This window comes from Clinocottus analis, unplaced genomic scaffold (assembly GCF_023055335.1).
Source record: "Clinocottus analis isolate CAN_PGR_092001 unplaced genomic scaffold, fCliAna1.0.p SCAF_3, whole genome shotgun sequence".
Lineage (NCBI taxonomy): Eukaryota > Metazoa > Chordata > Actinopteri > Perciformes > Cottidae > Clinocottus > Clinocottus analis.
In genome coordinates, this window is record NW_027176042.1 from 14575775 (window position 1) to 14864132 (window position 288358).

General features: G+C 38.5%; 8 protein-coding genes across 21 annotated transcripts in view; 4 read left to right on the forward strand and 4 right to left on the reverse strand.

Moving 5' to 3' along the window:
* The window catches only part of slc6a22.1 (solute carrier family 6 member 22, tandem duplicate 1), a 15960-nt gene extending 6480 nt beyond the window's left edge, over window positions 1–9480 (reverse strand). The window contains exons 1-8 of one of the 2 annotated variants that reach the window (XM_068593594.1): window positions 9375–9480; window positions 4722–4915; window positions 4159–4293; window positions 2726–2866; window positions 1572–1659; window positions 1350–1482; window positions 529–663; window positions 1–41 (exon numbers count right to left, since the gene is read on the reverse strand). The exon at window positions 1–41 is cut by the window's left edge and continues 63 nt beyond it. In XM_068593594.1, coding sequence (XP_068449695.1) covers window positions 1–41; window positions 529–663; window positions 1350–1482; window positions 1572–1659; window positions 2726–2866; window positions 4159–4293; window positions 4722–4915; window positions 9375–9424 — 917 coding nt within the window. In that variant the 5' untranslated portion in view covers window positions 9425–9480. Of the gene's footprint in view, window positions 42–528; window positions 664–1349; window positions 1483–1571; window positions 1660–2725; window positions 2867–4158; window positions 4294–4721; window positions 4916–7196; window positions 7359–9374 lie in introns of those variants that run through there. The other variant, XM_068593595.1, reaches the window with a different exon arrangement.
* A 7774-nt stretch (window positions 9481–17254) lies between these two features.
* slc6a22.2 (solute carrier family 6 member 22, tandem duplicate 2) lies at window positions 17255–24835 on the forward strand. The gene is made up of 14 exons (XM_068593593.1): window positions 17255–17450; window positions 17647–17781; window positions 19350–19490; window positions 19589–19673; window positions 19752–19884; window positions 19993–20127; window positions 21215–21318; window positions 21420–21544; window positions 21641–21753; window positions 21842–21979; window positions 22175–22277; window positions 22655–22755; window positions 23068–23238; window positions 23719–24835. Exons 1-14 carry the CDS (start codon window positions 17255–17257, stop codon window positions 23902–23904), a joined length of 1866 nt encoding a protein of 621 aa, XP_068449694.1. The 3' UTR covers window positions 23905–24835.
* A 10388-nt stretch (window positions 24836–35223) lies between these two features.
* Window positions 35224–36766, reverse strand: LOC137796485 (green-sensitive opsin-like). Its single transcript, XM_068594438.1, has 5 exons — window positions 36382–36766; window positions 36108–36276; window positions 35792–35957; window positions 35428–35667; window positions 35224–35322 (listed from the first exon to the last, which is right to left on the reverse strand). Exons 1-5 carry the CDS (start codon window positions 36764–36766, stop codon window positions 35224–35226), a joined length of 1059 nt encoding a protein of 352 aa, XP_068450539.1.
* Window positions 36767–44331: 7565 nt separating this feature from the next.
* On the forward strand, window positions 44332–45901 carry LOC137796503 (green-sensitive opsin-like). The gene is made up of 5 exons (XM_068594472.1): window positions 44332–44716; window positions 44822–44990; window positions 45142–45307; window positions 45432–45671; window positions 45779–45901. Exons 1-5 carry the CDS (start codon window positions 44332–44334, stop codon window positions 45875–45877), a joined length of 1059 nt encoding a protein of 352 aa, XP_068450573.1. The 3' UTR covers window positions 45878–45901.
* Window positions 45902–51101: 5200 nt separating this feature from the next.
* Window positions 51102–54708, reverse strand: synprb (synaptoporin b). The gene is made up of 5 exons (XM_068594765.1): window positions 54631–54708; window positions 53982–54103; window positions 51981–52179; window positions 51662–51853; window positions 51102–51572 (listed from the first exon to the last, which is right to left on the reverse strand). Exons 1-5 carry the CDS (start codon window positions 54652–54654, stop codon window positions 51225–51227), a joined length of 885 nt encoding a protein of 294 aa, XP_068450866.1. The 5' UTR covers window positions 54655–54708; the 3' UTR covers window positions 51102–51224.
* Window positions 54709–62812: 8104 nt separating this feature from the next.
* Window positions 62813–123076, forward strand: cadpsb (Ca2+-dependent activator protein for secretion b). 9 transcript variants are annotated; one of them, XM_068594456.1, is made up of 31 exons: window positions 62813–63384; window positions 78768–78881; window positions 80257–80589; window positions 88841–88921; window positions 89122–89355; window positions 90522–90643; window positions 94050–94161; window positions 95091–95230; window positions 95662–95728; window positions 96063–96171; window positions 96269–96481; window positions 99634–99645; window positions 102693–102829; window positions 102945–103132; window positions 103920–104021; window positions 104125–104188; window positions 104302–104425; window positions 105790–105858; window positions 109297–109403; window positions 110564–110593; window positions 112968–113124; window positions 113229–113370; window positions 114086–114247; window positions 115511–115666; window positions 115788–115935; window positions 116035–116109; window positions 116547–116630; window positions 117054–117086; window positions 117277–117384; window positions 121595–121699; window positions 121787–123076. In XM_068594456.1, exons 1-31 carry the CDS (start codon window positions 63052–63054, stop codon window positions 121961–121963), a joined length of 4038 nt encoding a protein of 1345 aa, XP_068450557.1. In that variant the 5' UTR covers window positions 62813–63051; the 3' UTR covers window positions 121964–123076. The 9 variants fall into 9 exon arrangements, with proteins under 9 accessions (XP_068450557.1, XP_068450560.1, XP_068450559.1 ...); XM_068594459.1 differs by lacking the exon at window positions 105790–105858 and adding an exon at window positions 106697–106729; XM_068594458.1 differs by lacking the exon at window positions 110564–110593.
* A 5410-nt stretch (window positions 123077–128486) lies between these two features.
* ca16b (carbonic anhydrase XVI b) lies at window positions 128487–222098 on the reverse strand. Its single transcript, XM_068594255.1, has 29 exons — window positions 221406–222098; window positions 200260–200364; window positions 172991–173170; window positions 166253–166401; window positions 160113–160208; window positions 158233–158299; window positions 155729–155886; window positions 154437–154629; window positions 149161–149345; window positions 145950–146058; window positions 145788–145837; window positions 144944–145685; window positions 144170–144308; window positions 140894–140985; window positions 138869–138960; window positions 137005–137101; window positions 136818–136900; window positions 136322–136456; window positions 136090–136224; window positions 135374–135546; window positions 135098–135233; window positions 133514–133660; window positions 132800–132893; window positions 132184–132260; window positions 131853–131981; window positions 131496–131642; window positions 131207–131349; window positions 130041–130176; window positions 128487–129282 (listed from the first exon to the last, which is right to left on the reverse strand). Exons 1-29 carry the CDS (start codon window positions 221488–221490, stop codon window positions 129136–129138), a joined length of 4221 nt encoding a protein of 1406 aa, XP_068450356.1. The 5' UTR covers window positions 221491–222098; the 3' UTR covers window positions 128487–129135.
* Window positions 222099–277535: 55437 nt separating this feature from the next.
* Window positions 277536–288358, forward strand: part of cfap20dc (CFAP20 domain containing) — a 32513-nt gene continuing 21690 nt past the window's right edge. For 2 of the 5 annotated variants that reach the window (XM_068595174.1, XM_068595179.1), the window contains exons 1-12: window positions 277536–277687; window positions 277831–277920; window positions 278460–278553; window positions 278657–278729; window positions 279595–279709; window positions 279851–279998; window positions 280379–280525; window positions 282210–282361; window positions 282593–282698; window positions 284508–284648; window positions 284754–284882; window positions 286063–286385. In XM_068595174.1, the coding sequence (XP_068451275.1) occupies window positions 277667–277687; window positions 277831–277920; window positions 278460–278553; window positions 278657–278729; window positions 279595–279709; window positions 279851–279998; window positions 280379–280525; window positions 282210–282361; window positions 282593–282698; window positions 284508–284648; window positions 284754–284882; window positions 286063–286385 (1539 nt within the window). In that variant the 5' untranslated portion in view covers window positions 277536–277666. The remainder of the gene's footprint in view (window positions 277688–277830; window positions 277921–278459; window positions 278554–278656; window positions 278730–279594; window positions 279710–279850; window positions 279999–280378; window positions 280526–282209; window positions 282362–282592; window positions 282699–284507; window positions 284649–284753; window positions 284883–286062; window positions 286386–288358) is intronic. The other 3 variants (XM_068595175.1, XM_068595176.1, XM_068595177.1) reach the window with 3 other exon arrangements.

A 288358-nucleotide genomic window follows, 5' to 3' on the forward strand; every position in this document is an offset into this window, starting at 1 on the left:
GCATAGGAATAAAATATTTGTGTGCCAGCGTCCATCCACACCTGCAAGACAATAAAGGATATATGTTTTATATGAGGTCCCGGGACAGAGGACGTCGTATGTGTACAGATTGTAAAGCCCTCTGAGGCAAAATTGTAATATATAAATGTAATTTAATTGAATGTTCTTTGAATTGAATCTTTTTAATCTCCTTAACTTTCCACTAAAGTGTGACCAATTAAAAACCTTTTATTGTAGAAGTAGCCATATATGGTAATTTCCCAATTTCACACAGTATTTCAATGAGTGTCCGATAAAGGGTTACGATATGTGATATCATTGTTTTGCATTTGCAATACATACACATGTATAAACATTTTTGTATAGTTCAGCTTTATGTCTTTGGAAATTATCAAAATGTTAACATCTCCAAACAAATTGAAACTGTTAATGGGGAGACAACCTGTGGGTATATGAAAGTTGTAAAGGCCGTAGGTTTAGGGGAGTCACGTGTCATTAAAACAGAGAAGTATTGAAGAGTGCTGATACCTGTGGATCAAACAGCCGGGATGGATCTGGGTAGAGGTAGAACTTGATCCCATCTAAGGCCCCTGGCAACGTAACTCCACGAACAAGCAGCACCGCCAACATCAGATATGGAAATGTCGCAGTAAAGTAGACTACCTGTGGATGAGTAAGGGTTCATTTGTAGCACAAGTGTGGACTTTGATGGCTGTGTTGCCAGCACGTATGAAGTATGGTCACCATCTTGTTGAGCAACAGAAACAATATTTACTCTGGCCTTGAATATAATTTTTGAGCGTGCTTTGAGCCAAATGCTCAAAATCCTATTTAAGATGAAAAGTTCAGGAAATCCCCAAAGTGATTAGAGTTCATCTTAAACCACAAATGGGAACCTCATGGAGGCACTAGAAGTCGGAGGATCACCAAAGTCATCAATATCTGTCCAAATTTAATAAAAATGAATACAGTAGTTGTTGAGATATTTCAGTCTGGATTAAAGTATTAGACCAGCTGCCAGACTGTCATTGCCATCCCTAAAGCCAAGCCTCTATGGTTGATTAATCCATGACACCTGACAGCAGTTTCAATCGTGAAAAATGATGTTTGAGGTTGTGCAATTTAAGCTTGCATTCTGTGTAGTAGCTTTTCCCCTCTCATGTTCTTTAATGTTATACCTGTGTGCTTGGAAACGTTTATGATCACGTTTCAGGCAGCGTCTATGGCAAAGTGATATGATTGCAGTGTTTTTGAAGCGTTGAGAAGAATGTTGTTCTAAAGCATTGTCAATCAACAGTTTAAAAAGTTGCTTGAATACACCATCAATAATGCCAATTTCCTTGTCCTACCTTCCCAGTGGACTTTACTCCTTTCCAGACACAAAAGTAACAGACGATCCAGGACAACAGAAGACACAGAGCCAGCTCCCATCGAATGCTGCCTATCTCATGGATATTTCCTGTTAGATTCAGCACTCTTCTCCTGAAAAATCACAATTTTTGTGATTATACATGAATGTCAAATTAATTTCAGAACTTACTATCATGTTTGGATTTAGGTTTCAGACTCACTCCCAAAACTCTTTCACTGGTGATGTTGCATTTTCAGTAGCAGTCCAGTTCAAATAATTAGCTTTTCGATCAAACTCCACACAGGTCTCTGTTGCAAAGGGATGCAGGATGCTTTAAACAATGCATTCAAAGACAATTACGCACACTATATGATTCTGCCTTTGTCAAAGCTTTCATATTCATTTGTATACTTATTTAACTTGATTAATAAAATGGGGACCTTTCCAAAAATGAATGTAAGTTCCTTGAGCTGAGCTGGTCTGCTGTATTGAGGCTGACTAAACGTCTTGCTATTCTTTGATGGGAGACGGGCAGTGGGTGGATTGAAAATGTCTATGTAAACTGGTGGATTACAGAAATCTTGGACCTTTTCGAGCATCCTTTGAGTAAGTCTTGTCAGATATGTGGGGGTGAGGGCGTTATGCTAGAAAGGAGAGGGAGCCAGAGAAGTGGTCTTGAATAGTTCTGCTTATGATTTGCTTGGTTGTGTTAAGCTGAGCATCCACATGATGCACAGTATTCTGCTGTAGGGTATACAAGGGCCAGTGCTCAGGTGCACAAGCTAGGGGCTGTTGGCCCTAGCTTGTGCACCTGAGCCTATTCATAAACAGTAAAAGGATTACATCCCATTTTACACTAGTTTGTGGTTTCTTAGGTTCCTCTATGTTCAAACGCCGTTTAAAATGTGTATGTCAATCATTTGTGTGGAAATTTGAAACCTCCAATACACACTCACTGAGAATGGCAGTTCAGCAGGCAAATGTTTAAAATGGACAATAGTATGTGTGGAGCGGCTCTTTAAGTATGTCATGTAATTTGACACAAACACTATGCGAGGCACTATGTGAGCGTGAATGGTTGTCTGTCTATATGTCTGCCCTGTGATGGACTGGCGACTTGTCCAGGGTGGACCCTGCCTTCGCCCCTTGACAGCTGGGATCGGCTCCAGCGCCCCGCGACCCTAGTGAGGATAAGCGGTTCAGAAAATGGATGGATGGATGGATGGACTATGCGAGGCAAAGAACACGGCGCAACGTTTCCAACAACTGGCTTTTCCACTTTAGAAAAATCACGAAATAAAGATGATTAATAATCTTGTTATTTGTGTGTATCCCTAACTCCAGCCCCGACACAGATCGCACCCTGGAACAAACCTGTGTTCCAGTAGTTTCTGCAATTCGCCCAGGGAAGTTCAGTGTTGAAAGAGGAGAAGAGATACAGGAAAGCCCAGGCCAATATGATGATATAATAGATGCTGGAGTACAAAACAACCACAAGACTGCCATAACCCATCCCTGACAAAAACAGACAAACAAAGACATTTTAAATAAAAAAGTAAGAAACATATAGTTATCACATCTACTTATGTATTTTATACATTATAAAATATTATAATTACGTAATTTATATTAAATCAATGTCACATAATACAACTTTGTCCTATACATCCAGGTGCAGACATAACATCTGACCAATGAATTATCCTAAGCATTAAACAATGGAGCAAGTTGAGGTTATGTGTCTTGCTCAAGGACACTTCAACAGTGGGAACCAGGGATCAACCATCAACCTTGTGGTTAAAGATCGACCTGCACTAGCCACTCATCTACAGCCAGTTACCAACAATGTTGATACTTCCCAAAAACAGGCTGTTAAATACTGTGTAGACAACCATTTTCTTTGTTGTATATTTAACTACAGAAATGTAAACGTTAATGCGCAGATGAGAAAGACAGCCATCTATTCGTATAACTCATTCGGCCTAGTGTAATAGCTCACAGGAGGCAATAGTTTACCTATGCAACGTCAAAGAAATGCTTTATAAGAGCCTGTAAATGTTACAAGCTCACCAAACCTGGTGCAGTTTGTTGGGTTTCTTAGAATGTTGTAACTTATTTGATTACATGATTGACTTTTATTGTGAAGAGCATGGAAATAAGAAGTATTTTTTTTCTTTTCTTTAAAGTCAGGAAGTAGAATGATACGTGCTTGTTGCCGCTAACAATGTTGTTATGCGAAAAAAATCTCTACATGTCAGGTGCAAGAGCGCGTCCTAAATCGCTTTAACAGTTTGTGAAACTGCAGTTTAAGAGTAAAGTGGTTCTGTTCATACATGACGTGTCCTGGTCCTCATGAGATAGAAAGGATGTTGTAAAAGTGTCTGGGCATGTTTTTTAATTTTTTTTTAAAGAAGTTGAATTTTTCAGAGCTTCCTGTTTAAAGGAATGTTGTTACTGTCAATGTCCAGACTTATCTTCACTTGTATCTACAAGTTGTGGAATTTGTTGTCCAACAACATTGTTTCTGTTTGTTTCACAGGAGGTTTAATCGCTTTCATCACATATTTCTGTAAGATTTGTAACAACAGTGTGAGCACACACATTTTTTTGTGTGCAATAAGTCAGTGTGATAGGTTGAAAGATTAGATTTCAGTGTTTGCAATAAACAATTTTACAGTTTTCTTCTTTACCTAAAGAACTAGCCAGACATTTTTGAGCATGTCGTACACACATGCTTTAATTTGATTATATATTTAATTTGTATTTGATTTTATATGGATAGTGTGATATTGATTATACATCTTTACCTTCAAAAAGGGGACAAATTTTCCTCCAGCAGGTAATACTTCCCTCTTTGGTGTACTGGCCAAGTGACGTTTCCAGGAGAAACAAAGGGATGCCGCAGGTAAAGAGGAAGAGGACATAAGGAATGAAGAACACCCCTTGAGAAAACATAAAGTTCCGCCACGTGAGTTGTTGAGCACTTATGGTAAGCCACAAGAATAATACATCAGATATATTTTTCACTAGATAGTTTAACTGTTAGTAAAAAGTACAGCTAATCTCTATAAACATCCAAAATAAACATTGCTAGTCCATCAGTTCAATTCTGGATATGCTCGTTTCTTAACACACTCTCTATTTGCCATCTTTATTTGTTGCTTTAAGAAATGTATTTGTTGTAAACAAAAAGTGGGTTTAGCCTCTGAATTGACATTTTTATGTATACACGTTATTAACAGAATCTAAATCAATATTTGTTTTTGGTCTCCATCAAGTAACCCAACTGTAATTATTTTTACATTCTGCATGTGTACTTTTGACCAAAGAGTGTTTTCCTTTTTTTTTTTTTTACTATTATGGAACTTACCTCCTCCGTTTTTGTAGCACAGGTAAGGGAACCTCCACACATTTCCTAGGCCTATGATTTGTCCTGCAACCGCCAAGAGAAACTCAATTTTGCTTGACCATTGTCCTCTGGTCTGGGTGTTGGGTAGAGGATGGGCTGCGCCTACAGTCATCATGAATTTGACCTCTGGACCTGGATGAGGCTTCTCCATCATACTGAAACAAGAGAAGGGTTAACAAAAACAAATTACTTCAGTGGCAACATTACAATGCTCAGACGATGATATAAACTACCCTTTCAAAGTGATTATTCATGTTATTTGTGGATTTCATTTGGCAGTAGCAAATTGTGGCTAAAGAGCACATTTTCAGTGAAGTCAACATACACACATGATTTAATCACTGTTTATTAATGTTCATAATCCACACAATGCCAGCAGTCTTGCTGTATTAGGTCAAGACAGGATCAGTACCTCTTGGCATGAGGGCCATTTTTTCATCAATGTTGCTTTTGTGTTGCTGTCTTGGATTCGATGTGGGACGGGAATATAAAGCATGTTCGAGCCATTTTCATTCCTGGGGCTTCAAATACTGATGCTTTGTCACGGACTTCAGTGTCTGATAGTCACGCACAAGGCATCCGAAAACATCTGCATTATTCATTCATATTTCGTCAGAAAACATTGTATATTTAGTGTGAAATTAGCAAGCTGCACACAAGTTAAACAATAAACAATGTAGCTTTTTTAAATGGATATTAATCAGCATAAAATTATATATTTTTTGCCTTTTTCTAATACAAGACTTTAATCCTTATTAAATCGAACATGCTGTGTAAAAAAATATTTCATTCTCTAAATATTTTATCCCATTTATGGTCAGGGGGCGCTAGATCCAATCCAAGCTGACATTGGTGAATGTACACCATGGACTTTTCATTAGTTTATCTCATATATAGACAGATAAACATTTACACTCACACCTACGGGCAATCTTTGAGTCCAATTAACTTAAGTTGCATGTTTTTGGACTGGGGGATGAAGCCAGAGTACCCGGAGGGAACCCACACCGACATGGGGAGAATTTGCAAACTCCACACAGAAGGACTGCCCAGACTAGGAATCAAACCCCGGCCCCTCTTGCTTCACTAACCACTACACCACTGCCTGCCTTATGGAAAAACAAAAAGCGCTTATTGTTGATAATGGTTGTTGCATAGGTGTCTGTTTCATTGTCTAAACAGCACTTTATCTAATCAAAAGCTAATTGCATCAAAATGGGTCTTCTGAGCGACTATAACTGTTAGTTGCTCAGGACTATAGTAACAAAACTAAACTAAATAAACTAAAAGTAACAAAAAATAAAATAGGCCCTAAAATCAATATTATGTTGTAAGAGTTGCTTTAGAAGAGCTGTTGTTAGATAAAGTGACTGCTTTGTGTTTTGTATTCAGGGCTGCAAGGTGCAGGGCATATGTGCAGCAGGGAGGGCTATGGGTGCTAGGAAATTAACAGTTAGTTGTTGGACTAATCTCTTCAAACCATCATACTTATCATGGGCAGACACACTATTGTTCACTTTCCACTGGGGCAACTTTGTGTACAGCTGTCTAAATGTCTAGTGAGGGGTATTAAACGGTAAATAGGATGTACTTGTATACACACAGACAGGGGGATCAGAGGAAAAAGAAAGGTACAGAATTGACCTAATGTCCATCACCAAATCTTGAAAAGCCATGGGGAATGTTATAATTGGAACAGGCATGATCAATACTGCCAAGAAAATAGGCTGCTTGAGGCGGAGTAAATTATCTCACCTGGTGACAATGTAGGTGTGGCGCGTGTTTTCAAGAATCTTTTAGATCATACTTTTGCTGACGTGATCAAACATGTGAAGGAACGTGCTCAAGGGTAAATCATTTTCTGTTTCGATTTTTTGACCATCCCAAACCATACATGCATGCTTTTCAGACTCAGCTTTAATCAGCCTTTTAATCTGCTGTCTATTAACATCAACTGCTTTTAGGGCTTAGATTGCTGAAAAACTAATTGTGTTTATTCGTGCATGCACCTTTTACTTTCTGCTAAAAATCATAGCAAAGGATTTAATTATTAAATACCAGTATAAATCACTTAAAAAAAAGTGTAATAATGCTCTCTGTTAAAATATTTGCACAAGACACACAGCATGTGTTTGTTTTAAATGTGAGCGTTGGGCAGCATTACTCACAGAGCAACTTGATGTGTCTCACTGAAAAAGGGAAATAGCTGGTAGCACAGCCAGTAACCTTTGCCCTACATAAATAATACAGCTACAGGCGTTAAGCGCAAGTGCAACCACAAAAGCCCAGCTGTCTCTAAACTGCAATGATAGCATTTGTTTTCTATTCAAGAACTTAAACCAAAGTAGTGTACACTCACAATGTATAACAAGGACACATGTAGTAAAGACATAAACTCCTGCTGACCTGAAGGGAAAGGGATTAGTTATAGAGTACCTGAGAAAAGTCGCTTCTTGTCTGTAGTCTGTGGTTATGCTTCCATTTTTTCCTAGGTGGGATTTATCTGGTGCCTTTTGAAGAAAATACAAGTCTAGATCCCCCAGTCTCTCCGGGGGAGGTGCTCTGACCAGCTCTGACTATGAGCGAGCCCATGAGAGGGGTTTGAGAGAGCTGTGTTTGTATGACAATGAGAGAGAGAGAAAGAGCAAGAGGGACATAGCGAGAGGAGGGGCCTGAGTGTTATGTTTCTGAATGACAAACTTAAGGCGGAGACTTACTGTTCAATGAGGCCACAGGGTCCCACAGTAAAGAGGGGATTTGCACAATGGCAGGCTAGACACATGGCTCTGTCGTCAGTATGTTTAGTGCGTTGACACAGACAGAACATCTGAATAACTAACTGCGATTCACTGAGGTTGAAAACCAGTTTCAATGTGTCATAGAACAACATATTTTTAATGTATGATAACATAACAGGGAACACACTGATCTGAGACCAAGTAACTAAATATTATGACACATTACAGTCGTTTAGCCCCACTCGAGACCCAGCAATTTTTCTCAAAAATTCCGAATGGTTTGCATAGCTATTTTTAAATAGAGAACATCTCTTCAACAGGCTTATCTCTGTAAAACTAGTTACTGTTTCCGCCATCCACCATTAAAATAACCACTAGTTTTGCTTTATACTTGTTGTGTAAATTTCACATACGTTGGAACATCTCACTCCATCGTGTCTGGGTTCATAATTTTATCCCTGGTCCCACAACAGCATCTGAATGACAGTCGCTATCAGCGCTACTTCTGGGGGACTGGCAGAAGTTGTTCGCACTGTTCGTGTCACCTCAAACGCATCTGTCGCTCTGCCCGCCGGGTCGCATCTGTGCATTGAGTTTGCATGTAATCTGGTCGCGTTTGGTGTGAACACGGCATAAGACGCACTTCTGGTTCCACAACAGAGTGGCTCTGCTCAAGCAGATGCCCCAGTACATACCAAGCAAGTATCGTTTAGTCCATAAGTAAGTAATATTTCAGTTTTTTGGCTGAAAAAAATGCAATGTGGTTGATATTTTGCTAAGGCTTATCTGACAGTGGTTTTGGCGCAATTGGCTGATTCCGTGGGACATAAGCTTTCCAGAAAGGTGCGCCATTCATGTGTGACATCAAACTAGGGATATACAAAATTATATTTTCCTAACTTGGGGAGCTCTCTCAAGTCACTTTCGAGTTCTACGAGTCATATTTATGGTTTATGTTAATATTTATGGTTAAATTGAATTATAAACGTGTATAAGGAACTTATATGCTTTTGTAAAGCCAGGCTTTTAAGTTGTTTTGCTATGTCACATTAGTGGCTTTGTATCGATTCATAGAAGTACGAGGACTTTGACAGTGTGAAAGATCTGATGAAGAAATCTGCCCCCATTTTTGGGAATGCTGGTATTAATACTAGATGAAATTTCTGAGCCACAAAAAAAGTAAAACAGCACAGAAAAGGCAAAAGGAAAAGATACAGTATGATTATAACTTCAATTAATTATAACGGAGGGTAAATACATTATTTTATTGACATAAAGGCACAGCTGGTGACCCCAGATGATCCTTTCTCTCCCTCCCTCTGCGCCAGTTTCTGTCCCGCACAGGCACCCTGAGGTCCAGCATCCACAGCCACGATGTTACGTTATTCACCACAGAAGATTTCAACACATGCGATGTGAAATACCACAAATGTATGCAGAATGTGAACACACACACACACCTATGTATGGTGCTTGATGAGTGCATTAGAGTAACGTGTTGTTTTTTTCTTGCAATTTATATCAATATTATTGCTAGAATCTGTTTCCATCTATAGTTGTACTATTTCTCCACAAACATTTATGTTCCTAATTAGTCCCTTGGGGATACTGAAAACAAGTTATGAACATATTGGCATATCTCCTTTTAAGTTGATCTGACAAAAAAAAAAAATAGCAACTGTACATGAACTGAAATAGCTGGCTCTTCAGCTGCTAAATGCTCCCATGTGTTCAGCAGATAGTAGCTAACTGCCCGCTGGTTGATGCAAAGCAGGTACAATACAGTGGTTATCTACAGCTCTTGGGAAGAGATGTGACACTGAAAACTGTAAAGTTACTTTAGTAAAAAGGGAAATCCGATGATACATCTACTCACCATTTGTCCTCGTCTGAAGCAGATTGACATCCTTGTGGGTGTTCTGACATTGTTTCAGGTTTTTCCAAGTGAAATATTTGTCAGTCTAGTTTAGTTGATCTGCATATCTCTGACGGAGGAGCTTGCAACAAGTGTGCAGGGTGTTGAACAAGATACGTGACAGATCACGGTACTGGTTGTAAATGAATTATCTTTGGCAAAATTTGTTGAACTGACTGACCAAGGGTACTCGGGTTCAAGGAAACACAGCTGCCACCTGAGGAAACAACACAAGTCTTAATTCTTCATCAAATTTACTCATACTTGTAATATTAAAGTGTAAGTTTATATGGTATTTTGTACACCTCTATTACTTAGACTTTTGCCATTATGATAAAAGATGGTTTGTAATGTTGTCCCTGACCAAGATTATTTAGCATAGTAAAGTCTACACTTTCTACTGATATTTCTAATTACCTTAAATCTCTGGTAATTTAGCCCAATTCTAAAAAGTTGTAAAGCTATGCTTATACTCGTTCTAAGGATGAGGTTATTACATCTGAAACACTGAATTAGACAGTAGTTTCTACTTAGAAAGTGAGTCATTCCAAAACTGGTCTTGACTGTAAATAATTGGATTAGCAAATGATTTGTTATGCTTGTGTTAATATTGACTTAACATATTTTAGAATTTATTTCACATGTTCAAATAAAACACATTCAAATGACAGTCAAAGAGTAAAACAGAGGGACAGAAAAATGTTTATATGTTAAAAATGACTGTACGTAGATGTTTCATGACAAGCGACCTCTTGTTGTCCAGCCACAAAAGCTCTTTGTCTCTGTCAAGGCAGCTGTTGAATAGTTTGGCCTGGATTGTCTGACACTGACATGGGTGACTGTGGTTTATACCCCATCTCCTCTTTTAACCTTCCCTAGTATAACTTTAACCATGACCACAACCTGTCTGGCTCATAGTTTTGCAAGATACTGACAAGTGACCTATTTTTCTGTGGAGGCAAAACAACTTTCTGGAAACAATGAGTGTTGGGACTATGGATACAGCTGTCCCGGTTTTTTTTTGACAACACTAAAATCACACAAAGTTACAGAGAGAAAAGGCCATACAAAGACAAAAAAGAAACACAAACATAAGGAGACAAGAACTAAAATTATGTTGAAAATTGATATTTTACAATAACTCGAAGGTAAGTTCACAAACAAACATGTTGTATTGCAAATTAAATGATGTCTGTTTGTCCAGCTATGAAATACACAACAATTTGTTGTGACTGTATATGTCTGCATTCACATTATGAGTAATAGTCCTTTAATGCACAATGAATAATATTTTGGTAATCAGGCATCACCAGACATTTATGTGGGTGTGCATGTACTCCACTTTTAGGCAAAATGAAGATCAAAGTGGTAATCTAGGTATCGTTGAGGCATTTCATTAGTTGCAATAACATTCACAAAGCTATTTATTTTTGATAAGTATGTTCCACTTAAACAATATTGACAGATGAGGAAGTAGGAACAGGTGTCCCAGTGGGGGGTATGAAAAGGCCAAGTCTGCAGTCGAGAAGGCCTCTGACTTTTTCCTTTTTTTGAGGCACACACAGACAAAGTGATATTCATGCGTGTCTGCAGGTATCAGCTAAAACATGTATATCTCTACTTTTCTTTTTTAAAAGAAGGTGATCAAACTGTAATATACAGTTGTGCTATTTCAAAGTACCGTAGGTAAGACATGGCTTTATGCCAATGTCAGTGAACCAACACTGCATTGTATCTGAATTTGTTGTTTTAAATTGGTAATCTGCAAAGATTATGTAAAATACAAATACTGCTGATTCATGACATTTCACAAACATTTGATGGTAAATATGAAACAGAGTGCATTAAGGAGGGAGCAAACAAATTAAAAAAGTGTGCAAAACTGGACACTAAATGTGGAATATAAACTGACAACCCACCTCACTTCCGTAGCAGCATCCACACACGTTGAAAACAAAGGGAAGCGCTGCTACATTTAAAATACACATCAAGGAGAACAGAGGCAGAATTTGGCAGAATGTATTGATGTCAAACTGTCAATGACAGACTAAATAGCTGATATTTCCATTGCTTTAGTTTCTTCTTTTTTAAATACCCTAAATATCTCCCAGGCTGGAATGGTGGCATGTCAGCTCTTCTGTTGCTAATGCATCTTCTGCCCCACACATCAATATGCCACAACAGAGCAGCCAAGATAAGCTCAGCACAGGCAGAAGCGTGAATTTCAGGATAACAGTCTGACCACCGTCCAGCGAATTATTTTGGGAATATATGCAGCAATACAAACTGGCTCACTGCACACTTCACCTACAGCAAAGAATACGGTTCAAGATTCTCCTCATCACCTACAAAACCCTTCATAACCTCGCCCCTTCATACCTTTCTGACATCCTGCACCGACAACGTTATAGTTTCATCCCGCTCCACAGGCGTGCATCTACGCGATCTTTTGCTCATGAAAAGGACTACGTCGTGCTAAGCAACCAAAAAAAAAAAGTGTGTCGCTTTTGAAAGACCCAGAGAAACACAAATATTCAACGAGGCAAAATCCCCGACGTTTTTGGAATCCCTGCCGGATGCATTTTTTTTAGGTCTCGAAAAGAGGGCATGTCCGGGAAAAAGAGGACGTCTGGTCACCCTAGCGTTAGACGTTTCTGCAGCTATCTCCGTTATTACAGTCTCTAAAGTGGTTAGTTAGTAGCTCCTAGTAGCTAGCTGTCATGGTTTGAATTTTGTTCCTTTTTTTGTAGTCTTGTATCCTCTGTGTCTCTGCAATTCCTGCTCTGGTGATTGTCTGAGATTGTCTGTCTACCTGGTTCCTGATTGTGGATTCTCTGCACCTGTGCTGCCCTAATTGTGTCCACCTGTTGCTCGTTACCTACCTCTTGTATTTAAGTAGACCCATGTCTTTCATGTCAAACCTTCTCTTCAACATTTCTTTTACATCAGTGAGTAAGGTGTTGTTACTTGCTGCTATGATTAAGTCATCTACCCATACTAACAGAATCACTTTCTCATTCCCAGATTTTCTGCTATAGACACAATGATCAGCATCATTTTGCACAAAAACATTTTCCGTAAGGTGATCATGCAGTAATGTGTTCCAGTTCCGTCCGGACTGTTTTAAGCCATACAATGACTTGTTGAGTTTACTATACATTTGATAGATGTGCATGCATACAAATGTCACAAATGAAATGATAAAAATGACACAAATGACTATATGAACATCTGATTATTGAACTTTAACACAATTGCAAAGTGCAAATGTAAAACAAATCTTTTTGTGTGGCATTTAGTCCAGTGCTTGTCCATATATTGAAGCAATAATGATGGCAAATAAAAAATTCTAAATTAAAAATACTTTATATAGCCATATATTAAAATAAGAAAATTAAGACACTGTTCAGTCATCATGTGATTGGGCATATTTCTCTGAATACTGAATCTTTCCCACGAGTCGGTGATAACCTATCAAATAGGTATGAAAGTCCTTGCAGGTCATGTGTGAAATTGTACTGGGTGCACAGAATCCCCTTCAGTGATTCAACAGACAAGTGATTCCTCTCCTTGGTTAATTGGGCTTGCATCAGTGAAAACATTAGCTCTACATTTACATTGTGAGCAGGTATTGCAAAAAAAACGAAAAAAAAACTGCAATCTTAAGCAGCTCTGAATGAAAATCTACACTTTTGGATTTTTCCAAGAATTTGGTCCACCTCTGGTGTGCCTGTAGATCACTGAAATCTAGATCACTGTTTCTCTGAATAATGAATTTCTTAAGATTGGTGACCTGATCAAAGCACTTTGCATCATCAATTTCCACCCGTTTTTCAGCTAGATGCCTGAAGCAGCCCTAAGCATCATTCCAGTCAGGTATCTCATTCAGATCCATCCACATGAAAGTGGAGAACTCTATGGGAACCATCCATCTCTCCAAATAACCAAGACACACAATGTACAGGCCCTGTACGTCAGCACTGAAATGGTCACACCTTCGACCAAATCCATCCTTTTGCTTTTGTGCCAGCATACCCTTGAATGCCATTTTACTTGATGAGCTCTCTCCTCTTGCTGCAGTTTTGGGCGAAAACATGGGCATTTTATTTTTTTTTAGTTCTTCTGTAAACTTAGATTTACGTTTCGGCAGCTTGCTTTATTAAAGTAGGGAAAAATCATCCCACTGTAATCATCAGTAAATGCTAATGCATATCTGTATCGATCTTTATCTGCTGGTTCTATCGGACCGCATAGGTCTGTGTACTTGCTCTAATAGAATTGTAACTTTAGCGTCTGCCTGTCTGTTTCGGCTTTGTGTAAACTTGGCCTGTGTGTATATTTCACAGTTTTGGTTGGACTTGTCATGTTTCTCTTTCATAGACACCCTTCTAAGCACCTTTTCTAATTTTGCAACATCAAAATTACAATAATCAAGTATCCTATGCCACGTTAGAATGTCATGACAACCATACACTTCATCAACATTTTCATCCTTTACAGTGCTAAGGTAATACAGTCTACTTTGAACATGGTACCATCCTTGTGGACCAGCCAGTCATTACCATCCTTTAAGTGGACCTCAGCTCTGTTGGCTATCGCTGCTTTGACTGAAAATATGTTTTGTGGAAACAATGGGATGTAGAGTGCTTGCTTGAGCCTCAGTATGTCCACAGTATGTGCGGATACGGAGATGTGAGTCAGATCGGGTGTCCTGCAGCACAGGGGCCCCACAAGTAACCGTTCTGGCTCCATTCCTCTTCACCTCGGACTTCAACCACAACTCTGCCACCTGCAAAAGTTCTCTGACGACTCTGCAATCGTCGGCCTCGTCTCCACCGATGATGACAGAGAATACAGAGAACTCAACTGGGACTTTTTGGGATGGTGCCAGCGGAACCGCCTCCACATAAACTCCAGCTAGAACAAGGAGCTGGTGGTGGACTACCGTTGGGGTAAACGCCCTCCTCCGCTACCGGTGAGCATCCAGGGACTGGACATTGAGATTGTGAAGTCTTACAAGTACCTGGGTGTTCATTTGAACAATAAACTGGACTGGTCGGACTATGCACACGCCCTTTACAAGAAAGGACAGAGCAGACTCTTTCTGCTGAGGAGACTGAGGTCTTTTGAAGTGCAGGGAGCACCCTTGAAGACCTTCTATGACTCTGTGGTGGCATCAGCCATTTTTTAAGGAGTAGTCTTCTGGAACAGCAGCCTCTCGGCAACTGACAGAAGAGGCTGGACAAACTGGTGAGGAAGGCCAGCAGCGTGCTAGGGCATCCATTGGAGACTGTGGAGGTGGTGGGGGACAGGAAGATGATGACCAAGCTCTCATCCATGATGAACTACGCATCCCACCCCATGCAGGACGCTCTGGCCGTGCTGCACAGCTCCTTCAGCCACCGGCTGATTCATCCCCGGTGTCTTAGAGAAAGATACCGAAAGTCCTTCCTCCCTGCTGCTGTCAGGCTGCACAACCAGCTGAGCCCTTAGTAGACCTTAAAACCACTGTAAAACACTTCAACACTGTGAACACTTTTGGTACAATACTTTTACACTTTATACACATTTTTTACTATTTATTTTATTCCATTTGTATATTTCTATTTTTGTGTTTTACTGTCTAATTTTTAAATTGTGTTTTTATTACTGTTCTACTGTTTACTTATATTACTTGATCTGTGAATAAGGGCTGCTGTAATACTGTAATTTCCCCACAGATGGACTAATAAAGGACTATCTAATCTAATCTAGTTTTTACCTGTCGTCCCTCGCTGTCCAGCAAGTAGACTACGGCGTCTCTCCTCATCTTCGCCATCCCGTTCACCTTGGATCCGTCAGCGAGCTCGATCATGTGGTCCTCGGATCTGAAGCTCGTCAGCTGTTTTGAACTTTGTGGCGTTGTTGATCATGTGTGTTGTAGCGCCGCAGTCGACCATGGGACCCTTCTTGTTTCCTTTTTATGTAGGACAGTCACTCATCCTGAAACAAAGAGATGTATGCTCTGCCTCTGTCTCTCCATCAGCTTTCTTCACATGGTCACAGCCTTGTCCTCGGTTGCGTCCCCCTCCTCGCTGTGGTGTGTCCCATTTTCGTTCCTCTTTACTCACCTGGTAACCGTCAGGACATGCCCTGGCCATGTGTTCCTTTTTTACTGCATGTGTAACACTCAACATCAGCCAGGTCCATTTTCTTCTCTCTTCCTCGTGACCTCATTGCCCCGCTAGTCTTCATCACGTTTTCTTCTTCAACATTCATGTCAGTTTTCCCATATTTTTCAGTACTCTCGTAACTTCGCAGTTTTGTTTTAAACTCGCCAAACGTTACAGTGTCACTTCTCTGAGTGATGTACATGATGAATGGCTTGTATGAATCAGGTAGTCCTTTTACTACCATAGCCATCTGAAGCCCATCCCTACAATGCTTCTCTGCTCCCCCAATGAGGTGAATATAGTCTCTGCTCTAATAATATAGTCTGTGAACGTTTCATTGCTAGCCTTATGGAGCAAGGAAAGTTCACAATACAGACTCACAACGCGGGGTTTGTCCTATCCCGCGTAATGCTTGTGAAGAAAATTCAGTGCTTCCGTTACATTTCGCGTCCCTCATTACCTATGACAAGCTCTTGTTGTCTTGACATTGCACTCGTTCTGTATATGCCTCACTATGTTCTTTTCCTCATTCTCCGCGAGAGCTTCTTTGTCATTCTCAGCTATTTCCGGGTCTTCCGAGATAACTTCTGTAGTGGCTAAAGTTCCCTTCTTGACATCAGTAAATATTTCTTAACATATTCATTCATTTAACTACTCTTAGTTGGAAAGAACGAGTCTACATGTGTAGTGTGTTTTAACAACGGTAGAAAACAGTGAAAAATGACTGGTTTCGGGCTTGGATTTTCTGAAAGAACAATAAGACTGAGAAAGGTGAGAAATTTTATCCTCAGATTAGCTGCTTTTGTTCCTCTTGCTATGCAACGTGACACGAAGAAAGGGACAACCTGTCCAAGATAGCTTTCAAACTCAGGTGAAAGTGTAACTTTAAACAAAACTTTGTGTATTTTTGTCTAAAACTATGAAACAGAATTATAGATAACATACATCAACAATAGGCCTACTACAACATTGAAATATTTCTTTTCAAGTACAATAAATTCTTCAATCCTTAAGTAAATGAGTATTTTACAATATTTTTAAATTGATCAAACTTGTGCATGTACACATTTTACTGCTGTAGCTGATTGAGGTGGCTACTTTAAATACTTATTGAGATGGATTAATACAGAGTTTTCTAATGTAGGCTTCTATTGATTTATGAAAAACTAACTACTGCAACAATGATACCTTTTCTCTTCAAATGTACAACAAGAAAAATAAATGATGTAAGTATAGCTCTGCACTTTAGGTTTCTGTTGGTTCCAAAGAATAGACTGGTTGAGTTTCTCAGTGGCCACTCCTCACAGAAACCCATTTTGCTCAACTTATTCTTGAAGGGGGCTGGTGTTTTATTTCAGAATACAACTGTCCGCGGAAGAAATACGCAAACTTCTTTCAGGTTTGACTTTGACTGATTTTATAGGACTGCATATTTCATTAAAGTTTAGGTCTTGTTTAACTATTTTAAGGTGTTGAAGGGAATATTTATTCATCCAGTTAAATCTGTTTTTATTTTACTGCATAAAATGTCATTGTCCATTTTCATTTATATAAGAAATGTATTTGACCCTAACAAATATATAGATATATTTATTGTATTCACTACAGGTTCATCTACCACAAACTGACATTGCTGTTCGGTGTTTTCAACATCCCTGACATAAAATTAGATTCTTACCAAAGGTTGACATGGACCAAAGACAAAACTCACAGGTGAAACAAAATCTGATAAACTGTGGGACACGACCAGGACTTGCTCAACACAAACCTCAGAAAAGAGAGCAGTGGGGCAGTAAGATTGAGTTTATTCTGGCAGTTGCCGGACACATTGTCGGTCTGGGAAACGTCTGGCGGTTCCCATACCTGTGTTACAAAAATGGAGGAGGTAAATATTTGTTTTGCCTAGCCTTGGAAGCGATTAAGATTGTATTCAGTTAATAATTGTCTTGTACAACAATATTTTACAACTTAACTTTACAACTCAGAATTTTTTCTTCTCGCTGCATAACTGTACAATGCAAATGCACAAATTTGTGCAATTGTATCAATATTTTAACCAGATATTTCCTTTTTTTTAAAAGGGGTTTTCTTCATACCTTATGTTTTGTTTTTGTCCACCTGTGGCATCCCCCTCTTCTTCCTGGAGACATCTTTGGGCCAGTACACCAGTCAGGGTGGAATTACATGTTGGAGGAAAATCTGCCCTCTTTTTGAAGGTAAGTGTAGTGCTTTTAAGCACATTACTTGATCAGCTCAAAACGATTCTGTATAATTAATATGGTTGCATATAGCTGAAAATACAGAAAAGGCAAGTTACCTGATGAAGTGTTGAAGCCCAAAAGCATTCAATTTAACTGCTGAAAATCCTTGTTTGAATGTACAATTGGAAACATTGAAAGGAAAACGGCATCTAAATAATCCAAGAGATGAAGTACAATCCAAGTGACAGAGAGAGAGAGAGAGAGAGAGAGAGAGAGAGAGAGAGAGAGAGAGAGAGAGAGAGAGAGAGAGAGAGAGAGAGAGAGAGAGAGAAGTTGAAATAATGGCAGTATGAGTAGAAGTAGTCATAGTAATATTCGTAGTAATAGCAGTAGTCATTAATAGTGTTATAACCCAGCTCCTAGGCCATGACAAATGTGGCACAGATGATAACATAAAGTTTATTTAACTTACATAAATAACCAGGTAACAGTTTGTAGTGTGGCAGTCAGTAGCATCAGTGATGTTAATGTGCATGCTTGTGATATTGTATGTAAGTGTTGTCGGTGAAAACAAAGGAAAGGAAACCAAAACCAAACAGGACTGCAGCAACGGTCTGTATCTCTCCCCCAAACCTGCGCAGTGAGCAACATGAGTGCAGGGCTCTTATACAGTGTCCCCTTTCCGGCCCAGGTGCTCTGCATCCCGCAATCAAGCACACCTTCAGTGATCAGGGACTGTCACAATAGCTGTCGTATTCAGTAGTAATATTTATAGCTGTAGTTGTAGTGTTAGCAGCAGTAGTAGTGGTATTTGTATGATTAGCAGTAGTAGTAATAGTCAAAATATGAGCAGCAGTAGTCGACGTATAAGTAAGACCAGTAAGTATTTATGAAAAAAAAATCCTCATTTAAGCTTTTTCTTTAAATACAGTTCATTCATGGGGCTTTTATTTTAAAGGGAAGACAGACAGAGAGCGACAGAAGTCATTTGCGTATATGTGTGCATGTATAAGGCTGCGGTCGAATAGTCAAATAATCACCTCCTAACGTCTAACCCTAAGCACTTTTCCTTAACCTCTGTGGAAACGTCACGGGGTTAAGGAAAGATGGGAAGGAGAATTGACTTTACATGGAATTCGTGCCACGTTTGGTGAGACCACAGCATAAGTGTGACATTACGCGCTCTCAGCTGCGCAATACACATCCATGTTAAAGACAGAACAAAAACATAAAACGAAAGTGGTGACAGTTAAAAAGGTATAAAATACTTAAAACATTTGAAATTTAAAAAAAAATTGCTGAAGGTTTTCTCAACATTTTAAAAGTTAAATGGTGTCCTTAGCTAAATGTATGCATAACTTGTATGCTTTTAAAGTTGAAGAGGATTTGAAGATTTTCCCCAATGGATCCTATTCATTCATAAAAAAATCATCAAAAGCTTAATAACTAAACAATTTGAATAGTTAATGTTAGAAGCCTTCCAACTGATAAAGTAGTAAGTAATTAGTACAAGTAAAGTACAAGTGCCTCACAAATATAGATTTTTCATGGTATTACAATTTGACATCTGTATCTCTCTGCAGGTTTAGGTTACGGAAGCCAAGTGGTGGTTTTGTACACTGGGGTGTATTACATCATCATCCTGGCTTGGACGTTCCTTTACCTATTTTCATCCTTCAAGTCAGTGCTTCCATGGGCGACCTGCAACAACAGCTGGAACACGGGTACCCAGCATGTATTTCTCAGCAATGGCACATTAAACTCTGCAATGTGCTTACTTTTTAAATATGTTTTCCCAACCTTTCTTATTCTTTCATGTAAGACGAGTGCTTTGAGCATGGTCACAATCAAACATCCTCCCTGCACCTGAATGGAAATAACACGTCTTCGGTTGTAGAATTTTGGGAGTAAGTAGCATTAATGAAAGCTTTATATTGAAGCAGGTATTGTTTTTGTTGTGTTTTCCTGAATAAACTTTGTTACAGAAGGAGAATCTTGGGCCTGTCCATTGGGATCGAGAACATTGGCAAAGTTCGTTGGGACCTGGCACTTTGTCTACTTCTTGCCTGGATGGTGTGTTACTTCTGTGTTTGGAATGGAGTGAAATCCACAGGCAAGGTACAGTACAAGCTTAATGTTCATTTTTAATGTTGGATTTCATGAAAACCCTGCTCCTAAAATATTTAACTTAGAAAAGTAACACAAATGCTGTTGGTTTGGTCTTAGGTAGTCTACTTCACTTCCACATTTCCATATGTAATGCTGGTGGTGCTGCTTGTTCGTGGTCTAACATTACCGGGGGCTAAAGACGGAATTATGTTCTACCTCTACCCAAACCCATCTCGCCTCACTGATCCAGAGGTACGACCAAATCTTATTGAAGTGCTTTGAGCGCCTTATTATCACCAAAAGAGTCTGCAGCTGGCTAGCTGCTTTGTGAGGCACAACTGTGTTTTGAGTAAACGCGTTACAATACCGTTTCCGCCATCCGCCATGGAAATAACCACAAGTTCAGCTTTATACTTGTTGTGTAAATTCCACAAACGTCGGAACATCAAACTCCATCGTGTCTGGGTTACTTCAGGGGGACCGGCACAAGTTTGATTAAGCAACGGCAAAATGGCGGTGATGACGGTGGAGCTTCTCAACGCTGATTGGCTGACTCAACTTTGTGTCACACGAGTTGGGATATTTTCAACTCGCACGAATTTGCGCCGCGTCCAATGCTCTGCTCCGGGTCAAACGCCATTTGCAAATCAGAGGGGTTTATCCTCATGGGACCATGGATGTCCATGATCATGGAATAGCAATATAGGCTACTGTCCTCCACATTTGTGCAAAGATAGACAGACATTTAACATTAAAAAGTCCTCTAAGAAACACAGAAGACCCACATTTTCTTGTATTTCCCTGAAGTCTTGTTTGCTTTTCCTTTCGCAAAGTATTTTAAATAACTACGTAAACACAAAATTACTGCTAAAGTGTAAAGAAAGCATTGTAATGCATGGAAACACAGCTTAACTCCTACAGCTACAAGTCACAAAACGTCCAGCTAGCAAACATTTTACTAAAATAATAGAAACGTTTTAGCATGGCATTAATTTATTGCATTAGATAAGGCAGAATTCTTTCAGGAATAACATTTGTGACAACTTGAATCCAGCATGGGAATTAATTGAATGTGTTACTACCTTTATTAAGTTACATTTTTAACTTATGTGACTTGCAGCTAATTTAAAATACTAAGTTAAAAAGCAACACAATAATTAAACATGTCAATCATGCTTAATTTACTTCAAGCGGCTAGTGTATTGCAATGGTGGCATCGAAGGACAACAAATGATTTCATGTGAACATTGTGCAGAGACATTGAATATTTTGAACATTTTAATAATGTGGCAATTGCATGCAAACCTAAACTGAACATAAACACATCTAAACCTCTCAGGTATGGATGGATGCTGGAAGCCAAGTTTTTTACTCCTATGGAGTTTGCACAGGTGTTCTGACATCTTTAGGAAGTCACAACAAGTACAGCAACAACTGCTACAGGTTTGTATTTCTGGCATTCACACAGATTGTACTTTAAAATTAAATTAGTTTGGATCAGAGCATGGATCCGCTAATTGTCCTATATTTTTACTCTCTTACAGAGACTGTGTTTACCTTTGCCTGTTAAACAGTTTAACCAGCTTCGTAGCTGGCTTTGCCATCTTTTCTGTGCTCGGTTTTATGGCAAAGGAGCAAGGTGTGGATATATCGATGGTTGCTGAATCAGGTATGGAAGATCAATACTGCCTGACAGAAACCCAGAGTGATACAGTTTCAATAGTTTAAGAAAATATGACGTTTTCTTTGCCCATACCTTTTACAGGTCCGGGGTTGGCATTCATAGCTTATCCCCGTGCTGTGGCTCTAATGCCACTTCCCCAGCTCTGGGCTATTTTCTTCTTCATTATGATCATCTTCTTAGGATTAGATAGTGAGGTAGGACTTCAAATCAGCTTGGAATGTAATAATTAGACACATACTACAATTTTTGCGTTAAGACGTTTTTTTTTTTTTTTTACCATAGTTTGTTTGTCAAGAGGCATTGGTCACAACCATCACGGACATGTATCCTGATTTCTTTCAAAACCATTGTCGCCGCAAACTCCTACTTCTTGCCATTTCTGTTGGAAGTTTCTTTGTTGGCATTCTCATGGTCACAGAGGTGAGAGTTCAACTTTATAATATTGATTTCTTAAAACAATTAAGCATTCATTTTCAGTATGACCAAAAGAAAATATTTCATATATATAGCAGTATATGACAAATACTTTTACAATAAAAATATTGGACTGTATGGAGTGTAAATGATGCAATGGCATTGCATTTCACTGAAGGACATGGTTCTTATCATTTGCAGGGAGGCCTATATATCTTCCAGCTGTTTGACTACTATGCCTGCAGTGGCAGGGTACTCCTGCTCTTTGCTATTCTTCAGTCACTCTGTATTGGATGGGTATATGGTAAGGGAAACTTTTAACCCTGTAAAATGTGATCTTTCTGTTGTTGGATCCCTCTTTCTATAGTTATGTTGTGCAGACACCTGACAGTTAAGACACTTAACAGGATTGGAAAAATAATAGATTTATTTGCATACAATAGGGACACATTATGGGTTCGGTTAAGCTCTTCATAGGATGTACTGTTTGTAGAGATGGATGATTTTAAAGGCGTCATTAAACCACACGCCTAAATTATTTTGAATGCAAGATGAGATCCTAAAGTTTCCTGTTGTTCCTACTATGTGACGCTGAATTTTGACAAGCTATTTACAAAATCATTCAACACTTTGATTTTTTATTTGATAGCATAATATGTTGCTAACATTTGGGTTCATCAGGTGCCGATCAACAGTATGAAAATATAAAGGACATGATTGGTTATCGACCATGGCCTTTTATGAAATACTGTTGGCAGTACTTCACACCAGCTATCTGTACTGTAAGTATTGGAGATGAAGACGTGTCTGCCTTGTCACGCTTTAGTTACTAATAAACATGTGTATTTGGCAGCTGCAGAAGCTTCTGTCCTAAAGGTATAGTCCATATTATTTATTTTCAAGTTTTACATTTGAATATATATGGCCATTAGGTGTTTGTAAAGTCAACAGCAATAACACCTTAGCATGCTAAGTGATTAAATACACAATAGCTAATTGTGAATTGTCTTTCCTGTGTGTCATACAAATGAGTAATCCGTTCATTTTGAGAGTTTTTACGCATTCTCTATTTACTTTTTGCTGATTTATTTTAGCTCACATTTCTCTTCTCCATGGTCAAATACACTCCGCTCACCTTAAACAACACTTATGAATATCCCTGGTGGGGCTACACAATTGGAGGATTCTTCACTCTCTCTTCAACCCTCATGGTTCCTCTGTGGATGCTGTATGCTGTGAGTGTAACTCCAGGGACACTCAGACAGGTACAGTAACATGTTACTGAATACCTCAGTTTTGACTTTCTAACAGGATAACAGGCTACATTAACACTTCTATGTTTCTGTTTTGAGTAAAGTTCAATGAAGTATGTGAGAATAGGTGGATTGTGACAGTTGTGAGGAGAGCAAACCTTTTTCAAAGAAAACAAACAACCGTGTACTATTGTGAGGTTTTCTTATAGTTTTCAGTTAAAATTATGCCAAACCTTTAGTTTGTGCCTATTCCCTAGTTGTTCTGAAGTATGTAAATGTATTTCAAGTAAAACATTATGTAAAGATTTGTGGTGTTTGCTGCTGTTGCTCTGGGTTTTACTCTTGTGGATTTACTTGAAAAAGAAGACGCAACAGTATTGTAGTTGTTATTGACAGTTTGTTTTTATTATGAGAAAACATAATTATAGTTCAGCTGATGTGTTATTTCACCACTGTTAACATACAGTAACGGTTATTTATTTCTCCACACAGAGAATGAAAGTTCTCTGCACTCCAGCAAAGGACTTACCCACTGCAACGTCAAAGAATAAAATAAAGACTGAAGAAACATTTCATACCTTCACAGGCCTGTACACACTACGCACAACAGTAAGTCCTGATGACAAAGGTAACAGAGCTTGGAGATCATCTAAACTGCCAGAAAAGATACTGGAATAGAATAATAAGCCTCATGCATAGAGGTAAAGAATATTGTTAGGTGAGTGTGAAACTCGTTTATGAGTCCACGCCTGTTTGCTGTAACACCTGAATTTGAGGGAAAACTTGGTATTCAGCCTGTTATTTTAACACATTGCAGGCATGTCCAAAGTAAAGTGCGTCTTCTGCTCTTTCACACTTTAATTACAGTGCAAATAAAAATACTCTAGGCAGCAATATAAATGCGTTGTGTAAATACATGACACATTCAGTCATACAGATTCACATTGTGAAGCATTCCTTTTGGCTTGAGGAACTGTAGTTATCTTGAGAAAACATTGTTTGCTTTTGAAGAGAACGAGAAACATCTTTTTCCAAATATTTTTTGTTTTGTTAAGTGTGTGGTTAACAGATCAAACTTTTGTTTTAGAATTCATTATTATCACCTTTTTAGTACTTCTAATAATACCCTCTTATTATATTCCGTTTTAATTATACTTTTTTTTTTTACCTTCTGTGGGTTTTTTTTCTCTATGTAAAACCTTATCCTAAATTATCATGTCTCCATCAGTTGTACATTTGGAGAGAGGTGATGTGTTTTGGTCGTGCGCCTCTATGTTCGCCCATGGCTGATTGGCTGATTTTGCAGTATGCAAACAGTATGCAGTTTGCATACTGTTTCGGGTGCCGTTAGAGATAACACAACTGAGTGTATTGCCAACCCCGATCCTGCTATTGTGTGGTTGGAAACACAGTGGGGCAAAAACTGTTTGCAAACTTTTGGGGGTGGGGTGTATTTGGCTCACAGCAAACAGAACTCCCAGTTCACACACTGCTGAAACCCGCTGCTCCTCTGTGGGCGGACAGCTTCAGGAGTTTACCTTAGTGTTTTTAGCACAATAGTAGGAAGTGTATTATACGATGACTTTGAGTCTGTTGCTCATATATTTACTTTGCCTCTTCTTTTTAAATTTGAATCAAGTCAAAAGCACTTGTATTAAATGAAACACAATACAACAGCAGTTGTTGCAGACACACATGGCAGAGATCTGCACTCAACTGAGTTTTATATTTACGTCATAAGATCTTTGTCTTTGCTTTTGTGTTGAGTCTGATCCTATCATACGAAATGTGCTCTATAAATAAACATGATTGATTGATTCACCCCTTGCCCAAAGCACTCCATATTTCTAAATTTCTTTGTGTAATTAGCTTTAAATCTTTCATTTGTCTAATGTACCTTGTGATTTTGTTAAAATATATTAATTTTCCATATTAATACATTTCTTAATCTGCAACATTATTAGTGTACCTTGTGTTGTACAAGTAACACACATGTCTGACCTATTGTATAGTCCGGTGCATATTGCTAGCTTTGGCCTCATGGAGGCGCTGAAGGTCAGTGTTCAAAACACCACGCTTTAATAACAATGTATATTGCTGTAATAAGGTGTCCAACCTCTGGTACTTTTTTCTAGGCGCACATCTATGTACATACACGATGTATCACTTTAGTATTTTCATCCTACCTGGGATTATTAAGAATAGTGTCGCAATTTTACAAAAAAAAACAAAAAACAATAGAAATACATACGGTCAATTAGTAAAATGCAAATCCTAATAAATCACATTTAAAAAATATATAAAATTGACAATATATATATATATATATTAAATGAAACCTTAAAAATGATGCCAAAATTACATGCAAATATAAAAGGTAACGAGCAAATATCAAATGTAGTCATGTGAAGCCTTCTTATCCGGTAATGTAACATGGTGGTTTCGACTGTTCGAAACCAATAATAAAACCAGGATGAATTCATATTCAATGATCTTCCTATTTTTGACACTAATGCTAACACTCCAACACACAACAATATTAAACAACCACGAGCATTAATTTGATATTGAACGTTTCTGAACAGTATATAATAGACCACAAGAGGGTGCTGCAACAGCAAATACAAATGTGATTTGCCTGTTACCGTCATATTACTGCTGTATTAGACTGTTGTTCACATGGGTTTTCCTAATCCATAAACCAATATCAAAGTAGTTCTGTTTGAGGTATTCACTCATGAACCACATGATGATAAGAAATTGAAAAGTATAAATGTGATAATATTTTTTAACTCAAGCTACAATTTATTCTCACCTTAGTAGATTTGTGCTGCTCCTTTTGTCGTCTGCCCTTTTTTTATGAAGTAGGAAGTGTATTATACAATGACTTTGAGTCCATTTTTGGTACATTCATTCATTCTTCTGGTTCTAATAATTGGTTTGTAATATATATTACTCAATTTACAAATGGGGAATACAGTATGAAGACCCAATCATGAAACGCATCGTTGTCGAGCGAATTAAGCCTAGAACACTAACATTAAAAAAAGTCACACTATCACTAACGTCTATATAATGTACCTGATAAAATACACTTCTCATCAAAATATATTATAATACAACAATACAAGGCACATTGAAGTACGCTTCTTTTATTTTCACCTATAGAACTTCTCTTAAAACAATAAATACATTTGGAAATCGTCAATAAAACATGATTAAAAAATAAAAATAACAGAGCTATGAACTTGCTCTCTGGTCCACCCGTTCCTGGGACATGTGAGCCTTGAACTGTGAGGAAAAGTCTCCCTTCAATTATAAAACCTATCAAAAAAATGTTCATCCTCCATCACTAACGGCAGGTGAAAATCATCTGAACACGTGCCTGTTGAAAGAACCATGGATTGGAGCAGAGAGACACGCCCACCTTCAATAACGTCAGAGAGCAGCATGACGCTACACAAAGACCCAACAGACGAAAGCAACACAATGTAACCACAGCCGCCTGGTTGAAAATCACCCCACGTTAGTTTTCTAGGGTTTTAATCAAGCATAAAACATTTATAACTGTGTTTATGAATGACATACTAATTATCTGGAGATTGTGATTTAGCAGAGAGTGCATCACAGTGACCTTGTAGGATACTTTTGAGTTCTTCAAGACAAATATGTTTACAGATTACCTTCACAATGAATGTTAAAGTATACCTTCACATGATCAATAATTTCTCAGGACTATTTTACGAGAGTCAACTCAAAATATCTTCATACTTTTAGTAAGGATACTTCATTTATTATCATGTGAAGGAGAAACAACAATAGACAACATCCAACAAACCAAAACAACTAATATTCTGCTTAAAAATGATTCAAGCAGTTTTCAAAACGGTTTCCTATTAGTTTCCTGGGGATCAACTAAACAATTCTGCTCTCCTCAGGAAAGATATTTGAAAATGCACTTTGTCACAACTAAACCACATACATTCCACTTCCAAAACTCTGTTTTTGCCTATATTGTAAAACGATAGATTATCATCATGGTGCCTACTCTTAGGAGAGTATTCACTTTATATTCCGTTAGTCATATTAACCTTCAACCCACTAGGCATCTGCACATAGTAAAAACCGTGTTTCTTCACATGGATTCATGACGTTACTTTTCGCTCTCACCCCCAGAAATGTAGATAGAAAACTCTAAAATCGTGTTCGTCAGTGTGCTCGGCAACATTTATATGTGTTCATTGCTTGTAAGGTGGCGCAATGCGCTCCAGATCAGTCACATATCGTCTTCCTGACCTACTAACAGATTAGCTACTGTCCCTTTTTGTCTTAGGTACAGCATTTCCTGTTACACTCCCAACACCTAACCTGCACAGGAGTGTGTTAAGTATTTGCATAGCTGTAAAGCAGAGAGCTAATCCAATTACTGTTGTGTTGTGTATTTGTGACTTTACGCACAAGCTGGCTTCCTTTTTGATCTAAGCTTTAAACTTCTCACCTGCCTCGGGCTTGAGAGTATCTCCAAGCTTCTATATCAATCTCATTTAGAGCTCAGCTCTCGTTGCACCGGATGCACAATGTAAGCAAATCACCACTGTGACGGCTTTAAACCATTCTTAAACAGGTTTTAATGCTGTCTTGTATGAATAACTGTAGTTAAATGTTTCATTATTTTCAAGAGGTGTATTCTCCGGTCACTCTTGGTTTGATTGTATTATGTTCAGCAAGTTCAGAATTTAAAGAAAAATGCACCTTTACTAAAAACATTTTGACTGATTTATATTCATAGTGGTTATAAAATGTGTTCAGTAAATTGCACTTCATTTTTAAGACTGAAGCAAATTAACAATTTCAAACATGTTCATGATTTAATAAGATAAACTAATAAACATTCATAGTGTTTAGTAGGACTATAAATAGCAGTACATTATATAGTCAAAAACAAGACGCAACTTTAGAGCTTTTGTACAAAACACAAAATACTTATATTTCAGTAATATAACATACATGATCATATAATTGACTCCCCTGTAGCCTATAATACATACTTTTATAAAGATAATATGTATATTTTTATGCTTGTACTTTTATTAAAGTTAAACGTTAAAGGCAGGAATTTTACTTGTAAAAAGTAGTTATACACTGCTACTTTTACAAAATTAAAGCTTTTAATACTACTTCTTTAGCTGCTGACAAGGACACACAATGGAGGTTGCTTTAAGTATGTTCCTTTACATCTAAATAATTAGATGAGGATGTTTTAAATCACAAAAACAGCTGCCAGCATTACATTTTATTGTACTTATATGATTCCATGTGTGGCAATATTGGCCCCTGAGTGTCCCCTAAACATAATACATCTCATTATGATCATCAGAGGAGCAAGGTAAAATATACTTGACCTTCAGTTTCTTTGAGGTTCTTGAACTCTGGAGCCAGTATGTGACCACTGTAATCACATGTGAAGACTTTGTGAATTAAAGGAGACAGGTATCACCTCTAACGTGTGCCCTGACTCCCAGACAACCTGCTCAACGCTTTTGAATTACGTACAAGGTGTGAATCCAATTTGTTCGGATTGAAGATTAGAAAGGGCCAAAACCCCTCCGGTTTAACAGCTTGCTAGTGACAATTTTTGGACGCTAAGCAGATAAACACAAGCTCCTTGGTCTGGAAAGCCTACTTGTTGGAATTGGCATACATATGAAAGCTGTGTGACAGATGGCTTCCTCTTCGTACATCCAGGGCATTACTACAGTTGTATTATCATTTTCCCCCCGATCACTTCCTTATATAGGGTCAATAACTTGAATGTTTGATTTAAAGACACACAATGTCTTTATTTTAATTACTTTACACTCCCCATCAAAGCCAACCAGCAGTGAACACTCTTTCTGTTCTACATATGCAGATCAGTCATTAAGAAGACTGACTATTATATTATATTAATTAACCTTAAAAAACTAAACCCAACAACCCATATATGTATTAATTTATTAAAAAAGTTATAGCCTCAAATATATGTGTATATATATGTTTTAGATATCTGTTTGAATTTAAAAGTTATTTAAACATAAAAACAATCTGAAAATAGTACTCCATATTACACTTGAAAAGATTTACACTGCTATGCATTGTGGATGAGGATTATTTAATTAACTTTTGTTTGCTGTAAACTGAAAGTATGCTGATGAGTGTTTTTATTTCATAAACTGTGACTTGTCAATTTTGGTATATATATATGTATTCAAATTTGTAATTAAGTATCAAACATTTAGTCAAAATAACTGAGTAGTTTGATATATTTGCATATTTAAAACTACAGTCAAATCCTTAAATGAATGTTTCTAAAATGATATTTTCCCGACGTTATAACATTGTTCCTTATATTGATTGTTTAAGTTATATAAAAGAAATGTACACATTTTCTGTGAAGAGATGTTTTAAACTTTCTGACGATCTATTAGCAATATAAAGTACACAAGCATCTTCACAAATTTGCATCTGCATGCCAAGTTTGTTTTCCCTCTTTGCAAGATAACATATTAACATTCATAGAAGAAACCATAGTAGAAAAAGCACAGGTGTATAAAGTGCTGCAGGGATGACTTATTTTTTACAGGCCAATCCATAAATTAGCATCTTACTGGTTCCCTTGACCTAAACCAAGGGGATTTTTCCATTGGATTTTGGATTATTGCGGAAAATAAATTCAGTGGCATTATACAAGTTCATGATACTTTCACATTTTGATCAGCAAGATAATCTTGTATTTCAAGATGTTTAATGTGTGACTGCAATACAAAGAAGAAGAAGCCAATGTTAGGCTATAAACCAACTACACTACGGTCACATGAGCATGAGTATGCACTAATTTCCAGGTTTTAAGACTCATTCCCACCACACTATTCAACATGTAACATTATTGATAACTGCATTACATTTGGCATGCTGGTTATGTATTAGAACAATGCAATGGATTGCAGCATGATATAAATTACACCCTCCATTTAAATTTCAAACTCACATTCTTATATGATGCCAATTCAGAATGTGTTGCCATATGCTGTAAAAACAAAAGTGTTTGTAATGCTTTTAACTCTATCAAATAAATAATTTAAATGAACCATTATAAACTTACAAACATCATGAACTGCTAAAACATAAATTAGTTTTCAAAATCTGATTAATTATGTATTTTTTTTAAGTAAATGAGGCTCACTTCCATTCACAGGAATACATTTTTTAAAACTGAGCCATTAATAAACAGCACAAATGCCATTCAAATGTTGAAAACTTCATTTTTTTAAACTCCTAACCTAATTTACAAGCACCAAATAATATATATATATCATGTGCGAAGTCGCACATGAACGACCAACCAATTAAACTGATCTTGGTTGCTATGGATACTGACACTGCCAGAGCTACTTTTCAGAATAAGTGTTTAATTTACAGGCCAGTAATAATGAGGTAATTGGTTCAGATTTGCTTAATCAATTAAATTTAGCCCAATTATCTGATAACACCCGTTTGACGTTTCCATAAATGGATTAGTTGTCTGAACAACTGCAGACCTGCCAACAAGATGAGGGAGCCTGGCTGTTTAAATTAGTTCGCTGCAGTAAGCAGTCCGTCATACTGAATGCACAACCTGTTGCAGCGTTAAAAAGAAAGGCATGTTGAGTAGCCAAGTGGTGTAGAAATTTTAGTCCACATCGACATACTAGTAATTCAGTTTCATATTGAGGTTAAGACAATGAATGTATGAAATCATCCATGATATCTAAACTTTTACATAACATGTAATACTGCGCTCATAAAACAGCATCTTTGGAAACACAACAAGTGAAGACAGATGCAATTGGCTTCTGGTCATTTCAGAGGAGAACATACATTATCAGTTCTAGTTTTTAAACACTAACAGGATGTGAAATGGACATGGTTTCTTCACTTTAGCTAACGATTACTGTTTTATCTGCATTCATTGCCTTTTGTTCATACATCTTCAAAGCAAACTCTGGTCCGGCTTGATAGTTAAACTCAAACAATACTCTCTACAAGGAAAAGCCTTTTGACCCCTATCGAACTGAAGTAAATGGTTTACCATAAACTAATGGTATTTGCAAGCCAATGGTAGGCAAATAAAGTCAGAGGTTCAGACTTAACTAATGAAGTAAGGACACAATCCTCATTATATGATGGAGAAGTTACAACAATAAGTGGATTAGCCCTGATTTAATTATCACACAGACCTGCAGGAACTTCAGATCACAGTTCAATGGAAAGCTCAGCTTCTTAGCGTTCAGCATCCGTTGGAAATACGCAGAGCGTACATTTTTGAAGAGTTATGGTAATTTTAGTTTAGCATGTGTTGAAGGAAAATGTTTTAGAGAATCATGTTGTCACGGCCATATACATACATATAAGTGAATGTTTTATCCACGTGAGGTAATATCAAATCCAATGAGTAGTCCCAGCAACGACTACAACAACACATAAGCACACACACAGGTTCCTAATGTTCCTCTGTGCACAGTACATATTTTTGGCAGAAGCCAGGCCTTTCTAAGAGTTTGCGAAGCACACGACCCTTTAGAACGTTCCATAAGGAAGAACACGTTGTTGTCAAGTCCAGTCAGAATAACAGGATGGAGCCATATTACGACCTTCGCACTTCCTGTGGTGAAGAGTTCAGGTGTTTCGAAACAGTCACTGTGACCTGGGGCGCGTCCAAGTTCTAGCCAGAAGGGAGGTTTCAAGCAGGAAACCGGAGTATGGGCCACAGGCCAGCATAACATCGCACGTAGACACTATTGGCTAAGAACTGATTGGGGGACTTGGTCAATAACAAATGACGAGAACTATGTAACATGAGAAGAAAGGTGGGACCTTTGCTTGCTCATGAAATCATGTTTATTACCAAATGGTTTACAAGTTAGTTGGTTCTGACGGTTGAGTGATCTAGCTCGCCGTCACGGGGGAATCCGGACCGGAGCCAACCCAGTTTTATTTGTATACCTGTTGGTGTTATAAATAAAGTTGACGTGGAGTAAGAAAACCTTCATCCAGTCTCTCGTCTCGGTCTGTGCGTCGTGGAATCACTGAGTGCCATCTGATCGAGTATTTTGTCGGATCTCAAGTCAGATTCAAACCACAGGACTTGTAGCTGTAAGAGCGATTGGGACACTTTTGCCTGTGAGGGACCATAAGAGAAGAGTTTAAAGCGCATACAACAATCCTAGCATTTTCACTGTACAATGGCATTTAACATAAAATGTGACACAATTGCTGTCTCATAAACTGCAGTTTGTTATTTTTATATTAACTTCCTGCTTTTTCTCATAGGTTACACACAGAAAGGTTGCAACATACAATGTCAACATTGTTTATGTTGCATCCAACATTTATTTGTGTTTTGTATTTGTAGGTACATTGCTAAGGGCATTCAGGTTTCCTGCTGGCCAGGCTACTACACCACGGCCCCAGGCTACAACAATGAATCATACGTATTAAACATGTTCACCTACTACTTCTGTGTTCCTTTCTTCACCATCTTCTTCACTTATGTAAATTTAGTCTGCACAGTGAAGGCGGTAGACCAGGGGTGGGCAAACTACGGCCTGCTGGCTGTATTATCCAGCCCGCTGAGTATTATAATTATTATAATATTTAAAAAAAACAAAAAACATATATATATTATATTTAATAATTATAAGTTATAGTAAAGACTACTGTAGCGCTTTTCCGTTCCCAACGTGAGTTTCCCAAAGCGCAATGACAGCAACAAACAAGCATTGATGTTTCTTAATGCTTATTTATTGCTTAGTGCTCTTTTAGGCTGTTTGTGTGTTTCTCTCCTGCAGCAGAACACAGCAGGCAGGTCAGAAGACACACACGGCTGTCTTTCAACCGCACGCCACGTAAAGACCGCTGTAACAGCTTCTGCTGTAGGAGAGCGCAGACATGACCAGCCTAAAAGACCGCTGAGGAAGAAATAAGAAACATTCAATTCAATTCAGTTTATTTTGTATAGCCCAGCTGTATTTTCCTCGGAGGGCTTTACAATCATAACATCCCTCTTCCAGGACCTCACATCGGATCAGGAAAAACTCCCCTAAATAAAGATAGTAAAAACCCTTTTACAGGGAAAAAAGGGAAGAAACTTGATGGAGAGCCAGAGAGGATACCTCTCCCCAGATGGACAAAAGCAATAGATGTCATGAAACATCGATGCTGGTCTGTTGCCGGTCATTGTTTTTCGGAAAACTCAAGTTGGGAACGAAGAAGCGCTACCGCGGTCTTTACGTACCGTTGCTGCATGCTGTGTTTTCTGCTTGTATATCTTTGGAGTTACGTTGTAAAGCGTTAACTTTCGAAGAGTTACCGTAATTTGAATTTGGCATGTCACCTTCTGTTGCTGGAGACAGGGTTCGTACTACATAGGGTGGCCAGACATCCTCTTTTTCACAGACATGTAACCCTAAAAATGTGAGGGACCACTGTATATATTTATTAGTCCTTGTCACGCCCCCTGAGTTAACTCTCCTCTCTTGCTGTCTGATGGCTGTAGATTGGATTCACCGTTTTTGTTCTCACCTCTATTTTCTCCTGTTTTGTGGATAGACAGGGAGGTCAGCATTGTTTTCCTTTTGATGCAATAGGGAAGAACTATCTTGTGTTGTAGCTGGTGTGGGGGGTTTGTTTGTTGTTTTGGCCTTGAGACCTTAAGGCCTTTTTGCTTCTATTTTAGTTTTGTTAACTGACCAGCTGGCAATAAATGTTATGTATTGCCGCTTACCTGACCTCACCTGCCTTGTTTCCCTTTGTTCCACCCTTTCCAAAGCTACTTTCCTTTTGACATGTGTGTTAGGCCTGTGTACCGCTCGACACTCAGGCAGGCCGTAACAGTCCCTCAGTAGGGAAATTACAGGATTACAGCAGGACTGCTCACATGTAAATAATATTATAAAAATAATCAAGTAATAAAATAAAATGAATTTCATATTAATGAGTGTTAATATTGGAACAATGCTTTATAAATGATGACTTAAATGTTTACTCGTACTTAAATAATGCTTCCTAGCATGAGAGTTATTATAAAGTGTTACCAATACTGGTTACAGTAAATTACTACTTTCCTGAGCCTTAAGTTGAAGGCAAATACCATTTGCTACACTATGGTGATCTCATCACATTTTTTAATATATAATATATAGTATCCTTCTTAATTGGATTAACCTGCTCTATATTTACCACTTCGTCATCCTGTAACATCTTCCTGTGGGCACAGAGCCCAGAGGCATGTATAGGGCCAGACTGACTCTTAGAAAAGGAGCATTTAGTCAGTCAGTTAAGCCCTGAACAACTCTGTCAAGAGAAACCCATTAAAATCCTGATAAACTGTTTGTTGTTTCAGGAATAGACACCTTTTTTTTATAGTATTTGCAGCTGCCTTTTATAGCATGTAGTCAGAAAATTAACTCAATATGACAACACATATTTATGCATGCATTTATTTATCTATCTTCATATATATATATATATACAATGTTTACAGTAGATTTTTATTATTTTTTATTTTATATATAGTTGCTCATTTTGAAAATACAAACATGTGCTCCCCCTGATGTATGAGAGAAAAAAAGATATTGTGGCAATGCAACCACATTAGGGTATAATGTATGTATATCAATGGTGCCAAATAACTAAGACATTTCAGGGGCTACTATGACTCATGTCAAAGTGAGCATCCACATACATGTGTTCACAGATTTTCCCATGATTTGCATGATTTTGAATTCACATCGACGTGACAAACAGTTTTCACCATCCATCAAATCAAATATGAGAAAATAGTTTGTTGCTGGCGCCGTTCATTACTGGTCAAGTAGTCCAGACATCTCTGAACTTCACTCAGTCCACATCGAGGATTATTCCAAACCAAAGAGACAATAGAAAAAGAAAATGTCCAGGTATATGAAAATGTCTCTATATTTATGAGACAGAGGACACTTCTGTCTTGCTGGCAGAGACTGAGGTCTCATCGTCCACCATGCCGCCCATTCCAATAGTGCTCAGCATGCAGTTACGGAACTGAAAATGAGAACAATGACTGTAAAAATCACAAGCTTGTAATGTGCATTATGATGTGTTCAAAGTAAACACTGAAAAATAAAGATCATTTTCATACAAACTGACCTGTTTGTTCAACAGCACATAGATAACAGGGTTATACAGGGCTGAGCTCTTTGCAAAGAAGGCTGGGATAGCTGCAGTCAAGGCTGTGAAGGAAGCTCCTTTGTTCAAGAAGATCCAACCGGCAAAACTGGCATATGGCACCCAGGCTACGAGGAAGCCGAAGACCATCAAGATGCACATGCGTGTCACTTCCCTCTCAGCCTTCTGGGTAGACTCTGACTCCTGCTGCTGGGCTGCGGCCTGAAGTGTTTGATCAAATTAAAGATCAGTTCATCAGAAGTGGACATTTTTTGGGAGATAATCTGAATGTCAATGATATTAACAAAACAAATGCCTAAATAGTGTCAAAATAACTTAAACTTACAGCTTTGACTGTCAGCACAAGGCTTCCATAGGTGAAGAAAATGATGAAGACGGGAGCGAAGAAGTGGACGACGAACATGTAAATGACATATGATTCATTGTTGTAGCCTGGAGCCAGAGTGTAGTAGTCAGGTCCACAAGAGCACTGCATGCCCTCAGGAAGGTACCTATGTCAAGTTCAGAAAACATTAATACACACATTTATTCAGTTGTATGAACAGATATTAACCCTCTGCATTCACAGTATCAATACAATCAGAATGGTGCATTTGAGAGGCTTTAACATATGCAAATCTTTGCTTAATACTTTAAATTACCTGGACCAGCCAAAGAGAGGGGGAGCAGCACATGCCATGGCCATGATCCAGGTGAAAAGGACTCCAGCTCCTGCATGGGTACCAGAGAACTTGAAGCTTCCCATGGGTTTGCAGACGACGATGTATCTTTCAACAGCAAGGACTACCAGGGACCAGAGAGCAACTTCACCTGCAGAGAGAAAAGTTGAATTAATTATGAAACATTACGTTTTTCTTTTTTTCAAATATATTGAAGACACACTGAAGAAGACACTTTTTGATTCGCCTTTCTTACCTCCTAGTGTGGCCATGAATCCCTCAACAGCGCAGGCAGTGGCTCCAAGAATGAAGTAGCCGTTGACAGCAGATGTGATGGTGATGGTGAATCCAAAGGCGCACATGATCAGTCCAGCCACAGCCAGGTTGACCAGGATGAAGTTAAGAGGTTGCCGGAGCTTCTTGTTCTGTGCCGTGACCAACAATGTCAGACCGTTGATGGGAGTTCCAGTGCAGATCAGGAAGAACATGTAGAAAGCTAAAAGCTTGAACATGATAGGATCAGCCAAATAATACTGTTGGTATTCAAAGGGATTTCTAACAATCCCAGTCCTGTTGGACATGGGGATGTAGAAGTTCTTGCCCTCTGTGCCATTAGGCTCGAGTCCTCCTTCCCAAACCATCTTCAGTAGTACGTTGTCCTGTTGAGCTTCTTCGCCCTTAAGAACCAAAGAGTGTTGGTGGACTCAACAGTCAGAGTTGCACAGTCAGAGTTTTATACTTCACCACTAACCTAATCACCAATGTGCCAACATGGGATTAAAGGACACAAATTGAAAGAGGACTGTAATTAGCCTTAACACCGGATAGAGCGGTTTGGGGACAAAGTCTGGGCACCAAGTGATCAAAGAATCAGAATTAAGATCAGTCAACAGCTCTTTTAACACCATCTTGTAAACTTCTAAACAAGCTAATTAAATCTGGAATCACATGTCTATCTATGTTTATGATTAGGTATAACAATATACCCTACGTTGATCATTCTGATTTGAGGATGATCTATGAGAATGGACCTAACCTATACATGTGCTGAGCCAAGGTGAAAATTCTTATCTCAATTACTATTTGAATAACTTTTTTTATTTGTTATGGTGAATGGATACGTGTGTATCTTTCCAGCCAGTAATATACACTTTTAATTGCCCATCTCCATATGGAGGAACTGTCTGTCATCATCACAATTGGATTAACCTCATTGTCTCACCTGGAGTGACCTGGCTGTGATGTAGCATACGCTTACTTGTCACAGCTTGGAAAGAACATGCAGACTTCTCTAATTTGTTATTTTCACTAAGCCACAACATTATTATCAATGAACCAGCACATACAGTGAGGATTGGAGAGCCCATTCTTAAAAGTCGAAGACACTCTAAGACCTCACTGAAGACAGATAACTGGCACATTTGGCCAGTATTAGTAAACTGCAGTTGAAATACATTTCTCAGTCCATTGTTAAACAAAATGTTCATCAGAAAAAATGCCAATGAGATGATCCACCATTTTGAATTCCCTTCCAAAAAAAACCCTACTTGTTACATACATCCCAATTAATGTAGTCCAGGCCTGATGATTTAGGCTTTTGCTTGTTAATGTAGTTTATTTTGCTAACCGTGTGTAGTTCATGCTTGCTTAATATAGTGTTTACTTGTGTGCTATTCTTTGCTTGATTCCTTCATGCCAAGTGGCCTTGGGTTAGTTGAAGGGCGCTTAAAAGTTTGTTGTCGTTAATACGAATTAAGTAACTGTAATTAACTAAATTAAGTGGCAGGTGATTGCGCACATCCACAAACAAGCTTATTACGTCCATCCACTTAATGAAGATGTTAAAAGTATCAAGGATCAGAAGTTCTACATTCATGTCCAACAGCGAGTGTGAGAAGTCTTTTTTAAGTAACCACAGTTGTATCTGGTCGATCGTCATACATTTCTGCATGTTCGTTCTGATCTGAACTTGGACTTCCTTTGTTCCTGAACCAAGATCAAACAACCTCTCATTTAAGTCCTGCTCGGCTCAACTGTAGGACTAAATGAGCTGATGAGCTGCTTTGGGGTCACCATCTCCAACAAACTAAATATCTGACTATCCCTGGATATACAACCACACGTGAAGGTAAAAGAGATGGTGACTAATGGACATTGGTGGCTTTTTCTTTTTTGTAGCTTTTGTGTGTCTATTTGTAGCCAAAACACATTTCTTTGTGGTCAGTTTATTTCTCTTTGTCGTCAATATATGTGACTTTGTGGTCATTTTCTATCTCCGTGTGGTCATTTTGGGTCTGGTTGTAGTTGATTGGTGTTTTTTTTTGTAAACATTTTGCGTCCCGTTATATATTTGTCATAGTTGAGTCTCTCTGTGTCTCTTTGAGGTCGTTTTGAGTATCTTCCTGGTTATTACTCTGACATTTTGTAAGACCTGTGTCCAGAGGTCCTGTCAAGTTACCCATCAATGCTAATAAGAGATATTAGTTGCCTACATACTATTTAATAAATCCTGGTCAGATGTTTTCGGTTGATCAGCAAATTTTCTTTTAAGTCAAAATATCAGTGTACAGTTGTAGATTACAGACTGAGCAGATGATGCTTGAATTTTAAGTTATCAAGGTATTATTAATTTGGTCACAGAAATATCTTCATTTCATAAACATTATAGAAATCAACCTACTGCAAATAATGTAAAAACTGTCATGCATATGTGAACCTTTATATATGGTTTTACATACACCGCACCATACGACTACAATTGCTATTAAATCTGCAACTACTGTTCACCTCAACTACTACTAATTATTACACTTCCTTGATATTGTAAAACTATAAAATGGTGTTCATTGGCAAAGATATGTGATGATTTATCCCTTGCCCCGACATTATTGTCTACACACTCATGTGAAGCCTCACGCTCACGGAAGATCATGCATGAGCTGGTCCTGTCTTCGCCTGGATTATAGTATAAAACACAGGACAGTAAACCAAAGCAGATGTTTGACGACCAAAGTGCAGTTAGTGTCTAAATACTTAAGACGAGGTTAATGAATATCATCTATGTAAAACAAAAAATAATTATTGTATCTTGGCATCCAAGGCCCTAAAAAAACAACAAATGTAAAGCTTATGGAAAACTAATATTGTTGTTGTTACTGGTCAATGTACCAGCACCTTGGAGAGCACCACAGTCCTGACAACATCGTTGAGGACGTCACAGAGACAGAGCACTGCCAACATGAGACAAGTGAAAGCATAGTCAGCTCAAAGTGCCACGTCTTCAGAGTTACAGACTTATATTTGAAGGGTGAACAATATGGTTGTGAATTGAGAGAATATACATTAAGCTCGTAGGCAGAACATCATTTATTTATTCATTTTTCAGCCATGGGGACATTTTACTAAAAATCAGCTGTAGGGAAAATTATATTTTTTATAACTCATTTGGGACTTTTTTCATATGAACCGCCACAAGCACATGAATAAACTTAAAGATGTTCATGTCCATATAATTCAGGCCTTTGTCAGGCTACCTATGACGCCTTGAACATGATCACATTAAAACATTTAACAACTTCTAAAACACTTCAGACAAGAGCGCAGAAGGAAGTCAAGTGTATGCGTCTTGATGTTGACTGGCTTCCTTGTTGTCTGGACTTAATACTCCACTTTCACAGGTTGTATCTTTAAGAAACGAGGAAGCTCCTTTCACTGTCGAAAACACCAGTAATCCCAGCTCTGTTTAATCCTCCTGTTGAAAGTACAAGTTGCTTTAAACAAAATGCAAAACTAGACTCTGGCAGCAGTGCTGAATTGACGAACAAGCTTTTTTTTTTTTTTTTTGTCTGTTGAATACATTGTTTGTTTAGCTCCACAAGAGTGTGGTTGACATTCAATTTTCATCAGTGTAAGTAAATATATATGCTCAATACTAGGATTATAGATAATAGGTTCAAGATGAAACCTTAGTGTACACCAGTGAGACAGAAGTCTCCACTGCGTCGCAAGAATAAAGTTAATTTTCAGCTCTGGACATTCTCCTTTCTGTCTGATTCTGTACTATTGTGGACTGATTTAAATAATGTGTAAAAAAAAATATAACAATGAATGTTACTGTTTTGCAATTGTGTACATGGTGAATAAAAAACATATTTTATAAAGGCCACACAGATATGTGTGAGACACTTATGAATAGACTGAAGTCTAGAGTAGTTGACACTCGCAGACGGACGGATGTAATGTGGGCAATCGTTAATATTACAGTATTATTTACTTTTGTACAACTTAAATTGTGATCCAACATTTTAACAGTTCTAACCTTGAAAACATGTATTCTATGTGATCAGAACCAGGCAACAGATACATGATTAAACTGACAGAATTATCAAAAATGGAAAAATGTATTTTAGGACAACCTAAGACACATTTTAGTATATAACACATTATCCATTTTGAACAGTTAATTCTGCTTTTTGAGCCAATAAAATGCAATTATGCTGTCACACAAAACTCCCACACTACCTCCAAAACAAGGGTACAGCATGACTGCAGAAAGTAACTGAGTACATTTACTCAAGTACACACTTGATATACTTGTAGCCAACTTTATTGTAGTCTTTCACTCCATTAGAATCATGTGACCGCTTTAGTTACTTCGTAGGTTATATTCTATACACAAAGCATGGTCAATGTATAAAGTATAATGCACTTTTAAAAAAAATAGTAATGGAATAGTCAAACAACACTTGTGTCAGTAGTGAAAAACTATTGCCCCATACATTTCACAATGTAATACAATACAAAGGTTTATGATGAGTGGTCCTATTTTCATTATGTGCCTTTTGCTGTAAAAATAGGGATCCTTTCAAATCACTTTGTCCACACCTCCTTCTGCTTTTTGGAAAGCATGATGACCAGGAAGCTCAGTACTGGTGGAAGGCTGAATGATTCGAGCTCGCCGCATCCCTCGCAGGGCTTTGTCTGCTAAAGCCTTCCTGGCCAGTGGGAGGCGTCGAGGTCTCATCCTAACCCTTATCGGCTGTGCATCTCCTGTTTCGATGTTACACTGGATGAGATCTGTGCAGCCCACATTGTCCTCTGACAGTGAAAAACAGTCCTCAAACTCAAGTAGAACTTCCCAGCCCTATAGTCACTATTGATTCACCAACCATGGGAGCTCGCCCTCCGTATGACTGACTGCACTTTCACTATAGTGGGGAAAATAACAGTTTTGTTTTTCACTACCTTGGGCCTCACCGGGGTTGCTGATGAACTCGTATCTACCATTTCAGAGCAGCATGTCCCTTCAATAGTAAGCGGTGCATACCAACAATCTCCAACCCAGGTCCGACCCAGCACCTAGTCGCTCCAGCTGACCATCAAATTCTCCCAGTGGTCAGAATCACAATCAGAATCAGAACCGTTGAATTGCCAAGTAAGTTTGTACAAATGAGGAATTTGTGCTGGCGGAAGGTGCATCATAACAACAACAACATCAACAACAACAACAACAGCAACAACAAAGAACATTTAACTATACAAGTGAAAGTATAAAAATGTTGATAAAAACAAGTAATTAATAAGTAAAGATGCAGTAAATATGCAGTAAATAAGTAAGGATGCAAGTAAAAATACAAAAATAAATAAATAAATTGGGGTGTCCTACTTGGTCGGATTGTTGCGAAGCTGTATTACATAAAGGGGGTCGGGACAGAGTGCCATAAATATATATTTATAATCACAAATGAATGAATCCAAATGTGATCTGTATACTACAAGTAATCTAAAGAGCGGAACTAACCGGAAGTATTTTATTCTGTGACTTCCTGTATACTTTAAAGCCAGCTGAAAACTGTCCGACTTGATCGCAGTTTTTCGTCACCGCCTCCCGCAGCGGCCGCTGCTCTCGTCCGGATTCCAGGCGAGAAGCATCTCTAACGGACGAGCCTACTTCCTCATCTCCGTGAGATCCGAAAAAAAAGGCACGGGCTTATCGTGCCACCCAGCCTCATAGGTAGATATGATGATGGACAGGTTTAAAAGCGTCACAGGTCATGAGACCTTCACTGACCTCCTGAATTCAGTGAATGCAATAACCATTCCTCTCATTTAGGCACATGGAATTGGTATGACGCCAGAAAGTAGTATTACATTAATGTGGGATTTGTACATTCAAAGTTACATTGTAAACACAAAATGTCACCTCAACGTTTCACAAATCTTGGTCACTAACAAAAGAAGTGCATTCACTGATCTGATGCAAATACTTGAATCCTAAACTAACTAGACGTGCCTTGAAACTGTGTCGCTAAGTCCAAAGAATCAGTGCATGCTTTCAATGCATACCTGCAGTAGTAGCTCTTCTGTCGATACTAAAATAAAAGACAACAAACGAGTTAACTTTGAGATTAGGAACATGAAACATTTGGTCCATTAATGAACATAAATGATCCCAATTTACTCACTACATTACATATTTGTGCTAGGTTTATTAAATATTTACTCACACAGAAAAATAACTAAGTCCCTCTCAGGCTTAGTTCCTTTGCAAAGAAGGATTTCACTACCTGCTTCACGTCCAGCTTTCTCTGGAGTGACTCTACAGCGTCTTCTAGTGGTGACATAATTGTTTCCACTACGACAATTCTGTCTGGAACAACTTCTTCTTGTAAACACAATAACACTTAACATAGCAGTTTAACATATGCCACTCAGTCCATTACAGCGTGTTACATTGACACTATTGCAAAATTTCAAAAACTGTTGTAATTCATCAATTAGACACATAAAAAAGATAAGTTTCCGCTCCACGGAAAAGTTAGCCTTTAACTTTAATAAACAATCTCACTACTTCTTCCACCACTGCTGTTAAATACATACAAATAACCTCAACCCACCGACAGACTAGCCTACTTAACTGTAAAGCTCTTTGGTTTTATGTCAAGCAGAATGTTGCAGAGCCGCTCCTCCCTCTGCAGCACATATTTAAAGGTATTTCACAATGAAAGTGCGATTGAAGTTGTGAGTCAACCCACTTAACATGCTATATGTTGAGAACCACTGACCAAAGGGATCCCTGATGCAGTTTACTATATTGCTGATATTAAGTTTTGACTTCTGACATTAACTCATTATAAATGTTTTGCACAAAAAATGTGTAGATCACTAAAGTTTAATGCTATGGTTTTTATTTCCTAATGTAATAATGCATTGAATGCAATAATTGTTTTTGCAAGAAATTGATTCCACCTCCCCTCGGAGGAGGTATCAATCCTTGAGGGTGGAGACTCCTCCTCTTCGCTCTCCTATGGCATCCTTCCCATGAGGTCTCCACGGCGATGCTGTGTGGTTATCTTTTGTTCAGACTCCTCTTGTCTCCTGTCCTTGGCAGTGGGAACAGACAGGTGACACATGAAGAAAAATAGGTTTGAGGTAAACAGTTTTAGCCCTGACTTGTTAAGCAAACTCCATCTGCCTTAAAAAGATGTATACGCTCCCAGAAAATATAAAAATTGTTAATAAAATGTACTGTATGGTCAAGACATGCAGTTGATAGCCATCTGTTCAGTTCAAACAGCCTGCTGAATCTTTCATCTTCTCTCCTGGCTCGTGGAAGAGGGCCACTGATAAACACCTCTTATTCTAGTTCTGATTCTAATTCTGATATAGTTTGAGTGGATCAATAGATTTTCAGTTTAGCATTTGGCATCGTTAGAAATTGAAATCCCCCAGTTTGTTTTTTTCATTTTCATTTTATTTATTGATTGATTTACTTTAGGTTATTGTGATTAGTAATGTCTTGATAGATATTGACTACGTCCTAAAATGACATTCAAACAAATATAACTAATATATATATATATATATATATATATATATATATATATATATATATATATATATATATATATATATATATATATATATATATACACACATACATACATACATACATACATACATACATACATACATACATACATACTGCCATTAACGCTTTTAAGTCAATTATCAATCAGGCTTGAGCTGTCCACTTCCTCACAATCCTCCTGTAATCTAATTTTGTCAATTTAAGGATAACCAGAGGCAGGTATAAAACAGCCCCATGAGCAGCATAAGCCGTGGAAGTTGGTTTACACCACTGAGTGAGTTTGCACACTTCGCCACAGTCCATCAATTGAAGCTCAAGCAGAAAAGGCAACTGAAGATGGTTTGGGAAGGAGGACTCGAGCCTAATGGCACAGAGGGCAAGAACTTCTACATCCCCATGTCCAACAGGACTGGGATTGTTAGAAGTCCCTTTGAATACCAACAGTATTATTTGGCTGATCCTATCATGTTCAAGCTTCTAGCTCTCTACATGTTCTTCCTGATCTGCACTGGAACTCCCATCAACGCTCTGACATTGTTGGTCACGGCACAGAACAAGAAGCTCCGGCAACCTCTCAATTACATCCTGGTCAACCTGGCTGTGGCTGGACTGATCATGTGCGCCTTTGGATTCACCATCACCATCACATCTGCTGTCAACGGCTACTTCATTCTTGGAGCCACTGCCTGCGCTGTTGAGGGATTCATGGCCACACTAGGAGGTAAGAAAGGCGAATCAAAAAGTGTCTTCTTCAGTGTGTCTTCAATATATTTGAAAAAAAGAAAAACTTAATGTTTCATAATTAATTCAACTTTTCTCTCTGCAGGTGAAGTTGCTCTCTGGTCCCTGGTAGTCCTTGCTGTTGAAAGATACATCGTCGTCTGCAAACCCATGGGAAGCTTCAAGTTCTCTGGTACTCATGCAGGAGCTGGAGTCCTTTTCACCTGGATCATGGCCATGGCATGTGCTGCTCCCCCTCTCTTTGGCTGGTCCAGGTAATTTAAAGTATTAAGCAAAGATTTGCATATGTTAAAGCCTCTCAAATGCACCATTCTGATTGTATTGATACTGTGAATGCAGATGGTTAATATCTGTTCATACAACTGAATAAATGTGTGTATTAATGTTTTTCTGAACTTGACATAGGTACCTTCCTGAGGGCATGCAGTGCTCTTGTGGACCTGACTACTACACTCTGGCTCCAGGCTACAACAATGAATCATTCGTCATGTACATGTTCACCGTCCACTTCTTCACTCCCGTCTTCATCATTTTCTTCACCTATGGAAGCCTTGTGCTGACAGTCAAAGCTGTAAGTTTAGGTTATTTTGACACTATTTAGGCATTTGTTTTGTTAATATGATTGACATTCAGATAAACTCCCAAAAAATGTCCACTTCTGATGAACTGATCTTTAATTTGATCAAACACTTCAGGCCGCAGCCCAGCAGCAGGAGTCAGAGTCTACCCAGAAGGCTGAGAGGGAAGTGACACGCATGTGCATCTTGATGGTCTTCGGCTTCCTCGTAGCCTGGGTGCCATATGCCAGTTTTGCTGGTTGGATCTTCTTGAACAAAGGAGCTTCCTTCTCAGCCTTGACTGCAGCTGTCCCAGCCTTCTTTGCAAAGAGCTCAGCCCTGTATAACCCTGTTATCTATGTGCTGTTGAACAAACAGGTCGGTTCAATATATTGCCTCGTTTCTAGTATTTGTCTTTTCTTGTTTGCTCAATCTTGATACGGTGAACTTGTTTCTGAAGTTGCTGTCTTTGCTCTCATTTTCAGTTCCGTAACTGCATGCTGAGCACTATTGGAATGGGCGGCATGGTGGACGATGAGACCTCAGTCTCTGCCAGCAAGACAGAAGTGTCCTCTGTGTCTTAATCACGATGACATCCTCAAATCTGTGGACATTTTTCTTCCTGATCTCTTCCAGATTTTTAAAACGATCCAGTGAAAAAAAAGTCTTAAACTTTTGCCAAATGGATTTATGGATTCGATGAACGGACTCTGGACCAAACACAATGAGGAATTAAATCTGTTAATATGTATAAATTAACAAATGTAATGAAATGCATTTGCTCAGGAGGTTTTCTTGCGCAGCATGTATGAGTCTGTGTGCCCGCAAGAGCATATATGAGTGAGTGAGTGAGTGCGAGTGAGAGAGAATGAAGTGTGACTCACTGTGCAGGACTTGATGACACTCAAAACATCTCAAGTCAAGCTAAACCTGCTGAAATGTGACAACATTTTCTGCTATGCTGATTGTGTCACACATGGGTTATTTTCTTGTAATTATGTGTTCTACTGGGCTACCTGTGGCAATTTTCACTTATAATATGAAAAGAAAAAAAATATAAAGAATTGACTAGATAATAAATGCATGCATGAAAAGAAATGTTCTCCTGTATTCATTTCATTTTGGAACTATCTCTAACTCTCCTGATTGGATTACCTCCTGTTTAAGCCAAAGTATTTGAGAGAATCTATCCTCGAATTGGAGAAAAACTAAGAACCCATTGACAAGAAAAAAGGAAGAACAGCTAATGGATCCCTTTTTATCTGCAGAGGTCGTGTTTCTTTTGGATTTAATCTAGAAATGTAAAATGTATTATTTAAACCTTTATTTAACCAGGAAAAGTCAGATTGAAATCAAAACCTCTCTGTTTTGAAGGAGACCTGGCCAAGACAGGCAGCAGCATAAAAAACACATAGTTACAGACAAAAAACATAGAAAAAGACAAGTTAAAACAGTCAATTTAAGAAACATTTACATCTATTTCTTTCATTCTAGATTTAAAAGTGGTTAGTGGTAACAGTTCTTTAAGCTTTAAAATATTCTGCAACATATTCCATATGGCACATTTGGTGTCACCTCATCGTTGTCAAACGGTGAAGAACAATCTTAGAGTGGTTCTCAAATGGTAATACTAGTACCCTTTGGATTACTTGAAGGCACGCCAAGAGGTACTTGAAATTTCAAAATATATATTTAATATTAGCCTAAATTAAAAAAAAATCCTTTTAAAATAGTTATTTAATAAATATTCAATAATATAATTGTAAGTTCTTAAACTAAATTGTATATGTTCTATATCAAATCAGACACTGATGACACAGCGCTGTGTATTACATTGTTATTTCAACCAAAGATGCTTTGCAAGGTTGACCACCACTGTTCTAAGTGTACTTACAAGGCGTCACGCTATACAGTGGGTCTTCCCACGCTAATCTCTCTCTGGTAAATCTCTTGTAAATCCTCTGAAAGAGTCATAATAACAGAAGGCATTTGAGAAACTGTTGCTTATCCACTTACTAGTGTTAGATTTACAGTAACTGTTGTACTGCTACTTTGAGTAACATGAACGCAGGTTTAAAGCAACAGAGACTTCCTGAGCTATGGGCAAGACAGATGGCAGGCGTGTTCAGTATGTGAAAGCATAGTTCAACACTATATTAGATACAAACCTAATTGTTTTAAACTCTTATAGCGCATTAAAAAACACACATTTAATAAAGTTATACATTTCTCACTTGTTGGAAGTGGCACCTTATTAATTTCATAGTCATTTAGATAACTCACTAGATTTCCAACTAGATTCACAAGACACTGAAGGATTAGATCTCCTTCAGTATCTTCCTTGGGAAGAATTCCCAAAGGTCTACAGTTGGAATCAGGGTGTCTGCCTAAAGGTCAGATTTGTACATTTCTTTCAAAGCTGAGTACAGGGTCCTCTGAAAATATAACAGTTAGATGAACACACTAGTTGTCTATTTGTCCTGGAACATATGATATACACTTTTACAGTTTGTTTTAATTGAGATGAGTCATTAAATAAGCAAAAACACATGTCTAACTAAGTCATACCTGAAAAATACCATGTGTGGATTACCTTACTTGTTTCAAGTGTAAGCATACATTTTGAAAGTGGAAAATCATACATAGTTTCTGCTCTAGTTGAGTAATCTGAATGTGGTAAATCAATCAAACAAAATCTTATTGAATGTGTTTAACTCAAAACAAGTACTTTAACTTCAAAACAAGCTAAATCCTCTGTTGGAGAGGTTCCAGATCATATGATTGGCAGATGACGCCCCCTGCAGGTGTCTGCAAATACTTTTTATCCATATATGCTCCACATTGGCTTCATTTCTAAATAAAAGCAGAGATGTTTCATGCTCTGCTGGTGGAAAATACAGACATAACCATCTATATGTTACACACGAGTGTGTAACATATGTAGCAGCTCACAGGGAATTAATTACATATAAATACACCTTTGTTCCATCTCGGATAGGCCATTTATCTCATGATGTAGCCCTTTATTTCCTGCTGATTATCTGACCCTAATTGGCATGCTGTTGTACATACACTGTAATTTTCTTGAAGGATTCTCTTCTGGACACCTGCATGTGCTTAGTGTCTCTGTCAGAGGGCGGAGCTGAGGCAAGGTCGTCTCTCTTTGTTCTAATTGCTCGGATCAGAAAGGAGAAGCTGCATACAGAGGTTTTAATAACCAACTTGGGGATGTACTGGATATATTTCCAGACTAATGTTCACTGCGGGGGTTCTGAAGGAAGACAGTGGCTCTGCTGGGTGAGCAACAGATACACTTCTATAAGAAGCTTTATTGAAGAGATCATGCACTCTATACTAATTTCAAAAAAATAACAATTATGAAATTGTTGTCAATATTCTTAATTTGGTTTTTGGGGATTCAATAACAATAATAATGTAAAAAAAGAATGCCTTTTTTGTGTGCAAAAAAGCTTTCCCTGGTTGTCGAGAAATAGACACAATTGTTTGTTCTAAAAATTCCAGTCGAGCTTCTAAACATCAGCAGCTGGAGATGTTAATGAAAAAGTCGACAACATGTTACTTTTATATCGTTAAATCAAAAATGTAAATCCCTTAGAGAGTTTAACAATGTGTACATCTTCAGACCGTTTAAGTGGCAAACACAGTTTATTCACAGTCATCAACACTCAGGGTTATAAACATCATTTTCTTTCAATCAGAAATATTGTGAATTCAAACCTATAATTTTAACGTAAATCATTTACCAACCACTCATTTGTTCATTATAAATTGTTATTATCAAAAAATACATCCTTACAGACGCTTAACTTTTATATTTAGTCTCCATTTTGCTCAGAATTATGTATAAAAAAGTTGAATTTATGTTTTATGAACTCTTGAATTAAATATCTTCTCTTCCTTTCTGATGAGATTAATCTATCTACGTATACTGGAAACAAATTCAACTCTTTGTCATCAACACATTTTAAACTCTGCTGGTTATACGATAGAAGGTGCAGCAAGAGGTTTTGGGCATGAGAATGAAACAGACACCCTCAAGGTTGATCCCAGCCTTTGCAATCAAGATAATCCTGTAGTATGAAACATACTATAACGTCTCCATACAAGTTAATACTCATTACTGAGCTCTATATAGGTCAACCACATTGCTTTTTCAGTATTTCCTCACTGTTTAAGTCTCCTCTGCTCTGTTTATTTATCCATGCACCTGAAGAGGCTGACAACATGTACACAACCATGTTAACACCAGCTACACAGCCACTTTGATAGCAGTTACTGAAAACCAGAGAGTTCTCCTGCTTTGACACATGTATCATAACATGTTAGTAAACATGTCTTTACATGAAATACAGAAAAAATACAAAATGTACTAATAATATGACAAGGCTCCACTGGAGCAATACTTAATATACATTCAACATTAATATTCATTAAAAAAGGAAGGACTAAGAAAAACACTTGAGTGCCACATTGATTATAATCCATCAGTAATGACAAAGTGAATATTTGTTACAATGAAACATTACATATTCAGAGAGAGGACTCAAGAAAATTGGTTTGCCATATTTCTTAACTGATACTGATCCTGCACGTTTTCGATGTAAAGATAAGACATTAACATCTGCGTGAAAAAACAGCTGCAACTTAAATAAGTTAAATATCAACACTATGTAAGTCCTGTAACACCATGCTCAAAACAGCTACATCACTGGGCATTTATTATTTATTCATTAAAATGCTATTTTAATAGCTGAGGATTTGGAGTTGAAAGGAAAAACTTGTTAAAATGGGAAAAACAATCCAAAACTCGTGCAAATAAATTAAGTAATCACACTGTGACACAGATATATAATAATAAGCCACACAATGATTAGCTTGTTAAATCATCAATGAATAATTAATTATAAAAATCCTAATAATTAATAAAGTAGTCAATAGAAGTAAGTTACACCACCACAGAGTATTTCTTGCAGACCAGACTGAGTGCTTTGCATCACTTGAGTAAATATTTTATTCAACATAGTTAATAAATACTTGTTAATACTTTGTATAACACTATACTTACATAATACATACATATTGTTACAACAAATATGACATCATTATATGTTGTATAACGTTGTCTAAACATTCACAGTCATATTTAAGCTCTATTTTATTTTGCAACCACTTTGTCAGTGTTGTTTTATATTATGTCAACATTGCATTGCTCATCAAATATAATTACCGGACCTGGGGCGACAGGGCCTTCTGATCTGCTGCCCCCCCCCCCCCCCCCCTCTGGAACAACCTCCCCATCCACATCCATCAGGCTCCCAGCCTACCATCATTCAAGCAAGGCCTCAAAACACACCTCTTCAAACGTGCTTTCACCTGATGAACTCTGCACCTGCCCTCCGCTCTGCCCGTTTGTGTTCTGTTGCGTCTGTTATTGTCTATTGTGTAAAGCGTCTTTGTGTACTATGAAAAGCGCTATAGAAGTTGAAACTATTATTATTATTATTATATTTTAAAACTTGCTTGTAATGATTATTGTCCTTTTGATGATTCATGTCCTTATCAATAAATGCGACATACTTTTGATGGCAATAATATCACAACATATTAATACGTTTTTTCTTTATTTTTATTGTCCTAATTGCATTCTTTTGCATTTTTGCATCCTAATTGCATTGGCCACCCAGTTTGACTGTCGAAGTGTTTTAAAAGCCGACATCAATGCCGGCTTATTGACAAAGCTCAGCTTGAAAATTAATACAAAAAACCCCCAAAGCATTAAGTCATAATATAAATATTAGATCACATCATAAACACCATATTTGCCCAATCTTTACCACCAGCGTTTTCTTACGGTAATACTATATCCTCATCTCGTTCACCATGTACAGCACTTTATATATAAAAGCTAAATCACATCTTGTTGACAAATATCATCGGGCCTTGAGAAGCTTCATTCTCTCTCTTATTTATTACCGGTTTTCCAAGATGTGAGTGCGGTAAGCTCAAGCTTACTTGTGCTTGGTTAAAGCTAACTTGTCTGGTGACCTGCTGAGTGAAACTCTCTTGTCTGTAGAGACCAAAACCCTCCTCCGGCTGCTCGAAGCTGCTCTCACTGTAGAGTCGCTGTCGCATTTCGCTAGCGCGTTTCTCAGAAGCACTCCTGGTTGGATATCTATGACCTGTCTTGTACCAGCCCGTCTCTTTGAAGACAAACCAAATGTTTCCAACCCAGAGGACAACGTTTACGAAACCAAACACCTGGAGAAAGAAGATGAGACAGGTTTTTTTTTATTTTATTTTTTTACAGTTTTGTGTTTTGATGCTTTATTTGCTGACCAAACACCTACCGCAGATGAATTGAGTCGTGACCAGAGAGGCTCCTCGGTGGCCATACATTTGTTCTCCTGGGCTCTGCAGGCCGAGATGAGCAGAAGCACCTGTGTTGGGTTTGTGGCCGTCTTGATCTCATAAAGAGTTTTGGCCCAACAGCAACTGCTAACCAGCCACATAAAGGAGAAGATGACGGTAACAAGAAAATCCTGCTCAGGACAAATGAGAAAAAAGGAAACAAATAATTGTTTTGTTTCAATCACAAACACAGTATATTGAATCAAATTCATGTGTGGACATTAAATTAATGTTTGTGAAAGGTATAAACTCACTGACCACAAGCGGGCCTCTGTTGTTTCTCAAGTACTTGTTCTGGTAGAAGACGTAGACGATGGTTGCCAGCAGAGAGTACAGGAATGCAAAAACCCCCACAGTCAGGAAAAACTGAGCAGATGAGGAAAAGTTGCCTTCCAGAAAAATAACCTCTTCCCTTTTTGCCTCACACAAGGGAGCCTTGAAGTGCACTTCTTGTAATCTACAAGACAGAAATAAGAGGTTTACAGCCAATGGATAAAAACAGGTTGTTATTAAAACTGGCATGCAATGAGCTTCAGTCGGTAGGAAAAGCATCACTTAGCTGCCCATTGTTCACGAGCGCTCCGAGAGCCCTTTCCTTAGCACAATTGTGATTAAAATAGTACAGTTCAAGATGAGAAAACATAAATGAACCTGTATTTGGTGTTGCGTACAAAGGAACAGAATCTACAAGATTTCTGAAGAAGCTGCTATTAAAAAAGCAGTTCTGCAACTTCTATTTTTTTGTCACATTAGATTAATCATGACATTAGATGGCAGACTTTTCCTGTTCATTTGACCTTATGTACATAAAAAAACACCACAGCAAAAAGAAAAATAAGGTAAGTTATATATATATATATATATATATATATATATATATATATATATATATATATATATATATATATATATATATATATATATATATAGTATACACACATATACACACACATACTGTTAGGAATTTTTCTTTTTGCCGTAGTGTATTTATTTTTTATTTAAATTTGCACCAATCTTTTTGTTATGCTGTCCTGCAACTGCTGCACAACAATCTATCATTGGATTATATAGTTTTATCTTGTTTTGTTTTATAAATAATAAATTCCATGGCCATATTGTCTATACAAGCTCGCATGACTTAATTACTGTGTTACTGTGATTATATTGACTTAAAAATATGTACAAATATTCTCCAAAAATGTGGCTTTGTTGCATGTATGACATGTATTAAGACAAATATAAATTATTCCAATCTTCAACCATTGCTTTATTTTACCAATCAATGTGCAAAACCCACACACAAACATGTTTCTTGTCCCTATGCTGAGGACTCAAAACATTTAGAAGAACTGAAGTACAATACAACTATTTTGGAAGTAAATGAGTTACTAGTCAATTTATGTATGTGAGTACCACTGAACTAAAACACTGACACAAATCAGATAAGTTATCTTACTCCAATTAAACAATTAATTAATAGTTTAGCTTCTCCATCACTCAGGGATAAAGTTTGGGTTTGGTCGACCACACAACTGCACTACTTGACCACAACAGCAAAGAGCTAAGAGACACCTCACCATTTATCATCCAGATTTAATGGTGGCTTATTTAATGTCCTCTTCAGGACATTAAAAGCAGAAGACATTCAGTTAAACAATGGGTTTTCCCATTTGTTGTCAACTTATTATCATCTTATTTTGGCTTGAATTGAGGATTTCCTTTGTGCACTGAAATGAAGTGATAATCTATTTTAGCTCTGTAGCTAATAATAAATACTTTCTTCACTCAACATAGCAGCAAGGATGACAAATGGAGTCACTCATTTTTCTCAGCATAAAGTCCCAGACGGCCCCAAGTACATGCAGGTCTGCAGGAACCAAAAATGAAACTGGGACAAAGAAAGATGCCAGTGCCAACGTGCTGTCACATTATAAAACCCTGGCTTCCTGTGATTAAGCTTTAAGAGACAGCACTTCTCTGTAGAGCCCAACAACATGATGATTGTCTGCTCATGTGTTGTTTGTCCAAAACCATCATGTTGGGTGTCCAATAAAATCTTTACGATTCGTCAATTAGTTTGTTCATTCACATTTTGAATACATCTAAACATGTTCCTCAATTGTAAAAGATTTCATGATACGAAATGTCATGAAAACAATATTTAATGACAATTAATGTTTGTTAGTTGTATATTCACAAGTGCAGTACCGTATGAGATCAAAGTGTGTAAGCAAAGGAATGCACAGACATGTACTGTACCTGAAAGGATAGCCAAAATCAATGTTGATGCTGAGGTTGCTCCTCCTGTCGGCACAGTCCACTTTAACCTGGAGGTGACCATAGTATCCTCCACATGTTGCAAAAGCACAGATGGCAAAAATCTGGAAAAAAGTTCACAAAAGGTTGAGGAACTGTTTATAATTCGTACAGTTGATTGATCCAGTATATTGTCTGCATTATGTATAAACATCAATAAATTACTGGACTATTTATTAAGATCTGTAATTGCTTTGAAAACAAAACCTGAATAATTTAAAGGTTGGAAGACAACTAACGGAGCTGCTCACTGTGCGCTGCAGGGTGGCCACAGCAGTGCAGTACTGATTAAATCTGAGGATGCAAGTCCTTTTATCTTTATAGTTTTTAAGCAGAATAGGTACGTTAAGAATGAGAGATTTACTCCGTGTTCAATATTCCGAATATATTTTTCTTTATACTTTTAGGTATGTGGCACATTTCGCATGAACTAGCAGCACTGAGTCTAAACCTGACAGACATTTCACCAATCAGCAAGTCGAAACATCAAGATCTAATGTGATATTGTAATTCATACAATATATATATAATATATAGAAGCAGAAATCACGAGAAGAAAAATGTAGAACAAGACTGAAGAATTGAAACTTACCGGAGCAAATATAACCATACACATTTAAAAATCACAGTTTTCCCGTTCAATTCCACACAGTGCAGACAGCTGTTGTCATCAGGGTTGAAGCGCTACTGATGTAGACGTGGAACAAGAGAGCTGCTGTTGCAACGGAGGGGAGGGCTGACAGGAGACATCTTCCCCAGGGAGGAGTCTGTACTGTACCTCTAAGTCCAAACACTGCAATACACTGTAAATGCAATGATGGATGTGTGTTAGCAGGATTTTGTTGTTTACTTTTTTTAGTGAGATCAAAATGCTTCAGCAGCATTTTGTCGCTGCAATGAAAACTATGTGCTGTATCTCCAGATTTTGTGGTTCGGAATCTTTAAAATAAACAGATGGCTTTAAGAACTGATAACATCCTCATAGAAGAAGAAGAAGAAGAAGAAGAAGAAGAAGAAGAAGAAGAAGAAGAAGAAGAAGAAGAAGAAGAAGAAGAAGAAGAAGAAGAAGAAGAAGAGTTGTCACTTTTTTTTAACATAACCTTTCTCAGCACCTTTAAGTTAACATATTAACATGGAGTCATTTAAAATGACTTAACATATCAGGCCATGAGATGAAATCCTCAATAAAAACAAACCTGAGACATATTTATCACACCAAGGTCCAATAAATAATCAGATTGAATTGTTCAAAGTGTTTCATCACTTGTGTTCTTGTCGTAAAAAGGATTCTGCTGACCTCTTTTGGTAGCAGGTCTGTTTTGCAGATTTACTTTTATTGACCGATTTTAGACTAGTGCACATTGCTGGGTAAAATATACTCATGTGCCTTGAATGAAATTTGCTCTAATGTCCATAGTTGACAATTAATATTTCTTGCCTTAGACCCAACATGCAGTTCTATTAAAAAAAAACAAAGTTCCTAGCCATTACGGCACTTGTTTAGCAGTCCTTTTGAGCCACAAAGTTTGAGGATTTAGCAAAGTTTGAGGATTTCGTATTCAAAAATCTGCCTATTTCCCGCCTTAAGACGTGTGACGCGTTTGAAAAAAGAAAAAAAAAAAGAGAAAATCGCCAACCCCAGTTTGCGGTCTACAAGAGTTGAAGGAGTTAGAAAACGAAACAGCCCGGCTTCACTTGGACTTTTCAGGTACTAATATACATTCACTAAGCTTCTACCATTCTTTATTAGATTTGCAAAGACTCGCAGAATAACATAGATGTGTTTATTATTATTTGTTATCAACTTTCTGAAGTGTAGTTATTAACAGAAAGGTGAAAGATAACTTTGCGCGGAAAAGTGACGGCAAGGTTTTTTGAGGTTACGGGTTTTATGCAATTACATAAATTTATTGGTATTTTAATTTTTTTCACAAGTCTTTACTGTATTTTAGTAATTAAAATGAAGTTAATCAACGTTGTGGTTCCGGAGATCCTGTAGGAAACGTCACTTGACCTTTTAAAAAAAAAATCATATCCTTGTCTGATAATGGGTGCAGCAGGTTTTGGGCGAATGGGGCTCAAAAAGTTACAATTATATGGTTTGTAAACCCTGTGTGGGCCTCAACTCAAATGCTATTCACACACGGGAGAATCGGGGAGGGAGAGAGCCAACAGTCGGATAAGTTAGTGACTCAGAGAAGTTATTTAACATGGCGTTCTTCAAAAAAGGAAATGTGGACAGCTTAATCAGAGCCTTTAACCTTTAATGTCAGAGACCGTGAAAATTACTTTGAAATTACGAGACAAAGCACAAATCTTTTCAGCAACTCAAATCTGAAATGAAGGGACAGAAAATAAATAATACAAGAGCCCAATATGATCAGAATCCTAACACATGAATTTACTGTCCAATAATGATGTTAACCAAGAGGAGAATAGAGCTGAAACAAGTGGTTTCATTAACCACAGATAAAGTCCCTGCACACAACTGGTTCTTTTTAGAAGATAAGAAATGTATGGAGATCTCGGCATTTTTTACGGACATAACTTCACACCTGAATTGATTCAATTTGAGGCTGCAGGGCAAAAACAATTCAGTTAAATTAGATCAGATCTTTATTTAATTTGACAGTCAATTGTTGACGACATACATTAATACTTCAATACATATGGCACTAAAATCATAGCACAAATTTGACATTGTTGTAATATTCCAGACCTTAGGAAATTCTCTCTAACTGGACCTCGCTGAATTTGAATTGAATAGTCTTATAATCACAAGTTCAGATAGATCAATATTAAGTATTAATTATTCACGGTTATAGACTACACTAGAACAAAACATAACATGTATTGTTTGTTGTGTATTAAGTAAACAAAAAAAACAGTGATGTTACATCTAGAAAACACACCTTTGAAGTTTTCTGCTTTAAATGGAGAATATACTCTTATCATGATGTAGTCAAATATTCACTTTATTCGGTTAGTTAAACACAACACGTGACTTTAAATGCTCTTTCATTATTCATCCACCAGAGGGCAGTGCTTAGCTATGCTCTTTGAGAGAAAAATCCCTGAAGCTGCAGTGATGATCTCTTCTTATATTTTCTCGTTGTGTTTGATCTTGCGCACTTAGCATGCCAGTGGACCTCCTCGGAGATCCCTGCCCCACCTGCTATGACAGCACATCCGGCATTTACTCTGTACTTGTGGCAACTGTCTGTCGCAAGCAGTGGCATCTGGTGTTTTTTGGTAGGGCCATTTAATACATTTCAGCAAACATCCCAGTGTGATTCAATGCAAAAAAAAGGTATCACACATTATTACTTTGCAGTTAAATATTCAACCTTTATTCCAATACTTTGACACAATATTGATAAGGTGGATTGGAGCAGAACAGTTACCGACACCGCAGGGTTTGTTAGCCTGTCCACGGCAGCAAATAAGGCACGTTTCTGGTTATGATGTCAGAGAAGAAGGACTACCTTGCGTTTCTAAATTCCAAATTATAATTTCGAAGTCTCTCTTCATGGATACCACAGTGAACCTGGAGATTAGTTTTTCGCTATCTGCGCTCATCTTTCCGGCACTCTCTTTTCTCTATTCGGACTAGCGTGGCATTTCTCCAGGGGGATCTTTTCTTACCCGAGACACCCTTCACTCCAGTAGTTCATTGGACAGCACTTTTCCAGGTGGAAGCCTAATAAAAAACACTAGATTAATGCTTGTCTATCCCTCCCACAGTTTTCAGGGTAGAGAGGGGAAATGATGTCAGAAAAAGATTCATTAATAATGCAGCGAGAGGTTGGAGCGTCACCACTTTAACATGACGAAAAAAACCTGTATAGCTGTTGTTGGACCAGCACAATCTTCTCATCAAGTGGGATATACGATTTATCAAATCAGTTTCACGCAACAGTAGATTAGTTGATATGCATTTAGCTCATTTTACAAATAGGAGACACAACTGTCAACTGGATTTTCGAGGGAAGAGAAAGAGTATGTGTGTGTGTAAAAAAGTCATTCCAGTGTTCCCTGAAACTGTAAATGCAATTAATAAAAAAGAAGATAGTGTATTGTATCTGCTATATTTCTATCTGTGTTTTTTGCTGTTAAATTTAAAAAGAAGAATCTAACAAAAGGAAATAGTGTACAGTTAGACTCAATGCATTTTTACATTAAAGGATGACGAGAACATCTAAAATGGAGGAAATAAAGACAACACATCTGTCGCTTTAAACTGTTAAGCATTTCACTCTTCTGCAATGTATATATCACCAAAATGATCTGTTACATATTACATATTATTATGCAGGACATACACACATTCTTGGAGAGACTGTTGAGCGTCAACATACAGTATTTGCTGGGTGTGAATCCCTCTGTGAGACGGCTATAGCTGCAACGCCGACACTGACCCTATTCCATCAATCTCACATTAAAAACGCTCCCAGCATCTAAATATTTCAAAGAGCTCCTCAGCCAACTCCAGAGAAGCTCTGAGCCTGTGTGTGTGTGTGTGTGTGTGTGTGTGTGTGTGTGTGTGTGTGTAAGTTAGTGTGTCACTTTCAATATGACAAACCATTTTTTAAACTGTTTTTAAATTGCGGTTGAACCCAGAGGTTATGGTGACTAAACACTAAGCTAAAGTCTAAAGAGACGAATAAAGGTCTGAATGGTCCAAGCTCATGTGCACATGATGAATCTCTTTTTGCTAAAATAATCAAATTCCCCATCTTTCTTACTCTCTGACACTCTCAGGGAAAATATACTCATCAAAATAAACATGCTCTGTACATATACTGTATAGAATGGCAAGAAGGATTTATAAATGAAGAGAACTGAGGGAAGGAAGTCATAAATATATTATCATGCTGTAATATAGTCTGGTTCAGTAGGCTTTGCATACGTTGCCTGTGTCAACTCTCCAAGACACACACATGAAAGTGTACAAAATACACGTGTAGGAACACATTAAATCACAATCCAGTTTGATTTATTGCTTTTATTTAGTGCATTTTTAGGATTGCACATTTTCTTATGACCCTGGTTCTCTTGTTATTAATTGTATCAAATTTGTACAGACATAATTAATGAAATACAGACTGTTAAGATGATACGCAGCAGTGGTGATAAAGTCAGGTAGGTTTGCATAGAGTAAGACTTCAATCAATAATTCATATCTTTGAGGGTCGATGTAAGTTCAAATGATTTATTTGCTGAGCGTAGTCAAATATCTAGTAAAGTGTAGAGTATCTGCCTGGTTAAGTACAGAATATTTTTTCAGGTTTAACTTATTCAACAGGGAATTCACAGCTTTAATTCTCGCTAACATTTAATTGACAATTATATTTATATTTGTGCATCTTAAAGTCATTAAGTTGCTTCCATGTGTTCATATGACTAAATATCACATTATTCTTTTTTAAAGAGACATCACCTTGATTCTAGAGTTTTTAACTTATCACATGACCTTCATCTTCATCAGCAGGTGAAGATGGAGCAATCAAAAGCTTTGTAATCACAGTTGTTACTCCAAGTTCCGGTGAGATTGCTTTCTAAACTTCATAAACTATGATCTGACAATGGGCATTTCTCATGTCCAAAACAAAGGCAAACATAGTCCCATTAATAATTATAAAACAAACAAATATTAGCTGCACTTTTTTCCCCCCACACTTATCTTTGTGTTTTACTACTCTGAAGAACATCAACATTTAATGTGTACACACTCTAGTATTAGAAGTAGAGGCACGGGGCAGAGAACAGTCAATTATTGATGTTTAAAAGGTTTGACGAGCTCCATTGCTGAGGTTGGTGCTACACCTCTCACAGGGAGCTCAAGAGTGTGCAGTCACACACTACTGGGGGTCTCACACATCAGGAACTGGCAGTGGCCTTTTGAGAACCTTGCAAAGGAATATGGAGGACACACCTTTGGCAAACCTCACGCTGAGAATCCACAAGGGCCAGCTGCTGTGTGAATACAAACTAAAGGACTAATAAATGTCAAGTCATGGCAACAGGAGATCCACTCGAGCAAAACTGGAGAAGGGGAGTCCTTGAAAGCATCCTTACCTGCAGGGAATTTGCTGGTCAGATGCATAAGGAACATCTGGAGTAGCAGCCAGTCTGTCCAGCTGTCAGATTCAATAAAATCTCAGAGTTGAAGTTGGTAGGCCGGCTCATTCTCTGTTCATGCTGAGTTCGCCAAAGAAAAGCAGTCATTGGAAAGTATTGTGATGTTGGAGGATGTGAACAATAAACGGTCATGGAGGTGATGTTGGTGGTAGGAAACAAAGAGTTTTGAGGGAAAATAACCTCCCGAACACCAATCAAAAATCTGAAATGTTTTGAGCAGAATGAGTCATTATGCACAATGCCATCGTGAAGGTTTGATGGGCCCTAAATCAAAAAATAGCTTTAAGAAATTCATTAATATAGATGTATGTGTACGAGGGCATACCCCAGCATTAAATTGTGTTTAATTAAATGACTTAAAATTATTGTGAGTATAAAACATGTGGCAGGTGGTAGTATTTCGGCATCTGAGTTTATATTAAGCTGCCTGTGTAGTGCTGTGTGCACTGGGCCTAATGGGAACTTGGAGGAAACAGAGTATTGGGTGATAGGTGGGATGTGGGGAGATCAATAAAGGCCCAGGAGGATATTTTGGCCAAACGACCCTGAACCCGAAGCAGCAAAAGATAACTCAAACATTAAAACAAAACTTTTCACCTCTGCTTTTCCACCCCAAAAATGAAACGAGTCGCCATGCTGCCAGCCACAAACTAATTGATTTCTCCAATATGGATAAGAGCTGGTTGGGTAAAGCGACAATAGAGCAATTGTTACTAACCTGTGGGGACAAAAAAGAAATTGCAACATGATTAACAAAATAGATTTAAAGAACATTTTCTGAATTTATGACTACAACTATAAAACCTAAAAAAGTGTAATCATATATATATATATATATATATATATATATATATATATATATATATATATATATATATATATATATATATATATATATATATATATATATGATTACACTTTTTTTTAAATTAAATTTTGATTACAAAAAAACCCTAAGAAATTGTAATCATATATATATATATATATATATATATATATATATATATATATATATATATATATATATATATATATATATATATATATATATATATATATATATATTACTGTATATGTGACAAAAAGGCATTAGCGCTATTGCTGAATTGGAACAGGTCATAAACACAAAAAGTGGTAAATGGATGGAGACACTAGAGTTAAGATCATAAACCAGCCAGCAGCCAAACCAAGCGATCAGAGCAGCTCCATAAGCCTACTCTTACTATATCTCATCAGCAGGGGGAGATATAATCATCAACAGATCAACTCTGGTCTAGGATTTTGTCTGCATTTTACATTATGTCATTATTATAATAAGTGGTTTCCAAAAAAATACAGTTAATAGCGAAGTGCTGGATAGCTGCAGTAAGATTATCTCTAATGTATTCGGTCGACTATAGTAATAATAATAATAACATCTGTTTAGTAGATGTCTGTCATTGTTTCTCTCCTCGAGGCCGACTCTGATCTGTCTGTCACTATCATGATGTCTAAAGGGCAGCTGGTCGGGGTCAGAGAGAGTGACCTACAGTCACTTTCGCCCTATCGTGCCATATTGTTTTAATAAAATAGCTTCTGTCCTTGAATCAACACATTACAGTCTTTGCAATGTGTCTGTCATGTTTGCTTAGAGGCAAAGTGATACTAAGTTATTTTAGATCATGTCAATACTAAGGCAAAAAGTTGGTCGTCATTGTTATTATTTTTTGTTCAAGATTGGATAATGAGATAAAGAATAAAAACAATTGCCAAGTGTTGTCTCCACAAGCAGATAAACAACATTAGTATTTCAACTTGTAGCATTGCAATGCTGGAAATATTTGAAAGATCATGTGACCACTTTATTACAGTGCAGCAAAACACTTTGATGTCGTAAAGTATTACAAGACTCACATATAATGTCATATCTAAATATAATATACCAGAATTGTATTTTATTTTTTAAATATAACATATCAACACATGTTATATGTTCAGCTAGACCTTGTGTGATTTTCATCACACACCTGAATATGTATCTGTTTCTGAATAATACATATCTATACATGAAACGCTAATGCGACTGCAGCGTAAAGCAAGAGGTACCAGCACGTGCTGCAACAATCCATTCCCCGACCAGCAACCTGCAGACAGAGAGCGAGGAAGTCACGTGTTCATGGCTTCTACACCCTTCAGCAGCACACGGCACGGGGAGGCTCAAGAGTCACATTTTACACCAACTAATCTGAATCCCGTGCACTGCATGTGCATTGAATAATGTGCCCCATCTCGGTGACAATATCAGAGAAATCCAGTGGCAGCCATCTTAGGTGTACCACTGCAGAGCGTTAGATGAAGGACGTGTCGCGCATCCTTCACTCTCTGTTCTTATTCCGTGTTCAGGACCACGGCCAGCTCCCCGCGCCTGCGTCCCCGCCTGGCAGGCAGGGAGAGGCCATCGCCCGCTTTCACCAGGAGAAAAAACAGCCGCTCTCCTTCTCTTCAACTGGAGGCCACACTAGTACACTACTCTCCCTCTGCCCCTCCCCTCCGCCCTCTTCTCACCTCCCCCTCTCACATCCGCAGCAGTGACTGGCCAATAAAATACAGAAAATACGTAAGCATCGACGAGTGCTCGACGCAGGCGGAGAAAGCTCAGTGTGAAGCAGAACCAACCTCTTCCAGCTCCACTCGTACTGCTGACATCCCCCAGCGAGCGGGTAGCCTACAACAAGGGCCCATCCCTGTCTTGACTTCGGGCATATATTCTTCATGAAATAGGCACGGATAAGACTACGGCACAGCCACAATCTGGGGGATATACATATTAAAAAAACAACAACTTATTTAGGAGGTTAGAATATCTGTGGAGACGCATCACCTCTAGAGCAAAATGTTAGATCCGTCGTCCAGCGAGGAGGAATCTGATGGGATAGTGGAGGAGGAAAGCAAAGAGGCGATGGCACCTCAGGCCGGATCCCGCATCTCACCGAGCAGGACCAGCGAGAGCTCGACTGGACTAGCGCCCAGCAGCAGCCGCAGCAGTGCCCGTCCGACCAGCCCGAGCCCGTCAGCCGCCAGTGAGGAGAAAGAGGACCTGGAGAAGCTGCAGAGGGAGGAAGAAGACCGTAAAAAGAAGCTGCAGTTGTATGTTTTTGTGATGCGATGCGTCGCTTACCCATTCAATGCCAAACAGCCCACAGATATGGCAAGGCGACAGCAGAAGGTAAGAGTCCTTGGTGTAAAGGCATGATTAATAACCACATGCTGACAAAATGCCTACTTTCATATCGCAGATGCTGTCATTGATGACCTACATACGGTCGAGCACAGAGGGGGGTTTGGCCTATCCGGTAGCGCACGGATCCAGTCCCAGTGAAACCAATGTTTGTTTTTTGACGCAAAATGTTGAAATCCTCGGAGCATGACAGCAACACATAAAAGCGCTCCGAGCTCCAGATAGTGAAAGTACACATGGCAGCCTGCTGCAGAGCTGCAGACTGAGTGCAGTCTACGATACTCCATACACTAGCTCATAAGTGAGATTCATCTCAGAGCCCATTCATTTAAAAGGGCGTTTATGGTGGATGGCTATTGGAAATCTCAATGTCCTTGTTGGACCTACATCCCACCGGATGCGTCCCTATAGATATGAAGCCATCATGCCTTCCTGGCGGATTCCCAATTCCAACCCATTTGCGCCATCACTTATCCCGTCAATTTGGCCTCCCAAGGTGACTTTTAGGCACAGACCTCTTGAGGAGGGTAGCTTAATAGCCCTTTTCTGCAGATGAGCTTGGCTCCTCTCAGTAGGCTGTAGCTAATTAATTGCATTAAAACAATTAAATGTCCACTCATTTTATGTATATTTTCTATGGAAGGTCCAGTTCATACAATGTGAATAAGTTACTGTACAAGGCCTACATCCTGGTTTCACATTGCTGCTGTAAGGCTCCATTGACGTTGAAGCCAATTTTGGGTCATGATGTCCTTACTGTCAAAGTCACCATGCACGCTCTACTGTACTAAACGAAGGTTGAATTGATTGTGGACAATGGCCCCAGTTTATTTTCCAAATATAGACCATCTGCTGTTTGTACTCTAAGGTTGAAATGCCATTTTCATTCATTAAGGCACAACTACCTTTATAGATGTGAGAGATCAACACGTTTTGCGTGTACAGGGCTGCCTTTATTCTTTGAATACATTGACATTCACATGGCTCAATGAGACTATAGCAGTTTCTTGCAGCTCTCCTCGTTGTGGACCTGTACAGGATTCATTCACTGATCATGTATCACTCTTACGAGGAATCTCTGTAAACAATATTATGGAGATTGGGCTTGTGACTGTTGCTTTTATTCAACCTGCCGAGAATTCCTCTTCTTCTGGACACAGTTTAAGCCATATGCTCTGAATTGTTTTCTGCTGACTCATGCACAAGTGCATGTGGGAGGCATAAACCACAGTGTTTCCATCTATTTGTTTGTTAGTCCCGCTCAGCGTAGGCTACTGATAGTCTAATGCATGCTTAGTAATGCACGTTCCTATCTGGCAGCAGGCGGCCACAAACCTTTTGCTGTGGGTGAGTGAATAACCGGAGAAACAATCCAATGCCTGCTGTTAGACCAGGAAATCAAAGTGTGTCTCACTGCCTACAGTCTGCCTGTGATTTTGTTGAAATTTGTTTTGACTTAAAACAATCCTTACATATGAACTATACACCTTGTGCAGAATTAAACGACAAGTCTATATAGCCTTTTTTTGATATGTTTTATTGCCTTGATTTAAACAAAACTAAAAGAAGATATTTAATTAATTAAGCAAACATTTAATAACACAGAGCACATTCTAACAGTTATGTGCTTTTACAGTGTTATGACATTGTGCACTAGTCATAATTTAATTATATTTTGTCCTGTATTGTAAAGGAAATAATGGTTATGAAATTCACTGAATTCAAGATATATCATTCAACAATGGTCAAATATTTTTTCTTCCCCCACCACCTCAAAACCTCCCTTAAATGTGGGCTCCTCAGAGGTTCGTAAACAATAATGTATTAAGGAAATTCCTCACACCATTGCCTGCACAATTTAATATGTCACCTATTACAATTTTTGCTATTATAGATTAGTCACAGAAATATGATGAAGCAATTTCTGTAATGAAAAGACTTAAAGGCCTCAGCAAAACATGTGGGCCAGCTCCATGATAATCCGTTATTAGAAGCTCTGGCACACAAACAGCAGTGATGGGCAATCACAGAGAAACAGGCCAGGCTGCAGAGTATGCAAGCTCCACTGCTCCTTGAAATGTATTGCTATAACCTTGTGAAAGGGTAACACAATAGGGCAGTAACAGGCTTCCTTTTGAGGGGCAGGGTAATATTTGCTCCATCAGTTTGAGTGATGTGTTCTCAAGCAGTAGTATAGAGGCCACTGTTCAAATGTTAGTTGAGAGCATTTGCATATTTAACAAGTGTTTGCATGCAAGGCTAACTGTCCAGAGACACACTTTCTCTAATGGTTGATCCCCTCACCTAACATGATGTAAAGAAATTATTGAGGTTATTGACATACTTGTATTGGTGTAATTCGTGGAATTATGGCATCACTGTGGATTGTTTTATTGTCAACTCCTCCTTCATTTAATGACAATAACATGCCTAAACTGTGCACAGTAGAATTAAATATAAAAGATAATTCAAAAGGCAAGGTCATTACATTATGAGTGTTTTATGTGCCCTGTAATAATGAAATAATATGCTGTGGCTTCTTCATCTGACTTCATCTGAACCCAACGAGCAATTCATCAGCATACATTGAAATATTGTAAACATCCATTAGTCTGATTGGCACAAATTTTCATCTTCCCAGATGATGAATCATAATTGTTTTGTATCCTTTGACACTTTTTGTTCATGCCACCATGAGGTTGGCATGTGTGGTTTTGAGTGAAATTGGGAACATTTGGTGTATATATTTTTGTTTCCCTAGGATGAATTCAATAACTGTGTGTATAATAACTCTCTTACTTTGACCCTTAGCCGCCATCAAGTCAAAAGTTTTAGTTCAGCAGTTTAGTTTATGAACAAATACAGTTCCTGCTAATTACTAATGTTAGCATGCTAACACGCTAAACTAAGATGGTGAACATTACACTTGCTAAACATCAATTTGTTAGCGTTGTCATTGTCAGTATTTTATCATGCTGAAGTAAACATTTGCTCAAAGCACTGCGCTGCCTAATCATTGCCTTACTAAGTCAGGTACAAGGCTGTGCTCTCAAAATGTAATGGTAATAACATAAACTGTACAAAAACTGAAGAAGTTCTGATATTCTTGTGTAATGCATATTTTATTCTTGAAGGAAAGCTGTCATGCTGTCAAATAGAAGCACGTTTTAGCAGTCAAACTGCTGAAAACTAAATCTGATATATCCAACCCATACGATTATATAGATTTCTGAATTGAATAACCTCTGTAGTTCAGGACTTTTTTCAATTAGAAAGTGTGATGCCCAAAAGATAATCTGACCCAATCAACTCATCTGCCAGCAGCCCTCCTTTATAGAGTGAATCTTGGCTCAGCATTGTAATACTATCCAGTATGCCTGTTGATATTCTGATGGAGAAGAGCTCTGAATTGTGCAGCAGGCTCTGTGATATGAATGTGAAGTAGAGTGAAACGCAAATCACTGGTACTTGTACAGTGAAGTTCACAACTTTGGTGTGTAGCGCTATGCCCGGTTAAGAAGTTTGGCTTTCCCAATGTAAACTGGTTTTACGACTGGGATTCCTATCATTGTCCATAATAATTTGCCTAAACCTACAACTCACTGTATTACTGACCATATACAAACTTGACTTGACAAGAACGAGTAACAGTGTCTTTCTAGGACAAATGGTTGTAGAGAATATATAAAATATGAATTAATAATGCAAATTTCAATTTCAATAATAGTGAATGATGAAAGTTAACTTAAGGTCGTATATATATATATTGTGATCAATTCAGATACCGGATATACAAAACACTATAATCAATTTTTCAGAGACCATCCTAGTATGGTTTCAAAAGTTATACATGAACATAGTTATTTAATCTTTATACATTTATTTAGTGGATGAACACAGTGATATAATTCATGACATGAAGATATGAGGAATGGAAAAGAAGAGGAAGCTGAGGAAGAGGAGCAGATCAAACTGACATCATTGGAAGAGGCATGAGTAAAATTAGTAACATTAAAAAATTCATGAGAATACCCTCTAACTGGTGTATGTGCAGTACGTATTTAACTGTTTACGCACAATATGGTTTTAAAAATGGTTGTGAATAAATTATGTCATTAATGTCAACACCCCCTTATTTCTCCTGTCTTCCTTCAGAAGACATTTTTATAAATAAGAACATTAAACATGTAAATATACACATAAGGTGAAACTACTTGAGCTGAGGACAAAAAAGAGCAGCAGTAAATGGGGAGTTTATGTGTGACATTTAAATAATTTGCTTTGTTATGTAACATCTTTAAATGGTGTTGTTGTTAACATCATAAATCATACTGAAGATTGTTATTGTCAAATACAGCTGCCGCGTGAGCTGGTTCTAGCAACACTATTGAAAATAAAAGGTTTTTATCATTGGTATGGATATGAAAGTGGAATCCGCATGTAACAAATCACAGCTTTACAAATTAAACATATGCATATAACCTAGAAGGATAACGTTGTATCTAATAATAACATATTTTCACAAAGGTTTGACTACTTTGAAGGCAGCAATCACAGTCTAAATAAATCTGACTCATATTTGCCTTTCCCATTTGAATAATAGAGTAGTGTGACCCGATAGTTGCAACACAAGGTTATCATTTACAAACACAAATCTTACATCGCAGAATGCTTGCACATAAATGTGCAATATGTTGTGTTTCAAGGTGGCATGTAAGGTATTATTCTTCATAATGGGGAAAGAAATATCTGTGTTCTGGCTTGAAAGCACATCTCACATAGTGGTGTTTCTCTCCTCCAACTGTCCATATACAGTATTCACTTTTTAATTATCGTACAACCTTTGTGTCCTTACAGATACTATTTAATCCTGTCTCCTGTCCAAGGCGGCCTTTTGATTGAGGTAGGCAAATGTTAACATCTCCAGTTATCATTTGCTCAACCTTAATCCGTGGTAGAGCCTCATGTTTTCTGAAGGACACAGTCTGTGGACATGATGCAAAATGTTCTGGTTGTGCACTGTTAATATGTCCTCATGCTGTATGCACGGGTTGAGACAGATTAATCTGCAGGGCTCCTATCCTCCTTTTTGCATTGTTGCTTTATAATCCCTGAATGCTCCCAATACTGCACATTAATCATACTAAAAAAAAAGTGGAAAAACGAAAGCTGGTACATTGAAAATAGACATTGGACATTAGTATCTACGGTTGGCAATGCAACTGGAAAAATCCATTACGTGATGTCAACATACATTGCTTTACATTACAATTGTTTTCACCTTTATTGTGATTAAAATCTGATTCTGACTAACCTCACTAAATTTAAAATACATCTGCTGATTAATTTCTGGTCTATAAAATGTAGTGGCGGGCGTGCATTTCCTATCTAGGTCTGCTGTCTGATATCATATAAATAAATATGTGCATGACACCATGATGTTTGTTAGCTAACAGTGAGCTACTCAGACCTGCTTTTCAGTTTCCAACACGCGTGACCAAGCAGGGTGAGATGCGTCGCAGGGCTGGGAGGACAGCAGCTCCAAGTGTTACACCGAGTCCACAGGGAAAGTCTCCAGCTGCAGTTAAAGTGGCGGATCGCAACCAACTTGACTAGGTGCATACTGCGCCACCTAATGTACCAGAGTGTGTGTGGTGCAGGGTACTATTGTTGTCTCGGTGAGGAATCACAGTACAGAACCATCTCGCAGGCCGTCACCATGTGTTTAGCCGTGGAGAGAGAGAAAAAAAAGACGAAACATTGCTATAGGAGAGTCCAGGGTGATGTCTCGCTGATCATACATATTCAATTTACCATCACATGTGGCTATACGTAAACCTGATACCATTCACATTTTAGCAAGCAGAACCAGAATCATATTTTTGTATGAAAAAAGCGTCAAACTATCAATTGATTGTCAAAAAGTTGCAAAACATTCTTTTTCAATTGGCTAATTTATTAATCAACTAATGATTCCAACTTTTGCCAACATGCTAATGATAATTATAGACATTTTAATCATACTTGTGTTGGAATAAAATGGCACTTTCTACCAGATGTTTACATTAACATAACACTGCAACAGCAATCAAATATTTAGGTTTGAGACGTCAGTAGTTGGTGAGATCGGTAGACTGCTAGAGCAACCTTGAGTGGATTAGTGTGTGCTTAGTATGTTAGTTCTTCAACATTTATGGCTACTAGCTATGTCTGTGCAGTCTTTACATGTTAATCATAATGCCAATTACTGTACACTTTTTTCATCAGTTCCTCTACGTGCCTCAGACAAACCGAAGCAGATCAACATTAATCAGCTGGTGTCATCATGGTCTAAACTGTTGTAATCAAATACATTCTTTGGACTCTGTAATTGGGACATTTGTTACCCTCATAATTATGACATAGTTTTCTCATATTATAATTATGATGTATGGGAATTATAATTACTGTACATGAACACTTTGGTGAACTTTCTTTGATGAACACGATGTGTTTATCACACTTTTATAAAAAAAATTATTGCGTCTTAAATGGGAAATCAAGGCACGCGGCTTTTGATCAAATGTGTAAGAGGTTGTGTTCGACCAATAAACATTGCTTCTAAGTGAAAATTACCAGGGTATGACTTGAATAAGAAAAGAGAAGGTAGATGGAGAGAGATTAGTAGTGGTGGTTTTCCACATTAAAGAAAGACGAGCTATAACAGGATCATTACTTCAGAACACAAACAGCAGCTTGGACCAGCCGTGCTGCAGTTTGTCAGGTAGACACTCACTTGAGATAGATGTATACTTTATTCATCCCTAAGGGGAAATTTGTTTGTGGCAGCAGCAACAAAAAGCAAATAAAATGCTCAATATATACAACAAAACAGAACAGCAGAGCGTATTAAATTTAAGAAAATTAAACAATAAATAAATCTAATTAATTTTTTTTTCTGCGCCTTCTGTCTTTTTCTCATTGAAAATGACAGAAGAAGCATTGTCAACCATGTCAAACAAACACATGACACATATCAAAACCAACCTCAAGAAGTACATTCATTAACTTTCATTCCTACTTTTTTCTGCTCTGCCTTCACAATAATTAGGAAGGTCATAAGTCTCCTATTAATATAACAAAAATAAAAAAGGTCATCAATCATTGCACGTCAAAGTCTGATTAAAGGTTTTGGGGAGTTATATTGCTTGTATGAAACTGTTTCATACGGCCTTTGTCGCTCCAAAATGAAAAATCTGATAAAATGCCAATTGATTGCACTTTAAGACGTGTTGTTGAGTCTGAAGAATATATATTTGAGAATGGTTTGAATCTGTTGGTGTGGCATTAGAAAGCTTAGAGGCCACTCCTTATATCTGCTTGAGGCTTGTAGAGCTACGTAGCTGCTGCTAGCATCCATCCATCCATTCCATCCACACACCCAAATAGGTGCATTCGGAGAATGTTGAAATATTTGGTCCTCGCCTTTTTGTCTATAATCTTGAAAAGAGTTGCTGAACTCTGAAGTCGACCATGTAATCTGTGATCTATTGACACTACTTCTTGAACTGTAATCCTACTTCACAACGTAATCCTCACTGAGCATCTGACAAGAACAAGAGTTGGCACAAAGGAATAGCTGTCTGAGAGAATCACTTTTAAAAACATAGTATATATATATATATATATATATATATATATATATATATATATATATATATATATATATATATATATATATATATATATATATATATATATATTTACAAGACGGTGGAAAGAGGGGAAAATACAGTAAGTGATTTGTGATATGAGGGTGGAAGGAAAGGATTTATATCTTGGGTTGATGAGAGTAGTGCACCAGCTTCAGAGAGAGATACCAACCCACATTCTGCCTGTGAACTTTTGTGCAGCACTGCAGTATTTTGAACCATGTCTGAGAAACACTATCACACAGGGACACAATAGATACATGCAAAATAAATTAATACAAAATCTAATTACACAACACGTTTTTTTTTCAGATTAAAAAAAAGAAAGAAAGAAATTACTTTTATCAAACTTGGCCTTCTTACCCGATTTGACTCTTTACATGTTGGAGTGCATCTTCAACGATCATACAGTACAAAGACATGCCATCATTGGTTGGACTTGCATATCAAACTGTGCACATTTTTCTGCATCTGACATTAAGAACACTTAGATGTTTGCTTTAGATTTCTGAGAGAAAATCCAACATTGCACAATATACTGATGCCAGAACTGCCACAAACAATTGCTGTCATTATGGATTGATCCATTGACAACTTTCAAACAAAATAATTAAGCAGTTTAAATGGAGACAATAAGTAAGGACAGCTTCAAGTTGTGTGTTACCAACAGTACAACATCTCAAGATATTAAATTTAAAATGATATATTACACAGCAAAGCAGCAACTCAACCAGATGTTGCAGATTCATTTTCTAATGATCAAGTAAACAATTTATGGATTACTTAGTCAGAGCTACATAATTGACCAAAAAGAAACAAAATCAAAATATTCCTTCTCTGATAAGTGACACTGTAGACCAAAGAACCTAACAATGCTAAAAAAAAAAGCTTTGAAAATCAATCAAATTTAATTTTAAGTAAAAGTAGTCGTCCCTCACAAAATACTATAGATTTTTGATTATTGGATAGATTATTGAAGCATTACCATATAAGCAGTCGCCTACTTGAATGTTGCAGCTATTCATTTAAATGCTGTTAATACTAAAGTTAATTTGAAGTTTTACATATACTGTTGTGTAGTTTAATTTATAACAAACCATCCAAATTAATACCTGATAACTTTAGCTGCTGCATACAACACATTTAGAGGAGTTAGCCAAAAAAAATAAAAACATTCAGAAGGAACATTGTGAAAGAGACCCTTGCTAAGTGTTATGGTAAACATGAATGCATGCATTTATAAGTCATCAAATGAATGTCAACAAAATCGGCCAGTATTTCAGTATATATATATGTATAGATACTGAATATGATGCCTTCAATGCAATGGAATATACAACATTAATTTGATTGTTTTTGGCAATCGATGCAATTTGTCCCATTGATCTTATCCTCTCTATATGGAAGTTCACATATCCATACCATTTAGGTTGTATTAGGTTACAGGCTTATTTTCTGCTTCGTAACTGAATGAGCATAATTATGAACCAGCTGAGCGGTGCGGCTGCTGCCTGTGAGTTGGTGGTGTGATACTGGATGACTGTTACAAGAAGGGGCTTATAGCTGGTTGTGAACACAGTGTTCTGCTGTATATATCAGCAGTGCCACAGCTCCTGAACACGACACCAGTATGAAGACTGGATATACAGAGCCAGAGCTTCCTGTTTTATCCCTCTTTGCCGTGTGTCAAGCTCTGTCTGGAGAGTATATACACCTGGCTGTTTACTAGCCCAGCAGAGTGGTATTTACTCTCACAACGCAGCGCGTGTGCCTTCAGAACAAATCTGCATGAGCGTGTATGTTTTGAGATAATAGTTTGTGCATCTGTCTTTGTATAATTTTAGTTTTTTGACCACAGTCAGCACACAGTGCTGCTGTTGTGTGTTTGTTGTGTGTCACACATGCTGTGCAGCTGTCACGCAGCGCTCGCTCCCATACTCCTATTTACTCAGATGTGGGCCGGTGGTGTCATCTGCAACATGACTGAGATATGCTTTGTCGGCCGAAAGGATTCAACGATACCATATATGCTGAAAACAAACAGCAGCATTCAAAGGCAGGTGTGTCCTGAGCAAACCAATTTATATTCAATAAGAACATTTAGTTTGTATGATATTCTTCCCTCAGCACTTTGCACATTTGATCTCGTGAAAGTAAAGTGAACCCTCCTCTTTAGGTTGACGTACTTCTTCACAGTATATCATAACGTTTGGTATCTTCATTGTATATATAAATATTGTTATTATGTTATTAGGCTCCTTTTTTAATTTTAGATTTAGTTGTTGCCCTAGTCTTTACTTTAACAGGCATAATTTTGGTCTATTTTATGAATTAAACTTGTATGATTTTTAATTTTTTTTTTTTTATGAATCAATTACCACCACTGCCCACCACCAAAAAATGCACAACCGCTTAAGATAATGCAACTTTTAGAAGACGGCAAAGTGTGAGTCAGCTTTATTGTGCTGAACCACACTAAGTAGAGTATATATACTGCATTCAATTAGCTAATAACACCACTCATCACAGCACTGCAAGAACAGCTCATACCTGGCAAGCCAAGTTTATTAAACCTCTTAGAGATAGTATAATACATATGAACAGAATCAGAAAAATTATAATACTAATAAATATTATTTTTGTATATTATATGTTGTGTGTTATGTTTTATAATCTTTCTCTTTGTAAACAAATGGAGGTTTACGACAATAGAATAACTGTAATAAACAATGTACACTGAGTTTTATCTAACACATTTTTTAATTTTTATAGGCTGATATTAATATATCATTGGTCCAACAAACTAATTTATGCCTGCATGTTGGACTCGTGCCCACAGTATTTGTTTTTTAAATCTTGGCTTTGGCCCTGAACAGTCTCTACAATTTACATGCGCCTTATGTAACGATCCCCCACAATTCCCCCTCTTATATTGAAGGTAATGATTGACAGCTGAAAACATTTGAATATCCTTTAAAATAAGTATATATATATATATATATATATATATATATACATATATATATATATATATATATATATATATATATATATTAAGTTTAGTTAGTTTTGATCATTACAACCTGCACTCCTCAACACATTGACAAAGCAGTCAATGGAATTATCCTTTTTCGGTTCACTAAATAATCACTTACTTACAACTTTCATTTGACAAGATATGTGCCGGAGGGGGCAAAAAACGGGCTGAATAGGCTATAATATGCATTAAAAACATTATTATTTTAAAAGTATACAATTCGTTTAATCTCCATTTTATATGTCATACCATTTGTTTGCTCTACATTGTCTATTAAATAGAGATATGTGGGACATTACCATTTTGGGTTGATACATATAAAGGACCTAAACTACAAATAATATATAATGGACGATGAAACTAGTTTTTATTTAAACTTATTGGGTTGTTAATTGTTTGACAGTGTCTCAAAATGTTGAATCAGCCACCCCTATACCCTATATCAATAAACCGATAGTCATTCTGAACTGTAATAAAGTTACTGTACATCAAGCCAATGCAATGTGCATATCAACCCTATTGATATGTGAAGGGTGATTAATGTCATTGCCCACTCCATTGCAAGCCAATGAATCACAATGTGCTGCAATCTTGATAAGAGCCACAGAGCGAGAATCAATAAGAGCAAAGCAGGAAAATTGGGAGTCTGGAAATACTGATGCAAATGCAAGCTTTTTTCTCTCATCCATCAACTTAGTTACTAATCAACGTAGTTCTCCAATCAGCAGTGAAGTAAAGACCATGCACAACTGAAAGTCATAAATACTTTATGCAGCTGAGCTATACTTTGGTGGCATTTCGACTCGGCTGTGTACTTCAGTCACCTCACACACACAAACACACACACGCATTTTCATGACTTTTGGGGACATTACATTGACTTACATTTAATTATTTACCTGACCATTTGTTACGGTCCCAATCATAACCCAAACCTTACCCTGACCTTAAACCAAGTCTTTGTCTTAACATGTAATGATTTACGTTACGCATTCGTTGAATTTGTACCTTTTTGTCCCAAAATAAAGACATGTCTCCACAGTGTGAACATGTTAGCAGATCTTTGTCCCCACAAGTCAGGTAAAACATGCCCACACACACACAGACATGAACACGCGCACACAGAGTCAGCGGCTTGCTGTGTTGTCACATAATGTCCAATCGGCCTAGAGAAACTGTCAGCAGAAGCAAAAGTATTATTAGCTTTGACCTTTCATGGTAAAATCTTCAGGTAAAACACAAACGTGTTATGCCAGTGTTGGACGACTGCCAACACCCCGTCTCCCGGAGTTTATTACAATATTTTTGTGATTATATCATCGTGTGCTTCTTTTCATTGTTAAATAATTTACCAGTTGATGAATTATTTCATCTATACATGTCAGAAACCAGTGAAGCATGTCAACCATCAATGTATAGATCTCCCGGCAATCAATTTGATTATAAACATATCAAAACGATTACACATTTTTATCTGCTGATTAATCATTCGGTAAGTATGATATAATTATAGCGCCTCAACAAAATACAATAGAACTGATCAGTAATTGTTATATTATTTAGTCATCACCGCGTAGTCTAGCTGCTTTTGAATGCTGTGAACTGAAATGCATTTGTTATTTATCAGTTTGTTTTCAAGAAAGCTACAGTGACCTCGGGTCTTGCGGAAGAAGTGTTATCTTTGCCCTAAAACATTTCAGTCAGCTAAGTTCAAGTCTGCTTTCATGCCTTTTTTTCAAAAGCTCAGCAGCCTTTCAACAGAAAGCATTTCAGCCCATACCTCAGTGTATTACCCATTTTGCTCTCCTTGTTGGTGAATTGATTGGAGCTCATCACTCAGCATTCGTACTCGCCTGAGCATGTACGCACACATTTTTCTCCCATTTATTCCTTTGAATTAAACTGTTTATCCTACAAAATGACTCCTGCGTAGAAAACAGTAGGCTACTTCCGTTTGGGTACCGAGATCCTCAGTTGCTCTCCTGAGCTTTCTTATTTATTTCCCTTTAAACTTTTATAGGGGGAGTTTTTCCTTATCTGAATAGAGAGTCTAAGTACAGAAGATGTTGTGTGCTGTACAGACTGTAAAGCCTCTTCAGAAATAAAACTGCCCTGCCCTTGACTACTTGAGAATAGATTTAATAGCAAACACATTCTCATCAGTAAAATTAATGCAAGTTTCATAAATTAATGTTAAGTCTGTTCTGTATGTTATATTCCTTGTACATAAAAGAGCATACAGAGTGAAAACTGTGTGCTGTATTTATCCTGACCCCGTCACTGCCAGAAATGGACAAGAAATCAAGAACGAGTATATCGACTTCAGCCACTGAGAGTCTCTGGAGACCGGACTGATTTGCATACTGGTGTAATATGAACATTTCTTGCCACAGGATGTTCCTTGAACACTGCGATCTGTTTAAAAAAAGCAGAGGTGGACCACATGTTCTCCGTTTCTCACATCTACAGTAGCTATTGCAAATAATAATAAACCTGAAACCTTGAAAGAGAAGCACACATATTGATCTCTGATGTTGTTGATGTGCTGTTAAGTGCATATTTTATGCTTGGGCATTAAGTGGTACATCATCCTGAGAGTCACTCACACGCAGTAATCGTGAATCAGTAGGAGTGGCCTCTTTGGTGAAATGATGTGTGAGGCTTTGTATTATTTTTATTGTCAGTGACAGAGAGATAGAAAGAGGTCCTCAATGGCAACCTCTGTGGTGTTTGTCTAGTTTTTATGTCTTTGTATTTATTTGCTTCTTTTAAAATGTTTATTATTAGAGCAAGCTCAGGCACTTTCACTTTGGATCTGATAGAGGAATCTCATGCTACATGAACCCTGATATTCTGAACATCACTGAGGGAGGGGTTGAAGCAGTATGATGGATGCACAGATGGCGTGGAGATGCCTCTAACGCACATGTTAGTGGTACTTTTCCATCTCACTCCTACACCAAAGTCTGCCACTTGCAATGATGGGCTTTTACTTTGACCAATACAAATTGTTTTATATTCTGCATTTGCGGTTGTCAAACCGCAAATACTATCAAAGATCAACGTTTGAGAGTGAGCGAGTGAGAGAGTGAGCGAGTAAGAGAGTGAGCGAGTGAGAGTGCTGCTATAGCAGCTTTGAGTGCTCCATCGGTACGGTACTACACTTGTGCAACTCTCAACATAGATGAGAGGGAAGCTTGCTCACTCTCTAGCTACTTATATCATCTGCTGCAAAAAATATATGTGCTTAATTCTTTTTGACTGTTCACTTCCCCAATCAGGTAAGTGAGTTGCCAGGCAATTGGGAATGCATTATTATTGAGCCCTGCTTTGGTTATAAACCAAAAACATAATAGTCAAATATGATATATAAAATTATAAAAGTTGAGCTGATGATGGCGCTGGATGAAAAAGCAGGGAGTCACCAAAATGGTTATAATTGATTCTAAAGGGAGAATATTTTACGAATTTTATAGGCAATCCATCCAATATTTGAGGAGACATTTTACTCAAAACTGCAAACGTGTGTATGTTGTGTGTGTGTGTGTGTGTGTGTGTGTGTGTGTGTGTGTGTGTGTGTGTGTGTGGTGTGCCAAACTATTTATTAGTTGTTGAGAGATTTCCTTGGATAAGTAGAAACATTAAGCTCATATTTGAAATCGATCAAATAGTTCAATCTGAACTGAAGTGGAGAACAAACCGACCAATAAACAGAACAATATTATCATGTGTGGGTCCTTGCGGCTAGGAACAAGTGTGAGCTTTTACCTCTTGACACTTCTATTTCATTGTGGCTGTTATAACAATTACTTTTGACACAATCATTTGTTGATTAGAATCTGACAAGTGTGGTCACCTCTTTGTAATATTCATAGACAAGATACCAGAGGGCAGTTGGCCTGTATGTTGCCTGGTTCGGTGATAATATGGCACCTCTTCTATTTTCTCAGTTTAGATCAGAGAGAGTATCCTAACTGAAGGTATTCATGTTTTTTTTTTAAAAAAATCTACGACAATAGTGAAAAGGATTGAAAGATTGACTTTCGTTTACGGGCCTAGCTGCAGTAATACCGGCTGTATTTCAGACAGTGAGTGGTAAAGACAGAGTTGAGTTAAAGCAAAGCTCTCAATTTAACAGTTCATTTTAGTTCCAACTCTCTCCTGGAGTCACAATTGCATGGTTGAAAGATTGAGACTGTGGATACAACCAGGTAGGATGAGGTTTCTGGTTTCACTCTCATGACTATCATGAGGAGCGCTGAGAATTGAGAGGGCCGTGTAATTGAGCTGCTGCTTCTTCACATTAGGAGCCAGTTGATTTGTTTTGAGCACTGAGTATAAATGCTTCCTTGCCACCTACCTTCAGGGGACGACTGTCTAAAAAAGGATGTAAAAGTAGATTTAGGAAACACTGCAGGGATTACGAGTCACAACTGGCCCTGGAGAATATGTTATTCCCCCAAGCAGGAGCTTGAAGAAGCTTCTTGGGGAAATTATGTATGGGCTGCTCTGCTTGTCCAGAATAAACTATTAGAAATGGGTGGATGATATTGTTATATCAAACTAATGTCTTCTAGTTTTGACACATTTTCCTACCCTGACTTTAATGCTGAGCTGACCTCTGTTTGGCCTTGCTTCCACAGATCATCAAGCAGCAGCTTCAGCAGACCAAGGATCGTTTCCAGGCCTTCCTCAATGGAGACACGCAGATTGTGGCGGATGAGGCATTCATCAATGCTGTGCAGAGCTATAACGAGGTACCAACACGCCATAACCATAGCAGCAGTCAGAACATTTGTGTTATTTAAGTGCTGGGACATGGCACTTTCAAATGAACCACTGAATGTAAAACACATCATTCATATTTGTGTGCGTTTTTGAAGATTACATTTTTTTGTTGTTGAATATAAATTATCTATTAATATCTCAAATTCTTCATTCCACATATTCTACATATTTTATGTATAGTATGTGTTGTTGTAAGTGCATTATATCCTCTGAATTGCCTTTGCAGCAGATTAAAAAGCAGAAATGACCAGCTTTCAGCCGAAAAAGTTTTTTAAAAAAAGCGTTTTTTCCTGCTATTCCATGTCAAAATGCTTCTATTCAGATGGCTGAGTGGTAAAATGGTGGCTGAAGCTTTTCACTGCACAGATTATGAGTCAGAGCATGTGGCTGACACAGCCATCTTTTCCAACCTCACAATTCAATCTGAAGAAGAAAACGTAATTATTACCGTGCACACAGTACAAAAGGCATTGCAGATAGTGGGGAGGCCAAATCCATGATGGAAAAAACAAGTATAGCCAATATGAATATCTGAAGTATGAAGTTGGAACTAACAGGAAAGACATATATAGACTGATGTGGAAGTAAATTACAGGATGGCCTGTAGTTTATTTTGTGACGTATTGTAATGTTAATCTTAAACGCATTATTATTTAAAATGTTATACTTACATCTGACAAATAGTCTTTATGTTTCTTTCGAATGCATTGAGTTATATTTTTCAACCTGTGATTGTAGATTATCAAGTCCTCCAACATTTTCTGAATTATAACATGATTGGAAAACCCCTTTTTTGGCCAAAATCTTGTTAAATGTTGTGGTAAGAAAATGAGAAACCAGCATCTTATTAATTTCAACCTAAAAACTTTTGTTGTACCGCTGAACTGGAATGTTTCAGTACTGTAGTCTCTGCTTTTTAGCCATAATGGATGCTAAGAACAAATTGTGACTGTCAGAGTGACAAAGCAGTCAGCTTTGACGGTTACTTCACTTGATGCTGTGACAATATAGCCTCGCCGGTCTCTGTCCCTGTTAGGCTGTCATTAGCAGGAGACAGAATACAGCTTTGCTGAGTCACAGCTTTACATATATGGCACTGATTTTTCAATTCCAAATTAACAAGAACAGTTTTCTTCGCTGACGAAGACAGACATTTAGTGTTTGATTCAGAACATGACATAATAGAAGAATAACTTTTGTGCAATACTCTACTATAAATATGAGTCAGTTTAAAAGTCTTGAGCTACCAAATCATTAACAACCATTTGAAAAAGTGCTTCTTTTGATGGATCACTCTGTGTCTTACATAACTGCAATCCTTGACATTGGTGTTTCACAATGTAGGTGTTCCTGAAGAGTGACCGTGTGGCTAAGATGGTCCAGAGCGGCGGCTTCTCGGCCAATGATTTCAGGGAAGTGTTCAAGCGGCACATCGAGAAACGTGTACGCAGCCTTCCAGAGATTGACGGTCTGAGCAAGGAGACGGTGCTCAGCTCCTGGATGGCCAAGTTTGACACCATCTACCGCGGCGACGAGGATCCCCGCAAGGCACAGCAACGCATGACTGCCAGCGCGGCGTCTGAGCTGATCCTCAGCAAGGACCAACTGTACGAGATGTTCCAGAATATACTCGGCATTAAGAAGTTTGAGCACCAGCTGCTTTATCAAGCCTGTCAGGTAAGATCTCAAGCCCATGTGATGTGTCTCAGAAGCTTTTCACAAAAGGCCAAGATATTTGAGCGCTGTCACTGTGTGACAAATGTGTGGGACGGTAGAGACACCATAACAATTATCGTTTTCACACATAAGATTATCCTATTCAAGTTGAAAACATTTTGAATAGAAAATGATTTCCTATTTTAATTTTAATATAGTTACATTGCTTTTTGTTGTCTTCAAACGAGGCCCCAGCTTATTCTTCCTGCTACAGTCGTGACTGTAATGATATCATTGAACTGAAGTGGATGGGTTCAGTGCTTTTTTTTTATCACATCATATTATCATATAATTTGGTTTGATGATTATATTAATGATAATATTGGCCATTTAATGACTCTAGGTGTATGTTTATTTATTAGTTTTTGCTAGATACAAAATTAAATTGTTGCGTTAAATGGATACGTTTTCAATTAAATATGTCTCCTCAAGATTTATCTCCTGATACCAGGCCAGCAGTAGTTCATTGTCGGGGAGATCTGTTGATTGCAGGTGGATAATAGTGGACACAGGGGGCTCGTGTCAGACATAACTCTCCTTCCCTCGCTGTCTTCACTGCTTTACTGCTCTCTATGGGAATGCTGAAAGCCAAACTAATGTATTCTTTCTTCAGTTGGTTGATTAAAAGTCTCACCACGACAGGATTTGGGGGAGGGCTTGACAGATTTACATCTGCTCATCATTTATTACATAAGAAAACCTACCTCTTCATTTCATTTAGATCTAATGGGCGCACCTCTTGGAAGCCACTGGGTTTTAAAATGCTGAATTTCTTTGGACCAGGTGTCATCCTTCTTTCAACAGTTGCTAATGTACTGTATAAATCTGTGCAGATGACATGAGGTGCTGTTAAACAAATGAGATTGTTCAGTATTCTTCAAATGTCTCTCTTGGCAGAGATCAGGGCACTGTTCTGCAGTGTTCATTCATTAGATGCATGCATCTAATGCTGAGGTGCAATACATCAACATAGCCTCCAAATCCACTGTGTATTTTTCTTCCCAACCTTTGAAGATGCTTAACCTAATTTTTTCATACTGTGCTGGCAGCAGTGTTGTTAGTAACCGGTCAGAAATCTGTATGCAGAACATAATACATTGCCGAATAGATCCCACTCTGAAACATTAAGAGCTACTAAAGAAAATCCAACAATACAGCAACATACGAGCATATATGCTGGAGCCAATCCCAGCTGACATTAGGGAAAGGCAGGGTTCACCCTGGACAGGTCGCCAGTTTATTGCAGGGTCCATACGTATATAAAAAGACAACCATTTACTTTCACACTTTGAGTCTCCAATTAACCTCAGCTGCATGTCTTTGGACTGTGGGAGGAAGCCGGAGAACCCAGAGGGAACCCACACTGCCACGAACCCTCTTGCTGTTTGGTGACCACCATGCAGCCTCGTATTTGTTTTAAATTAATCATTCATTCACCTTCATATGAGAGAAAAGAAAAGATTTCTATAGATTTCTATTTTTACTTCAGCTGCTCTTCCAGCTGTTCTTAGAGTTCTCTCTCTGTCGCTTTCTTGTCTCGTTTACTGTTATAATGAATACTTCAGACTGTACTGATGTTGATGTCAGTAAGCAAGCAGCAGCCCTATATTGCCCTATATACTAAAGGATAAAGTCCTCACTAAAAAAGGAGATGCAGCAGTATAACCAGCAAGGGTTCAGGACTGCTGGGATTTGATGAAAGGTTTCCAAGGATTGGCTAGGACTCAGAGGCCACCTCTTTTTAACTGTTTTCGCTGGGGATTTGCATTTCTTTATGGTTACATCCAAATAATAGAAAAGAAGCACTAGTCTCTTTTGGTCTCATGCTGAAGCAAGAGCAGCCTCTGGAAATGACTAACAGACTGATTGTCTGGCGGCTGCACCAGCCAGAGTCTGAGCATATCGACTCCCTGATGGCTGCAGTTATTTAGCTGTGGTGACACCAAGCATGACCAAACTGTAGAAGAAATGTGTGAACCATAATTGGTAAACTATATTATTATAACTTTGGGTTCACTCTTTGCTTTTAATATTGCAATATATATGAAGATTTCCGAAAAATAATAAATAAAAAAATGGGTTTTTGAACCTGGCTGTTTCAAAGTTCAAAGTTTTAATAATAAGTAAAACAGCTGAAGACTGTTTAAAGTAAAGACAGTCAACCAGCACATGCAAATATGATTTGTATCTCTCAAATACTTTAACTAAAATGACTTTGCTATACACACATTTTGATGAAAGCCCACTCTGAGCAGTGTATATCTGACACTGCATGACATATAAACCGGTTCTTATTAAACTATGTTAAAGGATTTTTGATCATTACTATGACAATCCATTCTAAGCTCTAGTGTGCTCGATAAGCAATACAAAACAAAATGAGGAACTGGATCACTTCAAATGTAATTTGCTACTCATTCATTTCAAACATATTGATTAATCATTGCAAAGTTGAAATGCATTTACTTGAAATAAACAGAATGTTTGTTTACTGTGGTTTGACATTTGAAAAAAGCAGCTATGGTTAGAGCTTTTTGAAATATTGTCATTATTACATCGTTTACGATTATAACGAAATCCTCAAAACCAGTGAATGTTTGGCATTTCTGCTTGAAATCTTTTTTTTTAAACAATCTTATAGATTATTTAAGTATTAACTATTTTATTCACTTGTTTTCTCTGTCAAACTCTAAATCAGGTGTAAACAGTGCTTACAGGTTCCAAGCTGACCAATGTTGTAATCATTGATTTTTAGTCACACTAGTGGACTCTCACAAACTAATTACATTCCTGACATTTGTGAGTCAAAGTAAGGTTGGCACACGCACATCCAAATGAGACCCCCACCACCCCCACCCCCACCACCAGCACCATACACATAAATCATGCTTCGTGCTGTCATTCCCCGACTGACAGACTATACTCAAATCTGCTTTCCCGGCTTTGAAGGAGAACCCTCCCTTTCCCCTTTTATTTGTCTTGTCAGCAACTGTTAGTTGGGAAATGAGGCCTGAGCTCTTCCTGGTTGGCCTGTAGCTGATATAATTGCGTAATGGAGCCTCTCCACTGCACACAGGATTGGGAGAGGATGAAAGCATTTCCTATGCCTGCCCATCCACCTCTTATGCTGAAAAAGCAGTGGTGCTGAAACACAGGATGAAGCTTGACTACACCCCTGTGGTTTGGAATCTGGAATTTGTTGACGATAAGATGATACCTTTATATAATATCCTATGGAAATGAAGATGGTAAGAGGGAATAAAAACAGTAAAGTTGTGGGCTGTAAAACCCAAACAATATCATATAGAGCTGGAGGGTGATGATATCATTTTCCTATATGAGTGACTCCCTTCACATTATAAATAGTGATCTAATATATAATAACTAATAAAGTTTGCTTTCAACAAGATCAAAAGTCAAAATAAACCAAATATCTGGTTGACTAAGAAGTTAGAGGTTGAGGAGAATTATTCACAACATCCGCTCATTAATGCATTTCCTAATTAGCATGTTGCTACACCCGCCCAAGAGAAGCTTTCTTTCACAGTACACACTTTTTTTTTTTTATCACACATATACAGAGACTTACGCAGTTTGAATATAGACCAGCTGCTTCAATTCCTTCAGGTCCCATCCAGCTCAGTTCTATCCCTGTCCGCCCAGCCTTTGTTCTCTTCAAGAAACCGCCCCTGGCCGGCTGTGTTATCTGCTGCTAATGTCTCAGCATACACCTGGGTATCTGTCTTCAGCTGTGCTGTTAGCTACCCGCCTGCGTCTGCTTCATCACCTTTAACCTGCTGTCAGCTTGGCAACCACTGAGGCAGTGTCACCTTTATTTAGCTGCAGTGTTGCTGACAGCTTCAGTAACGCAGAGCGAAACTTACCTTTTCGCCAGCCTTATTTGATATGAGATTGCCTATTCACCTAAATCATGCCTGTGGGCCATTGACAACAGTGACCTTTCAGTAGTTGTAGGCTTGATAAGATTGGGGTGCTGTGGGGCTCAGTATGGGGTAAATATTACAGTAGTTCACACAGAAACTGACCTCCAGCTCTACTTCCTCCCACAGTCTTTGCTTTTCACTGCTGTCAAGAGAGCGATGGGAGTAATAGAAGAACCTCGCCCCATCCCCCTTCACATTACATGCTTCAAAGTCACTCCTCTCATGTTAGCCATTTTGCCGACGAGCTGCAATGACCAAGATTATCTGCTGCTGCAGTATTCAGTTTTGCTGAGGTATTGCAGTCTTGAGAATGTGGGTCTCTTGTGTTTTTTTGGGAGAGGGAGGCCCCACAGATGAGATTGTAAAAATGCAGTGTCAGACACCGACTAGCCAAGCTGCAGATCTCCAGGCATGGCAGTGACAGTTCCTTTGGAAATGCACGAGTCAGATGTTGCTGGCACCGCAGTCCAATCGTGCCCAGAGCTTGAGTGTTTTGACAGGCAGCGCAGATCACCAGCTGCAGTGGTAAAGGAGATGTTCAGGGCAAGCACAGCTCAGGCAGGAATGCAATCAGTATCAGTCACAGTTCTGGTTGTGGGGGTATGTGGTTTTTAGCTATTGGACATGACGATGAAAAGAAAAAGAAAAATCTCATGCGTGTGACACTTTCTACCAAAGGATGCTCACCACTGGTAACGTGTCACTGTGTGGCAGAACAGTACTGAGTACTACTGTGCTCCAAGTGCAGACATTCTGCTGCAGCTGGTGGCAATGTCTGATTATGTGCTCTACTAAACAGGAACTCTGGGTTATGTAGCAGGGTGGCTGTTTAGTGGCCAGCACTGGTAACACACTAGACTTGATGGTTCACACTGACGGTCCTCCATTTAAGAAGCCATCTGGCTGACATCATTTCATCATGTTCACATCGGTGAACAGAATCAATTACAAAAAGAAAGTAATGCAGGACAAGTCCATATGCGCAAAATATCTGGATTTAAGAAAGCCAAGATTTCAACAGTAAAAATGATTGTGATCATGTGTGTTTGTGTTTAGCACTCTTTGTGAATCAGGGGGCTTTATTTCTCATTTTTGTGTGTTACTTGATAACAGCCCCCCGCCCCCTTTTCTCTCCCTCTCTGCGTTAACGGCTGCACTGTGACTTCAGCTCATTCTCTCAGAGAAAGGATTACGAGAAGGGGCAGAGAATCAATACAGTAAAGCCTGAAAGAAGAGGCCTGTTAATGTAATAGGTGTGGGTGAAATACCATAAGGCACAGAGAGGTCAGCTTTGGCACGCGTCCTAGCAGCAGGAGACAAGAGGAGTTCCTCCTGTTGTATCAAAGATGGATCAGGTGGTCATTTGGAGACACCATGTCGCTGTAAAGAGATGCTTTCCTTCATTCGGCTGATATCAACTTGTTTCCAGGTTGCTTGTATATAGTCAGTTGATATTATATGTACAGAATACCATTACCATCATTTTAAAAAACAACTTGAAGATTTTTTTAAAGAGTTTCGCCAAAATACAATGTTAATCTTCATGAAATAAAATTCAACCTTCACTGCTGCTTTGTATTGAAACATGTTTTACAAATTGCACCGGTTAGTCTAGTTGTTCTCAAACTTTTTCTGTCCCCACTTTGGAGGAAGAAAAATGTTCGGGCCAAACCGCCCCAACAACATTGTAAGAAAATGGTGCAACTTCTTGTAAGTCATACATCCGTGATTTTTCAATTAATAGATTAAAGAAAAATGTAAATCCCTTTCAAGTAAACCACCTTTATTAGAACAATGCAAATAAAGTTATATCTGTGCAAAAAATAATTAATATTTGGCAAAAAAAAGACCTATTGTGGCTGCAAATAACACGTTTTGCACTGAATATATTTTCAAGATAACAACGTTTAACCTGTGCAAAACAAAAGGACTGCAGATATGTGAGCCATCACGTTGTACCATTATTAGTGGCTGCAGTAAGCTGCTTTCCTCTACAAATATTTTTTAAACAGGGTTGTAGATTTGATATGGACGCTGTAAATTCATGCTTAATCTTGAGCTGAGATCTATATTCTGTTTTGAGAGACGCGACAGCAACAAAGTTGACCTCGCGGCAAAACGCCAAGAATCAAGTCGCACAAGTGTAACCTGTTAACGACGTAACGTAAACTTTTCACGAAAGGTTCAGGCTTATCGTCATGTATTCATTAATGACGCTTTATGTCCGTGTACTTTGTAGTTTTGTACTATGTGAAGTTAACATGTTCATGGGGAGAGTGTTTGTCCTGAAACCACAAGGTAGCTGGTTGGATCCCTGGTCTCTTCAAGCTGAAGTGTCCTTGAGCAACACTAAAGCCCTAGTGCTTCACAGCTGCACGCTGCTCCTTAATTACTAAGGATGAGTAAAATGCAGAGAATAATTTACCCAGTGTGGGATTAATAAAGGATTATTTCTTTTAAAAAAAATGTGGGACAAGTGATCCACTAAATGTGTGCAAATAGAGAATATAGTCTCTGTGTGTGTGTGTGTGTGTGTGTGTGTGTGTGTGTGTGTGTGTGTGTGTGTTTGTGTTCTCAATGTTAGAAATTGATGAAGTCCAAACAGAATAAATCTTAAACTATATTAAGTGGGTGGTTTTCAGATATGAAATTGTTGAATAAGTGAATGTCTTATGGCTTGCAAATAGTAAGTTTCAGTTGAAACGTACTCTTTTGACAAGATGACGCGATTTTATGCCAAACATTCACTTTGTTATGTGACTGCTATAAAATGGTAAAACTGAAGTATGTCCTCCATGAAAACTAGAGCATTGTGTTTCCCCTCAGTGTTGAAACATCTGTGAATAAAACTTTTTTTTTGACATATAACAACACCTGAGTGAGAGTAGGTGGATTTTATGTTTCACTGAAAACTTGCACAACACCACTCATTTTTAAAGGTTTACAACTCCCCAGGTACAACTGTGCTGCACATACTACGTCTCAATTAGGCTCCTGACCTCATAGAGGAAATGGTGAATGGTGAGTCACAGCATTACATTTGACAAGAATCAGTCGTTTTGGCTGAGAGAATAACTAAAGAAGTGAAGCACACTGACGCGGGAGGCAGGAGAGAGACATCAGCCCTCAGCCCTCTCTTCCATTTCCTTGTGTCAGCTAATATAAAAGTCCCATTCATTATTATTGATGTGAAAGAATCATGAATGCCTCTGCTTTTCTTTACTCCAGGGCAAAAACTAGGATAGCCGGCTTCTTTCCCCGGAGCTTACATTGTCCAATGCAGGCAGTTTTTAAAATATTTTAAGGAAATTAAATTACCACTGGTTTTGTCTCAATATGCTGAAATAGTTCGGAATTGCTGATTCAAGTCTGAATCTTTTTGACTGCCCCTCTCTCCGCTCTAAACCGTCTACCTAGAGTAGGATTTTCATTCTGCTGATTGAAATAAAAAAGAAAAGGAAACATTCCAAATGCTTGACACTTTGAGAAAGACCTCTCCACAAACAGGGGTCCATTCAAGGTCTCTGCGGTGACGGCAGTATGGTTCCTATGAGGGATTGCTGAATGTCCTGTTGATTTTCATGTGTGATTTTTCTATTCATGATGCATGCTGCCACACCAAGCTGCTATGATTGCAGCCCGTTAGGACAAACTGAAGCTCTAATTAGCCTTTTTATGTCCTGCAGTATAGCATTCGTCATCATTACCAATGTGAATGAGCACCTTTGGGTGTATGGTTGGTCACATTTGCTTGAACGTGCTTCTTATTTTAGATATTTGTCATTTCAATTCTGCTATACCTCACACTTGGCATTAAACGGGTACTTTAACATATCTCAGTGTGTTTAGAGGTCTTGGCTTATGCTACTGAAGAACATTTTCATCCAGCCTTCTGTGGCTTTAGAGGAAGCTTCACAAAATCGAATACGTTGGGGCTGAAGATTATCACTTAAAAAAATTAAATAACCCAGAGGTGTAGAGTTAGACATTAGAGAATTTTCCTGACCTAATAATGGTTTTATTTACTATGTAAATTGCAATATTGAAAAATGCATCATACCAAACCTTAAAAATCTATTATAACATAATAATATATGCAATGTATGTGTCATGTTAAAGAATTTTTCGGGATTTATCATCTTTAATGGTAAAATAATTGATCCTGGGATCTGTAAGTGACCTTTGACGCTGACCCCTGGCTGTATTAAGTATTGCTGTGCTCTTACTGTGACGTCATTGATCTGCTCCTCTGTTTTTTTAATCAATAGTTGGACAACCTGGATGAGCAGGCTGCACAGATCAGAAGAGAGCTGGATGGCCGTCTTCAGATGGCGGACCACATTGCTCGGGTGAGTCAGAATCTGCGGGGCACTTTCAAATAATTTCTGTTATTTATACTAACTTTGATATCCATCATCTGAAAAAGATACACATATGCTTACCTTGCTTTTATATCTTTAGCATTTTGGAAAATCCTAATATTTATTGCATCATTGCTAATTGCCGTCAAGACTGTGATTGTTTGCTGAGCCTTCTCTGTTTTCAACAGGGTGGTAAGTTCCCCAAATTTGTGTCTAAAGAGATGGAGGCCATGTTTATTGAGGAGCTCAAGTCCTCAGTCAATCAGCTGATGGCCAATCTGGAGAGCATGCCTGTGTCCAAGGGAGGGGAGTTCAAACTCCAGAAGCTCAAACGGGGACACAATACCTCCATCATCGACATGGGTCAGGAGGATGAGAACACGCTGTCCAAGTCGGATGTGGTTCTGTCCTTCACTTTGGAGGTATAGTGCATTAGGAATGAGGCTAAATATGAATGCATAATCAAATTATGTCAGAACTCACACAGTTTTGATCACTTTGACATTCCTAATGGCCAGATAGAGCACACATTATTGCATTACAATATCTAAACTCAATGAAAACCTACAGCTTGCTGTGCCTAGGCCGCATCTCATAAATCAGAGCTGTCGTCGAGTACTTGTCTGCTCAAGACTAAGTATAGAAACAGACAGCAGACCTGTTTAGGGGGTTGAACAGACACTATGTGAAGAACAGACTGACAAACGCACAAAAAAACTTTTACCCGCTCCTTAACGGGGTATGTGACTCATCTTGTTATCAGCTTGTCTGAGATGAGCTTTCACCACAAAGCAACGCGCAATCACACCTCATTCCTTCGGATACGGTGCTATTTCAGAATCAGGAAGTACGTAATGTGCCAAAAAATGCAAAACTGCTTGGTTCCTTCACACAGACGTTTTTACACCTTTATGATATCTGAATTCAAAACCAATTAGTGGAATTATTTGTATGATAGCGTCAAGGGATTGTTGTAGTCAATCATGTAATAAATGCAGCAGTTTATTTTTGATAAATTATAAATTAATATGTATAATTTTGAACATTTAAAATCTCATCTCGTTCTTTTAATGATCTGGAAGATTGACTTACATGATATACACATAAATTCATGTAATGTTTTCAAGTATTGGGCCAACTGAGTGTGCTGGACTGTTAAACAGTGACAGTCAAATACAATATTTTGGCACCAAGACATTGTTGGATGTGGTGGACATTTCATTTAAGGAAAATGCGTTATCCTGACAGCAGCACATATTTCTCACACTAGAAATTTACAGTCACATTATAATAGTTACCCCTGGCACTGTTTTGACTATATGGTATTCACTGATCAATTAAAGACTTGCAAGATTATGCCTACAAGCACTTTCAGTGATAGAGAGTTGAACTTTACAGGAAGAATTGTATTGGCTGTTCTAGTAGAAAATCTAGTAATACGAGGGCTCCGGGTATTAGTGTTAATCGTGATTGTGGCAGGGATAGTATTGCTAAAATATCTATCATGTGAGGCTTTCAGCTCTGTTGACCTGTTTCAAGAGATTAATCTCTCGTCGACAACCTTCACTGAGGTGTCTGTGCCTTCTAGGTGGTGATCATGGAAGTGCAGGGGCTGAAGTCTCTGGCTCCGAATAGGATCGTCTACTGCACCATGGAGGTGGAGGGAGGCGAGAAACTCCAGACCGACCAAGCAGAAGCATCCAAGCCAACGTAAGGGCCTGAGGGCGCAATGTGCAAGCGTACATGCACACTTTGTTTCTGCAATTCCAAAATCAAATGGAACAGCTATCCATTGTTGACTGACGACTGCTGCTGTTTCAGACAACTGTTTTAAGAATTGTAATTAGGATTAAGCAAATTTAAAGTTCTCATTTAATTGCACTAGGGAAAATTAAGAAAAATCCCCCCATATTTACTAATGACATTGTTTGATGTTGATAATGTCCATTTATGTTTGTGTTTGGCTTCAGTTCTGTTGTTCGGATATCTAGTGATTCCACTACTGGCAGTCATTTACAGGCTTGTTTTAATTTAATTAAATCCAAAGGGAAAATGTAACTACAATCATTATCATTATCTTTCCAATAATTTAACACTGTTAAACTTTTTTAAATTCAAACTTGCACTGTTGGGATTGTCCACTATTATTTTATTGATCTGGTTCCTCCTTTGAATTGCTTTAGATGTCCTGAGTAAACTCCTCTTTCAAGAAATTAAAGCAAACCTACTGTACATTGCCAAAATGCATCTCAGGGGGTTCTTGGTTGCAGGAAGACATTTCCAGTGCTCTCGCATGTGCTCGATAAGGTCATGTAGTCTCAAAAGCACTTTGAGACACTGTGTTTGAAATGATAAGAGGCCGTGTATCTGGGCAAGCTTACAATTTACTCCTTTTCTTTTAAATATTTGAATTGTTTTTGTCCAGCGTTCGTGCAATTGAAGTTGACCGATCACCTGCACCTCCTCTTTATAAATATTTATTCATACATTCATGCAAATACTGTACATGCATACAAATAATGTATAGGTTTAATTATAATTTGGTTTTGCACCGTGATGGACCATAACGGCAAACCCTCTAAACCTTTGGGAAAGCAAAAACCTTTCCTGTGTCTGTTTTGTTAAAGCTGCTTGAGTCATTCATGATTCACAGCTGCACCCAAAAACCTATTTGACTGAGTGATTTCTGACTCAGCCGACCAAGTTGTGAAAATGTATTGTGTAATCCCACAGTATGTCAAGTATGAAATGAAATGGCAGAGTTTGTAAATTCCCTTTCTTTCTTTTGGAGTCCCAGCGGTTTGCATGCATCGGAAAATAATTTGTTACCTCATTCTTTGTTATTCTAGACCAGATTCATAACAAAAAGAGTGTCCAAAAGGCAAATAAAGTATATATTTTACTCAATATATCTACCCGTATTCAGTAAGTAGTATTGCACTGCACAAGCCAGAGAAAGAAAACGTCCATAAAACATTCATGCAAATACAGGCTATTTATGGCCCAAATTCTTCTTCTGATCTCCTTAATTCAAGAGCCATTTTATGAAGAGAGTATGAGCGAGATGGAGGGACATGAATGGGAGAAGGGATTAGAGGAGAACAAGGCGAGAGGAATGTGTGTGTGTGTGTGACATACATGTATTAATGCACATACTACTGCGGGTTATTTGCATAGCATAATTGCTTGTGTAACTCTTTGCTCAGACATTCTATTATGATTTTATACTTTACTTTGATTCATTAATTAGGGGCTTGATGTTCTTAACATTGCCACCACAGTTATGTTCTGTTATTGTTGTAAGTCTGTCATTTATTTATTTTTATTTCTGACCTACTTGAGCACAAACAGTTTCATATATTTTAAGAGCTATAAGAGTACAGCACTGTCACATCTATTAATAAACCTTGGATTGATCCACAAGGTCACCTTCATGGCAGCACAATTCTTCCATCGGAAACCCACACTGCTCACAACTACTATACCTCACCGTCAGTGAGAAGCTTTTCTGCGCATTTTGTAACTACATTTTGTAACTACATTAAGTTGCAATTAATTACGAATGTTCAAAATGGTTACAAGGAAAGCAGCTTTCTAAGGCTGGAAATTGACACCATGTCCTCCTACTTAGAGCGAGAATTCAGGCATTTATATTATGTTGGCAGCCCTAGATGGGAGCGCAAAGCAACGCAAGCCCATATATGTCGTGTAACATGTTTACAGTAAACTGCATTTTCCCTACGTAATCCTTTTGGGCTTGTGGAGGCAAAGCTGGTTATGAGGTTTAGTCATTATTAGTGGTTTCCTTTCAGATGAGATTCATTTTTCTGAGTCTGTCTAAAAATAATATTCACATGCTCATATACGTTGAAGCAGTAATGATTGCTATAATCATTCATATTGGACACAACTAAATCTTTGGGGGGTGGGTGCTATTTATATGAATAGATTAATAGTCCTATTTTCTGTAGAAATGAGAGTTCAAACAAAGCTTGTATAAGGCTTAGTTGGAATACAGGCAGGTATCTTGTTTTTAGTTACTATCCTTTCACTACGGCTCTGCAAAGAAACACTAATTTGGCTGACACTGAACAAGGACTGTAGATGTTTCCCCCCACCATTTACATTAAAATCACTTAAGATGTAACTTAAAGCACACTTGAAAACATGTAAACATATCCTTTAAACTCTGACTCTTAACCACAATTTTTAGGTAACATTTTTAACATCCGATTTTCTGTGTGGAGTTTGTGTCCTCCCATGTTTCTAAATAAAGATATGCAGGTCAGGTGCACTGAAGGCTCATAACAGCCTCTCAGAGTGAATATGAGCGTGTGTGTGCTCCATCATAGGGTGGTAAACTACATCCTTTATTTAAGTGTGTTTTAGTCTTTAATCTCTTTTTGGATGTTTTGTGTTTGTTATTTTATTATAAATTCAACTTTTTAACTATAACTTGATGTACCTCTGTTTTTAAAAGATGCTTTACAAGTAAATTGTCTTGTTTATGAGAAATGTCAGTGATAAGGAGTTAAATAAATACAATGCACTTGACAGCAGTAGTTAATTTTAGCCAGTCTGTGACATTTCTCTGCATCTCTCTGTTACAGACCCACAAAATAATGTTGGCTGATAAAACGGGTGTTTTGTTATATAAAAATCTTGCCAAGTGCAGCTTCAAAACATGTCTGGTATATAAATAGCAGGGATACAAGTGTGTTTGTGTGTGTGTGTGTGTGTGTGTGTGTGTGTGTGTGTGTGTGTGTGTGTGTGTGTGTGTGTGTGTGTGTGTGTGTAGGCGTGTGTGTGTATTCTGTGGATTTGTCCTGACTTTGACTGGCTGTTGATCTGCATGACCTGTCAGCTGATTTTTTTAAGGCTGTGATGACAGGAAGACTGAAAGGATGTTTAAATTGAGTTTGAATTATTATTTAATTTCACAATTTGTCTTTTTTTGTGTTTATTTAATTTCTCTTCCAAGTCTCTCCTGCATATTTTTATTGACAAGTAAAGGCTATCTAATGATTGCTGCAGATGAAGTCATTGCCTGGGACCACTGTGCTAACGCGCTGCCATGGAAGCTAACCTCTGGAGTGTCTTTTGTTGTGTCTTTCAGTTGGGGCACCCAAGGGGACTTCACCACCACACACCCTCTGCCTGCTGTCAAGGTGAAACTGTTTACAGAGAGCACAGGGGTGCTGGCATTGGAGGATAAAGAACTGGGCAGGGTAACATTTCTATTGTTTTATTTTTACTGACACAGAAATTCAACACACGAGAATACTTTAATTGGGCCTCACATTCCGTATCCACACCAAACAAACAAATTACATCTTCTTTGACTTGTAAAATAAACATAGAAATACGTTCAAAAAAGTGTGTTCAGTTGATTTTTTGGGTAACTGTGTGATATTCTGATTTGAATAAGTTCAACTAAGTCTCCAGTGTACTGCCACTTGGGATGTGATCGAGCTATAAACTTTTGATTATTTTGTAACGTGAGATTGTCTTTTTGTGAACACACAAACGTAGCTCCACTTCCAATGCTTTTTTTTAACTTTTGTTTGAGCATTTCTGCAAGCTCTGCTTGGGTTCCCAGCAAATATTTCTTTGATATTACGCATGTGTTTGAATTTTATGAGGGAATTATGCCGCAGTGCTTCTCTCATAAAATAGTTTTTTAACTTCATATTTCTAATCTTTGAGCGATATTTTAATATTGAACACCTCTGACTCAAATGTAGAGGGAGCAGAAACATTTATCAGTTCTCCACCTTACGCTTTCCCAAGGCGTAAAGGTTTAAGGTTACTCTGATAAATGGTTAAGGATGGTGGTGTTTGCATCCGGGCACGCGTCCCTGTAGTGGCTGTGACCTTGGCTGTGACAAGGCTCTTTGATCTCCCACTGCAGCAGCGTTGGCAGGAACGCTGGCTTCCTCAAAGCTCTTTAACTCGGCAAAGAGAGATTAGGCCTCCTCTTCAGGGAGGCAGAGCAAAGCACTATTCTGTTTCTCTACCCTCACTTTATTCCTTCACTTTCAAAAAAATATGAAACACAAACACACATAATCACCAGCCTTTGGAAACACAATGTTCAAAGATTCATTTCATATTTATAGAGTCTTACTTTTTGGTTTGATTTTTCATTCGAGTGCAGGTTGTCCTCCACCCAACTCCTAACAGCCCCAAGCAGTCAGAGCTCCACAAGATGGCTGTGACCAAGGCTTGTCCAGATCAAGATCTGAGGATCAAACTGGCTATACGTATGGACAAACCACAGAACATGAAACACTGCGGGTAAGAGATGTGCCGCCAAGTAAGCCATGTAGTGGCGTTCCTGTGTGTCTTTCATTTTCCTGGTTTTTCTTGTAGAACTCCAGCGCTCTCAGCTCCATGGCCTCATTTCTAGTCACGTACCATGGAAAAATACTGTGAAGTGCACTACTCCCCCTGGTGGATGATAGTGTGTGGTTTAGATGTGTCTTTATTAGAAGCTTTCCAAAAATATATGAAATATTGACAAAAATATCATATTTCATTCATGAAAACCATCATGTTTTTGTCAAAATAATTTTATTGAACTTTTCTCACGAATATAACAAATCCAATTTTGTTGTTTCGCATATAATTAACATTTTCTGCACCAGGTATATGCACCAATCAGTGTTTGTTGTCATTGTGACGTGGACTTGTTTTTGTCTCTTTGTGTGTAAACAATGTGTTGACAGGTATCTGTGGGCTTTTGGGAAGAATGTTTGGAAGCGCTGGAAGAAGCGTTTCTTTGTGCTGGTGCAGGTGAGTTATTGTAAAAGCATCACTGGTGATGTTGCTTACATTCAGGCTTTTAGCCCTTTCATGAGTGTTAAATTCAAGATGGCTGCCTAGGTGTGTTGGTGCACATTGTTTTGTGTTGTTTCCCTGAAACGGGCAAGGCTGCGATCCATCAGGACCAACACCTTACGTCACAAAAACAGTGTCTTCCCATCTGCGGTTGGGTTCATCAATAAATCCCGGGACCCAAACTGACTCAGTCTTTTAGATACCATGGACGATTTCTTACAGTTACACACCCGTGCACATCCTTTTTCTTTCTGTTTTCTAAATTAACTGCTAATCCTATGCGTTGTAGGTGAGTCAGTATACATTCGCCATGTGCAGCTACAGAGAGAAAAAGTCTGAACCGCAAGAGCTCCTCCAGTTGGACGGGTACACTGTGGACTACAGCGACCCCCAGCCAGGTTAGACGGCACACCTTAACAAGGCGTAACTATACGCTCATCTAAGCACACACTGTAAGACACTAACTACTTCTTCTTTAACATCCTGTTGTCTCAGGCTTGGATGGTGGCAGGGCTTTCTTCAATGCTGTGAAGGAAGGCGACACTGTGATCTTTGCCAGCGATGATGAGCAGGACCGCATCCTGTGGGTCCAGGCTATGTATCGTGCCACTGGCCAGTCCCACAAGCCTGTCCCACCCACTCAGGTCCAGAAACTCAACTCCAAAGGGGGTGCCTCAGCCCAAATGGATGCACCCATTTCTCAGTTCTGTAAGTAGCCTGAAATAAACACGGTCCCTTAAGCAGAAAGCAGCTCTCATCCACAATGCAGTGAAAGCTCTAACCCATAAATGTCTCACGCCACGCGCTCCCCACTGCAGTCACAAAACGTGGTGGTAGAACTAACACACAAGCACGCACACACATGCCTTGGTCTCTCACAGATCCCTCCAGCATCTGATGGACTTTCACTCATTGTCACCACTTCCACAGTGTTTAAGCTAAAGGTGCAATTCCATGCTATTCCATCAGCCTGTTCAAAAGGAACAACCAACCTGAAAAAGACTTTATCGCACAGCAGCAGGATATGGCGTGCAAACGTTGTTTAAAATCTAAATAGGTCCCCACACATAAGATTTAAACATTCAAGCCTGCTGAGGTTGAAGCCAAACTGACAACGCGAGGGAGTGTTGAGCTTGTCCTAACCGTAGGCCTGTTTTAAACAAGCCGTGGCTCTAGAGGGCATCTGTGAATACAGTCGTGGTTCTGAGACAGTTTCTCAGATGGTTCCCGTGTCACTGAATGACGGCCAAGCCAGACAACATGTCTGAAGTTTTAACCAATCTGTCACTGTACTTGCACCTCTAAGCAGCCCACAGGTCAGGTAGCAAAGTGAAGGTAAGACTGTCTACAGTAGTGTGGCATCTGTACCAACTTCTGTTGTCTCTTGTGTTCCCCCTCATTAAAGAAGGGAAAAATATGTCTCTTTATGTAAATTATTTCAGCAACGTTTGTCTTCACACAATCTATGTATACTCGAGTCTTTGCTGGCAGTCATTTCTTATTTAGAGAAACTAGCGTGTCTTCGACCATAACAACACTAACATAGACTATTCTGACCCACTGAATTTAATGTTGCATACTTTTTACCGATCCACAATAATAGATCCTGCTATTCAGAAAAAACATGACTTTTTGTGTGCATCTTTTGACTCCATAGTTTAATAATTATATATATTTTTCAACTCTAAAGAACAAGATTTGTATCTTTTTTTTTTCGAATAAATGTTGAAAAACTAATTGGCATTATTTAGTAAGAGTAAACCGGACATCCAAGGTTATAACAAATTATATAATAGCAATACATTCTTTTTTTAAGCCCAAAATGTATTTCACTCTCTATTAATATCATTGGAGTAAAACTATAAAGACATGAATTGGATAAGTTACTCAGAATCCTATCACATAAATTCTATGTTGTTTCTCCATTGGTTTCTTTGTCCAGTATGTGATCGTTCTTGTGGTTAGTTGACTCCTCTGATGCCAGCTGTTGCCATTCAAAGCCTCCTCACAGTGGCACAGACCTCCTATCCCCTTCCTGAAACATTGTGGCACACCACGCGTACATGTTTCACCCCCTGGTGGTCTTGAATGGCACTGGGACCATAACATACACAGCCCTCTTGACTCTGCTGCAGTGGACTGGTCTTAACAAGAATCCTATTCAGGTTCTGAGCGATTTGCACAAAATTGTAAATCAACCAGTTTCATACCAGAAAGTGGTGAAGTGAACATCACATACGCAAGTGTTCTAATAAAAGAAAGCTTATGTTGGACTTTTTGTATAAGAGATTGTACAGAAATTACAACAAATTAATATGATATGTGAGGATATCATAGATGCCTTAAAGGGGTACTCCAGCAACGTAGTCATGTGCTTCCATTCTTTTAGGGGATTTATGAGAGATTTATTAAAAAAGGAATCATCAACATTAAAACGGGTGAGCTGTCCTGACTTTTAGACCCCACATTTCCCATAGTGCAACTCGATGCACTAGAGTGTGGATTTTTGGCCAAAAATCATACTCATTCTCAGAGTCATAACTCAGACAGATCTTAACGACAGACTTGAAAATATCAAATGCATCCAGTTATAGTTGTGTGTACATTCATGGGTATTTCAGCATATTTTGAATGGTACTAATTTGCCAAAATGTAAGCAAATATAGGCTAACAAGAGATTAACAGTATCAACCTAAAGTTTTTTTTTGTCCGCATGTTGAATACTGTAGGTCTGTTGGAACCTTTCACTCTGAGCGTAAAAAAAGAAAAGAAAGTTGCATTAAGTTCCCTTTAAAATACAAGGACATACAGTATATCGAGGGATTTAAATAACAGCTGGGCCAACGAGTTTGCAGAGAATCAGTAGGTAATTGCAGCAGTAATTATTCCTGGGGTTGTGGGCAAAAAATCTGGTGTGGACAGGATCAAAATCAGTGATCAGTGGAAGTAATGTTAACATCATCCCACCTCCCTAAAGAAATGTATCCAGCCTGAATTAGGCTTCAGACTTGACACAGCTCCCGCAGAGCTGCAAAAGGCATTAAACTGTTTTCTCAGGCTCAGTGGTACTGACCACGACTAGGAGACAGATCTTTGTCTGAAATATGTGGAGTGCTCCTTTAAAGCATGTTTAAATCGACTGCTAAAATTGTGATGTGTTATCTCATTGTTACCAACACTTTCATAACGAATGTAAGTGTGAAGTATTTCACCCTTTCCAGGACCTTTATAGTCTCTTTTCTTTTAAAAAGGACACGGGCATCTTTTACACATGAAACTAACTTGGGGTTTACTTCATCTTGGTAGGTGTATGTTTGCCAATGTCCCTTTTACAACTAAGTCTTCTGTTTGATCTGCTGTCATACAGAGTGGCAGTACTTAACGCGTCGCTCGTAACTCCTTAAGTACTCGTCCAGAATCCAGAAAAAAAACTGCAGTGGAGTGATGAGGATCGTAAATTCTCTCTTCTTCCCCCTGTCTCTGTCTCTCTGTTTCTGTTTCTGTTTCTCTCTCTCTCTCTCTCTCTCTCTCTCTCTCTCTCTCTCTCTCTCTCTCTCTCTCTCTCTCTCTCTCTCTCTCTCTCTATCTCTCTTTGTCTCCCTCTTTCTCTCTCTAATATGCCTCAACATCTGTTGTCAAGTTCACATATCCTCACATGTACTCACACACCACCGCCCACAAACTCTCATGCTGGTATAGGTTGTTGTTTTTGAGTTGTGTTTTCTTCTTCATGCTTTGCCTGTACCCTACTTGAGTAATGCAGCTGCTAGGTCAGGGTCTCTCGTGATTGCTCTCCTCCAGCCTTGTTGCTAGTCTTTATGTTATTCTGGTTTGTCCCTTCTTACCCTGCTGTCTTCTAGCTGGACTCAAGGGTAAGTGCTTCCCTGTAGCCGGCACAGCTCAGATAATCCCCGCCGATTATCTGACAAATGCAACGTTCTTTCTCTCTTCTTTCCCTCTACTCCTTTATTCACGTCTCGCCTCATGTCTTAGATATTAGTTGATGCCTTTTTTTGTTTTTGACGACCTCAACTTGAGGATCAAAGTATAAGCATCCATTCGGGCCAGTTTAGGATGCATGTATTTTATTCTAAGAACTTATTATTCGACTCAGTAATGGTTAAAGTTTAAACTATAGTTGAAACTGCATAATTGCCTTCTCTCTTTATTCATATTGGTGACTGGATCCCTCAGAGTAAAGCAATATGGTTTGATATGATAGAATGTGACATACTATTAGAGAAGTGGGCTCAAAATTCCTATGTCATGAGAATGATTTAAATGTAAATGTGTTATCAAAAATATACATTTTAGAGCTCCAAACAAGTCGGTGATCCTTTGATTGCAGCTGGATTTGATTGCATTTCTCTATAAATTCAGATTTAAAGATAGAGGTGTTAATAAAGTGTGAATGATGATGACAGTCTGTGATGCAAAAAATATATTTCCTGCATGAGTGAAATCTGTTTTGACGCTTCTTAAGTGTTAATTATGCTTTACTTCAGAGGGCTCAAATGCTTTTAGTTCTTTTTCCTTGAACTTTCCTTGATGAGAGTTGGCAAATATGTATGCGGAGTATTCTGAATGCCAAAGACAAGGAGTAGCCAATGCCGCCCCTTCTTACGATAAAATACTCCGGACTCCCCTCTCCCCCTCCCCGCTCCTCCCTCCTACAGTAGATCGGCCTGTAGATAGAAGTTAGACCAGTGTTAGGAGAGCTCTCATTTTTATTTCTTTTGACTGCCCTTTGTTTGCCTGAATAGGAGAACACATGTGTCATGTGTCCATACTTTTATACAAATACAAGAGTTTTCATTCATTTCCCCCCATTTCCCAGAGAATGACACAGTTTTGCCTCTGTCGGCTTCATGCTATTTACCCATGTACTTGCACTAAATTGTATTGCTACCCTATTAGAGTTCTCCGGTAGTGGTATGCCTGTTAGTCTGCTCTGTAGACATCATAATTACACTGCAACATATTCAAGTATTGTCAACTTGCAAATGCGTAGAGAAAAAAAAGGAATGCTTAAAAAGATAAAAATGCAAATTTGAAAATGGGTCTGCAAATGTGCATGACATTTAAAACCTCAATGAAAGTCACAATGTTCTCCAGCATGTGATAATTTACATATGTATGCAAAAGTACTCACCTATTTCAGTTTGGAACATTTGATAATTTTACTTATGGTTGAAGTCATTATCAGTATTGTAAGTTATGATAATGTTACAATTGAGTGTATTCTGGACTTAAACTCCATTTTCTCATTTAACCCGATCAAAGGAGATAAAGCCCACTCTGTCTGTCATAGCCCAACCCCAGGCACCTTCTGTTCACTCTTTGGATGTAACTCACTATCTTTACACGGATCCACAACATCACTCTCTTCGTAACTTGGTCCTAAGTGAATCTTCCTCTTGTGGTCATCATTTTGGTCCAGCATTTGTCCGACCCTTGTCTTATTGTCCCACTTAAAAGTACGTCTGACCCACTCTCATCCTGTTACTGTCTCCTCATCAAGCACTGGGTTCACCTATATTGTCATTTACTCTCTTCCCTCGGTGTCAGCCCTCACGTGTTAACTGTCCTATTTTTTTTTTACATTATAACTTATACTTCCCTGTCTTGTCCCTCTTCCTTGAACAATCTCTTATTTTCATCGTCCACATTTTACTTGTTGTCAAACAGGTTTTTCTTTTCAGACTAGTAAAAAAACAACCTAACTTCCTAAAGTGTAACCTTCTGTAGGTTCCTTTAAAATTTAAATTTCAGTGAATGTTTAGCATCCGTATTACAGCTTTTCCTCTTCCCTCTCAGTGGCCTGGAAGTTGACAGATGTCAGTTCTGCTCTATACGTTGCCCCATCCCTACCCAGATAAGCTCAGGCCCCCACCTCCCACCCCGACTCCCAAATCATCATCACTCATGTCCGTGTCTCATGGACATGACACCTGTCACTCATACTGAGGACATGACTTCTCTCTTATATTTTTTTAATCATCCCCATCATTTTGTTTCTGACAGCTGTATTATTTACAATAAACCACAATAACCATGGTCAGTAGAGTTAGTAGCTTTGGTGGTTTGGAGAAATAAAAAGCAGATTCATCCATCATGTTTTCGTCACCCTGAGTTTTATCAAAGTCTCATTACGTTTTATTTTGTTTTTCACAATTTTAATGTTACTAATGTTCTTTCTTCATTGAATTTCACAGAGCAGGTTTAGCTTTTTTTAAGTCTGAAAATCTTCTTGATGGCAAAAGTTATGAAGTAAGACAACAACAATACAAATCTGAAAGAGTATGACTTCCAAGGATCCATAACTTGAGAAGAATCTGCAAATTTCCAATCAATAACTTTTTATACCACGGAACTTTTTCTCTTTTAATTTGCACTTTATACTCTTATCACTACAGTGTAATTCAGATGAATTATTATTTGCCATATTTCTGTCTTTTTTTGATTAGCACACATCTCAATATTTGTCAGGACCTGAGTGACATTCAACAATCGCGAATGGCAGAATCTATTGAATACAAAAATGCATCTAAATCTATCTAACCAGCATCTTTTCAAATATGTTTTGGATCTCTAAAGGTTTATTTCCGGTGCTAAATATCAGGGAATGTGACATACTGTACTAAGTTGCATGCATGCACATACAATATAAAGCACCTATGCCTTTGTGCTTAGCTTCAGATAGATAGAATCTCATCCGCCAATACATTAAATCTCTTTACGCTGTCTGACACAATGCAAGTTGACAATGTAAGCTGTAAGTGTTTATAATTTGCCCTTAGAAGTAGTACAAAAAAAATCCCTGTTTCTGTGTTCTGACGAAGACTTGCTGTTTGCCCGTGCCTCACTAATGTCTTCTCCTCTGAACCGTGTTCTTTCCCCTGTGCCGTTGGCTGGATAGATGCTGACAGAGCTCAGAAACATGGCATGGATGAGTTTATCTCCGCTAACCCCTGTAGCTTTGACCACGCTTCGCTTTTTGAGATGGTGCAGCGACTCACGTTGGACCACAGGCTCAATGACACCTTCTGCTGCTTGGTGAGTGACTCAAAGCATCAAAACATCACCACATAAATACATTTATAGCTGTGGGCTTTTGTTTGTTAGCTGATACGCAGCAATGTAATCCCCCTCGTGTGTCTGTGTTGTGCAGGGATGGTTCAGCCCAGGCCAGGTGTTTGTCTTGGATGAGTACTGTGCCAGGAATGGAGTTCGAGGTTGTCACAGGCATCTGTGTTACTTGCGTGATCTGCTGGAAAGAGCAGAAAGCGGGGCTATTATTGACCCCACTCTTCTTCACTACAGCTTCGCTTTTTGTGCATCCCATGTCCATGGGAACAGGTGTGCGCGATCCCCTTCTTTTAACTTGTTTCTGCTTCGTAAGATACATTGCAGAACAGGATTTGAAAACACGTTAAGTTGATGATATGGATTGTATTTCTTTAGGCAAACTGATAGCTCATACACTAATTCCCACTGGACTAGAACAGAATAGAGAAGACAGCATCATGGCATGTTCTGCATTTTTTTGTCTTCCATCTATTTAATTTTGCCATATTTATGTTTGTTTAATTTTATGTAAACTTTTTGTAGCTTTTTGTGTCACATGTTTGGTTGTTAATCAATTGTATATCTACCTATTTTTTGTTTTCTACCATTTTTCTTTGTTTTCTTTTCTCTCTATCCTTTGTTGCCATAGTCTCTTACTGTCCATATTATTCATCCTCCCATGCGTACGTTAAAGTCAGAGAGGGCAGCAATTACTGGGGTCCGCTGGGCTATGAGGTCCTTCTCTCCCCAAAGACCTCCCAAAGCCCAGATCCTCGCACTGCCTCTAAACAAGCACGCATATTCAAGTTTAGAAAGCGAAAGGATTCCAATATACCACTCTTTCCAGGGCAAAAAAGGTGAGACATTGTCATCTATTTGTATATGTAACACAAAGGGAACTAAACAAAATACATCTGACACAATTTGCAGGCAGGTCCTGGGGAACGCAAGGCTTTCCACCAGTGTTTTTGTTAAAGAATATATTTCTTGCACCCGCCAGACTCAGATGAGAGGTTGCATAACTTGAACCTCTTCAGGGTTACGGCTGGTTTAAAGTGTGTGGGTGTGATCCTCATAGGCCAGACGGGCTGAGCACAGTGAAAGTGGACGAGAAGGAGCGCTTTGAGGACATCAAGGAGAGGTTGCGTGTGATATTGGAAAACCAGATTGTAAATTTCAGGTGACTGCCGACTCTCAAACAGCACATAACCATAAAAGTCCCAAAACAGTGCCTATCTCGGTATGTTTCAACTTGAATTTTCGACCTACATCTGCTTTTGTAGATATTGTTTCCCCTTTGGTCGTCCAGAAGGAGCGCTGAAGGCAACTTTATCTTTGCTGGAGAGGGTTTGTAAATATATACATACATATATATTAAAAAATATGTTATTTCCCATGAGACAACCACTGTGTAATTTAATGAAACAGATTACATAACTCCTCTTTAATGTGGCCTGCAGGTCCTGATGAAGGACATTGTGACCCCAGTTCCACCAGAAGAAGTTAAAGGAGTGATCCGCAAGTGTTTGGAGCAGGCCGCTCAGCTGAACTACGAGCGTATTAAAGAATATGCAACAATTGAAGGTAACCAGAAACACACAACCAAACACGATTGCTGGAGTAAATGGGTTAATTATATAATGATGACGTTGTTTTATCAATGTAAGTGTATGCTATGCAGTCATTTAACCATGTATGCTTTCAGATTGAAATGCTCAGCCAGTGGTTGTATGTGGAATAAATAGGAAAAAAAAGTTTTTTTTTACAATTTTCTTTTTAACAATAAACGTACATGTTCTCAGACGTCTTCTTTCTAACTTCAGTATGAGATTGTACTTGTCATTGTTATTTATTTATTTGCATATGGTGAATTCACTTGGTATATGGTATATTTGTGTCCATATCCCAAATGATTTGTCGCATCCCAAATTATTTGTGACAGTTTGTCGGTCGCTTTCTGTCTCTCAGTCCAATAACTCTCTCCTTTGTTTCAGGCCTGCTTTAGCTCTGTGCTGTTCTGTAGGTCAAGTTGGCTTTTGTGTAGAGGTGTGTGAGTAAAAATGCATTCAAATCCAAAGCCCTGAAATCTGTTGATGTGCTGATCTCTCACTGTGCCTTGACTATTCAAGCTGTGTAGTTTCCTGGCCTCGGACATTTGATGATTGGACCGTGAATTCAGCTTAACTGAATGTCCTCTCCGACTCCCACTCTCCCTCTCCCACTATCGTACTGTAGCTCTTACCTCTCTGATTTGACCCTGCCCCCACCACCCTTAACTCCCTTGTCTCAAAATACCAGCAGCTCTCCTTTCACCTCTATCTTATGTTCTTGCTGAAGACCACAATCTTTCTCTCCCTCCCTGCTCTCTGCTCCTGCTTTTTTCTCCTCCCTCACAGTTGTGGGCTTTGCCACAGTTATCACTTTATTTGACCTTTGACGATGTGATAAGTGGCTTTTAACCAAAGGAATGCTGGGATTGAACACCTACAAACCAGCATCAGCCGCCTGCATGTGCTTTGAGACATAACAACATGGCCTTTCTTTACTGGCATGGATTACATATCCAAAATTACATCAATGACAAGACATTTTATAATGTCTTATTTTCTCGTGCTGTGTCTTTTGCTTCCAGTATACGCATCAAATGCATTGACATGCATTTTGCATATTTTCATAGGAAACTCTGATGTTGTTTATGCCTTGAAAGAAATCCCCCAGGGTGCTAAAGATACTAAGGACTTAAACCTTACTATCTTGACATGCTATGTGAATTTATTTTCCACTGTCCTTGTGAGGCGCCGGTTTCAAAATAAACCACACATTTGACTTTGCCTCCTGGCCAACAGAATTTCGTTTTCACCTGGACAGCCCTCTTCCCATTAGCCTCCGATCTCTTGCCTTCCCACCTCTGACCCCAGCCTCTTGCATGCCCCGATCCTTTTTTATAGGAAAAAAGAGGGAAATGTATGAGCACCCTGTCTTCTGCTTGGCGTCTCAAGTGATGGATTTAACCATCCGTGAGTACCTTCATCATCCTCTCCCCAGTCTCTCTCCTTCTCCTTATTTAAGCACTCTGTCACCTCATCCCTCCCTCTGCCTCTTTTCTTCCTTCAGAGTTGTTGCTCTTGCCATGCTTGTTTTTATCTGTGCCTTTTGTCTGTGAGAGTGAGTGGGGAGCGCACCAGTTAAGAGATCTGAGCAGTACCACACTGAATCAGTCGGGGTCCTTTTTTAGTAGTACCATCTGTTTGTGATGGACATGAATGAGCAGTCTGGTCTGTAAGCTTCTTTCTTTTGGTTGGATGCCGATTCCTTTGACTTGAATGCATTTTTACATTGCTTACATTGTTATCTCCTCCAGTCATTTGGTCTGTGTCAATGGTGTGCTGTGCCAAACAGGTAGGCTTTTCTTTCACCGTGACACCACAGATAGTGAAGGAGCATCTATTGAATTGGGGATGACAAGACAGCTTCTGTTTGTGTATTATATTCACTCAGTGTGTCCCGTCTATAAAGTTGGCAGCTATTTGTGTGTCTTACCTGTTTATAATAGTCTGAGCCTTTGTCTGTTTGTTAACAAACATCTTATCACTTTTTTTAATTTCCAATTTTCCACAGGCTGATATTTCAGTGTTTCTGTTCTTTATTGTATGTTTGTGACGTTTGTCTGTTGCCCGGAAACCTCACTCCCTGGAGCTGAAATCATCCCAGCAGATTCTTTGAAAGGGTCACATGGTGATGAATAACAACCCCCCCCCTCCCACCCCCAACCCTGTATCGTGAAAATAATCCTTAAAAACGTGCTAATTCTAAATATCTCCTCTTTATCTTTTCTCTCCCTTTTTCTCCCTGAAGTTGAGAAAGGTCAAAAGGATCAAAAGGATCCAGGTGAACATATGTTTAGCTTGTGGTTTAGCCACAGTGCACACACTTCACCCCTCCGCACACACACACACACACACACACACACACACACACACACACACAGACACACACACACACACACACATTTTGTCAATAGATACAGAACATTTGCATGTATGCACCAAATTTACCTGTAGCACATCCCATACGGCATATTAAACACCCTTGAAATATACACGCTCATTCAAGTTCTCAAATGTCTTGGCATGTAAAGCATCTTTTTATAAAGTAAATACTTGGAGATTGTATTACTTTATATAATTTCAGATGTGACTCAAGACTAGTTTGTCCCAGAAGTGTTTCTGACCATTTAATTCAGTTTTAGTGAAATGTTGTATTCACGGAACAGTTTTGTGGTTTTGGGGTTGTATGTGACTGGAAAAGATATTTAACTGATATTTTTAAGAATTATAGAGTAATACAATCTCTTTCCAAAAAGAACAAGTCACATATTTTCCTACATGTTAAAGTATAAAGGTAACAGAGGAACATTTTATTTGTATCCTCATCATTAACTGCAACACACATAAGCAAACATTTCAAAATGATAAACTTGATAATCATACATGTATATGACATTTTATATAAAAATGAATGTCATTAAAGCCCATATTTAAAGGGTAAAGTTAATAATACTAAAAAAAGAAAAGACAATATGTCCTACTTTTCTGGTATACAGTCTTACAAATATATGTGCGTTTATGTGAACTGCAATTAAACGTCATCTTAGCTTTAGTATCCCCATGGAGAAATGTTGTCAAGCTAAAATTAAATATAACATAATAAAATATCATAAAACAACAAATAAACACCCACCAAGGATTTGTTTAAAATAGTTTGTGTTACCCTTATTTTAATATTAGTGAACTGGCCCTTTGATAGCCCATCGAAGTTATGCACATTGTATATTGGTGTTTTAGCAGTGCAATAATCAGCATATTACAAACTGTATATCTTCTGATTAAAATACGTTCACGGTGCTGATGAAGCCACAAAGGTCCACTCGGCTTTTCTTTGAGACAAAATACAATACAAACCTTTTTCAGACCTGCTCCCACTGCTGCCCTTCACAGGGCATTACAACATATATAGTTACTGTTATATAAATCCATGTGATCCATCCATTAGTGTTTATTAAATGTGCCTCAACAAAATGTCTGGAGTATTATCTCGGCTCATTAAATACCTCAGATTTCCCATGATGATAAACTTTAGATTTGAAAGTAATTATAAGAAGTAGATTCAACTTTTAAAAATCTATTTTACAACTATGTCTCAAAAATTGGTACATGTTTCCACTTGTCTTGAGTAGAAATACCTGAGAACTATTTAATAAAATGCTACTCCTTACTAAAATTATAGTAAAATCAACAAAAGACCCCCAGTCAAAACTGCAGTGTAAAGACCACAACTGTTGTATGTAGAGCTATGTATACATGTGCTTTTGATTTGCGTAGCCATTCAGTTTCATGTTCCAGTTATACACAACTCATTCCACATAGTCGTGCTGTTTGAATAATCCCATTTCATGACGTCTAACTGTCTTATCAGATCATTCTGTCAGCAGAGGTACAAGCAAGGGATTTGGAGCTTTTGCAAATTGTAGACCAATGTTGACCCGTGAAAGAGTGCCAAAGCCATTTTTAGTGCGCCAAACTTGAAAACAAACACAACTACCATCACACTGTAAAAGATATTAATTAAAACACACCTGAAAGTCATTCATTGAAATGATTGGTTACTAGTTTATTATTTATGAGATAATAACAGACTTACTTAATATGTAAAACAATCTTAAAGCATCTAATGAAACATACACACACAATATATGACCTGCTTCAAGAAAGTCATTTTGTGTAGTATTGTCCAGAAATAAAATTATAATTTGAAAATGCATTAAAAAAAATCTACATGATTGTCCTTGAAAGTTTTTAAATAACTTACAAATGACTATAAATGTAATTTGTAATGTGTTTATTTCTAGAAAAATGTCAGCACATATATTGATGAAGTTAATGTTATTTTTATTCCAATTATATGCATAAAGCTTGATTCTGTTTGGATTTATTTAATTTTTTGAATAGGAATTTAAAGGAATCTTTAACATTAAGTAATGGATATTTTTTACAGTGTGCTGAATGAGTGTTTTTTTTTGTTTTACCATGTGACAGCTCCTTATGCAGATGGCTTATTAGGTACCACTTCACAATAAGCATGTTTCCGATGCCCCATTGCACCTTCATCTCAACGCCACTATTCTCGTGCCTGATTCTCTTCCAACATAAGTCTGATTATCCTTCAAACACATAAGTTATCTTTCCCTATGTCATGCAGCCCAAAATGCATCTAAATAACAACACATTTGACTTATAATGAGGGTATGCATCACAGTGTAAGCACTGTGTTTTTACTTTTATTTACAGTTAAAATATAAACAGGAACAATCTTCTCAGTAGTCATAAAAATCCCGCTGGAATCCTTCTCTGTGCTTAACTAACCACTCATCCCTCATCCTCATCCTTTTGTCTCAGAGAACGTAGGCCGCTTAGTCACGCCTGCCAAAAAGCTGGAGGAAACAATTCGCCTGGCGGAGTTAGTCATAGAGGTCCTCCAGCAGAACCAGGAACACCATGCGGAGGTGAGTGAGAACCCTCTCCTCCTCAAAACACTTTCCCTCTATACTCTCACTCTTATCTCACTCCGCCCCTCAACAGGAGAGTTAGTGTTATTATCAGCCCGCTATAAATAAAGCTACTTTCATCTATGGGTAACAGAGATGAGTTTAATTAAGGAGAGCTCTAATTGGTATTCAACAGAACGTGACTACGTGGATTCAAAGCGTCGTGTTTGAGGAGAGACCGTAAATGAGGCATAAAATTATATCATGTGTGCAATTCTTTGCTCTGATTGCAGAGCATAGCTCTATGTTTCAATGTTACGTAAGCATTAAAAATAGTAATATTTTCTAAGAAGTCCAGTTTAAACAGATAGCGGGAAGGTAAACCGAAATACAGGGCAACACACGTTACTCACAATATCTGCGTCTTTAATGATAAAAACAAATTTTGGTAGAAAATAGCCAGTGGTGGAATATCTGCTAAAATATTAAAATAAAATTACCTATTTAATAATGTAGTAACACACCACCTTTAGAAGTCCTGCATTTAAATCCGAGTTAAGTTGAAGTACAGAAGTATTATCAGCTAACGATACTTGAAGCTAATTTATTGAAAATTAGTGATCTATCAATATTACATGATTAGATAGCTTTTATTGATGAATGAAGAAAATACAATGATAAGCTACTCAAATTTTGTATTTATTCTTTTAATACAATTTTTACATTTGGAGAAATATCGGAACATGTTTCCTTCAACCCTATACAGCTGAAACCACCTGAGAAGTTTGGAGGGGAAGTTCAATCACATCAAAATCATGTTTTTCTTTGTAATGGATTACGAGCAAAACATATTTTTTAATCCATAACAGTAGCAATGCCACATATTTTATAGGTTCAGCTTTTGTTTTTACTTTTGTTAAATTCTATTCTGAAAAGTAACTAGTAAGTAAAGCAGTCGGATAAATGTAATGGAGCAAAAAGTAAAGTACAAGTATAAAGTAGCATTGCCACCAATGATACTAGTTTATTTATTTTATTCTGTTTGCTTCTATAAACATTGAGGTGGTGGGAAAGCATGATGAGCATGTTAAGTTGTGTAGATCTGAAGGTGATCCGATGTGATCCTAGAATATCCAGATAAAGCAGATTTATTGTATCTCTCTGAATATGCTTGACAGGCGGCAGTCACAAGTTCTGGAGATCAATCGGTACAGTATTTTAATTTCTTTTTCCTCTTCAGTCCCCATCACGACCCCCCTGTATGGCATGTGCGCCATTATGGCAAGAGGCACCTCTCTAGACAGAGAATGATGTCATAGACACTGTAGCAATGGGGTGGGTTTTCAGGCATAGCAGTGAGAGAAAACATGTTTTAAAAATAAAAGGCACTGTAACTTGCACAACATAATTGTGATCATAAAGCATGTTCATCGGGCCATAAAGAGGTTTCCTTTATCTTCAAGCATGCTAAACCAGTAAATTTCCCAAAGTATGCTCCATGTGAACTTTTTGAAGTTTGATCCACCATGAACATTTGTTTCCCCTCCATCCAGCGATTAATTTCACAGTCCGCCCTTGTTCAAGCATTACTTCCCCGGCTTCTCCTCCTCCATCCCTCTCTGCTGTCTATTCTTAGTTCAAAACCCTTTGAAGAGAAATGCCTCAAAAATACTTTATTGTTCTGTACATCTTCCTGTGTTCTCACTGTCATATGATTGGTGACTGTCCAAGCAGGGAAAAGAGGTATGTAGTAAAGTTGAATGAGAAATTCCCATAATGCTTTGTGCATGTCCAGTAGATGATGCCACGTCTCCTTAACCCCTCAGCATCAGTACACTCCTCCCTCAGGATTGTTCCCTTGACACAGTTGCATTGTTGCAGTGCTAAAGACTGTCTGGCTGAACACTGGGTCTGCCCTAAAGCTTTCAGGGTCCTGTATGTGTCCCTCAACCTCTATCAAAGGTTGGACGCCACTCCGCCTGGCGTCTTTTGAGCATCCCCTCCACCTCATGTGTCGAAAACGTTTCTAGTCTTCCCATTTAATCCCCCCCGGTTCGCAATAAGAGTATCTCTCCTTGAATGCGATGGAGAAGAGCTTTGTTTGCTGCTTGTTTCTAGCGCTGTCATGCATTTAAAAATGTTGGGAGTGGGCAGGTAAGTAGGCAGGTAAGTCAGGGTTTCACTGCAATTGTGACGGTGAAGCCAAATGGGAAAATAACAGACACTTCGTAAAAATAAAGCATGCAGCATAATTTGAAAAGATCAAGCTTTATTTATTGAACTTGGCAACATGTTAGTTTGAATGATAAGCCAATAAACCAAGCCAAGACTGCCAGCAAAGCTACTAGCGTACTAGGGAGAGCAAATCCTGACTGCTAGAAAACGGTCAGCTGAGTCTCAGACTTATTTAACTAATTGGAACGGATGCACTCCAACTCAAGAGATGCTGTGTGCTGCAGTCTTTGGTGTGCCTACTAGAAAATGTGCATGAGTCACATTCACATCTAGGATTGAGCTATGGGTTTGTCAGTGATGTGAATGGTGGAACCGCTCATTTCTTAGCTTGCATGGAGCTCCACATTTGCATGAGAAAAGCACCTTTCCCTAATATCTATAGATACTGTCATGAATATAAAAAGGCATGGACAACTAATTCCACTGTGTGATTATTTTGCTACACATAAACTAATTTACAATTAATCCCACCTTTAAATCCTTATCAATAAGAACTGTCAACTTCACAGTATACAAATGGCAAATGCACATAATACACAAATTATTCAGACAGGTGTAGCCTTTCCTTTCTGTGAAAACTAAATTTGAAAGGAGTCCACTTATACCACAAGACAGTTACTCAGTCTCAGTACTCATCAGAGTTAGTTAAATAACAAGATAGATACCATTTTTTTTTAAAACTATTAGTTGTGTATGAAGCGATAGCCGGCACCTGGTTGCCTTAGCATAAAGCCTGGAAGCAAGGAGAAACCACCAGCTGGCCTGCGTCCAAAGGTGAAACAAAATCCACCGAGCAGCTCAATAATTAAGAAGTGTCATGTTGTTTGTTGAATTGTATGCACCACAATGTGTTAGACTGCTGGACGTTCAAGCAACTGTGGTGACTCTGGGAAGTCACCTCAGCCCTCGTAATACCACAATGTGTTATTTATACACGGTAGTTTTTATGGCTCAAACAAACCAGATATAACGTTTTATTAATGAGCTGCAGAGGCGGTGGTCGGATTTTCATGGTTTTTTTTAAACTATAGACAGAGCCAGGTTGGTCTGTTTCCCCCGTCTTTCCTGCTAACGGACGCCTGTTATAGCTTCATAATGGGACCAACGAGAGAGGTCAATCTTCTCATCTAACTTTCGGCAAGAATACAAATGAGCATATTTCCCACTATTCTATTTACTTTGAAATAGATTACCATAGAGCATTCAGAACTTGAGGTATTTAAGAACCAATGAGCTCCAGTTGTGTGTATTATTTCCTCCTTCTTTGTCCTTCTTCATTGCGTCCTTATATCTCTTAAGTGGAGCCCTTTGTTCACCTGTTTTTTCTCCCCCGTGCTGTGTCTGTAGGCTTTTGCATGGTGGACTGACCTCATGGTGGAGCATGCGGAGAACTTCCTGGCCCTCTATGCCATCGACATGGATGCCGCTCTCGAGATCCAGTCCCCTGAGAGCTGGGACAGCTTCCCCCTCTTCCAGCTTCTCAATGACTTCCTCCGAAACGACTGTAAGCTCCCACATTATTTTAGACATTTAGGTTATTTCTATTTTTTAAAAAAGAGACTAACGTTCTTCTGTGACTGACTTTTTTTTCCTCTTTTTTTTCCGCAGATCATCTGTGCAATGGGAAGTTCCACAAACACCTTCAGGATCTGTATGCTCCTCTGGTGGTTAGATATGTGGATCTGATGGAGTCCTCCATAGCACAGTCAATTCACAAGGGCTTTGAGCGAGAGTCCTGGGAGCCTGTAAAGTAAGGAGCTGCCGTCTTTATCGCGAGGCTGTAGGATGGTTGGAGATGGAAGGCTTTTAGATTCAGACGTGAGACTGACTGTGTGGAGGCTGACAAATCTGGGAGAGCAGCTGTAATGTTCACCCAGGCTTCCTGTAGGTTCACTTTTGAAGAGTGAGCCATGAGTGGGCTGATAACCTATTTTTCCTCTGAAAGAAATGGGTTATTTATTCTGGAAATAGTCTTTGACTAATGTATGTGTCTTACCAATTTCTCTCCGACACATTCGGGTCAGGGCAACACTTAATATCCCTGTTGTTTTGTTTTGTGAACTAACCTTCATAATGTGTGCTTTGACATGTTGCCAGAAACAAAAAGCCTCCAGTCTGTTATGTTGCTGTTATAATTTATTAGTTGTGGTGTTCACACTTTTGCTTTAGCATTTTGTAATGCAAATAATATATTTAAGATTTATTAGGGCTTTCTTTTTTACTTGGTCTTCTTTTGTTTATTCTTTTCATTATTAAGTTGCTTCTCCTCGCTGCATTTAATAAATATTTGTGTGCATCCTGAGACAACTTTACTACTAAAGGTCTTGATATAATGTACGTCTCGAACAATTACTGTCGGTCTTGTTTATGTGTGCCACTGTATGTCTTTACCTAATTTCAGATTTTACGTTACCTTTATGATGAGTGTTACATGGCTTTTTTCTTTTTGTCTGTCTTTTCTGCAGGAGTTTAACAAGTAATCTGCCCAATGTGAATCTACCAAATGTGAACCTCCAAATTCCCAAAGTACCAAATCTGCCAGTGCCAGTAGCAGGACTATCAGTTAACCTTCCACAAATGCCTAGCTTTTCTACCCCGTCATGGATGGCTGCAATATATGACTCCGAGTGTGTATTCAACTAGTTTGCATTAGAAATATTAAGCAAGCAGAGCCTGCCTTGGTATGAAGATGCCCTCAGCCAAATATCATTTAAAAATTACAAAAATGTTTGAAGACACATAACTTCTGCATGACTCTTATTGGAGTGCAATCAATCAATTCCTGGATGTTTTCTCTCATTTAAATACTCCATGATGTCCATGTTCATGCCAAGGGCACTCTGAGAGGTGTTAGAGTAGATGGGGTTCTGCTTTCTAAAATGAGAAACACTCTCATTTGTCTCAACATGCATGCTGTTGAGCTGAGGTGTGGAGATACAGGCCAAAACAAATAAACAAACAAACATAAAGTAAACTAATATATGCATATATGCATACACACACACACATTTGCAATTCAAGTTCTCAGTTATTAAACATGTATCTCCCCAGAGTTGTTGTCCACAGACATTTGCTTTAGTAATTCTTACCATAGATTATAAATGGCCGTAGATTCATCCCTGACCTTGACCACCTGCCAGTAGTCTAATTGGGAGGGAAAATAATGGAATAGATTGGAGATGTTAGTGCAGAGAGACTAGGCAACTGCTGTTCAGACCTCGACCTCTCCGCTTTATCACCTCCCCACTCTACTCCACATCTTTCCTGCAGCTCTTTCCCAATGCGTTCTACTAAGGGTGCCATGAAAGGTCTGCATGGTTTGTTTAGTAATTCTTCCAGGGCCCCACCAGCCTGGGGACACGGATGTTGAGAGAGGGCCTGTGATAAAGGAAAATCAATTTTGGAGATTTTTTCCTGGGAAAATAACTTAGCCTATAAATGCCGTTTGCACAGGCCCTCCCTCACTTTTCCATTCCCCATGTCCTTTGTCTTGACACAGTGTGATTAGCAGCTGTATCTGCAGTGACTTTACCTGCATGTGGCCACTTCACATCCCAGTCAATAATCACACTTTACAGCATGGTTATTGAGTTGTTACAGTAAACCCTGCCCACTCCTTTTCCCCCATACACTGACTGTTCACAAACACCTGTATTGAGGCAGCTATTTCGACAAACCAGTCAGTATATGGTCGGAGTATAGTTTGACACCAAGGTGTGGAGGAAAAGCATCCTCCTCTGCACCTGCCACAACACCCCCACCCCCATCCCCATTCCAGCAGGATGACAATTGCCCTCTGACCTGTGTGTGTGTGCGTGCGTGTGTGTGTGTGTGTGTGTGTGTGTGTGTGTGTGTGTGTGTGTGTGTGTGTGTGTTTGGGTCGATGGTAGTAATGGCTCCGGAACGTCGGAGGACCTCTTCTGGAAGCTGGACGCCCTCCAGACTTTCATCAGGGACCTACATTGGCCTGAGGATGAGTTCGCCAAACACCTGGAGAGCCGCATCCAGCTCATGTCAAGCAACATGATCGAGAACTGCGTCAAGCGGTGCGTTTATGTGTCCCTGCATGACAAATAGAGGGATTGACAGACACAGAAAGACTAAGAATGAGTTCCTTACAGAATATTTCATATTATAGTGGGTGTAAATATTTCACTTGCATTGCAGCACAAGGATGGCATTTGAGAACAAGCTGACAAAAAGCAGCAAGTCCACAGATTTCCGCATTTCTCCAACATTATGCACCATGTTCAACGTGATGGTGGATGCCAAGGACCAATCAGCTAAATTGTGCGCAATGGAGATGGGCCAAGAGGTAAAAACATGGGACACAGAATGCATGTTAATAAATAACAAGTAGTTTTAGTAGTTAGTATCTGTCACACTCAGGTTTTGTTAAAACTTGTCTTCGCAGAAACAATATCACACCCAAATAGACGAACTGATTGAGGAGAGCGTGAAAGACATGATCCAGCTTCTGGTTGCAAAGGTACGACTGTATAGCAACTGTGAAAATACATCTATTGCGGATTATATTATTTGTTAGTACAAGTTAGCATAGTTAGAAGTCTGTCTGAGGGTCGGCCCATTATTTAATTAATTGCCATGACATTTTGTCATGATCCTCAGAGGAATCCTAATGAGGTTGGTGACCCCCTGAATTTATACTTATTCTGTGAAATATATTAACATCTCCAATAACAAGGCATCAAAGGTTTACAGATTATAGATTACAGATTATTATCAAATGCTAAATTAAAGAGGTGAACATGGTAGAAACATACTACCTGCTTAACATCAGCATGTTAACATTGTGAATGTGAGCATGCATAAAACCCAAACTATCATAGCAGTGCTGTTAGCGTGGATGTTCTGTATGCCTCGTGAAATTGTTGAATGAAACTTGTTATTTATCATGTTTCTCAGTTTGTTGTCATTCTGGAGAGCGTGTTGGCAAAGATTTCCAGATATGATGAAGGCACCCTCTTCTCTTCATTCCTCTCATTCACGGTGAGATGAAGCTTCTCTTTATTCACTCCCTTGTCGCCCCATTGACCTTAATGGGCTGATTCAGTTATATTTAGGGCTGGTTATTGAACATTAATATAAATGTGTCCAGTGAGTTTTATAGTTTCTAAAGATGGCATTAAAGGATTCCTCAGATTTTGTACTCTTCTGTAGTTTTTCTTTGATCAGACAGTTCTTGTTTTAATTTGTACTTTCAAGAGGGGATTTGTTAAAAATCATGTTTTTATATTTCATAGTAAGCTCTTGTTAAAGTACTGATGAAACCCACGCTATACTATATCTGAACTGGAATTGAAAAATGTAAAACATTTAAATGAAAAAAACAGCTCAAATTGTTTTAATAGTAATTAAAATGTTCTTAAACAAATCCTCAACCTGTGTTTGCAAATTTTGTTCTGATTTCAGGTGAAAGCTGCCTCTAAATATGTGGATGTACCTGTAAGTGCAATTACACCCTACATCCCTGTGTGCTTGTGAGCTACTGTGTGTTCACTTACAGTTTAACAAGCTACTTTCTTGTTTGAATCATCAACAATGTTTCTTTTCTTCCATTTCTGATTACAGTCATTTGCCAGTGTTTGCGTATTCCTCTCCTGAGGCCCGACCCTGTTCTGTTTCTGTTTTACAGAAACCTGGGATGGACGTGGCCGATGGCTACGTGACCTTTGTGCGCCACTCTCAGGATATACTTCGTGATAAGGTCAATGAGGAGGTGTATATAGAAAGGTTATTTGATGTAAGTAAGATGCCGTCTCCTCCTCAAGGGAGGGGCCTTCCAAAATGTGGCAAAACAACAGGGCAGAGAGGGATAAGTTCCATTTTGAGAGCAGGACATGTATTTCAGCCTGGCAGACAAGGCTTTTCTGATCTTCTACCACTCTTTACTTTTCTCTTTCATTCTTACTTTCTGTCCCTCTTAACGTTAGCTGCTGCCCTCTGTATTATGGTGTGCATTGCCACAGTGCTTTTGGGCTTTTGTGTATTAAAAAGAAAAACTTTTATTTACAAAGAGTCCATAAAAGCATCCTCAAAAAAGGATTATCTAAAACAGTGCTCTCTGGAAATGACAGAACTCTCTTATATATTTTTTTAGCTCACCATTGCTTTTAGATACTTCATACTTGAAGCATGTCAGCCCACCAAGTAAATGACATTCAGACCAAAAGGTCTGAATGTCATTTACTGAGTCCACAGTGGAGCACCCGTGCACATTTCTCTGTGAACTGACAATGCTGGGTGAAGCTTGCACTGCTGGATGGGCCAGGGTGACATAATGATGTCATACTCTGAGGCTGACATGTATATACCCTTGGTCTGTTAAAGCAGTGGTTCCTAGCCTGGGGATTAAGGCCCTACTATTTTTTTTTTCCCCAAAATTTGAGCTTTCTGCACCCTGTTGCACCAGTTTCAGTATAAAGTCAACACTATCTGCTCAAACTAGTAACAAGTTTGTTTTACTCTCACTCGTTTCTTTGTATGTTTGCTGTATCTGAACTTACATAAGGATGACATAATAAAAACATAGCAGCAGAGCATGCTGCTTTATCTATTTATCAATCATTCTGTCGTCAGTCGTTAAGATACCTATTTGTTTAATTTATGAGGAAGTAATCTATATTATCATGTTTGAAATATAATATATGATGTAACAAATATTTGTCCTCATCATTAACATAAAAAAATAGTGATCGCTAAGGATGAGCCTTGTTTGCTGGATGTCACGTGAATAGCAAAGGGTCATAATAAATAACAACATCAACAAAAATCTTCCTCCTCCTCTCCCATCATAACTGTCTGTCGTTAATGACTATTTTGAACAGTTATTAAGTGAAAATGTGATTTTTCAAGCAAAACGTACCTAAAAATACCTAATTCATGATCTGGGATTCCTGGTGCAACAGCTCACAGTTAATAAAAATACACATCCTGAGTTATGGGGGTTCATGAGTAAGCACAATATGGCTGTAAAAGGTTGGGAACCATTGTGTTAGAGGGTGAAGAGAGCACTGTCTTACAAAACCATAATCCTAATAGGATACATTGACAATAATGTCTCCTCCATGTGTGATTCAAACGACACATAATGCCGTGGTGTGTGTGCGTGTGTGTGTACGTGTGTGTGTGTGTGCGCGCGCGTGTGTGTGTGTGTGTGTGTGTGTGTGTGTGTGTGTATGTTTCATGTCATTCAGAAAGTATTTGTACAGACCTGTGTCTCTACACAGGTCTGTTACGGCTTTATGTGTTTGATTGAGTCTCAGTTCTGTGAGGTAGTGATGTGAAGTTTTTATGTCTGAGAGATACTCAGAAGTCTCTCTTTGGTCATATATTTTTTGTGTTTGGCTGTAGAAGCAGGAGTCTTGTGCCAGATAAATATCATTTTTGTTTTGTTTGTTTTGGAGTGAGCAGTGATACTGTGGTAAAGTGTCTGCTTTTGTCTTTGAGGTCCACACTAGCTCCCCTGTCTACGTCTGTGTGTCAGTTTTTCTTATGTGGAGTTTTCCCCCTCGTGTCCTCTGTGTGGCCCCAAAGTGCACCAAAATCCTACTCACTACTGTCATGTTAAATTCTTCTAAGAGCTTTCTCAAGCTATGAATGTTTCAGTTTCAGCATTTTAAACTATCATTTTTGTTCAAGGATGTCTATGTTTTTCTATTTCATTTGAATGCATTTCCATCCATCCGTTTGCACGCATGTGGAAATCTGTTCCTTGATGTTGCATAGGCTCTACTTTATCTCTCTTTCTTTCACTAATTAATTTCAATCCTTTTTATCTGCTCTTTTCTGATTAACACCATTCCTGCTGCCTCCTCTATTTAAAAAAAGTGGCACTTATCTCTAGTGTTGCGTTGCGTTGTTTTATCACATTATGTTGGTTGGCATGATTTTAGAGTCAAATAATCTTCCTGTGTACATCTTCTAGCATGACCCTCCTTCTCAGAGTTCTGCCTCATTTGCACATAGAACAGTCTTCCTTAGCACGTACTCTGCCACCCACCCACCTGCGAGGTCTGCATGCACTGCACGCTCAACTCGACTGTGAAGTGGACAGGCATCTGCATATCCGGCCTCAAGTTCAAACCTTTCAACCATTCACCTAAACTTCATCTAAAAAAACAACCTTGACTCAAAACTAAACCTCAACAACCAAACAAAACCTCCACTTCTAATTCGGGCCAAAGAAACCTTTTGTTGTGCTTCTGCCTATACTCTGCCTATATACATGTTTAAAGTTGGCTTCTTTATCTTGAAATTGGAGGTGTGACAACTGTTGCTATTAGACTTGGGTGCTGTTCTCTTGTAACTTTAAATTTTGAACAGTCTGGAAAACTGCCACCCAAAGTAAAGTAGAGAAAAGGTACAAGAAAATAGCACCGCTGCTCCCTGCCTGCTAACCATTTACTCACTCATTCTATTTTTCTTTTGCTAATGAACGCGTGTCAAAACTATAATTTCAATTCCCCATACTGTAGTAGTTTTCTATCTTTAGTGTTGGGTATTTAATGCACCTCTGCGTTTCTACTCGAATAAATGATAAATAAAGGCTAAGTAATTATGTTCAATAATGAATGGGCCATGCAGCGTTTACAAAATATTGACATGTGGAACATTTCTTTTAAAAAATGTTTAAGGGTAATTACAGTTCAAGATTTTTTTTCAAGGCTTAATGCTTTATTTATGTTCTCGGTTTCATAATTTTCTTCAAGTACCAATCGCATAAGTGTTCTGAGTAAAAATATATCTATATATTTACGTATATACGGTGTGTGTGTGTGGATGTCACACTCGAGGTGTGCCTGTGTGAGTGTTGACAACAAGTCTCAACTTACTTTAGGAAATATAATTTAATTTGATAATTATTTGCTTTATGTTGAAATTGTAATTGGGACATTTTACATGCTTGATTCTTAAATATCCCGGTGAATAGAATAGATTGTCCTGGCTTCATTATATATGTAAAGCCTGAAAACTGTTTTCTCAATCAGTTTATGAGCAAGACAGAAATAGTTTGAACTTTTGGGAAATACGCTTATTAATATATACCACTGTCCTGTTTGTCTGTTTAATATGAAGTTTGGACCAGGTGGCAGTTAGCTCAGCAAAGACTGGAAACTGGAAGAAACAGCTAAAATGACTTTGTCCAATGGTAACAAATTCTACACCTCTAAAGTTCACAAATAACATGGTATAACTTGTTTCTTTACGTTGTACAAAAACTAAAGAGTAAAAACAATATCTCAACATGATGGAGCTCAGGGGCGGAGCAGTAACTTCCTGGAGTTTCTTCCTTCAAGCTGGTACAAATCTTACAGACAGGTGTTGTGTTTGGTAGGTGACAGAAGCCAGCTCGTGGATTCCTCCAGGAATGTACTAAGCTTACAGATATAAGAGTGGTATTGATCTCCAAATTAAAAACCTTGGCAAGAAGTGAATTAGCGCTCATTAGATCTTTAAAAGCACTAGATAAAGGCATGGGGAAATCATAGTCTCGAAATCATCACTATTTTTTTTCTTAAATATAATTTGGATGATAAAAACAAACTGGAGCTTGTAATTCTTACCAATTTATTTATTTTGAACATGACTTCATTCCTACATTAATACCCTCTGTTAAGTTGCATTAATTTCAGATTCTGAATCATGAAATGCGGGAAGGTCTGTCTTGTAAAATCTGAGAGACTTGACACTAAACCTTACCAACTGGTGTATATACTGTTCACATGGGATACATGAAATGTAGACTCACATGGTTTAAAGCTGCTCGCAGGTTCTATGTTAAGTGATGCTTCAATGCACACTAGATGATGCTTGAATGTTATTGTCATATACTGTATGTGTTAAGTTGTAATTCTTGATGTGTGTCGTAAAGGTTAGTTTTATGTCATGATACCTTGAGTATGTGTGTGAGTGTGTGTTTTGCTGGAGAGTGTTGTGTTTATGTGTTTCAGCAATGGTACACCGCCACCATGAACCTGCTGGGGACCTGGCTCACTGAACGCATGGAACAGCAGCTCCATGTCTACCAGCTAAAAATCCTCATCAGGATTACAAAGGTATGGCTGGAAACACCCCTCAGGATGATGAATCCCCCAGAATGACATGTGTCCATGCTTTGCTTATGTGTCTCTGTCCTGTTTTAGAAAAAGTACCGGGACTTTCGCCTGCAGGGTGTCCTCGACTCCACCCTGAACAGTAAGATGTACGACACGGTGCGCAACAGGCTGACCATCGAGGAGGCCACTGCTTCAGTGAGGGAAGGAGGCATGCAGGGCATCTCCATGAAGGACAGCGATGAGGAGGATGAAGAGGACGACTAGAGCCCGTACACTGACACTCCAACCCTCGCCCCTGAACCCCTTCACCCCCGATCCCCTTTCACACTTTTGACTTTAGCCTGGTTACCGATGCATGTACCAACTCAGATAGTCACTCTAGGACCTCTTTGTCAGCTGGAAATGCCTATGAAGGGACTATTAACTATAAAAAAAATAGTACTTACACTGAGGAAAATCTTAATAAAAATGTTAAAAAATATCCATGATTGGCAGTTTAGCTGTCATGATAAAGATAGCACCTATCTTTGATTCATTCATTTCTAAATTCATTTCTATGTGTTACTAAGCAATATGGAGAACCATTTGTTTGACGATGTTGAGTGAGATTAATAGGTGTGTCCCTGTCCAATGCAAACCTATATGGCGCTTCTTTGTCGTATTCTACATTCATTAATGGTACATTGTCGTGATAATGAGTGTGTGGGCCCTTTTCTTTGTCTTGTCTGTTTTTAAGTGAATGCCAACTGCTTCAAACAGAAAATAAACCTCTGTATTTGTTTACGGCTGTTATAGATACACTGTTGTCCACTCACTGTTTTTAACATCAACAGGAAGTCCAGACCTGCATTTGTATCATGTGTCGATGCTATGTGATCCTATCTCTAATTAGACACGGTTCAGCAGGACTCATGAACTTCAACGAGTTGGTATTCTAGAGATGCAATATTCTCATAGGTCCATTTTGATAACTTGGGAGATTCTATTTTTATTTTAACATTAAAAGGCCTTGAAACAGGTTCTATTTTAATTGAGTTGCACTTTTACAGAGAAAAGAGCAAAAATATTTTTTTTTTATTAAAAAAAACAAGAAGTTGGTCTGTCTTTGTTCTGTAATTGTGTAGAATGAGATGTCTGGCATTTGTTTGGGTCTCACTGTTGTTTTGTATATATTATATAAATATATATATAAATATAAAATGCTGTACATTGCATTCTGAGCCATCGCTGCATGCTTGTGGGTTCCCACCTTCCCTAAACGCTTTCTGTTTTCTGTGTGAATTAGCTGGTGGATTCATTCTTGCTTTTGCCTTATGAAAGCCAACAGTTGTAATATGCAAGAGCTGTTGCCTCTAAATAAAAATTACTGTACATGTGCATCTGCTGTCATGTTTAACAGCTGCATGTCCACCTGAGACACAATTATAGACACACTGAACAGTTCTTTAAGTGTTGCTTTGGCAGTGGTGGAAAGTACATTTATTCTGTTTGTACACAGACATGATATTTTTAGATTCACTGTGACAAATTAGTTCTTAGGATAGCGTTCCATCATGAAAAATGTACTGCCTATTTAGCCATAAAAAATAGTATTATTGTCAGTACACCACTCTTCACTAAAAACATTCATGATTTTTTTTTTTTTTTGGGTAACCATTCATTGTCTGTATAACTCAGCAGGAGAGGCTGCCCCTGTCCTTTATGAAGCTGCTAGTTATTTAAAGATTCATGGCAAACACGCTGTATAAGGATAGGCTGGAGGAAAACAACCAAAAGAACTGGAGTTTTTTTTTTTGAGTGAGTCTCTTGTGACTTATGAGGTCAGTTAGAGGCTGAATAGAAATACAAATAAACACACACTCGCTAGCTTACAAGTAACTAGGTCAGTTACACACAAACTTTGTTACAAACAAACTTTACCAAACAAACAGACAAAGTTACAAACAAACAAAGTTACAAACTTTGTTACAACAAACACACACTTGCTCGCTAACCTTGGCTGTTTGGAGTGAAAAATTACTCAAAAGTTTAAAATAATCAAAGGTCATCCAAAAATTGCTCGGCAAATGTAAAGAGATTATTTTTCAAAACTTGAACTACTACTAACTTGAACAAATTAATTAGTGATAATAAACACGATACTTACAATTATTGTCAGATTGTAAAGTTTAGGACATTTTTTTTTGATAACAAAGCTACTTTAAATGACAAATCGATAGTCTGTCACTTGTTTCCCTTGCTGTGTGATAAAGTTATTGTATAGACATCATACATAATTCTGTTTTCTGATTTTCTTTTTGCTTTAATTTGGTGTTTTAAGGTAATTACTATCCACGAGTGTAACATGTTCAGCATCAATCTCATTTGTTTTGATTTACTGAACATGATTTCTCTCATTCCCACATGTGTAACACTGCGGCTGTTAGTAGAATTGTCTGTTTACTCAATGATTTAAATAGTTTCTATTGTGGCTAAATAACATGCCATTTCCTCATATCATTGTGATGACTGTAAAAATTCTCAACCATATTACACATAAAATGTATTCACACTGCGCCAGCTGTTTGTAAAATATACTTTTTGGAGAGGTCTGTGTGTGTAACAGGGCTGTAGTCAAGACTAGTCCAAGTCATGTCTAAAACCAGGTGCAGTCGAGTCTGAGTCTAAAGACCCTGTGCAAAGGCATTCAACACAGATTCAAGAGACAACTGATTACCTCTTAAGACCATAATAGGTGATAGTGTCTAAATGTCATAGTATAGTATATAAAAAAAGGCGTAGTATAGTCCAACGTCAGCAGCGCAGTCACGTCCTCCTCTGAATATGCTGTATCGTTTCAAGCGTCCTGCTGCATGTCTCATGTGGTTCACTCGCCCCACATGCCCGTAACCCTCTGTGTGAAAGTAAATCCGCTCTCAGGCTGAAATCTAGTTTCTAGCTTTTTCTTCTTTTTTTTTTATTGGCGGATTGCATCCAACAAAAGGTGCATTACCATCACCTACTGACCAATCACAGCGCATGTGAATGGTCACGTCGGGTCCTGTGGCAAAACACAGGGCTGTAACTCTAGCAGGCCTCTAAATGTAGTTTAAGCTGCTATCTACTAGAGAAACAGAGGTGAAATGTGATTGGACCAGCGGCCAAGCTGGCCGTGCAGCAGACTGAAGGCAGAGCAACAGAGGAAGACAGGTGTGCAATGAGAAAATAAGCTAATAGAGAAAAATACTTATAATACACGTGTATTTGTAAAAAACAATTACATTCTAAAATAGCTATAACTTTTAACCATACAAAAATACAATAAAAATGTAATTATAAAATAGCTATAGCTTTTTGATTCTGTTTAGGCCTGCAGGCCCTGATGGCCTGCCACTGTTTATTGTATTCCTGAATATAGCTTATAGTAGTATGTTATAGTATGTGACATAGAAAATGCCATCCTGTTATCGGCAATACAATATGAATGCAAACATTTCATATGTTTTACCAAAACTCATAAGTACACATTACTATGTGTTATAATGCCACTGGATAAGTATGCCACAAAAACAAAATGCCATAGTATGCCATGAATGAAAACATAAATAAATGGAATAATAAAGTATGCCATAACAATGTCGTAAAATATATTAGTGTAGAATGTCATAGTACAGTATGCCATTATAAAATAACAATGTCAATATGAAGTCATTGGAAAACATATCCTAATATACTATGTAATTAAAATAGTCTTTAATCAATGTTTAATATTTTTTTGTATATTTTTTCATTGCTGTGGAGAGCAGTGTCTCCCGAGCCTGTTGCCACCGCAACTTTGCCCCGAATAAGTGGAAGCTATATTATACTATGAATAATAAATATGATCATATTTTATGAAAAAATATCATAGAAAATGTCAAAGTACAGTACATCATAAAACAGACATATAAAATGTCATAATTCAGTATGGACAAAACCGTATAAAATATTAAAAAGTGGTGGTAGTATCTTTTATAGTAGGGATTGGAGTGTCTATGTTTTAATATTGAAAGAAGAGATACATATTTGAAATGTTGAGCTTTTTACAGTTTAATGGAGTTCAAAAATGTTTTAATATATTGCCAAATAAGTTTATTTTGCACGCTTATTTATAGATTAACATAAAAGGCATTTTACACCTTAGTTTACACATATTGCTTTACAATGATGTTTATTGTTTATCTATTTGCTTGCCTTAATTTTTACAGCATATATTACCTCAAGTGAAAGTACATTTATTGTAAAAAAGTGTCCGTGTGAAATGTATTCCTGTGAAATTGTTGTATTTAAAAGTCTGGTTTTATTCAGCACTTTTTCACTTTTGTGGTCAATTTCATCACTCTTGCTCTATGAAATATTTCCTTTCCCAACCATCTTTATCGTTGAAGTCAAAATTCAGCCCCTGAATTTTTCGTTTTTCATCAGTTTAAGTGAAAACTCTTCTATTAGTAGTTCCATGTAATACAGATGCTGTGCACCCAAACCCAAACTTTATTTCATGAATAGCAATACAGTTTACCTATTAAATAACACTATTACACTATAATATGGTATATGACAGCATCATAGAAATATATGACTATGATAGTATCATATAAACATGTGATATCATAGACAAAACCATTTGATTTTTTATTTAAGTTACAAAATAGACTTCACTACCAACCTGGCAGAAATGCACTGAGGCGAACACACTGGATCCCTGGACCATTGAGGAAATGTCAGGAAATGTCTGATTTAAAAATCAGCATGGACCTCGGAGGGGCAGGTGAGGGCCGTGGGGAATTTGCTGTAAGGATTTGGATAGTAAATTTCCCAAAAAGTACAATCTTTTACAGGGCCACTATACAAACCAAATCTTTGTATGAAAATATAAACTTCTATGATCACAAAGATTACATTAAAGTTGAAGATAATTGTTTTTTGAAGCAATCATGTGCCACCACAGTACTCCACGAGCATAGAAATATCAAACAGAAAGGACGTTGGAATCCATACAAAACAAAAAGCTTTTTTTTTTTTGTTGCAGAGCTAAGTGATCAGCAATCTGGACTTCTGTCTCCAAATGTTGGAGAGGTTTTACTGAATTTAGCAAACTCCCCTTTGTCAGAGAAGTGGGTGTTTACACAAATGTTTTTTTCAAAACCAGAAAGTACATCACAGCGTATGGGAGTACACATAAATCAATCAAGAGAGAAGGATGTTCAGGGTTGAAAAGGGCTTGTAATTAATAGTCACAACATGGTGCCGAGACAGAATAGCAGCCCAAATAAAATATATTTTACAGTCAGATTTTTTAAATCTAGTACTCTGGTTTTTTACTGTGAGGTGAGTTCCTGAGGCAGGAACAGAAACATGCTTAACTCTTGTTCAGTTCACACTTCTGACACCGGTAATCTGCACTGAAAGAGTTAACCATTTTGATTTTAAATTGTAGTTGATTAAATAGATTTCAAGACAAAACCACTTACATGTCGCAAACTAGAACCACATCTTTGGTTACAAATAAAGCATCACTCCCCTCCCCCCAACAAGAAACCACAGTGCCTAATAGAAAGTATTCACCTCCTATTCATCTTTTTATGTTTTATGTATTTCTAACTTTAAGTCACAGTGGATGTAATTAAGATTTTTTGCAAACTAAGTAAGACTTATGAAAAACATAAAACAATAGATTGCACAAATATTCAGTCCTTTACTATGAGCTTTAAATCAGCACCGGTACAAGATTTTTTTACAAGTTGAATGGAGATCGCCTGTGTCTAAACCAGTGACAGCAAACTATATATATATATCCATATATACTATGGATCCAACAGCTATAAAGTAAATTTCCCGGTAAAAGACACACCATGAAAACAAACAAATTTGAGTTTACTGAAGAGTGATGAACTGAGGAAAGACATAAGAACGTTTCGAAGGCACTGGATGTCTTTAATCTTTAATATGCCTCAAAATCTTAGTGTGTTGAGAAGAAGGGCAAGGGCAACAATTGAGACCATAAAGAGGTCCCACGAGAGGAGTGTAAGCAAAACATAGAACATCTGTAGAAAGACAGCGCCCTCAGCATGAGGGCTGGGGAGAATGCTTCCCAAATATGAAGCCACAGCTACATAGGACTGTCTTTAAAAAAAATCAATCATAATGTTATGGAGAGATCTATATGAGTTGAAGACCTCAGATAGGTTTAGATTAAGTGATGGGGCATGAAGCTTTACTATTTTACAGTTTGATGTGGAAAATGTGATAAACTGCATACATTTTAAGATGTACAAAGCTATCCAGTCACTGTAAATACTGCCACTTATACTTTGTGTTAAACAATAAATAAATAATGTGAGGTTATCTATTTTCAATTAATTCAAATAGATCTGTGGACTTCCCCCTCCCTCCCCCCTAAATATTAACGTTTCTTCTAATGGTTGGCAACAAAAAATAAATCATAACTTCATCCACTGCAATTTAATGTTGTGAAACTCTAAAACATGGAACTTTGTGTAGGGTGAATACTTTGTGTAGACATTGCATTGTGTCAATAACAGATACCCACTACACATGTTAACAGTTGAGCGATGACAGTTGAGGTTTAAGAAGCTGGAAAAGAAATCATGACAATCTCATAAAACATGAATCTATGCCCTGCTATTGGACAAAAAGGCAAGAGCACTAAAAAAAGCAAACATCGGCTGGCTATTCAGGATATATATATATATATATATATATATATATATATATATATATATATATATATATATATATATATATATATATATATATATATTAAACAATGTAACAATACAAATCCCCTGTAAAAAGAAATTCCTGTTCACATTAGATCTTGTGACACACTTTAAACATTGTACAAGACAGCAGTGAAATATTTGGACAATATATGAATATTAAGCAGGTAAAAGTCTCTTAGCATGTGATAAAGAGCTTTAACCGGGTGGAGCGGAGCCTCAAAACAGTTTGTTTTATTGAGGTGACAAAGTGACAAAATGCGTGCTGGGCTACATTGTAATGTGATGTTTTAGTTTTGAGAAGTTACTGAAAGTGGATCGCTTTAACTCATCCTGGTCTTCATGCTTCAGGGTTGTCTCAATGCGGTCCAAAGATCTCGGTTGTGTCTTGATGCCACAATTTAACTGTGAAACTTCTTCACTTACTGGATATAGGCAGTAACACTGATAGTATAGTGCAAACTGGACAGAGCTGCTTTTCCCTCACGTCAACTTAAACAGGTGCAAACGCTCAGCAGGATAACATTTAAAACAAGAAATAAATGACAAAAACATAAATATCAAAAACTTTTATCAGTATAAAAAGTAATAAGGTTATTCATTTAATCAATAGTCTGGCAAAAAAGGCCTCAGAAACGTTCTCGGGTTTTTACAAATTAAGTGCCTGTGAGAACTTCCTCAGACGAGCGACTCCATGCTTTCGGCGGGGTCCGACTCGTCTGCAATCACCACCACCCCATTAGTGTCCATGTGCATGGGGCTCAGGCAAAACTCTCTGTTACTGACCAGGCTGAGCATGGCTTTGTAAAGGTACTGGTACTCTTCCTGTGCACAAGAACACAAACACGTGATTTACATTACAGAACTCTGACAGATTGTGACATTTCTATAACATTTTTGATGCAAACATTGAATGAAATGACTGATGTGAAAGGCAGTAATGAAGCAACTCTGCACCACTCTGGACCATTTGGGTTTCTTTTAGCTCATTGTTTAGTTTTACATCCACATTACTGGATAGTTTGGTGGAAACAAAGCTCACTGCCCTCCATTAGACAACTGGAAAATCTACAAGCTCCCCATCACTGAATGGAAGATGAGGAAGTTACCAAGTGGCCGGTAAACGCAATAGGGCATTTAACAGCTAAGGTAAAGCATGAGATATTTCAGCCAAAAGTTGATCTGAACTGAATATTGGACTTATGTTCAACAGGTGTAGAAAAACGTGAAAGATGTCATAGGAATACTAACAATGCTTTGTGTCTACTGAATGAGAAGTGGGCTTGTTGGCCAACTACAAACGTAAGCTAGTAACTGATAAGCTGGTGACTAAGCTAGTGACTAGTTTTTTTAGTGAGTAGTAAGCATGTGACTAGTAAGCTAGTGGCTAAAAAGCTTGCGACTAAGCTAGTAACAAGTAAGCTAGTCACAGGTTGCTGTGCTGTGTTTTCTGCATGCTAATAACATCCTTAAATAGAGCTTAAAGCATTAGTAATTGCATTTTTGGGCTCCTTGGGGAAAGCGGAACATGTTTTAAACACAAAGTTGATGTATTATCTATCATCTGATGAACTTGAACTTACAATATCAGTGAAGACTCCCGGCCTCATGAGATTGATCATCTTAGCCACCTGATAGATGTCGACAACCCCTTCGTTCTCCAGCTGCTGGGACAGGGTGGTGAGGGCGCAGAGCATGCCCGCTGACACAGCTCCATACCTGTGTGGAAATGTTCAAATTTAGCTCTGTGGGACAGGTGTGTGTCAAAACTGTGACTTATTCCTGTTCAGTTGTTCCTAAACATTGTTACATCACACCTACTAAATCCTTAGTTTAACACCATCACAAATGACATTGTGTGTGGCTGTTTTCTTGTGTGAAGTTTTAGATCTTGTCATCATTAACTAACTGCAGATTGAAGTAAAAAATAATCTCTGTCGCGAATGAGTAATTGTCGATAAAACACACCTTACAGTATATGAAAAGGTGAAAAGTGTGAGGTAAGCAGCTACTTCCACACAGATTGTTAGCAATTAGCTTCCTATTACATTTAGCATCTGGTGTGAGTAGCTGGGGAGACAGAGTGGCCCGTTATTCAGTCTGCGGCAAATTCAGATACAGGTCTCGGTAAATGAGGGATGAAGTGTGATTGATGATTAGGGCCTTCAGTGTCGGAGACTATTCCATTAGCTGATGCTTTCGGTAACAGCAGCTGACGAGCTGAAGGCACAGAGGTCTGCAGGAAAGACATCATCTGGGAACAGTTGTTGAAATTGTTATGGTTGCCTGGTTGCTAAGAGACGTCAGATTAGTACTTATGATTATCTTGGTAGATGCCAGTAGTTTCTCACTGCTGGCATACACCAGAGGACCCTCAAACCTGATACAATGGAGAGCACTTCACATTTAGTGGCTTGTTTTCCATCCTACTAGTACAAGCACTAAATTATAACATGAACAAATCTAAGGTAACTAAAGGTCTCAGGATTCTGTTTCCACTTCTGAGTCTTAAAATACAGTTCAAGCATTAAACAAAATGAAAAGACCATCTGACGGTGAGAAAACACAAGGGCCGTAAAGTGGGGAGGCTAATTTCTGAAAACAATGACAGCTGGTAAAGACCAACAGTGTGTGGTAAAAATCAAAAGGTTATCAATTCACAGAGTCCTGCACTAGTCTATGACTGGATTTCTGGTACAAGTAGACTTTCCCTGTGGTGCCAGAGGACAACATTGAGATAAACACTTACTCATCGTGCACAATGGTGGGGCCATCTCGAGTCATGGCCTCCTCCTTGATGACACTGATGAGCTCAAAGGTGCTGCTTAGAGGAGCATCGGGGTTGGGCCATTTAGGGCACTGAAAATGTCTCACCTCCAGAACATAGTCGTCCTGTGACACAGAGGAGTCGTTATACACACGTGACAAGACACACCAGGAATGGCCAAGAACACCTAACCTATGATGCTTCGTGTCACAACAATTTATATATACGGCCATAAGGAGGAAGAAGAGAGGAGAAGGAGAGCTCCAGGTACCTGCGTGGCCTCTAGGATAAAGTCGTGGATGATGATCTGCTCCTCGTTGGAGAGGCACAGTCTGTCCTTACTGATGAGTGTGACAGTAAAGGCGATGCAGTTCATGGCCTCCTCCCGACTCGGCCAATAGACAAATTCATCCTCAGCCTGCAATGAAGGAGTCAAACGTTTTTTACACTACCCTTATTTATCAATTATATAATTCTTTATTTCGCGAGTTGAGGTGTCATTATGCTTTTCTTCTATTGGTAAATTACATTACAGTTGTATCCCTAATTAGACATTCTAGATCTAATGGGAAAATAAAACCAACAAATAAAGACTACAAGTCCATTGTTATGTTTTAGAGTAACTTACAAGGCCCTGGTTGTCAGCCAACATGACAATAATTTGAGCGTTATGGTCCCAAATCATTCTCCAGAAGTCTGTGGTGGTGTGGGGCAAAGGATGCTGGGTAACGATGAACTCATTACTCCTGAAGTAACCCTGAGGTGACAGATGTGAGCTGTTAGTATTTCTAAAGCTCAGAGCTTTCATCCCGATGGATGACCGTAAAAGCTGACAGACTTAACTGATCATTTTCTAAGAAATTGTCATACATTTTTTTAAGACCAGACAGTATAGTTCTCCAATAAAAAAACAAAAGTGTGAAAGTATGATGAAGTTAGATTATTTAACTGAACTGTACCATTACGTAGGACGCATTAATGTAATCTGTTCCTTTCATTCCAGGCAGAGTGGTGAGTCCGACCCTTGCTCGCTCCGCTGAAGAGAGGCAGAGATTGAAAAAAAGAAAAAAAAACACATTAAATCACAGACCCAGGCCTCGACGGTATCGCACCGGCTGATAATGCAGACATTCATTACCAGGCCTCGCTGTTGCTATAGCAACAAGTAAGTCCTTTTCCCTGTCAGGGTCGCAGAGAACGCATGGAAAGATTAACCTATAGGATTATGGAAATAGATTGTAAATTTGGAACGAGGATTGTCTTTAATAATACAGACATAAACACAGGAAAATGTAAAAATACTACATTAGGGAATGCAGAGTCTCATTTCCTTACATTTTAAAATGAAAGAAAAGTAGCCAACACCAGAACATATTCTATTTGTAGAAATGCTTTTAATCGTGCCTTGTATGACTCTTTTCAGGACAGCAGCCCCAATAACTCTGTCAACTCATTACAACCCGCCCTCTTGACACCCGTGAGTGCAGACTCCAGCAGCTTGCAGCAGCTTCACATGACCTCGGTTCTCCAAAAACCTCAGCTCCACTGTGCCATGGTAAAAGATAAGATACTCACAGGGAACCACTGAGGAATTGCGGTTCTTCTCCTTGTTGCAGTCTTTGTGGGCACTAAAGCACTCCACAAAGCGTGCGTTGCACTGAGTCAACAGCTGGTGAGACAGAAAGCAAAAACAAAGAAGATCACAAAATCAGATGTAAGCACTGAAATCAGAATCAGAATCAGAAAGCGTTTTATTGCCACGTAAGTTATTACAAACGAGGAATTTGTCTTGGCAGAGGGTGCATCATAAAACACAACAACAACAACAACAACAACAACAAGGAACATTAACTGTACAAGTGAAAGTATAAAATTAAATAAAACACAAGTAAGTAAATAAGTAAATGCAGTAAATGTGCAGTAAGGAGTCACAGTACATTAAAATCATGAGCTACAATGTTGTTTGAACAACCAGGAATAAGTCTTTCACATTAATAATAAACATGTGAGGCTCGGCAGGAAGTGACATTATGACATTATTATTAGTCTTCCTCTCCTGATCGTTCATCAAGGTTTGCAAAAAGGCAGCAATGGTGACAGATATGACTTTAGTACAGCCAACATCAGAGACGCTTTCAATCTATTCCCGTCTCAAACTGGAACGCCACCGTGCACGTTGCTAACAAGCTTCTGATCCAAACAGCCTTGTTTTCAGCTGGCGGTGGTGACACTGCAGACGGTGACAGCTCATCTAAACGTATCAGTGAGACTCCCAGAACATTTACTCACCCTGAACTGCTTCTCCAGCAGCGTGCGGCCTGTCGAGTTGGGCGTGAGGATGCTGTTGACATAACTATGCAGCTGCCAAGCGGGCACCTCTGTCTCTCTACTCATGATGGTCTCCATCAGAGCATCGTGGATAAAAACATACTGTTCCTGAGGGGAGACCAAGGATATTGAGAAGAATTGGGTTTGAAAATACATAATGTATGTGTGACAAAAATAACAACACTATATATATATAACCCTATGAAGAAAACGCAATACATACTTTTTCTTTTAAACTCAAAATGCTGTTGTAAAATTGTATTTTATCCAGCTTTTCATAGTAGGTAATTTGTATTCATTCGCTACAATTTGTCACAGGTCATAGGCATTCTTTGCTCTGTGACACACACATTTTCTAAGACTGATCTAAATTGCTTTTGTATTACCGAGGGCTATGACTTTAAAGTATGTGAAAAAAGTTTTGGCAGTATAAAAGTTCCTTTAAAAAAAATGTAAAAAAACTAAAGGTAAAATGTGTTTGTTGCTGTAATACTAATTTTGGCCACAAGAGACGGAAATGCTTCATCACACCTAAATTCGAACAAAATAATATATTATTCTCTGTGAGTTTTCACTTCTCTATGCACTCCAAACTCTAGGTACATATATTGAGTTATGAAAGTTATGGAAATTCAAACAAACCCAGAAGCAAACAGGAATGCTATGTCCTATTTATAACATGAGGGAGTGGGGCACTTCAGCCTCTGGTGGCCAAAACGACTATCACAAAAAAAAACAATACACGATAAATAAAGAAACACTTGTTTTCAAAGATGGAAGAAAAGTAAACTGGAAAAATTATCCTGACTAAGCTCTTTAAAAAAAAGTATAAGGATGAACCTTTTCTTAAGTCATAAACACAAGAAGGGAAAAAACGATTTTGATCAGACTTTAAAAAAAATAAATCACCAGAATTTGTTACTCATCCTGGCATCCATGATTATGTGACGTGATGTTAACCTACATCACATCACAAAACACTCAATGTCAGTCAGCCTGTTTGCTTTTGATTGATGGACAAAGACTGTGATGAAAACTGGCATTAGGAAATAAAGTGATAATTGTCTTTGTGAAAAAAAATTGAAAACATGCTAACTGAAATGACTTTACTGAAATAAATGTAATAATAGCACAGTATAGAAATACACTTCTGCATTCATGGCGTGCATTGGACATTCTAGTAAAATCATATCAAGTCTCATTATCAGAACAGTGTGGAAGTTGGAAAGCTATTTGAAACTTTATCACAGTAAAAGAGAGCTGTCTCTGAACAGACCCTGATGGTGAGTGTAGGAGGAAACAGAAATAACGTCAATCCTCCAACAGTTATAGAATCAAATAGATAACTCTGCCCTGAGGACGGTCAGTATAGACATTCGTCAACATTGTGGTCTACCAATTAATTTGCAGTAAGTGTGACACAAACCTCATTCCACAGTATCAAACTGAACAGCTTGCATAACTCTCTTTAATCACAAATTACCTTTTGAATGTAAAAGTAGAAATCCAGTTTCACAAAATAAGGGATGATTTTGGAATTCTTACCTCAGTCTGAACTAGGTAGTTGCGTTGTGTGCGGATATGTTTGAGAAAATCCAGGACGCTAACTGTGCTTTTGTCCTTGATCTGTTGCAGCATACTGTCGATGACAATGTATGTTCCTGTGCGCCCAACCCCTGCACTGGGGAGCAAAGCATAAAGCAATATGAGCACGATGGCAGGCTCATAAAGAAATATGTTAATGAAGTAAGCACATTTGAGGCTCTAGCACAAGTAACATTCATTTAGCACAGGAGCTCGGTAATACGGTGAGTCCCAAACCTGCAGTGCACCAGGACCGGGCCCATTTCTGCAGCGCGTGCCGCTGATGAGCGGTTGATGAAGGTGAGGACGGGGAGGGTGTACTCTGGTACTCCCATGTCAGGCCACTGCGTGTAGTGATACTGGACAACGATGCGCTCATTTAGCTTCCCTTTCGGATTCCCCTTCTGACCCTGGAACATAAAAGCAGATGTGTAACCACGGTGAGTGTACAATGCAGACTATTCATTTACTGTACATGGAAGATATTATCATGGTCCCAACATGAAAGTTGTTTTGTACGCTGACTTAGTTTAGTTATAACTGTGTTTACACACCACAAAAATACAGCAATATACATTTAATTACAAAATGTGTTTTACCAGTATGACTGAACATGCATATACTGTATACAAAAAAACAAAGACATACCTGTAAATGGTTAGATTAACATAAGTTAAATATATTGCTTGGTCCTTACAACTGTTATTTTACAAAGTTATGCTGCACCCTGTGATACAACAGAGACTTCCTGTTTACTTTGTTTCCTAGCAAACTATCTACACATTAATGAAGTCTTTACTAGCGCGGACATTGATACGTTTTGATGGTGCAACCCAATTCAGTAAATCACGAGTTTGAATCAAGCCTAAAAAGGACTTCACACACAAACTTCAAATACCTAAAGCAACCTGATAACAAATGACAAATCAGTATGTTAAACAACTTTTTGTTACCTTTTTAACTTTAGTGTTCCTTATAAGGAAACGCCGCAGTGTGTAGCAGGCGTGCACTTTGGTGCATTTTGGCGTCACCACAATGTTTCCATACTGCTCGCTGTTCTCTGTTGGCCAATACTGGTCACATTTCCTCTGAAGAACACAACAGAGACAATACATGATATACCAAATACAGTAAGCGATTAGTTTTGTATTTTTACTCCTGAAAATGACTTGAAAGTGAACCTACTCTTCCTTTCTCTACCAGGTTTGTGATCATGATGATGATTCCCGTGTTCTGCTCCCACACCATCCTCCAAAAGTCCTCAAATGTAGACTTGAGAGGTCCCTGGGCAGCTATATAAGCTCTGGGCCGGTTGTAGCCCTGAAAAAGGGAGAGTGGAGTGGAGGAAAATATTTACCAGTAAGATGCAATCAATAGTCCACAACCTCTGATGTAGGTAATAGGACTGGTTTATTGACACAGGTAGGTCATGAAATACTCCTTCAGCTGACAGTACTGGTAAATATTCATACATTAATTAATATTCTAAAAATAGATACACAATTGTTTTTTCTCTGTCTGGCGCTGATATGATTTAATATCCAAATCAATATTGTAAATAAATAAAGAACTCAGCATTAATCATTGTTTAGCACACCACACAAGACAGGACAATGCAGATGAATTTCACAACCTTTCTAACACAAACAAAAAAATAAAAGAAAGAAAACTAGAGACTAACATCCACATAGTTGGCATTGATGTAATCTGAATGTTTGGCATCTTTCCCCGCCAGAGCTCGTAATTTCACCCTGCTGTGGTCATCTGGGGACATAATTGATATATTTGTCAGAATGATAACATGTTATGAACAGATTATTGGACTGTGCTGCGGTAAACATCATAATCAGATTGTACAGCTGACTCACAGGCCACAATGTTGATGTATCGGTTTTTGTGCTTGTTGTCGGGATGATTTGAGTGTTCTGCAGTGATTTTCAGGTCTGCTGTGGAGCGTTGGACCTCCTGGAGAGAGAAGATATACAGAGATGGATTTTATTAAACAAGGAGGAACAATGTAATGTAATTACCCTCACTAACTGTTATACAGTGATTTTATAGAAACCAAGTAAAACTCAGATTTCTGTTTTATTGTATGTTTCTGAAAACTTGCTTCCTGCATAAGGAGCTCAGGATTAACTGCAAAGCATAACCACTGGCAGGGATTCAATGCCTCGGTCAAGGACACTTCAGAGCAGCAGATGCTTTCTGCCACTGCGGCTTGAACTCAGGCCTCCAGTGATTCAGCCCTCATCTCCTCTTCCTCACAACACCACACTTCACCCATCCACTCCTAAAATCCATTTTCCAACACAACTTCATTGCAATGCATTGAAAAATGATTCACACAGGCTTCACATCAAATGACCCCAATTAGAAATAATCCTCCGGGGGCAAAACTTTTGCCTTGTTTCTTAACCTGGTTACACAGAGAACGTGTTCCCGTCCAGTCAACCAGCAGACAGACCTTCTCTAATTAACCCCGTCTCACTTTGATCTTTCTCTCCGTCTCTTTCACAACCATCTGCTCAAAAGCAGTAACCCTGCACACAAGCACAAACACATACAATAATCTCTAGCCAGTGTTCTGAACGAGACCCACTTACAGCCATTGTGTTCACAGCAGAGGGCAGGATGAACAGCGCTGAATAGTCAATCAGTGCTCACTGAACCACAGAAAAAAAGAGAAAAGTACCTCTTTGTTTTCTGCAACTGTATGGTGCTTTCACACATCACAGCATGTTTGGTTCAGGTCAAAGTAAAATGGCAACTTTGGTTCATTACTGGTCCAATGTGTAGGATTTAGGGGTGTCTAGTTGTGGCTATGGATTAAAATAGCCATGACTATGTTGTGTATAATCACCTGAGACTGAGAATTGTTGTTGTGTTTTCATTGCACCGCCATGTTTCTACAGTGGCCCAGAACAGACTAACCAAACACTCACTCGAGACACGCTTGTGGTATTCAGTTTGTTTTAATCTCCAACTTCACCACTCGATGCTACTAAAATCATACACACTGGACCTTGAAGGCTGCTATGAAGGTTGTAATTGGATCTTTGAACCAAACAATCAAAACCAAGACCACCTGAAAAGCAGGTTAATTTTAGTTTATCTCCAAGCATAGGCTTGGTTGTGGTGGGAAAACAAAATAGAACAACCACTGGATGTTACTGTTCGATCATTGCTGATAGTTCATTTTAAACCAATAAAGAGCTAAAAACTAATTAATAATCTGCTGATTATGAACTTTCACGAAAACAATCCAGCCACTAAAGATTCAGTGAAATGCATGACATGTCCACCAATCATGACAATGCTGATTAAAATCAATTGTTTCTTTATGAGTTCTTTAAGACACTCAAGAGCATAAATAAACACCTATGGTACAGTTAACTGCTGCGTGACTCAATATACTGCCTCTGCGTAATCCTTTTTTAATAGTATGCATATTTATATATTATAATGTGTGATGTCTTGAGCTATTTGGACCCTGAATTTCCCTCACGGGATCAATAATGTCATTATCTATCTGTCCGTCTGTCTGTCCGTTCGTCCGTCCGTCGGTTGGTCGGTCGGTCCGTCCATCTATCTATCTATCCATCCATCTAGTTATTTTGCTTTGTATGGACCAACTGATCCAAACTCCAATACAAAACCACCATTGTAAATCAATTGTACCAATCAAATGCATCAAAACGGATAATTATTGAAGTGTGGTTAAACATGTACCTCAAAATCCTCAGAAAAACCTTGCAGGTTGTTCTTGTAGAGCTCCATGATGTGTTTAATAAACTGCTTGACGGGGATGGCGTCCATGTCGTCTGCAGGACAAACAGAACATTTAGCAAAGTGACCATTATTGTGTGTGTGTGGTTCGTAGTCCATTACTATGGTTTATTTCTAGCCACTATATATTCTGAAAATATGTGCACATGTGTAAATGTTTTTGCAATACTTGGCAACCAATGTGATTTAGTTTTGATTATTATTATTATTATTATTATTATTATTATTATTATTATTATTATTATTATTATTATTATTATTATTATTATTATTATAATGCAACCAGGGACAAATGTTAAAATCAAATGTAAAAGAAAAGATAAGAAAAAGAAACTCTATCACAAATATTTAGATTTGTTATTTTGAGCATTTATAGGCGGAAGCATCTGTCTCATCGGAGTCAAATCAGCCCCAAATCACACACAATAAATATTTGACGAGGCTGGTCACTATCGCATCGGGACAATGGGGCAGGGGACCCAGCTGTCACTGCTGCTGATACTCGCAAATGTCTTAACTACTACACCCTCGCAGCTGGGGCTTTTAGGGCTCTTACTTGCCTCACTGGTTACAGCGTAGAGGTGAATTCTGGACTGTTAATCTGTTCATTTATCAGAATGTCGTCCTCTCTATTAGTGTCAAGAGTCACTTATCAGTCTAATCAGTTCATCCAAAGGGTTCTGGTTGAAATGTGGCAAGAAATTGAAATGAAGTAAGGCTGATTAGGCCTTACATTGGTTCTTTTCTTTCACTGTACAGAGGTACGTTCACATGTATCATTGCATGTCCCATAGTCCTATGTGCAAGATAAATGCGTTTAACAGCGAACCCATCCTGTCTTTTTGTACTTAAAACATTTAAATGTCGACAAATATCCATAAAGATTTAAATTCTGAGCCTGTGAAGCCACTGTTCTATGAAATTAATTTTCTTGCACATTTTCAACTTTAATCAAGCACATGGTCAGTCATGCAGAACATATATGCTAGAAGAAAATTGCCATAGTTTTTTTGGAGGGAAGCAGAAAAGGGAAGAATTGAGAAAAGGCACGAAGAATGAAAAAGACAAGCAATAAAAGCCTAATGAATGTGGAGTCAATACTGGCATCTACTGAGCTCTTTAACTGTGATATTACAGCCCTGAAATGTCCACGAGCTGTGAAAGCCGTAAAGTCTGATATTGACTAGCTGCCACTGCGCTAGCGCCTGGGGCATTAAAGGCGACAAAAGGCCAGTTATACAATTCCGACAGAGGTGCTATCAGAGTCATGTAAATGACTAGAAACTGTGCGAATGCAGACATCAAGGTAATAGAGAAAACCATTTGAAAACAGTTTATGGTGGTTTGTGGTTGTGTCCTTTATCAACAAGCACATTTCATTTAAAGTCTTGATCACTTTTACATGTTAATTTAAAAGGAATGTAACAACTAACAAGACTCTTTTTTGTCTATCAGGAGGCCCACAGTCCTGCAATTTGAAACATACTTGAAGCTGACTATCTCAAACGCCTGTGCATTAATTTAAGGTCACTACTTCATTTGTTTATTTATTTCAGCTGTTTATTGTATTACTTTTAGCTAGCTATTTTAAACATCAATGCATTACTTTCAACTAACTTACTTTTTTTTTTTTTTTTTTTACTATTTGACCATCACGTTTATCTATCTATGTTGACCATTCATCATCGTTTCCATTTATTACTTTACATTAGCAAACTGTTTCAACGTCTTTGCTTGTTTGTTCACTTTTCAACATTCTTAAACAATTTGTTCTGGTATTGTAGACTTAATATGAGGATGCATTTTTTTGTATTTATATTGTAATTCCTATTTGTTCCAATTTTCTTCAGCTATTCCATAATCGGCAAAACAACTGCAAGTACCACACATGCACCATATAACATAAGTGACATTAGTTGGGACAGAGTGATCAAGAAAACTGAATATAATGAAAGAAATATGACTTACCTGGTATAGGGATGATTGGTATATTCTCATTGGCCACCACCCGTGGAGAGCTGCTTTCCTCCACATAGAAGTGAGCTGTCTGGAAAAATCTTCTACAGGGACACAGAGAGAAGAACACTCATATGCCACAGTGAAGTCTATTAGGGAGTCGTTACCACACTGTGCTCAGAGCCGGTCTGTCAACAACATCATCTACAAGTTGAATATTGTAGAATGACACGGTGGGGAACGACAGAAAACTGCTAATGAAAACCCCAGAGTGAATGGGACACAGCTGATCGCACACAGAGCAGCTCCTGGAAACAGTCTTACCGGGGAAAGGTAAACAACTCACAGCAACACACAGAGGAGCGGCACACTTAGCTCTTTACTCAAACGGAAGACAACTTCTCCAAACACAGATTCTCTTCAGGTCAACATACACCTTTTTCAAAAAACTCCCACTCCACTTGAGGACAGCAAAATCCACTCAAGTCAATTTTCTGGAGAAAATGTGCGTGATTGCCGCTCAATGCATCAATGTTCAAATTAAAACTTGTATTAGGAAAAATGTCATCATCGAGACCGGGTAAAACTGTTCACATTTGCTACTTATCCATAGGAATGAAATGTTTGTGCAGCTTCTTGCATATTTCTAATTTTACACAGTTTACTATTCAAAGTTCACAGACAGAAATCCTGGAAAACTTGTAATGTCAATGCCGGAGGCAGCCATGCTTTTTAGAGAATATCTAACTTAAATGTCTGGGAATATTACAGCATTGTAAAAATATAAATTCTACAATTATTTTCAGGCTACAACCTTCCACATTGAAGATGTCCTTCCCAGATGCCCACAGAGAAAATTATATTAGAAATAAATAAAAACAATCTGGTTCCTCTGTTTTTTTTTAAGCTCTTGAAAAACAAATACGGTCTGTCAGTGATTACTTTTTTTAGGTTGTGAACTTGCACAGCTGCACTGCCTCCTTATTCACAGACAATGTATACGAATGACTACAGTTAAAAGACTTGTTTCAACCCAGTGCCAGCATTTCCCAGGTTTAATCCTACCTGTACTTGATGCAGAGGAGCGAGCAGATGCTTGTCATTCTTCAAGAGAGATAAAGCAAAGCATAGAGAGAAAAAAATAAAAATGGCTCAACTGTCTTTAAAAAATATAGAAAGAGAGGGGAAAAAGAGAGGAACAGAGAGAAAGGCTGAAAGGGGAGGGTGCAAAACAAAAAGGGATGGGAGCCCCCCCTCTGGCTTGCGTCACAGCCTCCCAATCCAATGGCCCCCCTGTAGGTACAGAAGTGGTGCAGCTAACTAAACAGCATGGTCGACACCCCCTCTCTGGTTCTCTTCAACGATCTTGCTTTTGAGGGAATGTGACTGGGATGAAATAGGCTTTCTGCATGGATGTCAGTGGAGAGTTGCATCCCATTCAACACCAGTGTCAGCAGCAATGAGTCACTAACACAAACTGGGTTTTTTTTTCTCAGTCGAACATCTGCTGGTTTTCAACAACCACCTCGAGCCTATGAGGCGTCCAGATGTGCATTGTAAGCAATTAATTCCATTGTAGACTAACTGTGAAAATGAACAAGCTAAAAATAGGACAAGGCAATTCATATTCAAAAGACGCACAACTGATCACATTTAAAATACAACATTTAAATGATGAATTGTGATATTAGGTTGCTAATGACCAAAACATCTGTGAGCAGAGAAACAGGCTGTCATAGCTGCACTGTCACCAAGAGAGACTAGGCAGAGCTTGACGAGTGAAGCGAGTGTGAATGGCTTGATTTCATCTTTCATCATGGTCTTTTCCCCAGAGGAAGCAGGCATTGTCTGTGAACTGTCATGAGTTGTCACAATAGCAGCTGTGATAGCCATTTCTAATCTCAAAGCTGCCCCTGCTCTTCTACTCAAATACCACAACTCTCAGTAATCTGTCCACTGACTGAATCTGCTGCAGTCGTCTTGCTTTCAACGGACGGTTTTTGAACACCTCTACGGAGCCGATAACCAGGCTGTTATTTATACCACGCTCCTGTATTATCTGACACCACAAAATGCCACAGTAAGGTTTTGTTGGCCCATAAATTTACTGCAGAGACACTTAGAAAAATGTCATGGGAGAAATAATTTATGAAATACACATTACAAGTAGAAATAAATCTCAGGCTGTAAATAAAGAAAATGCGACCCAACCAGAAACAGACCTTTTGCAGACAATAAATATGCATGGGACCAGCTGAGGATATGGTCCATAGTGCTATCTGTAACCCATTAACCATCCCCCATGGTCTGTTCGGTGTAATTTCAGAGGCTCCAACAGCGTTGCTGGAAATTAGCCCAGCAGACGAAGACACAGCTGGGACCCCTGGCTCTGCCGGGCCTCCAGGTCTTCTGACCCTCACCCAGGTGGCTGATGGTCCTGATGTATGACACCCAATGCATGAAAGCAGTCTCACTACCAGACTGTTTAAGATTGACGCCCACCCATGCATGCATATGCAGAAAACAGACGCATCCAAACGAGACGGGTCTGGATGTGGAGCAGACTGACTGGAAAATTCAGACATGCATGTTGGTTTGTCAGTTAACCCGGAATGTGAGATTTATGGGAGGGGCCAGAGTGGGCGAGAGACAGCTAGTTTTCATACCACTGAGGGAGGCATTAGTGATGCCCTTATTAAGATGAGGCATTTATGTATGTATGAGCACTTCATGTATTGACCGAGCACATATGAGGGCTATTTTAAAATCTTTAAACTGGTTATGTATTCTCTGGTTATCTTTTATTGTCTTAAGGCACTACAAACCAGTAAGGTTCCCCGGATCCTTTGGTTCCTATCTAAAAACATTTGGTGATGCTGCTTTTAGCCACGATGCTCAAAACTGTTGGAACAGCTTTCAGGGGAACTAAGAGTAGTTGAAAATATCAATATTTTTAAACAGAAAGTACAAGTTTATGGTTTCTATTATTACTAATTAAATGTTTTTTTTTTTATATGAGACAGTGCACATTTATAAAAACAGTTCAGTAAATGCACCAGCGTTAGTCAAGAGGCTTTTTTTCATCTGTAGTCCTGAGAATATTACTTATTACTCTCTTCATCTTCTCTCCATTTTTATCTTGTCAATCATTTGTAAAGCACTTTGAGTTGATTAATTTGAAAGGTGCTAAATGAATACAACTTAATTAATTGATGGATTTTACTGTTTTACCAAACTTTAAGACATATAATGTCCTATCTGGAATGACATTTGGTAGCCTGAACTCACCTCCAGTAGATCATCACAATCAGCAGCATTATGAGGCAGAGCAGAGTGAGAGCAGACACCACAACCAGGGGGACGATCCACACCATCCTGCCGATCCCCGGGTGAGGGGTCCGGGTCACGTTGGACAAAATGGTCCTGTCTGGAACGCAACACAGGCACATAAATACACATTTAAACATATGCCACTGAATTACACCAGCTCATTTGCCAACTTTAAAGTGCCGAAGTGGAGGACCTTTATCAAATTATAGCGTGTTTAAAATGACTCCGATTGCAAACGTTTTTTGGTGGCAATTAAAATGAAATACACTTGGTGAAAATTGGTGCAGTTTCTGTGTTGTTTCTAGTCCTTTAGTTTTTAGTTAGTAAGTATTATCTTATATTATGGTGACAGTACAAGATCAGGGCAAAACAATCTTAATCTTTCTCTCTCAAGCAAAATCTTTCAAAATGTGCTAAAAGGGGATTCCTCGAGGCAAAATCCCTACGGCAGATGGCTTATTGCTGCCTTCAGGCCTCTGTGTTGTAACAAAAGCCTGGAGCTTTATCTTTGACTCAAACAGTAACCACCACTTACCACTGTCTTAAATCAATGTATTTGTTATGCTACATTTGGCTCAACAACCTTTTGTAGTGCTAACATATTTATTTTATGATAGCTGACAATAAGGAAAAGAACCTTGCAACCAATTTAAAAGGGATCTGTCTGTTTGGAAAGCAGGGACAACAAGCAATATTGTGTCATATCTGTGTGGGAGCGAGAGGTCTGCTCACCAGTGTGGACAAAGAAAGGCCAGGGACTCTTGCCATCACTACTGATTTTTGGAGACAGTGTGGAGCTCTGGGGAATCTGCATCTCGGCAGTTTCATTACGAGGCTCTTCAGTGGAGAACGCATTTACATCTGTGGGATTTTCCTCTACGTTGACCAACTGATCGTCACCAGAGCTTGTGGGTACCGTGGTGCCTTTGACTGTCGGCCCTTCTCCTTTCTCTTTGGCTGTGGATGCGGGGGTGGGGATTAAAGGCTCTTTGACCACAGTGCTGTTGGCTTGCTTTTCCTCATTATCAGGTGCAGTCTTGTTCTTTCTCTTCTTCTCATCCTCTCCCTCCTCCTGCTCTCCTTCTCGTTCCCCCTCCTTCTCTTCCTCCTCGTCCTCATGCGCGGCCTGCTTCTCCTCAGACGGACTGTCTGTCTCGGGGCCCTGGGGTGCTGCCTGCTCGGTGCTGGACTTTGCAGGGGTGATGGATGGACGGGTGGGATTCTGCGTGGCTTGGGGCGCTTTTGTGGGCCAAACAGAGCTGGGCAAAGAAGAGATGACTCCTCCGCCCACGCCCAAGCCTGCCAGCAAGGTGCTCGTCACCACCGATGCCACAGTGGCCTGGCTGCCACTAGAGGAGGGGCCCATCCCCGTTGCCATAGAGACAATGGAGAAGTGGATGCCAGAGGACGTCCAAGTAGAGGAACCAGAGCTGATAGGAGCCATGTCTGCCGAGGACGCTGGAGAAATTGTGGGCTGAAAGATACAGGCAGAGAAAGAGCGGTTATCCAACAGAACCACATGCATGTGACGAACGTGCAAAAATATATTTTCGCTGCCATTTTCTGGTCAACTCACCATCCCAGTCTTCACAATACGAGACCCTTCAAATATTCTTGTTGTATTCGCTGTAAAACAAAAGCGCAAGCAGGCATTTAAAGATACATTTCATGTGTCAAAATTAGTTTTTCCTTCAAGAATAAATAATGACTCGATGGCTGGAGGGTTTTGACCAGATACCTCTGAAGAGCAGAGTTTGACTGAAATCACTGCGCAGGTCATGATGACACACTGCCTGCACTCTGAACAGGTACAGGACATCAGGGAACACATTCGTGATGACGGCTTTCTGCAAAATAAAAGATGCACATACATGTACACTGAAGACCACTTACAAACATGTTGTAAATAACGTTTAAATGGGTAAATGAAAATGCTTTTCTAACTGTGGATGCTGTTTATTTATGCTGAGCAAAATGACTCTCTTCTGTCTGACCAATAAGTTTGATGCAGTTTGAAATGCATTTCCTGACTAATTTAATTGTGTTGTGCACTCTGCAGATGGTCTTACTGAAATTAAAAACGGCCCTCAGAAATGATGGGTGATTGCCTCTTGTGTTGGAGATCTAGTTATTCTCAAAAATAATTCAAATAAGAAGGTGTCCAGAGATAGAAAATGAAAATTTAAATGGGATTGGGCAAAATAAGAAAAACTGACAGCAGAGAGAGAATACTGTCTGCGACTGACCGAGTGTATTTATGGAGCGTAACCACATTGAGCACCTCATAGACACACTAATCATTCTTTCAGTCAGCCATCTGTAATAAATGTAAAGCAACATACATTTACAAAGCTCCAAGCAGAAAATAAAGATATTATATAAAAACAACAAATAAATAATTATTATGTATCTATTTAAAAGAAAGTGATTTCAAAAACCAGTAAAGTAATCAATTAGTCAAACAAGTCTCACCGGTCAACTTATATGTTCAAATGTAAGTTTTATGCAATGACGACTTCATATTTAACATCTAGGTTTCTCAACCGATGTATACGACAGCATTGGGGATACTAACAAAGCATGCTGGAGCCACATGTCAAGAGCACATGATATAGAACATGAATACTTGGGCTGTAGAGATACCACTGCTCTGCCAGAGGACCTCAGGGAACAGTACGGCTGATGGGGAGCTAAAAGGTCAGTAAATGTAGCTGGAGGAGGAAGCTGAGAGTAGCAGGTTGAAATTGCAGTGAGATGGTTTCTATGTATAACATCAGACAGAACTGTTGTGGAAGGCTGGTCTCTGAACAAGCTGCCTCTGGGACGAGGACTTCTGAGGGTTTGAGTTAAATAAATAAAATACATGTTAATATGTCTCTGGCTAAGGAGAGCGTTAGTTACATTTCGTGGGGGTTGACTACAGGAAGCCTGATTATTTATTACATTGCATCTACTTATCTATAGTTTATAAGCCTTGGTAACTAGTTGGCAATGGTTGAAAGACAATAATTCCTCTATAAAAATCACAGAAAGGTCTTTGGATTATCTTCAGTAACTTGGAAAGGATATCTTGAAAAAGACGTTGCGGTTGAGTTTTTCAAATTCATTTTTTGGGGCAATGAGCGCCACAAGCTGTGTGCCATATAGTCTTTTAGGAGATACATACAAACTGCATGTACTAATAGCATGTGTCTGATAAATAATTTCAACAAAAGTACATTTACTCTTCCTCTCCAGCAGAATACATACATATGCAAGAATTGTTAAATTGAAATGTTTAACCCCTAAACACAAGGTGTCTGCTCATTCACTCACAGGCCTAACCCTAATACATTATTGGATTGAAGAGTTATTCACTAATGCATTAGCTAGTTTCCAAGCATTAGAAGGAAGAGAGGATGACACATGTGCAATGGTTGACTTTAATCTCTTCACGTCCCATCTCCTTTGTGCAGTTGCTCCAAATAATCAGTAGTAGTCACTAGTGCAGCAACATTGCATGATCCCTCACCGGCTACCCACACGTGACAAATAACTGTTTACAGAAACGCATGCTGGATGTAGTTTTGCTTCAAGGGAACTGATCCTGGGTCTCTGAACCAGTGGGTGAGTGTTTCGCCCCTACACTGTTTATATCTAAAGAGTTAGTCATGCAGACTTTCCAGACAGCTGGGGGTCAGTGGGCTTTAAAAAAGAAGCACAGCTGGGTGTTGGAATCCCTCAATTGGAAGGATATATGACCAGGGAGAAAAATATGATGTGGAAAAAGAACAGCCCTGTAGGTGCAACCTCCTGCAGGGGGAGGATATATGTATTTGGAGACAGTGAATGTTCTGTTGGAGAGATACAAGAAGGAAGGATGTGGAAACTCAATGTTTAAGGCACACGAGCAGAATTGTGTGATCACTGGTATCAAAAACTTCTCTGAGATCTAAAGGACTACACTGGCACAGTTGCCTGCGTTTGTTGCTAAAAGATGACAACTTGTCTTCAGAAAGCTGCGTTCAATGCTTGAAAACAAACTGTTTGTTCAGAAGTTTTCAAATTGTGAAAAATAAATGATTTAAAAAAATACTTGCACAATACGGATTTTTTTCTTCCAGTCATTACAAATAAGTACCTACTACTCATCTCCAATATCGATAGGATACGGGACAATTTCACAATTGTGTTTAAAAAATGAATTAATAACCTTTAGTCAATGCACACCTGGGAGTAAATAATGCTCAGATGTAGCGAGCAAAGATGGATGATTTAATATTCTCTAGCTCTGACCTAACCACATCTAACTGGTATTACTATTGTTAATGCAACAAAAACAAAGAATAGGTCTGCTTCATCCACTAATTTTTCATGTCAAATTCATTTTAAAAAACTTAACTGTAAAACAACATCCACACTGGCGACATGTTTGGCTCTCTAGCGCTCGATTCTTTTTCTGTTTTCTAGTGGGTTGCAAACAAACTTTCAATTCAATTATCGGAATAATATATAATGAGATAAATGTACTATCATCTGCCCATAATGTATGCACACCCAATATCTATCCTTACATTATTTGGTTTATATTGCTGTGTCTGATATATTTTGCTCTACATTATCTCTGCAAAACTGAGCCGAGGCCTGAAGCACATTTGCCAACACATTACATTTATATCAGTTAAACTTGTCAATGTGCGCGACAGTCCTGCGTGTCTATTTTCAGACAGGTGAGTGACAGCGGATTGTCTGGCCGCTCATATCAAGCAACAGCCGAGTGCAGAGTTCATCACAACCTGTCACCTCCTATACGCACTGTCACTGATCAAGCCACCCTGTGATCCGGCCTGATACATCAGAGGCTCTGCAAAACCAATCAGAGCTGTTAAAACCATATCCACAAAGACAAATCCGAAAAACTGCTCGGAGCAGTTGTTAGTGGCAGCTGCTGATAATACATGAATACACACCATGCTTTGGTCCCCAGTCTTGGTGAAGGTCTTTTCGTCAGCAACATCCCGCTTCACCCAGCTGTAGGAGACCATGTAGCTGGTGATGGGTGGGTGGTAAACGGCCAGAGGGCGCTCCCAGCTCACCATCAATGCCGTCTGGTTCAGCGGCTTGATCGTCATGCTCACTGGGGCACTGCTGCACACTGAGAGAGCAGAAAGTAAAGTGGCGGAAGATTTTTAAAAAGCAGCATGAAAAGACAAAAAACAACAACAATAATAACACTTTTTCACTACAAGAACGCAACTGAGTGAAAATGAAAAAGGGCTGTGTTTGGAGGGCTACTTGACCACATGTATTTGTGTTTGTTGTCGTGTGTTGACAGATGCATGTGGCCTTTTAACAAGCCTGTCATTACTGTCTGCTACTGACTGCACTCAAAGCTATTTGTACATGATGAACCTCAAGGTGCACAATAATACAATGACTCAATTACTAAAAACACTCTTGGAGGCTTGACTGGGGTCAGGTTCGGTGTCAGTGCAGATAGTCGCTCTGGACACATTTTCCTGCCAGATCACTGTAAGAGACTCCAGGTGGAATACCAATCATATGGGTGTAGTGCTAAACATGTGGCACAGACAATAAAGAAATGTCCTGCCCGTGCGTAATCATGGAGGATGAAAACCTGTAAATCAGCCTCACGGTGGCAGTGTAGGCTGCAGCACGGGATACACAGGGATCAGTCAGTTTGAGTAAAGGACAATCTGGACATGCTTCTCAGCACATCAGGGCAACAGCAATCAGGAACCAGTGTCAGCTGATTAAGTGCACAAAGGGTTTCTGTCAAATTGAAACTGTCACCACAGTGCTCCATTTATAAAGTGACGCTCTGGTGCAAATTATGCACCATGATATGTGAAAGGAGACAGGGTGGGAGGAAATCAGACAGAGGAACACACGGCGGAAATAATACACAATAGCAAGAATATCTTGGGGTGTTGATGAGGTGTGACAGGTGTGAAATGCATTATAACCCGTCAGATGGTCGTTGTCAACTACTGTAGCTCCGAAACAGCCTGTTTAATAACAGCTGAAGACATCATGATGGTTTTATTGACTGCATCATTACCGTCACGTCAGTCGTCTTCCTTTTCACCAGCACCGCTGGTGCATTAGTAACGCTAAAAGCAACAGCAGGTGTAGCTCTCCACTCTGATTTGGCAACTTCAAAATACAACTTTGTATTTTTGTTAAAAATGTGGAGTTTGTTGAAAGGGCAATAAAGGATCTATTTTGCGGATGGCAATACAAAACATTCACAATAAATATTTGTTGTGAATTCCCATTATCAATAAAACATGATGTATTTATCCTTTATTTTTGGTTACTTTATTGGTACCCGAGAGTAGACTTGGTTTGCAGTCGTAAAAACAGTAGAAAAATCAGTAGAAAAACCAGGCGTCCATCTTGATATACACTACCACAAACACAGACAAACATGATAACTATTTAAAGCTCCAGATCGGTGCTGTTATAATTATAATTTGTTCACCTGCGTGATGCTGCTGGAACAAAGCTGGTTTTATAGCACTTTGTTCTGTTCTTATATGTGCAAGGGAGCCCAATGTTTTGTGCTAACCTTATTTAATTGTTAGTCAATTCACATCCTTCACATCTGTGAAGCAATAATTACATTTATTTATGACCAAAATGGAAGGTAAATTGATTTGAGTAGGTTTTAGTGCCATTTTAAGAGTTTTAAGCATATCTGTGATGATCTGTGCAATTAAGGTGGCCATGATAATCGGGACGTGACATTTTTCTACCATCACATGCCAAGTTTGTTCAATATAATTGGGGCAACTTTTTTTAAAATTTGATAACCAATGATGTCTCTGTATTAATTATAAACTTCATTGATCTAATTTAGTTGTTTATTTCATGAAAACCTTTTAATATAATGGTAGATTGCCAGCTGAATTAACAAGTCAAATCTGGTAAAAAATAAATTATGCAAATGAAATTTTGTTCAACAAAACATTTTGAGACACAGTATGAATCAAATAAAAAGTTCTTAATGTTTCATCACTGGCACAATTACTAGAGAGGATAATTACTTATCCTCTCTAGTAAAAATCATAGTAATTTTCTGTCAATATATATATATATATGTGTGTGTATATATGTATGTTGCATCAGAAGCTTTACATCTCCAATGGCCAAACAACTTTCATGACTGTAGAAGCCCCAGTGATGGGTATTTAATCAAAGTATAGGTGTGGCTCTCACAACATTGACAAGCAAAACTTTACAAACAAAACCTTTGTTTACGGTGCGCAGATAAGACCCCCTACATACAACCTTGACAGATGTTACCCCTGAAGATAAGACTGACACCACCAAATGAAATTTTGTTCAACAAAACATTTTGAGACACAGTATGAATCAAATAAAAAATTCTCAATGTTTCATCACTGGCAGAATTACTAGAGAGGATAATTACTTGTCCTCTCTAGTAAAAATCATCGTAATTTTCTGTCAATAGGTATATTGTAACATGCCGAAATCAGCCTCGTAGTGGTTTCACCTCATTGTGCAACACTCAACAAGAGCAGGGATTCTTTCTCCTGGCAGATTCAACCATAAAGGGGATGAATTGACAGTTGTAAACAAACAGTTCCACTGCTTCTCTCCTCTCAAGGCCGAACAATTTGTTTTAAGGAGGCAATGTATAGTCACTGGAATGGGAGGGAAAACAACAATTTCATTCAAAACAGAAAGAATGCAGATTCTGACATAAGTAATTGTATTTTCTGAACTTTGCAGGAAAGTCAAGGTTTGCATGTTGAATACCAAAACCCCAACTACAGTACTTCTTTCATTATAAGATGTGGCGAACATGGTGCAGTGGTGTGCAAGGGTCGTCTTTCAATCAGAGGATCGGCGGTTAGATCCCTGGTCCCGCTAGCCAGGGTCGTTGTGTCCTTGAGCAAGACACTTAACCCTAAAATTGCTCCCATAGATGCAACTACGGTGTATAAAAGTAAGATAGTTCTGATGTGGCACCTTGCATGGTAGCTCCTCTCATCAGCGTGTGAATGATTCCTATGTAAAGCATCTTTGAGTATTCAGTAAAGCGCTATATAAATTCAAACCATTATTATTATGTGATTCTTGCTACAGTTACCGTCATTCTTAACCCAAACTGACCACATTACCACAGAGGGCATGTTGATAATGTCCCTATTTGACCTAAAAAATAATAAACGAGTCATTGCTACTTAGTCAAACATTCTTTGATCCAGTTGCAATTGGAGAATTTGCTTCTTTATAAAATTGTGCATTCACTGATTGTGTTTACTTAGCTGGACAAGGGAAACACGTTAAGTGCATGTTTCCCTATTGACTGACATTGTATCAACCGAACAATTCATCAGCTAAACAAGAGAAAGGTAATTAATGACAAAAAAAAACACCAGTTATGCCAAAAAGGCTGGCATGCGCAGGGTGATCGAGCTTGGCTTTACATGTGCAGCTGTACAGCATTAACACAATAGAGCAAATGGTGCTATACATCTTGGCCACATTACTTGACAAACTCATTTGCAACCTGTATGTTGTATCAGAAGCTTTACATCTCCAATGGCCAAACAACTTTCATGACTGTAAAAGCCACAGTGATGGGACATTTAGTTAAAGTATAGGTCTGGCTCTCACAACGTTGACAAGCAAAACCTTTATTTACGGTGCGCAGACAAAGACCCCCTACATACAACCTTGACAGATGTCACCCCTGAAGATAAGACTGACACCGTTTACCCCCCCCCCACCCACCCCTCCACACACACCACGCCCCTCTCCCCCTCCGCCCACACACACACACACACACACCCCACCCCGTTAAGTATGAATTCTTACATTTTAGAACATTGAAATAGAAATGCGAAAGAGACACAAAGACAAAATGAACAAGCGAGAAGAAAAAAATGGAGAGACACTGGTCCACATTCATTCTGCCTCCTGACATAATGCCACAAAAGCAATTTCACAACTTAATTTGTATGGGTCTATTTTAGCTGTGCCACATATTAATGATGATTGCTGATCGGCCTTGTGAGAGTGCTCCAACTTCATCACAAGCAATCCCAATCAATTCTCCCCGCCAGACACCAACAACACCACTTTAAAGCGCAGCAGCCTTTCTCATTAGTCTCCATAGTTCCTGTACTGTTCGGTTAAAGCAAGCGCTGCAAGATGCTTACATAAAAGAGAGACGAACAAAAATATTTTAATCAATCCCTGCATGAGGTCTGTGCTTTGTATTAATATGTTATTAAATATCCAAGTTATTTGGAACAATGGGAGAATGATGTGCATTCTCCGGACAGGACTATCTTTATCTTAAAAACCTTTTAATGTGGTGCTTTTAAAATCGTAGAATAATTTGTTCTAGGATTCATTTTTTACCCTGCTCAAAAGGAGAAAAAAAGAAATAAACATGTATAATCCTAATATATTTATTGATCTCCTAATGTGGGTGAGGTCTATGGATAGGTCTACATAATGAGTTAGAAAAGCTTCCTGAACTTGTCACAAAATACTATCGAAAATCATCATTTTCGCTGAAGTCCTTAGCTTTCTGACCTGATTAAATAGTGCTTGTTAATCAAATTGTCTTTGTGGAACAGTATGGAAGATGTGTGAAAACTTAGATTTACACATTATAGAAATAAAAGGCTTGGCAATATGGCCAACATCTTCTATCCCGATAAAGGTTATTACAAATACCGATCCATCTAAAGACGATGCATTATTACATTTAATCCTATAGACATCTCAGATTCACACCGAACTAAAAACATAAATAATATTTGCAACAAATCTCATTAGGACCCTCGGTCATGCTAGCTCTGTGCAGCCCAGGCTGCATTTTAGGACACTAACAGGTATTGTGATAATACTAATGGCATTTAAAGACAAAAGCTGATCATTTAAGAAGACGTTCTTTTTTAAACTTTCATCCTTCATTAGTATGGAGGCATCATTGGACACAATTAAAATTGACAATCTGACAGTCTCCGCATGAGGGCCCAACTGAGAGATGTGTCAAAACTCTCAAAATGCTGAAGCGACACGAGTCAAACGACATCATCGATTGCCATTTAACGAGTTTGGAGGGTGATGTCTTTTTTTCAGTCTCTCTAAAACTAGAGAACTAATCAAAAAGTCATGATTGTAATTACAGGAGACCCTCAGGTTAAACTGTGGTGCGACTGCAGGAAAGAAAGCTTACCTCTTGAAGCCTCGGTGCTGTGAGGGCTTCCCAGGACTTCAGTTAAATCTTTCTGCCATGCATCTTTTACAGCCGACTTAAAGACTTTCCTATTGTCCAAGTCCTGCAGGGGCCGGAAGTTGTTCCTCAGGTACTCGACAGACTTGACGTGGTCCTGTTGCTCTGTTGTAAAGATGGAGTAAAAAGCCTCCAGCTAGATGGAAAGAAACAGAATATAATATATCATGTAGGACTGCATTCTTAGCCACTTGACAGCAGCTGACTGTTCACAACTGGAGCAGAGGATTTGTAAGAAACATTCCCACCACAGGCACCAGCAGGCAGAGACCTCAATCATCACGCTGACTACCTACCGGGCTGTAACTTCTCAATGGGGCAAATTTGTGGCCATTGATTGCCATGAATGATCTCCTGCCGTGTGCTGTAATGACTACACATTACAGATACTGTGGAATCAATGTGTCCTATGCGTGCTTGGAGAAATAAATTATAGGTTCATAACAGACTATCTGTGAGCGTCACAAACATTGTGGCGGTGGTCAATATTCTTGCAGCAGAAGTCATTTCTGAACAAAAGATGTGTCCTCCTGCAAGTTAATAGAAATTCCACTGAGCCCTGCAAATTTCGACAGCACAGAACGGTTTGGAGGATATGCAGCTGGGTAACCCAAGTATTGTATGTATAAAAAATGTAGCGACAGTGTATGGGATCAGCAAAAAGCATGGGGCATGATTTGGCATAAATTATCTCTCAAAATCACAAATTGCAAAAAAACAGCTCGAAAGCACACCGATGAATCCAGTAAAATACCGCTTTTTGCATCGGGCATATGTTAAGCCTTTACTACAGTAATTTAAATGAGTGGATATTTAAATGAATGGATATTGTGCATTTGGACAACATTAATAGTGTGATAACCAGCCTCAATGGGCAGCAGTATTCTATTTAAAACCCTATTGCCCCTGTCTCAGACCAAAAACATGATACGTGTGTAAAGGTTATCTCACATTATCATTTAAATGCCAGTAATTGGCACCCACTTCCTGCTTACTCATCCACTATATAGGCAGTTATGGTTTCATATGCAGAAGAGTTGGGGAGGAACGAAGGAAAAAGGGGAGATGGAAGAAGAGGGAGATGAGATGCTTGTGTGCCGAAACTGTGGGACAAGTGATCTACTAAATGTGTGCAAATGGAGAATATAGTCAGTGTGTGTGTGTGTGTGTGTGTGTGTGTGTGTGTGTGTGTGTGTGTGTGTGTGTGCGTTTGTGTGTGTGTGGACTTAACATACCTGTGAGTGGGATAGATAAACAGGCCTGGAGAAGATGATCCACTCCACTACCTTGATGCATGGCGGTGTGGTCAGAGAGCCGGTGTATCGGTAATAACTGTCAAGTGACGACGGCAGCAGATCTCTCAGAATGAACGACCTGAGGTTGGTCTCTTTTTCTGGGGAGAGTATGAGATCAAAAACACCACATTTTTACTGCCCGTAAATGCTTTGCCAAAAACCCTGAATATCTTCAGTTGCATTTTGGATGGCCGTTTCATTTCATTCTCCTTGTGGAATTTTAACTGCTTTCTTGAAACCTCAACTAGTGGAATGATGGTGACAGCAGTTAAAAGCCTTACCACTTGTTATCACGCTGGCCAGATCTCTGTACTCAGAGATCTCCCTTTGGTCCTCTTTAGAAAGGAGCAAAGGGAAGGGAGTCAGATAAAATGGCCTGCTCTGACAGCTGATCTGTGGCTGGGTAGTTTCCTGCTCCGTTACTTGTAACAACTGTCGCATGGGCCACGGGGATTAAGACAGATCCAAATGATTACCAGATCTGTTCTATCCTTCATGATCAGAACCAGGCAAGGCTGTGTAAAAAAACAACAACAAGACAAAACAGCAGGAGCATCCCTCCATTCCCTGCGTGAGCTATGCAAATGGACTTGTTTTATTAATGAATTATGACGTTTAAAAAAAACAGCAAAAATTATGCACAGCTTATTAACTTATCTAAAAAAGCAGAGGCGTTGGGGCAATAGTACTGATAGAACTACTGAGGCACTGGATGCCTTGCCTCATGCCTCATCTGTACTCAAAGTCAAATTCAGTATTCACAGCCTTTCTTCTCCCCGTCTTCAGACAGTGTACGTGCCCTATCGCTCATGGGCCGCCGAGATGCTGATGGATGGATGACTGTGGGATAACGAGCTAGCGGAAAACCAACCACCCTAACGGGGAGGAGGCGAGAAGCATTTAGCAGCCAGCAGGAAGTGAGTCCAAAAAAACCCACACCCACACTGAGCTCTCTCTCATCTGGGAGATGAGAGATACTGTGGCGTTAGCACGAACATCTGTGATGGGTTCAGACACTTTTAGAGGCTCATGGAGGTTCATAAAAGAATCTACTAAAACCAACATGTTTTGGCAACCGGCCTTCATCAAGGTTATAACAAAAGAAAAGTGGAGCTGAAATACCTGTGTGAAATTAAAACCACAGGTGAACCGGCCTCCCAGCTGATAACACTGAAGAAAATAGGCCAATTTCCTTCCTGCAATTACTTCAATGGAATTTTGAGTGTAGAAATTTCATTGAGCAAAGCAACCCATTTTCTAAATCTCGGGCCAATTTACCTGCTTTTTAAGAATCTCTGGTGGTCTTTTAGTGATCTTTTACATTCACATGTGTCTTTTCCCACTCATTCAGAGAGTTGTAAAATTAGTTTCCTCACCTACAATGTTTAACACAAAAGTCAAAACCTTACAAGCGCACACGACCAAACATCCATCCTCAGAAATTACAGCAAGTGAAATCATAATTAGAAACAGCACAACAAAGCCCAGCACTAGTCTTGTGAAACCAGCATGGATCCAGTGCAATTACTCTATGCTCCTATATATCCTGCTCCATTTACGTGTCTTTGTCAGTGTTTGATTATGCTCAAATACAGTTAAGACTGTCAGCGGCAGGTTGTAAAACAAGCCATACGTGTCCCTGTAAACGAAGCTGCTGTGCCCCAATATGCAGTAAAGGATAACAAAGTCATGTTATATCACTGCTTATGGTCTGCAAAAGTCACGCATGCAGTGCTGCAATATGCCATGAAGATAGTTTATGTGTGAGTATAAGCCTCTGCAGGAGCCAAGGGCCACAATGTACACATGTATATCTGCGTCAGAATAACACGGAGTGCTGTCTAATTGAGGCGTAAGGTAATTAATAGCTCTTTCTCAGTAAGTGAGGCTCCTCAGAGGTCTCCCATTGTGCAGCTGCACAAGCAAGGGAGAGGCGGTATCTTGCAAATTTTGCCTCCTTTTGAAGTTAAACTCCGCTCATATCTTGTGTTTAGACTCTAATTTGGGGTTTAAAAAAAAATAAGACCAGTGGTTACGCAGCTGAAAGCTAGAGCATCAGTCTTTGTTCTTTGGAGAAACAGCAGGGGAGGAGCACGATGTTGGCACTGTGGTGAGGGATTTTCCTCTGGGATCAATCGAGAACAAGATTGTTCAAGTTGATGTTTGTGACTGACTTTATAATCGATATCAAGGGATTGAATGTCCCACATGAACTTAATTTCCACAGTATTGTCCCATTTAAAAGTAATTTTAATTTGACAGAAAAAAACACAGTGGATAGTAAATAAATAAACATATAATAAACATATTTATTTACTATATATATATATATATATATATATATATATATATATATATATATATATATATATATATATATATATATATATATATATATATAACACACAAACACACTCACATAGACACACTGTCCCTTTACTTACCATGATGCACTACTCCTTTCAATCCCTGGATGATGGGCTCTACAGCTGGATTGTCCTTTTGCCCCAGCTGCAGGAAACATCCAGAAACAAAGGATTACAAAGGAGATTACAAGACTCGAGTAGTAATCTAACATAACGACGAAGGACAATCAATGTGACCAAAATACAGCAGGTGGACTCAATGAGGTCAACATCCCCATGATGCACTATAATCTAGCAGCATCTAATTCCATCTTTTGTTTTTGAAAAGTCTGGAAGGTTTTTTGATGACTTTGATGTAACAGCTCAGTGGCTATATTGACATGTTTGTCATGACATTTACCATTAAATACCTTGTTTATCATGATTTAATGCATCTTTAAGGAACATTATGATTACATGTTTACCTGTAATATTAGTGGAGGACCAGCTACGCATTCTGCAATACCCCCAATGTCCTACTTATGAGACAGGAATGGACAAACCAGTATTGGGATGCGGGGCCCAATCTCCCCTTGCTGAACATTAATTCAGGTCAGTCAGAGGAGTATAATTGTTAGGAGTTGAATGCTGAACATGGATAATATGCACACCTTAGAGGCCATTAATAGGCCTTTAGGGAGCAAAGGAAGAACTCTCCTCATTGATTAGAAATGGTAAATCTGAGTCAGTGTGTGTGTCTGCTTAAAAAAATCTCGCAGTGTAAACTGCTATTCAGCGGATTGTGTATGCGGGTGCTAATTGCAGTAAGCAATAGAGCTGTCAGGACCCAGCGGAGGCATTTAGGTCCTCATACACATGCATTTTATCAGTGTCTAAGAGTAGACCTACATTACAAACACCTGTGTCCCCATTCTCGCCTCCCTCTTCCTGAGAGCTGACCCTTGCCTTTATTGCTATTAAGCTGAAAGTTAGCCCACATTGATTGCCCGCCATCAATCGCAAAGATATTGCTACTAGAAACTAAGAGTGTACCGTGCTGCTGGTGTGTGCTTTTTCACGGTTCACAAATCTCTAAGGTGTTTTTACTGTGAACAGAAATTAGGACCATTCTTGTCTAATAAGAGCTTATGTGCGCAGACCTTCAGGGGACAATTTGTTGTATCTCTCTAAGCAATCTGCAATGTGCCAAAGAAAACTGAAAATAATCGGTCGCAAAGTGAAGAGAAACTATGCTATCACAACATAGGGGCCAAAGACCATTTCTAATAAATATTTATAATTTACTAACCTCAAAAACAATTTCACGTCTTTATCCTTTTCATAATTGGACTACATTGGATACAATCACAACCATCCCCTGATACCATAATTGTCTCATTGAATCTGTTTTACAGCACATTTGACTGTTGCTCTTATTTTCTTGGTATGATTTCCTATTTTCCTCACATTTATGTCAGTTTATTTTCATCCGCTCTCGTTACATTTGCTCACTCATCTCGTTGGTTTTGTAATCTACTTCTAACAGTGCACGGTAAGCATAGCTTCTGTAAATAAAATTATTTAATAAGGCTGCGAAAAAATAGATTTTCCATGACAGCTATCAACAACTAAATGCAGAGTCACTACAAAGGTTTTCCTTCAGAGAAGCACAAATAAAGGATGTATGTTTTAACTCGACTAAAAGTCTAAAGCCGCGCTAGCGACTCAATGAGGCTGTACAGCTGTGGTTTGCTAACATGCAGGGGATCTTTGCTTTTTAATGTTGTTTATCTTAAAAGTAAAAAATAAATCCCATTGTGAATCAATTCATTTTTCATCTTGAATTACAAAATGGATGCCCTGGAACATGCTGGTTTTATGGATACAAATGTTCAAGTACACCGCAAGTACAAGTGCACTTGTCTCAGATTTTTTCCAGATTACATTTGTCTTGACCTTCAGATCTAGGGATACCTTACCTCAAAGAAGACGGCCATGGCAGCAATAATGCGTCTTTCCTTGATGGCAGCACTGAGGCTGTCAAAGTCATCTGAATTGTAAAGGTAGATCTGCATCTGGGATGGGAAACAGAGCATAAACAGCTTGAGGAGTGGACAAGGAGATCCAACAGCCCTGTCATCAATCACTTGGACACACTGCTGGGGAGCTGATGAAAAGCTGTTTTGAGGGGCATAAAAGAGGGTGTATTTATCACTCCCATGAATCTCCCATAATCTGTGTCATTCCTTTTTGCGTTCTGCCACTCTTGGGGGACGTTGGAGAAATTCAGCATCCCATTCCTCAGGGCAAATGTCCTCACAGAGACAAGTTACAAGCTGTGAAGAAGAACTATGGGAATATGCTCTTTTCCTGTGGTGAATTATTAGAGAATTGTATGCTTATAACCATTGCTTCTAATGACCTCAAATCAACAACAACATTGCATCTGATTTCACAAGAAAAGCTTCGGTGATGTGTGTATATAATAATGTAAAAAACATTAGAGACCGAATGCATCATATATGTGTCATGGCTCTAGTTTCCAATAAAAACACATTTTCAGTCCTGTCATGTTGAAGCAGACATATTATGGGAGTGCTGATCAAAATCGGCAAATGATTCTAAAAGTAGCAATTGGAGCTGTCCATCATCTCGCTGTCTCTAGCCTCTTTAAAATGAAAAACCCTTTCATGTCAGTGAACCAAGTTAATTGGCAATAAAAAAAAGGTCCTCGGTGTTGATTTAATTAAAGGGTAGGCTTGCCTTTTTTCTTTTTTTCAAAGGAAAATTAAGGGGGAGAGGGGGCAGACACAATTGTATGTGCAAAAAACAGATGCAAACAGTCTAAATAAATAAGCATGTAAATAAGGATACATATATCACCACATACCAGAGGCCTAAACCAGGTACAAAATGACTCAATCCAGAAAATGTAAGTTAATCAGTTTCCTCCAGAGTTCTTTTAACTGCAGCCATTAATGGAACTAATTTGTTGTGTGAGAACTCAGCAAGAAAGAGCTCCAGCTATTCATCACCCTTCAGATGTTATTAACTACATTACCCAATTAAGCTGCCCCCCTTAGGCTTCATTGACTCATTCGCTCACGTGACCTGCTCTTATTCACAGCACACTGAACGTGATATTCAACTGTCAAACACTTTCATTGCAGCCAATAAAAATAAATGTTAGTAAAAGCAATTTGAATTACTCGATTGCACGCTTTGTTTCGCCGTGTGTATGCAAGCTCTGGTGCAAAACCCCCTTCTTAGAGTAAACTTTGCTCACATCCTGAGATATTGCCGGAAGTTGTTGATTTAAAGCAGGACAGACAGGTGGTCTGACCAATTTTTAAGCTCTCTTAAATCATGCAGACACACTCATACATGTTTGTTTTGTCAGCATAACCATCCTGTTGTACAGAGAAATGAGAATAAGAAAATCTTAAAATGATGGGGAGCAATAACCAATGACAGCTGGAGCGAGAACATATCTTACCGGTGGAAACTGAAAGACAAATAAAACATTATTTGAGCTTTACGATTCACCTCCAGTTTTGTCTGTGGAGCAGACGTCCTACAAAGTGAGTACAAACGCGAGCTCTGAAAGCTGCTCTGCATTCCCAAGTTCCATTTAAGCACAAACAGGTGAAAATACAAAGTCGTGTTTGGCCTGATTTCCCAAGACAGCGAGATATTAAGGCAAGACAAGCAAACTACAAGAGATAAGTTTATGTGCAGAGAGATCTTCGCTTTATCACAGCAGCACAAATGTATTCTTCTTTCCTCCATTTACAACAGTGCTAGTGCAGCAATTTGTTGTCAACTGGTACATGTGTCTTTTACGTTGCACAGTTGGTGTTACTGAACTAATGCATGAAATTTGGTGTTTCACATACAAATCACTGACAGGACTTCATGGACATGTAAAGAGCACAAAAGAATAGGATGAGTGGATTATGTGTCAGTGTAATTACCATCCATGTATGTACATTACAAACAAAAACAAAGCTCTACAAATGCATAAAGATTCACAACAGGATTTACATGACTTTGCATGTTGACCTGATCCTGATGCTGCTAAACAATTACCTGGTCAACAATCATTACAATTAGTCCCAGCGGAGCAACCAACATCAATGCAGAAAGCCTTGAGCAATAGTAGTAGTGTCTCCCATCATAAGGAAATGTATTCAACTTTAAACATATCCATTATGTTGATGATTTGTTAGCGTTGCTATTATGGCTGTTGCGATTCAGATGCTATAAACATGCATTATTCTTTTGTCCTTTTACTGCTACAGTGACCCTGAGAGCTCAATACGCTGCAGTTGAACACATGCAAATAGACAAAACACAAGCAGATGAAGAAAACAAGTATTCTGATTGCACATCTCAGATATTGTTGCAGCCTTTCCAACACCCCTGATGGGGCTTCAGTCACTGCATGCATCACATTCATCCGTTTTTAGCTCCATCACATTTATGTATCGTGTTTTCTATGTCCTCTCCTTTTAGTGTGTGTGTTGAGCTCTTAGGGTTACCATATGCACCTACATTAGTCTCTTGACTGCAGATATGCTCTCAGTGCTACTGGAGCTTTTTTTTTCCTGAAATGCACTGTACTGTACACCCACCCCAACACTTCATACATCCGCAGTACTGCGTGTACCCTTCCGAGGTGTGATTTGTAATCCATGTATAATTAATCTAACTTTGGTGACACCCTAATATATTATTAGAAAATATCTCCTTATGGCACCCTGAGGCAGAAAAAGAAATCTACTGTTTCATTTTTCATAGTGCTGTTTGAGCGAACAGGTGGTCCATCTATCGATTTCCCCACTTCATTCCCATGAAAGAGACCGTGGTTAGATTAATGTCAAGCTCGTGAGCCAAAGGCCGAGCAGCCGTCTTTGTCGTTTTTCTTTTTCCAAAAAAAAAAAAAGTTACAAAAGGCAGAGCAGCTCTATAAGGCAGCTTTATGATTTTGTTCTTTCTCATGTGTGAAATATATGTGTTTTCAAGCTTCTGTGGAATAAACATGCTTGAGGTTTTGTTTCCCATGCTTTTAGAATAAATGCTTTATGTGGTGTGTTATAAGTGGCCCAGAGCTGAATGTGTCTCTGTTTAGCAGAGACATTCAAGCCCTGGAGCTCAACCTCCAAGGTCATCCTGCTCAACTCTCGAATAACAGAAGATATACAAAACAACAGCAAACCTCTACTGTAAAAGAGCACTGGCTTTGTCAAGCACAAACATTTATATACATAACATTTTGCTGCCTATCTAGTGTCGGCTGTAATATAATATTAAATACATCAAACTCTGTCAAGGCATAGATATGAAAATGTCACATCCAACAGGATGAAGTTTAATGGCCAAAGGCTAGATCCTGCATAAACACGTCCCCTTTCAACCATACATCATTTGATTTCCCCCCTTCACCTTCTGATTCAGAGTGTGGAATAATACATCATGTTTGATCCATTTAGTCTAACCTATGGAAAAAGAGAATAATTTAAAAAAGCAGACCTCCCATTGCGGTACAGTTTCTGCATATATGGTGCTCATATACAGTATGCAGTTAACAGGAAACATCTTTGCGGATATGAGGATGGAATATTCCTTTTTGTACTTCCTGTAGCAAAGACTGTGCAGTCCCCGTGAGGATATGACCGTAAGGTCGCCATGCGCCAAGTGGCTGTCTTTTATTGGGCATCTTTTCACTGAAATGCCTTTGAACATTTATTCATGATGTCATTTACGAAGCCTCAACCCAATCATACTGTCTTGTACTGTCAGTCCTATGAGGGCTGTGTTCACAGATTAAATAGAATAGAAGAGGGTCACTCATCCTTTGAGTTATAAAACAAATAATCACACTACCTATGCATCTAAATGGCAGAGCTTTTGGCATTTTAAATGCCTTAAGCATAAGGAAAAAAAACATTGCTCATATTATTTTCTTTCATTCAATGTTCCCAATTTTGTTTTGTAAAATAGTTACAAATAGTTATTGAATCCTATTAGTTTTTTAAACATGGATAGGATTAATATATGTTTTCTTACTGTCCCGGACAAAGTAAGCCTGTAATTGTCTTGATCCCTTTCTTTGTTTCAACAGGTTTGATCAAAGTTTACGTTCATATTGTATCCATTACTTTTTGTTGTCTATTTCAACATTTTTACTTCCTTGTGAGCTAGTTTTTATGCACTCCTAATTGTAGCACATAACATTCAGGGTTTGGAGCTTACTCAGATTGGTTGTTAGTGTTTCCTGTGCAGTTACACCAAGACATATCAAAACAATATGTTATCCCTTCCTTGCGTTTATTTTTCCTCTTATACATATACTATTTGTGGACATTTTTTTCCCCCCATATCTTTATTTCTATGCTTTTCTTCCCATCATTATTTGAGCAACTTCACAACTTTTCCTCCTTGGCTTATGTTTCCTATTTAAAGAGAGCTTGATCCTTTCATATTACAAGCATATTAACCTTGGAAAGCATGTTCTTTGACAGAGAGGCTGATGCAAAAACCTTGAACTACACACAAAAACACGCAAAGCTACACATCTATATTTCACATTCATAAACGATGAATCTAAAGGGAATAATTCTCTTCTTCTTGCTCAGCTTTTTTCTAACGAGTGCCTGAATTGGTCATTAAAGAGAATCCCATTTTCTTATTTAGAAGCGTGCCATCAAAGGAGCCATACGCACAACAGCTTCATAATGGCTGTATATAATACGGTGCCCTTTAACACTACATTGAACACAAAGTGATGTGGCAAAAATAAATATAATTACGAAGCCATTCAGCATCAAAGCTGTGCTTGCAAAGAGGACTCCAAAAAACAGGGCCAAGAAACAAACACAGGAGAACTCTAGCTGCGTGTTTGGAGATAGGACAGAGAGGCACACTAACAGCCATTTCCTGTTTTCATACAGTGTTATATTTACACTAATTATTAGTGTTTGACAATAGAGGGGATACAAAAAACATTCTGTACAACCCCACAAAATGTACGAGTAAGACGCAGTTGCCAATTCCTTTTAGATAATGAATAGAAACGGCAATGTAAATCATAAACATGTGAAAGACACTAATAGCTAATTCTCTGCACTACACAGAAATAGGAGGATTTCTGCTTTAATCCAGGAGCCAGAATAAAAAATACCAAAAGGTTTCAGACTTAATACCCTTTATATCTGTGCCACAAGAGTGGATGATAATTTATTTTCTGTTTTTCTTTATTACTTCTGCAGTCTTTGCTCCCTTTGTTTCTTTTGTCTGCTATTTGTCTTTCGGCACAAATGGCATTGAGAAATGTTGTGACCTTGTGCAATACGCATTTTTAGAGCAAGAAAGGTACAAACTTCTGCTTCATTGTTCGTCTTCTCTACTTTACTGAACTTTTTTCCTAATGCCTTTTCACTCTGCTATCATTGATGACATTTTTCATATTTTCAACTCTAAATTCAACAAAACAATATCTGATTCTTACAATGGCTAAAAATATATTATGAAGAAAGATGTTATTGTTGTATTTTTATTAACAACTGACCATTAAGTAGAAAGTATTTTGAAAGATGTTTGTTTTTTGTTTGATATCTGTTTCTTGTACTGTTATCTGTATATTTATCTGTACTGTCTTAAGGTTTTCCAGTAATTTTACAAAGACTAATAAAAAAACTAATAAAAAAGATCTGAATCAAAGCAAAGTATAAGTAAAAAAAATGCTGGATTCTATATTTCCCATAACGCAAGCACTTCATGCAATGTAAATACCCACGTCTTTCAAACTGCACACCCCGATTGTAATACAGGCTTTGTGTTATACATTTCTAGTCTCCAAACACAAACAGAGATGACCACTGATGACATCAGCAGTTACCTGACCTTTAAGTGGGTCCACTTCAGCATCATTTGGAAGCCAGAGGTTACCTAAAAATAGCTTTTGACCACACTGAATTGCGCTTCTTGGAGACGAGGTATACTGATATTAGCACCATCAATGTGCTGCAACAATTCTACACGTGGCTCCAATATTCAATATGGACCCTTATGGCCCCATATTGCACATTTGTCAAAGTGTAGTGTGGTGATGCTTTACCTCGACAGGAAACCTTCTGCCATTGATGCTGTGTTCTGAGCCTGCTGATCCATTGCTATGACCCCAGTGAAACTCCATCTTCTCAGCCTTAAAACGCCCCGGCAGTCCAGCACCTCTTACAAAGTAGTCATCCTTCAGGAGAACTGCAACTGGAGGCAAACAGGGGCGAAACACAAGAGAAGATGGAATCAAAATAAGAAGGAAAATGAAGTACAATCATAGCAGGAAAAGGGAGATCGACAAAGATGTGCTCAGAGGAGGATGTTCATGTTCTTTGTTATCTGTTATCTAAAGATCACAACTTAATTCTTATTATCTAAACTCTCATCTGTTTTATTTCTGTAACGACAACGCAGTTATCGCACGATCTCAAAATAACACAGTTCAATTCTGGGGTGTTCATATTTATTCTATAAGCTTTTGATCCAGAGATGATGAACTTTGTTATCTCTAAATATCAAACATAATCTATTTTCTATGATAACATGACACAATGCAATATCTACCTGCTTCAGACACTGATTAATTTGTTTATCAGTCATAGTCTCTCTGTGTGACATTGTCAGTGTGAACTAACAACTTGGGAAAGATTGTAGACTCGCTCTGAATACTTTCAGTGTTTAATGATTATGTGACCTGTTCAACTCCACATTTCCTTTGCTAATTTAATTGGCTTGATGATACTGTATGTTAAACAAGCTGCCTCGGAAGACAGACTTGGTTTTGTTTTTAAATGAGTACACAGATTATATATTTTAACCGGGAATCAACAGTGTGCTTGTAAAATTCCTTAAAGGATTTTTAAAGGGCGAAGAAACTCACAAATGATCTTGACTCAAGAGCAGCAAGAGTGACATTCTGCCACCTGGCAACCATCCGCCCGGTACTATTTGAGGCAAAGCCATTGTCTCTGAAACTTGTTGCAAGGTTTTCTAAGAAGACATAATGGAATTTGTCTGCTTTGTTATCTTCTTCCACTGGCTAGTGTTTTGCAAAGCTGTAAGGTCGTTGCTTCAGCTGGAGAATAGCAAGCATTTTTTAATTATCTCTCTTTCAAGATTACTACCAATTTCTGCATTGCTGAAGGTTTGACATTTTCTTCCACAAGATCTTGCAATTAAATGTTTATTGCAGAACTGCTATGTCACTATTAGTTATGGTAATTAATGTCCCATGAATGCATTGTAAAAGTATTTATAGTAATTGAGTTTCATTACTGAAGACAGAAGAATATGGCTTTAAAAATATGACTGCATGAGTTTATGAACAAAAGCACTTACGATATTTTATGATATTTAATTCATCAGTGATTTTGTTACAGTTAACTGGTAAATAATTGTGTGAATAAACAGTAAGGCCCCTTGAGATCTCAAAACCGGCTGTAATGTATTGTTCAATAATGGTAAATCTTGTCTAAACCAAACTGTGAAAGCTAAAAATGATTGCATTTGTTCTGTAGAATGCTCATTTTCTTTTCTAGTTTGATATTACTATTAGGTTATGTTAGGTTGCCAGTATTCAAATGTTTTAAAATCCCAAATTCCTCTATCTATCAAAAGCCTGTGCTTAAGGAAGTGTACCAAAATAAAAACAATTTAACTCCATGAGAAATACTTTTGCAAAACTGAACTCCAACCTCAATCCTTAAAAATGTTGCCAAATATTGGCGTTTGCTGAAAGAAAGCTGACCATATCAAACAGCATAATCACAGAGATAATGACACCACAGCTTTGCATATTATTGCTATCTGCCGAAGAAGGTCCATCAACTCCAAAATCACAAATTCCTGATGAGAAATATATCATTGTTACGAGCTTGAGCCCGTTTAAAACCATGAGGTGGCTTCTGAAAGGATTTCCTAAGGGTCACCACATTTTCATAATTTATAGTGGGCCATGTAATCCGTCTCCTGAGGTTGAAACAGACATCACTGCCCTCATGAGATTTCTGTACATGACAACAGCAATTTAGATTCCCCTAAAAAGTTCAGCCTGTCTGCTGTTCCTGGAAGCCTATATATGTTTGTAAATGTACACAGCGGTGTCACCAAAGGGCAAATTTAGGCTCCATTGGTTCTTTGGTTTTCCATCACATCCAACACACCACCATAACAAGACATATTACCATCCTTCTGCTATACTGGCAGAGGTCATTTGTTCATGTATTGATGGACCTTTAACATGTCTACATGAGACATCCTTAGCCAGCGTAGTACCGGTGCTCTGTCGGCTCGTCCCCCAACGTTACAAGCAAAGTCAGCCGTTCTGAATGAGGACGTCCCACTTTTAATTCTATCACACAAAGCAAACCATGGGTTGGATCGTTTGTACAAGCAAACATACTGTCAGTAAACACAGATGTCATGGTGAACAAGCTGTGCAGAGGGAAAGGATGACATCAAGATAAGTGAAACAGATCACCATGCAGGGATTACTAGCAGGCAGAATCTTCCAGAGAAGAGGACGAGGGAGAAGCGGAGATCTGAAGAGAGCAGAACCTTGTGTGATGAAGGATGAGCTGAACCCCTCTCGTGAGGCAAGAAAGAATCTTCCAGCAGTATTAATGTGCCAGTGCTGCTTAAGCTGATGGCCCACACTATGAAGGAAAATGTCTTAGATGGAAGAGATTTCTGAGACTGAAAGCATCAGGTCAAAGTGAAAAGCAGCCCGTATAAGAAAGAGGTACTCATCACATGTTCATCATTTGAGCAACTCTTCTGCAAAACACATACTGTATATATTCACAAGGATGGTAATAAAGCACTGTTTTGCTGTGTGGAGTTAGTGTAATCCTGTCTGCAACACAGGGAAAGTCAAGGAAAGGGGGTACCGGCTGGTCATGGGAGTTTCATTAGAAATGCTGCCCTGGGTGTGTTTGAACCCTCCAACAGCAGAGCAGGAATTAGAAGCTAAGCCAAAAAGACCTTGAATCACATCCAGTGAGAGAAGGGGAGTGTGTGTGAAAGTAAATCCTTGATCAATACAAATGTCTCCAGGGCCTTCCAATTCCATGAATTTGGTTGAGAGTTGTTTGAAATTTCACTGAGAAATGTTTTGTTGAGGAACACTGCTTGAATGGCAGCAAGTCGGCTCAATCTCAAAGCAGGTCAAGGCACAAGGGAACCTTGTGAAATCAATGTGATAAACTTCTAAGATCTATTCACTCAGTTCTTAATTACAACATTGACTTTTAAATAGAATGAAAGATGTTAAAGCCCAGGATTTGAACATTTGGACTTCAGCAGCCCCTTGTGGCTGCAGTAAAAAAAAACACTGTCACGGTTTTCCTGATTCAGATTTGGCCTGAGCACAAAGCACGGTAGTATGCATAATCGGTCCATGGACAGTAAAGGCAATTTATCTGTGTGACCATATTTGACAGAAATCTATACAAATTGCGGCACAGTCTGACTATGGATGGTAACATTGAGATTAAGATTAAACACTATCGTTAAAGGAACAGTGTGTCGCCTTTGGGGGATCTATTGACGGAAATATAGGATGAAGAAGTATGTTTTCTTTAGTGTTTTATCACCTTCAAATAACCAATGTTCTTCATTGAATTCAGCTATATATATAGGGAGCGAGTCATCTCCAGAGAGCCTGCCCACCAAGTCTCTAAAGCAGACAAACCAAACACTGGCTCTAGAGTCTAGACAGGTCATTCTTTTCAAGTTTTCGCATCGGCCACCGACGCGCTTGGCACACTGACAATTAAAAAAATGAGATGTAATTTATGAAATCGAAAATAAACTAAAAGGTTGATAAAGCCAGCTAGATCACACTGGTATGGGCAATGTTTAGTGCTCACACACAGATGCAACATGGTCACACTCTGATGCACATCTGACTGAAGGTTATACGTATCAGTCTTAACATTTGGGACTAGAAGTGTCACCTTTCATCACTAGCGGTCCATGTAAACAAAGGAAGCCAGCAAAAAGTAGTCTCATGACAATATTCTGTATTTGAATGGACAAAGAGGCATATTATGATGTGTGAAACACTGCAGCTAAGATGAGAAGACATACTGCATGGTTGAATTTTCATGATACAAATAGCTCAAATCCATGATCAAAGTTGAAGTTGAAGTGCCACTAAGGGGCCTCTGCTCGACTCTGGACGACGACAACGCTGTGACAATCACACAATAGGCTTGGATACACAATTTTAACGACAAAAGATTGTCAGGGACAGCGCATGAACAAATATTGTAGAATTGGCACCAAGGAAGCATCAAGACCAAAGTGAAGGCCATTGATTCATTTGAGGAGAACGCTTCACATTCAAAACTTTTAAACTGTTTTACAAGGACATGAAGGCCAAATATCTACGAGGATCAATAACTAACACAAACAAGTGTTGGCTAGACCATGAACACATTCCTCCACATTTCAAGTGATAAAGACGATCAAATGCAGCCCTGAAAAAAGTTAACCACTGCTTTCTGAACAGAGCTTTTAACGCTTATAGATTGAACAGAGACGCTCTTTCCATTATTATAATCTTTAAATGTAATTTAAAATTGTTAAATATTTTAAAACACTATATTCTAAAGTGCATTAATCTTGGTAATGTAATATATCCTTTATTATTATTATTAATATATATATATATATATATATATATATATATATATATATATATATATATATGTATATTTGTATATGTATATGTATACACACACATATATATATATATATATGTATATTTGTATATGTATATGTATACACACACATATATATATATATATATATATATATATATATATATATATATTTATATATATATATATATATATATATATATATATATATATATATATAATATATATTTATATACACACACATATATAGAAAAGTCCAGTCTGTGTTCTCTTAAACATCTTGTGATGTGAGGAAAGTTCACCTCCTTGAGAGAAGAGTAAAGATCCAGCAGTGTTGCTGCTTTAACGTGCTCTGCGTGGATCAGACCGCGGGGTCAGGAGCTTTGTGCATGCACGATTAACTTTTAATCTGGACACGGAACCTGCCGGTACATATAAAAGCGGTGTACTTGCCCGCCTGTGGGCGCGTGTGAAGCGGCTCGCGGCAGCACCGCTGCTTGTTGAGAACAGAAGCTACAGAACAATACGTGCTTTACGTCAGACTCACTTCGTCACGCTGCCTGTCTGCTGCGTAACGAAGTCAGGCTGCGGCAGCGCGCATCAACATGAATCGCCTTTAAAGTGAAAGCAGTGCTGCTGTAATGCGTTTATCTTATTTATTTATTTTTTCATGTTTGATTGACCTCATGCGGGCAGGACTGGAAGAGCCGTGAGACGCTAGGTCTGAACTACGGAGAGATTTAAAGCGATAAGCCCCTCCCAATGCAAAAAAACATGCAAAAAAAGGATTGTAAAGTTAACGCGTCATTAACGCGTTAACTTGCCCAGCCCTAATATATGCCATTACTACTGCCCTTTTTTAAATACCATGACATGACAGGTAGACTTAATCGCTATATATATATGTGTATATATAAATATATATATATATATATATATATATATATATATATATATATATATATATATATATATATATATATATATATGTATATATATTCAAAGTAATCTTTCAATGAGCGATTAAGTCTACCTGTCATGTCATGGTATTTCAAAAAGGGCAGTAGTAATGGCAAAGTTTAATGAACAAAAATAAAATTATAATAATGTTAAACCAATTTCACAATACTAATACTAATAATATTAAGTTGGCCTCTTCTAAAAAGTGAATGCAAAATATGTTGTGGTAACATTGTTCCATTTTCCTGATTTCACAGTGCTTAGCCATCTAAAATTCCCTCTGTACTGTTTGTGCCCAAAATTACAGCCAGCCGTGTTATTTCCATCTTTGTAAATAAGCAGCCCGCAGCATTGCTCGGCTGTCCCAGCGGTCTTGGTTGTCATGGAGGCTAACAACTCTCATTATGATCAAACGCAAAAGATGAAACTACACTCAGAGAGAAACAGTGCCAGGAGCAGAGGAGATCAATTAAGGTCAGGATTTTCACACCAATGGGCAACGGATTAGCTGATTGAAAAATAAAATGGTGGCAATGGATTGAAGAAGCAGTTTATCAAGTCAGCTTCAAAATGTTTCTGTAAACAAGGCTGATACGGAAATGATGGGAAGAGAAAAGGAGAGCATTGGGCAGAACAATAAAGGCATCATTAAAACATGATAGATTGACAATAATCATTACAGAATGATATGACTATGTTGGAATGTTGTTTGTTCATTGAAACATTAGATTTTGGATTTAGAAGTTGCCATTGGTGGCAAGTGGGTATTTAATATGGATACCGTCTTTTATTACTGTGTATTTACATTTATTGCATTGTCAGTATACTGTATATTGTGGAATCGTAAACGATATTTACATTCAGCTCTTTATGGGAAAAATATGACTACTTAGAATTTCTACTTGACTAATTCAGTAAATAAAAAACTGTGATGCGAAAATCCTTTGAATCCGATATTGCCATAAGGCTTTCCTGCTAAATGATCTGGCACTACTGCTTGCAATGGTCTAATACAGTCAAGGAAACTGTATAAAAGGGATAGCCACCATACATTTATCAACTGGTATTTAAAAAGTCGTGACCGTACAAATAAACCTGAATGTTGGTATTATTACATTCATGTCTAATGCGATTTAGAGACAAAACTAAAAAACTAAATCTGTGATGCCGACCTGTCTTTCCAGTGTTTTTCATGGTGGTCTGGTTGGAGGACTCAGCGTTGAACTTGTCAAGCACCAGCTCCTGGTACTCCTCCGAAACGGAAGCTTGTTCCTCTGCAATGTCAACAGGTGATTGGTTCCTCGCAGAACATTCTGGGTATGAGGAAGGCCAGCTTTGAGGTCCATGGCTCCCTGCAAAAATAGAAGAATCAAGAGCTTATGAAACATGTAGAGTAGTCCACAGAATTCCCTTGTGTCTGAAGATGCCATAACACAGACACAACACTAGAATCTCTGTGACAAGATTACTACTACAGCAGCGGCCAGGTCGCAATACGCCCTTAACGGAAATTGAGAGAAAGACGAAAAATATTCTTTTATACTCATTCAGCTGCAGTGCCCTCTAAACCCCTCCAACAGCTGGGAAACCATGTAAACACAATGAAAATTCATTATCTGGCTACAGGCAACTCCAGTGTTAATTGTCCATATATGATATAAATATCCCAATGACGCAGATTCTACAGTGACACACAAACTAAAACTAAACTTAGATCGGGTGTAGTTAATGTGGGTCTATGCCTTGGATAGGTTTATAAAACAAAAACATTACACCAAATAGGCTATTCAATAGAAAACACTCAAATTTAACAATGAATGTGCAGTGTGTGCTGCAAACGAACTTCCTGCAGAATCCCCATCCACTGTCTGCTCTTTTAATCCTCTATCCCCTACAGTGGCGCTTCTACAAAGGAATAATCCACAACCGACAGGGGTCCCCTTGATCTCTTCTCGGGTACAATGGGCCAATGCAACAACAAAAGCTGAGGGATCAGGGGAACAAGGAAGCATGCATGGATTTTAACTTTTCTGGGTTAACACAATATTCATGATCCCATTCCCTACAGATACAGGGCAACTTTGCTCCTGGCTCTTTGCAAAGATATGAGAACCCATCTTTACTAAAAACACCGTGGATAAAGGGTGGCTTTATGTCTTAAAATGTATAAACACCTCACAGCCAAAGACCCCGTGCTCGAGACCCTCAAAAAGACAGTGCCAATCAGGATTATTTTTGAAACATCCAATGTTTTAGCATGTCAGCCAGCGAGCAACCATAAACATGCATCATGGGGAGAGCAGACACATACACAGGAATCATTTCATTCATCTCTCCAATGAATACATGCCACATTGTTAAATACTGTACTGTCTCAGATTTGTCCAGCGACAAATTAAGATAAATTATTGTCTAAACACCACCCACAAGATTATTGGCTCGTGGGGTCTGGATTGCAATTGAATGTTTGAATAGGTTTGAGCTGCATTTCTAACAAACGGCTGCATTAGCCAGCAGGATTGGATTTGTCAATCATGGTTTTAGACTTATCAATATGTCTGTTCTCGTGCTAATCCTAAGATTTTATATCCTTAAACCGAGTCCATTAGGAATGCAATGCTATTATTATAAATGGAAGAGACATTTGCTTGCCAATCATGAATAGACAGAAGCTACTAGATATTAATCTAGTATCTTCTATCCCTTTTGAGTTGTGCTTGCTGGCAGGTTAGCCGCAACCTCGGCATCAACATGGAAGCTGTCAGAAACACAATTAAACTCAATTAGCTCCAACAAACATTGTATTATTTAAAGGTTAACGCATTGTGATGCAATATTTTTTTTTAATCATCACTAAAGCAAATCACACCCTATAATTTAAAAGCCTCGCTAACAAGGCCAGTCTCACTGAGAATCAACAAACGAATCAATATGGGAGAGCTGAAGATAAAAATTGGGCATTGAGCAGGATAAAAAGAGGTAGATATTACAGATATTAGCCTCAGGAGATAATAGCCTGACTACAGTGGATCTCCCACGCTGCAGTTTCTGTTAAATATGAAACATTCTACAATACTTTCTCTTTTAGTCTTCACTTCAAAACAAAGTAGAATTTATTTACTTCTTTTCCTTCTCATTTTCTCTTTCATACCTAACTGAGTATGAATACTAGGGCTGGGCAAAGTTGAAAACATGTAACTGATTAATCGCATTATTCGCCAAGTTCCATAATGAAGTAAAAACTAGTGTATTGCATGTTTTTTTTAAAAGTAATTTAACAGGCACTCTGGTGCAACAGCAAGTTTACATACATACATATATAGTTTATAAATCTGTTTTTTTTTTTCTGAACAGGTACTGTTCAGTAGTAAGGGTCCCTGTGAGGGACAAACCACTCCTTTTGCCTTTGTTCAGTCCGTTGCTTACCTTAAAGACGAATGTTGAAGACCAGCAATTGATTTACTTCATACAAAAAGCAATAAGTGCTTTTCATATTTTTAGTTCAGGTTTTCTTCCTAGTGAGAAAAGTCCAGTCTGTGTTGTCTTGAACAAGAGCAGTGAACATATTGTGATGTGAGAAAAGTTCTCCTCTTTAAGAGAAGAGTAAAGACCCAGAAGTGATCCTGATTTAAAGTGCTCTGCCATAGTGGATCATACTGCGGGGTCAGGAGCTTTGCGCATGCGCGATTAATGTTCAATCTTGTTTTGCAGTGCAAGCCTGCCGGTAGACTGACCGCCTGTGAGCCCTTTGTGAGGCGAGCGACTCGTGGCAGAACCGCTGCCCTCTGAGAACAGAAACTACATAACAATACGTACTTTCACATCAGGCTCAAGTCTCAAGTCGTCAAAACTGCTGTGAGGCTACAGAAGCGCGCGCACGTACATAAATCACCTTCAAAGTAAAATCAGTGTCATATTTCATTCATAGCGTGTTTATTCTGGCACTAATTCTTTGCAGTGAAATACAGTACAAGTCAAAGCTTCGTCTTGAGCCACAGAGCTAGACCAGTAAACCACGGCCAATATATCGGCGGCTATCAGCTTATTGCAGATATATTGGTATCAGTGTACACGTTTGCTGCTGAGTAACAAGAAATTGCAGGGAAGACATGTGAAAGAAGGTTGGATCAATATATAAACACTGTCATTATTATTTGGATTGTCCACACTGACAGGGATATTGTTCAACTATACGCAGGAAGATTGTAGTTTCTTACATTACATTTCATTTAGCTGGCACTTTATCCAAAGCGACTAACAACACACTCCTTCCACACTGTAGACTGTAGAATTTGGGGTCAAGTGTCTTGGCACAGGGACACATGGACATGGGCTAGCGGAGCTGGGGATCAAACAGCCGATTGAAGGACAAAGCTACTCACCACTGCGCCACAGTCGCCCTATTTTAGGAGTTCATCTTGGAGTTCATATTTTTAAAAATGACACTTTTGACCTGTGTGTTGGATTTTCTTAACTCTTAAATATCTGTATTGGAATCAAAAGTCCAGCATCTGCCGGACTGTAATATGTATTGATCAATGATGACGTTTGTGGGACGAGCTATATTAGTTCACTTGTAAACCTGAAAAGTTGTACTCATTTTCAGTGTATGTTTCAGAATTTTTCTAGGACAAAAAAATGGAGCTCAGACAGTGTAGGGTTGATTTTATATTTATGTCGTACACACTTGAGGCAGTTATGCAATTGGTTATGACTCACTTACTTCCATCCCATTTGTGTTCGCGGAACATATATATTCTCTTTGGCAGAGCTGTGTGAAGCACCAAGCCTTCAGTCGCTTTGAATATTTACCATTCCCTTAACCGGCAAAGTGGACGACCAACAGTAAACACACACAGAAAACTATTCGGGTTCTCCAGGTGGCAGCTTTAACACCCATTTCATGGATTCCTATTTTCTCCTCATAAGTGAATTGTGATAAGTTACAAAAAACATTGTAATGATGCTAGTGAGATATATAGCGCATAAAATGAGACTGACATACTTCACAATAACAACAACTTCTATTGGCCAGATGTGTTGAGACGGGTTCGATATTGACTCATTGAACATGAACGCAAGTTATAAAAGAAAGAGCCGTGGATTTATTGCTGGTATACAAACCTATAAATACACATCATTAACATGTCAATATGTTACCACATCAGAACCACATAGTGCAAGAAGTGAAGTGAAGTGAACCCACGAAAATGTTTCACAGGCCTCTTTTATACAAAGTAGCGAAAAGTGTAATCTTTTGCTAATTTTCCATTAAAAAACACATTACACCCCATTTACTGCCAGAGAGATAATTCTGCCTTTTCAAGAACAAAAAGGGAGGAGCAGCGTTAAAATCAGATAAGTGATGGTTGCACGGCAGTCGATTAATCTGTCTCATTGCCATCCATCAGAATGGCTGTAATCCTAGTGGTTAAGCCTTCCCACTACAGCACTTCCACTCTATATGGCCGAGGTGAACAAATAAAAAAAAAAGGTGCATGTTAAAAATATTGAAGATTGATTTATCTATAATATTACAAGCCACATTTGCAACTACATTCAGCGTATGGCTCTGAGAGCACCGCTCACACACACCGGGCTGCATGACACACTTATTCTAATGAAAATCTTTATGGGGCTATCAGGTACTTCACACAGTATGCTGATGGTTTTATATACTTATGATGGGCAAAGATGAGCCACTTACATTGATGTTACAGCTCACCCTCCAGGAATATGACAACATTTTGCGGAATGTATCTCTAACCATCAACGCAGAGGAAACCCATGAATCTGATCAACACAATAAAGCCGAGTATTTACCCCATCTTAACAAAAGTCATAGTTCTCAAAGGCTGCTTTTACCAGTTTCAGTCCCATCCTGCACCTTGTGTTCATCCTTTGCAGCACAGATTTAATGACAAGACATATACATAAATATTTTGACTAATTCAATGTTACTTTCCATTTAGTAATCTAGGATATATGCTGGAATTAGGACATGTGGTGTTTATACAGCCCGATACGTTTGCTAATTTGACCTGTTCTAAACTCATTTCTGTGTGATGTGACACAACTCTTGTTTTAAGTAAAACGGGCACATGTTTCTCTCAATCTGGCACTTTCAGTTCCAGGCGTCATCCCATTAACCTTGGGATAAACAGCCGTGCCTGTGCTACCATGGCAATGCTGACAGAATGGCAATTGCCTTGTCATTTCCGTTTTGTCCCTTTGAGAGAAAGCATCCATGCTGTATGCCGCCTGGCAGACCTTCCAGAATTGGCACACAAGCGCTTGCGAAAAATCCACGCTGATCAGTCCATATGTGTGAGTGACACTGACAACATAACACGGCCAGCAGCTATAAAACACAGTATGGGCGGCAGGGAACGGGGTCACAATAGTTATTGTAGCTGGAGCATTAAGGGAGAGCAAAGCCTTGTGTATGCTGCAGAAACCCCTTTGCAGGAGCATCGGAGCTACATTTTTTAACAATATTCCTGCTGTTAGCTTCAATAGGCTGCAAACACTCCAGATGCAGGAGACACAGGCTTTGTAGCAGCGGTATCAAGTGTCCAAGTTAGACAACTGATGAGCGGCGGACTTGTGCAATGGGAGGCAGGCCAGAATACTCACGGAAGTCTTTAATCAGTCAACTAATGACAGATTTTTTATTTTGCATGTCTGTCAGTAATGCTGTAGTATGATAGTTACTGACATCTTTGACTTCCTGGTTCAACCTTTGTACTCTTTTGACATTACTGGTGTACTCAATTTTGGTTTTACATCAAAGTTAAATGGTAGCTAATCTGGTAAAACTAGCATCTTGTGTATGACCTGTATAATCATCTGACTGCTCACACGTGTTGCCATGTTGGTCCTTTTTTTAACGACGTCCTCTTGTTTCAAAATCCAAAGCTAATTATTTGGAGCCTACAATGACATAACCAATGGCTGTTGGCATGAAAACGAAAACCTTGTGCAGTAATAAATAAACTATGAGAAATTGGAAATGTTATCATTGATTTTTGTCTGAAATCCTTTTTGTCAAGATGAAACCTTCTCAACAGTATGTTTGGCAAACATGGACAGTTTGGTGCTGCAAAATATTTATTTAAATACACATCTTTTTTTATCTCAATTTTGACTGATTGACACCGAGATAATTCAGTCTGGACCAAAGTGTTGGACCAACAGCCTAACAGACAGACGGAAATTGCTTTCTTTATAGTCATGCTGCTGCGATGGCAGGCCTTTGTCCTTTTTTTCTCAGATAAGCAAGGAATTCATAAGCCCTGTGCCTCAAACATGCCCTTTTCCATTTCTAAGATACTCCAGATACATATTCTTACATCTCTTCACAGAAGTATAGACTAATTTAATATTTTTCACAATGCATGGTGCTTTACTGGATATGCTGGGTGCATTCAGAATGAGGCACGAAACTAACACAGGCAGACGCCAGTTTGGTCTACTGTAAACTCCAATAACAGAGCTCCTTTGCACAAAACAAGTCGACAGACTTTGTCCCGTCCTCCAGCAACACTTCGTTCCGCCGCCTCTGTGTCCTGCAGATCTCTTTACATGCTTCCTGGCAGCTCTGTGACCTAATGGCTGGGATGTGATGAGGGAGAGGGAGAGAGCTCAGCTCACAGCTGAAAGGACTGGAGGAAGAAAAGAGCCGACTCAGTCGACTGCACGATGCCGCTTTTGAGCGTTTAACAACAATCATACAGACTCCCAACCACATGGTATAACAAACAACCAGGCATGGATATAGTTTAGAAATCCAATCACAAGCTTATAGTTTCATAATGTCTTGCATTCACTATCTCCTTGTTATGGGGCTCAGTCTAACTCGTATTTTCTGTGCCATGTGATATTCTGGGTTTCGTGTTTTCAAATAGACAAGAATAATAGACTGCAAGCAACTAGTATCAAAGTGAGGAAAATCATCCTGGCAAAATTGTGCCAGCCAATTTTGGTGACTGACTGTTTTCCGAGAGTAAATGAGGTCATACTGCTAAAACTACAAACTATTACGCCAGTGTCACATGTGACTGAACACCAGTTCAACCAAGGACGGAGTCTTTTGTTGCTGGCTTTACTTTCCTGTTCAACAACTGAAATATATTTTTAATGTTGAAGTTAAATATGTCCACAAAAAAACAGAGGGAACTTTCAGGTGAATTAAATCATGTTTATGGAAGTGAATCAACAATTGCAACACTTAGTCCTTCTGTATGTGCAATTTTATATTCAAAGAGACTGTGCTTTTAGAGTATTTTCTTGTGTGCTTCCTTTACTGGCCCATATGCTTAAGGCGACTTAATTATCAGTGAACTATGAAGGTAATAAAACAAACATAATGGCCTGAGTGGGTGTCGGAAGGCTCTGAATTTTTTCCAAGTAATTATTGAACGTGAAAGTAATTGCAGTTTTCTTCGATGTCTTTGAAAGCTTTTTCTCAACATTGTCTCACATCCACTTATCAGAGGAGATCTGAAAGAGCAGATACTTCATCAGCGCAGTTTGCAAGAATAAAAAAAGGGGGCATCTGTGGTCACTACGGGGCACAAAGTGACACACAAGTGAGTCTTCAGTTTCACTTCACCAAATTAAAGGTGCGCTTGTTTGACCTTCTGTCAGTTCTGTCACGAACAGACGCAAGAAGCAAGCACACTAAAACTATTTTCTTTATGTTCATTCACTTTATTGCAGATGTACTGACAGAACAAAAGGTAAACCAGCAAAGTTGATGATTAAAATGAAATCAGCTGGAGTCAAGGCGTTAAGCCTGACTTTGCAATGTTGCCTTCATTTGGAGGTTCCTAACATTAACCCCAAAGGCAAATTAGCGCAGGCTCGGCGCTTATTGTTCAAAGACACGCGCAGAGGGAATATCCAATAAAGGTTTAACTTGTCAAGGGCACAACAGCCAATGAGAGCCAAACACTTTCTTTAATGAAAACAAAGGTTGCATTTTGTGTTGGATCAATGTAATTAATATTCATTTATTTTTTATTTTATCATTGTAAAAATTGCATTCATCTACCGGGTAATTACACTTTTTTTTAAAGAGACACAATGTGGTTAAATCATAAAACATAGAATTAATTCATTCAAAGTAGTACAGAAAACACATGAATTTAGGACACAAATTAAACAAGACCAACACATCTACAGAGATTATTGATCGAGTCGCAGAATCAGAACAAACATTAATAAAGACTAAAACGTTTCCAGAGATCAACTGGACCTCTTACATTATTCTTAACCACATGACATGTTAATGATAAATTAACAGAGTGCACTTCTCCCTATTATTTGTGATGAAAGTACATTATTTATTTATTTATTTTTATAATATTATTGGTCACACTCCTCAACCTCTTTCCTTTGTAAACCTTTCACAACACTATACCATCTGATAAATATGATGAATACCTGCACCATAAAGTAATCAGAACTTCCCATTATTGTATCCAGAACCAGTACAGTATCAGCTTCCTTGGAGTTACTGCAGACACCTACTGTGACAGGTGATTAAAAGTCTATCTGCTCTGGGAGATAGCTGACAGGAGATTTAGATAAGGCAACTACTTCCCCCTCAAAGTGTAACACTAAAGCCAACATAAAAAAGCAGACAAAATCCTACGAATCATCAAATCTAATGGATCATCAATAATCCTCTGCTATCCCAAGCATCAAAATGAAACTTCACAAGAGTCATTTTGAAGTTGCACTCCCTCTTGCTGATGCTGCGGGTCACTCACTGACCCCGGTTACATAAGTTCAAATTGCTTTTTATAGAACAGGGAGTCAGTTAGTTTAGATTCTGGAGGAGATGAGTGATGTGATAAGACATAACTTTTGTTAACTGATTCGGTCCTTTCAGTTTAAATTATGAGTCAGATTGCTAGACTAGTTCCTGGGGTGGTCTGAAGCGGTACTTCACTTAGCCTGTCTATAGATGTTAATCTGCTGTATTAGTCCAGAGGATCTGCAAGCAAACACAACTCAACCACAAAGGATCAGAAGAGCAGAGTGGACATCTCAATAAAGGTGATACAGCAAACCAGTGTCGAGAGAAATCTTCTTCTACTTCTCGCAGTTTCTCTTCAGCATTTTGCGCCAATCTAATGACCAATTAGCAGGACCGGAGCCAAAAGTTTTTAAAAAAGAAGTGGAGGTTAAATGTCTAATCTCTGGAGAAGTAATAATCACAACCTCGGAGTGTGATGAGGCCATAACATGGATTTATGGTGGGATGCGGCTCAGTGAAAGCAAAGATCACAAGCAGAGCTGTATATGCATTTGTGGAGAAAAAAAAAGAACATTGCCTTGAGAGAGACAGATATTTAATAAGGGTTTGACCTTTATTACTCTGACAAACACCACCATGTTTACTATGGTAATTAACAAAAAAACAGCAATACAGTTAATGCAGTTTTAATGCCATACCCTGTTAATTCTCCTTTCCTGTAGAATAGCAGCATCTTCCCCTGATCTGGAAGACAAACTGACACTAAATACACGCCCCCATCAACACTGAAATATTTCCTTTTTTTCACCATGAAGTGAGCAGCTTTTGAGTTTACAGTGGTAAGAGAGTGTGGGTGTGTGACACAAGTTAACCAATCTAATCTGGAGACTTTGTCTGTCAAACAAAATGTGTAATAAAAGGGAAACTTGGACAATTTTCACTCGCCATTGTGATTACATTGTGGGTGGTATGTGCCAATGAACAATGTTCAGCTTTCCTTTATGTTCCCTCCACGCTACGGGCCCAAACAACATTGAATATTGTTAATGAAACGGAAGTGAATATGGTTGAGACAATAGTGGCATAGTATATAAATCACACTATTTGAAAAGAACATTAATAAGTCCAAAGAAAGTAGTAAAAAGCTGCATTTATTCGCTGCATTTATTCGGAACACGAGGCAGTTGACTTGAAACGAATCAATGAATGAAGCCTTACATTAAGTGAAATGTAGAATAGTATTTCAACAGTGTCCTCTGGATTTCAAGGGGACAGGAAATAATATATTCTTACAAAATCTATACATTTCTTTCATATTTGGTCACCTTTCAATCAAGGTCTGAAATCTACAACAATCTTCACTTCTTCCTATTTATCTTTTGCCTTCAGTCTGGTCACCAAGTGACATGCATTCTCATTTGGTCTGAGGTCAAAGGACTCGGCCAGTCAGGTCTTTCCCATTAAAAAATAGTTGTCGGTCAATTCATCTGCTCTACTCCACTGTGCTTAAATTTGAAGGATTTTTTACACAAACGGCTAGAAAGCCTACATGTTCACCCACAATAAAACTATCCTAACAGCGAAAAAGTCAACACGTCAAGCTGATAGTAAGCTGTTACATTTTAAACAGAGTGTGCTGGAAAACACAGCCAAAACAATGGCAAACATATCACTGTCCGAATTCTGTCTAATGGCACATTTTCATCAAGTTGCAGTCAGTTACGATTTCAGGTTATATAACGGTATTTTGAGGCGTTATCTTAACCCAGACATGTTTCATTACGCAATTAACAATGTGACCTCATACCCCTCACTACACCCGGCCATTCAAGATACGGGCTTCCCTTCCAGCTTGTGTCTGCAGGAGAGGGCGGAGGCAAGACAAACAACCATCCACATATACAATGTGTCTCAGTAGATGCTTTAAAAGACAAAGGGCCCTTGTAGTTAGCCAGTAACTTCTAATCCTATAGTATATGTTTTCAAGTTGATTATTCATGTATGTGTTCATAACAGCCTTTTACTCATTACTTGACCACTTTGCAATGATTAATTTCAAAGATTGCTTACAATAACTCATTTGTGTTTGATCAGATGTTCATATGACACTTTCAAACATTGATATCATAAGGATTTGATTTACAAAACTATATATATATATATATATATATATATATATATATATATATATATATATATATATAGAGTTTTGTATATATATATATATATATATATATATATATATATATAGTTTTGTAAATCAAATCCTTATGATATCAATGTTTGAAAGTGTCATATGAACATCTGATCAAACACAAATGAGTTATTGTAAGCAATCTTTGAAATTAATCATTATATATATATATATATATATATATATATATATATATATATATATATATATATATATATATATATATATATATATATATATATACATATATACACTGTATAGATAAAATAAAGTCTAAATATGTTCACTGCTTGTGCATATGTTGGTGTGGAAACCATTGACTTTAGGTGGTCTTGCTGAGTTCTGAGAAGAAGGCATCTGATAAGGATGGCGCCACGGCCGTCTCAGAGCCTAAGCTGAATCAGGGGTCTTTGTGTTCCACACAGCAGCACCAAACACATAAAAGCAGGTAGAGGAAGTGGTAAATCATAGAGGCATTGGGGTCTAATTGGCCACCAGAATGAGCTCAAGCCAAAATATTGTTTTCCCTTGGCGCTATCTGCTTCCATCTCGTGGACTTTCATAGAAATTGTGGCTTCCTGTTCTTGGGTGTTGGCCGCTACATAAGTACAACATCCCCTAGTCTGTAAAAATAATCTTCAGGACCTTGTGTGAAGAATAAGAGGGACAGAAATACACTCTGTCCCCATGAGGGAGAGCTTCCCCTTCAATTCAGAAACAGTTTCCCCTCCAGTATGGCAAAGAGCCAACATGCCTACAAATGTTTCAGAACCTTTCTTCTGTATGGATCTCTGATTGATCATTTGACAGAAATCCAACAATGAAACTCATTAACATGTGTTACCCATGTAGTTTCAGAGTTGTGTGCATGTGTGAAAGATAAAGAGCATGACAAAATCATGAGTATACATTGTAACAAAGCATGCTGAAGCTAAACTAGATGCTCAAACCTGACTTAACCCCTGAGTTAGTATGTATGTGAAAACAGACGTGCACACAGCCAGAATAAGTCAATAAGCCCAGATTCGTTCTGACTTCCACACCTTTATGCTTGAATACAATGGATGTTACACAACTAACTTATGTAGCATGCTGGAGAAAGCAGAGATGGGTGCAGTTTGTGCTCCATCACTCTTTACGTGAGTCCCTGTTAGTTTGTTCTGCCTCATAGCACAGCTGCTGTTTAGAGACAGGCGAGGCAGCTGATTGGAGAAGAGGCAGCGGGCGTACCGATCACTCTGTCAGTTCAAACAGCTGTAGACTGCCGTGTCTTTCTGCACACAACATGTCCACAAAGTAATTAGCTTCAGTCCAACATAAACTTTTAAAAGGAAAGAGAAAGGGGTGTGACCCATATGTGAGAACTCTACACAGTGTGAGTTCCAATGTTCGTTGCGTTAGAATTAATGTTTAATTTGTTGACTACACTTTGTTAAGCTAAAACACTTATACAGTATGTGATGTATCTGCTTAGCAGTCAAACTCACTTGAAAAAACATCGGTGAACATCAGTTTGTGTCTTTCACCTCCATTCCCCTGGGTCCTAAGTCCCTCCATATTCAACTTCTTATCACCCTCTATGTACCAACATACATTTATAACAAATACCACGCAGTAATCAGTGTTGCATGTCTAACCAAGTTCTATTCGTGAAAAGACTAGCTTTACGTCAAAACAACAGAAAGACTAAGAATTTTACTTAAAGACAAAATGAAAGGAAACCGTTTAGAAACTATTACTGTGGCAAATACGTATCCTACGGTGTAAAAGCAGTCTTACACCACTGTTAGCTTTAGACCCCCTCTGGTGCCTTCCAGCGCCCTGTTATCCATCAAATTTAATTAGTGAGCGTAAACCTCTTATTATGTAGATTTGTCCAATTTAATTCTCTGAAATAAAAAAAGTAAGCTAAAGGTCTGCCTATTTAATTTTGCTGCATGATAACAAGCATGTTTAGGCTATAACCCTTTCTGTTACAAGATCGGGTTAAGCTTCAAGTGTCAGCCAATGCATGCAGTTCAACCTGCTATTCAAATAAAGCGTGCCTTGCCGATTAATGTTTCTGGAAAAGTGTGCAAAATGTGTAACTTTTTACTGGTAGTGAGTTGGCACAAACTGATTTGGAGTCAGGACCATTATGGCTGGATTGAATCAAATTGAAAAAATAATAGTATTGTAGTATGTAAGTAGACATATTTGTTTGTTATTTGTTTTGCGTTCAATTCATGCTTGTGCTGATACCATAATTATATAGGCATTGTGGATGTATGCAACTCAAAGCAAACATAAATAAATAAAATCGTTGTTGTTTAGGTGTACATTTGTGAGTGACGGAGTGAGAATGCCTCTCCATGTTTGTCCACAGTTATCCTGCATTCTGCTGCAGCAAACTACAGAATATTTTGAGTGGCCAGTCAAGTCTGCAAGGACCTCTCGTAGTCAAGGTGACTCACACTTTCTTAAAAAAAAAAAACTTGTATTGCTTGGTTTTGCCATTTACTGCCTGCTGACATGTCAATTTAATTTTGGCAAGATGAAATGTCTTGTACAAGGACTTCAAGCCGATTCGATGCCCGATCTTGGGTTTAAATTAAGTGTATTTTGCGAATCCTTACATCCAATAAGTATCTACACAAGGAGTTAGCCAACAGCATGAGTTGTTGCATACATACCTAAAGGAGATCTGCACTCTTCTAAATGCCCCTTTCATGTTAAAATAACACCATTTTGCTCTTGGGCTATACAATACAGTTGTTGTAAAAAAATTTCACTCAATTGTGAAATCAGTATCTCAATCAAAAATAGGTCCTCCGCTCTGACTATGTCGGTGCTTGGGCTCTAATAAAAAAGCCTCTGATAATAACTTTGACAAAATAATTCTTATTCAAGAAGAAATGTATTTGTTGTTGAAAAAGGACCGCGAGGAAAATGACCAATAAAAGCCATCACATATTGATGGTCTCAGTTTATAATTTCTTGCTTCCCTGTGGTACTTGATTCATCAAAACAGCTTCTTAGCCAAATTTGACTTTGTCCAAGAAATCATCTCGTCTCCAGTGATTTTTATTTAGATTGAGTAAGTTTGGTTTCCTGAAATTCAAAAGTACTATTTTTTTATATAGAAGATAATACACTTCTCTCTAATTTACTTAGTTTAGGATTGCAAACCTTACGTCTGTAATCTCACTGTTTAAGGAGAGAGGGTTTTGCATAAATTATGTAAATAAAACAAATAAAATGGGACTTTTTCTGTTGAACATAGTTGCTTTTGCGCACAATTAAAAGTTTGTTTTTCCACAGTTTGAAACTGTAAATGTTTTCTCTCAGGGTTTTGCCTTCTTCGTGCACATTGACACCAATCCAACACTGCATCAGTGGAAGGAAACCTCTTGCTAATTGTAAACAGCAGGGAAAGGTGAGCACTCTGCCGAGCAGAACACAGAGCTCTCCTCTGTAGAGCCGCAAAGTGAAACACTGATTAGTAACGCTACATTACTCCTCAATGTCCAAGGGCAACTGTTTCATATCAGCTAACTGTCGGAAGCACAGACGCTAACCTCAGCGCACATAAATGTCTTGCAGCTGGTCGTGTGATGGACGTTTTAATATAAGAAATAACAATTGTATTCAAATCACAGTCAATATAATATATTACGAAATAATTAGTGAATATCTCAGTAGTTATTAAAATTGAGATGAAGCACTTAGGATGAAGTAGATTAGATACTGAAATGTGTGGGAACAACTGCACAATATGTATTTATGTTCATAATCTTTCACAAGGAAATAGCAAATCCATTTTTAAACAAATCAGGGCCGCACACACACACACACACACACACACACACACACACACACACACACACACACACACACACACACACACGTGTCACATTGGCCTTTCCATCTATTCGTATTGTTATGCTTCTTTTCAGTGAGCACCTTATCTCACTCTAAGCCATCACTCCTTTTTGAGCTGCTATACACTCATATTCCATTTAAGCAGCTTCATCTATTAGTTTAATTATCTCTTCTTTTGCTCTAGGAACTTCAACTAACCCATGAACTACCCCACCTGACGATTAAAGAAGGCACGCTTCGACCACTTAGTCATCTCACTCGCAACAGAGTCATTAAATAATTTTGGTCCAAATGGGTATAAGTGGAAACTATAGTTGAGATGATGTTCTCATTTTCTTTTTAAGTACACATTTGGTTACAGGAGAGCCAAATACAAAACTTATTTCTTCTCATTCGGTTGCCTTTTTACCCCGCTCTAATTAAATACATTCATGCCCAATGACAAACTAGACCTCCGCAAAAGGTCTTGCAGCTTTGCAGGACTTTAATTAAGCAGTGATACTAACATCAGCATGTCCACATGCCTCATGATGACAACGCTAACATGATGACATTATTAAGCAGGTATAACGTTCACCATATTCTCCATCCGAGTTGTGGGTGTTGGCATTACAACATTTAATAATTAGCACTAAAAACAAAATGCAGCTCAAGCTCATAGGAATGTTATTAATGCGTTAGTGAAGACATAACCAAAGTGATTGTAGTTCATCTTGAGGGCCATATGAATGTGTATAACAAATGTAATGACATACCATACTGTAGATGCTGAGACATTTCACTCAAAACCACAAATATGATCCTGCTGCTTTAGATACAAAGGTATTAGGATATGTCCTCTGAGAACCACAACTATCGTGAACATTCATTAAGCAGATGTGGAGCAATTTCACTATATCCAAGAGATATTTCAGTCTGGACCAAAGTGACCCAACAGCAGGCGGTCAGGCAATGCCATCTCTATAGCCATGCTCGTGTGCATGGTTAAAAATGCCAAACACATCCCAAGCATTACAAAACTAATTGTGTCACCATTCTTGCATAAAGCAGCTGGACATCAGACAGGGAGGCGGGAACAGTGGTAGATGCCTGCCAAAGTGCTCTCTTCCCCTTGACTGAGGGACGACGCAATGGCAGGAGGATGCGTTAGCTGTGGGTCACTGCAGAACGATAAACCAGGACAGGCATAAGGAGACAGGCAGGCTGCTGTCTCCCAGGGGACGGAGGTAGTGAGACACGTAGAGGCCTTTTACTCATGCCTGCCGTGGCAGCAGGATGACCTCAGAGCATAAGGTCACCAGTAAACAGACCATTAGCCAGTCAGCAGGTAGAGGTGGAAGATCTCCACCCACACAGTGAACCCTGAGATGACATGGAACCTGGTATTTTATTTTGCCTGCTTGTACATGGTACTTTAGGAGAGCTGCCACTTTAAGTGGTTAGACTTTTAATGGCAATTTTACAAGGTGAAAACTGGCAATAATAATAATCCTACCTAAATTGCCCATGATATAAAAAGTGCAACCCCTAATAATGTCTAAGATATACTGTGCAATACATACAAGGTGTCCTCTTTACAATACATGTGGAGGACACATTTTGTCTCTAATATTAATTGCATATCAGACACAGATTGTGAATGACTGAAATTGGGAGGGAGTATGCAATGAAAAGTCAGATTTCCATCTTTCATCACAAAGTGGAGATCAACTCTACAAATTACATGAACACAAGCTGTCTGGGACTGATACAGCGATCCATGCACGGCCCTGACATTGTAATTATCTTCCAAAGCCTTATGAGCTATTCTATTTCTTTATTAGTTGAAACAGAAATACACACATGTGCACAAACACAGGCTTATACATTATGACAAAGATTCACTGATGAAAGATATACAAATTACAATTAAATGACAGAGAGACAACAATTAAATGTTACTATAGCTTTTCCTAGAAGTACGATGAGAAGCAGTTGCGATAGTAGTGTGCATACATGTTTTCATTCGCTAACAAGAGTAGATTGATGTGCAAATCAGCAAGGAGCATTCGTATGGAAAACAAAACAAAAACCCACTTAACAGTGTAAAATGTCAGAATAATCTGGTGGGATAACACAGCAGAACAGTTAGCCAACGTTTGAAGTTTTGTGATTATATAGGAAAGGTCAAAAAGTCCCCACATTAAATAGGTGCCCTCCTCTTTGTTGCGTGAGCTCTCTGCAGGGATCACAGCTGAACACAGTAAAGCCAAAGTTATAGTGTGAGGGACGGGAAACAGACAGCCAGGGGCCAACTTAACATAACCTTTTTTGCAGATTTAAGCACCAACTTGAGCAAAATCATCTTTCCATTTCTTACCCGTGCACTTTGACATGAACTAAACTGATCGTATGCCTTTAATAAATGGGCTGTAAGGAGAAGCCTCCATCTGCACAGCTAAATATGCTGCTTATCTGTGTGCTTTCTCAGTCATCCTTTGCTTGCATTTCTACAGCTTGATAGTGGAAGAGTGTGTGCATATGTAAGTACATGTGTCAGACAGTGGACACTAAAGAGGCAAGAAAGTGGAAGAGATTTAACTAAGTGCAGCTGAGAAATAAACTGTGCAGGTTTTTCTAGCCTTGGGTACCCCAAAAATGCTAATTAGGCCACAAATCATAAGATAGTACAAGAGCACATCCCCAGATGAGTGTTGGGCTAAGCACAGCAAGCAGCCATTTTAAATCCAGCCCTAATCCACGCTGTGTCTCACCCTCCTCACTACCCTCGTAGCATCCACACGCAAACCCCTGCTCAGAATTAAGATGTGGCTAGCATGAGGAAAGATAGATGAGGAGGGAAATTAAAAGACAGAAAGGAGGAGGGAGCTCACGGAGAGGAAAAGAAAATTGACTCCAGAGGAGAGGTGAGTGCTGAGGAAGATTGGTTAAATGCATTCCATAATTAAAGCTCATGTGAGCCAGTCTCCCAGGTATGGACATAAAAATACAAAATAAAATTAAAAAAGTAAAAATTTGAATTCTCAATGCCCCTCCAGTGATGCTCTTTGTTGCACCTTTACTATGCACTTATCCTATAGACACATGCACCACCCATGCTATATTCATCTTGCTGTCAGAGCCACATAAATGAAATGTAAAGATGAGCTGGTTACCTCAGCAGCTACTGGCTGACACAGCAGAGGCTGCGGTGTGGACTCAGGGCAAACAGCGTGTGTTGTCTGCATACAACAGAATATTGAAAAAAATAATATTTATGAATATAAACAAAATGTCTATCCAAAGAAAAAGTAACAGGGTGACCTCTACATACAAAAAACATAAAACAGGCATGCAATTATCAAAACTCTTTTTCAAAACCAGACTAAATGGTCCTTGGCCCTTTCTGCCTTTAAACTTCCCCTAATGCTGCTGCAGGCTTGAAATGCCGTTTTTTTTTAAAGGAAGTACATGGCCTATATATAAAGAGACTGGAGACATTAGCACACTGAAATTGTTTCCAACATGAGGATTACTTTTTGCTCAATTCAATTAAAGGTCATTTATAAATCCTGCCTTGTTGCTGAATAAAAAGTGTCATTTCCAGCACTTGGCTTTGAAAACAGAAACCTAGTGAGGGTGTTTAGATTCTAAAATGTGTGATAGCTTAAACCTTTCTTGCAATATGCAAAGAGTAGCTTCTAACCCAATAACTTCTTGATACATCTATATTATTTATTACCCCTTGCAGGTATATGAGCTCCCATTTAAATGAGTCATGAGACTCTACAAGACAAAGAATGACAGGCCAGAGTTTTTTGTTTTTTTTTTCCTGGCTGCTGCGACCGCTAGAATATGAAGCTGGATCATTCTAGATTAACATAAATGTCGTTGAGATGGCAGACAAATAATGGTGCGGGTCGTTTTGGATTGTATGTTGTTGATGTACATGCTATATTTAGAGCATTTAACTTACTTGAAGCTTACCCAACAAGAAGTGCGATTGATAAACCGCACTATAGACCCAATATTTACAAAATATAACAACCTCATCCAACATCATATCAACCAGCATCAGGCGCCATTAGCCAACAAAACAACATGGTACAAAAATCAGGCTTGAACCACTCTGAGCTACTGCCCTCTCTAAGCTCAGCTCAGCCCCTCAGCAGTCAGTACTCTTCTAAGTTGCAGTTGTTCTGCAAGCTAAGCAGGGACAACAATGGCTGCATGTTTACACAGCAAGTGTCCTTATAATTTAGAATCCAGACAGGAATCGATTGTTAACAGTGTAATTCACTAAACTAGACATAGTAGCACAGGATAAACAATCGAACAAGCCTGGGAAGCGACAGTGAACTAGAAGTAATGCAGTACTAAATCCCATCAATTCCTTCCATACACTAACTACTCCATCTCTTGCAGGAGCAAGTTTATTCTAACATAACTGTCAGCATTTTAACATATGATTGTCAATCAAACTGTTTAATAACTCAAGTAAAGCGTTGCACATTTTCCAACATTGTGTCATTATGCGACTATTACGGCCTTGCCCCCCTGCAGTTAACTTCTCACCTCTGGGGTGGTATACACTCATTACAAAGTAAGTCATCATGATTATGAGTTTAAAAATTTGCTGAGCTGCTAGCTAGCTCATTTCAGCTCATCAGCATAACCACATTAGAGAGAAAACCTGTGGGCTGGCAATCTCACACTTCCTCAATATTGAAATCCCAGCAGGCCAAGCATGTCCACATCCATTATATCGGACCTGAGCCACCAACTAGGCCTAATGTGCTGCCACTAGGCACACCAATGCCATGTGACACCTGAAATTTAATTAATTAGGTTTACATAACAAACCCGTCGGCCCAATACATCAATCTGCCCAATACAGGGCAAGCAGAATAATTGGCTGGATGTATTGCTGTATATCGGACCTTAGCTTTATGTATGGTGCATGCACCGGACACTATTCTCTTGACATGTCAATATGACAATGAAAACAATCAATTCAAAACTAAACCTCACTGATACAGTGTTAGTTCAGGGCACACGAAGCACCAATTTATTTCCATCCTTAACATATTTACCTCATCTAGAGAAAGGAACCAGATTGGCAGAACCAGTGGGAAGTAAGATGATTTGGAGCTCAATTGGACTAAATTGGTTGCTGCCAGCGTGATACATCATAGAGAATTAAGATGCCTCTCCCCCAGCACAGAACTTCGGCGGCCATATTGGCACATCTGTCTTGGGCCCACCCCTGACGGAGACAAATGGACCAATTCTGGCACACAAGGGCTGATCCAAACTGCGAGCAATAACCAAGATGAAAAATGAGTCAGCTTGGGCCTTGGCAAAAATCATTTTTAATAATTAGTGTTCCTACACCTCTCAGAAAATGAGTGCAGGTACAACTACAGGTTGATACAACACATCAGCAAGACTAGAGGAATATAGATGATGTTGTGTTAAGCTTCCATCATCACAGAGAATGGCTGTGACTATAAATGTGGGGTTGTAAGACAGATTATTCTCTCTATGTTTTCACAGGAGGAAATTAATCAAGTCCAGAAAGAGCTGTGACTACGTGAGGAAGGAGAGGAATGTTGCAGGATGAACACAACAACTTTCAAAGTTCCTAAGGACCCGACTGTAAATGAACAGAGTTGCTATTCCCAAAATAAAAAGAAAAGGGTTCAATACAGGGCACAACTCTAAAGTGCAACACAAACATATACAGTCAGGGTAGTATTGTATTTATATATCTCAATATTACACATTTGCCTCAAGGGGCTTGCAGTAGCCACGAGGTGACAATCCAGGAACTGAATGTGATAAAGTTGCTGCTTTCCTGAACACCTGACATGTGTCAAATGATGTTTGATATGGCGCTGCCAGTGTTTAAGCTTACATTTTTTAAAAACAATAGTGGAAGGTGTTTTGACACTTGTCAGAGTGTTTGCCTTCAAATCCTGTGTTTCTCTGTATATTTAGCAAAGTTGTAAATAATAATACTTTGTGAGTTATCTGTTGTGTTAAGTAGAAAATGACTAATTTATCGATGATGATAAAAATATTTTTTTTAAATTCCTGATTAATATAACAATCAATTTAACTCATAGAATAGACCCCATTTCTCAGATGTCTGATCAGAAATATACCAAATTGACCAATTTGAAAAGATTGCTGTGACACATAATTTAATCACCGTATGTCATAGTAAAAAAATAAAATATGTATTTTTATTTCAGTACTTAAAACTTAAAATGGTTATGACATTAAAATGTCTTTTTTTTCATTAATTGGTCAATTGACTAACAATAATAATTAAAACGACGTACGGATTGCAAAACTCACTAACATTTTGGGTGGCCAGTTATTGCCGCGTGCTCAACCTCGTGTTTTATTCCTTGACTTCTGGCCGACTCCTCTTTCAGTCGGACGGTAGGATGCCGCCAAGGAACTCAACAGCCAAAGACGTTTTTATTGGGCATCAACGTCACGTTCACTCGCGTTTTGTCAAAGAAATACATGTGAGGCCTTAATAAACCTTTCAAGGCACGGTTACGCCTGTGAGATGGAGCTGAGGCACTGTTGTGCGAGTGAAAAACATGTCGGATACACTGACCGTGGGATAGCCTATTGTAGGTTGCATTCATTCAAACACACAATATCACAGTGGTTTTTGCGAACACTGGAGGAGATCTGCACTTTACGGAGTGCACCATTCTAGCTTGGTAAGATCTGACTATTGATGTCGGCGCGATTGGCCCTTCAGAAAAGGCTGAGATCTATAGTCCCTTTGGGGTGCAGCATATTCTGAGTAATGGGGCACTTAAAACCTATTGCTTTTTAGCTTAACTAAATATCAGCAGGTGAGGTTGGGGGCGACTCAATGCTTTACCAACCAGCACAATGGGTGCACCACTTACGCAAAACTAGACAAGCATTATGTAAATGGATGATGATTGTGGTGCATAGTGATTGAGTGATAGAATATGTTAACCAAAGGACATACTAATGTATATTTCCAACTGGGTAATGCAACAAATATTGTTGAAACACCCGCTTCTGAAATTGATATACAGAGCATATTGTCTCGGTTATTGGATTGGGTGATAATTGGAAATGAAGTTAACTTGTGATTTTCAGGTGACATTAGAAGTATTTCATCCTGGCAGAAATTGGTTTGCAGTGTTGCTTTGGACCACAAAAATGGTGGATAATGATTCACTTCACAAAATAAATCCCGGAAAAACCTTAATATATAAAATGTGATTGTCCCAAAACAAAAAAGGAGTAAAACATCATTATTTAGCAAAGATCTCTGGAGTTCTTGTTAAAATCACCCCATCTTCTAATCCATAACAACTCATAGGAAAACCTCCGTTTGGGCTGGTATTTTTAGCATCATCCCTGAAGAGTATGTCCCTGTATCCCTGTATAATATGCCCCATGCTTTATCCCCCATGCATACCCCATCACAGCCTCATAGTCAGGGAGCTTTGCTTTAAAGTCAAGTGCTTCTCATACATGGAGGTCTACTGGGATCAATCCTCCTCTCGATTCATTAACTCCAGGAGGCAGAGCTCCTTCTGTCGGGCACCATGACAACATGGCATTGCTCTTTTCTCTCCAGTCTTTGTAGGGGGGTGTCACAGTGCAAGAGACAAAGTGCACTGCCTTCACAAGCGTCAAGGCAATTTAAGATTGTATGAGTCATAGGATTTAACATGTTAAAACAAACTAACCAATCCGACAGTCACATTTTCACATTGACACACAAACCCAGACCGGGATTTCAGAGCAAACTACTTTCTCCACAAAGATCATATCAACAAGATCAACTGTCCAATTTCAGAAGAGTGTAGAATTGACATGTTTTCTCAAAAGGTATAGGAATACCTCATCAGTCCAATTTTTGCTTCATATTTTTACCAAAAGGTAAAGAGAAGGATGTGATGGATCTGAAACTACAGAAGGTGGGTGCAGCAATAGACAACAGGGTCAACTCAAAGTCTAAACAAACAGCCCCGATAATGAAGAGCAGTGAGTTAGCTAATCTTGTTCTGTATCCTCGAAACTACTAATGAAGTTGGATCAACGTACCAAGTGATTAAAAATGACACTTCATTCACTTCATTATGTGAGACATGAGTGGAAAGATTGCTAATGATCACAGGAAACCTCAGTGAAGTGGAATAAAACAGTCGCGCTGAGGGGAAATATAATCCACACGTATCAGACAATCGCAGGCTCTCTCAGTGGCTACAGCAGCTTGTCAGGATGGCTTCCATCCAAACATCCATGACTGCTGCAGTCAGAGCTCTATCAATGCTAAGCACAGAGCTTGGAGAAAGTAATACATGTGGAAAATCACTGGAGGTGCAGTGTCTCAAATCTATAGTATTAATTTGTGGAGGTGGACTACCATAATATCTGAGGGGTTTGGTCTACAGTAGCAAGTGCTCTTTACTGCATTTCTAATTCCTTAATTTAGTAGAGTTTGCATTTTTTTCTAATTAACATCAATAATTCTCCCTGTGAGCACAGCAAGAACATAAATATTTAATTTGAAATGATTGCTTCTTATCAGTCTGGAATGACACTAAAGTTAATTCAGGACCTTGATGAAATCTCATAATGCAGTAAAAAAAAAAGAGGAAGAAAAAGTGTAGATCTTCTTCTCGGCATTAATCTAAATTTTTCCACATCTAATGTCATTATTTATTTGCTTTTCTTTATCCTTTTTTGATTTTCATTCCACACACTAAAAGGGGATCAAGCCTAATGCTTCTGCAAATTCCCATTAAGGTACTCCAACTGTTGTGCTGTAATTAAACTAGAACAATAAATCAACAAGAGTGCATTTAAAAGCAAACTACTGCCTGCTTTGGCCCAACCCATAAAACGGAGGAACTAACAGAGAAGATGTGAAAACCTGCAGTGATATAAAAAGGGGGAAATGATGCATAGCCCTGTTCCTGAGGCGGTCTTATGGTGAGTATGATATCATCCCACACACACGCGCGCTCACACGCACACACACACATGCGCACAAGCACACACACCACGCCTTAAATAACTTTTAATCAAATTTCAGAGTGCAGGTTCTGAGGCTACTTACATAGAGGTTCATAAGCAAAGCACACAGGGAGGTGACATGTCATATGGAATGATACAAGCTCCCATTGCCCTGTGTGCCTTATTTCTTAATGTGTTGGGCTAATGGGTAAAATACAAGGGTAATCTTTCTCATCGTGAAGACTTTATTATCATTACGTAATAAAAAGCTCAAACTACTTTGTCATATACCCAACATTAAAAGCGTTGTATGAACTTAGCAATTATCAATGTTATTTATTCACAAAATAGTGTGTTCATTTAAACCGTAACGGTTCAGCCATTTGATCAAAAACAAAACTAAGGATTCAAGAAACTTTCTAAACTGAAACTCCACTGTACTCGCTCGCAGAATTGTTCCACAGTTTTCAAACAGCTTTCTCCGGCACCACTTTATCGACTGCAGGATACACAGTGAAAGGATGTGGGAGGTCTGTGAAACAATGGGTGATATGCTACCCTGAATGTCGTGTGTCTAGCTCATAGAGATGAAGTATCTTTTGCATCAGTACCTTCTAGCTTCAGGCTAACCCGACTGTGTGCATTTCTTTTACACTCACTTGCACGGAGCAAATGCCCTTAATAACCATTTAGCTGCTACGGCACGCTCGTCTGTCCTCCATTCACAGCCTTAGCCACTAATTACCTCTCCAAAGCAATGGACATTTCTGTGTTCCCTCAATGCTCCCCCTTTTCTCAGTACAATCAGCCAGCTGCCTTCACTGGTAGGAATTAGAGCTCTGCACGGGGTCTGAAATGTCCAAAATCAACTAATGTCAGCCAGTTCCTTAGCCTGACTGTTGTTCATTTTTTGTTCACCCTCCCTGTATAAAAATAAATGACATTAAGAGATCCTATCTTCTCTAAATTTCCAGTTTGCCTCTTGATAAGAAATTATACAAATCTGGATATTTCCTCACAACTGTTACAGAATGTTAGTGAGTATTATATCAGCCTGCAGCTTTGAGAGTAAATAATTATACCTAATTTTCTTGTCAAATAAAAAGACATACAGCCCTGTAATATAACTGAGCAAAGAAATGTACCAAGTCCGAAAACAAAACAGATGTCTCGATTAGAAAATAAAGCAGAACCGGCCTTGAATAAGATTGGGTACCGCTGGACTTAGGTTTGGTCCCTCTTGTAAGAATGTGATAAAAATGGGCATTTAAACAAGTAATCATTAAGTAAAATCAAAGATCTGCACAATGAAGAAAGAATACACTTCAAATGGATAGAAATATAATGCAGCTTTGGTTTCCGGCAGTGTGTTATAGCAGTAGTGGGACACCAACCTCTAACACTATGAAAACATAAATAAACATTTATGAAAGGACAAACATAAACATAAACCTTTCAGAGTTCTTTGCCCTCTTTTTGTATTTACTTTTTTTGCCCCAAACCATCGGAAAAGCAGTTCCAAAGACAAAATATTCCATCACTATAATAATTTTCAGAGCTGTGATTCACTCCAAGAGCAGAGAGACCAAGTTTGATATTTGCTATGGGCTGTTTTTGGACCTTGAAACCTGTAAATATAATTTAACTCACTGCTCCTCCCTTCCTTAGCTCTTCCAGTGAGGTGCCCTCGATCAAAGCACATAACCTCTATTTCCCACCGGAGCTGCTCAATGGCCAACAGAGGGCTGTGTTTGCGCTGTGTTAATGTGTGTAGCTGAATGTGAAGCAGCACTCTTAAAGAACATTCATGTCTGCTTATCAGAACTGATGCCCGGCAAAAAAATCTCCTACTCTGCCTAACCTGTAAAAAGATAAGAAACAAAGAATTTACATAGGCAAATCTGATTGGTCATATTGTCGAATCAGGCGTTTATTATGTTTTTGCTCATTGACCACCCATGGTTTAAAGCTTCCCTTTACAGGAGGCAGTATTAATACATAAGCAAACTCTTATTTGCTATGTAAAGACATAGTTGGGGGATGTTTACCTGGGCAGGGAATGAAGTCGCTTGCCCTGTTGTAATCTGATTTTCTCAGTGCTTTGTTTATATTGTGTGTGTGTTACGACTGATAACAGCGTCCTGACGCATGGCGGCAGTCCCAGAAGCGTAGTTACGTTAGCTGCAAGCGCCGTTAGCTTCTAGCCACTAGCTCAGCCGTCCCCATGCTGAAGCAAAAAATATGCTATAAATTTCTGATGAAGACCATTTAAGTTGTGTGTGTGTGTATGTATATTAATACATAAATAAATAGTAAAAACAAAAATGGTGGTCACAGTACATGCGACTATGGCTCAGCTGGGGTTTTAGAATAATGGACCTCACTGTTTGCTGTGTGTCAGCTGTGTTTTTGTAAACAGGGGGCACTATTAATATTATGAATAGCCTGACAATTGTACCAAATAGGCTATATATAATGATTAATGGGAGAAGCCAAGCAATTATAAGTCAAATCAGACATTCAGCACCCCCATCTAGCCCAACTGAAATTATCCTTTGTTGCATAACCACATACCACCACCACTTACAGCTACGGCAATTATTTGAGTGCAAGATTGGCAATTAAATCAGACACCTTAGATTGAATTGTCGATCATTCGGGGTCTGATAAGAAAAAAAAAGCATCCTACTTTTGAACAAAAAGGGATTTAATGCAGCAGGAGCGTTTTCTTGTTGATTATATTTTCCTCTACGCTAACTAAATATTAGATATGTAAGTGTGTGGATACAAAACTAGTTTATTAGAAAACATTCCATGTTGGTAGCTTTTAGAGTGCAGATTTCAAAATTAGAATTGATGCTTTAACTGTATATACAAAATGCCTTTTACAGTTGAAACTACAGTTTGTTGCAGACAACTTTCAAAAGCTTATAACGAAGCTGCTCCCACTTAAAGACTTCAGTATTTACACATCAATGTGCCATTTTCACTTGAAAAAAACACAACTTCCACACCAAAATACACAAATAAACATCACATAAAACGACTGTGAGAATATTTACCAGTATTAAAGTGCATAAAATGAATCATTCATCAGAGCGTACATCTGACTGTTCACTTCAGGCTGCCACTTCCGACCATCTCTCGAGTTTTAGGTCGACGGCTGGAAGACTTGTATTTTTAAACATCACTTGTTGAAGAGTAATATGGTTGCAAAGTTTTTGATTGAATTAAATGCACATGAACTGGTCATGCATTTCAATTCACAGAAATCTTATGCCTGATCCCTTACCAATAATAAAGAAAAACATGGCTACAACATGATCATATATTCAATTTGTTGTTCGTCAGTGGGGTTTTTTTTCCACTCCGGTGAATTAGTTTAATTGTAGTTATAAAGGGCAATGCAAACATACAGTAATGGTACACAATTATATAAACGCTAATTGAGCCCTTCCGGCTACAGCAGTGAGGAGAAAATGTCGCTTTCTGTAAGAATGGTAGACAAAATAGGTAAAATGATGTGCAAGATACAGCTGAGGTGAACAAGTCAAAGAAACGCATTTCCCCTCCCACTAAGATCTCTGGCCAGCGCACAAATGAGAGCTCACCTGAATAGGACCAATAGGGGTCACCAGCTGCCCTCCTCTCCCTCATTACGCCTGAAGTCCCATGGTGCCCGTCTTCAGCATGGGGAGGTTGGCCACCTGATGCAGCTGTGGGAGGCAGACACAGACGTGAGAAACTCCACAGGGAAAGAACCGTTTCAATTAAAGCCTGAACAAATACTTCAACAGCTTATCCAACAGTCTATTTCAAATGTACATTGCGAATGTCAAACGATAGCAACAAAGTGACTTGTGATTTATAAATAAGAGAATTCATTAGAGTTACAATCGTTGGTGCCAATGGAGAACGAAATGTGCCCTCAATGCAGCACAATCAGCCAGTTTGACATTTGAGGTGGTAGATTTTACGATTTGATTTGGCAGGGATGATTAAAAGAAAGGCTCTGAATCTGAAAATTGCATTGAACATATAAACATGGCATAACACATATAAACGTGTCACAGAACAAAATCCATGTTTTCTTATTAATAAATTATATTTTTTATATTAACATTAATGGGTAGTACACGTATAACTGATGATGTATGCTTAAGCTTGTAGATTTTCTGTTAAAGTACTTCTACACTTTAGTTTGATATAAATTTTCAGTTGAAGGGCCTCAAATCTCTTCCCAAATTGCAGCTGTTGCAGCTACTCCCAGGAGGGACTGCAGCTCCCCGCGCTGACAGTTACTGAAACATACTTTAAAAAAATATCACTTTTGACTCGGGATATATCTTGGCTGGGCTATTAAGTTTCCTGAACTTCCTAGTTTCAAAAACTGAACGAGTGCAAACTGAAGCAGGAGCCCACTGGTGACAATGTGAAGGAAAAAAATCATTTGCTTTCAGCCCACATGCCATCATGTGACACACTGCCTTAATGGGTTGTAATGACCTCCACCATGCGGGATCTGCAGAAAAACAAGATGAGCGTCTCTTTCGGCCCCTATGATACTTTTTGCTCTCTTACTTTTAGAATCAATCCAATCATGTTACAGCAGCAGCTGGGCTGGGAAAGAAAAACATTTGAAATAGAGTGGGCGATCAATATGTTTGCAATATAAGCATATTTCATGGGCTGAAACTCGAGAAGGCCTTTCTTGATTAATACAAATCATTATTGCAATTTATTTTCATTTTTTTAAATCACTGATTTACATATTTTGCATCTAGGCTATTCTTCTTTTAAACTAAGGTCTAGGTTCGACCTGTAATATTATTGTATAAAATTTAAGCAATCAGAACGTTGAAAATCAATTAGTTGTTCAGTCAAATTTTCTTTTTTTGCATTTTTATTATTGCTTCTCAATAAAGCACAAACATTTCTCCATACCCGATTACTCCATTTATGTATGAAATAATCTGTGGAATAATCAATTCTTAAAATAATGGATACATGCAGCCCTATACACGAGCATATACAATGTCACAATGGCTGGCCTGCGAAGCTCCTAAGTGAAAATTTCATTCAGTAACATCCAGACAATGTATGTTATCAGGAGTGTAGACAATCAACCCTCTGTCTTCTGGCCACAAAAGTCTCTTGAGCTTCAGAAGGCAAATTGCCCAAAAGAAATCAAACATTGTCAACAGAATTACAGCGAATGCTAGAGGCACAAAGTGTCCTTAAGTATACACACTCGCTAGTCCCAGACTTGCAATAATCAAACTCATTGGAGAAAATGTGCTCCACAACGGATGCAGCCGGTGCCAGTAGGGAAGAAAATGTCTATAGCAGAAGTCATTGTCAATCAGGTGCTCAAGCAAAACAAGAGTGTTTTGTGTTGCCTCAAGCGGTGGAAACCCACTGTCGCATTGAAAACCCAGAAATGTATTGGCTAATAATGGTTGGCTGTTGCTAGAAGGATGCAAACAATCGGGTGGGCAGATTGTTTCTGTGTAAAAGGGAATGGCAGGAAAAACTAAAACAAAAGCAGAGATGACAATCTGCCAGAATCAAAATGAAGGAGAAATCATGTTTGCCAGCTGCAATACAGTTTTGTTTTAATCCATTTAGATAATCCGTGTAGTACCACAGCTTTTTTTGTACAACACGTTACAAATAATACAAAACTAAAATGTATTCAGACGGTTGCCTTTGCCAAAATGCCCTAAAACTAACAAAACAGTCTCTTCCTGTATGTCAAAGCATTGAAAGACATCACTAGCAATGAGCTAGACCGAGCAGATCAGAACTTGGCACCATGATAAAAAAATAATATATACAGCACATAATATTATCTCCCAAAACAGATCCAGAATATGGATGTTTTTAGGATTCTCCCAACATCAACAGTTTAAAATCTCCATGTACGTAAGCTATGTGACAGAAGTTCCTTTCTCTTACTGTAAACGCACACGCTATGCATCATGACGCTGTAAACATGACTAATGTAGATCACACTGAGTCTCATGAGGTTAAAAGGTAACTTCAGAAAAACAGCACAACTCCCTGGACTCCTGAAGCTAAACCTCCTTAAGACAGTCAGATGGAGTTCATCAGCATCTGCACACATCAAACGCACACACGCGCACGCGCGCACACACGCACACGCACACACACACACACACACACACACACACACACACACACACACACACACACACACACACACACCTACAGCCACTTAAGACAATCTCAGCTCTTACTAATAGTTGCATCATTACTGGGGATTAATTAAACTAAGCACTACATCAAGCCAAGTCTTTCCCTGTACTTAAAGTCAATGCATTATTGTTTCCAAAACTGGTCTCCACGATGGCATGAGCCACTTACAGTGTTTTCTAAATCAAATTCATGGTTTGGAGGGAGGTCACGAGGCAAAATGGGTGAAGTCATAAAAGGCCGCTTTGTTACCATCCAACATAACAGTTCACTGCAGGGAAAACAGGGGTGAACATGAAGTGTGAAACAAAGATGGAGGGTGTCTCTGTGGAGACACTTGCAGCATATTTGAAGGCAGGTTGTGAAACAGGAGGGCTGCACCGTCTTTGATCAGAGAGCATAGGAGACAGCACCATGTCAACAGTTTACTCTCATCCATGTCAGCTGTCCCCCGTGGGCAAAGGATTAAAGCCACAGCATCTCCGATAGAGCAGAGCAGACAGACAACATAGTCGGCGCTGGGCCTGAAGGAGACTGAGGAGAGCTGCACAGCATACAGACAACATGCATAAGTCCTAAATCCAGAAGTGAATGGCAATTATGTAGGTTAACCGATTGTTGCTCTTTCCAGAGTTTGGCCCAAAAGGTATTTTTACCTTTAGACGTTGTGAAACTTAGGCCTTTTTTTTTTTACATCTGCACGTTCTTAGGAAGCATGGAGGAAATAGAAAGCTTCAAAACACCTTCAGAACAACAACTTGTACAATGTCAAGCCACACAAAATCATTTTCCTTTTTTCATTGCCCTGAGGGCGGTTAAATCATCTGCACCACCGTGAAGCCATGCTATTTGTTCCATAATATCACACTCAACAACAAGCTAAGAACCCCTGAGAGCCCTTGAAAAACAGCAGCCTAACAACAACCACAGGAACGTTTAGCTTCCATGAGTCATTGGGGGCCGGAGTTAAAATATCAATCTTATTACCGACGCAAGCATAAGGTATGAGGAGGACAGCAATGCTGGCATGTCCATGTCGCCAGGAGGATTGTTTGGGGATGGAAAAGCTATTAAATGCATCCTGCATTTGCAATGTAATTTACACATTAAGTGCCGTTGTTAAGGTGTTTTGAGTAACATGTCCTCCAGCTTCATGCAGCTAAAAGCTCACAACATTTATGGATGCTATTTTTTCCTCCACTGTGAATTTGTTTCTCTCGATTGCGTATTCGCTCAACACAGTTGATTCCAGATTCATTAACCACAACGTGGGACCAGAATCCAACAAACAAACAGAAATAAATTCAGATTGCTGTCCTAATTGTGTGGAACCGCTTCTGAAGAAAATGCATAACAAGATTAATTCATTCTTTACACTAACAGGGTTATTGCTCGGCCCATCAACAACAAACAGAGTCAGAAGTGACAAACATTTGATCCCACTTACAAATGGGATTCATGTGAAAATGAGAACCCTAATTGCACAGTAGGAGTGCATTATATGGTAGCTAATGGCTCATAAAAGAAACAGACACTAGGTCTAAAAAAAAAAGAAAGAACCCAGTCCTGTTATTTTATGACTTCTTGTTGTTCTCATCATGATTAACTAGCAAAGCCACATATTCAGGGGACAGAATGGTCTGCAGATATCAGGCTCTTCTGCCACTCCCCGTAGATGGCTATAGTTGCAGCTTCTCATTCATTATTTTTGAAGATGACTAATATCTAAATACAAAGCAAAGAATCTCTTCTCTGGTCGACTGTCCGTCCAACTGTCTGTCCCTCCTTTGCCTATCTCGAACCGCTCATCCAATCTACTTCACACTTGGTGGGTGTATTGTGGGGCCCCCCATGGAGTGCTTTTTCGATTTTGTTGCCATTTGGACACGCGACATGTCCAATTTTAATAAACAAGCACACCGCTCTCTGTGTAGCAGCTGAGATGGAGCTTCAGGACCCTGTGGCCGTCGCTCACATCTCAAAAACGATCACAGCAAATGGGCATTATGTGAAGAAAATGACCATATATTAGGAAACTAAACTATTATTTTCAATTTTGTCACATTAAAACAAGTGCTTTGGGCGGGTCGTAAGTTATTAGGCGTAAAATTATTCCAAATAGAGGAACTTTTGATATCTTAACATAATACAACTGTATTTTTTGTGGCCCTTTTAGTTACCTAAAGATGACGATTGCAGACAGTAGTCCTGTTTCACCGTTGTTCATAACCGTGAGTAGCTGCAACTTGGGTGTGTGACACCACGCTGTAACGGCAGGTGTTTCGCTGAGGACCAAAGGAAGCGCCGTGGTGAGAGTCAAGTTGTTTGTACGAGCCCTTCGCAAGAAAGCGGCAAGCAGAAACACCACAGGCCAAGCATTCCTCTTCTGAAAAGGCATGTTTTGAACAGCACAGTAAGAATAAATTAGCACTAATTAGGCCCACACACAAGGAGTAAGTCATCAACTAATGTACTATTTGTATCCATATGTAAAGGCTGAAGCTATCAATAGTCTATATAGTTTGTTATTCTCAACAAATCCTATAAAAAGACCAAAACCAATAATACATTCATCCTTCTGTCACTCCTTCACAGGAGTTTATTGTGCATTAGTTGGGGACTATTTTCAGCTGCAAGCGTGTGAGTGAGTAATTACTGAAGCAGGATAGTGTATTTGGGGTTGCCTAAAAATAAACTACAGCTCCCGTATTAATAGTAATGGAGGAACGTGTCACAAATGAACAATAGTGAGGCACTGGTGTTTTTAAGCATTTTCTGGTACGGCCCAGGGAAAAAGCTTTGGTACTTTCACACTTTTCACTGGGATCAATTCCTTGTTGGCTTTGGTGTTGGGATTTGTTGAGCTTAGGAAAAATATGGATTATCAACAGAATTATCCCTCAAGGGATATAAATAGGATAGGGTGATACTTCAATTTTTGAATTGATCATCTTTCAATGGAATCCAATCGTTCTAAATCATGTAAGGTATTGTGATACACAACTACATTTAATAAAACTAACATTTACTATCTATAATTTCTCAGAAAATGTGAAACTCATTAGTTCAATCAATGTATTGTCTTAATCAAAGTACTCTGTATTTGTGTGCATGCATGTTAACAGTCAGTGTAAAGCTGTAATACATTTCATAATCAAGATATGAAATGGCCTCTATCAAAAAGAAGATACTGGCCATATGACCTAGATATTGGTACAACAGAATAATCATAGTATTGTGCTGTCCTCAGCTTTAATGATGTTACTTTGTGTCGTCAAAAGTTAGTAAAACCAGGAAAGGATCTGTTTATTTCAGCTTAATAATCAAGGAAAAGTAAACTGGGCTCATTTGCCCTGCGTCAACGACAGGTAATATGACCTGACACTACTTCACTTGACAACCTTGTGCTCACGAAAACTAAATGTGGAACAAAACTTCCCTGAAGAGCATGGACTTTCTAAGTGTATAACCAAAATGTACATTTGAATAAAGTCAATTCTTTTCAAACTCGTCAGTCAGCGTTGTTATCTTTGACATTTTCCTCCAGCATTGGCCTGCTTCCCATTCATACAGCTCCATACAGACACTCCCACGGTAGTGATTGAGGGAGAGGGAAGCACAACTTATGCATGTCACTCATCCCCATTTTCTCATCTTTTCCTCCAATTAGAGGGAGAGAGAAAGCATATCGTTAAATTCACTAATTAGACAAACTGCAGCCTTAACAACTTTTATATTATTCTGTCTGAATTAGTAGTCGAGAGATGTGAGCTGAGGCCTCATGAGTGTATAGAAGGGCAGACTCTCTCTGTATATGAGGACTAAAATGTGCAACCTGCGAGAGACAGCTGCTGGAACAATCTCATCTGCAATGCATGGCGTCTGTCAAAATGTGAGAACATCTGCTCGGCTTTCTGTTTTGGTGAATAACCGACGCGTGTATTTATGACAAACACACCTACATTTCAAATGTGTTCATTTCATTTCAAATGCCAAACACCTGACTCAGCAGACAGTGTGTGGAGGTTTACATGGTTAGCAGGGCAAGTCAAGACGGAAGAACAATGTCGGGGGTCGAGCATAGAAAAAGGGGAGTGAGTGGAGCTTGATCTTGAGAGAGCATGTGTTTCTCATTCCTCAGGAAGTGGGCAATGTGGCTCGTTATTCCCGGAAGTGTTTGAGTCACAAAAGGATCGCCGACTGGAACTGCCAAGATCAGCCAAAGATACGGAACAGAGGGAGCCGAGCCTTAGGGCTAAAATATCAAGCTCCGAAATAATAAAGCAACAACTCAAATCCCAATGCAGATATTTAGCCCTACACAGCTAAAAGCAAACTAGCAATTTCAGCAAAGAGGACATTGGCACCCTTGGGCCAAAAAATATGCAGCCATATTAAATGAAATTAAGCCCATTAGTCTAGATTTGAAATTGTTCCTTCAGTAACTCAACGAAGAATAAAACTAAAATGAAAAATTCTAAAAACTAACTCTAAAACTTCCCTCGATGGCTTAATCTGAATCTTTTCTTCTTTTTTTGTATAAATGAACCGGTCTGTGTGCATGTCAAGGCGTCTTCTTTGGTCATCATGTTAATTGACAGGAAGTGCTACTGCACAGTCAACAAAGCTGAGCTTAGATGTTTTGGTCAATGCCACGCAGGGTGCTGAAAACCCAGAAATACAACTTCAGAGTAGGATGTAGAGACAAGTAAGAATAGTGAAGTAACAGAAACTCGAACCAAACTTTTAAATAAGTAAAAAAAACACCACTAATCACATACACACACACACACACACACACACACACACACACACGTGTACACGCACACATTGTGTGCATTACAGCCTTGGATCTCCTCCTTAACACAAAGCATTTGGGTTTCATTGTGGAACTTTGACAACAAACCAAGAAGAGTAGGAAAAAGGGTTAAGGGGGCATGCTCAACTATCTCCCTATGCCACATTTGCTTTGCAGTCTTTTCTCTAAATGTATCTAAAGAAAAGCGGATAGGGTCATTTCCTTTAAGTCAAATTCAAACATTTGAACAACTATCAACCCACTCTCACTTCAGTCACTTTCACTGCTTGTAGTTTCCACCCTCTTAGTAAAGTTATATTGTGACTATTCATATCACCTGTGCTTACAGGGTACTGAAATCAGAGGGAATCAGACGTGGCATTAGTACTTTTCTTTGAAAGGATAAATACTTCCTGCACCACAAGTTCACAGGAGCGTTTGTTCAGGAGCGATTTATTGTTTATTAAAAAGTTGTTTATTGAAACCCAGAACCTCTTTATTAACTACAGTGTAATAAACATTTCCTATGACTATATATCATGAATCGCGCTGACACATTCATTTGGGGACAAATACTGAGTTCATAGAACGAGCAGATCAAATCATTTTTCTCATAGAATTATAGCACAGCTTAATTTTGCTTTTCATGCGTGCAGTGTCTCTGTGTAGCCTACACTGAATCAATTAAATGTTATTTAACAAGGAGGCGGCAATAACACTGATTAGTACTAATTAATAATAGATGACTAAAGAGTCTGAAATAGCGTTTTTCGATGGGAGGAAACTGATTGGCTGGACTGAAATGCCAAAGGGCAGCAGGCAGAAAACCTCGGTAATTCCTTAAAAAGAAAGCAATTTGAAAAGTACGATAAGCACCATGTAGCTAGCACGAGCAGCCTGTTGGAGACTGACGTATTGAAAACGCTAATTAAAGGCTAGTGATCAGAGTTAAGTAAACAGAATGATTAATTATTTATTATAAACATAGAGACATATCTATGTTTTTTATGAATAATTAATCATTCTGTTCACATAATTCCAGTGTTTGAGCCCATTGGGGAATGTATTCAAGATCAGTTGTGTTAAAGTGGGAGAAATATGACTTCATAACAGTTATACACTGTGTTTGATTATTTAGTTAATTTAGCTCTTCTAAAATCAATCATGAAATTGATTTTACTTTGAAGACGAGCTGGCCCTGTTTCCTTGACTAAATTTAAATGTTTCAAGTTGGTTAATGGAACAAGCGGACGTTTTGGTGTGTGGAATTGCATTGCGCGTATTCTCTAAACGCAACAACATCACCGGCAAAGCGCTAACCGCGTTTCAGCAGCATCGGCAACCGAAGAGCAAACTCCCACGTAGCAGAATACATTTGCATTTACAAAAGTAGACCAATGAGATCAGGCAACACCCTGAAACAGACATTGTTCATCATGATACAACGTGAACAATGGCAAATTAATTATTCTTCATGCACGGGCCGAGATGAAAGTCTGCAGTGTATTCAGCCTTCCCTTAAAAAAAATAGAAATAAAGAAAAAAGTAATCACACATCCTGGCATTCATTTTCTTTATTCATAAGATGAGGAAAGGGAACTATTGTTCTATTGTTTGACCAAAACTGACTCTTTTATCAATTAAAACTGCATGACTTCCTGTGGAGAAGTCTATGTTTAACAGAGCCATTCACATGCAGACTGAACACAATAGATATAGTAAATCTGAATTGTGTCAGTGTGCTTCTCGGACAACGCTGGTACAGTAAAGTAAGTGCATTAAATAGCCACCACGCTGACTGCTTGAGTGCATCAGGGGCTCTGATGAAAACCATTAACAAGATTAAACAAATTCAGGGCCTGTGACCTCTTTACTAGACCAGCTAGCTCGTTCCCTTTCCAGACTACAATAAACAATCCTCCAACATCTCTCCGCACACAGTGGCAGGACCGTACATAACAGCTCTGACAATGTCAAAAAAATTTACAGTGTGAAGTGAGGTTTTCAATTTCCAATATGTGGCAATTGGATCGCCTAAGTGCCAAGAGCGTATGAGGTCATTCCTGAGGACACGTGTGCAGCCCTGCGTGAACTGTCGCGCGATTGATTCTGAAAGAAAATCAGCTGCCTCTGGTGGATACATTGCACTCCTCACGCATTAATGGGGTTCATGAATGGTGATGGTTGATTACTGGCAATGTAACTGGTCCCATCCAACGCAACAGGTAGAGCGTGACACTGATACAGCCGAGCCGGTGATTTGATCACGGGACACCCGGAGTGATGATGTGTTGTTGTTGGTTCAGTAAAAGAGATATTACTTAAAATATTAGTTGAAATAGTATTACAAAGCTGCAAATTCAAGAACAAATGTTGAATCAAACAGCTGTGGAAATGTGCTTTAGTAGAAAATGCCAGCATTGTACTGTTGAAAAAGCTCACTGGCCACATGACTCAATGATGGCCACACATAATACCACCGCATGACTTTGCATGCATCACTTCCAAATCACTCCATGTGTGCCCGTGGCCATACAAGCAGTCTGACATCCTCCCTTCTTCTCTAAATGCTTTTTGATGTCGAATTCTAATCAATACTTGAAGCTTGTATTTAGAAACGATAAATAAAACCATGAAAAATAATGCACTTGAGGCCTCTTTCGCAGCCTCACTCGTGTTTACTGTACGCAGGTCTATATTTCACAAGAACCAGGCAGCAAATACAATTTTCCTTGAGAAAAGAGACACACAAGCACTGTACGAAAAAAGGTCCAACATACATATTTTACTGAATCACAAGGGCAAAAGAATTATTAGAATTCTTGCTATTTATGAAAATAATACAATGATTGAAAAACTGACATTGTTTCATATGGCTGTGACTTTTCTTGTTACTTTCTGTGCTCCCCGAGACTTTAACTTAAGGTCGCAACAGGTTGTCAGCAGGATTGTTGCTGCATGCTGGTCCCATGATTGCTTTTAAGTAATACCTCTTTTTTTTATTTTTACATTATAATTCAAATGTTATTTTGCATTTAGTTGATGTTTTGCACACTGGAGCTAAAGCCAAAGTATTCCTGTGACTTCTGATGTATTCATTATCCACTGTAATATTTTAATTCCTTTACACTGCCAAAGAAATAGCATGCCAAAGTCTAACTGTGAGTTCAAGAAAATGAAATCATTTCTTTTTCACACCGAGATATTGTCGGCCTCCACTTATACTCACCGTTTGCGGACGAAAATGAAATGATGGTTGCCAACTGTTAAAACATATTAATTTTGCTATAACAGGATCAAAAAGAATAAAACGACACCCTATGAATTACCAGTGGTGGAACCTTTAGTTCTCAGATACAGTTTTCTCAAAAATGAATGTTGTAATGCTAAATCTGTGATTTTAAGAGTGGCATTTCTTTCACACTCATCAACTGTAGAGGCAGAGATTTTAGCTGATGTGCACACAATATGCAGCTGATTGACTTTTACGGTATTGTGAATCTATTGGCATGTCACAATAAAATGGCCACTAATGAGGACATCTACTCAGACTATGGCTCCTCCGCATTCACACACTTGTCTGGCCGTGCTTTTATACGTACTTTCATTTGTGCTTTCGTACGTGGCGCCTTAAGATGTGAAAGTGTCTTCCATTGTGGTCAAATCAACAGTTTAGACGCCGTCAATAGAGCGCAATAAAACCTTTCATTAGGCTCATTTGAAGCCACCTTGGTAGCGATTTCATCCAACATGTAGTCAAACTGCAGCAAAACAAACTCAAGGATAATGAACTTTAGATAGAATTCATACAAGAGCAGGAGCGAACAAAGACTGAAAAACAGCATTCAATTGAGCAATACTCGGCTGAGACTCAAGGTAATGGTTCTAATCAAGCAGCAATACCGCATCTGAGTGGCAACGGCGATGTGGGAGAGCATTTAGTAGCAATTCAAATAGCCCGAAACATGCGCGGCAAAGGATCAGCACCAAATTCAAAGAAAAGAATACTTTTAAATTAGTACAGTATTTGTACATTCAATGAGGCTCTCAAAACACAGCTTCACTTCTGAAGGGATTTATTAAAAACTATGCTTTGATTAAGGGGGTATCATGAAATGTGTTTGCATAATTATCATTGCGTGTCACTGTCTTAGCTCAAGGCTCTTTCCTCCTTTGTAGAAATTCAAAAACTTTCAATAACTGTAAAGATTGCCGTAAACTACCACTGTGGAGATTGGCGATCGAAACCGGCCAGATGTCAGCCAATTGGCCGTGACCCACGTCAGGCAGGTCAGTCTCATATCTCAGATCTATTGTCGGTCCCGTCGACACACGTGTGCCACTGCTGCAAGATTAATAAGCAGCTCATAATACATAAATAAAACTACTAATGCTGATGATTTGTTTTAATCAAAGCGAGTGTTTAAATGAAAATACAATAATGCAATTTCTGATCATTTTAATTGTTTTATGCAAATAGATGACAATAAGAAATGTAAAAGGACCTCATTTTGAGTTGTTGACTGTTTACACTGACCTTAGGATGGTTGGAATTACTTTCTGGGTCAGTGAAAGAAAGTCGGTTTGGAGCCATGTTGTCAATTATAGTTTTAAGAAAGAAAATCTGAATCGGCTATGATTAAAATAGGGCGGGTCGGACCGAAATCGGAATCAGCCACGTAGCTGAAAGAATAAAGTATTGACTATTGAGAGAAACGAGTGTTTTATTCATCAAGCAACCTGCCCAACAGCATTTGATGATAGCTTCTCAAATGTGAAGATGTTCTGTTAAATATTATTCTGAAGTATCTTTGTGTTTTAGACTGTTTTCAATACAAAACAAGGCTCAAGGAAATGGAGATGGATATTTTTTTACTATTTTCTGACAGTTTATAGACTAAAAGATTTGATCAATAGTCATTAGTTTCAACCATAAAGTAAACATAAATCCAGGTTTTAAAAATGTCCTAAGAAATCAATGGCTGATGTCACAAACTCTAAAGCCGTGTTTTTCCATTCAGTTTTCCATTCAACACAAGGAAATTTCTTATTTTGACATTAATTAATTATTAAGTAATAATTCCATTGCCTTTAAGCTTCCAGTCGTTTGGTGCCATCTTAGAAAAAAGCATCACTTGTTATCTTGGATATCAAAAAAACGACAAGTTGTTTATCAGGTATTAAAAGATCCTCCTTAAATATGAGTCTCTGATATTTTGTAATTATCCTGTTGCAATTTACATTTATTGATTTTATTTTAAAGAACTTTTTTTTATTTCCTAGAAAACAGATTTTATTAACTACTAGAAGCAACACAGAACAACACTGGAAACGTGTGTATCCAAAGCACCAAAACTGTTTCCAGTCATGCTTTTGTCTTATTTTATATTCCAGTTCAGGTGGGCCGGTCTGACCTGACTACAAATTAATTGATCATAACACATCGATGATGAGGCTTTAATGAAACTTTTCAAACGGCAAACACGCTGGGGAAAAAATCGTTGAATCCTGATCTTTAAAAATGGGACATTTACTGTATATTTCGAGTCTCCTATTATCACAAATGTAGGGCAGCAACTATCAACTCATCAGATAATTAGTTTCTTGATTAATTGCTTTTCCTATAAGATATTTGAACATGGTTAAAATGACCCACAGTTTGAGGTCATGTCTTAAAATTATTATTTTGTCCAACCAAAACTCTAAAACCCAAAGGTTATCAGAAAATGGCCAAAAGCAACCATCAAATCCTGACATTTGAGAAGAATAGAAACAGGGAATGCTTGCCAATTTTTGTCTAAATGACTAAAGCGGTCGTAAAAATAGTTAATGATTATTCTTAAAATGTTCTGTCAGTCGACTTATTGATTAATCAACTAATTCTTTCTGCTCAACACAAATGAGCGATTTACTGTTAGACGTGGGAACGTAGAGTAAGTGCTGCCAGTGCTAAGATAGATGTCCTTAATGCTGCCCTCTGAATCCTCTTTACCAAATAAAGAAGACTTGAAACCTCCAATTGACCAGACAAAAAATTATATTCAGGCTTGAAAACCTTTTTTTTTCTATCTAAAAGCGACCACTATATTTAAAAAAAAAAAGACATAATTAAGAGATGTCACTTGTGCCATTAAGCTTCTATATTTAATTCCTGACATTACAGCGATGCCGTTTAAGCCTCGACAACCGAGAGGCTGTTGAGGCAGAGTGGTTGCTAGGTCTCATCTTCCTCACGCGAGCTGCAAAGTGTTGGGACCGATGATCCCTGAGGTCTCTCAGAGACGGGTGGATACCTGGGGATGCAGTAGGTCTCCTCCGCTGTGGTAAACACTTGTGTTGTGTGGTTTCGCAGTAAAGATATAACACGTACATTATACAGCAGCTATCACACATTCAGCTCGCACCAGAGCTCGACAGATAAAGCAGACAAGCAAGGAATGGGGACGACAGTGCGACTAAAATTACCCAGGATCAACTCAAAGGTGTTTTAATTTTAGTTTCTACAAATGTTCAACAAATATAAGTGTTGACCGCATTGTCCTTTACCCGGATAATAAAGACGAGAGTTGTCTTTTTTGAAGAATCATTAAACAATGTCTTTCTGAAATATGAAAATGTCAAAAGGAAAAGGCCATGGTATTCCAATCCCTAGTTAATTAGGGTTCCACTACCGGTAGGGTTGGATGTTTGTGTGAAGAACAGAAACATTTGCATTCCCCAAAGGGGAGCATGTCAACAGGATCGATAGGGTACTCTCTAAACTCCGGTTCTGCCTCAAAAAACTATCCAGCTCAGCACATCTTCTCCCTTGGAAGCCTCTGAAACTAACCAACACCCAAAAATTCACACTAGCTGCCTCAGTTATTATTAAAATACCACACATTTCTCTCACAAAATTCCCTTTGTGAAACAGTTGAACCTCCAAAAGTAAGCCTTCAGATACAATATATTGAACACATGAAAAAGGCCAAACACCACCTGAAACGCTTTGCTTTTTAATAACATTGTTAAATACCGATGACCACCCCCCCACTGTTTCTTTTAGAGCGTCCTCACAAAATAGAGAAAGCTCCCATGGAGACAAAGTGTGTGAGAGAAACAAACAGATCATCAATCTGAATCGAAACCCAAAGGAAAAGAGCCTGGGGACTGATCTCTCGGGGTGTTAACTTAGGGAGGGAGGAAAAAACGTTTTCCGACAAGAAATTAATGAAGTGGGTTTAGCACTGAGTGGAAGAGCGGATATCAACTCTGTGTTAAACTCAACTATTCCTCTTTATTTACCACTTATGTTGAATGCTTATGATGAATAATCCTTAATAAGGTATCACATCCTAATCGAGTCTGATGGATGAACAACAGTACACTTCAAGACTGTGCTACACTTTTGTGAGTATCACAAAATAAACAATACAATACATCTTCAAACGATAATGCGTCATCGCGATATGTCAAAGCCAACTGACTGTAAAAAAAAAAGGAGGCATTTAAATTCCAAGAGCACATTTTTCAACGCCTCAGCTGATTTATTTTCCACCTGCCTTATTTAGTACTGCATCTCTAATTTTTGTGATTGGAAGCTTCTTAGTCATCGCTTCTTTGACAAACACCCATTTGGAATGATGGCAAGATGGCAAGAAATCTTTTGGGTATTTGGATGCTGGTAGCGACAGCTGCTTTCCTCACTTAGCAACGGATCTTTCCAAACTTCCTACAGTCAAGACCTTCAAAAAGGTAGAGGCAGTTTATGCAGCAATGAGATGCTATACTGTCTATCCTCTCAACAATCACATGCATGTAATGTGAAAGGTGAGTTGAATTAGTTCAAACTGGAGAGCACAGAGATCACAGAGCTGCTGATTAACAGCTGCTGATCCCAAAGGTTTCTTATCTTGTGAGCTAACTTTTGAAATCACACTCCTCTTTCGAAAAACTCACTGACAAAGAGTGAGAGAAGATAAGGTACGTGGTGTATGTGTGTGTCTCAGTACATGTAGCCGATTTGTCACCATACTCTCATAACTTTTAACAGATCATAATCACAAACATGTCAAGAACTTTGTGTTTTGCCAGACTGGATTTGGCGAAAGAAAAAAAGTTAAACTCTTAAACATTTACATTTAATTGAAATATTGACGTCAGCCTCCAATATCCAATAATAATCAAATGTCTTTACCATATAGGCATTACAAATGATAGTGAATTATGTCAAAATAAATCTTTTACACAATAAAAAATAAACAGAAATCGATACGTTTAAAAGCATTCAAACGCTACACAACAAAAGCTTCTAGTCGCATAAACCAAACCCGTCTTTTTTGCAGGTGAAGTGCATCAGGTTTGTGTGACGTCAATTCAATATGAAAAATCATGTGGCTGTTTTATTCAAACACAACAATGGTCTGTGATATTATACAGAACAACTACCACTGTGGAGTTTCAAGAGCTTTCACGAAGCCTGCTGAAGACTATGAACCTTGAACATTTTGAACTTCAAGTGACCTCAATGCATAGCAACAAAAGGTATACGCACACACACACGCACACACTGCTCAAAATAACTACATAATTTATGCAACGGTTAAAATTAAATTCATAAAATCCAAGTTGATTCAATAAGCTTATTTTGCATTCTGCAGAGCACCTTGAGCTTGATAAAACATGCACAGCATAATCCCATATCTTCGGTGATTGTCGCCATAATTCACAGCAGAGAAAATGAGCCTTGTGGATGGGATAGCCTACTTTTGAATTTGCTTTTCCTCGCCTCTGAAAAAGACAATCTTGAGCGCACAAAGCAAACACATGCTCATTTGACCCACAATAGCACAATGCAGGGGAAAAAAAGGGGGGTCGGGGGATGAAGCCTGAGGGTTCCATTGTGTCCAGTATCCACAGGGCAGAGTTGACTGACAGTCCAGCTGTAAGTAAAGCTGACACAGTATCACATCACGGCAAGACTGTTAAAGGAGAAAGAGGACGTGGCAACTGAAGGACACAGGACATTTATTGATATGGCAAAGTCCTTGAGTGCAGCCGTATACATCCTTCAGTGACAGTGCCTTATTGCCTGGACATTAATCACTATTGTCATGAAGCACAGGAAATAAGTACACTCGTTTCCCCAAAAGCATTTATCCGCCCTTGTTTCAACCAGCCTGGTTTGTGTGTCTGGTTTGTGTGTGTGTGTGTGTGTGTGTGTGTGTGTGTGTGTGTGTGTGTGTGTGTGTGTGTGTGTCTTTTTGGTTGCATGTTGCTAGGACAGATGAAATGATTTGGTGTAAAGTGGCTATGAGTCATCCTAAATGATTAAAATGCTACTGTGACCAGCTCGGAGTATCTTGGCTGAAGACAGAGTGAACTCAACCGTACACACCGAGTAATGAAGTGATGACTGATTGCCTTGATTAACATAAGTTACACAAATAAACAGCTTAATCACAATTAATGTCAAATTACTATAATTACCCTTTAAATATAGCATTGTTATCGTAATGTTGGGCTCATATCAACTGAAACATTCCACTCTGGTATTAATTAATGCCAGCATCTCAGACAGGACGACCTCGCCAGTATTCTCCTTCAGATCCTGGATCTTTCGGTTATGTTTTGGCTCCTGGAAACGATACGCTAGCTGTTGATTCTCTTCTAATTCAATTACAACAACATACAACTAAAGAGCAGTGAGAAATAAGCTACAGGTGGTAGAGTAAATTGACTTTATCTGCAATGCATTCTACATGCATCTGGCACGGGACCAATGAAACTTTCATCCAGCAGAGTTTAAAATGTGACTGGTTGACTCGTTAACGGTTAGTGGCGCCATGAACCTACATTTTACGAGTAGGGCATCCTCGTGCTGGTCACGGGACGACACATCCTGCCAGCAGAAAAGACGAGATGCATCCAGTGTGTGATTGGAAATATTTCATGAGGAAGGCTTAACACATTCAACGAGTTTGTTCGACCTCAAGAAAAACCACAGTGCCTTTTGATAAACAACACTAAATGTAAATATAACTTGTTTATTTTTGCACCTTTACGGAACAGCACCACCTCTCACTGACAACATGCTGCACTTTCTTCATTTTATAGTAGCTTTTCATGTTGTGAAAATATATTCTTTAAAAATAGACAGGTTTATTGATTTCATTTCTTTGTGCTTAAGATGACTGTTTGGTCTCAGAGCACAGAGCAATGTTACATCTAGTATGGGAATACAGCGCACGCTTTTTCAAACGCTCAATACATGAGCAAATATTTTAAATGAGTGGCTTCAATGCCAAAAGGCTGAGATGAAATGTGTTGAAAAAGCACTTGGATGGATCATAAATTCTAAAACTAACACAAGGTTGCAAATGTTTACTTACGCTTGCCCTGCTACATCCAGGGAAATTATGACCAATTTTTCAAACAGCATTTCCCATCAGTAAGGAGATTCTACAACATTAACAGTAAACCCAAAAGAGAGCATTCACACTCTACTGCGTACGAGAAGTCATTTCAAACTTTAAATTATTCTGCATGTGTTTGCGAAAGTTTGCCTTATTTTTCCGAAAATACAGCGTTTTTTTTAACCTTTTGGTCATTAATTTAAAATATTATCCTGTTTTTCAAAGACGCGTGTTGTAGCATGAACAAAACTGATTATGTAAAGAGTAACCATAATTTATAGAAGAATTGAATATAGCTCATGTCGCAGGTGAAATGAAATCACCGCCAATCAAGAAAATAACGCCGGGGTGATTTTCCCGTACCGTGATGGTGGTCATTGCTCAACCACCACCACACAACACACGAAGACACAGCTTTTCTTCGTAACAAAATTGTATTATTTCAAAGTTTGCCAAGTCTAATTAGACACGTTGATAAGCTGGTCATTCAATTTGAAAGCAATAAGCAGGATGAGTGTCTCTGGCAAAAAAGGAAAAACAGCGAATCATCCGCACGAGTGAAAAGTGTTTACAGTTGCAGCATTTTCCCCCATCGGAACATTTAGAGAGTGGCACATGCCGCTGTTGGAAAGACAACAGATAACAGTGTGTTGAGCATATGTTACCGATGCTATTTTACAAAATCAGGGGAAAGTTACTTTTAAGCCGTTACGTCGGTACTGTACGTCGAACCAATTATCCAGAGAATGCCGAGGATGTAGAGGAGGACCTTGATGATAATGATGCCGTTGCCAACATCAGTGATGTCCAGGCAGCTGGCATCCTGCTGGCACAGCAGCACATCAGAACCTCATTAATAACATTAATAGCACGTTTGCTCACTAACGTTCTACCTGCAGTGGACAGTGATGGTTTTATTTTTAAAGGGACATTATTATAATACAGCACACACAAGTGAAAATTGTCATTTTAGCTGTCAAAAGGCAGTATTTGTTAGGGTTTTTTTTTTTTACAATTCTTGAAATGCTGTTCAATAAGGTCCTTGTCTTTGCTACAAATTATTCCCCAGCTGTATCACATGGTTTGACGCCTTTATCCATTTTTGTATGGCTGTATTCACAGAATATGCAATCATTTCCTCATTACTTAAGTGATGCAATCAGGAGGATTTCTATAATTAATGACAAGCTATGCTTCTTATGAAGGCTACGAAGCTGTAATTCCACCCACACAACTTTAAAACAAACAAGTACAGTCTTCGCCAGCCACAACTCCTGATATTCATCTTAAAGATATTTTTAGTTCCATATTATTGCCGGGAGTTAAATATTAGGGAAAACACATGAGAGACATTTGTTTGAGTGAGTAAAATCATTGAAGACTGCTTTTTCTAAACAGGATTGATCATTATATAATGTATTGCCTCTACATATACGCAGCAGAATAAAATTCTCTGAGATGTCATGAAAATCATGCCAAATTCATAGACAGCTATGTCCTTAAATCCTGCGTGCACTGATTTCAGAAAGAAAATAATCCCCGTCCCTTTCAAATCTTCTCTTTTCATGTGATCAAACAGCGGTTTGGTAACACTCTCTATGATGTAAACTCTAAATTCATATTATTAAGATTTAGGTCACCCGGCCTAGTCGGTAGATGGATGCATTATGAGACAGTGTACAAGTAGTAAAATTGGATTTATCCTCCACCACCACCTTTGAGCTGGTCTGCCGGTCAGCCCGTATTGCCAGTTTGCTGCATGTCATAGGTCTGTTGAGATATGCCTCATGAGAAAACTCAGACGTGTTCGGGGGTCTGGAAGGATACTGATCAATACAGCTGCAAACTAAAAAAAAAACGTGGATGCAGTGAACTGGGGGACTTTTGGGGTAGGGGGCGGAGGGGTGACTCAGAGAGGAACCATTCTCCTGTGTTACATCACTGCCATTTCCTATGAGAGATGATTCGTGCCATAGAATAAAAACCAGCCAATGAACCAGAGGCCCTTCCAGTGGCTACAATGATCAAATTAAATCAAGAAGCTCTAACTACTGTTTCGTTACTACTTTAAAATGCGTCTAACAGTATGATAATACAACTGGACTGAGTGGGTAGTCAGTATGGGACAATGTTAGTGTAGCACACATGTGTGTCACTATATATCACTATTAGTGTACATGTTTGCTAGCAAGTAAGATATTTGCAAAAATGCCAATAAAAGTGTGGTAACATCACATAATTTGTCCACAAAAGTGCACCACATTCATTTTAGAAGTGTGAAATGGGTTGCCTACAAGATAACCTATACCTTTTCACAAGTATTTAATAAACACATATAATGGATTGGTAACAAAAATGTTATGACTATTTCTATTAGTATTTCATAATATCATAGCGGTCAAATAGCAATATAAGTATGAAAACAATAAAAATGTTGGAGCCATTGGCAAAATCTTGGAAAGGCGGTATTGTGCTGAAGTTATCCCCCAACCCAACGATAACCTCACCTCTTAACATCCAACCGACCCACCAATCTGTAATAGTTGAATCTTTAGTGGCGCAGAATCTGATGGGTCACACATTTGAGCAACACTATTCATCTCAAACCAGTAGCCCGCTAAAGCCAATATTTGTGCGCCAGTGGCATTAATCGTCCCTCATACTTGCACATCCATCCACGAGCCAACAGCGCTAACTATCTCCCTCATCCTCATCTCGACCTACGCACATGACAGCACGCAGACACACACATTATACCTCCACATAAACCACGACCGAAACTACAGTAAGCCTGTAAAAACAACTTGCTGATTCAAACCACAAGAGAACTGCAGGTTTAACAGATAGAGAGACATGCTGACGATTCCCCAGGAGATAAAGTACCTCAACGCAAAACCCACAAACCACCCAAGTGCCTGCAGGAATGAGGATATATTAGCGAACATTACATTTCCTGAGATTGATGAATTCTTGAGACACCATGTTTGTTTGAATAACCAGAGCTGCAGCTAACATGTTAAGCGTCGGGGTCAAGCAGGAGTTTCTTTAGCGGGACTCAATGTTTCGCATGACGTCAAAGCCAGGCGGATAGTTTGCGCCATTGTCCAGCTGCCTAATCAATAACATGCACATAAATCACAGACCCTGAACGTCTCTTCGTTCACTCGGCCCTGGACCCAGGCTCAATGGTGCCTCTGGGAAGAAATGTCTTCAATCGGCCTGAAAAAAGTCGCTTGTATCCTTCATTGTGAAAAAAAAAAAAAAAAAAAACCTAGACAAATGCAACACTGTGGACTCTCAGTAGTTCGGCTACATGCATGAAAGCTAACCCCGTGTTGCAAGTACTTACCAGGATGACAGTCTTTGTGTTTGGGCAAGGTTAAAAACATTAAGGATAAAATCCACCAGTAACTCGGTTCCCGTATTCTCCGCATGTTAGACTACTCATCGAGAGCAACAAGAAGGCAGTCGGTGACAAAGTTTGAGTCTTTTTCTCTTCTTCTTCTTTATAAAAAAAAAAATGGAAAAAAGAAAGATCACATACACACGAGCGAAGCAGAGGCGAAGTTGGCACAGCAGCCACGAAGGCAGAGCATCAAAGTAATGCAGAGCGATTCGGCAGAGTCACTGGTTTTCTTTTTTCCCCTTCTCAAAAAGACAAATTTATTCGCCTCCAGTCCGAGCAGAGGCTGTCTTTAGCTCCGAGGAATGAAACGAGACGTCCGCTCCGGCGCTGCAGAAACAGTTCAAAACGTGCTGGACTCCACCGTGTGCCTGTAGCGGGATTCCAGATAGCGACATTCCCGTAGTGAGCAAGGGTCAATCGGCGATCAATCGCTTGTCTTTAACTACAGGGAGAGAAGAAGAAGGAAGAGAGAGAGAAGAAAAAAAAAGTGGTCGAATTACTATTGATTACACGTGGACGTTATGAAGTGATTATCCGCGGCGTCAGCGTGACGGAGGGCCATGCACAATGCGAAGAAAAGTGGTGCTGAAAAATGTCCCATTCTTCCACCCAGGAAGTGGACTAGCGGTCAGGCGTGCTCGGATATCTGGCTGCTGGTCCCATCTACAGGACGGGCTGCGTGCGGGAGGGAGGCGGCGCGGGGCGGGAGCAGCGGAGGGAGGGGAGGCGGCTCTTGGATTCGCTGAATGCAAAATGAGTCGGAACGGACCCAGAGTCTGCTTTCAGTCTCTCGCTGCTTACGATAAGGAAGACTCCAGAAATCAGTGTGGCTCGTGTCAGATTGTCAAATCACTGAAGGAGAGACGTGATTGTGCTGCTGCTGCTGCTTTCCTTTCTTCTTCTCTTTTTTTTTTAAAATGTTGCATCAAACATGTTGCATCAAACATGAGGACAAACTGTCATGGCCATTTCAGAAGCTACACGGGGTTAAAGCCTTGTTGAAAAGGAGAGAATAGTCTCCCTGCTTAGCCCACGGATGCCAACCCCCATCCAGTCATCTCACTGTTTTGTTGCTTCCTCCCAGGCCCCATTATTAAAACGACCCTCCTGTGGCCACACACTGATGTCCCTTTGCCTCCTGCTGGCAGGACTGTGAATGGAATACTTTAGCAGTAATCATCACCTGGAATATCATCATGTATGAGTGTGTGCTGATTGGAGAATTATGCATCCACTAGTGACACTCCCTTAGGTAAATGTGTAGTCAGTGGTCTTCTTGCAGAACTATCCAGCTGGACATTTAATTTGAGGAATCTGATTAAATTTCTCATTTAATTACCCAGTTCTCTGCAGGGCCATTTGAAGACAGTCACAAGGGCCCTTTGCTTTTAATGTGGGCCATCTGCTTCCTCTCCAAAATGCCTACCTTTTCAAAGCTCCCACCGCCTCGTGGGCATCCTTGTGCGATCCTCTAGGCTACACTACCTACGTACACACTGCAAAACATTAGTGTGGTTGACAACACTCCAGAACTTACTGTATTCTTATTAATCAAATGCAATTACCCTGAACAATAGTTTATGCATTTTTTTTTCAGTTTAATTTTCTGTCTTGTGAGATGACAGCATGATACTTTGAGTAATTATGATGTGTTTTTACACATAGATCCATGGCACTCACCATTGTGTGTAGAGGGGTGAGGAAATATATGCCACTAAATCAGTAAAACATGGCAAATAATGCAAATAACCACATAAATGAGTTAGTTAATGTAGTTGATTATACATTGAGCAGTATGTAAGGCATTTCAAATCAACATAATATTCTCAACTCATACACGTTTGATCCAGAGCTTTCCACCATCTTGTTAGGGACTAGAGTTTGCTCAGTTAAATATCATATAGCTGATACAATACGTCCATTGACATAAATTCAATGTGCAACTGTTTTATGATCAATTCATTGTTTAATGCATTTCTAAAGTATATCTTTGGAACGTACAGCAAAGCAGTAGCACTTTCGAGATGTCACCTCACTGTTTCATGAAAGTATTTTTAATGTTGTACAATATGCATCCTCTGAAGAAGAAAAAAATTAAACCCAAGTAATAGACTATCCAAAAATAAAAAGATGGTAGCATTTGTGCTTATAATTTAAGCAATATTTCCACAAGGTCTTTTGCAAAACATTGCTTGCAGCTGTTTTAAAGTCCACTATGACATGATCCAGGCGCATAGTTTTAATAAAGAGCATGTAAATGTTCCACAATGTTTAAAAAAAAAGAAATAATCAATAAATAACAACAAAACAAACGGGTGATATGCTCTTCATGACAAATCATAACAGGAGAATATTAAAAACCAAATGCAGTTGAGGAGTTCTTCATCAGATGAGTGTTTGTACTTGTAAACTAATTGTGTGGCTGCATCTCAGCTGCTGTTAAAACTCAATTTCCTCCTGAACAAAAACACTTATTAACCTCCATGCGTGCAGTGTGCCATGAAAGTATCTTTTTTTTGTTACAGCTATTGCTTTAATAATGAGTGTCGGTTTACCAAATATTTTCCAGGCCGGTTCACCTTTCTTCATTTTTTCCTTTTTATTGTAAAGGGTTGCCACATTATTGGTCCCTGATTTGGTTATTTCATTCCTGCCTTCACACCTGCACATGACTGCTCGCACTGTGCATTTCTGAAACATATGAACTAAAAAACAATTTAATTGTTAATACAGTAGTAAGTTGCATGGCATCTAACCTGGAAGTCAAATGCATAAAGGTGATACTGCAATCATTTGGTCTCAGTCCTGCTTTCATTCTCTCTCTGATGCTTATACAAAAAAGCAATCACAGCCAACATTGTGTTAAATGAGTCATGGACATTTTTTCTTCTTCAATCTAAAAGCAGAGCTGCATGCCTTGACCTTAAAAAATAAAAAAAGTTCAAAACTTCCTTCATGCGCTCTGAAGTGTTCTCATAGTTTCATGAGGGTTTTGTAACGTGTGCTGTGACATCTAGAAATCCGATTTTGTATCACTTCAAGGCATTCTAACACTTCCTCTGACAAATAAACTCAGATTAAAAAAGTAAAGAAATGCGATATACATGATTCATGCGAGTCCAGCCATGACACCAGCATTGTCCCAACGGGCGTCTCCTTCCTCTTTGCCCTTAAGTGGTTTGAGAATCACACTTGTATTATTTTTTCAAACACATTTCATATGTTGACAGTTGGTACATAATGTACGACTGTGCATCAATTATGTAATGCAATTCAGGCTATGACCATATATAATTTATCTGATTCTCAATCTCTTACATTATTTAATCAAAAGCTATTTTTACCATTATTACTCTTCCCATATCATTGTATCTTTTGTTGGTCCATCCTCCAGTTCTCCACATGAATATGTGATGTTTTCCTCACAGAATCTACTCTGCATTTAATGCTTCATGACTGTCAGCCAGGTGCAGGACAGACTTAAAAAGGGGAGCACTCTAAAACTGCAAAGCGGGATTCAAAAGAAGCTTCTAGCAAGTCAAAACTAGTTTTAGGTTTTCTATTAAAAAAAATAAGCCTCAAAACAAAACAATATTGCAGTTATAAAATAGGATCTCCCTGTCCAGTGTATTTTTAATGGTGAACGATTATCGACTTAATTCATTTAAAAAATTTCTTCATTTGCATTCAAGGTACATTATAAAAAACAATGCTCATCCCTTTGAGGCTGAGCTGTTTTTGAAGTGTTTTCGGAGCTAATAATAGACTAGGAGTCTGAAAGGGCACTTTGGCAATGACACATTCATAGCCACACTGTTCAAATCTATGGCAAGTCATGAGTTTTGTTTCGAAACTTTGGCGTTTTGCATCTTTTAGCCAACTCACTGAAATCACAAGTATTCGTGATGGCTGCCAACCATTTTCTTTTTAATTCTTTGTCGCCTCGTTGGCGATCACTGTTTCAGTTTAATTTCTTCATGGTATGACAGACAACTTAATCCATGACAACGAACATTACATCGGATTTTATTTTGGTTGAAGTTATTATTTTTGTATTGTACATTTGAAAAATCTGCCTGCCTGTGTAATGCATTCATGTTTAGAAAATCAACTGCCAAAAAGGATTGTTTTCATGATTTATGCTGAAGCGAAGGTGTGAAGACAATCAATAAACAAATAGACAGATGTTGCCAAGTAAAATGTGAGTTTCGTCGCAGCCAGCTAAGTCTTGGTTATTAAATGTGCTCATATAATTCCTCTCACAGATTCAGGGTTTGAATTTAACTTCTGCAATTGTGCATCAAAACAAAGTTGCCCCTGAGAACTGAAGGGTGTCAATAGCAGTGATACTCAACACAATTCCCTGAAAACAGATGTGAAGCCCTGCAGTTCCTTTGGAAACACATGAGGACCCAACTCCTGAGAAGCAATTGAATCAGAATCAGCTTTAATGGCCATGTAAAATTACACATACACGGTTTCACTTCGCTCTCTTATATCATACTTATATACATACAATATATATCCCCTGTATTGATTATTGATGATATTGTTTTTGTAATCCTTCCATGTTAAGAGTTACACTAGCTAGTGTTAAAATAAATAACACAAAATTCTGGACTGAACCACTCTGTTTCCCATTTTTATGGTTAGTTTTTTCATCATTATAAGGCCATACCGTTGTTCCACATGTGCAAATCACTCCATTCATCAAAGTAATACTGTACTCTCAAACGATGAGAGGCTTTGCCATGTTGTAATATGGTGGTGCGGTTGACCTAATTTTGGAGGATGAAGAATAATGTTCTGTAATGCGAAGATAATGAGAGAAACATGGAGAGTTTTATATTTGGGTGGTCAGTATTGGATAATGGAGATGTGGGCAAAAAGGAAAAAAAGGGTTTTGCAGAGAGAGAAAAAGAGTTATTACTTGAATGTTTCTTAGAGGTAGTAGTTACTATTTGAAGCCAGTAGAGGGTGTCTGCAAAATTCATGTTGTCATTAATCACTGCAGTTGTTCAAACCACCAAGGACCGTCAGCGACGCTCCTGAAGAATATAATAGATTCATTTATCACAGAAGGGCAACGAATCCAAGCAAAGGATTTGGATGGATGATTTAATAGCCAAGAAATCCAGAATGTAGAGTCTGTGTGTCAATGTGTTTAATCTGGTTTATTGAAGCCGTAATAATTTACTTGATGTCAGTGTATAGGTTTTGCATTGTGTGTGTTTGTCTTCACTGGTAACGGATGGTAACCAAGTTGCAAAAAAGATGGTTGCTTTGTACGGGTACAGTAACAGGTAAATATGGTGGTATTTTCTATTGGGGCTACATTGAGCAGCTACGTATTGAGCAGTGAAACACCTGTTTACCTTTGTTTGTGTGTGTTCACACATAGCAGCCATGGTTCTGGTTTTAAACATGGAAGACAAATCAATGCAGAATAATCTTTGAAACACCTTGGTAAACATCAATGTTTCTCCTTTTTCCTTTTTCTTTTACAGATATTGAGCACTAGGATCAACAGAGCTTGGGGATCAATTTTCATTTCACTTCCAACAACTGCTGCTAATTTGCAAGTCACTGAGGGTTGTTGAAAGTTATCACCGTTTATCATATGACGCACAGCTGTGGGAGAAAAGTGAGAAAAGAGTGAGAAAGAGGTGAACATCTTCTGAATCGCTAAAGGTTTTTGCCGACATGCCAATGTTGATGCCAATCTTGAATTTATTAAAACGCTAACAAGGATGGATGCAAAATGGTTAATGGGATACAGAAGGGAAATAATACAGGTACGGTTTAAAACTACAAACAATTTGTCTTTACAAGATGTTTCTCCTCACTGTCTCTAAATGACAGTAACAGTAGGATGTAGCTGCTGCATCCTGGTCATCCTCCACAATTAGCACAGGTGTGTGTCTCATCACTGCGTTCAGTTGATTTGGGATCGCTGCTATTCCTCAAATAGATTAGAGAGTTGTCTCCTTGTTAAATTAGAGGATGCTTTTATGTCCTTGCTCTGATTGAAAAGAGCACTGACAACTCTCAAATTCCCTTTATGTCCAAAGTCATTACATTTAAGTTACCTCTGACTCTCCTCAATAATTTAGAAGTTGCTGCATTTATTTCCCTCCTGGCGCTAGCTGGCTTCTTTTTAGGCACAGAGTGACTGCTGGTACTGGCAGATGTTTGGACACATGGCCACACAGCGCTACACAAAATAAGCTGTCAGAGTAAAACGTCCTGATAGGAGAAGTCAACGTGTCAGCATCATGGCAGAGAGCTACATCCACTGTGTTGTACACCAATTCCATACCATGTGCTGGGCATGATATATCACACATTTTTGTTTCATCTCATGGATCTGTTAAGTCTGTTGTGTTAATAACTGCACACATTCAGTGTGAAGCTTCAGTTCCTGCACCGCCCCACAAACATCAGGGTTCCTGCCACAACTGTTATTTAAATGAGTCTCCACTCACTTGCATAATTACCAATATAAAACACCAAATACAAGCCTAACATTGTATATCTAATAGACAATTTATTCCATGACTTAATAAACCTGCTGAGGTGGCAAGTGTTGGCCTCATGCAGAAATGTATAACAAACAAGGACACATTTTTAATCTTTAAAAAAGGCATAGCAGGGATGCATATTTAATTTCCTAATAATTTCCATCCTTGATTAAATGAAACAATCTTAAAGCAGGTGCTTTCACTTTTAAGGGACTTGTTTTTCACTGAAGATGACCCAGAAGGCTGAGAAGATGAATTGGTGCTTGAATTTTGGTTCAATTTGATAAGATCAGAACGTTCCAATTCATTGTATTTTCTTCTTGAATGCTATTTATAAAGTTGGTCGGGTCAACCTGAGCCTTTAAACACAAATGTCCTTAAACCAATAAACATAATAAATAACATATTGGTTTTAAAAAAAAGGAACATACCTACAAGTTGGTTTCTTTGGATGTGACATGGTACAGTGCCTAGCTTATCTAACCTTCACTACTTCACTAACCCAGGCTCGAAAGGAGACATTAGCCACTTCTGACAATACATATCTGAATCACATTGTATATATATATATATATATATATATATATATATATATATATATATATATATATATATATATATATATATATATATATATATATATATATATATATTGTTGCTGCTACGATTATGGGAAGGTCTTATCTCAGACTGTATAATGTGAATCTTTCAACTGAAACTTAATTTTTAACTGAAACTGCAAAAAGGACATACATTTGTACATTTGTAGGGGATGTACAGTATGTACTCTGACAAAATATGTTACACACTCTTCCCAAAATAAGCCATAAAGATTCAAAATGAAGAACCAACATAAAGTATTTCATTATTTCTATTTTAACCTAAACACCACAAGGGTTCATTTCTACAACCTCAGTTTTTTACACCAAGAAACAGCATCAAATCAGAGACATCTTACCCAAGAGAGAAGACCAACTGTGCAGAGGTTGAAGCCAATTACACAGAAACAGATGAAAGTGCTATGTCATTAATAATATCTGTAAAAGTTTGCAACTGTATGCACAGCTGATAATGAGATGTAATTTATGCAAAAAATAAGTATGAATATTTTACTATCCTTTTTTTTGTGTGTGAAAAATGACTAACCAAAGTCTGAATGCAGCATAAGTGAGACCGCAAAGCAGCAGCCAAAATGGTGCTTCTGGGTCGGTGCCTGGAGTTCCATTTGAGCAATGTAATTATCAAAATCGAAGTTATGCAGATGAACAAAAGGATTTCTATTGGGAAATGTACCACTGTCTTCTATTCTTATCATGCAGAGTCAGAAAAAGAAGAAATGTAGCAGAATATATTTACCAGAAACTACAACTCTGTATCTTTGTGGAACAGCCTTTCTCTTGTCTCTTTAGTGTCCATGGTTTTATTGACCCAATCCAGTTAAGAGAAAAGAAAAATAGATCCCGGGCAGTCGCCATGCTTGGCAATGGTTAGCATTTCAAACAACCCAGCACCAAGGTCAAACTGCTTACAGAGCGTTATTAGTCTGAATTAGCTTTCTTTACTCTAATAATGGAACACACTATCTTTTCTCTCCCCGCTGTTAAATAAACGAACACGGTTAAATGTCTGAACACTACACTACTCTGTGTATCTAAGTCAGGCAAAAAAATAACAGATTTCTATAGCTCGCTTGAGTTTAATGTTAATTTGACCTGTGAATAAGGATTTATTTTTGAGGTGACAATTATGCATGGACCTGGGTCTATATCCTTGTTAACCCGTGAAGCCATCTTGATGTTCTTACCATGCAATATGTCACCTGGATTCAAGGCATCCTGCAGGCATGTACTGTGCAGAGGTGAAAGATAACATAATAACACCATGCAGTCAAGTGAGATTACAGCATATTGTGGTATTTCTATATATAGGATATGAGATATCACATGGAGATGGAAGGACACAAATCAATTTTACCATCAATGCACCCTCACAAGCCTTCTTTGCCTTGAAAGGTCATACTGTTGCATTTCTGTGGTGGTCTGGTTGTAATAATGAAATCTCATTGAAATCTGTATGTGTGACCTTTAGGTAATATATTATTTACCTTTGGAATATTTTTGCAGTGGTTGCACAACACCATGCAAGAATAGTGGGCTACTATTTATTAGATTGATAAGTTGGATATGTTTTAAATATATAAACCGTCAGTAAATGTAATCGTTAAGCTTCTTTCACCGTACCCTGTTATCCGAGTGTGATGCATAGAGCAACCATCCAGACACCTTAATGTGTTTGTTTTGCAGGCAAGCTACAGTCCCTCTCCCCAACTAAATCAGTTCAGGATTGATGCATGCTGAAGATCATTTTCCCAGCATCTCGTCTGTGTCGTGGCTCACATCCAGCACAGGCTTTGTTTTAGGTCCGAGGGAAAAAAATGGGTCTAAATCCAAGAGCAGACAAATAGGAATGTTCGCTACCTGGATGCCAGGATTCTGCCTGAATCAGATGAAATTACATTATTGAACGCACAGAGAAGACTGAAAATAAATCAGGCTTTATTGTGTGGGGGAGATAGATACATGTCCCGGGGGGGAGGGGGGAGGTGGGAGGGGATATGTATCAGGCAGTTGAAAACATGCAAAAGAATTTAAGATTAAAGGCAGTCTACAAGTGCTACAGCTTTCACTCGCAATAAATTCAGCATGTTTCTCTAAAATGTTCTTGTCCAGGTGTCTCGCATGGGTAAACGTAGCTCTCAGGAAAATTCCTCAGCTAAAATAAACATATTTGTGATAAGGAAGACAGACAATCACATTTCGTCTAGTTTTTAAGTCCCTTATAGCAGAAAGAATAAAATTAAATTTCTTCTGCTCCATGCAGCAGCATGAATTGTGCCTTACTCTGCAGATATATGATACAGGTCTGCATGCAGAGGATAGATTCAATATAAACGTGTGATAGCAGGCCTGACAGTTGAAAAAACAATACGCTCCCGACACTCCCCAAGCCCTTGTTTTATCGACCAAACTCCCTCCGCAGTCATTGTGGAGTCTATAATAAAAATGCATCAGCTGCATCTCCCTGTCCTCAGCAAAACGTCACTCAGGGGACGCCATGTAGACCTTTATGAGAGCTAATGACCCACGGCTTTTAGAGTCCCGCAACCATCCGCATAATTAGGTTCAATGTCTGCACTCAACCTTTCGTTTATGCGCCTTTGAAAGCAAAAATGGCAAGTGATATTGACAAATGAACAGATGGATCAGACTCAGATGGTGAGGATTGTATAGTTTCAGGTGATGTTGCCAACAACAGTCCAGAAGGATTTCAGTTGCTGCATTCATTACATTTGACTTTGTGTGTTGCACTTAACACCCCCCCCCCCTCCTACCGCCCCCCCTTTTTTTTTTTTTTGCATTTATAAGGTGTATATATATAGAGGTAATACCTTATTTATAATAGACAATATTGCGGTCGTAAGCAGATATATGGTAATTATTAAATGCATGTTAATATATTTGTTAACAAATATATTATAAAGCATCACCAAGTTACGGTGATCTATTTTTGCCCTAAGAGTTACTTACTGTACGCCATACATAACTTGTTACACTATTGCAGATTTCTAGGGCTATTTTCACTCTAAAGAAGGATATTCTCAATAACAGGTTGGTAACAAACAGTTAATATAAATCAACAGAAAAAAGAAACTTTGACTTTACAGATAGAAATAGGGGGTTTATGAGAACATGCTTTTCTAGATTCCCACAAGCCTTATGGTCACGTGAATGTGTTTGTTATTGAAATCTGACTTTGTTAAGGGGTACTCATCACGAGTTTAGTGAAACGTTATGGTCGCTGCAGCAAGTTCACAGAGTTAAGTACTTAAATTCAACAGTTACTTTTTTGAAACATAGGTATATTCTCACAAAGGTTACATTATTGTAGCACTTTAAATGAAGTTCATAAACATTTTGGTAGTAGGGATGATTAAGTTTACATTTAAAAAAAGAGACTTAAAAATCAGGCTGGTGACTCGGTGATATTGACTATTGCTTAAAGTGCAGTGAAAATAAATGGACTTCAGACTCTGAGATTTGATACTCGATTAAAGAGTATTCAGCTTTTTTAATTTGCAATTAGACCAAATGACAAAAAAAATTCAAACTTTTGAATAACATGCAACAACTATTTAAAAAATATTTCCAAACCATATGATGCCATATGTTATTGTAGATGTACGTGCTAAGCCACAGCAAATAAAACATTGCTTTAAGATTTAAATACAAGCAGAATCTCTTGAGTAGATGTACATGGACATGCTGTAGTTTGACCTTATGTTCAGAGGAATCCCAGCTGACAGAGAACATGTTGCTTGTTTGGAAAAATGCATAAAACTTTGTGCATATGATATTAAATGTCTCTTTTTTTTCCTCTAGCATCAAATCCAGTCCAAAACCGGTATACAGTACAGCAGCAGCTTTGAATTGTACATGTGTTCACCCCAGTCAAGCTTATGTTCTCTCCATTCTTTACTGTCAAATTAGCCTAGTGAGACTGTGGGCGGTGACATCATTTAAACCATTTGCAGTGAATTCAAAGCTGGACTCAGATGCTGACAGAAAGTCATAATAATGGAGCAACTTCTGAAACTAACCCACTGCCCCAAAACAGCCCTGTGAATAATCCTGAGATGGACTTGTTCAAAAGAAATGGCAAATACAGCAGACACGGTTTTGAATAGAAGGAATTCATTAAATAGCCTTACATTTTGTTTTTCATTTCACATTCTGCTAAGAACTGTCCTTACAATCACACTTGCATTTAGGCACTGTAATTTGCATTGTGAAAGCTGTATGTTGGCACCCCGATTAGCTGTATTCATCTTTAAATACATGAGGCGTCAGTGCTAGCCACTACACCACCGTGCAGCTCTTTAAATACAATGTATCCTTAAATACAGCTAAATGCCTGTCTGGCTGATAACTGCACCTATGTCCCATTGGCTACCGGTGACACGCCCGCATCCTCGGTTCACAGAGTCCAGTCTACGTCCAGGCAGTGGTGGGCCGTCAGGGCCTTCTAAGCCTTCACTGTTGGCCTAAACAGAATCACAAAGTAATAGATATTTTAGAATTTACTTATATTTATTATTTTTCCCTATCAGCTTATTTTCTCATTGGACAGATCCTGTCTTCCTCTGTTGCTCTGCCTTCAGTATTGAGCCTTCAGCACTGCTTTTCAGGGCAGCAGGCTTTCATCCAATCAGATTGTTTCTCTCCGGTGTCTCTTTAGAAGCAAAGCAGTTGAGGCAGGCCTTTGCAGATTAAAGTACCGTATTGTTTGCACCATATGGCACACTAGATCATAAGACGCACTGTCAATGAATGGTCTATTTTCGATCTTTTTTCATGTATAAAACGCACTGCACTATATGGCGCAATAAGCGGAAAAAAACACAGTCAGATAAGTCAGTCAGTCAAACTTTATTAAACGCATTCACAATAACTCTCAACATTATTCAAACGTTAATAAGCGTATTCACAAAAAAAACCTTGTTCAGTTATAACACGTAAAACACAACACAATACGCTCACTTTTTCAGTTTGTTCATTGTCCACAAATTATTCATCTTCAGTGCCCGAGTTTAATAGTTGGGCGATTACGGCATCCAACATGCCCAAATCCCTCTCGTCATTACCCGAGTCAATGTCGCTGCTGTTAGCTGGCACTTCAGTGATGATTCTGGCCTTTGTGAAAGCTCGGACCACAGTTGAGACTGATACCGCTGCCCAGGCTTTCACAATCCATTGGCATATATTGGCGTAAGTCACCCGGCGCTGTCTCCCTCTTGGTGAATGTTCGACTTCTGTCATCCACTGCTCCCACGCAGCTCGCAGTTTAACTTTGAACGCCCTGTTGACACCAATATCTAGTGGCTGGAGTTCTTTAGTTAATCCACCCGGAATGATGGCAAACTCCAAATTAGTTTGCTTCACTTGTTTTTTGACAGCATCGGTGAGATGGGCGCGCATGGAGTCGCAGATCAATAGGGATGGAGATTTGTGAAAAAAGCCTCCACTTCCCTACCATTGATTCATTAATGTTGAATTGTCTCGCAGCTGCTCTATTCCCATGTTCTACTGCGTGACTGATGGCCTTGAGTTTGAAGTCCGCGTCGTAAGCGTGTCTTTTGACAGGTGCCATTTTGGGGTCCTTATACACACACTGTAATATTATGGTGAAGCACAGTATGTATTACTCTGCGACGTCCTGGCTACAGTAGCCGTAATGCTGCAAGCGGTGCGGCTACCGTAGTTTACCAAAGTCGTACTAAAACATTTTGACTTAGCGCCGTGAGCGCTTTGTACCACACAAAATCGCGCAGTGAGAAAAACAGAATTAATACATATACGTGCTGCTTCAGATTATATGGCGCACTGTCGTTTTTTGAGAAAATTAAAGGCTTTTAAGTGCGCCCTATAGTGCAAAAAATATGGTACACTGAGAGTGGACGTTGTGGTTGATTGTCATGGTCTTCAACAAATCAGTTCTTTAGCTTGGTCAGTGGCATAGCGTGACCATTAAGATGCACTGTGATTGGTTAATGGGGCATGAAGCTAGTAGAAACTACTAGCTGCGACCGAGAACCCAAAAGTTACCTTGCTGGTAGATTAACTGATGACTTGCTTGTGTACTGATGACGCCTTTCACAAAAAGGATTACGGAAATGTGGTGAGGGAAATACTGACTGTGTAACTTCTTTTTTTATATATCTGCAGACGTATTTAATCATACAAATCAAAACAGCTGATAGAGTGCTGAAGTTTTTCAGCTGTAGAGACACATTGAAGGCGGAGGTAGGAAATACATAAACTGCCACTTCATGCAGGACATGGTAAAACCGTACACACCAGCCCATTTACTATGCTCAGCTTCTGCCAATCGGCTTGTAGCTCCGTTACTGAGAGCTAAACCCTCAAAGTCAAGACTGGTTGCTGTCCTGGCTTCTCACTGATGGAATCTACATAGTCATCAGAACAGCAGAAAGGCTCTACAAAACATATTTTTTCCCCACTATAACTTGAATAAAGAAAATAGCACTTAGTAGCACTTAAATGGCACTTACTTCCAACACTTTGTAGTTTAAGTTCTTGAAGAAATTGTAATTGCTCGATTCTTGTTGTTCTGAGTTTGTACTCGTGGTTAACTGCACTTATTGTAAGTCGCTTTGGATGAAAGTGTCATCTAAATGAAATTTAATGTATTTTTAAAAAATTCTGCTTATTTTCAACCTGGGGAAACTTTCCGTAAATGTGGCTAGTGTGGCTAGTGCTAACTTGGCACTTGTCACCTCCATTTTACAGATTTGAGGAAATTGAGGACTTGCGCAAAACAACGTATATAGGGACGCGCTGCACGACTTCCTCCTGCACCACAAAAGGATGACTTTTTCGTCTGATGGTTACTAATACTGATGGTTGGTTGATTCAAATAACCCCACGTGTTGCACACGGTTGCAGCAGTCGTTTAAGTCACGTGACTTGTCAGGGAGTCAAATTAAAGTCAACCAAATAAGTGTTTTTGTTGCTTAAACATAACTTATTGTGTAGACGTAAGTTTATTTGAAAAGACACTATATAACAAGCAAAATTGGACATGCAGTCCCTGCCACGTTCCAAACTGACGCTAGATGGGTGACTCGAGCATCATAGTTTGAAGCATAGGGACGCTGGTCAAATGTCGGTATGGGGAGTTGGGAGGGAGAATGTGTTATTAAATCTGGTGGTTGTCCACTTAACAGTCTTCAGCAAAAGACAAGTAGGCAAACAACTCAGTCAGTTGAATATTGCTATGCATGAACACTTATGATAATGTGGGCCTTATAATATGAGTTTACCAGCTAACACTCCAAAAATAACCTGTATTGACAATTAACAGGGAAAACAGCTTTTAAAAACACAGAGATATCCAAGCTGTAGGTCTGCCACTTCCTGATGTTTTACACTCTGTTGTACAAGTTGTGGGGGATTTTTTCACTCATCAGCCCACACTTTTCTCCCGATATCTCATTCCCAGAAGACTTTCTGTAGCTGAGAGAAAGAATGATGCAAAGGTTGTTGGACTTTTATCTTGTGTAACGTGACATGACTGCACCGAACCATCTACTGATGTAGTAAGAAGGTCATAAGGTATCTTAATGCCATAATCAGTCATAATGTGTAAGCAACTCAAACTCATTCTTCTCTATTTTGCACTATTGGTAATGAGTTGGGGGGGTCTGGAAAAAAGATGTATTTTGAGGCTTTACAGAAGTGACAACCGATGCTGCCAGAGTCTCGGTAATTACGCTCCCTCCGCCAAATTTGTCATCCAACCCTCCACTTTCTTTCTTTTCCAGCACAAATGAGTGTACCCACAGGAAGAGTTTGGCTACTCAAGCTCCATTTTTCCGCTGAATAAAAAAAGAAAAAGCCATGCTTCAGGTTACTTACGGTGACATCGCTAGTCCTCTCAAACAAATTCAAATGAAATATCTGCGCCACAACATGACGAATGACAAAGGTAGGTTAAGAATGAATACAAAAATACTGTTAAAAATGTCATAAATAAATGGGTCATTCATAATGCACAATTCATCACATGCTGGCACGTGTTGATCACAGTGAGGCTCAAATCTTCTTAAATTAATGAACAGCGTTAATGCTTGCCACCGCCATTGTGGCAGCGATCACTAAGTGAGACTATTACCATGTGTAATGACGCTGATTCGGCTTTTAATGGATTCCACAATGTTATTCTTTCTATAGAAAAGTTTTTAAAAAAAGAAAATCACAGTTTTACATGCAATAGTGCTTGTTGCGTGGGATCTAGAGTGCTGCTGTCCTCATGCTGAAGTGTCTGAAAGCTATTTCACTGTTGACTATACCCCAGTGAGAGCTGGAAATACTGAAATACAGAGAATTTGCAATAGAATCCCATTAGATTGATGGTCTCATCTTTTAGGTGCATGTTTCATTTCCCTGTTGTTTGCCACTAACAGCAAGGCTACATCTCAGTGTAATTTCCCTGCGTTTGGGTGAAGTTTTGCAAGTCTAATTTTTTGCCCTTGAATTGAATTACACAAAAGCGGCCACAGACATACAGTGTATTTGCATCTGGATCATTTAATATTTCACTGTCAAGGGTCGTTAATCTTGCTCTTGTTTCATATACAAATTGTGCATCAATAAGGTGGAGGGACAGAAACAAGGGGCTATAAATTACATCGGTAATATTTTCGATTTATCACACATCCAATTTTTAATCAACGAGAGAAGCAAAAAAATTAACAACAAATTCATCCTGCTCGTGCTCCAGCTCAAGATGAACTATGCCGCAAAAATCTGTGGCAGGTTCATTCAAACGACAGACACTAACCCTCTAATTTGTTATTCTCTGCTTTAAATGATTGCATAATGTGCAAAGATGACAGCAACATAACTGCAGCCTTACATTGAGATCCTTTAGCCAGCTCCTTTAGCGCAACACAACACCCACAGCTTAATTAGCTCCGTCACTATCATTTGCAATTCTGAATGTTTTCACAGCATCTTTTTGATGCTAGGCTGAAAGACCCATTTTCTCTGTAATTTAGTCGGCTACTAATCTAATCATTTCTAAATCTTGGGAGTGTTTCTCACTTTACTGGGCATTTAGCTGTGATGTGATGGCCTACATAAAAGCCTATGCTGTGACTGCACCAGTCTGAGTGTGTGACACATGTGAGGCACAAATTATGATGATGGTTAATGAGTGAGGGCATATCTTTACTTTCTTTCATTATGATCCTTATGGAAACTGTTTCAGAACCAAAGCATTTCAAGCTTTTACTTGTTATGATAATCAACATGTTGATCTCTCTAAAACCTCAAATCAACACTCATCAGTGAAGACATACTAATTCCTATTCGGTGGATATTTAGATTTTTTTACAACTTGGATTTTCCTTTTGCAGTAATTGCATGTCTCTTTTCAAGTTAATTGCTCGTATCTGAGAAACCGGTGACATCTTTAAAGGGCAAGAAGTTCAAGTGGTAAAACAATCACACAGGTTTCAATCAAGTCAAAAAATGTTTGCTCTACCAGACAAAGTTGTTCGCACACTTTTAACATTAAGATTATGAGCTAAACTTCATCGCTCAAAATAAAGTTCTTTAAATTATTTACATCAATCTGCTTATAGGACAAACGTCACCATTCCATCTAAATTCAGTTTTCTGCTATGCTCTCATCATCTACATGTAAACTAACATGTGTAAAGCTGCTTCACTGCATCCTGCATGTGCTTCATCACAAACACATTTTAATGTTCATGGAAATTGGAAATGTTGAACATGTCTTTCATTGTTAACCGACATTAGCATAAACTTAACGCCTTGTCTAACGGTAGATATAGACATTTTCTCAACTTTTTGCAAAGAAATTTTTCCCACACCTTTGAGGGAAGAATTGAATTCATTCTCGTAAAATATTGAACAATGCTCGATAAAGGAGAAAACCAGGAAACAAGCACTGGTTGTATCTGCTGGTCAACTTTGGTCTGGGGGAAAAAGACAGGGTCAGTCACATGGTTTGTAAAGAGATGTAAAAACATGTAACGATATTCAGATGGCTTTAATTAAGGCCAAGAAAATAAACCTCTTAACCTCCTGTATTGAATACGTTGACTCATTTCTTTTCTCATTTGCTCTCTTCGTGAACCTTGTCAGTCGGGCTGTATAAAATAGGCAGTTGTAAGAAAGGAAACATAAATATCCACAAAAGCGAATGCCACGCTATTCTTACTGTATAAGCTGTTTTTTTTTTGCTTTTATAAAGAATATGACAACATATCCATGAGGGACACACATTTGTATTGTTAGTGTTGTTGTGCCCAGTTAAATCCTCTATAATCTTTCCAGCTCTACCTGTTCCTTTATACCAACACTGGTGGATTTGTTTTAGTATTTATTCGTTATATGCTAATACTGCATTGTATTTTCTTCCACATTTGATTATGCACACTGGAAACATTCCCAGGCTCATTAGCTGGTTGAGATAAATCGTCCCGACCATGTTTTGGTATTAATGTGATTCTCAATTGCTTTATCTCACATCAAAGCCTAGGAATTGGCCTGATGATTAAAGGTTTCTCCGAAGAAACTTATTCTATTGACTTTTAAAAAGATAACTGTCTCTCTGAAAAATTAAACATGATTATTAAATAATAATGAGTCTATTGTTCAAGCCAACAACAGAGATGAGGGCAAGGTTATTGTCCGTGAACTGGATATAATAAGTATCTGTTCAAATGACCTTAGAAAATAAGAAAAGTAGCTCATCATCAAACTCAACTACCTTTAGCGTGATGAAGTTGAGGTTTTGCGATACTTGATGTATGGAGCCGGCCAATAACGAGTAAAAGCATTTCAACCAGGAGAGACTTGTTTCAGAGTTTAACAATAATTGTTTACAATTGCATATTTTTGAATAGTGCAAAGTCTTTTGGTGATTGGTTCTGACTCAGGATAAGCAACGGGTAGTGATGCTCACATCTGTGCCATCAGAATCCCCCCTGGAGTCCAGACGCTGGTGGTGGTGTTGAAGAAGGGAGTTGCTGTAACCCGATGATGAATAATCAGCAGGACTGAACGCTCATTGGAGGAGACTGGGTTGGAGGAGGGTCAAGTCGGTTTCAAGCTGAAATGACAACTGACACTAAGCAGAGCGGGGCAACTATTGAAAAGTTTGACACCAACACTGTGATTGGCTTACAAAAATTGCGCTGTCTCCGACTGGTTGGTTTATTCAACATACATGCCCTCAATCAGCCGATGGAGTGATTGGTGTGCACTGGGGCTGGCTTTATGAATGAACTGGACAGTAGGGATTGTCTTCCTTAATTTACGCTTGAGCTTCATTGCATGCATTTTACCATTTTCTGATAACTTCAAGTTGTTTGGTACATATGCTAAGCAGATGGCATGAAGCAGAACTATGTAGACACATGGCTTCATATGTGGTTAGAACTCCTCATTAGAACGGATGCAACACAGATATTGTGAAACTTAAAAACAAGATTATTTATCTCTGGTAAGACTTCTGTTGCTCCACTCAATCAATCACTGAACATGTAGATTCAGCGCCTATCCAGGTTGCTGTCAGAGAAAAACAAACAACAACATGAACAACAAAAATAATTCCTTGAGTGATAGAAATATTAAACTCTGTGGTCTTGTGTTTGGTGGGAGTTTAGGATTGTTTATTTTACTGTAAACTTGTAAAGCTTTTTCAGTTTACTTAACTGAAAGCTGTATGAGATATAATAATATTACAACTCCATGAAGTTAGTTGTACTGACAAAGAAACAGTTGATAACAAGTGCTATTTTTATCCTTTGTCTTTTTACGTGTTTAAAAATAAAGATCTTTATGTTTAAAACCATTCCTTATTCTCCTCCAGCTTTGAAGCCACCATACCTTCATTCACTATTGTGTAAATGATCTCAGTTAAAGTCATGGCATTCAGTTTATATGTGATTTCAACTTGATTAATAATACAAATGTCCCATTTTATTCAACATAGAACAGGAAATTATTATGCTGACATTTGCTTTGAATGTCTGTGACGTACCACTCATTATTTTTTCATCACGGTTGAAAAAGTTTACAAATTGCAAATAAGAACTTATTTTTACTCCCATGTTACTTGGATCTGTCAACTATGTGAAGAAAGAATCTCCTAATTGGCTCCAGTTTAGGCAAAAAGACATGACATGAACCACCAGAGAAAGATTTCTGTCACAAGTAAAGTAGTGGCCCCGCTGTGGTCCAGCTGCTCCCCTTTAAGACACCGAGCAGTTCATTTCTGTGTCAGGGTTCAGATGACAGACAGACACACTTTCGTTTGCTTTGTTTATATAAAATGTAATGACATACTAAACGTTATGAGGAAAAACAAACATTACAGCAGCCATATATTTATACTCTTTGGACCCCTCATTTAGTGCCACACACCATAACTTAATTAGCTTAGTCAGCATCATCTGCATTTCTGAACGTTTTCACTGCAGACACATCCCTCTATAATTTAGTAAATTACTTCTTTCAGCATTACTCCAGGCCTGGCTGTCTGTATCTCCTGTCTACTCACCACCACTATTCCTGCAGAGGCCGTCTACTTTAGTGCCACGATGTCCTCTGCACTGCCGGTCATGGGGATGTGGAGTGCAGATGTGCTTCTCCAGAATCTCTAAATAAGAAACTGTTCCACTGCCCCAAGTTACAAGCAGTTATTGCAGGTTTAACTTGCATGTTTCATTTGCACAACAGAAACAAATAACAAACATGGTGAAAAATACAAATAAAAAAACATTATTTCAACTTTATTACATTATAATTTCACTTCGATCCTCCATGTTCATAGTTTCTTCATATTTGTTGTTGTTGTTTGATAAAACTGCAATCAATGTACACATCCATTTACATTGAAGCTAGAAGCAGTTGATTCTATATTTTAATAAAACAATGTTTATTTGGTTGGCACAGAGTGTATACACCCTGTACGAACCAAATAAACCCATATATGGGTAGACTTAGTCGAAAAGGCACATACTGCAGAAGTAGTTTGAGAAGTCAGACTTTTTTTCCACCTTGAAAACTGCCTGTTGGAATCCATAATCTAATAAATAACCAACATGAATTCAGACAGCCCACAGCCAAGGCTACAAATCTTGAGATTCATCTTTGAAGATGATCCTGGATGGATTGAAGCTGTATTTTAGGTTGTTAGGCTGGTGAATCTATAAGTGTGTCTTTATGTAAAATATGGACGGTGGTGTAGTGGCTAGCACTGACGCCTCACAGCAAGAGGGGCCGGGCTTTGGATACTGGTCTGGAAGTTCCTTCTGTGTGGAGTTTGCATGTTCTCCAGCATGGGTTCTCTCCAGGTTCTCCGGCTTCCTCCCACCGTGCAAATACATGCAGCTTAGGTTTATGGGACTCTAAATTGCCCATAGGTGTGAATGTGAGCGTGAATGGTTGTCTGTCTCTATGTCTGCCCTGAGATGGACTGGCGACTTGTCCAGGATGTATCCTGCCTTCGCCCATTGACAGCTGGGATCGGCTCCAGCGCCCCTCGCCCCTCAACAGGATAAGCAAATTGGATAATGGATGGATGGACATATAGACATTTAACAAAAAGTATCTTGTGAGTTCTGGTGTTCAATCGATTTTCTCCCTCAGAAGGTTCAGAGCAGAATTTCAAACATCTGTTGCTTGTTCCAGGGCTTCAGCACAGATATTGAATGAAACATTCAAATCAAGGATATTTGTTATAACAGCACCATCATATCAAACAGAACATTATCACCAATTCACTCTTTACAGAAACTTTGATTCCAGTATTTGATATGTTTTGGGGGGCCTCATGGTCTTTACAAGGATTTTAAATAATATATCTTGGCCAAAGAAATACACAGTATGCATGTGTTTGGATGGACGGTCAAAACAGTCAGTTTCAAAATGTGAACGTGAGCAATGGTTTGAAAAAAACATCGGTGGCCGTTCATTTCTGAAAGTATCGTGTGTTTGGCATCTTTGAAAAATAGATAATCAGATAAGCATTCAAATCATTATTTTCACATTCAGTCCCTCCACCGCTAGATATACGATAACTACTGTCCCACAAATGTGGATCTGTATATGTAGCTGGATACATCAATGGCCTCATTTACAGTATTAATGGGCCCAAAAAATGAACACAAAAACCGTGTATCCTGCACCTCACGCATGCTTCAATCTCGACATACACACAGTTTTCTAGAGCCAACCGTGCCAACTTGTCCTCTAGTTGTTTAAAAAAACAAATATTGACACAATGTTATTATTATTATTATTATTATTATTATAGTTTATATCGTCATCATTTTTTATTCCAATTCAAGTCATTATTTCCCTGGGTTAAATATTTTTCATTATTCAGTTTGTTTTCCTTTTATCATTTTCCCAACTTTTGATAATCCTGAAATGTCACCACGGATGACGGTTGCAGGTGCAACGGTACGGAAGCTATAAATAGCCACAGCCATGCCTACTAATGGTCGTGCCCAGCGACAGCTACTGTGTCACTATTGAAGAACCACGGCAATGCGACAATTGCACTAAAAATACTCTTCTCAACCATACTTCTCATTGCAAAAAGAGCTTTTCATGTAAACTGCTGACTAGGGGCCTTTCTACATCCATTTACGGCACGCAAAATTACTGAGAGGGATTAAACACTAGACTAGGCATGCGTGCAGATTTATAAATCTGCCAGAAAGAATGGACATACTTTGTACATACAGACAGTTTTAGCCCTTAAAACAGAATTCTTTAATAGAGCTTTAATAGATGCAGCATTACGTTTGACATCCAAAACAGTATCACTGGAAAACTACAATCCACCATGATGGATAATTAAATCTCTCTACAAGCAGATCAAAAGATATTACAGACTCAACTATGGCGGCAAATCATCCCAACCAAGTCAGATTTCTAGAGATTTAAATTTGGATATCTCACACATAAAATCAATTTTGGGAAACTTTACCAAACATGGAACCGCCATAGTTAAAAAATAATCTTGACACATTTAAAACTTGTCCTCTAGTTTTAGTCGTATCTTTATTATGTTCGGGGAAAAGCCTTTTGTGCAAAGGGTCATTGTGTGTTGCAGTTCTGCAAGAGGCCACTGGGAAGGAAGTGGCAGCTTTATACTTGTATACCCATTGACAGAACCTTGACAGACAGAAAATGGTGTTCATATTTTCTGTGAATCTATTAAACATAAATTGAGTCTAAAACAACTATTCATGAACATTTTGTTTTGGTGACACGTGTCTTTTGGTTTAACCAAAGTGAGGGTTAATCAACAAAGCTTTCTAGTGCCATCCCGTGTTAGGGTCGGTGGCGACCCGTGTCTTAAATCAGCTGTAAAATACACTAAAACTATTTTCTATCCTCCAATTTGTTTATCATCTCTTGGTTACCTTCTTAGGCTTCCTTATCAATGAAAATATTGGTTTTAATATTTTTGGTGGGGGCATCTGGGCCTTTTCTTTGTCAGTAAACCTCAATTTCAATTTTTTTAAAATAGTCAAATGGCTGAGGAGGTTGCTGGCGTGTTTGCTCTTTGTGTTGAGAAAATGAGAATCCCCTAAAGCTCACATGATTGGGAGAGGAGCTGGCTGTCAGTATGTTGGCTGACAGCGCACTTATGATTTCAGTTCTGGCTTTAATTATTGCTTTATAATCTTATTTTTATAACTGGGTCGAAACCGACCCTAACACAAGAGGAAGGTTCAACCACAATTGATGTGCTTTATTAGAAATATAATAGTGTTGTGATATGCTAAGCAGATTGACGCTCCAGCGTCACATGGGCTGTTTTCCACAGACACACAGTTCGAGGTAAAAGTCGGAGGGTGCAAATAGCTTTTGTATATGGTGATAATGTCAAACTATCCTCATGTTGTTCCATCAATTCTCACTGGCAGGCTCACTGGGTACTAATAGTATAACCCGACAATTCATTTTATGTCCATAGGAACACAGTTGGAGGAAATGGGAGAAAGTTTGTTGCTAACAAAATCTAAATGACAAGTTATTTTCCTTAAAGGTCACAGTTGCTTTGATGTCGTAACATGAAGGAGGAGAGCCAATTTCCTTCGTAAACTTGATGTAGAGAATTAGATTTAGTGTAGGCTGCACGAAGCTAATTTATGATATTGTGCAAGCTGCTGAGAGGAGCCTAAGTCTGTCGAACAGAAACAGGTGTCCGAGTTCGGCGTGTTGAGCTGAAAACAGCTTGTGATCGTTTCCTAAAGCAGCAGAAGGAGACTGGTTTTCTCTGGATGTGCCTGGTCATATGCAAGCATGATTATAGCGATGACAGCAAAGAAGCGAAGGATCGGTGGAACCTGTTATAAGCCCATTTTATGTAAACATGTCAGTATTTATTGGCTGGTTTGAACATTAACATCTGGTCACAGATAAAAAGAATCAGAGAGGAGAAGCTGTCAAGTGCAGCTGGCAGATTTAGATCATTACTTTAAGTAATGGCATGATGCTGTAGTGGTAATTGCAGTATAATGGGCCATCAATGTACATTCTGATCTTGGCAATTGTAGTTGTCTAACAGGAAATACACAAGAAAGTTTTCTTTTTTCATTGGTTTGTATTCTGTAATACATTCTGTAAAAAAGGAAACAGTGATTATTATTTTAGTTAACTATTGACATGTACCGTATTGTACCAATACGATGATGAGTTTAGGTTTCATGATTTTAACAAGCTCAGAAAATCCTGCATGGTGACGGTTTCCATGTAGATATTTTAAGGTGCTATGTTTTAATTGTGTGTTTGGGGATTAATTTGGACAGGTCACTGTTTCCAGCCCAGTCTAATCAGGAGACCTGCAGGCACTGTTTGTCTCAATTAAAAAGCCAAACAGTCCGTTTATATGAGCATCAACACAACCTGTATGAGAAATGATTTAATACCACAAGTAATGTTCTGCTTGAGTGAAAGGGCATTGAAAGCCTCTCATTACTATCTGATTGGTATGCATGAAATAAGATATGGGCCTTCCAGTATCCTCTTCTTCACCTTAGTATTAATTGTTGACTACATTAATGACTTTGACCTTCACTCGTGAGTTATTTAAGTATATTATGTACACTCCCCTACACCTGTGCTGCAGCCAGGCACTCCGTGTCATTAAAGAATATAAACACCAACGTTTCCTGCAATGAGTGTCCTAGTTCTTCACTTTTTAAACTTTTTTTAATGTTGCACAGGAGAGCTTAAGAACTTTTTTGATACTGACTGAAATGTACCTGTAGCCTACCCCATCAGGGAACAAGAGCAGGAAAGGATTGTCAATATTCGACAGAGACCTGTCAGCCATATACCAGATTTCTTTGTTATTTTTTCTCAGAGCATTATATTATTCAGTACATTTCAATGCAGGATAACCACCGCTTCACTCGATTTGTTCTCAAATAAATCGCTGGAAGTATCAAAAAAGATCAAAATGGATAGATATTTGCATACTTAAATCTATGCAGAGAACACTTTAATTGCAGCTTTCAGTCTGAAGGAAGTTTATTAGAGCATATATGATTCAGCTGGATTGGCAGATGTAGAAACAAACAAATCACATCCCAATCACTGTATGCAGTCCACCTGATTATACCCTGGTGGTTCCGCCTCCAGCTTTAAAGTGCTGAACGTAGTACTGAGAGGTTTATAAGTGGAAGCCACACTTTTACAACACAAAAAAGGGGGTGAAGCACATATTCCATAACGAAGCACCCTATAATAATGTATAATGTCATCACTTGGTAAATGGGGATTTGAGAGGGATCAGGCTTGAGCCATCGTTAATCAAAAATACCCAGATCTATATAAATAAACAAGGATAAAACAAAGCGCTATGAAGGGGTATTAGGCATGAGCGTCATAAAACATAGATCCCAAATTCTACATTAATAAACTTGGATTACAGCATAACACTCATAGCAAAATCCTCATTGAGGCTAATCGGCTGAATCAGCCCTGGACTTCAAGAGAGAGGCTAAGGTGTGAAAATGCATTGAAATGGTGGACAGCAGGATAGTTAACCTCATATATCACAATATCACCTGATGGTGCTATTGTCCTTTGTTTCAGCATGTGCGTCATTTTACCTGTATACATATTGTTACATGGACATTATAATAAATATATAACATGGACCGATCTTGGATGTCTAAAAACAAGAGTTTTCCATGTTTTGTGACAATGCACATTGCCGCATGGATAATAACTGTCTTTTTGGGGCGCTTAAGAGGCTGTTCAGGACTTGCCTTAATGACGGCTTGAACCAGCTCGTTAGTAAATTAGGACCTCTTCTAAGCATCCTTGAACTGCAGGGTTAACACTGGATCAGAGGTCAAAATTGGCCAATGTTTTAGAATTGTGTTTTTGAGAGCGTTTGCCTGAGGGGTTTACTGGTGATGCAGGAGACAGAAGAGCTTTTTTTTCCACTTTTGTGTAAAAGATCAAAACAGGATTTAGAAAAAGGAACATGAGAGGCTTCATTAATATACGGTTGTGTGTAGCCTCTGTCTCAAAAGCATATTTTCATAGCCGCAGCTTTGTCAATAAATGTCTCATTAGAATGACATATGCGTCTGAGCCTATAGAACTGACTCTTGGGTAAATCATATTTCAGAGCTCCGAGATGAGCACTGCTGGCTAGGATGAATGTGTTTATATCAGTTTCCTTTTGATATGAGAAAGGAATGAGGCTGCCATTGCATAATTCAATCCGCATATCCAAAAAAAAAAAAGACACATGATCATATTTCACTGAGAACTTAAGGTCAGGATTCATATTGAGGAGATTGACAAAATCCTTCAGCTCAATGCAAGTCCCTTGAAAAATGCTAAATATGTCATCTAGGTATCTATACTGTTTAGGAATTGTATGAAGGAAAGGGTTTCTGTGAGTATGAAAAACATAACTGTGTTAAAAAAACACAGATACATTAGCATATTGAGGAGCACATGTATGAGGCCCATCGATGTTCCTTTAGTAGTTCAATTTGAGGACCAAAGCAAGCTCACAGATAAATTAACTGGATGGAAGTGCGGCCTTTTAAAAAATACTCAAGGGCCATGAGAGATGATCGTGTAGAGGCTTTGCACATCAAAGGTGGAATTGCAGCATGAAGTAACTCTTTTAATGTTGTGTCTTATTTATTAAATCAGTAGAATCTTTAAAATACGTTGGACGCATCTGAACATATGGTTTAAGAAAATGATCCACAGTTTGATAATGGCTCTAGTAGAGAATACTTACTGGGTGTACCATAGGTTGGCCTTTGGTTTTCAGCAAATTTTTATCGATTTTAGACAAATTATTGCGAACCGGGGTTCTGCAGTTCAGAAAATTATGTTCATTCTTAAAGAGAGCCAATTCAGATCCAAAGCTCGGCCTGTGACATCCGACATATTTTCTGTTGGCCATCATGGTATCTAACTTGTTATTCTGGTGGCTTTGTTTTGAATGGATGTTGAGAGTCTTTTTCTTGGAACCATTGGTGGACTTTGCCCTGAATGTAGTCCAGGGTTGCTTGTATTTCTAGAATGTTGCCATAGGACCATCTTTGTATGACTCGAGTGGAATAAAATCCTTGACATTATTAAAATAATTGCCCATCTTCTTTCTCATAATTGCTTCATGATTTGCAATTTATTTCATGGCGTCACCCTCTTGTTGTCAGACTTCTTCAATGTCAAATAGCATGAGAGCCATGGAATATATATCGCACCACTTCTTGTAAAAGTCCTTTATTTTTGGGAGGAGCTTTTCGGATGTGAAATCCCTGTGTGATGTATTTGCTGCGCCAATATTCAATAAGTGTACAGCCACGCAGTTTCCCGATTTCTTCTTAAGCCGGATCAACTTTGTTTTCATTTCTTCTGATGAGGAAGGGTGGTTCTCAAACATTTCCGCTCAACGTCAGCATCCGCTCAACGTCAGCATCAGCGAAGGAAAAGGTCTCAGCATCTTACATTTCTTCAAAGGATATAGTGAATAACTAAATAAATAAACACATTTGAATACAAATATGAAACATTGTTTTTGAGGAAGATTGTCAACTGTACGTTTAAGTAATGTATTTTTAAAATAGTTTTTTTTTTTTGTAGAAGCTAATTAACTTTCAGTTCACAACCAAATGTTGCTAGTTTTTGATGCCTTGACCTCCAAATCACCAATGAATGCTTAATGGCAGATATTCTTTTTGAATGTTTTGCACAAGAAAATGCAACAAGGATCCTCTTCTTTTTTTTATCATGAGAATTCAATGCATCCTCATGAATATCCAATGCCCAGAGTGACTGGGCATCTAATCCAAGATGATTGGAGGTGGATGGGTCAAACAAACTCCACGTTCAAACAGCAGATCGATGTTTTGGTCCCAAAGTGAGTTATTGCAGTTACAATGATGTATATAATGTACTTATGTAGTTCACTATCCTTTTATGTTATATTGTCTCAGGGGTGCTGAAACATCAGTTTACACATGCCACCACCATGTAATGTGCTTTTAGGAAGTCATGGCAATTTCACATATTACTGTGAGATCATGTTGAATTAAACAGTATTACACCAGTATGTGCACTGTGCAGTATGTTTATTAGGTACAGAGTAAGAAATGACAAGCCATTGTGAGACACACATGATAAGCATCTAATTATATTTCATTTCATTTTGAAATGCTAATTGGTGAACATTCACTCAATATGCATGTGTATGTCGGTGTGAGAGGGAAATGGAGAGAGTATGCATAACATCAGGAAGTTATTTGAAATGTTGCACAGGTGTCTGGTTTGGAATGAAAATGAAACACTCATTTACAAACATAATTCAGTGTGAAATATAGTTCCAGAAGTTATATGACTCTAAAGTGAATAGGCCAGTGTGCAAATTGTTTTTCCCTCAAATCATCACATACACAGCTTTGACCGATGTTCTTTATGACCCTTATATGAGAAAATACCAACTGGCCACCAATGTGTTTTACTCTCGGCTGCATTATCAATCCTATTTGCAAGATGTGAGATTTGGCTTTCTGTCAGTGCATTCACGTAGGTGCAGCAGCACAGTGACAGGGAGAATGTGTCTCCTTTGTGAGCAGATAACAATCATCAGCTATCACAACTCATTCAGGCCCCGCACCAATGTCAAAGGCAGCCTTTTTCAAGATGTTAGCGATTAGCATGGGTCGGCCTTGTTGCTAATGGCATTTCAGTGCGTACTTCAATGACAATGCTCCTATAGCACATTTGCATTCTGGCTGCAGCGGGCCAGGTCAGAGGTGGCGGGCGGGCAAGCAGGCATGCAAGCAGGACGTCTGACAGCATGCCATAGGTAGCACACCTGTCCACTTTGCTGAAAACCACAAACACCCCCTCAGTCATCCCCTGAGTCGTGGTGCAGTCTCGACCTTAGATGAGCAGGTTGTTGCTGACTCACCCGCAGCGTACAGTGGCCACAAACAGACTGTGATGAATGATGTGCAAGTCAGCTGGCAGGTTCCTTCTTCCATTTGAGTTATTTTCCCTGCAGATACAGAAGCAAAGAAGGACAATGTGATGGGAAGAAAGAATGCACATGAGTGGAAGGTGTGGTACAGCAGGAGAAAAGCAGTATTACTATGTCGCTCTTAAAAGTACTTTTTCATGCTGCAAGTTCTCTCTGAAAAACAAGACATGAATGCAACATGAGAGAAAAGCTGAGTCCAGTTCAGTCCAAGAAAAGTAAAGCATTCCCTTTGATGTAAGAACACAATGGGAATAAAGACAGGACAATAGACAGGGAATGACACATTTAAAGAATTTTAGCCAGCTTGTTTCTCTTGATCCTCTCATCATATTGTGTCATAAAATGTTTTCTTTAAAATACAGTTTCTCTTTAGTTTTCTGGAAATAATGCCACAATAATAATTGCTGCACAGACACAGTAACAGATGCTGACAGGTTAGTTGACAGATGGCTTTTTAAAGTCCATTGAGCTTTGTAAAAAAGGAATAATAAATAAATAACAGCAAATACTGCATCATGTCAGAGATTAGATTTTACTGTTTTCATCAACACCACCGTGAGAAAAACCATTAGCACTTATTTTCAGCAACACTGAGATGGAAATGCATGCTGGCTACGAGCCCATCGGTTTGGCATTTAACCCCAAACAGGTGCCCGGATGCTGACTTTTGATGTTGAGTACTGAGTCAGAAAGATTATCTTCGCGGTAAAACACAGATACTGGAAGGCTTTACTCTCTTGTGTTTTAGGAATTAAAACAGAAAAGCTGTCTTTTGAAAACTGACCTTCAATGTGCTTGTGTCTGTGTGTGTAGGTGAGTAAGTGTGTGTGCATGTGTGTGTGAGTGTGGGTGGGGTGGGTGGGCGGATGATTGAAGGGGGGTCTGGTACTCAAAATGGTAATCACATATCTCATTGCATGTATAATGAATCACTGAGAGTGAAATGGACAATTTAAACAGCAGTCACATTTTAATTTTTACAGCCGATGTGGGGAAAAAAACACAGTTGTCTCTTTACACACACTATACTGATGTACTGTTCACCTGAAACAGTCTTTTTTTTGTTTCATTAAATTAAGACAATGTGCACAATGTATTGATTGACATAGATTTTGAAGCATTGTAAAAATCTTATGAAAAAAAGCTGTTGAATTGGCTTATTTTGTGAGTTGTTCTGTGAGTGACAAATCTGACCAAAAATAACAATTCTTTTTATATTTATTTATTCCTTGTTTCATCAAACAATATCTTTTTTGTGTTACTATCATCTGTAACACAAAAAAAGCATTGAATCTGACATTTGAGAAGAGACAAATAGAGAAATGATGATTCAGTTATCAAAGTAATTACTGATTAACTTTCTGTCCAGATAATAAACCATTTTAGGTCAACCAAAACGGGTTCCTCTAAACCGTAGGTAACAATTAATCGCTTAACATTCAACCAATAATACATATTAGCATCTTGGTCATACATTTTGAATTCAGAACATCAACAAACAGCAAACAAGTATATGTAAAGATATAGTGGAGTAATGTCTACCTGAGTAGAGCGTGAAGTCGCTCTCCCTCAGTGTATGTTCTTATCTGAGCGTCACTGTTTTCACAGCCCATCTGATGCTTTCGCATATGCTAATATGACGGTTATATTCTGATAATGCGACGGTGTCCTTGTGAAAGCTTAGCACCGACCCTCATGTTACCGCGCAGGTTAATACTGTTCGCTCTGTCAGCACTGTTGCCATTGCTAGCACTGTTAGCTGTTAGCCACCAGCTCAGTGAGAGTTGCATGAAGGCAATCCCTCAATTACATATCAGATGGTCGAAAACTTAGCACCTTTGAACTATACAGGATGATTAATGTACAAGGTGCATGCATTACAACTTTATTGGTCACTGATGCACATTTAATTGTGCAGTAACATACACAAAACAATAATAACAAAAAGACATCAAAATTACTACCGAGAAGATGTAACATCAAGAACAGCATAATAAACATAAATGACCTCAAATCTATGTGCACAGCCACACACAGTATACGACTCATCTGTGAAGCTCAGGGTGCAGTCCAGAAGAGTAGTGCTAGTAGTAAAAGGAAGTGTAGAGAAAAACATACATTTTTTAGTTTAAGATATCAGTAGCACTGGAAACACTTGACTTTTTGTAAATATTCTTTTTTGCCAAAGGCATCCCTGAGGGCAGGAATTCAAACGAGGCTTAGAGGGGGTGAGAGTGGTCCTTTCAAATACTCTGGGCTTCGCTTTCATTTCTGATAGTGAACAAATCCCCAGCTGATTCTGTGGTTTCGCCCTGATTTTACTGACTGTCACCACTCTAGTTAAAGTGTTTTTTTGTCTAAACCATGGCATCCATACCAATATGTTCAGTTGTAGAGTGTATCTAAAATTAAGCTTTTAACGCAAGTTCAAGCAGAAAGGCAATTATCATTATAATTCATCATCACCCCATCAGCTGTGCCTTTCAGTGGTGCTTTCACTGGGATTTGTTCACAGGCTTTCCTGTCATCTCCTGTTTGTCTTACCTTAACAGATACATTTACATCTTTTGTTCATTTCTATTCATGATTCATTCATTTAGTATATAAATGCCTCAGTGTGTTGAATGTTACCATTTTGCACTAAAATGTGAAAGCCTACTTGCTCATAAACCTAAAGCAGAGATCTTTCTTTTGTCTGCAGTTGATAAAAATAACAACTAATGCCATTAAACCCTAAAGCCTGAACCAAACATGAAACTTTACTGCTGTATGAGTGTGGCTGCCAGACAAACCCAGTGGTATAATACCATCATAATCTGCAGCTGGACTGTTCGGGATCAATTGGGTGACAAACATGGCAGAACAACTTACACAAGCTACAGCCTAAACAGCACACACAAACAGTAAACATCTCTTGCAGAAGTTCTCCGCACAAATACATTGTTTCTCCAACCAACACTGACCTTGGTGGATAATTGGGTGTATGCTCTGTCCCTGTCTGTGGTTTCCATAACAAATCAGGCAACACAAAACTTTATGAAGAATCTTTTTATTATGAATCCTACAAATAAAGGCAAGTCGATTAAATGGTTGCTGATTGATTTATACAAGTTTTACATATAAATTTTCATAAGATAACCATCATTACTAGCATAAAAGACTTTCTATGGACATGATGTTGACACTCTACATACATGGGATTTTACCAATCTTTAATTCATTTTGGAGTTAGCAGCATAAAAAAAATCCAATTCCAGTTGAGAAGTGTTTCTATCACTTTACTTTGTCACTTCAATCAGCTGGTCAATTATCAGCAAGATAATTACACTATGTTTGATTATGCTTCTATTGTTCTATGTATCCCATTGTTTTCTTGGTTTCCATTATTCTCTCTTGAGATGTGGTTTTCATTTTTTTTATTGTGAAGCCCTCGGAGGCGGAAATTATGATTAAGGGACACAAATAAACAGGATGCAAAAGCCTGCAAACTCTTCATTGTGATTTGTAAAGGTCACTAGTCTTAAGTTTGTATGGCAAAATAATTTTTCCTCTTGTAGTAATAGTATTTTGTTTACTGTTTGACTGTTCATATATTTTTGATCATTTCCTTGTTACCTAACACAGTGCTCATTGTGGCAAGCTGCACTCTATCAACTGGGAGTGTTTACTGCTTCATTTTGGACTTTGGCTTTTGTTGCCCAAAGGCTATGAGACTTATATAGTAGCATTTTTTTAGGATGATTCATTTATTTATATTGAATACTATGTGGTTAACATATATGCATTATTAAATTGTGGGTGGAATATGTTCTTAAACTTGTGTGCTATTTTTGATCTTTAACTGTCACATACTTTTAAACATTAAGATATTAATTAATTTCTTTAGGGACATTATCTACCCATTTGATATGCAACGTGTTCTCTGTTTTGTAAATGCTCATTAAAACCTTGCCTCAGGTTATATACACAGGTCCATGGTTTACAGATGGGGCTCATCACATGACGTGTGCTTCAAGCCACTTTGCACCTCTGAACATAGACTCTGCGTGACAAAATGAAAGCATTTCCATTCACTGAACCCCAAGCAAGTTCTTTAATGTAAGAATGTACAACTTTGGTAATATCAAGAGAATAATGATAGTTGATGTTCCAAATAAGGAGCGGTAGGAAAAATACTAAATTTGAAAAAAAAGCTAAATAATGAGAAAGTAAGGGAAAATTAGATGCAGCAATATGATTCAAATAGAAAGTGCATTTCAGTTTGCCTTCGCAAATTGTGTCCTTTCTTTGTGAATGTCAAAAATCTATTTGTAGAGGACAAAAAACAGACTTTGCTTTTATCTTTGGCGTTGTAATGTCAAAGTATGAGGTGTGCTTAAATACGGTCAATGTCAAACATTGAAGACTCAGCCATTCCTTTAAGGTCATTAATTAAACTGTAAATGATCAAATGTCAATAGAAACCATAGAAATGAAATTTAAATACAGATTTAAATCATTTTCATTCAGACAGAAGGGTACCACTCTGCTGATCCTGTCACCTGAAGGACACAATTATAATTTTTGCTTTTTACAAATTTACACAAGTTTTGTTGTATCCCTGTAAATAACGCTGGAAACAATTGCAGCTGCCATAAGTGGCACATTCTCAGCTAATTTCAAGTCTTTCAGATATTCCCAACTGCCTTGCGGTTATGCCTGCGTGCCAGTCATCATCTCCTGACCACCCAGTCCACCTGCATACCTGCTCCTACTTCCCCATCAGACCACTGGCCCACTTTCATACATTCCCGACTCACATGTTTATTGTCTACTCCAGCAGTTGTCCCTGGCTGCTTGAGTTCAGCCTGTAAGACCCACCCTGCCTACTGGGCTGCTGCTCAACAGGGGATCTGGGTCGAGATAAGCTCGCCTCGCCTTTCCTGGTGTCCTGTTTTTGATCTTGAGTTAACTTAAACTTTTAGTTGTACTGGCCTCTGCCGGATTTTTAGGTTAAAACATGTATTTACTGAGCCTTCAGAATAAGAGAGCAGTCGAGAATTCAGGAAACCAATCTTACGGATGTAAAGTGAGAATATAATTGATTAAAAACAGACTCTGAACTAGTCATTACTGAGTCGTTTTGTCACAATGGTGGAATAAAATTGTTCCAAGTTCAACTTGTTCATTGTGTAGGGCTATATGTACAGAGCTGGTATTTGACATCAGATCTTGGCCCTTATCCCACTAATGCAAGCATACGCCAAACTTAACACTGCAGAGATTGGCGGGTGACGGTATAACCACTTATTAAATGCTACATTTACTGAAATGTTACATGAGCAGCAGCAGAAGTAATAGCAGCAAATGTTTGCAGCAGTGTTACAGCAGCCACGGCCTCACTTCAGACCGAGGAAATGTACTACTATCTAATGAGCAGCTTCTAAGTGCTGTCCGAGCACTAGATGCTGTGTGGCCATTGCCCAACACAGCACCTGACATGCAGGAGCATTGCTAAGACAAGACAGCAAAGCTAATTACTGACATAAATTGCTCTAAATAACATCTTTCAGGCTAATGATTTGGATTTCAGTCCAGGGAGAAAACTGTGAGGAAACCTTTGGACCGAACTGTCAATTTTAGCAATGACAACTGACTCATTTGGATTCCGGCTCAGTGAGGCTGTAATTAGACAGTGCTTTGAGGTAAATGCTAACATCCCCATGCTAGCATGCTCATAATGCAGATATGTTTTTCTTCTTGCTTAGTGTGTTAGCATGTTTAAATCATTTAGCACAAAACATTCATTCTGAGGGAGAAATACATGTTTGTACCTGCATTTTATAGTAATCTCTCCATGAGCTGTTGAGACATTTGCCCCAAAATCACAACGTCAATCTCTACTGACCAGCAATCCCTGTGTTCTGCATTATAAAATTACAGTTATTTTCATTGTTGGCTTTGGAAAGAGCATAGCTAGTTCCTGTAGGATACATAAAATGTGTAGCTCATGGCTAGGTAAACCATCTAAGTATTCTAAAATATGTCTGTTTTATTTATTTATTTTTTTAGGAGGGGGGGCTTTCTTTTTGGTGGCAAAAATACATTTTTGCTTTCCACAGCAGTGCATTGCTTTGTTTACTGTAACTGAGGTCTGCTTCTCCAAGCTGGGAACCATCATCTCCTGTAATACACTGACTGACCCCACTTCAAAGCATCTGAACTATAAATAAAGCTTTTGCTTCCTTCCTCCCTTGTGATGTCAAGTTAATTGTAGCGCGAGAGAAAATGTGAGGGGATCACGTCCTTTAGCACCGTATAATAATAATACACTAAATTCAAATTCTTGAAAGAGATTTTTTTTGTATTAGTCAGTGTATTGCTTTTGCATGAAACTTAATTTTATAGTGACAACAGATTTATGAGTTCAGGGAAATACGAAGTGTTTAAACCAAAATAAAAACTATTCTCTGCAGCTTTTATCATTTTTTTGCAGTTTGATTACTGAGACGTCTGTAGGACTGTGAGACAGCATGAGGGGATGCAGCTCATTTGTTCGATGCTAATGTGATGGAAAAAAGATGAGGTCAGCAAGGAGTCGGAGTCACCACAGTGTGATTGATTCCAGATCAGATCTTACTTACATGAGAAACATGTGCATAAACGTATTGATTATGAGTGCTCAGAAATCCTCAGTGCCTCTGGCTCGATTAAAGATGCTGAAGCCAGTATCAGCAGTGTCCTTCTCCTCTTGCCCCGTCCTTCTCTGACAACATCGCGATTATCAGAATCTGACTTTGTCAGCTCTTCTCGCCGCTGGCTTCACGGCATTATCAACTGGTCAGCATAACTTTACTGGAAATCACACTGACTGAGGGTGTTTAATTAATCGCTAGCAATTCCATTTACAGGAGTATTCCCTTGGTATGAAATTCCCAAAGCCGAACTATAACACGTTAACAGAAATGCAGCTTAAATTTTTTTGTTACTTTCATGACAACAATTAATTATATTCATAACTATTGATATAAAGCACAACAAGTCTATGGACCTATTGCCATCATTTATTGTCAGATGTTATTTTTACCCTTGTGTTATTACTGAATTTGGTAGAAATTCAAAACTACAAGAGCAAAACTGTTCATATTTAATCATTCACAAGGTGACACATGTAGACCTCAGAGGCGGCCCTCCTTCACAAGTCTCAATGATAATCTGCACTTACTTACATCCCTGATTATGTCTGTGGAAGAGAAAGTCCACCGGGCATTCGCTCCCACTATTGCACAGAGACAGAGAAACACGAAACAAACAAGATTAATAATAGCCGGTGGTGCTCATCCCTGGGGCCAAGCAGCTAACAACTCTTGACAAAACAGGGTTTAGAGCAGCAGATGGATTGTCTTTAGAAATGAAGGGAATGCACATTGGGAGTGTAATGAAGAGAGAGAGCTGGGTGCAGCCTTTTCCCAGAGTACCTTTAAACAAGCCTATGGAAATTAAATCAGCCTGTGACAGTTCCCATCGACTGATTCCACCTAGGGACACGGACCACAGTTATGAAATATACACCAGCCTTTGTTTTATCCAAAGAAAAGAATGCTTTTAGTAATTACAACCAGTACCCCTTTGGTTCAATAATCCTTGGGAGAGTTATGGGCCAACTAAGAAACTGAACACATGGCATCAAATTCATTATCCTGATTTTGGCCGGTGGAGTGTGTTTGGTTGCGAACATTTAAATTTCCTGATTCTCTTCAACATCAGAGCTTTCAATCATCTACATGTTAATTAAGACTTGCGCTTTTCGAGCTGGAAAAAGTTGCGGGTGAGAGGGAAGCCTGGGTCGGTCTGCTGGGTGTGCTGCCACCGCGACCCGACACCGGATAAGCGGCGAAAATGAGAATACAAAAATGAGCCTGTACATTAGAGGACATTAAGGGAATTAATGCCAACATGGCAGGTGTGCTCGAATTTATTTCATACTCCTTTTGGATAATCTATGGCCAGATTAAGATGCAAGGGGGTAGAAATGAGCCACTGTAAGCCTCCCACTGTCTGTGCAATGTTTACAGTTTTTCGCAACCTTATCGTCAGACAAAAATATCAATATTGGATGATTGCAAAACCCTGGATTATGTTTAGTGAAAAGCATTTAATAATGTCCAATGTCTGACTTTTTAAAATTCTCACTTCCAACAATATCTGTGTATGCAGCTACAGTATGGCATGGTTAAGGTTCGGGGAAAATGACCGAATGTTGGCAGTGGTCTTCCGATATGAACGCAATTCCTGGAATATGAGGCGGCTGAGGTTCAGGAGGTAGACCAGGTCTGCCTCTGTGCGGAAAATCAGCGCTTTTTGATTTATGGCTGTTCCAATCTGCATGTGTTGTGCGGCGCGTTGAGTGGTGACAAGACTGGAAAGGTGCTTTTCAAATGCGAGCCCATTTACCAAGTCCAATACCACCCTGGCCAGTGACAGCTGTTAGATGGGTTGGAAAACCTCACTCTGAATTTTTAACAGGGGATCCAATCTCTGAATAACAGACTTAGGCTTGTTTTAAAAGACGGGAGTAGTAATACGTTTAATCATAAGGTATAACTGCTAATGTTGTGCTCATGTTTGTCTGCAAAAAAACAGGGATCAGAGATCAAATTCAGAAGCTGTCAGGAAACAACCCCCACCGGAAGCCCCCAGGCAGCTGGCATGATGTGAAGACCAACTACTACCTGACACATTTAATCAACAGAGAGGGTCCACATTTAGACAGGCATGGCCCACAGGGAACAGGCAGAAGGGCCTCACAGAAAAAGCAAGAGAAAGGACGACTAGAAAAAGACTATCTTGACTGATTGATTCTCTCAATCCTTGATTGAAATTCGTCTACTGTCATTTAAATACGCGACTGGAAAGGAGGGTTTAGTTTGAGTACTTAAAATGAATCAATGCAACCCTAAACTGTTTAAAAAAAAATCCTTTTGTACTGAAACCGCAACAAAAATTAAAAAAATATCGAGAAATGATAACACAAACTATTGATTTAACTTTTTGTCATTTAGGAAATTAAGCCATCAACCCAATTTTGTCAATCATTGTCAATATCTGTGAACATTAATCATATTAAATCTTCAATACATCTTATTAGGAAATGTTGCAGATGAGTCGTACACTGCTTTCTTTTAGTCAAGATGAAAACAATATGTAATGAGTCTAAATTGTACCAGTGCAGAAGACAATACAAGGATACAGATGTATAACCCTGTTACATCTGTAGGTTGATTTACATTTTCCAAACATTGAAAAGCGTTGAAATGAATTCCATCAGTAGTCGAGTTCAATAAAACTTTTAGTTTCTACAGATTTCTTTATATTTTCAAATAGATCTAAATACTGCTGTTTCTAGTGTTCGCCTTTGATGAATCAGCACTAGCTTATTTTAAGGACTTAAGGACCTACGGTAAGATATTCAACTTTATTTCTTTTTTTATTGGAAAAATAGCTTAAATTCTTAGAGGATGCATTCATTATTTTGAATGCAACATCGATTGATGACACGATATATTTTAACGAAGATATTAAATTCAGGTCTCAACAAAAACTGCTGTAGCATTTACAATTCCTTTATTCTAAAAATGACACCATAAGTTACTCCCACAAGGCAGTACTAATTACTTTAAATTAATTAAATGAGTTATCTATTGGTCACTGTGAAAGTACCATTGTGCCCTCTACTGCTGGAATTCTATACATCCTGAACCTGCAAGCAGATGCACATACATTTAGAGAAACACTACTGGATAACTTCCTCTTTACTGTACAAAGGCCAACAGGTGGCAGTTAGCGGATGATAATAATTAGAATATATCTCATTATTTGACACCTTTTTAAGAAGTCACAAAGTGTTTCACAACGAGACACTAAATAGAGTGTGAAAGAGAAAACAACAGAATCTGGCCCTTAAGCATGGAGCAAGAGGATCCCTGTATATCTATTGTTAGTTACTGAGACAGTAACTGCTGGGGCCAATCATGCCAATAACAAACTATCTTGATTTGCAGTCTAATGTGCTAGCTTTTCATAGAAGTCGTATCGCGTCATGGTGCCAGGATTCGTAATGGCTGACTTACATTGTCTGTTTTCAATATGCTTCACAATCATTGGGCCATTGTATGCGACTGTGTAATATTTTGACCTGAAACCTATTACTGCTGATCACTCTCATGCAACGCAGCTTTCTGCCCAGCTCGCTGAAATGCCCCTTAGCCACCTTATGTGGTATTAACTTAAATAAGATATAGGCTCATGTAAGCCCTGTCTCCTATTACAATTCCATACAGCAAAACTGCATTGTGAATTACAAAACATAAGGCTTTCGTTCACCCATGAGGCTGTTGTCCTTGCTGCTGCCCATATTCTGTGCGAGCTTTTAAATAATAAAGCCTTTTCTTCTATATAACCACTTGCTATACATGTAGAAATGATCAAGTTTTAAAATATATATATATATATATATATATATATATATATATATATATATATATATATATATATATATATATATATATGTGTGTGTTTTTTTTTGTTTTTTTTTGCATTGGGAGGATCTTATTGCTTTAAATCTCTCCAGGCGGTGTAGTTCAGACCTGGGCATACGGCTCTCCTAGTCCTGCCCGCATGAGGTCAACCAAACATGAAAAATAAATAAGATAAACGCCATGAACGCATTACAGCAACACTGCTTTCACTTTGAAGGCGCACGCTTCCGCAGCCTCGCCGACAGGCAGCGTGACGAAGTGAGTCTGACGTAAAAGCACGTATTGTTATGTAGCTTCTGTTCTCAATGAGCAGCCAACACACACTGGACTTTTACCAACGAGGAAGAAAAACTGAACTAAAAATATGAAAAGCACTTATTGTTTTTGTATAAAGTGAATCAATTGCTGGTCTTTAACATACATCTTTAAGGTAAGCAACAGACTGAACATGGACAAAAGAAGGAAAGGTTTGTCCCTCACAGGGACCCTTACTACTGACCAGTACCTGTTAAAAATAATAATAATAATATGTATATATATACATATTATTATTATTTTATATATATATATATATATATATATATATATATATATATATATATATATATATATATATATATATATATATATACATGTATGTATGTTAACTTGCTGTTGCTCTAGAGTGGTACTGTTAAGTAGGTATTTATACTGTTAACTAGTAAGGGTCCCTGGACAAACCACTCCTTCTTTGGTCTATGTTCAGTCTGTTGCTTACCTTAAAGATGTTAAAGACCAGCAGTTGATTCACTTTATACAAAAGCAATAAGTGTTTTTCATATTTTCAGTTCAGTTTTTCTTCCTCGTTGGTAAAAGTCCAGTGTGTGTTGGCTTGAACAAGTGCACTGACGTCTGGTTAAATGAGGTGGAGATGTGAAGGACAGCTGACAGGTATCAGCGGCGGCGGTTCAATCCGGGTACTTGGAGCTTGCAGCGCGAGCTGCTGGTGACCGCTTGTGAAGCTTTGAGAGGCGAATCGCTCGTGCAGTGCTCGTTAAGAACAGAAACTACAGAACAATACGTGCTTTCACGTCTGGCTCAAGTCTGCAAATAGTCCGGTAATGCTACGGAAGCCCGAGGGCGGAAGTAAATTATCGCCTTCAAAGTAAAAGCCTCGCAATTTTTTTCTTCTTTTTTAAAATAAAAAAATGCAGCTACTGCATGATCAAATTCAGGAACCTGAGTAGTATTCTAATGTCATCTCTTAGTATAAATTCAAATCGCTAATATCAAATTGCTAATCTCTAAGCAAATAATAAGCAGCAAATGTAAAAGGAAGTCTTTGCCTGGATATCCGCTGTCTACACCGGAAATACTGACGCTTATCCGTTGTCAGACCGATAGCCTATGATCAGTTACAAGATGCATGCCACTGTAACTTTTCAATACCTTATTGACAAGATACGTCCTTGGAGCAGGAAAACAGTCATAGGACTTTTGAGCCAGGTTTGCATTGGAAGAATTTGCCATTTTAGGTTGCACATGGTGGCAGATTTCTCCTCCTGCTCATTTGGGCGGTGGGGAGTCGGTCACTGGCTGGATGAGTCCCCAGCATGCTGTTTAGTGGGGTTATGTGGCAGCAGGGGGCTGTTTCAGGCATCATGTGTGACTGGAGAGTGATTAGTGACTGAAATGAGTGGATTGCACAGCTTTAAGGAGGTGAATTAACAGCTGAGTAAACAGTGCCTACATAGCATTCATAGTAATCTCCATTATTTCTTACTGTGAGTCTAGGTCCACACACAACTGTGCACACACAGTTGTTTGTTTTCTTCAAATACAGAGCTCTATGTGACTGTGTGCTGGTCTTTATTCATGTGCTTCAATAACCCGGGAGACAGACTTGTTTTCAATAAAACATGATACTTCAAAATGTAAAGAAATTGGCTTCTATGCAAATGCATCATTACGATTTTTTGCATCCACTACTATACACTACTATATATAAATGTATTGTTTTAGCTAACACACATAAATGTCTCATTTATTTCCTGTTGTTCGACAATACGACTGTTTTTCAGTAACTCATTTGAGAAATACATTTGTTACCCCGAGGGTGAAGCTTCATGAATTAAAGTGAGAGTAGCATCTTTTTCAATCTTATCAGGTCACGGTCATTATTCAAACAAACAGATGTTGGCACAGTTTTCTCAAAAGTTTTATAGTTTTCTTGAAACCAATTTAAAAAGTTGCATCAAGAAAAAAAATATACATCACATAATAAATTCTGTTCAGTATAACTGGATGAAGGCAACACGTGCATGGCACGTGCAGCACGTGTGGAAGAACTATTGCGTGAGTGTAAAGATGATATTTGTCTTTTTTTCCAAGTCTTGTATACATTTTTACATCAATTAACTTCAGTCAGGTGATGGCCTTTGTATGCCTGCTGTAACAGGCATACAAAAGGTAAAAAAAAATGCATTTTCCTTACCAAGTCACAACCTCTGTTACACATAGTCTCATGGAAAATTCCATGTCTGAACACAGGTTCACCTGAAGTGAGAGCGCTGCACGTCTGTGTTTTTGTTGTAATGAGGCATTGACAACATTCACCAGCGATGGGGTCTTTCATCACTCAAACGACTACATAACGCTGGAATTCATTTAGCTGAACATATGGAGAGCGCTATCAAGGTCTCCTCGGTGGCTTTCAACAGAGACACAATTCATCCAGCAATGCAACACAATCGAGATCAGCAGTCGGAAAGAATCAGGAAAATCTGATTTAAAACGCACAACTTGCAGACAGATCACTGCTAACAGTTTGTAAATTGCTTTTTGGATTTTTAGCTTTAAGAATGGAAAAAATAACCTTGGCTCTGAGAAAGACAGTTGAATGAGTCTAAGATAAAATGTTTAAATATCCCTTAATCCATTCCTGTCATTGTAATGCTGAAAAGAGTATCCTGTTTTTTTACAAACAAATGTGTTATTAACTGATATTTCATGAAGAAAAGAACTTATGTATTGATGATGATTGCACGCTTTATTTTGACCTCAGCAGATGTTTGACTTCAGTTTTGATTGTTTATATCTTTGTCTGTTAGATTTCAATACATTTCAAAATCGTATTTAAATGATTTCCAAACACAGCCTTTGTTTAAATGGTAGTTGTATTGCTTTCCGAACTCAAATATCAAGGACATTTAGTGGAAAGGAGAACGCAAGTCATCAGATTCCAGATGTGACATTTTTTCATGACTGCATTTGAGTAAAACATGACATAAGCACAGCATCCGACATTGTTTGTTATTGTGTTGCAGATCTGGTTATGAAGACTAAAAGTATAAATGCAATCAGTCCTGCAGACATATGACGTATCAGTTGCTTCAGCAAATTCTCCTAAAAACTCCATTTGTTTATGTTCAAGTGGCAAAGCAAACGTTGAAATCTCGTATTTTGATGTTTGATTTAGAGGCCTTGCTAAAGTGTCTGGCATAATAATCAAAGTGTTAGTATATTAGTGATATTACATCATCACAAAGTCCAACTGAATGATTCGTTTTCAAGTGAAAATATTGACCTGTTAGGAGCACTTTATGAGACAACTCAGACTATAGATGATCAAGCTTTATGAAGCCTAATGCCACATCATCATAAAAAATGTGAGCAATGCTGACGCTTCAGATTAAGATTTAATTCAATTGCAGATCAATTATTTATGCTCAGATAAATCTCAAGATCTTCATGATTGACAGGATTGATGGAGGAGCAAACCTAACTGTGTTTCACTAATGTGAAGGCTAGTTGAGTATCATGTTGAGCATCTTGATGGACTGATTCCCAGTAAAACTGGGTGACCATAGTAACAATCCTGGTGTGATGGAAGACCCCAAAGATCTTGCAATCTTTCAAAGTCAATGATCAGGTGTTCTCTCATTTGGAAATTGATTCATGCAATCAAATATTTCTAATATGTCTACTGCTTCCGATTTTTAGCGCTTAAAACATTGCCTACCCATGTTATTATGAATCAGGCCCACGGTAGCGTGGCCCGTGGGATCACTCAAAATGGTTCATGAGTAGCAAGTGTGTTGTCTAGGAATGACCTTACCTTCGCTTAAAGAAAAACATCCTTGAAGTAAAAAAAAATGTGACGCTCAGGAGAGATCTCCATCCCCAGAAGAGACGTTGGCACCGGCAGACCTGCTTTGGGAAGAGGAGCGCCGGAGGGCCGCGCGGTCTCATGAATCACTTTGAGGCAGATCTGAGAATACCATTCTGGCTGCAGGGGCTGGAGAATTGTCAACCACACGGTCTTGAACCTGAAGATGAAGGAAGGAGGCTCCTGCTCACTTTCTCACTGATATCAAATAACAATGAATCAATCATGTTTGTTTTCGTTTGCATGTATTCACAACACAAGTTATTGGACTATTGTAGCCGTGCTTGCACGATGCAGAGGTGGATGCTCAGAATACTTTTTCATTGCAAACACAAAGGTGTACTTCTAAAGCAAAGAGAACAGGGCAAATGACAATACGCAGGGAATAATTGTCTCTCGACACACAGATAGCAAAGTAAAGATTCTGCCTTAAGTTCAAAATGCCATGCTGCAGCAAATTAAATAATACAGGCTCTTATCTGACCGTGTATTAGAAATTACTTTTTTATCTTAAGAAGACTATATGAACTGTTGAACTAAACGCAGTGCATAAGGTGTCCTTTAAGCAGAGCAAAAGATTACATTACTCTATTATACAGTCATTTGAAGGAGAGGTAAAGGTTAATGATGAAAGGAGGGTCGCTGTCTGTGGTCAAAGGTGCCAGACAGGCAGACAGCGGATTACTCACAAATGTTTTACAGAAATGACTCGGCACAAAGGAAATGTTTCATTGATGGGTTAATGAAATGTATTACATTTTCTTTCAAGTGTGGCTTAGGTAAATTCAGTCCTCCTTGTTTATTATTCGTCTTGTAGGTAGATATTTGCATTGCGTGAATGTGCTATCTTACCTGGTCCTGTTTATATTCAGCTATAACAACAAATATGTGGTATCTATTACTAAACACTGCTGCGTATTGGAGGATTATGCCAAAATGCTTTTGGTTATTTATGTGGTGGGGAATGCTTCCCACAGAATGAAGAGTATGGTTGTGAACACAGCCCTCAGGCTGGCTTTCCCCCCAACCGATTCTGTAACCAGTTCCAGTTTACTGATAACCAGTATGTATTGAATGTGATCATAAGGCATGCCAACCATTATAAAGTGCACAATTATTGAGTCTGGACTGACATGTTGGCTGGAAATAAAGTGTAGTCACAACCCCTTATTGGATTATTTTGTATCATGTTTATATCATGACTCGCTGACCTGCCCATGTTGTTTACATATCAAAAATGTGATGGTGCTCCAATTTATTAACTTCCCTCTCTTGTTTCTCAACTCCAGCTCTGGATTTTCTCGACACAAAATTCTCCTTTGCTGGTGCTTCTTGATACATTTTATTTTGAAATGACCCCAGAAATGAAGGGTTTGAAATGACCCCAATTTGAGGCCAAGTCGTTGAGATGCTGCATGTTGACAGTTCCCATTCAAAAAACAATCCCTAAGCAGAAACCTGCTCCAAAAAATGCTGTTTTTCTGTTTTTTGTCTGTTTTTCAGTATCTTAATGTGTTAAAGCAGAAAATTTGATTTTTTTTTTCCCCTCCAAAATCTATGTCTGGGTACGTATGTGATGTGTTTTTATCATAAAAAACATAAAAGGCACATTAATAATGCAAACGAGTTGACCTCAGGACCACCAAATCCAGAGGGCGAGGTTACTATGGCAACATGGAACAAAGATAACAGAGCCATCCACAAAATCCTTGTCTGAATGAGATACACCACGAGCTGAAAATACTACAAGCTGAAAATACTACAAAGCAGCAGAGCAACATTCAACCCGAGATGCAACACAATGAAAAGTTCCTTTGTGCTGAACGCAGCCAGAGTATCAATACACTTGAGAAATTAGACCGACTGAATGTAATCCACTGAATCGTTACAATACAACAACTCAACAAATGACTGAAAGGTCTTTATTTCACTGTGTGTGTGTTTGAGGCAGGGAGCAGAACTTGTTAATTTAGCGATGACAACATGCCCTTTAATGTCACACGTTACATCTCGTGTTCAGCGCTACATAATGCCAACAATGGAATCATTGTGTCCTGAACTAACTCTTGTTCACAAAGCCCAGTTTTTATATACATAAAAAGTTTTGGTTGAAATGCACATTGTACAAATATCCCCTTTTCTCGCACTTAGAATACCTTGCTTGTAAGTCTTACATTCCAGCCAGATGGTTTACGTGGAATGTCTGCAAGATGCAATTCTCTCAAGTCTAACAAGCGGATGAAAAAATAAAAAAAATTTAAACATTAAACTGACCTGTCAATCACACAACGAGAGCAATATTCAGGGCACAATTTTGTATTTGGAGATAACCATGTCTCCAATAAAAATATCACTGCTCACAACTATAACTCAAGAAAATGAAAGGATACAATTCTAGCAGTTGCAAGACCGTTAACACAATTTATTGAATTATTGCAAAAACGTTTGGAAACATGTTTGCTCACACCATTGACACATCAAGGTGTCTTGCTGTCAGTCTGGTTGATTTCAAGCCTTTTTACCTGTTAGTTGTGAAAAAAATGTTATAGCAATTTTATTGGCCTAATTGCTCATAAAATGGTGAACTAACCTATCAGCATGGCAACATACAGAAAAATGTAATCACTAACTTTATGCTATATGAGTTCAAGTTGTTCGACAAAAATATATATTTAGATATTTCTTGCCCATGAGTCTTATGCAATGGTTATTTGTGTTCAGAGCGTGTGTTTGAAACAACCAACACACCCCACTGTGTTACGCCTCATGGATTATTCCTTACTTACGCAACTATATGCCATTTAGGAATACCTATATTGCATTAGACAATCCTAGCTTGTGGCAATGCAAGCACATTAGGTGAATAAAATCCCCCAGTGGACTGGACATTATTATGTGCAGGCATGTGTTCAAGATAAAGCTTGCTTCAGCAAATGCCTCATACTCAGCAGCAAATTAAATTAAAATGACCAATGGGGATTACAGAATAGCGTGAGCCAAGTAAACCATGTTTTAGTTTCCACCACTAATGAGAATAAACCATGTGTCGTGTTTTGATTAACATATCATTTACATTCACTGGCTCAGAGATCATGAAAACATCATTCTTGTGAAAAGGTGTATCAAGCATTTGGGCAGCTCCTCGTTAAAAGTGAATAAAAACTAAGAAGCAGCCACACTCCATTTGACAGCAATCATTTCCATTCATCAAATTACAGACACAGGTCCCTGATTTCCTCCTTCGAGCTTCAATAGTATTTTTTTGCGGTTCATCGCTTGCTGTTGTTTTCAATGTCCTGACAAAACAACAAAAGTCTTTTCAACAAAACATTCATAAATCACAGCTCAGGACATTAATGTAATCAAACATAATGTTGACTTCAATCCTTAAAAGTGAGACAGAATCCTGCATGAAGGGAGTGAGAAAACAAGCTGAAAGCAGTTATGAGACTATGAATATTTGCAACATATTCAGAAGGACAGCAGAGAGGTGAATTATGCGCCACAAACGGTTCTTTTTTTGTTCACGCTGACCGCAGCTGCTGCACTTAACTTTTACAAGGACACATTTTGCATGAAGCATTTCTTGAAACATACATCTTGTTTGTGTCGATGCAGGGGAGGTTTTCCCCAACCAAGATTCATTCTGAATCCACTAAATCTTTAGCAATATTAGAGCTTTGGATCACAAATTGTTATTCCTATATTATTATATATGTGCTGTTCTTTTTCATACATACTTTGCTCCTAAAAAAATAACTTAGACCCCTGTACAGAAAAATGACTTCATGTCAAAGCATCTATGTTACATGTATAAACAATTTTTATATTGTGATGTGATTGTTTTTATGAAATGCAAATGTAGGATTTATTTTCTGCTGATATGATTTATCTCAACCTGCAGAAAGCTACTAACAACCACAACATTGTCACACTGCCAAGCCCACCCCCAGGGTGGTGTAAACACACACACACACACACACACACACACACACACACACACACACACAAACACGCACGCACGCACGCACACACACACACACACACACACACACACAAGCTGGCATATGTGAGGGATCAAGTGCATGAGACCACCTCCACTGGGTCTAAATTAAAAGTAGAGCCTTTTTCAGACACAACCTGAAACTATTTACACCAAGAACAATAATGACATGGCAAATGTAACATTGTGATCAGTTCAAAATGACAGGGCAGTCTTTACTGGCAGGTAGTGTGGGTGTGTGCTGGGTACCAGTGTGCAGCTGTTTGCACGGCTGTGCCAAAGCAGGGTTAAACAAACCCAACACTGAGCTCACAATGAGGCTGTGCCAAGTACCACAGAAAATAGCCAATTCGGTGTGTCTGTCTCCTTCTCCCTCCAACAAACACACACACACACACACACACACACACACACACACACGCACGCGCGCGCACATTACACAAATGCTCACACACGCATCTACAAAGCTGTGATTTTCACAAAGGAGGGTCGAATGAACCAGTCTTGAATCTATTCACAGCTGTCCAACAACATGAAAAGAATTGAGCCGGTTGCTCTTCCCTCCGCCATCTCTCAGTTGTCTTGACTGTCCAGCAGCAGCTTATCGCTCATTAAATGAGCACAGAGCCTCCTTACAGTTACAGTTTGAGACGGACTTTGTGCTTGACCCAATTAATATCAGTAACATCATTAAGATAAGCAGCTTATCACTTTTCTTTATTCAAATCACTCTGTGCACACAGACAACAGCACTATGAAGTTGCCTCGCTGTGAGAAATGTTGAGTCTTCCATTTGCCATTTGCTAATTTGTTTAGTCTGTCAAGTCTACCTTAAAGTATTGAAGAAGAAGAAAAGAATGTCATGGAGGATACAAGAACAACACAAACTGGAGGAGCCAAATCATTTTTAATGACCAACTTCACCACTGGAGTTGTGAAGCCAGCTTGCTCGTCGTTATACGCCATGTAAATATCAGAAGCAGTCAATTTTGTATCATATTAGAGGCGAAATGTCCACTTTTTTGTCTGTTATACTAAGAATGCCTGAGGAAATTGCATTAGAAAGTACAATCAATCATACAGAGTTGAACAGTATTGGAATCATGTGCAACTGACGTTTGTGTCTGGGAGCTTCCGGAGGCCTTGTGCAGTCAATCATTGGCCGCTGAGCTGCACCTCTTCTGTAAACGGTCCATCAATAGATGACAAGTCAATATATTTTCAACAGTATAACTAACTCCAATGAATTCATTGTGTACAAAGTGGAGACCTTAAATGACCAGATTCTAATATTTAATCAAAAACAACTAGTAACTTAAATCAGAGTGAGAATTAATGAAGCCGGTAAATCGACTCTCTCATCTGATTCACCATTCATCCACTTTGCCAAAGCATTAATATAACCTGAATGAGAATGAGCGAGTATTGCCAAAGTACAAGTTTGGTGTTGCCAGCTCTTGTCATGTGGAGGGAGATTTTTGAGTAATTGCCATAAAAATCATCAAGCATCCAAAACCCTTGTTTTTTGGACACCTAAATGATGGAAGACAGAATACATCATTTTTAATCCAAGGTAACAGACTCTGTGTTCCCTTCTTGGATTTGTTTGTGTGGATCGCTTTACTCACAAAACAGCACTAACAGATATACTGTATGAAATTTAAAAAGCACTGACTATCATTGACATCACATCAATGAGACATGCATGATTTTTAGTACGCAGTTTAAATGTGTTATTTTGTTAAACTTGATGTGAATAAAATGACCTATTGTGACCTCTGGCATAATCACAGCCTCATGGAACAATACAACCACAAAGGAGAGACCCAGGCATTTAGAGAATATAGGCTTTCCTAAATATAGGGACACAAATTTCTGAGAGGTTTCCAGAACTAAAGTGCTCGCCATTGAATTGTATACAAATGGTATTCTTGCCGAAACATTTTAAATACAAAATCACAGCCTGGCTTTTTCAATGGTGTGATTTCTGACCATATGAAAAACATCTATTTCTGAGTGGTCAAAAAGGGTTACATTTATATTTGTAAAATATTTATTGCGATTTCCAAATTAATCATCTGTCGCAACCAGGTGTGCTGGGGCAAAACCTCAGGAGCAGAGGAAACAACAAGAGTCAAGATGAAACAAAAACAAAAAGTCACACAACAATAGAAAAAACAGGTACTGAAAACTGACACTTTGAAAGCTGTAGTTTAAATCACGGTGGTATTACAAAGAAGACCATCTTGCAACCGTCAAAAAGGGAAGAGACCGACTAAAACCACAGGGGACAGCAGGCAACGAGGCACAGGTGGAAACAATGAAGGCGAGGCATTACAATCACACAGGGGGAAGGCACACAGGAGGGAGGAGTCTGGAACGAGAACAGGTGAAGAGAATAAACAACCAGGAAACAATGGCAAGACGCAAACATGAAAGAATACACCATCAGGTTTGTTACCTGCTATCTTCCACTTTAGATCCCCTGTCCCCCTTTTAAAAAATGAGTCCATGTGCATCTGTTTGAGATAAAGTTGTGATGATGAATATGGTTTCTCATTTAACTGCAGCAAAGTTCTGACAGTACATCTCATGCAGTCCTGGTTCTCCCCAGGCCCCCTTCCCTCCAGCGGGCTCCAGTAGCGTTGTTGGTGTTGGCTCCCAGCGGGGACCGTCAAGCAGCTGAGACAGGTCTGGCCCGGTGGGCTGGTCACCGCCAGGGGCCTCAGTCTGAGATGAATTGTGAACCTGAATGATTTCTTCCGATTTTCCGACAGAATGTGACCCTGCGAAACTGATGACAAGCAATAAGAAAAACTGTTTGAAATATCCAGACTTTGTCTCGTTTGCCTATGCAGGTCATATAGAGGCATCGGTATTAACAAAACAAAACCTTATCAAATGCACAAATCTGAGCACGAATGGGCAATAGAGCTAATATCAGTGGGCATACAAAAATGTATAATCCTTTGCATATACATAAGATCTCATAGCAAAAATGTGAATTATTTTTGTTCTCACATTCATTAAATGTTCTGCTTTCACCTCTTTACCCTGTTGACTAGTCATAGGGTGTTTTTAAAGAGCAGAGAGGGAGAGTATAAAAGAGTAAATATAGTTTAAGTGTGCTTGCTTCGACATTATCAGAAGCAACATCATAAGTGACAACTTTATAAGAAATGAAATCGAATTTTTCTTTCAAGAGAAGTCAAAATCATAGGTTGTAATACTTCTGCCTGTTCCATGTGAATGTGTGTCAAAGTGGCAAGGGACAACTTTGAAAAAAGCAAATTGGCAAACATGAACATAGTATAACAACAGACTGTAGGCCTGACCCTGAAATGTAGGTATTGTGCATGCATGGAAACCGTGTGGCTTATGCTGCAAGGTTTTCATCCACCTCGGATGAAAAAATGATATTAGACATGGGGGTTAGTTGAGCATGGGTGACTTAATGTGGCATAGTTCATTTTTCATCATTTCCTTTTTCGAGCTAAGGTACTGTAACCCACAGCAGAGCTCTCCAGTTATCTTCACAATGATCACAAAGGCAATGTGTTTTCATCATGCGCCTCATGGTCCTGGCCAATTCAAAGATCACCAGCTTAGTGTCTGCATTTCAGAGACACACTCATCAATCGCTGCTCCTCTGAAGCCTTGTCTCAGGGCACAGTTGTGTTGAAGATGAAACACCAAGAAAGATTTCTACTTTAAAGCTACTACAATGTGTGCTCTCTTTATCGGCTACCCTGCAGCGTGAGCGATAAACCTTTCTCACAACTGACACGATTATCCAAATTCGGCACCTTAAATACTGAAAGCAGCCGTCTGTCTGTAACCATGTATGTGATTTATTGCCCGGCATCGAGATGACCCATTCTTTCAGAGCAGAAATGAAATCTAATTTGAAAACCGCATAGTTTGACAAATTAATCAACACACTTCCTCATGTCAGATATTTTACTGACTTCTGGCCGTATGCCTCAGGCTAATTTCACTGAATGACATTGCCTTGCTCATCCTCGGTTTGCAGCTTACTCTCTGGTGCTGGTGTTCTCTTCGAGGGTGATCCTTGAAAAGATTGAAGTAAATTGTTATTCTAAATGGCAATGAAATGGAAGAAGATCAAATTAAAACCGTTGGAGGGAATTTAAGGTCAGATTGAATCACTGTGTTGTAATTTGAAGCATGTACATTGATATATTATTAATTAAGGCACAGTGATTTTAAAAGTATAAATATATATATTTATAAATAAGTGAATAATAATAAATAATTGAGGTTACTCAATCTCAGTTATCCGTTACCCTTCAGCTTCTGTGAATACATGTTAAGGCCTTTTTCACAGCTGACATTTTTACTTGTCCTTGACAGTAGGCCGTGAACATGTGACAGCGAGCTTACATGCACAATACCAGAAGAATCAAATTGAAGCTTGAGAATGTCGTCTGTAAAAAAAAAAGGCCTTCAGTTTATTGGTTGTGGAATATCAACGATCAAGTAATCAACTCTGCAGGTTTGTCTGGCTTGAGCAAGGACACAAACCTGTTAAAGTCACTGGACAGAGGTTGTCACCGTTTGTTCACCATAATGCATGTAACACCTTGCGAGCCATACTTTTAATCTGTTTTAGTCCACATTGTCAAATCATATCAATCAGAATATGTAAAAATACAAAGAAATCAGATGGTGTTGCTCTGGATTTGGTCGATGGACATGCTCACATTGACCCAGTGGTTATGACAGCGACTAGCTGAATACCAGTTTAGACAATGCAACAAAGAGTGGAGTAACCTTAATATTTCTTCCGAAAATAAAAGAAGAATTGGCCTTTGAGCTGATACAAGTCATTGGGCCAGAAGCTGAGTGCCTCCACTCAAACTCCCGCTGATGTTTGTACACAACGTCTAGTTCAATGTTATGCAACGGATGCAAATATTTACCAAATGAACCGAGGATTTTTTAAATTAAAAATTAGAGCAAGTATTGGCAATAATCTAACACAAATGATTGGTTGAAGGATGTGGGTCAGAGATATGGGGCTCGATTCAAAATAATAAGTAAATGAGCCATTGTTGGGAAATATGAGCAGATACAAAGTATGAGAAGCGTTTCTGATTTTCTCTGTTAGTTTCTATTTAAGGTTAGACTTGTGCAGTACAAAACAAGGTCATAGTGGTGGACAATGTGTCCCACTTGCCACCAGCAAGATCAGGAAGTGTGAATATGAAGTAATGACCCTGATTACAGACTCACTTTGATTTTTTTGTCTTTGTGAATTTATGACAAGTCTTATGGCAAGGCTCTATAAATAGATGTTGCCCATTCAAGGTTGCACTGTTTTCAGACACAGTTAAGGTGACTTGAACATTAGTGGTTTTTAATTTGATTTTAGTGGGTCACAAATGAAAAAATGTGAAACAGGAATGTAACGTGTAATAAAGAAATCTGCGAGATAACGACTTCAACTCTCCAATGTTTTAATTCCACTTCCAAGCGCTGCTTCGAAGACGGGTCACTCTCGGTCATTGCATGCAAATACAACTTCAATAAGTGTCTGCCAATTACAACCAGCACTTTTAACTAACTCGAGAGAAGCACAATTATCTTTTCCTTAATTGTATTCTGGCACCAAATAAAATTGCAAAAATATTAAGCATAACAAGCTCAAAATTCATGACAGTCTGCGTCGCAATTTGAAATTAACCATAAGGGATTCAAAACTTCTGCTTGAACCTAAATGTCCCCATTTACAGCAATGATGAAAACAAACCTTTATCGTTTTAATAAATGATTACTCATCTCAGTACAAATAGAAACAGATACAAAATAAAAACAGATGATGCTTATTTTCCACTTTGTCTTTTTGTGTAGGAGCATTGGATTGATATTTTTCTTATCCAAGCTTTTAAAAATGTCTTTACTTTGAAAAGTAGACAATGCACCTAACAAATGTTTTATGTATGTGGTACATTATATATTTAGATTATAAACACACTATAGTTGGCCCTCTGGGAAACCATTTTCTGCATTGTCTTGTATTTATTACATGTTTTACTTTAACCGAATTCAGCTTATGCTTCAGTGATGACGAGCATTACAAAGATAAACTCTGACTGGATCAATACAACGCTGTATGTTTGGTGTACTCTGAGATGCATTAGCTCATCTGTAGGGGTTACTCTCTCCTTCCCTATTTCCCTAAAACAAGCTCATTTGTGGAAAGATGGACTCAAATGCTGTAGAAATATAAATATTGTTTATGATAATGGTGAATCTGAACCCCTTAATTTCATTCATAGTTTTATGTTAAAATATGTTTGGGGAATATCAGCAACACCAATGTGGTCAACATCAATGACAAAACAGCTTTTGTTACTGTCACTCTACAGTACATCAACACTAACATTGTCTACACTAATTGATGTGTTTTGACTGATGCAAATGAATAGATTCTTTTCAAAATAATGAGTAAATAATTAGTCATAATTAAGTATGCTAACAGGCACTGATTTATTAACTGATTTCTCCATACTGGCTTCGTCAGTGTTCACTGCATGCCAGGCTTTATTTTTAATGATGCTGTCTATCCCAATCAGTGTCAAGCCAAGAAAAGAAAATAATTATGAAACTTTCCCTGCGCCATGCTCCATTGACGCGGTTTCTATATCACACAATTTTGCATTGCATGTCATAATAAAGCAGTAAAACATAGGGGGAACTCTGCAGTGATTATTAGTTCAGCAGAGATGCAGCGAAAGTTGACCTAAGTGCTCTTCATTACAGTGAAGAATGAATCATGGTAAAGTGAAGTGTATCATAAGCTTCTACAGTTCTAAAGGTTAATTTCAATACGTTCATTGTACAGAAGTACAACTTCACTTGTAAAAATGAGGCTTGTCAACGGAAAGAAATTATGAACCTTAAAGACTTTTATGAAGCAAGATATTATTTTCAAAAAAACATCTGCATTTACAATACTTTGAATTTGAAACTGGTGCAAGGAGTGGCACCCAAAACTCAGATTGACTTAATCCCTTATTTAATTCCTTGCAGAGTTAACCCCATATCATATAGAACATCTATTTGCACTTTTTGACCTCTCTGTGTTACATATTCCCATTCTGTAACAAGTTTATTTTAGTCACACAGCAGTCCTGAAAATATATTAAATGGCACAACCAGCCAGGGTTGAGCCAGGATGGTCTCAGCTCGGCACCCTGTTCCTTTTGTTCTATGATGCATTCTTCATTCTGAAAATGTTTTCGGGATAGAAATGCTTAGTTTTTGCTACAACATCAGAAGACATTTTTTAGTATCACTACAGCAATCCTGAACACAATAAATTCATGAAAATGCAAATAGGGACAGTAATATTAAACATTGTAGTGCCGCTTGTTCAAGAACAATAAAACTCAGAGTATTCAAAGGTGTGACGGGACAGATTCTTTTTTGTGTGGTGTCTTTTGTTCTATATCCATAAATAACTGAGACCACCATGTGTTTGAAGTCAGATACATGCAGAAAATGTTAATAAGTGGTAAGCCATACCGTTGTACTTACGGATGTGGTCTCCCTCTGTAGCTAATTAAAAAGACATCTTTTTGATCTCATAATAGCCCTGCTGCCAGGGTAAACAAAGCAAGCGACAATGACACAATAATGTTTTTTTTTTACATTTCAAGACAAGATACAATTTTAATACAGGTCTATTTTTTACTGTTCTAGCAACATCTTTATTAAAATAATCCATATTATACTCTATGAACCCCATAGGGATTGTCTGCTATTGTTTTTCTCTGGAGGAGTCCGGTGATGAGATTGGAGTGTAAGAGAACAAACGCTTGCTATCAGCACAAAAAGTAAAAAATGAAAGCCATTCTACACAAGACTATTGCCCTGTGTGAAAGAAAATGACTAATCGAAAGATTAAAACTGTGAATTAAAAACAGATTGTGGAAAACAGCTGGAATTAAATGAAAATTACCTAAATTCTGTGAAAGGAAGCATGATGAAAAACAATTAGATAAAGTCAAGCTGATCAAATTCCGTTGGTTCAGTTTTGCCAGTATTTATACATATAAATGTTTAATTCACAGATTACAAAATCCAAAGGGCACATTGAAAAGTATATGACCTGAACGGATTGTACAGATAAATAGGCCCCATGAAAGTAACATTATGGCAATACGTAAGGCAAGGCACGTTTATTTGTATAGCACATTTCAACAAAAAGGCGATTTAAAGTGCTTTACATAAACCATTAAAACATAACATAAGGTCACAACATAATGCAAAAGAAAACAACATGTATTAAAACAGTGAAAAAAACAGTCAAAAAGCAAAGAATTTAAAAAAAGTTGCAGTGCATTTTAAGAAGTGAGGCGCAGCAATTGTGCCAGAAAAGTCCAAAACGATGAATTACTATCGCATAATTAAGTATTACGATGTCGACTTTACTATCTCTATTATTATATATATATATATATAATATTATTATCTTTATTAAGTATGAGTTTTGATCTCATATACAAAAACAAAAAAAAAGTGGCGGAAATGGGCTGGTGGGTAGTACGATAAATGTAATCAATAAATTGTATTCGCCTATTTCCCCGTCGATGTGTGTTTTCCCTTTCATGACTCACCGGCCGTGCGCCCGATGCCCAACAGCCGAGTGGGTCAACCAAGCTGCACGTGCACCGCGTCATGAGCGTCAGGTATCACCATGGAAACATGTCCGGCGTTGTCCCATACCTCCTTGTATAACGCATCCAACGCGGTGGGGTAATGCAACAGATAGTAAAAAAAAGAGATTAAATCCAATATTATTTTTCGACGTTGACGTAAGGTTACGGATAATGTTCAACAATACTTACCAGGTGAGTTTATTTGACCCCCACCGGCTCTGACTGTGTTCCCGAGATGTCTGCAGATAGCGTGCTAGCTACCACGAGCGTTAGCTTGATGTAGCATCGCGTCACTGATTAAGGCCATCAGTGGACATCCATCGTGTTTCTCCTAGGGTGGAGCTGTGGTGGAAGTCTTTAGTGGGCAAGGAAAGGACCCTGTAGCCAAATGGAAACTTTACGCAGGCCCGTCAGCCATACACAAGGTGAGTTTTCAGCTGCCAGTTTACCTGAGCCTATTTTTATATCATCTTATAAGCTTACCATTGCACATAAGTGAGTCAATTTAACTAGCCTTGCATGCCCTCTACGTCAAGCTAGCATCCACGGCCTGAATTGACAATAACACATTCAATATAGTGATTGATCATATAGTTAATTCAGTCTGAATGATGTGTTGTACACATTCCCATGGTTGTCCTCCTTTACAGATGTCAATCAGATGTAGGCCACTTGCAAAAGTTTGGATGCTGGCACATCCCAACTTTTGTTAGAGAGAGGTTGTAAACTGTCAAAATATATGATATCAGTAAATTCAACTGCAAATGCTAAATGAACTCTGAACAAAATGTGATCGTTTTATTGTAGGTGCCGTGAAACTATACACTTTCTCTTCACTTTTTCATGTCATATTATAGCTGTTCTTGGCACATACACTCAAACCATACATATTCTCAATACTGGTCATCATAACTAAGCAAATCCTTTGACCTAGCAAGAGTTCTTGTGTTATTTCTTCCCTCAGGAGTACAATAAAGAAGTGAAAGGCTTTGTTTATTGTTTGGAGGGTAGCAGCCAGAGAGTCAAGATGCAAATGCCACAGAATGGGAAAATGTCTCGTAAGTTACCACACTTCAATGCCCATTTGTAAATTATATATTTTTATGCTTACTTGTTAATACTAATTCACATCTTTGCCTGTTTTTTTCTTCTTTTTCTCAGTTGGACTTCTTCAACGTTTCTTGGTCCTTCAAGTGAATATTCCCCAGTGCAAAGATTTTTCCATTGAGCTTGTGTAAGTACAGCGAGTTTAACATTTTCTAAATGTGTTTTTATAGCGTGCACTGTTGTAGATCTGAATTACTCTTTAATTCTCTTGTAAATAAAGGACTTTCATTACTGTTAGTGTGGCTCAATAGGGTAACCACAGTTGGGCTTTAATGAAGCAAGTTAACACTTTGTCACATGACTGAATAGTTGATATTATAATATACACTGAAATAAAACACTGAATTTCCCTAAAACATATGACTATATATGATTATATTAGCAATGCCTCTAATTTACTGTAATTTCCCCTGTAATAGTCAACTGCTAAACTGTCAAATAATTGATGAAAAGGAAGGCTTTTTCGTTACCAGCCTCAGTAAATTCTACAAGGTCACATTCAAAAGAAATAAACCAATTTTGTATAACATTGTAGCTTATGATTTGTGGACATTTATTGATAAAAAGAAGAATCACACTCTTTTTATGGAGTATATTTTTGTGCTCAATGTATTCATCTCATGGTAAAATTCAATTTATTACAGACTCCGGCTGTGTTAGTATAGATGCTGCTGTGTAGATTGTGTTATGTCATGGGAGGCATATAGAAACACTGTCAGAAGTTGAAATAATTTCTCACTTTAAAGTTACCTATCTACCTTTCTACTCACACACTACATCACTTTAAGAATCTGGTGAAATTTTGCTGGTGTTGCTGTTCTTCTGTTATAGTGTGTCACGACAGCTGATTTCACAGCGCTACATTAAAGTGAAAGCACCTTTAAGAGTGTATCTCACAGAGTAATAAAGTGTGTGGCTTCCTCTGCCCAGAACTTCTTAATGACACAACTGATGCTGTTGATAATTTATGTTTTATTGTCTGTTATTTGCAGAGTAACTGATTCAGAGCGCCGGAAAAGAAGACTTCACTTATCAACAGTGCATAAAGAGTTGTCAGCCACACTTCTGCATGCAAAGATTCCTTTTGTAGGATTGAAACGCAGTATTGTGAGTATTCAACATCCATCAGATTTTCTTGTAGTACTTTTATATGTACCTTCTACTGTATGCTTAAATGTATTGATCTGCATCTCTAAGAGATCCTTTTACTGTAACTACACAATATTCATATTGTTTCTGTTGTCTCAGTGGTCTACTTTGTGCATCGACCTAGCGTCCTTCACCGGGGAACTGTTCAAGGGGTTTTTGACTCTGGATGGCATCACATTGTTTGCCACCTGTAAAGTCCGCAGAATCTTCACCATGAAAACAGAGCCTACAGGAATGTCAAATGATGGTAATCATTAATGTCAAAACAGAGTTTTATCAGCTTAACTTAAAAGATACAATACAGCACTGAAGTAATGGAAGTCAGTGGTCTTCAGTTCGAGTAGATTTATTCTATGTTGATCTGAAATTGTGTGTGTGTTTCTAAAAAGAGAGTTCTGTCGTAGTTGGCTGAGAGATCGGTGGTGGTTTTTGTTTAACTCTTCTCAGCAGAGCCAATTGCTGCACAGGACACTGGCTAGTCAGCGTACACCTACACTACAAGACAGCTTGTCGTTTGTATTTCTCTGTTGAGCAAAGTGTTACCATTGTTGGGTGATGATTTGTCATGATGATGTCTTTTGTTTTCTTCTCTCGGCTAAATATGAGATGTTTCTCTTTTTAATCTAGATATGTTTCTTAGTGGTTCTGGTATTATGGACTTGATACCTCGCAGTTGCCACTTCCCACCAGATGTAAACAACGTCACGCAGGTGTTGAACATAGATCATTTGCGAAAAGCCGACATGAGGCCTGGGCTGTTGAGCTCCGACTGTGGTGAGTAAGAGCAAATCCCGGAATTGTGAATTTATCGAAGAACAGTGAGACGGAGTATCTAATTACAGTTACTCAAGTATATTTATACTGTGGTACTGGTACTTGAGTATTTCCATTTTATGCTACTCCACTACATTTGGAGGCACATGTTGTACTTTTTTTTATTGCACTACATTTTTTCCATTCAAAATCTATCAGTGTAACACTTACTATACAGAGAGAAGCATCATAGTGCAGAAATTGTTTCACATAGGGAAATTGTTTTCCACGAAAAGATTGTGACGACAATTGACTTCTTTTCCCTGTATAAGATTCCTGTGGTCCTCATTTTTGTGTTCATTTGCACCTCACCTGTACTCAGAGAGCTCCAATTATCTTCTCATATGAAAAGACATGCACCAGTAATCTAGTTCCGCTGCCTCTGTGGCCTTTTTATCAGCGCTTATTTATTTGTTCTGACAGCTGTCTAAGTCATGTTGAATAAACCGGCAATGCCCATGGAAGAGAGCTGTAACCACACACAAGGAATAGCTTTTCCTAATTAGCATCTGCATTATTAGCATAACATTCTTAATCATAATTAAAACGATTTCTATTAAAGTAGGCATCCAATTTAGCTGTGACAAAGTTGCTTGGTGAATATTGTTGCTTTAGTACCCAAACTGTCAGAAACGGTTAACGGTAAGCTCCAGCGGTTATTATAATGCAGCAACAAACAAACCGTGATTGTGACATACTGTTTCAAGGTCAATGAATTTTTAGAGATCAAAATCACTGCTCAAAATATTTGTTTGTCTATCAACTATTATAGATCTCATTGTATTCCTTATTGTTACCACATTCTTTTATGGGCGTCTGTAGACGTGAAGAACACTGAACTGTACTCACTCCTAAACCTGGGTCATTTTCTGAGTGTCAAATCTGCTGCATCAAAGAAGTGTGACTTCTTCTTTTTCTTAATTCTCAGTACGTCCAACTCAGCTCTGTCTTTATCATCTTGACGAGCTTGTGTGTGTTGTGGCATGAAAGGGTTGGCGCTCAGCTCTGATGATCAGGATGAGACAGAAAGTGTGTTTTTGTTTTTGTTCAAGTCAGCTGAGGTGATACTAATGAGCCCTGGCAAAGATACAGAAGGGTCAGGTTGTGTCTCTTTCATGATTCCCTCCACAGCCCGATCGTTGTACATGATGAGTTATAGATTAAAGAAAAGCACCAAGTCAATCAGTTCAGCGGTCTAATTTATATACAGCTCTTAAACCTCAACTGTAAACCGTGTGTTGTAATCTCTATTTAAACTATAAAAAACACGTTTTTAAAGTTTTCCATTCACAGTAAAACATTTTTGAAAAGGCTTTGTAGCTAGTACGAAGGGCGTCTTCTTATTGATCTTAAAAATGCTGCTTGGAGTCCTTCACATTTAACTGGTTTTCATCAATATGAATAATGACACTTTTGTAAATATGAAGCATATCCTTGGGAAGTTGCCAAGGCAACTTCATCATTCATATGACTGTCAACATATTAAGAAATAGGCTTAAAAAGCTACCAGGTAGTTTAGGTCCAAGTGAGTGGAGTTAGTGCATTTAGTCTCTCTGGTCATTTATTTAGAAAATGTATGAGTGTTGTAAGATGTAAGAAAAATGACTTCAAACAACAAAGATCAATAATGGGATATTCTTTACAGTTCCTGATCACTCTACCGCGGCCGTATCAACCAGTTATCGACGATCCAGGCACCAGGGGGTTTTACACAAAGCCTCAGGCTCCACACTTTCAGGGCCACCCCCTCAAACTGGAAGAAAAAGCAGTGCAGCCTCGGACGGAATGGACAAAAATGTACTACAATTTCTATAGCAATAACGTAATGTATTCTATGCAACAAGTTAAAAACAAACTCTACCATACGACACAAAATACTTACGCCAAGGTGTAGTATAAATGTGGTTATCTCATGACTCTCTCACTAACATATAGCCCTATATGTCATGCATTACCATGAGTACAAAATGGAACGTGTTGTCTTTGAACTTGTTTTTCTTCTTCTTCTTCTTGTGCTCTCCCTCACAGGGATCCCCCAGAAGAATGCACAAAAAAGTTCCTGCAGAAAGTGAGAGCATTGCCAAGCTGAGTGAGAATGTATCACACAGAGAAGCTTCCTCCATTCCTATTGAGGGTAGATTTGTATAAGTATTCATAGTATTGTTTTTTATCTAGACTGCATGCTTCCTACACCTTATACATGCCCTCGTCGATTATTTTATCATCAAACCACATTTCCTCACTGTTTTAATTATTTATTTGTTTGCGTTATTACTGACTTACTGACATGGTGAGCATGACAAGGACTTTAAACTCAATGATGAAAGCCTGTGTCAGAAAATTGAACTAAAGCTGCCTATTAACAGTGAATGGGAGGGGAATGCACATATCTGGGCTGTGGTTATTTGTGGTGCATGTGCTTGCCATGGCAACCATTCTTTGGTTGGCCGAATATGAAAGCTGCTACTCTTCTTCTTTTTTTGTTTTTGTTTAAGACTCTAATGCCACACAGTAAACTAAGCTGTCACTGTCATCGTCGCCTCTGATAATTTCTTTACTTTATTTTTCATATTCAATATGTGCAGTACTTATATAACATATTAAGTTTATACAATACAATTTCACACTACAAATTAAAACATATTAAATGTAATGCAAATTGAGCCTCGTATTTTTACTTTAGTGTATACTGACACTTGCTATAAGACAGCAACGACACCATCACACTCACACACAGACTCAGATATTTAGGAGGTAAGGGTGGTGGCCATTACAGTGTTGAATACAGAACAAAAAAACATCTTATTGGAGATCATTGATTGTTAAATTACAACTTTGGATCTTGTTTTCCTAATGTGTGTATTTATGACCTAAATTACCAACCAGAGCAGTCTTCTTTGTGAGTCTGTGAATGTTTCTTTATAACGCCCAAACATTACCAATTCCTTCTCTGATTGGATGTTAAAATCCACATCTGCCATTTTCATTTTAATCTCTGTATAACATTCAATTGCTTCTTTTCCTTTTGCAAAGATAATGGAAAAGAAGAATGAACAAAATAAATTGTTAAATTTATAGTCTAAGTTGTAATGTGGACCGAGAAGCAGGATGCAGAGGTACAGCAGTTATCTTAAAAGGCAGATGATTACTTGTTTTTTGTTCAAAAGCATAGTTAATGATAGGTAAGCAATCAGCAAAGACTCACAGAGCCAATAAGGGAGATGACAGAGCGGCATATATCAGGCACATAAGACAATCTTGCGAGACTGAAAGAGACTGAACTCAAAACATAAATATAGCTGATGAGATTTGGGAAAATTTACAGAGAATTACAGTTCAATCCTGTAGCTACAAAACGTAGTGCTAAGCAATCATTCTTCCAGTATAATATCAATATTTAGTTCCAAATGTAGTGATTTTGCCACTTCATTTATAGAATGTGAAGCTAGAAGACCTGTGAGTGAGTTTAGTTAGCTTTGACTTAGTACATCTAGATATCTTGTGCGTAAAATGTGTTTATTCAGAACATGATTTTGACTGCATAACTTAAAGTGCACTGCCTGCTGTAAAAGTGTAAAAGTGCATCCTATTCCTCTCATTACAGCTCATTTTTATTATTATTCTTATACATTGATAAACATTACAAATGAACTAACAAAACAACAGCTTGTCTTTGTCAAAGCATGTTCTCCATAGCACCTAATAACATATTTTATAGTTGGTAATACAACATCCTTTTAACATGACTGAATGCAAAAAACAATGATTAAAATTCCTTAAATCAGCTGAAAATAATGTATTCTCCCTGCATTGAATGGATGTAAGAAGCTCAGTTACTAAAATGCCTTCATTAATAGGGATTTTCACAGTGCATAATCAGTTCACAGATATGCTTCTGGCAAACTATAATAACATTGTTGTTTGACTGTGTTGTGTTATAAAGCTTTTCTAATGTTGAAAGGAATGAATGCACGGGCACTTGGCACTATACAGCCCCATCCCCCAAAAGACACAGTGTTTGACAAGCAGAGACTTAAGAAGCTACGAGTCTACAGTGCTGGGAGAGAGAGGCTAGTATCGTCAGGTAAGATGTGTGCACTGCATCTTATATTCTCTATTTATGTTGGAATACAGAATATGGTTTGGTTATGTGTAATGGTTAAATATAGTCATGTGTTCTGCTTTAAAGCTACAGATGCTGTACCTGGTGGCCAAAGAAAGAGAAGTAAAACTAGGGAGAAGTACACTGCACCACCAAGTTGCCAACAGAGCAAGCAACCTCTGACCCAAACAGAAAAGAGAAATCACCTGACAGCAGGTGAGGTTAACACCTGACTGAATAGACGGCGAGCATGACAGCAGGAAGCAGCAGCAGGAAGACGTGTGCACTTTCATACCGAATGGTGGTTAGAAAAGTCTAAAATGACAGTGAGGGATGGAATAAAAGGGAACAAAATGCATATTTGATTGTCTATTTAACATGTTCTGAGTTTACCGAGTAAGTATACATGCTTGAGAAAAAATGACTTCACAAAAGGAGTGCACATGCTCTGAAAGCTCATTTATCGAAGTTTCTCCACAGCAATAAGCTTCTTTGCTGCAGCCGTACCCACAGACAGAAAGTAGTTAGTTCATTAATGGTAATGTGGCACATTAAATACAAGTCAGAGGGACATCTCCTGAGCCCAAGGTTTGCCACACAGTGGGCAATTAGAGAAAGTCATTATACTGTTGAGAGGTTCAGATCGGCTCACTCATTCAGAGAGAGGTGCTCTTTCTTTGATCTCAGGCCTATCGGGGAGTTAAGGGACCCAGTGTGTCTTGCACGCACACATGAATGGATGCATCCATCTATTAGGGTTTAAACATATTTAACCCATTTACTCTGGAACATCTTGTCCCGATAATGTAACACTGCTGTAAAATGTTCTCTTCCAGCTTCACAAATATCGAAAACCAAAATATTAAAGCAGAGTTAAAGCAATATTTGCTTGGAAAATATGTGAGCTAGATTTTTAAGCATGTTGGACCGAGCTGTCATTTCACGAGTGACGACTTCGCTGTAAACTGCTGTTCTCATATTATGTTGTTTATATTGTTCTATTATCGTTAAGGTATTAGCATAGCTTGGCCATTAACAAAACCTACAAAAATGTCAGTGCGGGAGAAATTAATGTTCTCTTTTGGCGAGCATTGAAATTCATTACAATTTTGCATATTGCTAATATGAATTTGTATGTGCATATAATCAAATGAAATTAAAATGGCATTAGTTAGTCAGGTGACGAAAAAGGGGATTTATTACCCACTGTAATTAGATTCATATCATTCTCTTCACAGTATTTCTGGCTAAGACCTTCATGTGTATTCAGAAAGACTTATTCATCTATTATACAATGTGTACCGTTACTCAAAGCCTCTTTATTTTGCAATACATGCTTCAAATAGAGAATTTACTCATGTCTTGTTTTTGTTCTTTAATCTTTTTACAATTTTAGATGTGGATAGCTGCTCTCCTGCCAGGGAAAGTTCAAGAGATGCTCCCATACCAGCGGAGTCTCTCTCCTGCTCGATCCGTCCAGGTTTTTCTAGTGACCTGCAGGTCTGGAACAGCTGGGAGAGTAATGAGGGGCCCGAGCCTCAGCTCACTCTGCGAGGGGAGGTGTTCACTTTCTCATCCCAGCCACACTCACCCAAACGTGGGCAGGACCAGGGTAACCAGGAGGAGACAGAGATGGGACACGATCATGTTCGGAACAAAAATGTGAGGCAGTTTGAGGCCCAGCTTGAGGGTGACTTCATCGGCAGTGAAAGTGATGAGGTACGTCTGCTGTCAGGGAGAGACACATGCACGCTGCACTTTAAACGTGCACACATTTAAATTACATATTACAGTGTGTTGATCTGACACTAATGACCCTCTGCCTTAAATACACTGTAAAGACATACACCAGATGAAAAAATATATAACTTGTTAAATGTAGGGCTCTTTTTGTTATCCAATTTAATCTCAATTTATCAGAATAGATTCAGTTTATTCTAAAATCTGTCACAGTTTGATTTGATTCAGTTTAGTTTGATTAGTTGCAGTGAACTTGAGATGCAACATACTTTAACTGACTTAAAAGCTCAGTGGGGTTATTTGTCATCAGATCATTTATTGATGGCTCTGAGACTTATAATTAAGAATATTAGTTTGATTTATGCTGAGCAGAGAAATTAAACTGTTGGATTGAGTATAAAGATGACTATCTTCAAAGAAATGCTAATTGCTTTTACTTATTTAAAACATTATAATAAGTCTGATAATTCAGACTTGGGGAGCTAATTTTGTTTAATACAATTTCTATGGCATTAAAGTAATGTATCCTATGCACCGAGTTAATGACAAAATTCACTATAAAACACAAAATACTCAAACCAAGGTGACCTGAGAACAAAAAAACTATAAAACAGGTTCTGTTTGGCAAAAAGGTGATCCTTTTTGTGGTGACTTTTGTAAACTGTAGGTAGTGAACCTCCATTTCCTTTGTCTTTTGCAAGAATGGTTTTATGTTTATATTTACTTCTGCTGAACATCCCCTTAATTTCCCATCTTCTATTTTCCATTACTTAGCCCAAAACACTGTTTTATCTTATTATCATTAGTGAGACACTGGTAGTGTTTCCCAAAACAAAACAAAAAAATGAAATGCACTTAGCTGCTTTGGAAAGATAGGTAGAGACAGGTTATCTTGTTAAATGGGAAATGATCACATAGCCTTTTTAAACACAACCAGAATAATGATCCATCAAAAAATGTGTAAAAGAAAACCACCCACCATAGAAAAGTTTTGCCCGGTCTTTGATTAGTAGATAATATGTGCAGTATGTGCGGTCTGAATCGGTACAATTAACTTGCTATTAATATTGCCCGGCTAATATATAGTATTTTTTCTCCCTTCCACCTTTTGCATGTGAAAACCACAAATGCAACTTTTTAGGGAATGTCTATCGAAACTCTCGGAAAGTAACTGACAGCAACTGTGTTAAACAATTGAGGTTGAAAGAAAATAAATAACATTTCGCAATAATAAACACTGCGAGTGTGACTGATGGAGTTATTTAGAAGAGCATGTTTTTAAATTAACACATTAAAATCAGCTTCCAGTATGAACCATGGTTCGAGGGTAAAGAAAGAAGTACGAGGTATAATTATGTGAAAGCAGTTGGCACCTTGATAGAGTGCAATGCATTGGACTTGAGAGGTGAAGTTTCTTGATTCGAAGATGCATCGCGATGCGGGGAGTGAACACTTCTGCATGGATACGGTGATACAACATATTGAGGAGTTTGGTTTCATTTCAGCTCAGTGTCTTTACTGTGCTTTGCTGTTATTTACTGCCGCACTTTTTTGTCTCCTCTGCTCCCTCTGTGTCACAGGGGCGGAGCTTATACACTATCTATGTGCGGCGCAAAGAGATGGCACATGGCAGTTTGCTGATTTGTAGCTCTCGCTACCAGTGTTAGCTGCTTCGTCTGCAACAATGTTGGGCAGAAAAAAACGTGCAAGCAGTCTGAAATACAAAAGTGGTGTTATTTAAGAAGTGCAGGGACTTAAACATTGTTTTAAAAAAAAGTTAGAAAAGTCAGCTAGCAGCTAGGCTCATTAATGCAGTCTAAAATGCAAGTGTCCTGTCTAAGAGCTGCGATAGGAAGACCTTTTTTTTAAAATTACAGCATGTGTAAGCACTCTAGAAGGATCTATGTTTTATTTTTGTAATGCTTATGTACTGAGATGGGTCACACCAATGC

Coding starts and splice junctions, on each gene's coding strand:
- LOC137796503 (XM_068594472.1), top strand. CDS start 44,332: ATGGTTTGGGAAGGAGGACTCGAGCCTAATGGCACAGAGGGCAAGAAC. Junction 44,717..44,821: donor ATTCATGGCCACACTAGGAG/GTAAGAAAGGCG, acceptor TTCTCTCTGCAG/GTGAAGTTGCTCTCTGGTCC. Junction 45,672..45,778: donor ATGTGCTGTTGAACAAACAG/GTCGGTTCAATA, acceptor TCTCATTTTCAG/TTCCGTAACTGCATGCTGAG.
- LOC137796485 (XM_068594438.1), bottom strand. CDS start 36,766: ATGGTTTGGGAAGGAGGACTCGAGCCTAATGGCACAGAGGGCAAGAAC. Junction 36,277..36,381: donor ATTCATGGCCACACTAGGAG/GTAAGAAAGGCG, acceptor TTCTCTCTGCAG/GTGAAGTTGCTCTCTGGTCC. Junction 35,958..36,107: donor CCTCTCTTTGGCTGGTCCAG/GTAATTTAAAGT, acceptor AACTTGACATAG/GTACCTTCCTGAGGGCATGC.
- synprb (XM_068594765.1), bottom strand. CDS start 54,654: ATGTGTATGGTTATATTTGCTCCG. Junction 54,104..54,630: donor GTATGGTTATATTTGCTCCG/GTAAGTTTCAAT, acceptor ACTTTTTTCCAG/ATTTTTGCCATCTGTGCTTT. Junction 51,573..51,661: donor CACGACTCAATTCATCTGCG/GTAGGTGTTTGG, acceptor TTCTTTCTCCAG/GTGTTTGGTTTCGTAAACGT.
- slc6a22.2 (XM_068593593.1), top strand. CDS start 17,255: ATGGACCAAAGACAAAACTCACAGGTGAAACAAAATCTGATAAACTGT. Junction 21,980..22,174: donor GCATTCTCATGGTCACAGAG/GTGAGAGTTCAA, acceptor TATCATTTGCAG/GGAGGCCTATATATCTTCCA. Junction 22,278..22,654: donor CTGTATTGGATGGGTATATG/GTAAGGGAAACT, acceptor TGGGTTCATCAG/GTGCCGATCAACAGTATGAA.
- cadpsb (XM_068594456.1), top strand. CDS start 63,052: ATGTTAGATCCGTCGTCCAGCGAGGAGGAATCTGATGGGATAGTGGAG. Junction 89,356..90,521: donor TTCTGTCCTTCACTTTGGAG/GTATAGTGCATT, acceptor TGTGCCTTCTAG/GTGGTGATCATGGAAGTGCA. Junction 105,859..109,296: donor AGTGATGGATTTAACCATCC/GTGAGTACCTTC, acceptor CTTTTGTCTCAG/AGAACGTAGGCCGCTTAGTC.
- ca16b (XM_068594255.1), bottom strand. CDS start 221,490: ATGCGGAGAATACGGGAACCGAGTTACTGGTGGATTTTATCCTTAATG. Junction 136,901..137,004: donor ATACATCAACATTGTGGCCT/GTGAGTCAGCTG, acceptor TTATGTCCCCAG/ATGACCACAGCAGGGTGAAA. Junction 133,661..135,097: donor ACTACCTAGTTCAGACTGAG/GTAAGAATTCCA, acceptor GTCTCCCCTCAG/GAACAGTATGTTTTTATCCA.